General features: G+C 50.5%; 10 protein-coding genes across 12 annotated transcripts; 4 read left to right on the top strand and 6 right to left on the bottom strand.

Annotated features, from left to right (window-relative positions):
* Positions 1 to 5,989: 5,989 nt before the first annotated feature.
* SENP3 (SUMO specific peptidase 3) lies at positions 5,990 to 24,788 on the bottom strand. Its single transcript, XM_063138639.1, has 11 exons — positions 24,627 to 24,788; positions 20,962 to 21,947; positions 18,229 to 18,531; positions 17,638 to 17,749; positions 16,089 to 16,236; positions 12,805 to 12,852; positions 12,102 to 12,179; positions 10,585 to 10,722; positions 10,156 to 10,239; positions 8,871 to 8,921; positions 5,990 to 6,454 (listed from the first exon to the last, which is right to left on the bottom strand). The coding sequence occupies exons 2-11, from the start codon at positions 21,932 to 21,934 to the stop codon at positions 6,344 to 6,346; spliced, it is 2,046 nt and encodes a 681-aa protein (XP_062994709.1). The 5' UTR covers positions 21,935 to 21,947; positions 24,627 to 24,788; the 3' UTR covers positions 5,990 to 6,343.
* A 4,764-nt stretch (positions 24,789 to 29,552) lies between these two features.
* Positions 29,553 to 45,508, bottom strand: LOC134406003 (zona pellucida sperm-binding protein 3-like). Its single transcript, XM_063137230.1, has 12 exons — positions 45,140 to 45,508; positions 43,722 to 43,840; positions 42,421 to 42,524; positions 39,865 to 40,042; positions 39,169 to 39,289; positions 37,868 to 37,959; positions 35,024 to 35,163; positions 33,714 to 33,833; positions 32,199 to 32,321; positions 31,424 to 31,507; positions 31,004 to 31,123; positions 29,553 to 29,747 (listed from the first exon to the last, which is right to left on the bottom strand). Exons 1-12 carry the CDS (start codon positions 45,506 to 45,508, stop codon positions 29,587 to 29,589), a joined length of 1,731 nt encoding a protein of 576 aa, XP_062993300.1. The 3' UTR covers positions 29,553 to 29,586.
* Positions 45,509 to 47,462: 1,954 nt separating this feature from the next.
* LOC134405260 (asialoglycoprotein receptor 1-like) lies at positions 47,463 to 61,695 on the top strand. Its single transcript, XM_063136495.1, has 9 exons — positions 47,463 to 47,984; positions 49,116 to 49,219; positions 50,379 to 50,495; positions 53,297 to 53,392; positions 53,870 to 53,941; positions 55,039 to 55,125; positions 56,101 to 56,252; positions 57,523 to 57,629; positions 58,171 to 61,695. Exons 1-9 carry the CDS (start codon positions 47,806 to 47,808, stop codon positions 58,319 to 58,321), a joined length of 1,065 nt encoding a protein of 354 aa, XP_062992565.1. The 5' UTR covers positions 47,463 to 47,805; the 3' UTR covers positions 58,322 to 61,695.
* Positions 61,696 to 69,593: 7,898 nt separating this feature from the next.
* LOC134406101 (asialoglycoprotein receptor 1-like) lies at positions 69,594 to 90,272 on the top strand. 2 transcript variants are annotated; one of them, XM_063137362.1, is made up of 9 exons: positions 69,594 to 69,668; positions 78,927 to 79,022; positions 81,010 to 81,135; positions 81,530 to 81,625; positions 83,401 to 83,472; positions 84,699 to 84,791; positions 86,002 to 86,153; positions 88,625 to 88,731; positions 89,421 to 90,272. In XM_063137362.1, the coding sequence occupies exons 2-9, from the start codon at positions 78,953 to 78,955 to the stop codon at positions 89,569 to 89,571; spliced, it is 867 nt and encodes a 288-aa protein (XP_062993432.1). In that variant the 5' UTR covers positions 69,594 to 69,668; positions 78,927 to 78,952; the 3' UTR covers positions 89,572 to 90,272. The 2 variants fall into 2 exon arrangements, with proteins under 2 accessions (XP_062993432.1, XP_062993431.1); XM_063137361.1 differs by lacking the exon at positions 69,594 to 69,668 and adding an exon at positions 77,006 to 77,094 and having other exon boundaries at positions 89,421 to 90,271.
* Positions 90,273 to 91,721: 1,449 nt separating this feature from the next.
* LOC134406967 (thialysine N-epsilon-acetyltransferase-like) lies at positions 91,722 to 102,766 on the bottom strand. 2 transcript variants are annotated; one of them, XM_063138670.1, is made up of 6 exons: positions 102,693 to 102,766; positions 98,319 to 98,370; positions 95,939 to 96,022; positions 94,496 to 94,597; positions 94,077 to 94,117; positions 91,722 to 92,214 (listed from the first exon to the last, which is right to left on the bottom strand). In XM_063138670.1, the coding sequence occupies exons 1-6, from the start codon at positions 102,762 to 102,764 to the stop codon at positions 92,044 to 92,046; spliced, it is 522 nt and encodes a 173-aa protein (XP_062994740.1). In that variant the 5' UTR covers positions 102,765 to 102,766; the 3' UTR covers positions 91,722 to 92,043. The 2 variants fall into 2 exon arrangements, with proteins under 2 accessions (XP_062994740.1, XP_062994741.1); XM_063138671.1 differs by having other exon boundaries at positions 94,519 to 94,597.
* LOC134406965 (diamine acetyltransferase 1-like) lies at positions 98,398 to 115,689 on the top strand. Its single transcript, XM_063138668.1, has 6 exons — positions 98,398 to 98,903; positions 109,617 to 109,671; positions 110,282 to 110,365; positions 110,970 to 111,071; positions 115,089 to 115,129; positions 115,365 to 115,689. Exons 1-6 carry the CDS (start codon positions 98,814 to 98,816, stop codon positions 115,539 to 115,541), a joined length of 549 nt encoding a protein of 182 aa, XP_062994738.1. The 5' UTR covers positions 98,398 to 98,813; the 3' UTR covers positions 115,542 to 115,689.
* Positions 115,690 to 118,154: 2,465 nt separating this feature from the next.
* On the top strand, positions 118,155 to 125,300 carry LOC134406451 (diamine acetyltransferase 1-like). Its single transcript, XM_063137883.1, has 5 exons — positions 118,155 to 118,215; positions 119,909 to 119,992; positions 121,235 to 121,336; positions 124,816 to 124,856; positions 125,085 to 125,300. Exons 1-5 carry the CDS (start codon positions 118,155 to 118,157, stop codon positions 125,259 to 125,261), a joined length of 465 nt encoding a protein of 154 aa, XP_062993953.1. The 3' UTR covers positions 125,262 to 125,300.
* Positions 125,301 to 128,594: 3,294 nt separating this feature from the next.
* Positions 128,595 to 145,714, bottom strand: CHRNB1 (cholinergic receptor nicotinic beta 1 subunit). Its single transcript, XM_063138710.1, has 11 exons — positions 145,609 to 145,714; positions 144,963 to 145,102; positions 143,179 to 143,223; positions 140,942 to 141,051; positions 138,684 to 138,792; positions 134,811 to 134,958; positions 134,053 to 134,244; positions 132,167 to 132,390; positions 130,554 to 130,714; positions 129,921 to 130,068; positions 128,595 to 128,767 (listed from the first exon to the last, which is right to left on the bottom strand). Exons 1-11 carry the CDS (start codon positions 145,658 to 145,660, stop codon positions 128,627 to 128,629), a joined length of 1,470 nt encoding a protein of 489 aa, XP_062994780.1. The 5' UTR covers positions 145,661 to 145,714; the 3' UTR covers positions 128,595 to 128,626.
* A 6,169-nt stretch (positions 145,715 to 151,883) lies between these two features.
* Positions 151,884 to 184,728, bottom strand: FGF11 (fibroblast growth factor 11). The gene is made up of 5 exons (XM_063138665.1): positions 184,536 to 184,728; positions 162,054 to 162,164; positions 159,569 to 159,672; positions 152,693 to 152,891; positions 151,884 to 152,026 (listed from the first exon to the last, which is right to left on the bottom strand). Exons 1-5 carry the CDS (start codon positions 184,726 to 184,728, stop codon positions 151,905 to 151,907), a joined length of 729 nt encoding a protein of 242 aa, XP_062994735.1. The 3' UTR covers positions 151,884 to 151,904.
* Positions 184,729 to 209,002: 24,274 nt separating this feature from the next.
* On the bottom strand, positions 209,003 to 213,376 carry TMEM102 (transmembrane protein 102). The gene is made up of 3 exons (XM_063137527.1): positions 213,271 to 213,376; positions 211,804 to 212,047; positions 209,003 to 210,328 (listed from the first exon to the last, which is right to left on the bottom strand). Exons 2-3 carry the CDS (start codon positions 211,991 to 211,993, stop codon positions 209,307 to 209,309), a joined length of 1,212 nt encoding a protein of 403 aa, XP_062993597.1. The 5' UTR covers positions 211,994 to 212,047; positions 213,271 to 213,376; the 3' UTR covers positions 209,003 to 209,306.
* Positions 213,377 to 246,765: the final 33,389 nt, after the last annotated feature.

Below are 246,765 nucleotides of genomic sequence, written 5' to 3'. Positions count from 1 at the left end.
AGGGTGGGGGGGATCGCGCGGCGGGCGCCGTGACGCGCAGAAGAGGGGAGCCGGCCGTGGATTGGCTCTGGGGCACGCCCGTCGGCGAGGCGCGCGGCCAATGAGAGCCCGGGGGAGAGGGAGGCGGGACCTAGAGGACAGGCGAGAAAAGCCCACGTGGTGATGGGGCCTGCCTTTGTGTGAGGGGGGGGGGAGACGCCACGGGAGCCTCGCAGCACGTGACAGAGGCCTAAAGGGGAGGGGGACCCGGGACCCCCTCTCCCGCAGTACAGCAGGGAGGCCCTGGTGTTATTCATACCCACCCATCCACCCCTCCCTCCCTCCCTCTCGAAGGACTGGATTTTGGGGAGGGGGGCCCGCTTGGGTCTCCTGCTTGCGAAGTATTTGCAGCCCGCGCGCCTTCCCTCATTTACTCTGGGGAGACCCCCGCCTCTTGGGGCCTGGGGGTGGAGGTGGGGAGCCCCTCTGCCCTCTCCACCGCCTCCCCCCCCTTGAACTGCTCCCTGCCCGGGGCCCCGAGGGCTGCAGTGCAACACATGGCTCGTCCAGTGCAAGGGGAGGAGGGCCCCCGCTTTGCTCTACCCAATCCCCCCCCACTTAGAATCATAGAATAGCAGAGTTGGAAGGGGCCTACAAGGCCATCGAGTCCAACCCCCTGCTCAATGCAGGAATCCACGCACGCACTTTCCCAAGGCCTCTTTTGCCCCCCCCCCAGCAGTGGACGCCCCAAAGGCCCCCCCGTGGCAGAGAGAGGGAGCAGGCCGGGCCTCCCTCTCGGAGCTGACCATGGCCCAGATTCCCGTGCCCTGGAGGCCTCCAGGGCAGAAGACCCAGAGCCAGGCCTCCCGGCGGCCTCGTCCACGCCGGGAAGCCCGCAGGCATCCGCGGTGGGCAGGGCGAGAGGCACAGGCTGTGCTCCCGAGGACGCGGCGGGCTACAAGCGATGTACAGCAGCACCCACACAGACCAATATAAACATCTAAACCAGCCTTCCATAATCCAGCGCCCTCCGGATGGGAGGACTACAGCTCCCATAATCCCCCACCAGACACCTGGAGGGCACTAAACCTCACAAAAGGACGAGATCTGTTGCCAAATGCGCCATCCTGAAGAGGCCCCGGACGATGCAGAGTTGCCCCAAACAGGGACCTAACCCCCCCTTGATCCTCTAGGAAGGGAGAGGGCAGGTGGAGGCTTTGCGTTTCCATCTGGATGCGGTGGAGGATTACCGGCAGGGGTGGCGCAACTTCGAATTCCTGTTTAGGCATGAAGCTGCCCAAGTGACTCACCCTGGGGGCAGTTGTGGAAGGTTAGCACTGCAAGTGGTGAGTCACCCCTGAGTCACTGGGGGGGGGGGGGAGTGGAGCCAGAGTCAAGGAAAAGGCAGTGAAACTGGCCAGCAGAAGTACCTCCTCTCCTCCTGGAGCACTATACACACAGGTATGTTCAACAAGATGCCCTGGGAAGCAGCAAGGTGCAATGGGCCTGTTTTAGCCTATTGTGGAACGGGCATCTGCCACGCTGTGGAGAAGAGCTTCAGCCCGAGAAGGCCCCTGTGAAGATGTCCTCCGACATTTACAACGCTCGCCTCCTACATTTCACTCATCTCCCTTCAGCCAATCACACACCCCTCCCCACACCCCGTGCATTTGCTCCAACAGGCTCAGGGATAATCCAAGGCGCTCCCCTCACCTTACATTTCCTTCAGAACATCAGAAAAGCCCTGATGCTGGATCAGACTGAGGGTCCATCTAGTTCAACACTCTGCTCACACAGTGGCCAACCAGCCCAACAAAGCAGGACATGGTGCAACAGTACCCTCCCACCCATGTTCCCCAGCAGCTGGTGCACACAGGCTCAGATACTGGCATAACCCATGAAGAACATGAGAAACCATAGTCCACTTTGAGTCACGTCCTACAGAAAGTTGTCTTTAAACCATTGATACATCTAGGCCAGCACCATCTTACACAAGATGCTACAACACAAGCTTGTTCAGAGGAGGGCAACCCGGATGATCAGGGGTCTGGAAACAAAGCCCTATGAGGAGAGACTGAAAGAACTGGGCAGGTTTAGCCTGGAGAAGAGAAGAAGGAGGGGAGACATGATAGCGCTCTTCAAATACTTAAAAGGTTGTCACACAGAAGAGGGCCAGGATCTCTTCTCGATCCTCCCAGAGTGCAGGACACGGAATAACGGGCTCAAGTTAAAGGAAGCCAGATTCCAGCTGGACATCAGGAAAAACTTCCTGACTGTTAGAGCAGTATGACAATGGAATCAGTTGCCTGGTGAGGTTGTGGGCTCTCCCACACTAGAGGCATTCAAGAGGCAGCTGGACAAGTATCTGTCAGGGATGCTTTAGGGCGGATTCCTGCATTGAGCAGGGGGTTGGACTGGATGGCCCCTTCCAACTCTGCTATTTCTGATCCTGAGGCCTTGTTGGCCTTTCCACAGCCAACAGCATACAAGCAGGGCCCTCTCAGTAGTGGCACCTGCCCTCTGGAATGCTTTCTCACATGGGGTCGAAGAAGCAGGACCTGAGACCTTTAGATACCTTTTGAAGATACATCTATTTGCTCAAGCATCTCGTGACTAGTAACTGCAGCACTCTGCTCTACATTTATAAATTATATAGTTTATACTGTTTTTAAATTGGCTCTTATATTGTATTTTTTCATGTAAACCACTTGGAGATCTCAGGGTATAAAGTTGTAATCCAGTAGTTTAAATAAATAAATCGTTTTGCAATTGAAGGTGCCAGGATGTCTCTGCACACATTGGACTCCGTATACAGGTGCTTTGGGTCTCTCTCTCTCTCAAGTTTATCCTTTTTAGAAAAGCTCTAGATCAGCCTTCCTCAACCTGGGGCGCTCCAGATGTGTTGGACTTCATCTCCCAGAATGCCCCAGCCAGCTGGCTGGGGCATTCTGGGAGATGCAGTCCAACACATCTGGAGCGCCCCAGGTTGAGGAAGGCTGCTCTAGATTAAGAACATCACAAGAGCCCTGATGCTGGATCAGACCAAGGGTCCATCTAGTCCAGCATTCTCCTCACACAGTGGCCGACCAGCTATCACAATGGACACAAACACAACAGCACACTCCTCCTTATATACCCCAGGAATGGTTTACCTAGGCATACTGCCTCTGACACTGGAATAGCCTTCTCTTCCATTAATTTGCCGAACGCCTCTTAAAGGCATCCAAATTGTTGGCCATCACTAGATCGTATGGAAGTGAATTCCATAGCTTAACTGTGTGAAAACTTCCTTTTCTCTGTCCTGCTAATCAGCTTCATGGGAAAACCCCAATGGATTCCAATATTATGAGGGAGAAAAATGTCTCCCTATCCACTTTCACTACACCATGCATAATACCAGACATCTCTACCCTGTCTCCCTTCACTCATCTTTTCCCTAAGCTAAATACCAGCTGTTGTAACCTTCCTTCAAAGGGGAGTTGCTCCAGGCCCTTGATAATTTTAGTTGTCCTTGTCTGCACTTTTTTCAACATCCTTCTTTAGTTGTGGTGACCAAAACTATACACAGTATTCCAAGGGTGGTCACACCATAGATTTGTGCAAGGGGAGTATGATACCGGTAGTTTTATAATCAATTCCTTTCCTAATCATGCCTCACATGCAATTTGCCTTTTTCAAAGCAGCCATGTACTGGGCTCAACATTTCCATCCAGCTATCCATCAACGGAATAACGGGCTCAAGTTACAGTAAGCCGGATTCCGGCTGGACATCAGGAAAAACTTCCTGACTGTTAGAGCAGTATGACAATGGAACCAGTGACCTAGGGAGGTTGTGGGCTCTCCCACACTTGAGGCCTTCAAGAGGCAGCTGGACAACCATCTGTCAGGGATGCTTTAAGGTGGATTCCTGCATTGAGCAGGGGGTTGGACTCAATGGCCTTAGAGGCCCTTTCCAACTCTACTATTCTATTATTCTATGAACTTCATCAGATTTTAAATGGGCTAGTTAAGATAGCGTGGTGTGGATATTTTAGTAGTTTAAAATTCTAAATTTTTACATCTGATTTGTTATATTAGCCTAAAGAATGTTGTAAATGGTTGCTTTAGTTATGCAATGGTAAATATATTTGAGGGTGGTTTTTTAATATATTTTTAACTATGTATCGACATGAGAAGAATGCTCTTGTGAAAGGACTCCCCCACAAAGGAACAGCTGGACACATCATGTGAAAAAAAAATGCTTGGAAAAAACCAAGTGTGTTTCAGGTTATGGTTAATGTGTGCTCACAGCCAGCCCTTAAAGGGACAATCCTCCAGGGGTTGTGGACTGCAATAGCGAATGCCCACGCTGGGTGGGAATTGCAGTCCAACACATACAGAACGTGTCAGGTTTGGAAAGCTTCACAAGGCCGTTTCCCCATCCAGCTACCGATATCGCCACTGGCACCATGATCTGGGTTCTAATTGTGGAACGATCTACCTGATGAGGCCAACACTGTTATCTTTTCGGCACCAGATCAAGACTTTCCTCTTCTCTGAGGCATTTAACAGCATATGTTGAGTTTTAATTGATGTCTCTTTGGCAGAGCGCTCAAAGTTGTTTTGAATGGTTGTTATCTTTGTATATTGTCTGTTTTTAGGTTGTTTTTAAATTTTGTATATTGATTTTTAATGTTTAATGTTTTAATCTTTTGTAAACGGCCAAGAGAACTTCGGCTATGGGACAGTATAGAAATTATGATAATGATAATAGTAATTCAGAACCAACAGGTGCAACTGTGTTTATGCTTTTTGTTTTTAAACTTTGTATATTTGTTTTAATGATTACTGTTTTTAACCTTTGTAAACCGCCCAGAGAGCTTCGGCTATGGGGCGGGATATAAATGCAATAAATAAATAAACTGAAGCAATCCTTTAACTTAACCATTACTCTCAGGTTTTGGGTTAGGCCAGTGGTGGGCAACCCGTGGCCATCCAAATACTTATTTATCATATTTATATCCCACCTTTTTTCTTCCAAAGAAACCAAGGCAGTGTACATAATTCTCTTCCTCTCCATTTATCCTCACAACAACAACTCTGCGAGGTAGGTTGGGCTGAGAGTCTGTGACTGGCCCAAAGTCACCCAGTGGGTTTCCGTGGCCGAGTGGGGACTAGAACCCGGATCTCCTGACTCCCAGTCTGACACTCTAGCCACTACACCACACTTACAACTCCTTTGGGCCTAGCCAGCATAGCCAACAGTGCAGGATGATGGCCGTTGGAGGCCAAAACATCTGAAGGGCTACAAATTACATCCCCCTCACCTGACGTGACTCCACACGTACAGGACCCTAAGGAGACGCAGTATGTGGGCCCAGGGCATCCCTCCAAGCAGCGTAGAAATGAGATAGGAGAGGCAACAGGCGGCAGAAGCCAAGTTGGTTCTAGCAAGCCTTGAAGTACGTTGTGAGTCAGGAGCTTCTGGAAAGGGAGCCCTAAGAACCTAAGAAGAGCCATTCTGAATCAGACCAAAGGCCTGGCGCATGCCCCGTGCTTGCTTGGCCCAGTGGGAGTGCCCAGAACGCCTTGGCACGGCTGTGTGGAAGGCACCGGGAGGGAGGGAAGGCAGAAAAGTCCATCTGCACTTGCATGCTTCTCCAAAGAATGGTTTTTTTATTACCCACAATGGTAGCCATCATATAAAAAAAATGCTTGTTTCAGTTATCTCGGCCCCAGTGTATAAACCTGTTCCCACCCCTCACCCCCACCCCGCCCCCTTTTCCAACTCCTTCTCCCTTTGGGGGAAAAAAAACATACAATATCCACTAACACAAGTAACCAACAGGGTGATAAAGCAGAGAGAAAAGTGTGTATGTGACTGGGGGGGGGGAGAGTTTGACTATTCCTCCCCCCTCCCTTCCTGGTCCGTATTTTAGGACTCAATGCCCTCTCTCTCTCTCTCTTTCAAATCTGGAGTGGAACATTTGCAGAGGGCATGTTAGGTACATAACCCACCCACCCTCCCCTAATCCCACCCCACACCCCAAAATAACCAACCCAGAGAATTGTCACTCTGTGTTGGGTTTAAATATGAACAAAACAAAAAAGACCAGGAAGAGAAGAAAGGGGGGGGGGCTGGTAATTTGGGTTAAAAAAACAACTCCCCCCAAATGAGTCCGGTTATCAAACCTCAGAGTTCCAGTGACCTAAGAGTCCCCGTGCTGCATACACCCCAGATCTGATGGCATCTGAACCTGCATCCCAGCAAGGTGAGGCAGAGCTTCTGGGTGGGGGGTGCTGCTCCCAGCTGTAGGAAGGAGGGAGGGTAGAGTATCCGTTTGTCCGAGGCGGTGGATGTGTGTGTCTGAGTGTGTGTAGGCCGTCACGCAATGAGCTTGCAGTTGCACAGCTCCTTGTACATCTGTCGGCGGAGTTTCGGCATGTCTTGCTGCGTGAATGTGAAGGGGAGGCCCAGAGCCAGGAATTTGGAATACTACACGAGAGAGAGAGAGAGAAGGGGGCAGGGGAAAAAAGAAGAGATTAGCAACATATACTTCCTCTCTGTCTTCAGAAGTTTCTACACCTTATAAGCTAGATGTGATTTTATTGATACACAGTTTGCCCGCAACATCCTTGCAAGGGCAACAGCCTCACGCACCCCAGCAAAGTAGCAGACGGATTGGGCTGGAGCAGGTAACTGCTCATCCAGAACCCGTCGGGTAGAAAGGCGCCAGTTTTAGACTGCTTTCTTAAAAGTTTAAAGCGGAATCCAAAGAAAGACATAAGGTGGTGGTGGTGGGATTGGTGGAGAAGAGGCCGCCGTGGGCATTCTACCCCATTCAAAGCGGAGGTGGCTGAAGGGAGATGGTGGGTGGGTGGGAATCAGGGCTCCTGCAAACCCACACATCCCCAGGTGAAGGCACAGAGCCACACAGGATGCCCACTGAGGAGGCAAGGAGGGATCTTGGGTCACGGTGCTGAGCTTTGGAGAAGGCCGAGAGAATGGCCCCAACCCCAGCGGGATAGGCGTCACCCTCTCTACAGGGGAGAACGTGGAGTTCAGAGGCAGCCCCACAATATGACTTAGCTGGTAAGCCAACATTTGTGGACACCCCACGCCTGGGGTGGGGGCGCATGAAGGAGCAGAATTCAGAGCATTCACCACCACCCTTGGGTTGTTAAAACACCCATAAATAGAGAGAGAGGGTTTAGGTGTGCAAACTCTGGTCTAATGGGAAATTGCTACGCACGAGAACATTTTCTTTAGATATTTTAAAGCACATTTAGTGTACAAATCGGAACTAAAGAAGGGGGAGGGGGGAGAAAAAGCTCTGTGCCAAAATAAACTCAAATTCTCCACGTAAAAAGGATTTCTAGCATTCTTGCCACAATTATTCAAATTCCGGTCGCAGCTCAGCATTCCCGCTGTCCTGTCTCCCCAAATGGCTCCCGAGAGCCTACGGGGACCTCCCTGTGCACACAGGGGCCGGCCGGCCAGCCAGCCAGCCAGCCAGCCAGCCAGCCAGCCAGCCAGCCAGCCAGCCAGCCAGCCAGCCAGCCAGCCTCCCCTTCAAGGACTGCCCTGCTCTGAGGGGAGGAGAGGAAGGCAGAAGAGCTGTCCACAGTCTTGTTCTTGGTGCCACATCAGGGCCAGTCAAGGAACACCGGGCCCTGAGAGGAGAGGACATCCAGCTTTTTTGGGTGGGCGGGTGGGTGGGAATCCTGTTTTTTTTATTGCTATAGCTTTGTTAATGCTGGTTAAATGAATGCTTCTGTGGGGAAGAAGAAGGACCGAGGGGACAGGAGCAGGCAGAAGTAACATCGGGGCCTGCTCCTGCTGGACTCTCTCTCTCTCTCTCTCTCTTTCTTTGTCTCTCCTCCCTCCCTCCCTCCTTGACTCCTTTTCCTTGTGTGTCATGTCTTTATTAGACTGTAAGCCTGAGGGCAGGGACTGTCTTTTTTCCTAAGTGTAAGCCGCTCTGAGAGCCTTTTTTGGCTGAGGAGCGGGGTATAAATATGATAAATAAATAAATAAATAAAATAAACCACTTTGTGAGGGTCACCTGAAAAAAATGGTATATCACTACATTAAATAAATAAGGGAAGAGCGTGGTGGCCCCCCTCCTGTGGAACTCCCTGCCTCTGGAGGTCAGGCAGGCACCAGCCTTGTACTCCTTTCGGCGCCTCCTGAAAACATCTTTATTCCAAGAAGCCTTTCTTTAACATGCAGCCTTGGACTTCTGTTTTTGCTTCTTGTTAAATGTTGTTTTAACTGTTTTATTCTGTTTTTATTTTCATTTTACCTTGTACACCGCTCCGGAATTTTTCAATGGGGAGCGGTATATAAATATTCTAAATAAATAAATAAATAAATAAAAATAAATAAATAAATAAATAAAAATCTCTGCAGCATTCAGGCTTAAGAGCTTGACTTTTAAAAAAAAAGGTATTTCAGAGTGCTGCATGTTAAATTCTCCAATTGCACAGAAATTATGGGAATGCAGACAGCTATTGCTTAAAAACATTGATGGGAAATCACGACAAAGCCCAGCAGAACTCCAACCTGGGACACGCATGCCTATGGCAGCTTTCCCCAACCTGGTGCCCTCCAGACGCCTTGGACCGCAGCTCCTGGAACCCTCCAGCCAAGGCTTTAGTGCAGCCTTCTTCAACCTGGGGCGCTCCAGATGTGTTGGACTACAACTCCCAGAATGCCCCAGCCAGCTGGCTGGGGCATTCTGGGAGATGCAGTCCAACACATCTGGAGCGCCCCAGGTTGAGGAAGGCTGCTTTAGTGTATTGTTGATGTGGGCGGGGGGGGGGGGGAGAGGAGGGAAGAGAAGAGGACACTAGATCTAGGGCAGCGAGGTGCCTGCTGCTGTTTTGAAAGGGCAAGAGCCCGGCCTCACCTGCAGGACGAAAGCTCCACAATCACTGTCATTGTTCTGCCTGGCAATGTTCTAAGGGGAGAAACAAAGCAGAAGTCACACCACAGCAGAGACAGGAGCAAGGAGGGGCCCTCCGCTGTCTAGGGCTGCCACTGTGAAGCCACGGATGTCCCTCACCTTTTGGGTCGATTAGGAAGAAGAGGTACCCACCAAAATCTATGCCCCACCTCTGCCGTTTTCTCTAAACCTCAGGGCACCCTGCATGTGCACCAATCCAGGTCAAACTCCTTGCTCTGACCATGCCTGTTGCAGGCTTTGGCCCAGCAGGGGAGGGAGGAGAGCTCAGGCTCCTGGCTTCGGCTGATCAGCCGGTCTTACAGGGTCAGGTACAGGTAAAGCAGGTGATGTGAACAACCTGCGCCTGACCCGCCAGTCAGGACAGACAACTCTGGGCCAGGGGGACCAAGGGCCTGGCCTGGCATCAGGCCGATTTCTACCCTTCTGTCAGGGGTCAGAAGTGAATTCCCTCCCCCACCTCTGGGTCAAGTCAGCCCAAGGTGCTGGTGGCTTACGTTTCCCTGTCTTTCCCTTGCACCTGTGTTGGTATTTCCATCTGCACTGTTTAAACCACCTTCCCCAACCTGGTGCCGACTAAATGCTTTGGACTACAATTCCCAGAATCCCTCCAGCGGGCAGCAAGTAGGGGCAGGCTGATGCAGGGCTCAGGCTTAGCTGGAAAACCGCTGTGAGGAAACAAACAGCAGTGTGGCTGGCCAAGGTCTCCCCACACACCCCACTCTGTCATCGACTTCTTTCTCCTCCCGCCACAGAGGGAGGAGGAGCTTATAGGAGGACACGGAACGTTCACGAGGTTATAGCCAAGCAACAGGAGGAAATCATACAGCCATCTTGGACAGGGGAAGAAGGCAGGCAGGCCAGGGGAGGCAAGCACCTTCTTTTTGGGCCGCCCTCCTTGCCCCTGGGAGATTCACAGGCACCTTCTTTGGGTCATGGCCTACAGCAGTGTGTGAGGAGCTGGCGGGTAGACCAGACTTCTCCCCTTAAATACATCTCTCCGTGGCGCTCCGCAGCATTGAGGCCATCCTCGTGGGACGAAGCACAAGCAAGGCGGTGCAGACGCCGGTCACTGTTCAGACCAGACAAGCTCGGAGCTCGTTACCACTCCAAGATGGAATCCAAACCCAATCTGCAGTAACTTGGCTCTACACAGAGTATGGGCTCCATTCTTGGGGGGTGGGGGGTGGCTTGCTGCAAAGGCCAGGACACAGCGGGGAGGGACACTCACCATCTGGAAAACCCCTTTCCACCCGTCTCTGAAGTCTGGACGGTTCTTCTTGTCTGCTTCAGCTTGCAGGTATCTGCAGATGTGCTGGGAGAGAGGAGACAGTCAGATTCAAGTGTGTGCACATCTATGCGCCTGAAGTCCAGTTCCCAGTCCCCTCTAAGGCAGCTAGGCAACTCCACTCTCACCCAGGACACACACCTTGCTGCTTGTCTGGAGGCCCTGAAAACTACTGAGCCTTTGATGCACTTTCCTCCAAGGAGGCCCACCTGCCCACTCCAAACTTGCAGTCAGCCGTCATGATTCTCCCTTCAAGGAACTAACTCCAAGGGCCGGGAGGTGGTTGGCCACTGCAAAGCCAGTTTCAAGGCTGGTCCAAACATACAGTGGCTGCGATGCCTACAGGAAGAGCGCAACGGCCATTCCTTTTACCTTGGGGCACCGCCGGTTGAGGGTGCGCTGGGAGTCCAGGTACGTGATTTTCTTCTGCTTCACCTCCACACAGATCAGAGACCAGTGAACCTCCAGGTGGATCGGGATGAGAAGCAGCTCCTTGTTGAAGATGTCCACCTGTGCGGGGGGGGGGGGGGGGGAACCAGAGGAACTCAACAGCCGCTTCCCAGACCAGCCTTTGTTTACACACACACACACCCCACACACAAATCCTCCCCTCGGAACCAGATGTCCGTGCTGTGGCTCAGTCCTGGGACAGGATGAAACAAGAGGCAGCCTTTCTGCTTCTCACATATTTGGGGATTGTGCTTAAGGTTTTGGGGTTGGACTACCACTCCCATCATCCCCAACCAGCACACCCACAGTTAGGGAAGGCTGTTTTAGGGCGCCTCTGAAGTTAATTCTTTCCATCTTCCTTCTACTATTTTTTTTTTAAGTGAAACAGTTAAATCCTACGGACACTAGAAGTCGATAGCAGCAAAACAAAACCAAAAAAACCCACCCCAAACCCCAGCTGCCCTCTCCTTTTTCCCTTTACTCTTATTTATGTTACATTTTCAGAAATTAAGCAGGTTTTTTTAAAAAAATCTTTACCCATTTCTTAATGTTAATAAGCTTACAGAAACGAAAAGAAAAACTGCATGTTCAAGTAAGTCCTTGTTTCTTTTACAAAAAACAATAAAGCATTTCCCAGTTTTTCATGAATTTATTTTATCTTTGTCTGTTTTCCTAACATAATGTGTCATTTGGACACGAGGGCAAAACGCCGCACTATAGGACTCGTTCTTTTATTGAAGGTACTATTTGCATTCCCAAGCTGCAGAAGCTATGTATGACGTTAATTCCTTATGGCAGCCTTCCTCAACCTGGGGCGCTCCAGATGTCTTGGACTGCATCTCCCAGAATGCCCCAGCCAGCAGAGCTGGCTGGGGCATTCTGGGAGTTGTAGTCCAAGACATCTGGAGCACCCCAGGTTGAAGAAGGCTGCCTTATGGTGTCTGATATACAAATCCATCTATATCAGTCAGCCTTCCCCAACCTGGGGCGCTCCAGATGTGTTGGACTACAACTCCCAGAATGCCCCAGCCAGCTCTGCTATTCTATGATTCTATGATAACTGAATTCTTCATATCTAAAATAAATCATTTTTTTCCAGATTTAAATTCATACCTGAATCCAATTCCTCAATTTCTGATTCTAAGGGTGAAATTGGTGGTCTTAATAACCTATTACACCGAGTCCACTTTTAACGAATTTGGAATTATAGCATCCCTTTTTTCCTTCATTTGTTTTAGAAGAATTATGGGGCTCCTATTAAAGCTTTTTCAAACACTAAAGTAGAAGAATTGGATTCCAGCAGCCCATCTGATCTCCAATGATTTCAACTAGCTAATATTACAAATGGCATTTCCCTTCTAATTCGCCCACAGCGACCGACAGCGTTCATTGAGCCCTGCAGCCCCATTGCAGACAAGAGGTTCTCGGCAACAACTCACATTTTTGGTCCAGCGCTTCACTCCTTCATACCCCTTGGTTCGTAGCTTATCGTAGAAAAAACTGTTGAAAAAATGTACCTGGTGGGGGAAAAAAACAAAGAGTTTGTTGGAAGACAGAAGAGAGCGGAACTGGAGCGGAAGGCCGGGAGGGCTGGGCTGGGGAGACGGGTAGGAGGAGTGGCAGAGCCAGTCCAGGAGGAAGCCAGAGGCCTCAACTTCTCACCACCAGTGAAAACGACTCACGAGACCTCAGCCTGCAGCTTACCAGGAAGTTAGGAGTGGCACCTTGTGGCTGTTCTGGGAGCACCATCAAGTGGTAGTTGCTCAGAATGACAGTGGATCTGGTCAGCTAGCTTAGTGGTCTTCAACACTGCCTGATTTGCAATCCACTTTTAACTTAAGCGGAACCCACTTAATATTTTTAAATCCATTTTTTTTTCTTTTCGATTTTCCTCTTCTCTCCCTTAGAAATTCTGAAGATGGTGGTGGTACCGTGAGATGTTCACAACGCATCAGCTGAAGAATGCCTCCCTCTATTCGATCCAGACCTAACTTATCCCACAGAGAGCACTTCCTGGCAAAGCGTAGCAAAAGGAGGGGACGCTTGAGCCTGTTTGTAACCTACACAGCTGACTGATTCTCCATGTCCCTTTTAACGCCCTGGCCTACCTGTCAAGAGGGAAGTTCAGGACCAGAAGCTCACCTTCTCCGGCACCGTGTCCATCACAAGATCCCCGTACATGTTCATTACCTGCCCAGGCGGGGGGAAATGAAGTGGGTGGGTTAAGGAGCCATAAATATTATCATCGTGATATAGACACACACAGCATAGGCACCTGACTCCCTGAGTAAGGCAGCAGGCGTCAGGCTGGCAGAATCTTTTTTTACCCTATGTTTTTTTTTAACCCTGAGGCCCACCGGCCAAAGCCAGGTGCAAAAACAGTAACTCCTGGATCACAGCCAGCTACCATCCCATTACACTGGGATGACCTGCACAGACAGGTAAAAATCTACACCTGAGTTCCTACAGAGCAAGGATTCCAACAGCCTAATTCAGCACACCCAAAAGGCCTTTTTGCTGTTGCTGTTGTTAAACAGGTGGGAGTCAGAACCGCCTTCCAGAGTAGCTGAAAATTATCTAGAGATTAACCAGCAGGCCCCAATCTACCTGCTGCCCACACTTCTGGTTGCAACCCATTTCTGTACATTGTCCCAATGACCCTTAAAACAGCCTTGTAAGGTAGGCCTGTATTACTATCCCCATAATACAGATGGAGACACTAGGCTGAGAGAAAAGGGTGGGGTGGGGGGTGTACCCGAAGGCCACCTCTGTTTAAGAACGGAAGAAGTGCCATGCTCTGTTCTCACAGTGGCCGACTAGCTGTCGGTCAGGGACCAACAAAGCCGGACAGGGTGCAACAGCACCCTCCCACCCATGTTCCCCAGAAACTGGTGCACACAGGCTTACTGCCTCAGATACTAGAGGTGGCACATAAACATCAGGGCTAGGAGCCATCAACAGCCTTCTCCTCGAGGAATTCATCCAACCCCCTTTTAAAGCCATCCAAATTGTTGGCCATACCTATATTTTGTGATAGTGAATTCCATAATTTAACTCTGCGCTGTGTGAAGAAGGACTTCCTTTTATTTGTCCTGAATCTCCCACCAATCAGATTCATGGGGTGACCCTTTCGGGTTCTAGTATTTCGAGGGAGGGATAAATGTCTCCCTGTCAACAATCTCCACACCATGCACAATGTTGTACACCTCTATCATGTCTCCCCTTACTCACCTTTTCTCTAAGCTAAACCAACCCAACTGTTGTAAACTTCCCTCCTAGGGGAGATGCTCCAGCCCCTTCATCATTTAGTTGCCCCTTTCTGCACTTTTTCCAGCTCTATAATATCTTAGGTGTGTTTCTTAGCAATTAGCTCTCAACATCATATTAGTTAGTTAGTTATTCTTTCAGTTTATTAGTTGCCTTATATCAGTTACCTCACAGGGAAATGAACATCAATACAAAGACAACACAATGGGATACATGGGATCAAAATTAAATACAGCAGTAGAGATCCATTTAAAACGAACAAAGACTAAAACATAGCAAGCAACATATACTGTTGGGATCTTAAAACTCCCCCAAGAGTTCAATCTGGGGACGGCATGCCATAACGGAGGGGCTGCCATTGAGAAGGTCTGCTCATGAGTAGCCCCTTGCGACGCCTCAGAGGGCCCTTGGAGCAGGGCCTCCAAGGATAATCACAGGGCACGGGTAACGCTATCTGGCAAGAAGCAGTCGTTCAGCTGGGGGGATCCCAAGCCATGAAGAACTTTATAGCAGGGGTGGGAACACACAGCCCACCGCAACCATTTGTGTCCTCAAGTTGAAGGCTATTAATCCATGGCTACTAGCCCTGACGGTTATGTGCCCCCTCCAGTATCAGAGGCAGTAAGCCTGTGTGCACCAGCTGTTGGGGAACATGGGCGGGAGGGTGCTGTTGCACCCGTGTCCTGCTTGTGGGTCCCTGGTCGACGGCTGGTTGGCCCCTGTGTGAACAGAGTGCTGGACGAGGTGAACCCAGGGTCTGATCCAGCCTCAGGGCTCTTCTGATGCTCTTGAGTATGGTTTTTGCTTCCCCGAGTTTCCACCACTGCTGCCCCTAAAATCCCCATGATTCTGCTGGGAAACAAGGCACAGGCAGGACCACTGTTTCTGCAGAAAAGCAGAGCATGCAGGGCTGCCCCCCTTCATGCACCACATCTCTCAGCAAAATGCTGTTTGGGAGCTTATTGCTGGGATCTCACTGGTGGCAGCCACTTCTGGAGGCGCCGGGAGAAGGCTACAGCCCCCACAGGGTTCCCGGAGAGCCAACGTGCCCCCCCTCAAGCCCTGGAAGTTGATACACCAGCTGCGCCCCTTCCTAGAGTCGGAAGACCTAAAGACGGTCGTGCACACGCTGCTAACTTCAGGGCTCGACTTCTGCAATGCGCACTACGTAGGGCTACCTTTGTGCCTCGTCTGGAAACTTCAACTAGTGCAAAATATAGCAGCCAGGTGGGCCACAGGTACATCTAGGGGGGGACCATATTACGCTAGCTTTAAAATCACTACACTGGCTGCTAATTAGTTTCCGGGTGAAGTATGAAGTGTTGGTTATTACCTTTAAAGCCCTGCATGGTTTGGGTCCAGGCTACCTGCGGGATCGTCTTCTCCCGTAGAATCCGCCCCGCACACTCAGGTCCTCTGGGAAGGCTTTGCTCCAGTCAGTCAAAACTGGGCTGACAACTGTTACCCAGAGGACCTTTTCTTCTGCCGCCCCCAGACTGTGGAACGGCCTGCCGGAGGAGATTCGTCAACTTGACAGTCTTTTAGCATTTAAGAAAAGCCATAAAGACGGATCTCATCCGGCAGGCTTACCCACTCGAATTTTAAGATGCCTTTTAATAATGTGCTGCTTTTTAATAATGTAGTAGTTTTATGTTTTAATCAGTGATATGTATTTTATAGTGTTTTGCATTTGTGTTGTACCCCGCCTCGATCCAGAGGGAGAGGTGGGTAACAGTGATTATGATTACGATTAGGGCCTGGAACAAACTGGGAGCCAGTGCAGATGGCAGAATGTAACGCCCAGATGGCCAGCACCCTCGCTTCCATATTTTGCAATAACTGAGGCCATAGCGAGACCTCAGGTGTATCCCTGGATCGTCCAGGGGTCAAACCTGTTCATCTAGGTGACACACAGGGGATCCAGTGCTCAGGCAGGGGCGAACCCTGGACGAGCCCAGGATAAACCTTAGGTCTAGCTGTGGCCTGAGGTTTCCAGACCATCATGAAAGGCACTGCAGTAACCTAACGCAGTCTTGCAGTGCTGGTGGTAGTAAGCGTCTGCTGCATCAGCCTCCCACTCCAGTAATCTCGCTTCCTCCACGCAAACGCTGCTGCTGCTCCCGTCCCTTAGGCTTTCCCTGCCCCCTTCTGCAGCGTACCTGGTCATTGAGCCAATTCGGCCCGTAGAGCGTCTGCAAGTCATCCATGGTGACGACGTGGCGCTTGTAGGTGACCCGGAAGGTCCGCACCATGGCATTGCCCGGCATTCGCTGGTAGGACTGGATCAGCTGGTTCACCAGGCCTTTCCTGATGGGCCCAAAGAAAGCCGGTGAGGAAAGAGTCCCGTTGCTACATGGGCTCAGTGTTTAAATAGGTGGGAGCGTCCAGAGCTGGGTGGGCAGCGAGTGGCCTTTTGCCGGCACCTGGGAAGCACAGGTATAGTCCTTCCAGAGGCAATGAGGCTCTGCACCCCTTCCCTGTGCCCCTAAAGAGACTTAGGGGGCCAAATCCAGCCCTCCTGGGATTCCAGTCCAGCCCTTCAGGGTTCCCCAGCTCACCCCACTCCCTTTCTCTCAACCGTTCGTTGTTTTGTAAACTTTTTTCACCCATTCTAAAAGCGGAAATGCCTCTCCTAAGACTTTAGTGACCGGCAAAAAGGGCTTCAGCCTGAAAGGTGCTGGTAGGGTGGTTCTTTGTTTTTTTCATTTTTGGCCCCACCCCTTTGACTTTGGCCCCACCCACCACTGATAGACAGTCCCCAAGAACTTCTCCAAAACCGCTCCCACCCCTGAAATACAATAAATAAAACGGATCGTGTTAAGGGCCCTCATATTTAGGAAAACAGGGCAGGCTTAAGGAGTCAGAGGTACTTTACCCTAAAATTGCAAAGCTGGCACCCAAAGATTTTGACCTGCTCCTGCCCCGCATTCCTACATGAATTCTGAAAAGCATTAAGTCTGACAAATTTGGACTATTATGCTTCCAGCACTGCCTCCACTTCCCATCATGCCCCTTTAATTATGCCCACAGCTGCTTCTGCCCCCTCCCTCTGCAGGAAAGAGCGGAATCCGCACTCAGATCGTCTGGCCATGTAGGGGGCAGAACAGTTCTCTTAATCATAGAATCCTAGAATAGCAGAGTTGGAAGGGGCCTACAAGGCCATGGAGTCCAACCCCCTGCTCAATGCAGGAATCCACCCTACAGCACCCCTGACTGATGGCTGTCCAGCTTCCCCGCATCCCTCCAATACAGACCAATATATCCCTAATCATGCTGGACTCTTGTGCACATTTTAACTGTAAGCAGCTTTGGGCTCCATTTTGGCTGAAAAGCTAGGTTAAAAACAAATATGCAGTTACTGTACCCAACGAAAGTTTCCTCATCCCTAAGCTAGCCCCAGGTGCTAAAAGACAACTCAATCAAGAGGGCATGAGCTGGGCTTCCAGGGAACGAGGCCACGCTCCCTTTCCAAAGGGCGCGGAAGCCCAGGCTTCTTGCTCCTCCCCCCACCCAAACCAGCCCATCAACGTCAACTCCCAGAAAACTCGGGAGCCCTGATCCCCGGAGAGTATCGACCTCCAGCCGCCGACCCTCCCCACGTCGTCCTGCCTATCGACGCTTCCCAGGTGGCAACGGGCTGCCCCCTGCCAGAGACAGAGCACCGGGCCAGGAGCCGGATGGGGAGAGGAGAGCAAAGAAAGGCTGTACCTCTGAGGCATAGAGAACTCCTGCTGGAAGATGTCCTCCAGCTTCTCCACGACCTCGTCCACGCTGATAGGAATGAGGCTGCCGTACGTCTGCAGGAACTCGTCCAAGATGTCTGACAGGAAGGACAGAGGAAAGCTGAAGTGACACAAGCCTCTTTCGGCTTGACGTGGTTGGAACTGGAGAGCAGCTGAGATAAGGGGGGGGGGGGCGGGCGGGACGGGCAGGAGCCTGAGGGCGACGCAGCCTGCAGCCCCGGAAATTCTTGCTCCGCTCTACTGAGCATCCCATGTGCTGGGATAACCTTGGCACCCCAACGCAAACTATCCCAGGTTTTCTAGGCAGCCCTGAGAAAGCACGCCGTGTTACACAGCCCACCCCGGTATCACAGCCCTTTTAGTCTCACCGCGGGGCCGAGCGGGCTGGACAGAAATGGACCCGGTTTGGCCAATCAGCCACATAACCCAGGAGAACCTAGTTCCATCTGCTCCAGCCTGGATGAGTCTTTCAGGAGCACAACTGCCACAGAAGAGGGGCAGCTCTTGATGTAACCCTCCGCCCACTCAGACACCCCCACACACACACAGGCCTTACTGTGCACACACGTGATGTGTTCTTCCCTCAGCGGGCTGTGCTGCACTGCTTTCTCGCCAGGCCTCTCCTGGCCGCCCTCGGCAGCCAACTCCACCTGCTGGCCCCCTGCTTCGAGCCTGATTCCAGACGGATCCAGCAGCCTGTCCCTGTCGCGGGGGCCTTGGAAGAGTTCCTCGGCCGCGTGGCTCCCGATGCTACAGACGTTGCTGATGAGGATGGTGGCGTCCGTGACCCCGGGGAGGGAGCAGAGGTCGCCGTCGGGAGTCAGGGGGGCGAAACCGTTGGGCAGAGCATCCATGGGGCCTACAGTGGGGGACAGAGAGGGGAGGAGGGCTGGAGGGCCTCACAATAACCCACGTCACCACGCCCTCCTATTTGGAACGTGGAAGCCGCCTTCTACCAAGCCAGACTGCTGGTATTATTATTATTATTATTATTATTATTATTATTATTATTATTATTATTTGTATCCCACCTTCTGCCCAATACTGGGCCTTAAGGCAGCCTTACAAAGTTTAAAACATACATTGTAAAAAAAGAAAAAGTTTAAAATACACAACAAAATTATAAGTCATTCAGTTACCAGCCTTCCTCAACCTGGGGCGCTCCAGATGTGTTGGACTGCATCTCCCAGAATGCCCCAGCCAGCTGGCTGGGGCATTCTGGGAGTTGCAGTCCAACACATCTGGAGCGCCCCAGGTTGAGGAAGGCTAGGGCCAGATGATTCTCCAAAGGCCTGCTGGAACCAACAACTTTCAGCCTGCTTCCGAAAGCCCTTCCAGGAGATGCTGCCAGGGATGGAACTTGGGACCCTTTGCATCCCGAGAAAGGCTTCCACCATGGAACAGGCTGCCAGTGCCCCATGGGGTTTCCAAGGGGAGAGAGCAGACAGCAAGGGGCCCTCGACCAACCAACCAGGGGGAGACCGATGGCTCCTCCCCCCCACTGCCCCCAGAATGGCCTCTCCGGGCCCTTTCCACCTGGCCTTTGTAACAATGACATGACACTCCGTAGGCACTGATACCTGGATCTGCTTGTTCTCCTCTTGCCTCCCAGGGCCTCTTCCCCCTTGTGAAGTTGTCAGTTAAATGCACATAGTTCAATTATGGAACTCACTACCACAAGATGTAGTGATGGCCACCAGTTCGGATGGCTTTAAAAGGGGACTGGATAAATTCCTGGAGGAGACGGATATCCATGGCTACTAGCCCTGATGGCTAAGTTCAACCTCCAGTATCAGATGCAGCAAGCCTGTGTGCACCAGTTGCTGGGGAACATGGGCGGGAGGGTGCTGTTGCACCATGTCCTGCTTGTTCATCCCTGTGTGAACAAGCACTGTGTGAATGGTGTGCTAGACTGGATGGACCCTCGGTCTGATCCAGCATCAGGACTCTTCTTATGTTCTTATAGAGCCTCGAGGCAGTGGATTCATTCACATATATTTATTCCCAGCTATCCTGCTCATATAAATGTACATCCAAACCAAACATTGCATACTGGGAGCAGAAAGAGAGAAAGTGATCTGCCTAAGGGCAGAGATGGGGCCCCAAGCCAGCCCTCCTGGGGCCCCCAGTTGGCCATGCAGCCTTCGCCTAGCCCCATGTCTTTTTCTCCAGCAACCAACCAGAGTCCTGACGATTGGGCCGTTTTTCGCTCACTCCCAAGACATTAAAAGGCCTCTCCTAGGGCTTAGCTCCTGACCGTAAGAGCTTTAGGGTGTGATCCTATCAGTCCCACCCTCGACGCTCAAGAGGTTGAGGAGCATCCAGTGCAGAGCGGGAGGCGTGGTGGTGGCCATCCTCGCCTCCGTCATGCCTCCCGCTCTGCAATTTAAACCGCCCAGAGAGCTTCGGCTGTGGGGCGGTATATAAATGTAATAAATAAATAAATATAAATTTAGCTAGATGGGCTTTTTGCTAGGCATTATGGAGGGGGAGGGAAGGAAGCTGGGAGGCCTCTGGATACAGCGTCAGCCAGCCGCCCCCAGCCCCCTCCCTCCCTCGGCACTCCCCCTTTCCGGCTTAGGAGGGGCAGCAGGTGCAGTTTCTCTTCACACTGGCTGCAAAGGGGAGGGAAGCTTGAACTCCCGGGGTCCGAGCACCGTGCCTGACCTCTGATCCAGGAATCTGAATTATCTGATCATCCCCCACCCCCCACCCAGACTTTGCCTAGAAGCCATAGACTCGCTCTCTTAACGTCCGATATTCTGGTATTTTGAGCGCCCCCTCCCCACCATGGAATAATGCACACACACACACACACACACACCGAGAGCTTCTCTGAAACTGAATTTAGCCCTTGGGCTGAAAGAGGCTCCCCAATCCTGCCTACGGGCAACCTCAGGAGTTTATAGCCCAGGCCAGAGATGAACAAGGGGCCCCTTCCGGTTCACACTGCTCACCATGCTGATGTCCCACTCTGTGTATGGAGGAACAATATCCCAGTTCAGAGATAGACCCACCTTCCCCAACCAAGCTGGCATCCTCTGCAGGTGTTATACTGCAACTCCCATCATCCCCAGCCAAAAGAGCCACTTAATGCAACTGTCCCAGTCTGTATTCCTTTGAAGCCCGTCACATCTGGGGTGTACCAGGTGGAGGATGGCTAAGTGAGCCTATTCATTAAAACACACACACAGCCTTTCTGTCGTGACAACGGCCCTGCTTTTCGGTTAATACCACAAACACTGAAATGGATTTACAGGCGGCGGCAGCAACCTGTTTTGAAGTTTACCTCCGTCTCCGTCCAGGCTGTGCTCTCCCTCTCCTATCTTCCTAGTCCTGGGGGAGACTTGGGGCCCCCCGCCAGGGTACTTCAGCATGGCAGCAGCTCCTTCCTCCTCCTCCTCCAGTTCCATCATGCCGGGGTCTTTGTCGAAACTGACCCTCCGCAGCTCCACATACTGAGGGTAGGGGGAGGCTTCATCCATCAGAGCTCCCAGCAAGCCGAGGCGGGACGGCTGAGGCGCGGATGAAGCGGGGGGGAAGGCCCCATCCAACTCATAGTTCAGGTGGGCCTCCGAAGGGCGGGGCTTGAAACGGGCAGGGCAGGGCCTCCGCCTGGCTCCGCCTTGGCAGTCCTCCTCCCCCAAGGGGCAGCTCATCTTGTAGACCGGAAGGTGATCGTCATCGGGCTGGGAGCCGGGGGAAAGGGACAGGGAGGACCGGGCCCGCTTTGTCCCTCCCCGGCGGCGCCCCTTGCAGTTCATCCTGCCCCACAGCTTCCAATGGAAAGAGCTCTTAGAATACAGGAGCATGCTCAAGGCCCGCATGGCCCGCTGGTTTCGACGCCGACGCCGGAGGTAGGGCCGCCTCGAGGTCCCCAGCAGCGGTGGGCGCCCTCTGAAATGAGAGCTGGCTCCCACTTCGAAGGGCCAGGCTCGCCCGCCGCTCCTGGCCACCTTCCCCCTGCCGGCTGTGTTCTGAGCTGGGTCAGAGGTGCCCCTCGAGATTCCCCAGCTGGACATGTAGGGGAGCCCCCACTTTCCTTCTTCTTCCTCATCGCTGTTGGAGGATAAAGGGGCGCAGCCCAGCGGCTGCTTCTTGGTGTAGTCCAAGTGCTGGCTCCCCTCAAAGCATCCACTGTGTTTGTGCTCAGGTTCACCCCATTCCCGGGAAGACCGGCACAACTTGTCCTGATGCCCCATGGGGTCGCGGAGGCTCGCGGACGGCCTCCAATACTTCTTGTCCTGAATGGTTTCCTTCATGGTTCCGATGTGCCTGCAGGAGAGAGAGAAATTTTGCTTTGGCCAAAAGGGATTCAGAAGGAGGGGATTGCATGTCCAGAAAGCAGAGTTGACGGACCAAACAGTTGCTTCCATTCATCAAAAATTTGCTCATTTAGCATAAAACGTACTACTTCCCTTAGCCCTGAAAACAGAAGAGTACAGAACACTGAAGAACCACTCTCAGGTGGCTGTAACACCCATTCCAGTTCTTGTTTTGCCCTCGCTTTGGTCTCCAGGATTCTGACGGACAGTGCAGATATACTAGAGAATTAGAAACTTGTTTTTAACAATAAAATACCCCACATAAGCCAATAATTGGATGTAGAATCACACAGCTCCAGGACTACATGCATCCACACTGCTATCTTGGAAATGTAGATGGCACACAGTATTCTTCCATCCTTCTGGAACAAACAACAAAGAGATAACTTTTGCCTCTTGAGGGTCTTTTCTATTAAACCGTTTACAAATGTGCCCTCCCACATTGAGCCACGGCTTGGAAACAAGAGAACTTAACCCCGTGTTTTTCTTCTTTGCATCTCAAATAGACAAGGGACTTTTTTCCACGCCTCCCACCACTGCTTTTAAACTAGAATCATAGAATAGTAGAGTTGGAAGGGGCCTACAAGGCCATTGAGTCCAACCCCCTGCTCAGTGCAGGAATCCACCCTAAAGCATCCCTGACAGATGCTTGTCCAGCTGCCTCTTGAAGGCCTCTAGTGTGGGAGAGCCCACAACCTCCCTAGGTAACTGATTCCATTGTCGTACTGCTCTAACAGTGAGGAAGTTTTTCCTGATCATAGAATCATAGAATAGTAGAGCTGGAAGGGGCCTACAAGGCCATTGAGTCCAACCCCCTGCTCAATGCAGGAATCTACCTTAAAGGACCTTAAAACTACACACACACACGTTTCTCTCTGGCAGATCAGGGGAGAAGCTTTCCCCAGACTTACTGTGTGGGAAGGTTTGGCATTCACCTACCTACTGGGTCACCTGCTCAAGATATCTGGACAGCTTTACTCAAACTATTAGTATGGGTGTAACATGAAAGATGCAGAAAACTCTGCTGAAGGGCAGGGAGTTGAACAAGATTGTCTCTGACCCTGGACTGGAGAAATCACTAGCATGCAAGAATTCACTAATTCCACAGCCTCACTGGATGAGGGGATCACTACCTCATTATTATTATTATTATTATTTATTTATTTATATAGCGCCATCAATGTACAATGTACATTCCCTTGTATTGTCCCTAAGAAGGGCTGGTGGAAGGCCATGAGTTCAAGCATACGAGTTTGAAGACAAGACTGGAGATCAAATAGTTTTTTTCTACAAGGCTAGATACTCTCCACGCTTTGCAGCTTCCTTAATATTCTCTGTGCTTTGTAACCACCTTAATCTCCCCACCACAATAAAACCGGGAGTCACTATTTTGCAGATGAAGAGACCTGAGACTCTCCAGGGACTCCCCAGGAGGTTAGAGATTTGAAACCTGGTTTGCAGAGGCAAGTTCTACTCTCACTCGACTGGAGAGGGCTGGATGCGGTGAGCTAGTGGGAGGAACCCTGAGATCCATCAACTCAAGCATGGTGCAGGGAGCCTGCACTTAGAATCCTGGTTGTGTTTCTATATTGTATTTTATATCGTGTTTTCATGCTGTTCGTTTTATATTTTGAATTTATTTATTTATTTATTACATTTTTATACCGCCCAATAGCAGAAGCTCTCTGGGCGGTTTTAAGTTGTGTGAACTGCCCAGAGAGCTTTGGATATTGAGTAGCATTAAAAATGCCATAAATAAATATGTAAATATCCTGAGCCTGGGAATTTGTTTTGAGAGCCAGAACTCAACAGAACTTACAGCCCTTCCACACCAAAATGCACTCCTGGGTGCTGCAAGCTTTCTCTGTTTCAGGAGAAAAATTAGGGCGGGCAGGGAGCCCTTTTGTTGCAGTGATCACTAAGCAGCTGGGCGTCAGACATCCTGGCGGTTCTCCTGCAAAGCACCCAGAGACCCAGACCTACCTTCTGCCTACCCCCGGCACTGTGATGGACCGCAGTCCTGCAGGGTCTCACAGGCAAAGGAAGAGAGAGCTTGCTACCCAGAGACGTTTAACCGGAGGTGCTGGCCGCTTTGAACCTCCTGGGTGCCCAGGAGAGCTGCTGGACCACTCTGCCGCCGCCAACCCCCAAATGAGCGAGGCCCTCCGCACATGACCACGTGATGCTTGAGTGAGACCATTGGCCCATCCAGCCTAGCCTTGCACCCCTTCCCTGGGAGGGTGGGGGAGGACTCCTGCCTGCCTGGCGGCCATGGGCTCCACCGTGCCTACGCGGACTTGTGGGCTGCTGGGATGGAGGAAGCCCCCCCCCCACCAGGAGACCCCTATCTTGGTAGAAGGAGGGAGGGCAGGAGGGGGCGAAGCCAAATACAAAGAGGGAGGCTGGGAAAGGGGGCGTGGCTGGGAAGGTTAAAGGGGGGAGACCGGGGGGGGGATCCGAGGCAGGGGGGAGGAGGGCCCCGCTGCCGCAAGGGACGATGGGAAGGGAGCCTGCCCGCGGCGGGAGGGGGGCAGGGAGGGCCCTGTCCAGGGGGGAGGGGGGCCTGTACCTACGGAGGCCGAGGGGGCCCAGCTGGGGGAGGGGCCCGGCCCGCGCGGGGACGCCTCACCGTGTGCCGCAGCGAGCCCGAACGCGGGGGCGGCGGAATGAGAGCGGGAGGAGGGGGGGAGAGAGGGCGGGCCTCTCTCGCCTGGGCTCCCGGCTCCCAGCGCCGCCGCCGCCGCCGCCTCTTTCCCTCAAGAACCGCCGCGGCTGCCGGCGCCGCCCAAAGGCGTCATCAGCCGGCGTCTGGAGGAAGGGGCGGGGCGGGGCTACGGGGAGATTAGGGGGAGTGCCGCGTCACCCCGCTCGGGGCGCGTGACGTCACGACGCAAAGCTAGGAATCCGCCCATTTAAGGAGGCGGTGGCGGCGGCGGCAGCATCCGGGCATTTTTGCTGCGCTACAGGCGCCCCTCTGTGTTTATGGTCGCTATGGCAGTTCCAACCGTCGCCTTCCTTATCCCCCCCATCCCCACCCACCCCGACCAGTGCTTCAGAACTAAATACATGAATAAACAAACGAATAAAGCGAAGTTTCCCCCTCCTCAGGCGAATATCCCGAACTCTTCTGTGTCCCTGGTTTGCCCTCAGAGTAGTGACAACGCTGACGTCATCTGCTGAAGCAGGGCATGATGGGAAATGGAGCCACTCAGGCCAAGCACCCTGTGGGTGCTGGGAGTAACAAGGGTGCTGAGTCCCAGTTCAGTAGGCAGCGCATCCTTCTCCAACTAGTGTTTGGATGCCTGACAGTCTATGAATGTGTTGGGCTGCAACTCCCATGCTGGATGGCAATGATGGGAGTTGTAGTTCAACACATCTGCAGGGCACCAGCCTAGGGTCCATCTAGTCCAGCACTGCTCAGCAGTGGCCAACCAGCCGTTGGCCAGGGACCAACAAAGCAGGACATGGTGCAACAGCACCCTCCCACCCATGTTCCCCAGCAACTGGTGCACACAGGCTTACTGCCTTGAATACTAGAGATAGCACACAACCATCAGGGCTAGTAGCCATGGACAGCCGTCTCCTCCAGAAATTTATCCAACCCCCTTTTAAAGCCATCCAAATGGGTGGCCATCACTACATCTTGTGGTAGTGAGTTCCATAGTTTAACTGTTCGCTGTGTGAAGAACTACTTCCTTTTATTTGTCCTGAATCTCCCATCAATCAGCTTCATGTTTGTGCTATTATCAACAGTTGTATCATTTCGTTTCCCTGCTTACATTTTTCTTTCTACACATATAGAGGTGTATACACATACACATTCCTACCTGCCAAATTAGGATAGCACTTCACACGACTCATAATCATAGAAATCAGTGATCTGGTTCATGCGTCATGGCGGCAACTCCTGGGCTGTTTTAATTCAGGAATCATTGGGGATGAGCAGCAAACATGAGCCATTTTCATTTTTAATTAACAGGAACACCACATTCCTGCATTATTTTGTGATGTGTGAACCCAGAAACTCTGGGTTGTTCATGAGCTAAAAAATCCAGAGTTAACCCATGATTTGCTGCTGGGTTAAAAGCAGAAATGGCTTGGACATTGTGAGGTCTTGGAATGGGCCAGAGCCTGCTGACTTGCTATGTCTGACTAGAAGCCCAAGGTGAGCGAGGGACGGGCCATTTTCCTCCCCTTGTCCCATGAGAGGAAATGAATAATAGGGCTGCGCTGACGAATTCATTTGCCCCCTTTATAGTAGGGAGTCTTCTTTTGCCTTTGCATAAGAGGATGTTCACAGCTTGTCTCTGCAGTTCCTACCTTAAACAACCTAGGAATTGTCGGCGTGATGTACGAACTGGGTCATAGGCCATTTCTCCAATCCAGAGGTCAAGCCAGCGCTTTCAACAAGCGGCAGAAAAACGCCTAAGAGCTTTGTAACCTGTTCTGTGGTGCTTCCGGACAAGGCTTTTATTGTGCAATTGCACTGCCTCGTTCACAATTTTTTATTTGGAGAGAGGACATTCAGAGATCGTCATCTTCTATTTGTAGCTTTCCCCAAAACAAATCTGTTGAGGAAGTACAGGCAGAATAGCTGCACAATGTACTTGTGGAAGGCTTGTGCTTTCAGCCAGCCATGCCTTCTTTCAGAATGCACCGTTACACACATACACACACCATAACTGAAATGGCAGGCAGGAAACTGGACAAAAACATGTTGCCTTTTACAAGAACCGGGAACTCTGACTGTCAGCATTTTGCAAACACTAAGCATGCTGTTTTTGAGTGTCCCCTCGACCCCACCCGTTATGGTTTTGTACTTCTGCAAACCTCAGGGATTCCCAAAGCCTACTGCTATCTCCCTCTTGTGCACGTGGTTTTGATTGAAGAATTCGTACTCAGATAATGAGTTTGCTATAGGTATACTGTACAGCAAAGCACTCCCTAAGCCCCATGCTGACTGCAGGATGATGGGAGTTGCAGTCTCAACATATCCGAAGGGCACCAGATTGGGGAAGGCTGAAAAATATAGTACAAAGGAAAGCAACCTTTTTGGTCCAAGGGCACAACAACATTTCACCATTTACTAAACTGTCTTGGGCGCCACCGCAAAATGGCTACCCTGGGAGGTGTGGTAGAACAAGTAACTTGCCCAAAAGATGGAGTTCAGAGGTGAGGACTGAGTCCCAACACATTGAAGAACTCCTTTGAAGCAACAGAAACCAATTTCAAAACAATCACAGCTGCCAGTAAGAAAAGGTGGTAGCTTAAAAGAATAAAAGTTAGGCGGTGGGGTAGGAAACGGGTGCCCCCCCCAAGAAACACTTAAAGAAAAGGGTGCTGGGGGCATGTTGACACTGCCCACCCTTAGTATAGCATATAGAATATGTAGGTCATCCCAGCATGTGCCTCCTAGGTTGCAAAAGGACCTTGGCTTCACCACCTGTACTCACTGCTTTTGCACCTGGGTTTAGCTGATGGCATTGAGGTGGTGGGTTGCAGGAGAAAACAGATTCTGCCCACATCTGAGCCACACTTCCACAGCTCAGCCCTTCTTGCCTGCTCAGGACTCCCGCTCCGGTGTGAGAGAAACTGTAGCATGTTTTGGAAACCAAATGCTCTCCAACATGAGAAGGAGTAGAAAAACTCATTCCAGGTCTATGCAAGTGTTCCATTGGAAACAGAAGATGATCAGAAGATGACCAGGATGATCAGGGGTCTGGAAACAAAGCCCTAAGAAGAGAGACTGAAAGAACTGGGCATGTTGAGCCTGGAGAAGAGAAGATCGAGGGGAGACATAATAGCACTCTTCAAATACTTGAAAGGTTGTCACACAGAGGAGGGCCAGGACCTCTTCTCGATCCTCCCAGAGTGCAGGACACGGAATAACGGGCTCAAGTTAAAGGAAGCCAGATTCCAGCTAGACATCAGGAAAAACTTCCTGACTGTTAGAGCAGTACGACAATGGAACCAGTCACCTAGGGAAGTTGTGGGCTCTCCCACCCTAGAGGCCTTCAAGAGGCAGCTGGACAACTTTAGGGTGGATTCCTGCATTGAGCAGGGGGTTCGACTCGATGGCCTTGTAGGCCCCTTCCAACTCTGCTATTCTGTGATTCTATACCCCATCGTGGCTGCACAGTTGTGCCCATGGCTTATATGACGCAGCCACCAACTTGTAGACACATTGGGCTTTTCCTCACAAACCTGTGTTTTTTCGAAGTGTTGATTTACGGTGACTTTCCCCATTGCTCTGATGTCACCAGATCTGTTTCTTCCTCTGCCTGGTGGCTTCAGTTTGGGTTAACGAAGTGGACAGAGCTAGGGTGCAGTGTAAGCGTAGGAATGCAGGGTGGGAATGCAGGCTTGACAAGCCTAGGACTGGCCACCATGGCAGTGTTAAACTCCAGGGAACAAAATTAAAGGCAGTTATGATATATAACACGTAAGTTCAACCCAGGCCACAGCTAGACCGAAGGTTTATCCTGGGATCATCCAGCGTTCGCCCCTGCCTGAGCACTGGATCCCCTGTGTGTCACCTAGATGAAGAGGTTTGACCCCAGGACGATCCAGGGATAAACCTTAGGTCTCGCTATGGCCCAAGTGTAACTATTGATTCTGCTCCACAGCAGTGATGCTGCACGGTTTTAGGGAATCTGCAGGCGAAGTGGAGTCGTATAGACACCCCTTAAGCCCCAAGAGTAAGATTTATTCTAGAACACAGTGGTCCCCAACCTTTTTGGCACCAGGGACCAGTTTCGTGGAAGACAATTTTTCCACGGACTGGGGGGAGGGTTTGAGGGGAGGGTTTTGGGAAGCCCCCCCGCCCCCCCACTCCAGCGTCCTGGCTTTGATTCGGCTGGGCGGGCGAGATGGCGCCCTGTGCCCAGGTACGCTGGGGTGGGGGTGGGGGGTGAAAGCAGCTCACCTGCGCGGCCTGGTTCCTAACAGGCTACGGACCGGTCCTGGTCCGGGGGTTGGGGACCCCTGCATTACACCACTGGCCTACAAATGGTGGATCGGGACCCTCTAATACAGGGCTGCAGAGCCTCTCTTTCAGCCCGAGGGTAGAATTCTGTTTGAGAGAAGCTCTCAGGGGCCAGATGGCAAAGGTGTAGAGGCAAAGGAAATGGGGACATGACCAAAATACCCACATATTTTCACATAAACCTCTCACTGCCAGTGATTAAGCTTTAAGAGAGGTATCTCAGTGTTTTAGAAAGAATGGGGGGGGACTCTACAAAAGCTGGGGGGGGAGAACAAAAGATCAGTGGTTGGAAATAAAGGGGTGGGGGTGGGCTTGAGTTCTGTACCCTTGCACTAATGTGACCTTCGTGGCTCAAAACAGCACCACCATATAGGTCTCCATGTGACCGACATGGGTCTCAGCAGCACCAGCATCATACCAACATATTGCAAAGGAATAAAAAGTAGGTCCCCAAATACCCATTTGGCTCAGGTTGGGTCTGGGGTCCGGAAAGGTCAAGGGCCCCTGCATGGCAGCCCCCCTCCAAGGCCCTGGAGCGAGCAGGCGGTGAAAATGCAGCGGGGTGGAAGCACTTTTTATTCAGTTGCAGCAGATACAGACAACGTTAAAGCCTCACGCCCAGCGGGGAGAGAGAGGGGGCCGGGCTGAGACGGCGGCGGCGGCACCTTTTGACCAGCACAAAGACTCCCAGAGCTAGGAAGCCGACCGTCAGCCCCGCCATCAGCAACAACAGGGCCAGCATCACCCCAGAGCGGCGTTCTGGACCTAGAGGGAAGCAGAGAAGGGGGTCAGGGAGAGGCGGAGCGACGCAGTCCGAAGGATGCAACACTTCCGCTTACGAACCAGCCTTGCGAGGAGGACTGGAGCAAGCTTCCCCAACCTGGCGCCCTCCAGATGTGTTGGCCTACAATTCCCATCATGCTGTGAGTTGTAGTCCAGCACAACTGGAGGGCGCCAGGTTGGGAAAGGCTAGATGACAGAACGCTTGGTAGTCAGTCAGAACCAAACCTCCACGTTTGGTGGTAGGCGGCCTCTGAGCAGCTGATGCGAGTGACCAGCGGGTGCCTCCACCATTGTGCCCCCGCCCCTTAAGCCTTTCCCGAGGCCTTGGCTCTGCTGGACGCTCACTGTCGCCCAAGGGGGGCATTCTTAAAGCCGAAGGAACGTCCGCTTGGGCTCAGCCAGGAATGGCAGGCCGGCTGCCGTCTTTGGACTGTCAGCACATGGTGGTCATTCCGCACCTCTAAGGGGGGGAAAGTAAAGCAATCCGGCTGTTTTCATTACACAACTGAATGTTTTTTAAGCCCTTTGGAGAATCAGCGCCAGTGATATGGGCAACCGAGGGAGAAGGGTTTGCATAATGAGGGAATTACAGGCTCACCTCGCCCCACCCCAAACAACAGACCCCCCCCACTCAGTCTCCCCCCTTCCTTGTTTCAACTGGGCCGTGGGGCCTACACTGGACTCCTTTCGTCGCCAGCTGAAGACCTTTTTATTCTCCCAGTATTTTAACACTTAATTTTAACTTAAATTTAAATTTTACTGTTTTAACTCTGTATTTTAATCTTGTATCAATTTTGCTGTGTGGTTTTTATTCTGGTTGTGCTTTTTATATTGTATTGTGTATTTGTGCTTTTATCCTGTTGATTATTTTACTATGATTTTAGTTTTTGTGAACTGCCCAGAGAGCTTCGGCTATTGGGCAGTATAAAAATGTAATAAATAAATAAATAAATAAATGGGGGCATCTTGCCCTGCCCTCTTTCCTAGAATTTAAGGCTGAGACCCAGGCTGGGGCTCTGCCTGAGACGTCAAGAGTGCTCCTGAGCACATGCTGCGTGCCTTCCATCATGACTGGCCACCACCTGTCCACGAGGCTGGGATACTGTTGCAGGGGGCAGCCAGGCAGATGGGAGGCTCCCCACCAGACCAGTTTAGGGAGAAGCCCCTTTCCGTGGCCACCTGGCCAGCTGGAGCCCAGATCCGAATCTGGACGCTGAACGTGCGGCTGGACTCCTCACCTTTTGCTGCTGCCACGCTGGCTGCTTCTCCCGGGAGTTTCTCGGCGCTGGGGGTCACGGCCTCTTCAAGGGGCCTGGAGATGACCTTCGCCTGCAGTTCCAAGGCCGTGCTGTCCTCCTCTGGGGAGGAGAAAGTGGCGGCTCAGGGCAGGTAGTGGTTCAGCCTGCCTGGGGACAGGGAGCTTTGCAGATCGAGAGCTGCAAGAACAACCTCCCCCCTCCAGACACGTTGGATTACCTCTCTCTCTCTCTCTCTCTCTCTCTCTCTCTCTCTCTCACACACACACACACACACACACACACACACACACCCACCCAAGGCACTTCTAGGATGCCTCCTGTAGGAAGTTCTAGAATAGTAGAGTTGGAAGGGGCCTATAAGGCCATCTAGTCCAACCCCCTGCTCATTGCAGTTCATACCTGGCAAGGCTGCTTTGGCTTGGTCCCCAAATCCAGAGCCCTCTTCTGCCTCACCGATGAAAACGGGGCCTGCTCTGAGATACGCTGCAAAGGATTAAATGCAGGAACTGCCTCACTGGAACAGCCCAAGAGGGCCATCCAACAGGATGCCTCCTCCTCCTCCTCCTCCACAGGGACTACCCTAATGCTTCTGGGAAATTCAAAAGACAGGGTATGATGGGAGAAAACCTGGGAACCAGAGAGGTCTTGTTTGAAACAACTCATTGCCAACTGATAGTTTCACAGTTGCAAGTCCAGCAGACGAGAGAACCCAGAAGGTTAGTGAGGAATACTTTCAGCCCAAGTGGGCCTTGGCGCTCCTCCACCCAGGGCCAGCGTCAAGGGTAAGGGCGCCTGGTCCCCTGCTGAGGGCCCATCGACAGGAGCCCCCTGGGCTTGCTCCTGCTTCTCCTCTTCCCCGTTGCCCACCTGCTTGGGCACCGGCCTCTCGCTCAGGCCCAGACGACGCTACTGGTGAGAAGAAGGAGCAGAAAATGCCCTGGGCAACTTGCTCCCTGCCTGTCAAGCAGGCAAGTGGGATCAGTGGTGAGAAATAGGTGGAGGAGCAAGGGCAGCTGGTGCCCATGGTGGGGAGAAGGTGGAATCACAGAGGGAGGGAGGGAGGGAGGGAGGGGACCCGTGGAAGGGGCCTGGCCCAGGAGCCCGCCAATACCTGGGGTCCGGCACTGGTTTACCTACTTTTGAACGTTGTTGCTGTTGATCTCCCAACTCTTACCTTCCAACGGCAGCGCGGGGTTATCCTTTTGGTCTTCCGAGATGTTGGCAGACCCTACGTTCTCCTTGAAGGGAAGTGGGGTTCCTGCTACGGCCACCTGGGATTCGATCACTGGCATAAATTCTGCACAAGGAAGCACCGACACCCCCCCCCCCCCAGCAATGGTCAGACATTTCTCTAGCGGCCTTTCCCCAACCTGGTGCCCTCCAGATGCCTCGTACCACAGCTCCCATAATCTGCAAGTTTAACCCCCCATCTGCCATTGTGCCAAGACCCTGGGGGTAAAAACCTTTCCCACATATCGCGTGCCTCCACAAGTTATGTTATTAAAAGCATTATGAACCTAAAGCTTCCCTGACAGATGGTTGTCCAGCTGCCTCTTGAAGGCCTCTAGGGTGGGAGAGCCCACCACCTCCCTAGGTCACTGGTTCCATTGTTGTACTGCTCTAACAGTCAGGAAGTTTTTCCTGATGGCCAGCTGGAATCTGGCTTCCTGTAACTTGAGCCCGTTATTCCGTGTCCTGCACTCTGGGAGGATCGAGAAGAGATCCTGGCCCTCCTCTGTGGGACAACCTTTCAAGTATTTGAAGAGTGCTCTCATGTCTCCCCTCAATCTCCTCTTCTCCAGGCTCAACATGCCCAGTTCTTTCAGTCTCTCTTCATAGGGCTTTCTTTCCAGACCCCTGATCATCCTGGTCGCCCTCCTCTGAACAGGCACAGCATCCTGAGCAAGCTGATTCCGCTGCTGTGCATTATTGCAAAACCCCATCGTAAGCCAGGAGTGTGTTTCCAAGCACAAGACCACAACACAGGAAACACTGGAACGCAGAGACGTGCTTTTAACAGCCTTCTCCAACTTGGTGTGCTCTAGATGCATTGAACTGCAACTCCTATCATCCCCAACCAGCACGGTCATTAGCCATGCTAGCTGGTTAGCCCAAGAGATCTGGAGGAGACAAGGATGGGGAATGCTGGATAAAGGCTAGTACGTCACTCTACAAATTGGCGTCCAAGTTCCCCTTCTCCGTCCTCATCCCCTTTTCCTTGCTTGCTGTGTCGTTGGGGTAGGCTTTGCCCACAGTCTTATATGAGATCAATAAAAACAAAACCTCTAAGCTGCTCGGGGGGGCTTTTTCTGGCCAAAAAGCAAGGCAAAAATATCCATTAAAGCAGCCTTCCTCAACCTGGGGCGCTCCAGATGTGTTGGACTACAACTCCCAGAATGGCTGGGGCATTCTGGGAGATGCAGTCCAACACATCTGGAGCGCCCCAGGTTGAGGAAGGATGCTTTAAAGAAATGATGAATAAGCAGTGAGAGAACAAAACCGTCAATTCCAGGAAAAGGAGGCAACCTTTGTCAGCCCGTTTGGAGAGTTCCCGAGAAACCCACGGAAGTGAAACCCAGATGGGCAGCTTCTTGCTTGCTGAGGAAGTGGGTGGGGTGGGGTGGGGAGTCACAAGACAATCGTTGAACAGTTCAAGGCGAACCCGTCCCCTCCCCTCAGCTCCCTTTACCTTCCATCCCGATCTCCTCAGCATCTTCTGGGCCTCCTGGGAACTGTCCATCGCGATCTCGGGAGCCAAAGATGAAGATGGGACCTAGCGCCAGGTGGGCTTGATGAGCAGCCGTCTCCACTGAGGTCAGGAGGAAGCCAGGGGACAGGTGAGTGCTTTTGGGGGGAGGCGGTTTGCCATCCACCACAGTGGTCAAACCACAACTCTTCGGGAGGGGAGACCTACTCGTCTCCCTACGGAGAGGGAACCCAACTTTCCTTGGTCAGACCCATCCAATGGAACATCCAATTTGCGGGAACATCCAATTTGTGGGACTTCGTGGCCAGTGGAACATTCAATTTGCGGGACTTCGTGGCCCACGTTGGGTAGCAAGGAGAGATCCCATGCTTCCACAGACTGCTTTAGCAAGACATTGATTTGTACACTTGGGGATCAAAGCAGCAGCTTAGGAGGAGCAAACACTGTATATCCCCTACCTGAGTTGATGGGAGTTGTAGTCTCACAGGCTTTTTAGCCGTTCAAGTTTTTTTAAAAAATGTGGTAGTGCAGTTTTTGATGTGTTGATACTTTTCTTTCTGCTTTTCATTTTGATTTTATCCAGTTTTAAACTTGGACGTTCTAAGATTACGTTTTGCTGTGTTATTGTATTTCATGGTTTTAAATTTGGGGTTTGCCCCGGGAGCTTTTGGCTATCAGGAGATATAACCCATGTAAACAAAGAAGGGAGCAATTCTATGCATGTTTAGATGGACAAAAGTACTACAACTCCCAGCATCCCCAGCCAACCATTCCCTCTCCAAGGCGACTTACAACTATAAAATAGACCAATACAGTTTCTCTTCACCCCCAGAACCATCCGACGCCGTACAAACTGCTTCCACATTCCTGAGCATGTGAGAACACCAGCAAAAATATTTGCCAAACCCCTTAAAAAAAATAAAAATACTCTGAGCCTGGGCAGCTTTGCATTTTTAAACTTATTTAAACCAGAGTGCCATTAGGACTGCAGGAATAAGATGGAGTTTGTTTCTGGTGATGTCCTTAACTCACGTCTCTTGACTCCAGTCTACAGCTGACTGCGTATGATAGAAAACCTTCTGCAATTCATTAATCCCGGAATTCTATAGTGCAGCCTTCCCCACCCCGTCGCCCTCTAGATGGTTTGGACTACAACTCCCAGAATCCCCCAGCCAGCTGGCTGGGGGATTCTGGGAGTTGTAGTCCAAACCATCCAGAGGGCAACGGGGTGGGGAAGTCTGTTTTAGGGCCATTCCTGCCAGCCCAGTGCTGAGCCCCACCGGTCACGGTACCTGGCAGATTTCTTTGCCAACTCATCTCCACCGGCAGATGTCTGGATCCGAAGTCCTGAGGCTGCTCTCCCATCATCCTCCCGCAACTTCCCGTCTCACAGCAGTTGCAGATGCTTCTGGAACCTTCCACCGGAAGCCAACTGCGAGGGGAACAGGCCTTGTGAGGAGCAGGCTTTGCACCCACGGTCACCTCTCCAAGGGACACCCTGTCACCCACCCCAGAGCCCACCAGTCAAAGTGCAAGAGAAAAAGTGCTGTGGGTCTCCGTTAAAAGATGGATCCTGAAAATTCACAGGGCTCAAATTGAACAGGAAGGCCCTGGAGTTACGCCAAGCTCTTAATAATCTGACAAAGGAGAGACCTGAAGGTTTGAAGAGCGGTTTGCTTCGTCGGCCATCTTGATCCGATTGTGGGTTGGCCAACATTATTGATCGCTTTCAGAGAAGTTCACTAGAAGATTGTAGCAGCAGTTGAAGCATGCTCGCCCTTCTTCTACTACCTGAAGGTCCCCTGCTTCCTCTAAAGTCCTTCCCCCCCATACACACCTTCCTCCTTAGCTTGGATCTGCCTCCCAGAACACCTAAGAACCCTGATGGATCAGACCCAAGGTCTCTCTAGTCAGCGTTCTGTTCCCCCAGTGGCCGTGAGGAGCCCACAAGCAGGACAGAAGTGGCTGCGTTCCCTAGCCACAACAACTGAGATGCACACCACCTCCAATAACCGATAGCCATTACGACTGGTAGCCATTGATAGACTTCTCCTCCAGGAATGTGTATAACCCTCTTTAAAAGCCATCCAAGTTGGTGGCCAACACAGTGTCTCGTGGTAACAAACTTTATGTGCTGCGTGAAGAAGATTATCCTGAATCTTCCACCATTTGGCTTCATGGGTTGACCCCGCTGGGTTCTAGTATTATGGGAGAAGGAGAAAAATGTCTCCCTGTCCACTTTGCCAGCACTGTGTCTGCCCTCACTCGCCTTTTCTCCAAGCCAAACTGTCCCAGACATTGGAAGCTTTCCTAGTAGGGGAGTTTGCTTCAATTACCTGATCGTAGAATCGTAGAGTTGGAAGGGGCCTCTAAAGCCATCAAGTCCAACCCCCTGCTCAATGCAGGAATCCACCTTAAAGCATCCCTGACAGATGGTTGTCCAGCTGCCTCTTGAAGGCCTCTAGTGTGGGAGAGCCCACAACCTCCCTAGGTAACCGGTTCCATTGTCATACTGCTCTAACAGTCAGGAAGTTTTTCCTGATGTCCAACCGGAATCTGGCTTCCTTTAACTTGAGCCTGTTATTCCGTGTCCTGCACTCCAGGATGATCGAGAAGAGATCCTGGTCCTCCTGGGTGTGACAACCTTTCAGGTATTTGAAGTGTTCTATCATGATCATCTTGGTTGCCCTTTTCAGCATCTTTTCAAACTCTATGATATAATTTTTAGGTGACTAGAACACCTAGGAAGCTGCCTTTTGTATGAGTTAGACCCTGGGTCCATCTAGCCTAGTGTTGTCGACACTGACTGGCAGCAACGGCTCTACCTCCAGGGTTCTACTTCCAGCCCTACCTGGTGCTGCCGGGAATCAAATCTGGGACCTTCTGTGGGCAAAACATGGGCTACATCCACGGAGTACATAGGCATGCACAAGGGATGTGCCAGGCGTGTCCAGGCACACCCTAATGTCTTAAGCAATACCTGTCGAATTGAGGGGGGCATTGAGTAGGGATCCAGAGGGGATCCAGATGCCGTGGGAACGGCCCACCAACTGCTCCACTGCCACGCCAAAGAACCCGCTGCCACCAAGAAAGCACCATTGCTCCTGGCAACAGGAATGAAAAGGAATTGTTTTTCTGGGAGCCTCTGCCGGTAGCCACAGCCCCCTCGGCCACTAGCCGAGGGGCTTGAGGAGTTGCGGTCAGACAAGTGGAATGCAGAGTAGAGCATCAGTGTCTACAACGTTTATTTTTATTCATTTATTTATTAATGTCCTTTATCATAGAATCATAGAATAGCAGAGTTGGAAGGGGCCTACAAGGCCATCGAGTCCAACCCCCTGCTCAATGCAGGAATCCACCCTAAAGCATCCCTGACAGATGGTGGTCCAGCTGCCTCTTGAAGGCCTCTAGTGAGGGAGAGCCCACAACCCCCCTAGGTAACTGGTTCCATTGTCGTACTGCTCTAACAGTCAGGAAGTTTTTCCTGATGTCCACCCAGAATCTGCCTTCCTTTAACTTGAGCCCGTTATTCCGTGTCCTGCACTCTGGGAGGATCGAGAAGAGATCCTGGCCCTCCTCTGTGTGACAACCTTTTAAGTATTTGAAGAATACTTATGATTGAGTATTCAATAAATGTTCGCCTTTAAAAAAATTCCCTGGGTGCACACCCTCATGAAATGTACTGCGCACGCCTATGACTGAGTTATGGCCATAACACACATATATTTCCACCCGGCCTCCACTTCCTTCCCTATAGTGAAGCTTAGATTGTATATTCTTTGGGGGAGAGAACTGTACTTTTCTGCTCTGCGATGTTCCAAGGTGCTTATATCACCTTGCCGTTAAAAGTGTTACACAACATTACCAAGCTACATCACGGTACCCGTCGGCCCCGGGGGAAGAATGTGTTTGCCCATCTCTGGAAGCAGATCACTGGGAGCGGGGAAGGACTTTCCACAAGCAGCGGCGCAGCCACTGAAAAGGTCCCAATCCTAATAGATGCTGGGCATGCGTCCACAGGTGACGGTACCCCACAGCACCATGAGATTCCTGCCTGTCCTGGAAGAGGAGTTGCACAAAGAGTGGGAACGCTTCAAACCAAGACCTGGGAAAGGGGAAATCTCATGAAAACTCACGCGTTGTTCGCTGCGTTGAACGAACACGCTTTGTTCAAGGCATCCGGCGCTCGTTCAACTGGTGTGACTTTCAAGTCGCACATGATGTAGATCTAGAGAGAAGGAGAACGCGCAACAGCAATTTCCCCAGCAGGAGAAGAGAGAGGAAGAGAGACAGACTTGACGTTCAGCTGTTATTGTCAGCATTAAATACTTCAAACCTATACTTCAAACTTCACCGCTTAACAAGTGACAGGATGAGATCCAGTGTTCTAATCTCCCCCTCCAACACCACTTTGCTCTGGATTTTGCCCTTTGGGATGTAGCTACTTGGCTCTCATCAACCCCTCCTTGTATGGCTTTATCCACTTTTCAACATTGGAGGCGGCGGCATGGGGTGGGGAAGCTGTTGGTGAATTTGGCAGGAAGGCGTTCAGCAGAGCCCGGTGGACTCCTTATATCAGGGCTAGGTAAACTTCGGGGCCCGTGGGCACGTTTGGCAATGGGACTGTCCTGTGCACTGCCACAAAATGGCCGCCCTGAGAAGCATCACCTGCTGACCCAAAGACAGAGTAGAATCATAGAATAGTAGAGTTAGAAGGGGCCTATAATGCCATCGAGTCCAACCCCCTGTCCAGCTGCCTCTTGAAGGCCTCTAGTGTGGGGGAGCCCACCACCTCCCTAGGGAACTGGTTCCATTGTCATACTGCTCTAACAATCAGGAAGTTTTTCCTGATGTCCAGCTGGAATCTGGCTTCCTTTAACTTGAGCCCGTTATTCCGTGTCCTGCACTCTGGGAGGATCGAGAAGAGGTCCTAGCCCTCCTCTGTGTGACAACTGTGTGACAACTTTTCAAGTACTGCAGGCAGAGGTGGGGGCCGAGCCCCAACACACTAAACTACTCTTTTGGACCCACAATTTTCAGCACCCACAGAAGCCCCTTTCACAGCGGCTGGGAAGGAAATGTGTTAATTTGAAAAAAGGGGCCAGGGGGAGAAGCTGTGGGAGGAGGCAGGGGCACCTGAGCAGGTGCCAAAGGAAGGTGTCCAGGGGGCTCCACGTTGCCGCTCCCTGCCTTAGAGTCTAAAGGTCGCAGATCAAAGATTACGGGGGATTCCTCAAGAGGGTGGAGTTTGGGGGGCAAGCCCCGCCCCCTGAGGGATCGAACTAGTCTGCAGCCAGGTGGAGAACCCTCCACAGGCCAGATCAGGCCCACGAACCAGAGGTTCTGCATCCCTCCCTTTGCTGAGTGGGATCCATCTGGGTAAAAAACACCCACCGCCCACCCACCGCAAGAGCTCACCACAGCACGGCGCACTCACCAGGTTCCTGGAATCGCCAGCAAATCTGAAAGCATCGATGGTGAACCGCAGCACCTCCTGCCGTGGCCGTGGGGAGAGGAACGTGGACGAGACGCCCTCTTGCCTCCCATCCACTAGGCATCTACATGAAGAGGTCTGGTTATAGAGCTTTGTAGTTGGTGGACGAGGAGGAGGAGAAGGATGGTCCCAACTGGCTTCTTCGTGGGTATTGTAGCCCTTCCCCAACTTGGCATCCTCCAATTGTACTGGAGTACAGCTCCCATCGTTGTATCATGTGAACCCAGCCGTGCCAGCAAACCATAACCCACAAAGAGAACCCATGGTTTGGCGTTGTGTTGTGAACCACGGGTTATTCATGGGTTAACAAACCATGGTTTGTTAGTGCAGCTGGGCTCACACAACACAGCAACCCACAGTTCATTGACAACCCAGACTCTGGCTTGTTGCGTTTTGTGACCCTCGTCAATAACTATGTTACATGGACCACCATAGTCTGGTCGAGCTTTTATATTGTATTTTATAGTATGGTTTTATACTGTTGTTTTATACTTTGAACGTTTTTAATTTTTGTGAACCGCCCAGAGAGCTCCGGCTATTGGGCGGTATAGAAATGTAATAAATAAATAAATAAATAAAATAGTCTGGTCTGGCATAAGGACTCTCTGCCCACATTTCCAGCGACCCTCTTCGTCTTACCCGTTCGAGTCAACAATGGCATATTGGGGCACCGAGGTCGTTCCCGGGCTCAAGCCGGCCACACAGCTGTCCACGAAGAGCCTCAGGGGCCAGTGGTTTTCTGCGTGGACATCCGCTTGCAGGCGCAAGACGTCTCCCAACCGGAAACGGGTGGACGTCCTCTCCGCGCTCCAGTCATCTGAGGGCAGGAAGGGGAACTAATAATTGCGGCCACCATCTTAAAGCCAACATGGGGCTCGGATTCCAAAATTAAAAATTCTCGTGGCTTTCAGTTACGCTTCAAAACATGGGATAATTTGTGGAGGTCGGAGAGAGGGCAAAGAGAAAGAGCTCCAGTTCTCACACAAATGAGATGTTCAGGTATGAAGAGGGGCGTTACTCGTATTTTCTAGCAGTAACTGTGCACAATTTTATTTTATTTATTATTAAAACATTTATAGCCTGCCCCATATCACTAGGATCTCAGGGCAGCGCACACAAGAAGGCGGTGGTGATTTCCCAGCAATCTAGAGCGGGGGGGGGGGGGGTTGGGCTCAATGGCCTTATAGGTCCCTTCCAACTCTGCTATTTTATGATTCTAGCAGTATCTCCCCAAGGTTCAGTTAGAACTACATTCAAGAACACCTCTTATACATGTTTAGATAGGAAAAAGTCCTACAATCTTATGCATGTTTAGACAGAAGCAGTCCTACAATCCTATGCATGTTTAGACAAAAAAGTCCTACAATCCTATGCATGTTTAGGCAGAAGAAGTCCTACAATCTTATGCATGTTTAGACAGAAGCAGTCCTACAATCTTATGCATGTTTAGACAAAAAAAGTCCTACAATCCTATGCATGTTTAGATAAAAGAAAAGAAAAAAGTCCTCCGACTCCGAGCATTCCTATCTAAACATGCATAGGATTGCATTCTAAAAGGACCAGCATTTCAAGGTAGCCATCCCCAACCTGGTGTTCTCCGGATGTGATGGACTGTAGCTCCATCCCAGCCATCATGGCTAACAGTTGCCATGTTGGCTACCATAGAGATGTAGTGATGGTCCTTCACTTGGATGGCGTTCAGAACAAAGACAAGGACATGGAGGAGGAGGAACTGGAGCTCCGTGCTGGAGCCCCTCCTCTTTGCATGCAGAAAGTTCTAGGTTGAGTCCTCCAGCAGCATCTCCAGGTAGGGCTGAAAGAGTCCTGCCTGAACCCTGGAGAGCCGTTGCTGCCAGTCCGTGTCAGCAATACTGGGCCAGATGGATCAAAAGGCACGACTTGTTCTAAGGCAGTTTCCTAAGGCCCTGTTAACTGTGACAACTAAATAAATCCTGCACGTTCAGCTGCTGGGGGTAGAGGGGAGGCAAACTTCAAGAGAAGGCTGTGGCCTTCAGAGGATTTGGCTGTCCACTGCCGGAGACAGGGTGCTGGACTAGATGGACAGCTGTGTTCTTTTTGAGCCCCAGTGCCTGCTAGTCAACTTCCTCGATCAGAGCAAAGCCCGGCTTTGGGCCGTCGCTGGATGTTCAGCTTAGAAACCCCCAAAGCAGCCGTATACTGGGTTCTTCTTGCCCGGTATTGCTGGCACTGACCGGCAGCAATGACTCTGTCCTCCCCTTTCCATAGTTTCACCCTGGAGGGCCAGGATCTCTTCTCGATCCTCCCAGAGTGCAGGACACAGAATGGGCTCAAGTTAAAGGAAGCCAGATTCCAGCTGGACATCAAGAAAAACTTCCTGGCTGTTAGAGCAGTACGACAATGGAATCAGTTGCCTGGTGAGGTGGTGGGCTCTCCCACACTCGAGGCCTTCAAGAGGCAGCTGGACAACCCTCTGCCAGGGATGCTTTAGGGTGGATTCCTGCATGGAGCAGGGGGTTGGACTCCATGGCCTTGTAGGCCCCTTCCAACTCTGCTATTCTATGATTCTATGATTCTATGAGAAGATTGAGGGGAGACATGATACTTGAAAGGTTGTCACACAGAGGAGGGCCAGGATCTCTTCTCGATCCTCCCAGAGTGCAGGACACGGAATAACAGGCTCAAGTTAAAGGAAGCCAGATTCCAACTGGACATCAGGAAAAACTCCCTGACTGTTAGAGCAGTACGACAATGGAACCAGTGACCTAGGGAGGTTGTGGGCTCTCCCACACTAGAGGCCTTCAAGAGGCAGCTGGACAACCACCTGCCAGGGATGCTTTAGGGTGGATTCCTGCATTGTGCAGGGGGTTGGACTCGATGGCCTCAGAGGCCCCTTCCAACTCTGCTATTCTAGGATTCTGTGACTCTACTTCTAGGATTTCAGGCAGGAGCTTTTCAAGCCCCACCTGGAGACGCCAGGGATCGAACCTGGGGCCTTCGGCATGCAAAGCAGGAGCTCCACCACCAAGCTACGGGCCTTCCCTTCAGGGAACAGCCCTGCTTGCTGAAGATGATGCAGACTGAAGTCCAACATACCTGGGGAGTGCCAGGTAGGGGGAGGCGGCCTTACCCACCAAGCAGGAAACGCGGTTTCCCTGGGACAGGCACCCAAAACAGGGGGCTCTCCCTCCCTCCCTAGGGCAGAGGTGTCCTTACCATTCATGAGCCGCAACGAGAAGCCCAGCCGCGCTTCAGCCGACACGGTCGAACTCATCGGCACCCAGGTGGGCTTGATGGCCTGGCTGGAGACATTCTCTTTCCTGGAGAGGAAGCAACGGAGACCCCAGGTGGACCCTGGCAGCATTGGTCCAAGGGCCGCGGGGTCCCTCAAGGCCAGCCCATCAGTCCTCCACCACCTTCAGCAGTCCGGAAGCGGAGCGTTCCCACAACCAACTCCGCCCTTTCCCCACCTTGATGCCTGGAACCGTTCTCTAGGATAGGGTGACCACATGGAAAAGGAGGACAGGGCTCCTGTATCTTTGACAGTTGCATTCAACAGGTGTCATTCGTACGCATGCAGCACCTGGTGAAAGTCCCTCTACACAACAGTTAAAGCTGCAGGAGCCCTGCCCTCTTGACCAGATAGAGAAGAGCACAGGGCTGCTGCAGCTTTAACGGTTGCGATGAAGAGGGAATTTCACCAGGTGCTGCATACGTACAAAGGACACCTGTTGAATACAACTGTTAAAGCTACAGGAGCCCTGTCCTCCTTTTCCATGTGGTCACCCTGCGCTAGAACACCTCTACGAGGGAAGGGCTGTAGGGATCAGCCTCTGGGACCATCCTTGAGTTAGCCCCTGTTCTCCACTCCCCCCCCTTTCTCTTGCTCTCTCTGTGCAAATGGGACCTTGTTTCCAATTGCCACGTGGGCTAGTGCAGGCCGAGGAGGGGAGGCTGCACATTGGATCCAAATGCTCCGCGAGCCACTTCCCGGCCGTGGGCTGAATTTCCCCCACCAGTCTGAAAGAAACGCCTTCCCCTCCCCTTGCCGGCATTCCCTTTGCTGTCTCTCCCTGTCTAATTTTGGGCTGTAAGCTTTTTTGGGGCAAGGCCGCGTCCTCTTATACTTTTAATGGCAGTAACAAGAGCTTCGCCGCGGCAGTCCAGTGGCTCTGATGTTCACGGGATGTTGAATCTGCTCCGGGTTTCAGCCAGAACTCTCAAAGAGCTCTCCAGAGTGCAGAACTCCTTCTGACTCAAACCCAGAGCGGATTTATGCCCCACTCACATCGGAGCCACCAGCCTCCACTGCTGCTGCCCTAAACGCACAGGAGCTTCTCTCTGGAAGGACACTGCGACCCAAACCATAACGAAGAAAGAAGGCAGGCCTCCAGATCCCATGCAGGAGACCCCCCCCCCCCACTGCCCTGCCTGTAAAGAATCACCATGTTGGCTCCTACAGCGCAGTACGGCATACCCTAACCCCCACCCTGGTCCCCACGGATATCTTTTATGACCTGGGGTAGCGGCATTCAATGGGTATCTCGGCAGCGTTGGTCCTGAGAATTATGGGGTTGCCAGCAAGAGACGGTGTGTAGAAAAGACTTGTCTGGTAGATCAGCAAATCCGGCGTCATCTGGAACAAGGAGACACGGGCATCGCGTTTCCTAAGCCCTGGGGACCTCAGGCCCAGGAGCCAAATTTGGTCGTCTGCGGGCCCCAATCCCCAGGCGTCCACGCCTTTCCCTCCCCAACCACGGATTGTTTCATGATTTCCTGGTGTCGATGGAGTTTCCCCACCATTCTGAAAGGTCCTCTCCTAAGACTTCAGTATTGGCAGGAAGATCTTTGAGCGAAAACAGCTTTCCCCAATCTGGTGCCCTCCAGGTGTGTTGGACTACAACTCCAGCATCCACCAGCCAGCATGGCCAAGGGTCAGGAATCCTGGGAGTTGTAGTCCAACACATCCGGAGGGCACCAGATTGGGGAAGGCGGAGATAAAAGAGATGCGGTTAGTTTTTGGGGTCCTTTTTTAGCCCCGTGCCTTTTGCCTATGGCCACCCCGCCACTGGAACGCGGCCCCTGAGCGCTTCTCCAAAATGGAACGCAGCCCTCGGGGGGGGGGGGGGGAAAGAGATCCAGTACCCCTGGACTAGAGCTTGTGCAGGAAATCTGCCACTGGGGAAAGGAGGACAGGGCTCCTGTATCTTTTAACAGTTGCATAGAGAAGGGAATTTCAGCAGGTGTCATTGGTGTTGGAGGAAAATCCTGAGAGTGCCTTGGACTGCAAGAAGATCCAACCAGTCCGTACTCCAGGAAATAAAGCCAGACTGCTCACTTGAGGGAATGGTATTAAAGGCAAATCTGAAGTACTTTGGCCACATAATGAGAAGACAGGACACCCCGGAGAAGATGCTGATGCTAGGGAAAGTGGAAGGCAAAAGGAAGAGGGGCAAGATGGATGGGTGATATTCTGGAGGTGACAGACTTGACCTTGGGGGAGCTAGGGGTGGCGACAGCCGACAGAAAGCTCTGGCGTGGGCTGGTCCATGAAGTCACGAAGAGTCGGAAATGACTGAACGAATAAACAACAAAACATTTGTATTCATGCAGCACCTGGTGAAATTCCCTCTCCATCACAACAGTGAAAGCTGCAGGAGCTATACTAGAGTGACCAGATACAAAAGAGGGCAGGGCTCCTGCAGCTTTCACTGTTGTGATGGAGAGGGAATTTCAACAGGTGCAGCATGCATGCAAATGACACCTGCTGAAATTCCCTTCTCTATGCAACTGTTAGACGTACAGGAGCCCGGTCCTCCTTCCCATAGGGCCACCCTACGGGTATGGCCAACCCTGCACCTTGTCCACAAGGGTGCCAACCAGGAACCCCCACATTTCCTAGAGCCCGCTGCCCACCCCACAAGCAGAGGTCTACCTGCAGCGCACTGCCACACTCATGGAGCCCGGCCGCAAAGACCACCACGTTAGCCGTGGCGTCGAAGGACACGGGCCAGCAAGGGGTCCGCCCCAGTGCCAGGTCCAAAGGGGCCACCAGCCTGCCCACTCCAAAGAGATCCCGGTGGACCGTCACGACCACGCGGTGCGGCTCGCAGTCCACCTTCACTGCGTGGGATGTCAGAGGCACAGCCCTTGGAGACTGCGCCAGGGGCAGGGGAGCCCGGGGCAGGGCCCTGGGGGCCTTGGGCCGCCTCCCAGCGGGAGACCAGAGCTCAGCCAAGCAGCCCGGAGGCGGCAGCAGCAGTGCCAGAAGGAGCAAGAAGCGAATCGCCCTTCTCTGCCCCATGATGGACATGGATTGAGAACAGCTGCTGTGCCGCCCCCCTTTAGAACCCTTTCCTTGGCTCCGCCCACCTGACCACCTGACCCTGGCAGCTTGCAAGAGCCGGCCCCTCCCTTCCCACTTCATGCCCCACAGCTGTGCAATAGGAAGGGTGCTATTCAACAGGGAAAGCTTTCCCCATAATTCACCTATGGATTTCAGTCTGCCAGGAAACTAAGCTGCCCACAAAAAAAGACATTGTAGTCAAGAATTAGGCCTTGAATCTGAGTGAGGTAAAGAACTACATTACTTTATAGTGGCCACAGTATAAAACCAGCTATTGATTAATAAGGCAGCAATCCTACAAACACTTGCCCAGGAGTAAGCCCCTTTGAAAACAACAGAAATTACCTCTGAGTAGACATTGCTACTTAAGAACACAGAGCGTGTCCAATTTAGACTCCAGGTATGTTCATGAGGACTAGTCACATCTTTTCAGCACCACGTCACAGCTCAGAACCATGGTGGCTACAGTGACCTGCCTACTTTCTAACGGGTCCAAAGGAACAGAGTAAACGTTGTGGATAAGGCAGGGATGATCTTTCTTCCAACTCTGTTTACGTGGTGTGGCTGGGCTCCTTCTTCTGTGTGGTGGGTTGTCGGCTTACGGCTCACCACTACTTTATTTACTTATTTTATTGCGCTTATATACCGCTCGCATAGCCAGGGCTCTCTGGGCGGTTTACAGAAATTCTAAAATTAAGATAAAAACGAGTATACAAAAATTTAAAATTCTAAAACACAGAACATACACACATAAAGCATTAAAAACCATTAAAAAACTAAACGTGTGAGTGATTAAGATGTGCTGCCATATGCCTGGGCAAAGAGGAAAGTCTTAACCTGGCGCCGCAAAGATAGCAGCATTGGCGCCAGGCGAGCCTCGTCAGGGAGATCGTTGCAGAGTCGGGGGGCCACCACCGAAAAGGCCCTGTCCCTCGTTGCCACACTCCGAGCCTCTCTCGGAGTAGGCACCCGGAGGAGGACCTTAGATGTTGAACATAGTGACCGGTCAAAACCAACACCTTGAATTGGGCTCGGAGGCAAATTCCGACTTAATAGCCCCAAATGAGCAGCTGATGGAAGTTATTGTGTCTGCAGATCTCTCTCTCTCTCTCTCTCTCTCTCTCTCTCTCTCTCTCTCTCTCTCTCTCTCTCTCGGGTTTGAATGAAATGCCCATCAGCGACACCCTTTTCAGCTGGGGAGTGGGGCAGGATGCAAGGTGGCTTTCCCCAAGCCAATGCTCTTTGGAAGTGTTGGACTACAAGTCCCATCACCTCCCAGCCAACATGGCCAAAGAACATCTGCTTAGAGAGATCTGATGTAAGCAGTGACACAGAGAGGAAAGTCACAGCCATTTGCTGCTTGGGACTAGACCAGAGCAAGACAGGCGGGCCCGAATATCCCTGTGCCTGTATTGTCTGGGCTTGTTCCTTTAAACTGGACTTGTGCGTGAGGAGGCAGGGCCTTGAGCACCACTGGCTTGAATGATCACAGAATCATAGAATCATAGAACCATAGAATAGTAGAGTTGGAAGGGGCCTACAAGGCCATCAAGTCCAACCCCCTGGCTCAATGCAGGAATCCACCCTAAAGCATCCCTGACAGATGGTTGTCCAGCTGCCTCTTGAAGGCCTCTAGTGTGGGAGAGCCCACCACCTCCCTAGGTCATAGAATCATAGAAAAGCAGAGTTGGAAGGGGCCTGCAAGGCCATCCGGTCCAACCCCCCTGCTCAATGCAGGAATCCACCCTAAAGCATCCCTGACAGAGGGTTGCCCAGCTGCCTCTTGAAGGCCTCTAGTGTGGGAGAGCCCACATTCATCCCTCTGTCCTGCCACCAAGGGCCCCCATCCCAGTTTGGGCCGGGAGTCTTCCAGATTGCAAGCGGGAGGCTTCTAAATCCTGGGGTGCCCCCTGGAATCATCCCTCTCCCCCCCTCCAACACACGCGCAGGCTTTTTGGGGGAGGGTGTTTTGGAAAGGTCTCCATTTGGAGCACTTTGGGGAGAAATAATATTGACAGAGCAAAGGTTACCGGGCGGGATGAATCCCCGGCGTTGCGCGGTGAACCAGGCTAGGGGGCTGAGGTTTGGGCACTGCCCAGGACTCATAAAGAGAGGGGGGAGGGGGTCCTAAAAGGAGGATCTGTGTCTCCCCAAAGCACAGCCCCCCCTCACCCGCTGCCCTCTTTCCCAGCTGCGCCCCGCTTCCCCGCAAATGCCCGGCGGTGCCTGAATGACACGCCGCTCAGGAGGTGCCCATGGGCTGGCCGAGATTGAGAAATCATTTCACCACCAGAACCTTAACTTTGCCCCAACTTTGCTCAGGTCAACATTTGGACGAAACCTCAGGGAGTGCAGCGAACGCGGGCGGCCCGTCAGAGACCCAGGCGGAGGAAGAATTGAATCGAGGCTGGAAGATGGCCACATCTGTGGTCAAGTAAGTGGCTGAAGGGTGGGGGGATGTGGCTCCCAGGGGGAGGGCTGGTGCTGAGGAGGGGGGCGAGGGTGTAGGGTAAGGTAATTTCAGCATTCTGTCTACGGCCAGGGCCCTGGATTGGGCGAGGTTTCACATGCCGCCTCCAAGCATGTGTAAAGTGGTTTCCTTGCACCACTGAATGACCCCACAGACACGCCTGGGATTAAAGCCTGCATGAACTGGGAATCCCCCCTCCCCCGTTCGTGGATATAAATCCACTCTGTAACCACTACACTACACAGCCTTTCTATTAATAAAACTCTTCTGAGTTTACAGGGCTCAGAGCACTTCACTTACGTGTATATTTAGGGCTCTCACATGATTAAAGAAATCTTACAGCACAAAGCTATGCGTGTTTACTCAGAAGCAAGTCCCAACACGTTCAGTGGGCCTTATTCCCAGGTAAAGCTGCATAAGGTTTGCGATCAGTACGTCCTGTTGAGTTCAATTGGGTTTACTACCACTTACCTGAGAGAAGACCCCACTTGATGTGAACTTTTGAGCATAGGATTGCACAGTTGGTCAATGAACCATAAGAGATTTAGTCAATGGATGAATCGCGTACGTTTACATAAGGAAAAGTATTCTAAAACAACAGCTAAAAAAGCACAGCCCTCTAAATGTGTTGGAATACAACTCCCATCATCCCCACACTTGTATGTTTTATTAACTGCTGCCTGATTAATCAGGGCTCCTTTTCAGTAAATCGATATATATATATATATATATATATATAAAGTTTGCTGCCCCAATGGTAATGTAGTAATTCTTACATCAACCCTATAGGGCAGGGTTAATAACTCCCTGATAAATCTCTCCCTGAGACTGGCTTGCATAAGGTTGCTTAATGATTTAGGGTGCAATCCTATGTGTGTTTAGCCCCCCCCCCAAAAAAGTCCTACAACTTCCAGCATGCTGGGAGTTGTAGGACTTTTTTTCGGTGTAAACATGCAGAGGATTGCACCCTTAATGGTATAATTCAGCAGAGGCCTATCTCAGCCTCTGGGTCATAGCCCCTCTGGCTGCACCGCCCCTCCGCCTCTTCCCTTTCCCCCTATTTCTCACATGCCGCCTGACGTTTCCTCCTGCCAGCTCGGCTGCCGGTGACTATGAACCTCAGCCCACAATGGCCGCAGATTACCAAGACCTCAAATCCTTGGATGTGGCCGACGAAAGTGGAAAGCGTTTTGGGAGAGGTACCGATTGGGGACTTTAAACTGGGGGCCGGCCCAGCAGCTGGGCGTGTGGGGCAACTGGCCTGGTTTAACCTGGATAGACCTGGCTCTTTCACTCGCTGCCTCTGGAGCAGGCAGACAGTTTTCTCCTGGAAATGGAATCATGGGAGGTGGGGACGGGGACGGAGGGAGGGACAAAGGAGGTGTTGATTCTGGGCCTGGGTCACACGTTACAACAACCAGAGCATGGGTTGTTGCCTTACCCAGATTTTACCTACGATTTGCCTGACAGATGATCGTGCAAAGTGCAGGTTGTTGTTCTTCCTCCCAATTCCTGGGTTGTTTGATTGCCCCCACCTTCTCCCACCCCCTTCCTGTAACTCAAATGCTTTTGCGGCACTGAACTGCAGCTGGGTTTTTTTTTTTTATTGCTCTTTCCGCTGCCTCTGCAGCCTGGCAAAACAAGCCCTGAACAATCCACAGTTCCGGGTTCGCATGTAACGACAACCCATACTTAAAACAACCCAGAGTTCACAACTCAACAACAAACCACGGGTTCTCTTCCTGGGTTGTTTGTGGTTAAAAACCCCATAATTAACCCATAGTTCTGGGTTCTCACGTAATGACAACCCAGGATGCAACAAGCCATACTCAACCCGTACTCTGGGTTGTCCTTAGGTGTGAAGTAGGTTGTTGAGTGTGGGGCTCCAGTCAGCCAGCCCAGTGCGGTGTGGTGGTTAGTGTTGGACTGGGGAGATCCGAGTTCAAGTCCTCACTCAGCCAAGAAGCTAAAGGGGTGCCTTTGAGGGCAGTCACTGACTCTTTTTAATATCCAATGTTAGTCCTCCATGGAGTAGACCTACTGAAATGAAAAGAGACATTAGCTATGTCTAACTTAAGTCCTATTTATTTCAATGAGGCTACCCTATGTAGGACTAATATTGCCTGCTACGCTTTTGACCCAGCTTACCTCGCAGGGTTGTTGTGAGAATAAAATGGAGATGGAGGAGGATCCTGCCTCTTTGGGCTCCTTGGAGGAAAATTCGGGACATAAATGCAGCAAGCAGAAACCTAGTGCAGGAGGGGGTGGGGTGGGGTGGGGTGGGGGTGTCTTTGGAGGGCTCAACGAGTGGGGCCCCGGCACCCGCCTTGCCAACGTGCCTCTCCTGCTCCCCCACAGGGCTGCCACCATCCCAGTCATCCTGGCGACGCATCTGCCCCACCAACCGACTGGTCCTGATCCTGATGGGTCTGTGCACCATCCTCGCCCTCTCCGTGGGGATACTGGGCATCCAAGGTGGGTGCCGGCCGGGGCAAAAGGCAGCGCCCGCGGGCATCGGGGGAGGGGGCAAAGGAAGCGGCTGCAGGGAGCCCACTCAAAGAGTGCTGATCAATGGAACCTTCTCAAACTGGGGGGAGGCAACGAGTGGGGGGCCGCAGGGCTCAGTCCTGGGCCCAGGGCTCTTCAACATTTTTATTACTGATTTGGACGAGGAGGTGCAGGGAACGCTGATCAAATTTGCAGATGGCACCAAATTGGGTGGGATAGCTAATACCCTGGAAGACAGAAATAAACTTCAAAGTGATCTTGATGGGCTGAAAACAACAGAATGAAATTTAATAGGGATAAATGCCAAGTTCTACATCTAGGAAATAGAAACCAAATGCACAGTTACAAGATGGGGGATACTTGGCTCAGCAGTACTACAAACGAGAAGGATCTTGGAATTGTTGTAGATCGCAAGCTGAATATGAGCCAACAGTGCGATATGGCTGCAAGAAAGGCAAATGCTATTTGGGGCTGCATTAATAGAAGTATAGCTTCCAAATCGCGTGAGGTACTGGTTCCTCTCTATTTGGCCCTGGTTAGGCCTCATCTAGAGTATTGCGTCCAGTTCTGGGCTCCACAATTCAAGAAGGATGCAGACAAGCTGGAGCGTGTTCAGAGGAGGGCAACCAGGATGATCAGGGGTCTGGAAACAAAGCCCTCTGAAGAGAGACTGAAAGAACTGGGCAGGTTTAGCCTGGAGAAGAGAAGGCTGAGGGGAGACATGAGAGCACTCTTCAAATGCTTGAAAGGTTGTCACACAGAGGAGGGCCAGGATCTCTTTCCGATCTTCCCAGAGTGCAGGACACGGAATAACGGGCTCAAGTTAAAGGAAACCAGATTCCAGCAGGACATCAGGAAAAACTTCCTGACTGTTAGAGCAGTACGACAATGGAATCAGTTGCTTGGTGAGGTTGTGGGCTCTCCCATACTAGAGGCCTTCAAGAGGCAGCTGGGCAACCATCTGTCCTGGATGCTTTAGGGTGGATTCCTGCATTGAGCAGGGGGTTGGACTAGATGGCCTTGTAGGCCCCTTCCAACTCTGCTATTCTATGATTCTATGAAAAGCAGACACACGTGTGAAAAATGTGCAAGATGGTGAGGGAGTGTGCAAGGCCAAGCCGAACACAACACCGCTGTGGGTGTGCGAGGCCCAATGGGGCATATGCAAACGAGTGTGCAAAGATGAGAGGGAGTAAAGGTGCAAGCGTGGGGATGAGTGTGGGTGCGAGAGGCAGGGAAGGAAAACCAGGGTGTGCCGGGTGCGAGGGGGGGAGTGTGTGGCAGCCCTCCAAGCCTAGAGAAAGGTAGACGTTAGAGCAGCCTTTCCCAACCTGGTGCCCTCCAGATGCCTTGGACTTCAACTCTCATCAGCCCCAGCCAGCATGGCCAATGGTCAGGAATCCTGGGAGCTGTAGTCCAACATATCCGGAGGGCACCGGGTTGGGGAAGGCTCAGTTGGAAGGTGTTTGTGAGGAGGAGGAGGGGTGCAGAATGGCTCTTACCATTTGGAGGTTTCTCCTAATGTTCAACCACAATCTACCCGTTAGACCTAGTCACGCATGTGACAACCCTTCAAGGTTTGAAGAATAACATCCTGTCTTCCTAAGTCTTCTCTCCTCCAGACTAAATAGCTTCTTTTTCAGGGCTTGTTCTTCATCGTCCTGGCCATATTCTGAACCTGTGCCAATTTGTCTTCCAATTCTTAAAATATGGTGTCCAGGACTGAACACGGCACTCCAGGTGAGGTCAGACTAGTGTGGAGTAATGTGGAACTAGTACTTCCGGAAACTGTGTTTCTGTTAATGCAGCCTCGAATTGCATTTGCCTTTTTTGCAGCCTGGTCACATTGTTGGCTTATGTTCTGTTTGTGATCAACTGCGATCCCAAGATCCTTTTGACATGCCCTGCTCCCAAGCCAGAAACCTACCCACCCTGCACCCGTCTTTTATCTTTTTGGACTCGGGTTTCCTCGCTTTGCTAAATGAAGAACTTTACATTTGTTGAATTTCGTTTTGTTAGTGTCCATCCAGTTCCCTACTCCGTCAAGATCATTTCTGGGATTTTATCCCTGTCTTCTGAGCGGTTTTGAGTCATCTACAACTTTGATAAAGGTTCCCCTCATTGGGAACAATTTTGAAGGGCCAGGACAGAGCCCTGTGGGGACTGCAAAGCACAGTAGTAGCTAGCTTGTAGCGCACACGATGTGTGCAAAGCTGGTGGGGTGAGTGTCTGGCAGAGGTACCGGAAAGTGCAAGGGGAACAGCAGGCAGGAGGAAGGAAAGCTGTGCGTGCACACCACACAGAGGGCGGAATGTGCAAGGCCAAGGAAGAGTGTGGAAAAGAGGGAGTGGACAGCCAGTGTGGTGCGGTGGCTAGAGTGTTGGACTGGGAGTCTGGAGACCTGGGTTCTAGTCCCCGCTCAGCCATGGAAACCCTCTGGGTGACTTTGGGCCAGTCACAGACTCTCAGTCCAGCCCACCTCACAGAGTTGTTGTTGTTTTGAGGATAAAATGGAGAGGAGGAGGAGGATTATGTAGGCTGCCTTGGGTTCCTTGGAGGAAAAAAAGGTGGGATATAAATGCAATAATAAATAAAGACAGTGTGTAAAACGAGTGTGTAAAAGATGGTCGGTGATGTGACGAGAGAAAGTGGGCTATGCAGGAAACGAGTGTGTGGGGCAGAGCAAGCGTTTGTGCAGAAGAGGGGAGGTGTGGGTGTGCAAGGCAAGGGGGCAGCTTCCGCTCTCACTCCGCTTTGCTTCCTCCCAGGCGTCCAGCTCAGCAGGGATCAATGGGGGACCCAGGAGGCCCTCAAAAGCTTTAACAAGACCGTCTCCAGTGGGCTCAGCATCCTCCAGCGCAAGAGTGAGTGAGAGAGGGGGCAGGGGGCCAGGAGGGCTGGCCGGAACGTGCCCAAACGCTGCGGCAAGCTGTTCCGCTGGGGGACTGGAGCTGGCGCGCCATGGGCCTTTAAGGAGGAGGCCAGAGGGCAGAGAGAAGGAGCCCTGCCTCCCACATGGGGCCCGATCCAGTCAATAAGAACCCCCACCTCGCCCAAAGGGCTAGAGAGAGGGTGGTGCTCCTTTGGAAGGGGAAAGTGCTGGAGACAGTGGGCCTGTTCAGGTGACACGCTAAGCCACGGTTAGGGCCGCTCACCCTTTTGCAGCAAAGGGTGAGTGAACATGTTTAAATCATGGTTATGTAGCCACCATGGTTAGGAATGGTTCACACGACAAGCTCAGCCATGCTGTTTGGCTCAAGGTGCTGAACCGCCGTGGCTTGGCGTGTCGTCTGAACAGGGTCGGCGTTATCCTCACGACACCCTTCTGCCGCCACTTCTAGGGAACAGCACGAGCTGGAAATTGGCAGCACTGGAGAAGACACTGAGCACCGACAATGACAAGATGGAGAAAGGTGGGGCTCAGAGATGATGCCTGCGTGTGTGTGTGTGTGTGTGTGTGTGTGTGTGTGTGTGTGTGAGAGAGAGAGAGAGAGAGAGAGAGAGAGAGAGAGAGAGAGAGAGAGATGGTCCCTTTGCACCTTGCCCTTCTGAAGAAAGGAAAGGAACCTCTCGTGCAAGCACTGAGTCATTACTGACTCTTGGAGGGACGCCAGCTTTCGCTGACATTTTCTTGGCAGGCCTTATAGCGGGGCGGTTTGCCATTGCCTTCCCCGGCCGTGATTACCTTTCCCTCAGCTAACGGTACTCATTTTACCGACCTCGGGAGGATGGAAGGCTGAGTCGACCCAAGCCGGCTGCCTGAAACCAGCTTCCGCTGGGATCGAACTCAGGCCGTGTGGAGAGGAAGAAGCACACTGTAGCCGCAGCCTTAAGGCTGTCAGGAAGATTTTGCCAGACCTTCACTCCGCTGCAAAAGAAGGGAGGCCCCCTTTGCTAAACCTGAGTTGCTGTGGTCAGAGACCTTGGCAACGTCTCCTGCGGTGCCCTTGTTCTCATTGCGAGGGAACAGGCGTGTGGAGGACGGGGTTCAGTCTCCCTCTTGGGAACCCCCAGGAGTGTGTTGAGAGGAGGGCAACCAGGATGATCAGGGGTCTGGAAACAAAGCCCTATGAGGACAGGCTGAAAGAACTGGGCAGGTTTAGCCTTGAGAAGATTGAGGGGAGACATGACAGCACTCTTCAAATACTTGAAAGGTTGTCACACAGAGGAGGGCCAGGATCTCTTCTCGATCCTCCCAGAGTGCAGGACACGGAATAACGGGCTCAAGTTAAAAGAAGCCAGATTCTGGCTGGACATCAGGAAAAACTTCCTGACTGTTAGAGCAGTACGACAATGGAAGCAGTGACCTAGGGAAGTTGTGGCCTCTCCCACACTAGAGGCCTTCAAGAGGCAGCTGGACAACCCTCTGTCAGGGATGCTTTAGGGTGGATTCCTGCACTGAGCAGGGGGTTGGACTGGATGGCCTTTTAGGCCCCTTCCAACTCTGCTATTCTATGATTCTGTGATTCTAAGTCATGGCCCCCTATTCTGTCTCTCTCTCTCCTCCCAGTCAGGAAACTCATCCAAGGCCAGCTGGATACCTTGCAAGAAGACACCAGGACGTTCCAGTGTGACCTGGTAGAGTTGAAAAGCAACGGTAAAAAGCAAGAATACAAATTCCAGGGAAGGTGGTGTGTGTGTGTGTGTGTGTGTCAGAGCTGGCTGCTTGTGTGGTTGGAATCCTTCCTTTTCACACCATGAAATCTCCTCCTCCTTGTGATTACTAAAGGTGGAACCCTATGCGTGTTTAGACAGAAAAAGTCCTTCAACAATGACGGGTTGTGGGATTTTTTTTCTGGCTTAACATGCATAGGATTGCAGTCTTACACAACCTGGGCTCATAGAATCATAGAACAACAGAGTTGGAAGGGGCCTATAAGGTCATCAAGTCCAACCCCCTGCTCAATGCTGGAATCCATCTTAAAGCATCCCTGACAGAGGGCTCTCCAGCATCCCACACACACCTCCAATGTGCTGAATGACAAGTCTTATCATCCCCAATCAGTACATTTTTGGCTTCCTCCCTTCCCTCCTCTGTGTTTTTTTTTAATTATTTGCAAATACAAGAGTAGAAAGAAATCAGGGTGCAAAGCGGGGGAGCATCAAAGATGTACACAAAAAAAGGGGAGAAAAGTCTCAGGATGCTGCTATTATTATTATTATTATTATTATTATTATTATTATTATTATTATTTCTCCAAAAGCCTGATGTGTTTCAGCCTCTTGATTTTTTAGGCCTTCTTCAGGGGGTTGTTATAAAGTCCGCAGAAATTATTAACAACAAAATTTGTCTCATCTAGTCACCATCACAAGACAATTGGTTGCTGATAATTTCTGCAGACTTTATAACAACCCCCCTGAAGAAGGCCTAAAAAATCAAGAGGCTGGAACATGTCATTTCCCCACCCCCCGTACCATCCTGAACCTTTTTTTTTACCTTTCTGTGTACAAATACAAGAACAACAAGCAAAAATCAAAGCAAAAGGGGACAACCAGAAAAAGAAAAAGGAGAAATGAAAAAAGAAAGAACATATTGTAACACATCTCTGACGTTTTTCTCCCCCACTGACAGGGACTAAAAGTGGCTGCTGCCCCAAAGGCTGGATTATTTTTCAAGAGAGCTGCTACTGGATGTCCAGATCCACAATGTCATGGGGAAGCGCAAAAAGTGACTGCCAAAGGAAGAAAGCCCACCTGGTTGCCTTGAACTCACCTGAGGAGGCAGTAGGTCACCCTCCAGGGGTGGGGGGTCGGGGGAGACATCAGAAGCACCCTGATGCTGGATCAGACCAAGGGTCCATCTAATCCAGCACTCGGTTCCCACGGTGGCCAACCAGCCATCGGCCAGGGATGAACAAAGCAGGACTTGAGTGCCACAGCACCCTCCCGCCCATGTTCCCCAGCAACTGGTGCACACAGGCTTGCTGCCTCGAATACTGGAGATAGCACACAGCCATAGTCTTCTCCTCCAGGAATTTATCCAACCCCCTTTTAAAGCCAGCCAAATGGGTGGCCATCAGTACATCTTGTGGTAGTGAGTTCCATAGTTTAACTCTGCACTGTGTGAAGAAGCCCTTCCTCCTGGATCTCCCACCCATCAGCTTCATGGGATCATAGAATCATAGAACAGCAGAGTTGGAAGGGACCTACAAGGCCATCGAGTCCAACCCCCTGCTCAATGCAGGTTTGTTTATTCGTTCAGTCGCTTCCGACTCTTTGTGACTTCATGGTCCAGCCCACGCCAGAGCTTTCTGTCGGCTGTATTCGTCGTTCACCACCAGCACCATCGGCCGCTAGCTGTCCTTTCGGCTTTGAGCTAGCTGCATCATCACATCTGGGGCTAGTTGAACTTATCCTCTGTTCCTCCCCAGTAGCATTTTGACCATCTTCCGACCTGGGGGTCCCATCTTCCGATGGTATATTGACATATCTCTGGTTGTACTGATCCATTTAGTTTTCACGGCAAGAATACTGGGGTGGGTTGCCATTACCTTCCCCAGGGATAGTATTTAGTCAATGCAGGAATCCACCCTAAAGCATCCCTGACAGATGTCCCCGTTGGGTCCTAGTATTTTGAGAGAGGGAGAAAAATGTCTCCCTGTCCACATTATCCACAGCATGCATAGTTTTGTACACCTCTATCACGTCTCCCCTGAGCCTCCTTTTTTCCAAGCTAAACAATCCCAGGTGATGTAACCTTCCTTCCTAGGGGAGATGCTCCAGCCCCTTCATCATTTTAGTTGCCATCCCTCAAGAAGCCTTCCCCAGTTCTCTGGTTCCGGGTGGGGTGGGGTGCTAGGGGCCATAGCTAGACCTAAGGTTTATCCCTGGATCATCCAGGGGTCAAACCTGTTCATCTTGGTGACACACAGGGGATCCGGTGCTCAGGCAGGCGCGAACCCTGGATGATCCCAGGATAAACCTTAGGTCTAGCTGTGGCCAGGAAATCTCTGAGCAAACTGCCCATTTGTTAACGCCTCTTTCCTCATGCTAGAGGTTTGTGAATCAGCGAAGGAGGCCAGGTCACACGTGGATCGGCTTGACAGATGTGAGCGGGACCTGGAAGTGGGAGGACGGGACGTTGTACACCTTGAAACAAACGTGAGTTCAGTGCATCACCACTGGCCTTTCCAGGGAGAACTAGGAAGCAGGATTCTGTTTGATGCGCTGGCTTTAACTTATTTTTATTTCATTTTTAATATTACATTCTGCCTACTGCTTAATAGTCTTTTTACTTAGTGGCTTAGTGGCAGGACATGGTGCAACAGCACCCCCCCCGCCCATGTTCCCCAGCAACTGGTGCACACAGCCTTACTGCCTCGAATACTGGAGAGAGCACCCAACTATCAGGGCTAGTAGCCGTTGATAGCCTTCTCCTCCAGGAATTTATCCAACCCCGTTTTAAAGCCACTCAAAGTGGTGGCCATCTTGTGGTAGTGAGTTCCAGAATTTAACTCTGCGCTGTGTGAAGAAGGACTTCCTTTTATCTGCCCTGGATCTCCCACCCATCAGATGAATTCCGACTGTAACTTGCATGCTCAGATCACTGTAAGAACACAGCTATAAATAGGCGTTCAGTTTCTCTCCCCCCTCCCTCCCGTTACCCAAAATTAATTCATCCCCCCGCTGCCTGTTGTTTTAGGGATTGGAGTGAGGGCCAGCCAGACCATTGGTACGGCCACGACCTTGGAGGAGGAGAAGACTGTGTCGAGATTTACCCCAGCGGATACTGGAATGACAATCACTGTTCCCGCTCATTTGGCTGGGTATGCGAGATGGCGCTGAAGATCTAGAAGGAAAAAGATCCCAACCCTCTGGATTCCGCAAGGACTCTCATGCCTCTGATTTCTTGATTTCTTGATTTCTGTCTCGTCTGCCAAGACTCTTGTTCATGCATTGGTTATCTCTCGGTTGGACGACTGCAACCTTCTTCTCACTGGCCTTCCTTCTTCTCACATCAGTCCGTTGGTTTCTGTTCACCACTCTGCTGCTAAGATCATCTTCTTGGCTCGCCGCTCTGACCATGTTACTCCGCTTCTGAAATCTCTTCATTGGCTTCCAATTCACTTCAGAATCCAATATAAACTTCTCCTGTTAACCTTCAAAGCTTTTCACGGTCTAGCTCCTTCCTATCTTTCCTCTCTCATCTCACACTATTGCCCCGCTCGTGCTCTTCGCTCCTCTGATGCCATGTTTCTCGCCTGCCCAAGGGTCTCTACTTCCCTTGCTCGGCTTCGTCCATTTTCTTCCGCTGCCCCTTACGCCTGGAACGCTCTTCCAGAACATTTGAGAACTACAAGTTCAGTTACAGTTTTTAAAGCTCAGCTACAAACTTTTCTTTTTCCTAAAGCTTTTAAAACTTGATTTTGATCTTACTTTTATACTGTTAGTTTTACTCTGCCCTGTGCCTGTTTGGTGCATTCTCTTCCCCTTCTTATTGTTTTATTATGATTCTATTAGAATGTAAGCCTATGCGGCAGGGTTTTGCTGTTTTATTGTTTTACTCTGTACAGCACCATGTACACGGATGGTGCTATATAAATAAATAAATAAATAAATAAATAAATAAATAAATAAATAAATAAATAATACTTAATGGGCTAAGAACTGGCTGCCATTGGCTGACTGCATTTCCTATCAGCCATGGGCTGGATGCCTGGGTGGGTGGGTGTCACGGAATGTTCACAAACATTTCTAGGAAGGGCTGGACATGGAATGTGTACATAAGCCAACGAATTCCAGTGCAAAGAGCCTTTGAGAAGCATACATTCCAAACTTATCTCCAGCTTAGTGGGTTGCCATGGTAAACACACCACTGTCTCCCAGTATCACTTCCACCATACATAAAAGGAAACGGTTGGTTGTTGCAAGGATAAGGTTAGAAATATATATATATATATAGAACACATTTTTTAGTCATTAAAATCATACTATGAAGGATTACACCCGCCTGCAAAAACTTGTTATGAAAACACCACTCTTAAGATCATGCTCTAATTAATACCAAATTATTATCCCTCTCTCATTTACTATTATAATATAACACACATTTATAATATAAACATCAATCACATTTTGGGAAGTGTACCCTCCAACTATGGCCAGAAAGTCCCCCAGTTATAGGGTTAGGGTTGGGAGAAGTGAGATGGGGCAGGGTTGAGACCCAGCCCTATGGGTAAGAATCTCTTCATTATGAATCTAAAGAAATCTATGGTTATAAAATTAATCTTTTTTTAAAAAAAAAAGTATGATTTTTTTTAAAGTGTTGCCTTTCTTTGGAATGGTTGCTCTTACACCTGGGTTATCAAGGGTTAAGGTGCCCTTGTGATATGGTTTTTTTTAAAAAAAATACATGTGGAATCAGTGGGGGGAGATCATAGAATCATAGAATAGCAGAGTTGGAAGGGGCCTAAAAGGCCATCCAGCCCAACCCCCTGCTCAATGCAGGAATCCACCCTAAAGCATCCCTGACAGGTGGTTGTCCAGCTGCCTCTTGAAGGCCTCGAGTGTGGGAGAGCCCACTACCTCCCTAGGTCACTGGTACCATTGTCGTACTGTTCTAACAGTCAGGAAGTTTTTCCTGATGTCCAGCTGGAATTTAGCTTCCGGTCACTTGAGCCCATCAGTCCGTGTCCTGCCCTCTGCGAAGATCTCGGTTAGGATTGTCATAACCAGCAGTGGTGCAACAGATCCCACTTTCCCCAGCTTCTGCTGAATCTGTCACATAGCTGTTAAAGGCACAGAGCCCCTGTCAGGGCAAGGGACCGAGCACAGCTTGCACATCTTCCCCACTGAACTCTGCATCCCAAGAAGAGTTCAAGGGATCCACATAAGAACATTGCAGGTTGCCTTATTCTGGGTCAGGCCCTGGGTCTATCTAGCCTGGTACTGTTGACAGCAGCGGCTTGCCCGGAAGGGTTTCAGGCAGGAGTTTTCTAGTCCTACCTGGAGATGCTGGGGACCCAACCTGGGACCCTCTGTGTGCCAAACAGGGGGGCGGGGGGCTCTACCCCTGAGCTATGTCTTCTCTGACAAGATATTTGAGGCTGCTGTTTCCTGACTGCTTGGTTAGTGAGGCAGCTGGACAACCACCTGTCAGGGATGCTTTAGGGTGGATTCCTGCATTGAGCAGGGGGTTGGACTCGATGGCCTTGTAGGCCCCTTCCAACTCTGCTATTCTATGATTCTAAGGGAAAGTGGCGGAATTGTAGTTGCACACTTGAAAAGTTAGAAAGTTAGTTAAAGTTAGTTGTGCACTTGGAAAGGTACTGAAGTTATCTGCGCACTTGGAATTTAGTTAAAGTTTCTCCCCTCTTCTTCTGTCTGAAAAAAACTGTCAAGAAAGAAAAAGCAGAGTAATGCATGATGTCTTCCGACTGACAGGGATGCTGAATAGGGGTGTGCACCCACGCCCCAAACCACCTCAGAGGCCGATATGGAGTCCTCGAAGCAGCCCCGATCTACCTCGGGGGTTCCCAACCGAAGCTGAGGCAAAATTCGGGCCCTCCAAGGCAACTTGGAGTTTTCTGGGTGCCAGCTGTGCAGCCGGCACCTAGAAATGTCTCCTTACTTACTTGGTGCCTCCACCATCCGCTGCCACTGCTGTGGATGGTGGAGGCACCAGGTAAGCCCTCCACTTCGGATTCAGGGTTCAGATCCGAGGTGGTGCACAGCCTTAATGCTGAACACTAGCAATTCTAAGCCATAAACAATCTTTGATCTGAGACAGCTGTTCTATTTCTAGACCCCAGAACAGACTTTGGCTCACCAATACAATGCAAGCCGGCATTAAACTTAGCCTTGCCACTGTTGTGGCCTTTCTGGCTTTTGCCCGGCTGAGCAATTCCGCCTCTATAGCCGCCTTTCATTTCCGCCCCTGGGGTTCAGAGACAGGTTTTTTTTCTGAATCATTAAACACCCAACTGCTCGTGGTATCATTTTTGGAGTGCTCAGTTCATTATTTGACTCCGTATCCTATCATGTGGAAGTCATAGCATACGCAGTACCTTCTCCATACAATCCATAACCTGTGAAATGAAATTGCTCTTGTTCAATCGATGATGTGATTGTGCCCTACCAACCTCATCGTTATAGTTAAACCTTTGCATCTTTGTTAATTTATAGTGTGTTTGCTGTTACTATTCTCAATAAATCAGTACCTTCAGCATTTTCTTCTGTATACATTGAAATTTGTAAATCTTTTTCTACTATCCTAGTCATTCTATTTACCTCATTTTAATATGTTAACTTATTTGCTATAATCTTTATATACACACTGTTTATTATTGTTTTTACACTATTTTTGTACCCTTCCATAAGAACAGAAGAAGAGCCCTGATGCTGGATCAGACCAAGGGTCCATTTAGTCCAGCACTCTGTTCACACAGTGGCCAACAGCTGGTTGGCCAGGGACCCACAAGCAGGACACGGTGCAACAGCACCCTCCCGCCCATGTTCCCCAGCAATTGGTGCACATAGGTTTACTGCCTGATACTGGGGGTAGCACATAGCCATTAGGACTACTAGCCATTGATGGCCTTCTCCTCCTGGAATTTATCCAACCTCCTTTTAAATCCATCCAAACTGGGGGCTACCACCACATCTTGTGGTAGTGAGTTCCATAGTTCAACACTGTGCTGTGTGAAGAAGTCCTTCCTTTGATCTCCCTTGCACCAAATCTTCCTAAGACGTCTTCAACACTTCTTTTCTACCACGGAGTTTGTTGATGTGACCCATATTTCCTCTGCAGCTGGACACTTTCTTGATTATATGTTTGCCATGCCTTAGTTGCTATTTTTCGATACCGAACGCACTGGGTGTGGGCAGGAGCAGGAGCGGGGGGCAGGGGAGTCTGGATACATTGGTGACAGATAAGTCCAATTTCAATTGAGTTGACACAGTTTGATGTTGCATTGCTACTGTGGCATTCTACCTTTCACATGAAAAAACAAAACATCTTTTCCAGACATGGTTCCGGTATGGTGATCTCTACTTTTGCAGGTGTCACGAACAAATAGTTGGCTGTTGATGGGGGAACTGTTGTTGTCGTCTGGCAATTGGAACTCAATTTTTCAGAGCAGTGGGTCTCACCCGGTAGTTCTGGAACATTTTGATGGGTCCACTCACACCAACAGCTGGAAGTTATATTGCCACACAAGTTGACTTGCAATCCAAATACTCCAATCTGCATCAACATGAAAGTCTCTGCTTCTCCGACAATGGGGTCACTTTTTGTTTAAAAATATATGTACCACGATTGTATTTCTTTCAAGTGTCCATTCTGTCTCATAAATGAGCAGAACTTGTGCTGCAAGCATATTTTCAGACTGTCAGAAGCAGTAGGTAAGTTTCGGAGTTCAGAAAAAGGAAATACAGTATTCCAGTAATACAGTCCGGAAGTTCTTTTACTTGGTGTGAACACCACAAAAATTTGGATGTTGTCATAGAATCATAGAATAGTAGAGTTGGAAGGGGCCTATAAGGCCATCGAGTCCAACCCCCAGCTCAGTGCAGGAATCCCTCTTAAAGCATCCCTGACAGATGGCTGTCCGGGGTGGGGGAATCTACACTACTGCTTTTAAAGCGTTTTAAAGCACTTTGAAAACGTTTTGAAACCTGTATATGCAGTGTGTCCTGGGCCCCAACAGTTGTCAAAACTGTTATAAAGTGCTTTAAAGAGCTTTAAAGCAGTAGTGTAGATCCCCCCCCAGCTGCCTCTTGAAGGCCTCTAGGGTGGGAGAGCCCACAACCTCCCTAGGTCACTGGTTCCATTGTCGTACTGCTCTAACAGTCAGGAAGTTTTTCCTGATGTCCAGCCGGAATCTGGCTTCCCTCCTCTGTGTGACAACCTTTTAAGTATTTGAAGAGTGCTCTCATGTCTCCCCTCAATCTTCCCTTCTCCAGGCTAAACATACCCAGTTCTTTCAGTCTCTCTTCATAGGGCTTTGTTTCTAGACCCCTGATCATCCTGGTTGCCCTCCTCTGAACACGCTCCAGCTTGTCTGCGTCCTTCTTGAATTGTGGAGCCCAGAACTGGACGCAATACTCTAGATGAGGCCTAACCAGGGCCGAATAGAGAGGATCCAGTACCTCACGCGATTTGGAAGCTCTACTTCTATCAATGCAGCCCAAAATAGCATTTGCTTTTTTTGCAGCGACATCACACTGTTGGGTCATATTCAGCTTGTGATAAACAACAATTCTAATCTCTGTTAGTATTATATTTTTTTGCCTTCCTCATGCTATGTGACAAATGAATAGTCCATAAATAGTCACTTTTCAGTTCTAATCTCATGCAAGTCTTTCAAAGTGCAGTTGGTAAGGTCATGGGGTGGGTCTGGCAGGTTGGTGCTTGGTCCTTCATGGAAGTCATAAGAACATCAGAAGAGCCCTGATGCTGGATCAGACTGAGGGTCCATCCAGTCCAGCACTCTGTTCCCACAGTGGCCAAACAGTTGTCGGCCAGGAACCAACAAGGAAGGACATGGTGCAACAGCACCCTCCCACCCATGTTCCCCAGCAACTGGTGCACACAGGCTTACTGCCTCAAATACTGGAGGTAGCACACAACCATCAGGGCTACACAGAAGTATAACAAGAACATCTAGCAATAACAAACCAACAACTCTACCTCCCTCCGCAACCCCCCCCCCAAAATATATATTTAAAAGAACAAAATGTAATTATGGAAATTAAGGATCAGAAAAAGAAACACTGTGATGCACATAAACTACATGGAGTTCAGATGTAACATATAAGCTGCAAATGATATGGTTATGAAGCGTGTAATACAATTGTGTGTTTTCTTTTTTTCCAATGAAATCCCAAATGTTTTAAAGTTGTAAAAGAAAGCAGATTGAAAAACAATTAGAGCAATGCTGCAGGTGTGCATGTAGACTTGAGAAGATACTCAGAGCTGAACAGAAAGCTTAGAATTCCCCTCATTCATGTTCACAGAATTTGTTGCTTATTATGAAACACAAAGACACACACACACACACACACAAACAAACAAACAAACACACGCACACTAACCATAATATTTTTAAAAAATAATATATTGACCCAATGCATTGCTATTAAGGTGTTTGCTGGCAATACATGTGTTAAGTACAATCCAAATTAATTAATTAATTAACTAATCACTACTGATCTTATTAGGAAAAAGCATATATGTACCAAAAATTAGTGAATTTTGAATGAGCTCAAAATAACACAATGAAGTGGCCATTTCAACATAGCGACTGGGCTCACAGCACAAAACATACAGACATATGGATAACATATATTACTTCAGTGGTCAAAACTTTTCTTAATCGAATTTGTTTCATTATTCCTGCAACAGGGGAAAAACAACAACCCCCTCTTTTGTAGGGCTTAAAATTAGCAAAGTAAATTAGTCACAAAAACAACAATTTAGGTAGCAATCCTGCACCCCCTAGACAGTGAGCTTCATCACACCAGCATTATACTGTGTAATCAGTGCAAATTGCATGCAAAGGACTCAGAAGTTTCCCACCTTATAATCTGCTTTGATTGTGAAGTACTCCCAGGCATCCTGCCTTAATTGTGCAATAAAGCAAAAAGATTCGCCGTATTTAGCCCCTACATTTTGAGCGTATCTTCCGAGCCGCTGCTGGGGCGCAGGGGCAGGATTTTAAATAAATGCTTACATCTGCATAAGCTTTAAAGATAAAGTTACCAAAATCGGCACAGTAATAGATATTAGGGGGCGCTTTAACCGTACCAAATTTGAATTGAATTGGGTCATCCGTTGATTTTTTATGATTTTTTTACATTTCCCCCCTTAAACTCACTTCCTGGTATGCAAAGGATTTCTGTCGCCCAGTAGCAAAAACAACAACAACCGCGAAAGCTTAGCGCTACGGGGATAATCCGAGGGAAGCAGGTACGGGGGATGAAGCTCAGTGTCTGGGGAGCCATAGGATAGTTTGCATTCCCCGATCCGAGGTCAGAGGCAGCACTCTGACCACGGAGTGGGGAACTGGAGGTCCAATCACCCCTCCCCATTGCTGCCGGTGCAGAACAAATTGTGCCGGTTGCCCTCTGAGATCAGGAAAGCGACCTCGGAGGAGGCATTTTGGTGGGCGGGGAGGGGCGGAGACTGGAGAGGCCAGGATGCGAGCTATCCAGAGGCCTCCCCAGCCTCCGTCCCTCCCCCATCTGAAATGCCCCAGCATTTTTTGCCAGCTAGACAGGCAAAAAATGCAGTGTGGGAGGTTGGAGAGGCACAGACCTGTAAAGGTTGACTGTAACCCTCTAAGTTCAGGAGCTTACAATCATTGGGGTGCACCCTATAGGACTGCACCCTTATTTATTTATTATTGTATGTATATCCCGCCTTTTTTCCTCCAAGGAACCCAAGGCGGCGTACATAATCCTCCTCCTCTCCATTTTACCCACCCAACAACAACCCTGTGAGGTAGGCTGGGCTGAGAGTCTGTGACTGGCCCAAAGTCACCCAGTGGGAACTTGAACCCAGATCTCCCGACTCCCAGTCCAACATTCTAGCCACTACACCACACTGGCTCCCAATTATGCTGTGGAAGGATTTTCATTACTATTTCTGCTACCTTATACATATAACTCAAAGTCAGGAGTTAGCTGTTCATTTCTTTTTGACTGATTCTCATGAAACACACTTCACTGGAAAGTTCTTGACACAAAAATTCCATGAATAACAACAGTTTTCACTTTAATGCGAAGTCAAAAGTTTATTTATGTCCATAAAGTGTTTCAAAACAACAGCACCATACCAGATTTATTGGGAGTTAGCTGGGCATCCCTTTTTTAACTGACTTCCTGTTGACCAATTCTCTTGAAACACACCATACTTCACTGGAAAGCTTTTGAAATGCAGATTCCGCAAGTAACAACAGTTTGCACTAAAAGCAAAGTCAGGAGTTTATTTTTATCCATAAAGCTTTTTTCTTTTCTTTTCTTTTTTAAGAATTAGGCAATCTTTTATAACAATGTACTATAGAGTTTTGTTTTTAATACGAAAAAGTTGTATAATCAAATGGACATAATTAATAGCAAATCGGAGCAAAATGAAATAGGAACCCCCAAAGTCTCTGTATGGATTTATAGATGCAGGAGGATGTACAATGATGTGTCATTAAAATATGGCCTGTAAACAAACCATGAATTGTCAACTTGTTTGTTCCAGCAGGCCTTTGGAGAGTAATTTGGTCCTCCATCTATGTTAATGACTTATAATTTTGTTGTGTATTTTAAACGTGTTTTTTTTTTTTTTTACATTTCTTTTCCTAGGTTTTACAATGTATGTTTTAAACTTTGTAAGACTGCCTTGAGGCCCAGTATTGGGCAAAAGGCGGGATACAAATTTATTTATTTATTTATTTATTTATTTATTTATTTATTTTTATTTATTACATTTCTATACCGCCCAACAGCCGAAGCTCTCTGGGCGGTTCACAAAAATTAAAACCGTAATAAAACAACCAACAGGTTAAAAGCACAAATACAAAATACAGTATAAAAAGCACAACCAGGATAAAAACCACACAGCAAAATTGATATAAAATTAAAATTCAGAGTTAAAACAGTAAAATTTAAATTTAAGTTAAAATTAAGTGTTAAAATACTGAGAGAATAAAAAGGTCTTCAGCTGGCGACGAAAGGAGTACAGTGTAGGCGCCAGGCGGACCTCTCTGGGGAGCTCATTCCACAACCGGGGTTTCACAGTGGAGAAAGCCCTCCTCCTAGTAGCCACCTGCCTCACTTCCTTTAGAATAATAATAATAATAATAATAATAATAATAATAATAATAATAATAACAACTCCTCTCTGCTGCCAGGTGGGGAACTCGGTTTCACTACCTCCGCTCAAGTTTCTGGACTTCATCTGTAATATTGTCTCTGACTGCTCTGCTCTTGACAAGCAATTCCTGAAGGACATTCACAAGTACAACAGTGCCTTAGGCTTATGCTTCCTTCTATGCACCTTCTATGCACAGCCACGAAGTCCTGGTCCGTGTTCAAGGTACAAGGTTGAGTTTACCATCTTGAACGCCCACACTAGAGGCCTTCAAGAAGCAGCTGGACAGCCATCTGTCAGGGATGCTTTGAAGTGGATTCCTGCATTGAGCAGGGGGGGGGGCTGGATTCGATGGCCTTGTGGGGCCCTTCTGACTCTACTACTCTATGATTGGATGGGCACTTTGCAGTCGGATGAGACTCCAAGCTACGGTCAGCTGTACCTTCTTGACACGGACGAGGCAAGAACAGTACACTGGACAGCAACTTGCCGGAGTCACTCGTGAATCTGCTAGTTAATGTTAACCCAGACACTAACGAGTACCGGAATGTCTGTGAAATCCTTGTGCGCATGGACGCTGGACGTGCACCAATGTACATACCACTGTGCTTCCATCACGACTGCAGAAGCACGAACGCAATGGTGCACTCCGGATGCTCAAACGTTCCCCGTGCCTCTGAAATTGCTGTTGTGTTTGTTACCTCTGAGCCTCGTGTGGTGCAGAGTGGTAAGCGGCAGTTACTGCAGCTGAAACTCTCCCCACGGCCTGAGTTCGATCCCAGCGGAAGCTGGTTCTCAGGCAGCTGGCTCAGGTTGACTCAGCCTTCCATCCTTCTGAGGTCGGTAAAATGAGTACCCAGCTTAGCTGGGGGAAAGGCAGCCGTGACTGGGGAAGGCCATGGCGAACCACCCCGCTACAAAGTCTGCCAAGAAAACGTCAGCGAAAGCAGGCGTCCCTCGAGGAGTCAGCAATGACTCAAGTGCTTTGCACAAGAGGTTCCTTTCCTTGTTACCTCTAGCTGATCGTTGTCTGATGGTATACCCTAAAGGTCATAGGTGTGTGCAAGAGGTGTGCCGGGTGTGAGAGCCCTCCAGTGGCTCGCCGGCTGCTCCCCCCCCCAAAAGAACCGCTGCCTTCAAGAGAGCACCATTGCTCCTGGCAACAGGAACGAAAAGGAATTGCTCTTCTCTGCCGGGAGTCGTGCCCCCTCGGCCACTAGCTGAGGGGCTTGAGCAGCTGCCGTCACACAAGCTGAATACGTTTAATAAATAAATGAATAAAAATAAGGTCCTTTATGATTGAGTATTCAATAAATGTTCACCTTTTAAAAAAATTCCCTGGGTGCATAACCTCATGAAATGTACTGTGTGCACACCTATGCTAAAAGGGGACAGTGCCACAAGAGCTCACATGGAGAATCATGGCAACCCTTTGGTTTACTCTTCGCTGCACTTTCCTGGATCATGTCCTGGCATGGCACACAATGCAGCCAGGCCACGCAACGTGGCATCACTCTGCCTACACCTGTCTTCTGCCGTGGGCATCGCTTTGCTGCCAGGAGGCGTGGGTGCTCGTGGGCAAACCTCAAGAGCCAAGTGGTCGATGTCCCAAAACACAGCCATGGCCGTGGCCGTGGCCGTGGCCGTGGCCGCCCTGGAGTGGGCACCAAGAACATGGTGTTTAAGGAAGTCTTGCAAAAACGCAAGATGTAAGACTTTGAATGGTTCAATCAATGCAGGTTGTTAAGTTAAACTTTTTGCTTGATTTGAATTTTCTCTGCGAACAACTTGTGCTTTAAAAAAAAACACATCTGGAAGAAAAAAGGAAAATGTTTAGAACTACCAGAGTCAAACAGGTTTAAACTGTCCATTTCCCCATTACTCTTGCTTTCTTGCTTCTGACTGTGTTCTCTGTAAGGACGCAAAAGAGGAACTGTCTTCCCTTCCTGTATTCACAAAAATAAAACTCAAACTTTTGGAGCCATTAAACCTGAATAAACGCACGAAAGCTTTTAATAAATGTTTTTTTAGTCCAGAGATACCAATCTTAAAATTGTTTCGAAACATTAAAATAGGTAGTGTTTGTTTTTTAATGAAGAACAATTTCTTTCTGCATGTGCTCAGAGGCACTGTTCTTACTTCCTCTTTGTTTCAATCCCCCTTGTCATCTCTGTCGTCTGTCCTCTTAGAAAAGAGGAAGAACAATTTGGAATATAAAAGGCTGTGGTGATGATCTGATGTTCTCTTTAAAACTGTATTTTTTTCCTTTTCGCCCAAGCGGGAAAGAATGCAATTATAAAATTCTACCTATGCCAGAATATTAAACTCAAGCTTCTCAGGTAAGCAATTCATGGTTTTCTAACCTGCCTCCTTCCCCATTGCACCTTTATTCAATGCTTATTCTTCAAACGTTCCGATTCTGTTCCAACTATTCTCAGACACTAAGGAAAGAAAAGGATTGGTTCCTCATTCTCTGGTTCTTTACACTACATTATACCTGGAGATGGGATTTTTTAACGGTGTACTGATGTTATATTTTTAAACTTTGAAAGGTTTACTGATATACTACTTTAAAAAAAATGTATGATATAGTTATGTAACATTAGGGTGACCATATGAAAAGGAGGTCTGGGCTCCTGTATCTTTAACAGTTGTATTGAAAAGGGAATTTCTGCAGGTGTCGGAGAATCTGGGGAAATTTCCTCTTCATCACACCAGTTAAAGCTGCAGGTGCCCTGCCCTCTTTTAAATCTGGTCACTCTAGTATAGCTCCTGCAGCTTTCACTATTGTGATGAAGAGGAAATTTCACCAGATTCTCCATATATACAAATGTATATATGCAATATACACAAACCCAATTCAAGGTGCTGGTTTTGACCTATAAAGCCTTACATGGCTTGAGACCACAATACCTGACGGAACGCCTCTCCCGACGTGAATATACCCGGTCACTACGTTCAACATCTAAGTCCTCCTCTGGGTGCCTACTCCGAGAGAGGCTTGGAGTGTGGCAACGAGGGACAGGGCCTTTTCGGTGGTGGCCCCCAGACTATGGCGGCACACCTTAATCATCCATGTGTTTAGTTTTTAACGGTTTTTAATGCTTTATGTGTGTATGTTCTGTGTTTTAGAATTTTAAATTTTGTATACTCGTTTTTATCTCAATTCTAGAATTTCTGTAAACCACCCAGAGAGCCCTGGCTATGGGAGTGGTATATAAGTGCAATAAATAAATAAATAAATAAATAAATAAATAAAATAAATGACACCTGCTGAAATTTCCTTTTCTATGCAACTGTTAAAGATACAGGAGCCCTGTCCTCCTTTTTATATGGTCACCCTATGTAACATAAATTGACAAATGTACAGGTGGCAACATTCCATAGACACAAAATGAACAGTCACTTTCATCGGGTTCCTGTTAAATCTCAGCAAACACATAAGAAGTCTATAGGATTCATTTCCCTTCATTTTAATCCTTTTATTAAGTGGACATATGCATAGCTAATCTATCATAGGCTTGGAGGCTACTCACTGTTGGGTTGGCAGCCTACGGTTGGCCACAGGTGAGCCAATTTCATTGGCTGCCTACACACTTCTGCTCGGAATTCAAGGTGTTGGCAATGACATTTAAAGCCCTAAATTACGTGGGACCTCGATACTTGAGAAAGCGCCTCTCCCTACATATGCCTGCCCAAGACTTGAGATCCATTGGAGGAGCTCTCATCCACGTCCCACCAATGCGAGACATATTCTATGGTGGGATGTGGGAGAGGGCCTTCTCTGTTGTGGTACTCCGACTGTGGAATGCCCTCCCCTTGGAGGCCCGACTGGTGTCAACGCCGACTTTATTCCGGCACCAAGTAAAGACATGGCTTTTTAACAAAGCCTTTGATGGCTAAATTCACCAAACTTGCACATTGTTTTAATTTAGGATGACCCTATGAAAAGGAGGACAGGGCTCCTGTATCTTTAACAGTTGCATAGAAAAGGGAATTTCAGCAGGTGTCATTTGTATATATGGAGAACCTGGTGAAATTCCCTCGCCATCACAGCAGTTAAAGTGCAGGCGCTATTCTGGAGTGACCAGATTTAAAAGAGGGCAGCTTTAACTGGTGTGATGAAGAGGAAATTTCCCCAGGTTCCCCATATATACAAATGACACCTGCAGAAATTCCCTTTTCAATACAAGTGTTAAAGATACAGGAGCCCTGTCCTCCTTTTCATATGGTCACCCTATTTAACTGTTTTAATTGGTTTTACTGCTTTTAAATTCTTTACTGGCCTTAGCTTGATTAATGGTTCAATTTTATTTATAGCTGTGGATATTTGTTTCATATTGTATAATTTTATCTGTACACCCCCCTGAGATCCTAGGGCTGAATACAAATGTTTTAATAATCAATAAAATAAATAGTTACTGCAGCCACCATTCGTGGGTCAGGTGGCTGCAGTAACTCCTTTTTTCTGGGCCATCCTAATGATTTCCTGTACCAATCTTCGTGTTTGCGCCCAATGCCTGTAACTGAGCCTAAAGATATTTTTGTACGTTGTCTTGGGGGTGGTTATATGGGCCTCTCCGGTGATACACATCGCCCCTAGCCTGCTTTCTGGCCTTACACTGTCAAGTGGAAATCGCAGCCCCAATGATAGCAGCTGCTTTTATTCTCAGCTGCTCTTCCAGCCCTTTTATTTCAGTGTGACACTGCATAATTCTGCGTATAAGCATGAACGAGAAATACATTTTTCTTGCAATGTTGTTATTTTTGGTAGATTTGTCTGTTTCAAGTCCAAGCAAGCGTTACAGATGCCGCACTCTCCAGACTGCCGGTAGCTGGTGGTAGGTATCCAAATACTTTCTAGTGTACAGTTGCTGTCAGCAAAAAAGAAAAAAGGGGAAAAAGCCGTAGCTGCATTACAGCAAAGTTCAAATGAGCCGCTACACCAAGCCAAAGTAAAAGGTCTAACTTTAGAAATGGAAAGAGATTGCTCATGAAAGGTGGAATCTTTCATGATTGTTGTTACAATTCAATTGTTACAATTGTTTTCATAGAATAGTAGAGTTGGAAGGGGCCTCTGAGGCCATCAAGTCCAACCCGCCTAGTAGCCACCTGCCTCACTTCCTTTAGCATAATAATAATAATAATAATAATAATAATAATAATAATAATAATAATAATAATAACAACTCCTCTCTGCTGCCAGGTGGGGAACTCGGTTTCACTACCTCCGCTCAAGTTTCTGGACTTCATCTGTAATATTGTCTCTGACTGCTCTGCTCTTGACAAGCAATTCCTGAAGGACATTCACAAGTACAACAGTGCCTTAGGCTTATGCTTCCTTCTATGCACCTTCTATGCACAGCCACGAAGTCCTGGTCCGTGTTCAAGGTACAAGGTTGAGTTTACCATCTTGAACGCCCACACTAGAGGCCTTCAAGAAGCAGCTGGACAGCCATCTGTCAGGGATGCTTTGAAGTGGATTCCTGCATTGAGCAGGGGGGGGGGCTGGATTCGATGGCCTTGTGGGGCCCTTCTGACTCTACTACTCTATGATTGGATGGGCACTTTGCAGTCGGATGAGACTCCAAGCTACGGTCAGCTGTACCTTCTTGACACGGACGAGGCAAGAACAGCACACTGCAGAAATCAGCCTTAAAGCATACCTGACAGATGCTTGTCCAGCTGCCTCTTGAAGGCCTCTAGCGTGGGAGAGCCCATCACCTCCCTAGGCAACTGGTTCCATTGTCGTACTGCTCTAACAGTCAGGAAGTTTTTCCTGATGTCCAGCCGGAATCTGACTTCCTGTAACTTCAGCCCATTACTCCGTGTCCTGCACTCTGGGAGGATCGAGAAGAGATCTTGGCCCTCCTCTGTGTGACAACCTTTCAAGGACTTGAAAGGGTATATTCTAAACAGTCTCTTTAGCTATTGAGTCTATTCTTAACGCTCTGTGTTTTAGCTGTTTATAGCAGTTACAACTCAAATTACATATAATGAAATCAACAACAAAGCAGGCCAGCCACCTACACAAAGGTGATGAGGTGTCCAATTTAGATTGCTTTCCCTCCTCTTATTCTCTTTAGATTCCTGCTCTCTTACCAGCATTTTTGACTGGGAATGACTGTGCATCGTACGCTTGCGGGTTTTTGTCCCCTGAGATGGGGCGAGGGGGTGGGGGCGAAACACTTCCGGCCAACTCCTGCCTGGCTACAGACAGTACCACTCTCCCTCCAAATGGCTGCACTGGCTGCAGATTATTTATTTATTTATTTATTACATTTCTATACCGTCCAATAGCCGGAGCTCTCTGGGCGGTTCACAAAAAGATGATGGGAGTTGTAGTTCAAGGCAGCAGAAGGGCACCAGGTTGGGGAAAGTCTGGTTTAGGTAAAAGAGAGAGTCAAGTGCAGGTGTGAAATGACAGGAAAAAGTTGAAGTTCACTAAGCAGGAGAAGGAGAAATAAGACGTAGCAAAGGGAGCTGACAAACCAGTTCTAAATTTATCCTCTCCTAGAGAGACGTATATAATCTCAGCATTGCATGTCCCCAGAGGTTCCGTGAGTGAAGGCACAGCTCAGTTTCAGCCCCAAAGATTGTGTGTGTGTGCGTGTGTGCGTGCGTGTGTGTGTGTGTGTGTGAGTGTGTGTGACTTGGGGAAAAAGAATCAAGGAGCCTGGTGTAGCCAGTGTTCTGAGCAGGATGGTGTGGAGAGAGCTTCTAGGTACCCCCGGCACACTTGATGTTCATCATCACCTACACAGAGGGCCAACAGCCCAGTGAGGTGGAACAAGAGGTGTGATTTAGAACAATTGCCTCTTGGATTTCAGCTCCTCTAAATGAGTGATTTATTGCACATTCATGATTGGCTACTCACAGAAGTTTTTGGGGTCAATTTCATGTGGTCGTCAACAACCAGGACGTCTCCTGCAGAAGCCTCTAGAAATCCTGAGATAAAACAAACCACTGTTAAAGTCTTAACAGCTGGGAAACAGCAGGCTCTCCCACCACTAGATGGCATTATCTCAATAGAACTCAATGGAACTGAACCGAGGGGAAGTATTCAATTCAAACCCTTGTTGCCCCTCTCCTCCCATGTAATGCAGTCCACAGCAATCATGCCAAAGAAACAGGAAGAAGAGAAGCCCCGCGTAAACAATGCAATTTCTCTTAATGAAGAGATGCTCTTAGTCTCAGATGGGATTTAACTAAGGCAGCTGTCTCCAACTTGCTTCTCTCCAGATGTGGTGAGTCCAACTCCCAGCATTCCCCAGGCTGCCCTTATGCTACGATCATCACCTGAGGCCTTCTTCCAAGTGTCTCAGAGGGTGGCAACATGGGAAAGGGCCTTTTTGATAGTAGCCCCCTGAGTATGGAATGCTCTCCTCAGCGAGGCCTAACATTGTCATCTTTCCAGTGTCAGGGGAAGGCTGTCCTCTACTCCCAGGCATTTAGCAGCAGCATACAAGAGGGCTTTGAACAGGTCCTGGGTTTTATTGCTGTTGTTGATTGTGTAAAATTGTTATGTTTTGGGACATAACTTGCATAATAATAATAATAATAATAATAATAATAATAATAATATAAATTTTTTTCTTACCCGCCTCTCCATTTTGATCGAGTTGGGGAACAACAGTAAATATAAAATACATAAACCTGAATTGAAATATAATATACATTGTTAAAACGCCCTAAAAACATTTTAAAAACATCCTAAAATTCCACTGGATAGGCCTGCTGGAAGGGATCCGTCTTTATAGCTTTCTTGAATGCTAATAAACTGTTAAGTTGGCGAGTCTCCTCTGGCAGGCCATTCCACAATCTGGGAGCAGCAGAAGAGAAAGTCCTCTGGTCTAAGGGCCTTATGTTATTACATTGTATATTAGGGTTTTAATCTTTGTAAACTGCCCAGAGAGCTCTGGCTATTGGGAGGTACAGAAACGTAATAAATGAATGAAAGAATGAACGAATGAGCCAGGCTTGTGTCCAGCTACAATAAAATAATAATAATAATAATAATAATAATAATAATAATAATAATAATAATAATAAATATATTTATTTGTTACCCGCCTCTCCCTCTGGATCGAGGCGGGGTACAACACAAATGAAAACACCATAAAATACATACAACTAATTCAAATGTTTAAAACCAGTGCATCATTAAAAGCAGCACACCATTAAAAAAGGCATCTTAAACTGAATGAATGAATGAATGAATGCCCCTGGTTGTGCTTCTCAAAGGCGAATGGTGCCTCTGCTTGCCCTTGGCGGTGTGTCTCTGGGGTGTGGGCGTGGTGGGGGTCCCATTTCAAGGTGGATGTTGAGCCTACTCATTTCCTTGGGAGGGCTCAGGCCAGGGGGGGCGAGGTGGATTAAGACCTATCAAGATGCAGAGGCCCTGTACATAAAAATAAAGAGGGGAAAAAAGGTGTATTACATTATACCGTATTTCTTCGATTGTAAGATGCCATCGATTGTAAGACGCACACTAATTTCAGTACCACCAACAGAGGAAAAAAACCTTAAGACACACCCGCGATTCTAAGACGCAGCCCATTTTTAGAGATGTTTATATGGGGGGAAAAGTGCATCTTGGAATTGAAGAAATAGGGTAATAGGAAGGGTAATGAAAGGGTACCACCCAGTGTTAGATAGCGTGACCATATAGAAAGGAGGACTGTGCTCCTGTATCTTTAACAGTTGCATAGAGAAGGGAATTTCAGCAGGGGTCATTTGTATATATAGAGAACCTGGTGAAATTCCCTCTTCATCACCACAGTGAAAGCTGCAGGAGCTATACTAGAGTGACCAGATTTAAAAGAGGGCAGGGCACCTGCAGCTTTAACTGCTGTTCTTCATATATACAAATGACACCTGCTGAAATTCCCTTTTCAATAGAACTGTTAAAGATACAGGAGCCCTGTCCTCCTTTCCATATGGTCACTCTAGTGTTAGAAGGGTGCTTGTAACGAAACAGTGGCAGATAGCCTTCTCTGAAGATGTGTATAAAAGGACCAATACAGTAAGTTAATTTGAACTTCTTTTAAACTGGCTCTAGTTTGCGCCTATTGCCTCCAAGACTAAATGCTGCATTGCCACACTCTCTCTATCTAAGGCAGCTCTGCTGTAAGTCACTACAGACTTTAAATGGATAATGTTGTTTTTATATTGTTGTCTATATGTTTCTGATGGTTATTAAAATTTTGTATACTTTTAAAAAAATGTTTACTCTTTTTAACTGTTGTAAACCGCCCAGAGAGCTTCGGCTGTGGGGTGGTATATAAATGTAATAAATAAATAAATAAATATTTACAACATCTCTTACATCTGAGCTATCTTACACCTGAGTTATGTCCAACATATTATGAGGCCCTAAGGCAGCCTTCCTCAACCTGGGGCGCTCCAGATGTGTTGGACTGCATCTCCCAGAATGCCCCAGCCAGCAGCTGGCTGGGGCATTCTGGGAGATGCAGTCCAACACATCTGGAGCGCCCCAGGTTGAGGAAGGCTGCCCTAAGGCATGGCTTACTTGGCTTGTTCCTAAATCCGGCTCTGGCTTCAGGCTCTGTGTAGGAGCAATGAAACATTCCCCTTTCATGCAGCTGACTCATCTCTGGGATTTTGGAAAGTTCTGCATTCAACATGGAGGACAAATAATATTGACAGTTCAAAGATCATGCTGGATAGAGTGGTGAGAGTGGAGTGTGGGTGGGAGAGAGTCAGCACACAGGACTTGCACCCCAGGCAGAGACAAAGGAGAAGGTAAAGAAAGACCAATAAACTCCACATGTTTTGTTTTATAGCTATTACCCCTCCCCGAGGTCAGCCAGAAATCAGGGTGTGCATGGGACAGAGGGAAGGAGATGAGGACAGAGGGAGAGAAGGAGGTGAGGGAGAAAGCAGGGACCCTTGTGAAATCGGTGTAGGAAAAGCAAAAGGTTTAACTGTCAAAGTCATTCAAGAAAACCCAGAGTTAAGGAAATGTTGAGTGGTTGAAAATCTGGACAAGTTCAGGAAGACTGAATATGATAACTTCCCACCAAGCGTGTATTCAGTGAGATAATTTATTGCAAATCGAAATCACAATGTCTTCTGAAAGGTAAGCAGAGAGATATGGGAGGTATCTCTCTGGTATGAAAAACGTGGGGTCTGAAGTAATGTTGGCCAGACTTATTGGAATGCCAAACTTCTGCGTGAAAATTGTGCATTTGTGTCATTCTGGTCAATGAAATAGTTCACATCACAATATCATTTCCTTTTTTGAACAATCATTTGGGCTAACTTAAATTTTGAACCACTGCTTTTGGGTTATGTCACCAGCTATAGGGCTGGGTGTCAAATCACTTCCATTTGTTAATTTCAGCAGGATAATGCCAGACAAAGTGAGCCTCAATGTCTGACATTTTGACTTAAATATCTGAGTCAGTTTCAGTTTCAAAGCCAAATTTCAGGCTTAAAAAATACATTTCAAATACTAAAAAAAACCTGACTCTGTGTATTAAAAATTTGATATGCACTTTGGGTTGTTTAGGAATAAGTAATGCCAAATTAATTGTGAACTGAATTTTGTTTGAGATGGGGAACTTTAATGAAATGTTTTAAATCGGATTGCTATGATTAGCTGCACCCTCATCCTGTTAAAAGCCACAAGCAAAATTCTAGTATTCATTGCTTTTATCTATTTTTTGTTTGTTAATCTCCATAATTGTAATCCGCGTGATTGGCTGATGATAACTGAAATCCTAATTTGCAAGCCGACATTTCCTACAAAGCTGGGCATTTGGACTTTGATCTATCTAATCTGTCTGAAATATGCTCACACAATCTCTTTTTTATATGAAGAAAACTCAGGGGGCGGACAGGAGCGGGATTCCTGTCCCCATAAATGAAGTAGAGGGCTTTTTGCTGCCGTGTAATGTCCACTTAATCAACTTGAAATCATAGAATCATAGAATCATAGAATAGCAGAGTTGGAAGGGGCCTACAAGGCCATCGAGTCCAACCCCCTGCTCAATGCGGGAATCCACCCTAAAGCATCCCTGACGGATGCATGTCCAGCTGCCTCTTGAAGGCCTCTAGTGCGGGAGAGCCCACAACCTCCCTAGGGAATTGATTCCATTGTCGTACTGCTCTAACTGTCAGGACATTTTTCCTGATGTCCAGCTGGAATCTGGCTTCCTTTAACTTGAGCCCGTTATTCCGTGTCCTGCACTCTGGGAGGATCAAGAAGAGATCCTGGCCCTCCTCTGTGTGACAACCTTTTAAGTATTTGAAGAGTGCTCTCATGTCTCCCCTCCATCTTCTCTTCTCCAGGCTAAACCTGCCCAGTTCTTTCAGTCTCTCTTCATAGGGCTTTGTTTCCAGACCCCTGAACATCCTGGTTGCCCTCCTCTGAATCATCAGGGAGGTGTGCTCCAAAAAAGCTTCCACTCCAGGGGGTGATGTGGGTCGGACCAGAGACAGCACCCACAGCAGCATCAGCTGGGCAGCGCAACCCCAATACTGTTGAAACTATTGTTTTCAACACACCCTCTCACGGGTCCTGAGCTCTTCAACCTGCCCATCTCCCCCAACCGAATATATTCTGATTCCAGATTCTTCAAGTCCTCTCCAAACCACAATGATCAAGGATTATCAAGACGTTAAGTCCCTGGACACAGAGGACGAAGGTGACATTTATCTCAGAAGAGGTACGTTCGTTCGTTCGTTGTTCGCTCCTTCCGGGGCTACCATTATGATTTATACTGGTGTTTTAAATTTGCAATTTTGCATTGCTGCTGTTTTTATCTGGTTGAGCTTTTATATTGTATTTTATATTATGGTTTTATACTGTTGTTTTATACTTTGAATGGTTTTAATTTTTGTGAACCGCCCAGAGAGCTCCGGCTATTGGGCGGTATAGAAATGCAATAAATAAATAAATAAATAAATAAATATTGTAAGAACATTAGAAGAACCATTCTGGATCAGACCAAAAGCCTATATCGTTCAGGATACTGTTCACATTATGGCCAGCCTGATGCCTTGGAACGCCCACAGGCAGGGATGTTGTTGAGTCAGGGATCACAGGGGTGCAGCCCCCCCCTTCTTTATGAGCAGGGACGCTGAGGTCATCTGTCACCCCCCTCAGAGTTCCTTGCATTCCGCTGAGCCTAGCTGCAATTCTCACAATAGCTTGGGGGGAAATGACTTCTCCCAACAGTAATACATTGCTTCCTATTGTAATGCAAAGTAAGTTTCAGAGGCTTGGTCTTGAATGGGTGATTAAGACCCATTTAATTTAGAAAAGACTTAAGATGGAGAGAAAACTGCTAGTATTTTTTCTGAACTGCCCAGAGAGCTTCAGCTACTGCAGGGCTCAGTCCTGGGCCCAGGGCTCTTCAACATTTTTATTAATGATTTGGACGAGGAGGTGCAGGGAACGCTGGTCAAGTTTGCAGATGACACAAAATTGGGTGGGATAGCAAATACCCTGGGAGACAGAAACAAACTTCAAAGTGATCTTGATAGGCTGGAGTGCTGGGCTGAAAACAACAGAACGAAATTTAATAGGGATAAATGCCAAGTTCTACATTTAGGAAAAACAAACTGAATGCACAGTTTCAAGATGGGGGATACTTGGCTCAGCAATACTACAAACGAGAAGGATCTTGGAATTGTTGTAGATCGCAAGCTGAATATTAGTTAAAGCTGCAGGAGCTATACTAGAGTGACCAGATACAAAAGAGGGCAAGGCACCTGCAGCTTTAACTGTTGTGATGAAGAGGGAATTTCACCAGGTTCCCCATATATACAAACGACACCTGCTGAAATTCCCTTTTCATAGAATCATAGAATCATAGCAGAGTTGGAAGGGGCCTACAAGGCCATCGAGTCCAACCCCCTGCTCAATGCAGGAATCCACCCTAAAGCATCCCTGACAGAGGGTTGCCCAGCAATACAACTGTTAAAGATACTGGAGCCCTGTCCTCCTTTTCATATGGTCAGCCTAACCTGTGCATCATCATCATCATCATCATCATCATCGTATATTTCTTACCTGCCTCTCCACTTGGATCGAGGCAGGGAACAACAATGAATATAAAACACATTAAAAACTGATTAAAAACATAACATACATGTTTAAAACATCCTTAAAACATCCTAAAATGATCCTAAAATTTCACTGGGTAGGCCGAAGAGATCAGTCTTTATGGCTTTCTTAAATGCTAAAAGATTGTCAAGTTGATGAATCTCCTCCGGCAGGCCGTTCCACAGTCTGGGAGCAGCAGAGGAAAAGGTCTTCTGGGTGATACCTGTCAGCCTAGTTTTGGTTGACTGAAGTAGATTCTTCCCAGAGGACTTGAGTGTGTGGGGCGGATTGTCCGGGAGAAGGCGGTCTCACAGGCAGCCTGGACCCAAACCATGTAGGGCTTTAAAGGTGATAACCAACACTTTATACTTCGCCGGGAAACTATTTGGCAGCCAGGGAAGAGAGTCCCTTTTCTGCTCATGTTCGCTAGCAACGGATATATAGAGACATATGGCCTCTGAAATCGACAAGTAGCCCTGGATCTGATAGTCTTTTAAAGTCCTCCAAGAGAGCAGCGATCACTGCATGACCCTTCGTATAGTACAAGCATTTTGGATTGTCGTCTGATGCATCCCTCGCATACTTTTTCGGTACCGTCTCCCCAGGCCCTGTGTTGGCAGCTCCGGCTCAGTCATGGGGGCGACGTGTCTGTTCTGGCCGGCGCCTGATTCTCATCCTGCTGGGTTTCATCTGCATCTTTGTCATCTCAACCGTCGCATTTGGCTTCACCGGTGAGTGGTCCAGCGGGAAACACATCAAACTGTGGGGTGGGGTGTGGTGTGGGTGGCAAAGAGCGGAAGAAGGCCATTGCGTAAGAGCAAGGAACCAGCACTGGCCATGTTGCCTGACGGTGCGGCCTGCCTACAAAGGACCCCTGCTGAAGTTCCCTTTTCAACACAACTGTTAAAGATTCAGAAGCCCTGTCCTCCTTTCCATAGGGTCACCCTAGCACCTTATCCAGTACTACTGAGGCTTTTCAGGGTTCCTGTGCCTTTAATGAGAAGCTTCCTCCTTACAGATTCTGCCTCTTTTAGTTCTCCCAATTCAGCAAAAGATTGCTGATGCCCCAACCTCTTGATTAGCCAGCTTCTGCTTCTTTATCTGCATCAGCTTTCCTCATTCTAGGGCGCAAGTTTGACTCTGGTTTATCGGGGATGCAGGAAGATTTCAAAAGTGTGAATCACACGCTCTTTGTGGAGTTAGCTGCCCTGAAACGAAAAGGTGAGTCCAGGAAGCGTGGCTTTTAGCCGCTGAAAGAGAGGAAAAAAGGTGGAATCAAGGAATGCATTTGGGTTTTTTGTTGGTGGGGGGTGGGGGGGAAGGAACAAAAGCCTAATGAGAAACCGGCATGGACAGTTTTGAACATGGTTGAAAATGGATCTGTTCCCCGTTCGGCCATCTGAGTAATGGTTAAAAACAATGACACATAGTCGCCACAAAGCCTGTGTGAGAATCAGCAGGACAATATTGATTCCCATAGGCGTGCGCAAGGGGTGTGCCGGGTGTGCCCAGGCACACCCTAATGTCTCAAGCAATAAGCATTGAATTGAGGGGGCCACTGAGTAGGGATCCAGAGGGGGATCCAGAGGGAACGGTCCTCCAGCTGCCCTCATAAGCTCCTCCTCCAGCCAGTGTCACCACAAAGCCCCGCCTATGCTGGGCCTTGACGAGCGTCTCCACATTCCCCCCCCCCCCCCGCAACTGCCCTCTCATGGTCAGGCAAACTGAATGTGGTGCACGGCATCGGTGTCTACAGTGCTTAATAAATAAATGAATAAAAATAATGTCCTTTATGACTGTGTATTCAATAAATGTTCGCCTTAAAAAAACAACTCCCTCATGAAATGTACTGCACACGCCTATGTTGATTCAAAGGCTGGCAGCTTTGCTTTTAAAATGTTGAAATGAAATTTCCAAAGTACCTTTACAGTGGTTCCCAAACTTTTTCGGGTAACCGTCCCCTTGGTTCCACAAACTCATGCCCAGCACCCCCCTACCCTACACTATAAAAATCATTATTCAGAACAGCGGTTTTCAACGACCCACTAAGGAAGATAATGACAACAAAATTCAAAACAGTAACAATTAATAGAATATTTATTCAAAATCCAATTACATTTTTTTAGTTTATTCAATTAAACATAATTGATGAACTTGATCCAGTGATATCAGCTTTTCAAAGTCTGATAGTCATTTAGCAAAAATATTAGATATCACATTTAGTAACTAGGGTAGAGTACCTCACTAGTCTGTAAATCCTTAATGGGATGGGTGGGCTTGATGAAGTGATACCAGTTTCCCAATGTCTGGTTTAATTAAAGTCACTTAACATGAGTCTTAAATCACCATGTTTAGTAATCTGGAGTCGATTTCTTTGCTTGGAGAGAAGTAGGCAGACCACGTTAAAACCACATTCCACCAAATATGATGTTGGAAATGCAACCAGGAGCTTCTGAACCCCTCTCCATAGTGCAGGAGAGCGATCAGAAATTTCCTTCTGTAACCAAAACTCCTGGTACGGAAAAGACCACCTCGAGCGCCCCCCTGCCACCCCCTTGCCTTTTAACGCCCCCCTATGCAATCCCACCGCCCCCAAGGGGGCAGTCCCGCCCACTTGGGGAACCACTGCTGTAAAACAACCGATGAAAGCCAAATCACACGGCACCAGACCAGGAGATTAAAACACTCGACAGATAAAAGCATGAAGAGCAGCAATAAAAATAATTAAACGCCAGATAGACAGAACAGCGGACAAGTCCTCAGCAGATCACTGTTCAGGAAAAAGTTTGGGCAGACGGAAAGGTCTTAACCTGGCACATATTTCAACCAAAAAATGGGTGGACCTCTCTGGAGAGGGATGCTCCCCCATACCCCACAAAAGGCCGTCTCTCCCCAGTCCCCAGCTGCCTCACCTTGATCATAGTGGCTGCTGCTGCTGGTGGTGGTGGTAAGCTTGAATTTAGCTTGCTAACTCTCCCCTTGACCTCTTTGTGCAGAGACGGAAGATCTGCAGAAACTCACAAAGATTGACAGGCTGGTGAAAAACCTGACCGAGCAGGTGACCAAAGGTGAGCTAACTTGGAGGTATGCCAGAGGCAGCGGTGGGTTTGCCAGTGTGGCTGCGGGCGAGTCTGGGGGGTGCCGAGATCTGGATTCGGGGAGGGGGCTAAGATTAAAAAGGCCTGCCGGATCAGACCCAAAGGTCAATCTAGCCCAGGTCCTTGCTAGAGGCCAGTTAGACTGCCCCTGAAAATGGAGGATCCGCTTAGTCATGACAGTGAATAGCCGTGACAGATCTCAGCCAAATGCCTTTTATTACAGCCATAAGCACATCAGAAGAGCACTGATGCAGAATCAGACTGTCCACCTAATTTTTGTGAACTGCCCAGAGAGCTTCAGCTATTGGGCGGTATAAAAATGAAACAAACAAACAAATAAATAAATAGTCCAGCATTCTGTTCACACAGTGGCCATCCAGATGCATCAACAGGAAGTCCACAAGCAGGACACGAGTGCAATAGCACCCCCCTGCCCATGTTCCCCAGCAGCTGGTGTACGTAGGCACACACTGCCTCTGATACTGGAGGCAGCATACAGTCATGGATAGCCTTCGCCTCCTCCATGAATTTGTCCAATCCCTCTTCAAAGGTATCCAAACTGGTGGCCATCACCGCATCTTGTGGTAGTGAGTTCCATACTCTGCGCTGAATGAAGGAGGCCTTCCTTCGACGTGTCCTGAATCTGCCACCAATCAGTTTCGTGGGAGGACTCCACTGGGTTCTAGTATTATGGGAGAGGGAGGAAAATGACTCCCTATCCCTTTTCTCCAGTGGACACATGTGTCATGTGCAGAAGTCCATCCATTTGCTGGGACTGAGTCATTATATGTGCACCAGTTGCTGGGGAACATGGGCAGGAGGGTGCTGTTGCACCATGTCCTGCTTGTTCATCCTTGGCCAATGGCTGGTTGGCCACTGTGTGAACAGAGTGCTGGACTAGAGGGACCCTCGGTCTGATGTGCTGGACAACCCTCTGTCAGGGATGCTTTAGGGTGGATTCCTGCATTGAGCAGGGGGTTGGACTGGATGGCCTTGTAGGCCCCTTCCAACTCTGCGATTCTAGGATTCTACGATCCAGCATGGAACTTGTTATGTTTTTATGGCCCATTGGTTTCATTGGCTGCTGCCGCTGCACTCTAGTGTTATGGGAGACAGAGGAAAATGTCTGGATTTGAATGCATGGAGGTACATAATCAGTGAGACCTCTATTCAATGACACTCTTTCCCTGCTCCAGCGAAGACAGAGTTCCGGGATCAAATCTTTAAATTTCGGAAGAGCATCCGGACCCTGAATTGTGAGCTGGAGGACATTAAACGCAACCGAACAGGTCAGGAGTGTGTTTTGCAGGAACATAAAAGGCACCGGGTAGCTTTGTGGGCGTAGCACATTTCTACGTGAGGCTTCTATGCTGCACTTTTACTGGGGCTTTTCTTTACATGTGCTTTTTTCCTGTTTTCTCTCTCTCTGACATTCTATACCAGCCTTCCTCAACCTGGGGCGCTCCAGATGTGTTGGACTACAACTCCCAGAATGCCCCAGCCAGCTGGCTGGGGCATTCTGAGAGATGCAGTCCAACACATCTGGAGTGCCCCAGGTTGAGGAAGGCTGTTCTATACGTTTCATGACTCAGCCACTAGATGGCAGTGTGGTATAGCAGAATTGCGCAAATACGTGGAGCATTTCACCGCGACCATTCAGAGACTTTGCTCCATCTAAAAAAACTTGTGATAATGATTGCAAAGCACGGGAGAGGACGCCGTGGTGTAAAGGACCCACAAACTACCATGAGCGAGCAGTCACGAGAGCGCAATAAAAGCCTTGTGTAGAAAGGATCGTAGAGGCCTGGTGCCCTCCAGATGTGTTGGGCTGCAACTACCATCATCCCCAACTAGGATTGATGGGAGTTGTAGTCCAACACATCTGGAGGGCACATGGTTGAGGAAGGTTGGGATAGGGCATGAATGTATAAAGCAGAGGTGGAGATACAAGACTTTTTAATGTTTATTTAACTTTTTCAGAAATTGGGAGATTCGGGGTGTGGAGGAATCTGTCTTGCGAATGCACTTGGTTCACAACTCAAAATGTTCTTATTCTCGGGGTGCATCTTCTGGAAGGGAACTGGAAGCGACCTTAAAGGAAATCTAACCCAGCCCCTTGCTGCTGCAGGAAATCTCCTGCTACCTCTGAGGCCTGGTGGCTCCAATGTCAGTGGGGCGGTGAATCCACTCCAGGTTTTAGTCAGAACCAGTCAGAACTCTAATGGAGCTGTGCGGGGTCAGTAGAGAGATGAATCCGCTCCGGGTTTCAGTCAGAACTCCAATGGAGTTATCCAAGGTACGGGTAACTCCATTAGAGTTCTGACTGATTCTGACTGAAACCCGGAGTGGAATTCTCAGGATTGGAGCCCCTTGCCGCCAGTGGTTGCTGCAGCAGCCCCCTGTCCTCCAGCTGCTCCTTCCAGCAACATCAGAGTTTGGCCATGATGCAATTCTGTCGCCTTCCCTCCCTTCCTCCCTCCTCTCTCCCCCCCCTCCCAGGAAGCAAATCGAACTGCTGCCCAAAAGGATGGGATTTGTTTGCCAAGAACTGTTATTGGGTCTCCAACATGGAGAAGACCTGGGAGGAAGCCAAAGTGGACTGTGAAGATAAAGATTCCCACCTGGTGACCATCACGAGCTACCTGGAGCAAGTCAGTGGCCTGGGTTTGGCAGCTCCTGAAGTTCTGCCGGCTTTGGGGGCTTGGGAGGAAGGGGGCTGAAGGCACCGGAGTGGATTGGGGCCGGGTGGATGCAGGACCCTGCTTCCGCCTCTCCCCATGCCTGGATGCGTGGGCCTGCCTGGGTGCAACCAGGTCCTTTTGAACCCTGGACTTCCCGATCCTCTGGGCAGGGGGCGTTGCTTGGCCTGGGCACCACAGGGCCGGAGCCCCGAGCCTTTTTCCCCGGGCCCTGAGTGTCCCGTGGTGCCAAAGGAAGGGGCGTTTCCTCAGCTTAATTCCCACGCAGGGGGCAATTTCAAGGGTGACTTCAGCTGGGGAACTCTCTCCACACCACATGCTGCAACACGCACACCTATTTATTTATTTGACGTGGTTTTGATGAGAGCTTAGTTGTCAGGCTATGCCTACTGTGAAATTTAAATGTATCCTAGTCTCTCTCTCTCCGCCCCACCCTTACATTGGCATATTTAGAAGGTTACAACAACTGGGATTGTTTAGCTTGGAAAAAAGGAGGCTCAGGGGAGACCTGACAGAGGTGGACAAAATGATGCCTGGTGTGGAGAATGTGGACAGGGAGACATTTCCCCCCCTCTCTCAAAACATTAGAAGCCAACGGGGTCATCCCATGAAGCTGATGGGTGGGAGATGCAGGACAGATCAAAGGAAGTCTAAAAAGAGAGACTGAAAGAGCTGGGCATGTTGAGCCTGGAGAAGAGAAGATGGAGGGGAGACATGAGAGCACTCTTCAAACACTTAAAAGGTGGTCACACAGAGGAGGGCCAGGATCTCTTCTCGATCCTCCCAGAGTGCAGGACACGGAATAACGGGCTCAAGTTACAGGAAGCCAGATTCCGGCTGGACATCAGGAAAAACTTCCTAACTGTTAGAGCAGTGCGACGGTGGAATCAGTTACCTAGGGAAGTTGTGGGCTCTCCCACACTAGAGGCCTTCAAGAGGCAGCTGGACAAGTATCTGTCAGGGATGCTTTAGGGTGGATTCCTGCATTGAGCAGGGGGGGTTGGACTCGATGGCCTTGTAGCCCCCTTCCAACTCTGCTATTCTATGATTCTAAGTCCTTCTTCACACAGCGCAGAGTTAAACTATGGAACTCACTACCACAAGATTTGGTGATGGCCACCAATTTGGATGGCTTTAAAAGGGGGTTGGATAAATTCCTGGAGGAGACAGCTATCCATGGCTACTAGGCCTTATTATTATTAGCTACCTCCAGTATCCAAAGCGGTAAGCCTGTGTGCACCAGGTGCTGGGGAACATGGGTGGGAGGGTGCTGTTACACCCGTGTTCTGCTTGTGGGTTTCTTGTGGGCAGCTGGTTGGCCCCTGTGTGAACAGAGTGCTGGACTAGATTGCTATTTACTGTGTAATCTGTACAGCACCATGTACATTGATGGTGCTATATAAATAAATAATAATAAAATAATAATAATAATGGACCCTCGGTCTGATCCAGCCCCAGGGCTCTTCTGATGTTCTAATGTTCTCAAATTAGCATATGCACATTCATGCCTCTCTGAGCCTGGCCCCCAAATCTTTCAGGTGCCTAGCAACGCCCCTGCTAGAACCACTCCCTTTAGACGGCCATGTGGACTTCTTCCGTTGTGAAGCACAACTCATTGTTCTTCCCTCCCAACCTCACAAGCGCCACCCTTCCAAGCTTAAAAACCTGTGTACACATTCCTGACATGTTAGAACTGGAACAAAACTGTTTGCCTAACCCAGATCAAAAAGAGCAAGACTCTGAGCATGTGCAGTTTTGCTTTTTAAATTCGCCTCCATCCTAGCCCTATCCTCACTAGAACACGGGGTGGGCCAGCCCAGGCATTAACTGGTTTGCTGCTTCTGCCTTCATCTGCTGCTCTCTGGGTGACCATTTGGGACACCCTCAGGGCTGCTGGGCCCGGACATAGAATCATAGAACAGCAGAGTTGGAAGGGGCCTACAAGGCCATCGAGTCCAACCCCCTGCTCAGTGCAGGAATCCACCCTAAAGCATCCCTGACAGATGCTTGTCCAGATGCCTCTTGAAGGCATCTAGTGTGGGAGAGCCCACAACCTCCCTAGGCAACTGATTCCATTGTCGTACTGCTCTAACAGTCAGGAAGTTTTTCCTGATGTCCAGCTGGAATCTGGCTTCCTTTAACTTGAGCCCGTTCTTCCGTGTCCTGCACTCTGGGAGGATCGAGAAGAGATCCTGGCTCTCCTCTGTGGGACAACCTTTTAAGTATTTGAAGAGTGCTATCATGTCTCCCCTCCATCTTCTCTTCTCCAGGCTAAACATGCCCAGTTCTTTCAGTCTCTCTTCATAGGGCTTTGTTTCCAGACCCCTGATCATCCTGGTTGCCCTCCTCTGAACACACTCCAGCGCCCCCACCGGAACCCACCGCCACTGCTCACTCACACTTTGTATCCTCTCTGGTGTTAGCAATTTGTGGCTCAGCGCACGAAGACCCACAACACGTGGATTGGCCTGACCTATGAGAACAATGTGTGGAAGTGGGTGGACGGAACCACGTACACTGTACGCAGGATGTGAGTTTTGCCGGCTGTTATTTTTCAATATCCGTGTCCCCCCCTCCCCAACCATGCAAGGCTGCTGTTGTCCCACAACCTCCCAGGGCTCCTAGCGCAGCCTTTCCTGAGGGGTCGTGCTGGCTGGGAACGATGGGAAATGTAGTCCAACCAATCTGGAGGGCACCAGATCAGGGGAGGCTGCTGTGGTCCAGCACCCACTGCACCTTGGCGCACGTGGCTGGATCTTGCCCTGACGCGTGGCCCACGTGGGTTCTGTTTTCAGTGTAAGGCTGCGCTGCTGGAATGCGAGGTAAAGGGTGCCCCTGAGCATGTGAAGAATGCCGTTCCCTCACTGCTCACGCCAGACGTCCAGGCGCTTGCTTCTCATGACTGGGCTTCGCTTCCAAACAGGGCTTGTCTTTCTCCTCCCCTTCTGCCCATCCCTCGCTTTTGCCTAATTCTCCCGCATCGTTCAGTTCTCAGCCCAGGGGAGAGGAAGACCCGTGGCACAGGGGTGGACCCCTTGCTTTGCAGGCGGAAGACCCCCCCTCCCCGGTTCAATCCCTGGCCTTTCCAGGGAGGGCTGGGAAAACTCCTGCCTGAACCCCTGGAGAGCCGCTGCTGCCGGTCAGTGCCGTCAATCCCGGGCTCGAGGAACGCAGGCTCTGTCTCTGCCTAAGGCAGCTCCTTCTGCTCCTGTGTTCCAGAGACTGGAGGCCCGGGGAGCCCAACCTCTTCTCCTTCAGTGACTTTGGGGACGCAGCGCATTGTGCGTTCCTTTACCGCGACGGCCTGTGGAGCGACGAACGCTGCGCCCACCAGTACACCTGGATGTGCGAGATGGAGTTCAGGGCTTGAGTTGGCCGGCGGAGGGGCGGCGCGGCGCTGCCTCCCGGGGACGCTGCAGCAGCGGTGATGCGACACGGCTACTGAAGGTTGCCCCAAGTAAATAAAAGGAATGTTTGCGCAAAGAAAGCCGGCGTGGGTGCGAACGTCTGCTGCGCGAGGCCAGCTTTTCCCGCCTCATGGTTTCCTACAATCACAGCCGGCCTAGAGAAAGCAAGCCGGCACTGAGCAGGGGGTTGGACTCGATGGCCTTAGAGGCCCCTTCCAACTCTACTGTTCTATGATTCTAGGATTCTAAAGTCGGGTCCCCACTCAGCCATCGAACCCGTTTGACACAACGCCTGATCTGCAGGCAGCGGGCTGCAGGTTCCAGGCCCAGCATCTCCCACGAAGAGGGCGGGAAGCCACCGGCCGGATCCTCTGCCCAGGAAGTCAGAGAGCCGCTGCCAGTCACAGCAGGCAAGGCGATGGGCTGGATCCGGTTTCCCCCACCTGGTGCATTCCAGAGATGTTGGACTCCAACTCCCATTATCCCTAGGTTGGCTGGGGAAGGCTGGGCTAGATGGACCAATGTTCTGACTCACTAGAATGTCCAAAGCCTTTGGAAGCCCCTCTCTTGAGCCTACCTTGCAGGGTGGTAAGAATACATTGCCTCGGGCAATGCTTAATCATAGAATCATAGAACAGCAGAGTTGGAAGGGGCCTACAAGGCCATCGAGTCCAACCCCCTGCTCAATGCTGGAATCCACCCTAAAGCCTCCCTGACAGAGGATTGTCCAGCTGCCTCTTGAAGGCCTCTAGTGTGGGAGAGCCCACAACCTCCCTAGGGAACTGGTTCCATTGTTGTACTACTCTAACAGTCAGGAAGTTTTTCCTGATGTCCAGCTGGAATCTGGCTTCCTTTAAGTTGAGCCTGTTATTCCGTGTCCTGCACTCTGGGAGGATCAAGAAGAGATCCTGGCCCTCCTCTGTGGGACAACCTCTTAAGTATTTGAAGTGTGCTCTCATGTCTCCCCTCAATCTTCTCTTCTCCAGGCTACACATGCCCAGTTCCTTCAGTCTCTCTCCATAGGGCTTTGTTTCCAGACCCCTGATCATCCTAGTTGCCCTCCTCTGAACACGCTCCAGCTTGTCTGCGTCCTTCTTGAATTGTGGAGCCCAGAACTGGACGCAATACTCTAGATGAGGCCTAACCAGGGCCGAATAGAGAGGAACCAGTACCTCACGTGATTTGGAAGCTATACTTCTATTAATGCAGCCCAAAACAGCATTTGCCTTTCTTGCAGCCATATCGCACTGTTGGCTCCTATTCAGCTTGCGATGTACAACAATTCCAAGATCCTTCTCGTTTGTAGTATTGATGGGCTAGATGGAACAATGTTCTGACTCACTAGAATGTCCAAAGGCTTTGGCAGCCCCTGTCTTGAGCCTACCTTGCAGGGTGGTAAGAATACATTGCCTCAGGCAATGCTTCCAGGCTCCTTCCGCCATGCAGCTATTCCATCCTTTTCTCCTTAGCAGATTTTCTGCAGTCAGGGAAAAGATGGAACAAGCAGTGGGAAAACACAAGAGGGTTACGAGTGGAAGCTTGTGACAACTGGATGCCCATTAAAATTCTGTGCACGAGGAAACAGGATGGCAAGATGAACGCTTCATCTGGAAGCACCCCCAGGCTGGTAGCTTAACATTTGTTCTGGGTTAATTGGTGGAAAGCATTATTAAAGATGAAATTACTGAACAAAGAGAAGGACAAGCCCTGTTGATAAAAATCAGCATGGCTTCTGCAGAGGTAGACCTGCCTTCTCCATTCTATCAGGCTGCAGCAGACGGCCTCTTCTATTGGAAGCTACTTTTGGCTCCTCCTCCTCCTCCTCTCTCAGAACTGTTACCAGCTGGTCATTGTCATAATGACTATTTCACTTTTAGGAATTGGTGACTGAATTTCGTTCTTTAATCTTCCCTCTTCCTCTCCTTTTGAGTTTTGTCTTTAAGATTTTAAGCCTCTGAGCAGGGTCTTTTTAATTGTTTGTACGTAAGCTACTCTGGAACCTTTTTGCCTGAAGAGCAGAGATTAAAAAAATGCTAACAATCCATCAATCTATGCACACCAAAAGCAGTGAGAGAAACTAAGAAAACACGAGGCATTTTAAATCTGCGTTTTATTTTCTATTTGATTGCTAACCCACAAAGCCTTGATGAAGTCGGTGCTCCCAAAAGAAGCCGCTAAATTCTACCCGGTTCTGTCAGCTGGCGCAGGCTCTGACACGAGTGAGGGGTGCTGGGATTCCTGGGGTGCTGGGATTCTCCTCCAACACGTCTGGAGGGCCCCGGGTTGGAGAAGGCTGATGTAGTTGACCACAAAGGATGCGGCCGGTCAGGACTGCTGGGTTCCCAAGAGAAAACGGAGCTGGGGAGCAGGGACCTTCTGCTCCTGAAGATTTGGCAGGACACCCCAGATCTTCAGCCTACGCCCTCAGCCCTGGCTCATTCCCCCGACGCCAGTCGCCGCATGGCCTCTGCTTCGAAGCGGAAGACGTGCCATCCCTCCGTGGCTGTCAGGTCCGTGGCCTCTTTGCTGAGGTAGAAGTCGATGGCCGGGCGATTCCAGTCTAGGACGGAAAACTTCATCTGCGTGCAGCCCTGCTCCAAGCCAATCTGGAGGGCAACCAGGAGCAGGGATTAGCCAGGCCAGGAGGTGGGCCTGACAGGGGTGGGCCTGGGGAAGGAGGGGCAGCATAGCTCAATGGTAAGAGCCCCTGATTTGCATGCAGAAGGTTCCAGGTTCAATCCCAGGTTTCTCCACGGAAGTCTCTCAAAGAATCCTGCCTGAAACCCTGGAGCAGCCTTCCTCAACCTGGGGCGCTCCAGATGTGTTGGACTACAACTCCCAGAATGCCCCAGCCAGCTGGCTGGGGCATTCTGGGAGATGCAGTCCAACACATCTGGAGCGCCCCAGGTTGAGGAAGGCTGCCCTGGAGGGAGAGCCATGGCTGCCAGTCAGTGTTGACAATACTGCGTTAGATGGACTCAGAAGACGTCAGCTTCTGATGTTCACATGCAGTCAGGACACCTGGGTTCTCCAACAGGAAATGGGGGCGTGTGTGTTTGCACACAGTGTTCCATCTTTGGAATACTCTGCACAATTCCGATCACACCTCAAAATGGTCGCTGTGGAGCTGGAAAAGGTGCAGGAAAAGCAACTAAAACCCTCCAGGTTTTATGAGGGAAGGTTACAACACCTGGGACTGTTGAGCTTAGAGAAAAGGTAAGTATGGCAAGACGTGATAGAGGGCTACAAATCATGCCCGGTGTGGCAAATGTGCAGAGGGAGGCATTCTCCTCCCTCTCTCAAAATACTGGAACCCAACGGGGTGAAGCTGATGGGTGGCAGATTCAGGACAGATCGAAGGAAGGGCTTCTTTTATTATTATTATTATTATTATTATTATTATTATTTATTTATTTATTTATTTATTTATTTATTTATTTATATAGCACCATCAATGTACATGGTGCTGTACAGAGTGCAACTGTGGAACTCACTGCCACAGGATGTAGTGATGGACCCCAATTTGGAGGGCTTTCAAAGGAGGTTGGACAAATTCCTGGAGCGGAAGGCTATCCATGGCTACTAGTCCTGATGGCTGTGTGCTCCCTCCAGCATCAGAGGCAGGAAGCCCGTATACACCAGTTGCTGAGGCTTGTGGGTTTCCCGTTGGGGCATTTGGTCGGCCCCTGTGTGAACAGAGTGCTGCACGAGATGGACCCTTGGTCTGATCCAGCACAGCTTTTTTGTTGTTCTTATGTCTGGGGAGGAGATGGATTCTTGGGTCCTCTGGGCAAGGAGTAGCTGAGGATATTAGGGGCCAGAGTTCCTTGTGTAGCTATGGAAATTCAAGGGGGAAAGGGGCGGCAGCCAGGACTCCTGGGTTCTCGGGGGGGGGCATTATTACCATTGGGAAACACCAGTACGGAGGCTGAGGCATTGGAGCTGCATCCCTCATTCTCAAAGCAAGGTTGCAAAGGAGGCATCCAAGTACATGCTAGTCAGCTCTCCATAGAATCACAGAAGAGTAGAGTTGGAAGGGGCCTACAAGGCCATGGAGTCCAACCCCCTGCTCAGTGCAGAAATCCTCCTCAAACCCTCCCTGACAGAGGGCTGTCCAGCTGCCTCTTGAAGGCCTCTCATGTGGGATAGTCCACGACCTCCCTAGGTCATGGGTTCCACTGTCATACTGCTCTAACAGTCAGGACGTTTTTCCTGATGACCAGACAGAATCTGACTTCCTGTAACTAACTTGTGCCCATGATTCCGCGTCCTGCACTCTGGGAGGGTTGAGAAGAGATCCTGGCCCTCCTCTGGGTGACAACCTTTCAAGTCCTTGAAGAGTGCTATCACGTCTCCCCTCAAGTCTTCTCCAGGCTAAACGTGCCCAGTTCTTTCCGTCTCTCCTCTCCTTGGAAACTAGTGACTGGGTGATGCTAAGATGGGGAACACCGAAGCAAATGCTAGTTACCTGGGCAATTGTGCTCATGAGTTTCTTCCCGATTCCTTTTCCTGAAATGAAGGGAGAAGACGAGAGAGAGAGAGAGAGAGAGAGAAAGAGAGAGAGAGAGAGAGAGAGAGAGAGAGAGAGGAGTATAAAAAGAAGACCTTGAATGGTTTAAAAAAGCAGCCAGGTCTCCTGCTTTCTCAGACCAGTGTTTTGCTTCTTCTCCCAGTAGTTCGTTTCCAACTGTAGTGCATGGTTCAAAGAGAAAGCCACAGAATTTGACCCACTGCATCAGCCATTTTGTCTTCGAAGGCATAGGCCAGCTTTCTCCACATGAGCGTGCGCGCGCACACACACACACACGGCACATCACACTTTATTCACTATACTTTCTGCCCATCTGAACAGGCTTCCCCCCACCCCCACCTGTCCAAACGACATACCCCGGAATTCTGGCATGACGTACAGGTCTTCCATATAGATATTCCTGCCTTTCCACGTGCTGTACGTGAAGAAGTAGAGCCCGTAGCCTATGAGAGTGTGGCCTGTAGCAGGACAGAAAAGGTAAAAAGGGTTTAACCTGTTTTCAATTCAGTTTTATTGCCACGGACCCTGGGAACGGACGTTTTGTCTATCTTGCCTTAGCGAACCCTCCTGACCCCTCCACAGAAATGACGTTTCCAACATTCCTGGGTTGGAAGGCAGCCATGATGGCGAAACAGGTTTGAAACTGCCAGTGCAATCGTATAGACATGTATTCGTTTCATTTTTTAATTATGTCCAACGTGGGATTTGCCTCTTTCACTGGGTCGACGCTTTCGTCGATCTGTCCAGCATGACCCCAAGATGTCTTTCTTGGTTGGTCACCGCTGGCTGAGATCCCATCGGTTTGTGAGTTGGGATTCTTTTGCCCAAACGTGCATCACTTTACACTTGCTGGCACTGAACCACTTTGGCTATCTCAATGCCCGCTACCCCAGCTTGGAGAGGTCCTTTTGGAGGTCATAGAATCATAGAATCGCAGAGTTGGAAGGGGGCTACAAGGCCATCGAGTCCAACCCCCTGCTCAATGCAGGAATCCACCCTAAAGCATCCCTGACAGATGGTTGTCCAGCTGCCTCTTGAAGGCCTCGAGTGTGGGAGAGCCCACAACCTCCCTAGGTAACTGGTTCCATTGTCGTACTGCTCTAACAGTCAGGAAGTTTTTCCTGATGTCCAGCCAGAATCTGGCTTCCTGTCACTTGAGCCCATTATTCCGTGTCCTGCACTCTGGGAGGATCAAGAAAAGATCCTGGCCCTCCTCTGTGTGACAACCTTTTAAGTAGTTGAAGAGTGCTCTCATGTCTCCCCTCAATCTTCTCTTCTCCAGGCTAAACATGCCCAGTTCTTTCAGTCTCTTAGAGGGTTCAGCCACGGCCAGCCACATGTCATGAGCAATTCAAGCAATTGTTTGGGGGGGCAGAAATTATATTTGGGAGCACCGACAAAGCAGGGCGTGGCCTGAGAGTCCCGTGCGACAGAGCGAGGGAATCCTGGGCTTGGCTTTGCAGCTACTCTGGTAGTCTCCTGAGGATGGTGCACAAACAGGTCAACCATGCTAAGACCCCCCACGTGAGGATCGGCTGATTTCCCCCCACGTGGCACACAGGAGAGCCGGTGTGGCTTGGTATTGGACTGAGACTCAGGAGATTTGGGTTCTAGTCCCCTCTCAGCTGTGAAGCTCTGTGGGTGACTTTGGGCTGGCCTACCCCACAGGGTTGTGGTGAGGATAGAATGGAGCAGAGGAAGATCACGCAAGCTGCCTTGGGAACTTTGCAAGAAGGGGAAAAGTGGGATATCAATGTAATAAATAAATACATAAATAAATAAATACCAGCCCGGCTCACCATCTTTGCTTTGGCACTCGCGGGGGACCTCAGCCACCACGCACTTATAGAAGGGGTCCTGGCAGAAGCCGTCTTCACAGAGACCTGAGAAGGGGGAAAAGAAGAGAGCGGGATTAGCGAAGAGAGGCGAAGAAGGGGAGTGAAGAAGGGCAGAACAAGGGGGGAAAGCAGATCCTTTGAAAAGACTTTGATCACGCATGTGTTTTGAGTCCGCGTATTTTTGAAGTATTTGCTCCATGAGGAAGATAAAGCAGTTGGGTCTCTTCAGCCTCGGGCACCTCATCTTCCATCGGATACCCACCTCCCCTTCCTTGCTCGTCTCCCCTATGTTGAATTGTAATTGGTAAGTTCTTTGGGGCAGGGACCTATCCACTTGTGCTTTGTAAAGTGCCAGGCTCATGGGTGGCACAGATGGGGGATACTTGGCTCAGCAATACTACAAACGAGAAGGATCTTGGAATTGTTGTAGATCACAAGCTGAATAGGAGCCAACAGTGTGATGTGGCTGCAAGAAAGGCCAATGCTATTTTGGGCTGCATTAATAGAAGTATAGCTTCCAAATCACGTGAGGTCCTGGTTCCTCTCTATTCAGCCCTGGTTAGGCCACATCTAGAGTATTGCGTCCAGTTCTGGGCTCCACAATTCAAGAAGGATGCAGACAAGCTGGAGCGTGTTCAGAGGAGGGCAACCAGGATGATCAGGGGTCTGGAAACAAAGCCCTGTGAAGAGAGACTGAAAGAACTGGGCATGTTTAGCCTGGAGAAGAGAAGATTGAGGGGAGATATGAGAGCACTCTTCAAATACTTAAAAGGTTGTCACACAGAGGAGGGCCAGGATCTCTTCTCGATCCTCCCAGAGTGCAGGACACGGAATAACGGGCTGAAGTTAAAGGAAGCCAGATTCCGGCTGGACATCAGGAAAAACTTCCTGACTGTTAGAGCAGTACGACAATGGAACCAGTGACCTAGGGAGGTTGTGGGCTCTCCCACACTAGAGGCATTCAAGAGGCAGCTGGACAACCACCTGTCAGGGATGCTTTAGGGTGGATTCCTGCACTGAGCAGGGGGTTGGACTCGATGGCCTTGTAGGCCCCTTCCAACTCTGCTATTCTATGATTCTATGATCATCAAGGACGTTGGGACTGGGCTCCACGGCCAAGCCTCCTTCCCCTGGACCCACACTTTTTGCCATGACCACAGATTTAGTGCTTTCCCTGCTTTTGTCTGGCTTCTAAAAAGTTGAAATGCCTCTCCGAAGTGACTGGCAGGAAGAACTTTAAGCTAAAATATCCGGGGAGTTGGGCTGTTGTGCCCCACCTTTTGCCTTTGTCCAGCCCCTTTCTGTCTGGCTCCGCCCACCCCTAAAAGCACCACCCCCAAGAGATTCTCTGAAATGAAATTTGGCTCTTGGGCTGGAAGAGGTGCAGCCCCCCCCCCTCAAATATAGGTTGACGTGAAAATGCTGATTGACTCCAAAGGTATATTTTGGAAACCAACATTTCTACACTTACCACGTGAAGCCTGTGCAATCGCCTGTTTGCTAAGAGTTGCCAGGAAGGCCGCCCTGTTTTCAAACTGCACCCACCTCTCCTTTTGCCACAGTATTGTTCCAGACTCAAAACACCCTGAAATTTTGTCTCAGACATGGGGTTTCGGGGTGAGGGGGCAGGGATGCTGGCGCATGCTCAAGAATTGGGCCCACTTTGCACAATACATTTTGCAAAGATATTTGTTTGGGAGGGGTCCCCCAACCCCCACCCAAATCCGAGCACTTCCAAAGGGTAACGAGAAGGAGAAAGGTGTAGCTGTAACCCTATATATATATATATTAGCTGAAAATATTCCTAAAATGCCACCACCTGATCAGGTCTAAGAGCGTTATCACATTTGGGGGGGGGGAATGGCGTTTCCTTACCGTCTCCACCTGCTCATTTGACCCTCATTACTTCCTCTTTCGAAAGAGGAAGTAAACAACGTGCCCGTGGCCCATTCAGTGGGCCGTTTTGACCCCGCGGCTTCTCCTGCACACAGCAGGAGGGAGAGTGGCAACTTCTGCCTTTAAAAATAAGTCGGACTTACTGGCGTGTTTTTTTGTGGTGCAAAAAAGGCCAGCAGGGGAGGGAGGCCAACGGCGTTGGGAAAATCCGTGGGTGCCCAGTAACAAACGTGCAATAAAACGCTCGTCTGATGGAGCTCTTGGAGCAAGTCAGTTAGTGAAGTTTTTATCAATGGGATCAGGGGTGTGTGGGTGTGTGCGCATGTGCACTCGCTCGCCAAAGAGAAGATTGCGCCATCTCTCCCCCAGACATGACCGCGGAGTGGCGTGAGCAGACCAGGGGGAGATTTATTCCAAGCAGTTGCCACCAGTAGTCGGGCCTCACCTTGATCACTGATTTTTACCTGCTCAGACAAATTCTCAAACTCGGCCAGTTCCTGGGGAGAGATACAGACACCATCAGGCAGGCACATCCAGAAGAGCCAGGCTCCCCAAATCCCACACTTCCACCTGCCCAGCCCCCAAAAGCTACGCTGGCATTCTCCTCTTCTTCACTCTCACCCCCCCACCCCAAACACCTGCTCTGAAAGAAACTCTTCTATGTGAGAGACTGTCCCTGAAGCCTCTGACTCCCTTCCGACGCATCGATATTGGAGGGTGGCAGCAGTGCGCTGAAGGACTGATAAAAAAAAACAGGAGGGGAAACAGATGTGCAGAAAGCTGAGACGGACAGAAGGAAGTAGATTTTTTCCTTCATCTAATTACGGACTGTTCCCTGGGGCTGTAGACTGTGGCCCGATCCATCGGCCAGAGAACCAAGGCCCACTGGGAGGCTGCACCCCTCTGCATTCCAGGATAAACAGGACACACAGCAAGGGGTATGTGTGACCAACCTGGCACCATCCATTGGCCAGAGAAGGAACGGCTACAGGGGAGCGTCTTTTGCCCTTCCCTGCCAGAAAGAATACCAGTAAGAACTTTGAAACTAAGAATTGATGCTTGAGTTTTGCTCTTTTCCTTCTCCCTCCCAAACTCATTTCCTTTTGTGTTGTGTCTTTTAGATAGTAAGTGTGAAGGCAGGGACAGTGTCTTTATTCATCTCTGCAAGCCACTCTGGGAGCCCTTTTTGGGCGGGCTGAAGAGGGAGGGATGCTATTACTAAGACGAATAAATAATATTATCAATACGTTTATAGAATCTGCCGCCACAAGATGTGGCCGTGGGGGGTTAGTTTAGATGGCTTTGAAAGGGGAATAGAAAAGTTCATGGGGGAGGGGGGAGAGGTCTGTCACGGGAGGGGCCATAGCTCAGCAGTAGAGTCCCTGCTTTGCACGCAGAAGGTCTCAAGTTCGATCCCTGGCTTTCCCCGGGACGGTTAGGAAGGAAGTTAATGTGTTCAGAGGAGGGCAACCAGGATGATCAGGGGTCTGGAAACAAAGCCCTATGGAGAGAGACTGAAAGAACTGGGCATGTTTAGCCTGGAGAAGAGAAGATGGAGGGGAGACATGAGAGCACTCTTCAAATACTTAAGAGGTTGTCACACAGAGGAGGGCCAGGATCTCTTCTCGATCCTCCCAGAGTGCAGGACACGGAATAACGGCCTCAAGTTAAAGGAAGCCAGATTCCAGCTGGACATCAGGAAAAACTTCCTGACTGTTAGAGCAGTACGACAATGGAACCAGTTCCCTAGGGAGGTTGTGGGCTCGCCCACCCTAGAGGCCTTCAAGAGGCAGCTGGACAACCATCTGTCAGGGCTGCTTTAGGGTGGATTCCTGCATTGAGCAAGGGGTTGGACTCGATGGCCTTATAGGCCCCTTCCAACTCTACTATTCCATGATTCTATGAATCCTGCCTGAAACCCTGGAGAGCTCTTGCTACCAGTCAGTGTCAGCAACACTGGGTGAATTGGACTGAGGGTGCAATTAGTACAATTCGATGCACTAATGCTGAGGGTCAGACACACCCTATTAGCCATGATTGCCAAATAGAACTCCATGCCCAGAGACAATCTACCAGAGACAAACGGAAGAAGCGTTTTGCCTTTGCGCCCTGCTTACGGCTTTCCCAGAAGAACCCGGTTGGCCACCAGGGCAAGTGGAATATGAGATCAAAATGGACCTTTGACCCGATCCGACAGAGAGCGCTCACCCTAGGAGTCAGATTTGGAAAAGTTGCAAAAAGAGTTGTGTGGCATCCCTTTTGTGAGATGCACGTACTTTATCCTCGTTTGTCAGTCACACACAGCCACTGTGAGGCCACAAAACACTTCACAGATTTATTGCAGCGCACGCTTGGTTATCTTCAATTTCCAGATATTACAGAAAGAGAGAGAGAGAGAGAGAGGAGGGCAAAATGTCAAGTTTAAGCTACGGAGCCCAGAGGCCCCTGAGATGAGATGCAAGATGTTTCTTTGCAAAATCACATATATGTAAGAGAAAAGCCATCAGGAAGACGCCATCTCCCCGGGCGCTGCACTAATGCTAATTTTGTGGGAGAGAAATCCTTGACCTGGTTAAGCACTAAACAAACAGAATCAAACTTCCTGATGAATTCTAGCGCAGCCGTTTCAAGCTGGTGCCTCCCTTTGAAGTCTGAATTTTGTTGCTTTTTCGGCTCAGCGGCAGATTCTCCTCCGGTGAGAGCCGGACCTCTCCCTCTACCATTTTGGGCATCAGATTGGGGTCTATTTATTTCAGCTCCTATAACTCTGGAGGATGGCAAAAAACAGACAGAACATGCAACTTTCTTGGTCCATTAGGGAAAAAATTAATCTAAAAAAGAATAAAAACCCATCATCCACAATAGGGCAAAGTTGTTATTAGGACCAATTCAGATGCCACTAAAAATCAAGCAAGCTTTCAGATTCTTCAGAGTGCTTCATCAGGGAGGAGGGTGGGAATGATGTTGTTGCTCCCTAAGTCTGCAGTTCATAGCAGTCTTAAGGACATCATAGAATAGCAGAGTTGGAAAGGGCCTACAAGGCCATCGAGTCCAACCCCCTGCTCAAGGCAGGAATCCACCCTAAAGCATCCCTGACAGGTGGTTGTCCAGCTGCCTCTTGAAGGCCTCTAGTGTGGGAGAGGTAGGTCACTGATTCCATTGTCGTACTGCTCTAACAGTCAGGAAGTTTTTCCTGATGTCCAGCCGGAATCTGGCTTCCTTTAACTTGAGCCCGTTATTCCGTGTCCTGCACTCTGGGAGGATCGAGAAGACCCCTGATGCTGGATCAGACCACAGGTTCATGTAGTCCAGCATTCTGTTCACACAGTGGTTGACCAGCTGCCCATGGTAAACCCAGAAGCAGGACATGAGTGCAACAGCAACCTCCAGCCCATGTTCCCCAGCAACTGGTGTATACAGCCTTACTGCCTCTTATACTGGAGGTGGCACATGGCCATCAGGGCTAGCAGCCATGGAAAGCCTTCTCCTGCAGGAATTTATCCAGCCCCCTTTTCAAGCCATCCAAATTGGTGGCCATCACCATGTCTTGTGGCAGTGAGTTCCATAGTTTAACTCTGTAAAGAAGTCTTTCCTTTTATATCTCCTGAATCGCCCAACTTTCAGCTTCGTGGGATTGACCCAGTTGGGTTCTAGTATTATGGGAGAGGGAGAAAAATGCCTCCCTCTCAACATTCTCCACACCAGCTATCATTTTGCACACCTCCTCCATCCTGTCTCCCCTTCACCCACCTGTTCTCGGAACCAGCCTCCCCCTACCCGGTGCCTCCAGAAGTTTCGGATTACAACTGCTAGAATCCATAACAGAGTGCTTTTTACCAACTCCAGTTGGTGGCCCAGCTACACCCCTATCTGGACAGGGATAAACCTAGCTTCAGTTGTCCATACTCTGGTAACCTCTAAACTAGACTACTGCAATGCCCTCTACGTGGGGCAGCCTTTGAAGACAGTTCGGAAGCTGCAGCTTGTGCAAAATGCAGCGGCCAGATTGACAGCTGGAACAGGGAGGTCTGAGCATATAACACCGATTCCGGCCCGCTTGCATTGGCTGCCTATACATTTCCGAGCCCAGTTCAAGGTGCTGGTTTTAACCTATAAAGCCCTACATGGCTTGGGACCGCAATACCTGATGGAACGCCTCTCCCGACATGAACCTACCCCTACACTGCGCTCAATATCTAAGGTCCTCCTCTGGGTGCCTACACCGAGGGAAGCTCGGAGGATGGCAACAAGGGAGAGGGCCTTTTTGGTGGTGGCCTCCCGGACTGTGGAATGATCTCCCCGATAAGGCTCGCCTGGAGCCAACACTGTTATCTTTCAGGCGCCAGGTCAAGACTTTTCTCTTCTCCCAGGCATTTAACAGCATTTAACAACACTAAGTTTGTTTTCTAATGGACTCCAGAACTGTTGTTTTTAAATGGATACTGTTGTTTTTATACTGTTGTTTTTATGTTTCTGATGACTTTTGAATTGTGTACGCTTTTTTAACATTTGCTGTTTTCTAACTTTTGCAAACCGCCCAGAGATCTTCGGCTATGGGGCGGTATATAAATGTAATAAATAAATGGCCTTTAGATATATTGGCTGAGGCTGATGGGAGTTAAAGTCCAAAACTTCTGGAGGGAGCCAGGTTGAGGAAAGCTGCTCTGGCTGTCCAGGCTCCCCTATGGGAGGGAGCGAGCCCTCGCGGGAGAAGGGGCCTTGCCTGGAGGCGGGGCAGGCAGAAGCTCAACAGGTGCAGCTGCAACAGCGGCTGCCCGGAGGGAGGGGCAGCGCCTGGCCGCGGATCAAGCGCACCTACCCGAATCATGCGCACGATGTCCGCGCAGTCCTCGGCTCGGCACGCGCGGATGGAGACGGCGGGGGCGGCCATCGCAGGCCGGGGTAGGGGTGGATCCGGAGCTTGGGGAGCGTTCCTCCTCCTCCTCCTCCTCCGCTCTGGCTTGGAGGACTACATTTCCCAGGATGCCCCAGGGAAGAAGGGGAAGCAGCGAAGAAGTTGGCCCGAAGCCGCAATGGGCTGCTGGATCCAGATTTAGTTAGCCCTGCTTAGATCCACTGAAACCAATAGGCGTGAAGTTCACCATGAGCAAATCCTACAGCAGGACACCGCGCTAAGCAGGGCTTGAAATCTGGATCCAACCCAGCGAATGCGACGAATCCACCCATCCGTCAGTCCATGAATCAGAAGTGCTCGGATCTTTCTTGCAGGGCAGTCGCAGCTAGTTTTTTTTTTTAAAAAAAACACACACTCACCAAACACAGCCTTTTTCTGCCTAACATGCATAGGATTGTAGGACTTTTTCCTGTCTAAACGTGCATAGGATTGTAGGACTTTTTCCTGTCTAAACGTGCATAGGATTGTAGGACTTTTTTCTGTCTAAACGTGCATAGGCTTGTAGGACTTCTTTCTGTCTAAACATGCATAGGATTGTAGGATTTTTTCCTGTCTAAACATGCATAGGATTGTAGGACTTTTTTCTGTCTAAACATGCATAGGATTGCGCCCTAAAAGAGTGAATTTCTCTTGAGAATAAAAGTGCATCTTCTCAGCAAAACAGACAGACAGCATAGACAGAGGGCTGTATCATGCACCAAAGCAGCCTTGCCCAACCTGACACCCTCCAGTTGCGTTGGACTGCAAGGCCCATCATTCCCAGCCAGACCCAAGAGGCTTTGAAGGACAGGGTCTTTCCCTACAAATTCCTCACTGCCCACTAATCCTGGTTTAGTGTCCACTAATGATGATTACTGATAGGGTCTGTGAAAAGAGATTTGCACTCTGCATGCACTTAGAGGCACCCCACCTTCCACGGCACTAGTGAGATCCAGCACCATGTAGAGACCTTGACCACAGGGCATTCAGCCATGCCTAATGCAGCAGGGCCAATCCATCAACCATCTAGTTATATGGTGTGTAAAATAATATTTTCTCTTGACCATCCTGACAAGTTTCACATTTCTTGCTAGATCAGTGGTTTCATATTTGACTCTTTAAGAACTTGGGTGCAACTGGTGACTTATTACTTCTGACTTTGTCAATAAGCCCAGGGCATCAGCTTACATCACCTGTATTTGACTCCTCGGTTCTTCAGATCCACCCCTCTGCCTTTAAAAGTTAATTTACACCAGGGGTCGTCCCTGGAGCCTATTCCTTTGCTAGGAGATGCTAGCAAACCATTCTTGGGACCCTCGCCTCACGACACTGCTGAGGTATCTCAACGGGGTTATGAACAAGTTAATGTTTGTAAAGCACTTTGGACACTTAAAAGCAGGGGAGGGGAGCGTAGCTTAGGGGTAGAGCCCCTGATTTGCATGGAGAAGATCCCGGGTTTGACCCTTGGTATCTCCATTGAGGGCTGCTGCTGCCAGTCAGGGTTGGAAGTACTGGACTAGATGGACTCAGGGTCTGTATAAGGCAGCTTACTCTGTTCCTAAACACACTATGTTGTTTGTTTATTTATTTATTTATTACATTTCTATACCGCCCAATAGCTAGGGCTCTCAGGGCAGTTCACAAAAATTAAAAACATTCAAAGTATAAAACAACAATATAAAACCATAATATAAAACACAATATAAAAAGCTCAAACCAGATAAAAACAGCAGCAACGCAAAATTACAATTTTAAAACACCAAGTTAAAATGTATTTATAAACTGTTAAAATGCTGGGAGAATAAAAAGGTCTTCACCTGGCGTCTAAAGGCATATAATGTAGGTGCCAAGCGAACCTCCTTAGGGAGCTCATTCCACAGCCAAGGTGCCACAGCAGAGAAGGCCCTGCTCCTGGTAGCCACCTGCCTCACTTCCTTTCAGTTGTACTGAAAAGGGAATTTCAGCAGTTATTTCTTGCAGTTTTTCAAAAATGCAAGACACACGGCCACTCGCCACACCGCAAGGTCACTGTTCTAGGAGAAACGCTTTCCTACATCCCAGAAATGGCCCATCTGACCCTGAATTTCCAGCGAGCCCTCTCATGGGATTTTTTTACAACCCCAGCACCCAGTTTCCTGCCTCCATCTGAAGCAGCCCCTCCTGCCCCACCTGACGTGGGAGCTCGGGCCTCCCTTCTCTCCTTCCAATCCCTGCCAGGACATTTTGGATAGTTAAAAACCTGGCTCCCGATAGTGAAAATAAATTATGCATGGTAAGCAAACACATGTCTATTTACTTAACAGGCGTGATGAACACGGCGCTGTATTAGTTAAGCAAATATGCTAATCACAAAACTGGAGTGATCCCAGTGCATAGTCTGGATTCGGGAGTGGGGGAGGGGCAGGTTCCCCAGTGGCTGTTTCCTCTTGGCTTTGATCTTGTTCACCATCTCCAGGACACACAAGATCCCAGGTGATGGCTGTCCAGTTAGGTGGCTTTAAAGGGGGATAAGACAAATTTACAGAGAAGAAGTGGAGCAAGGGCTACCAGTCGTGATGGCTAAAGAGAGCCTCCAGGTGCAGATGAAATCTACCTCTCAATACCAGATGCCAGGTACAACAAAGAGGAGTTGGCCTGTGGAGGCTGTTGGCTCTGATATCAGAGGGACAGTGAATCTGCTCCGGGTTTAAGTTAGAACTTTAAACTTCACACCTTTAGAGCTCTGGCTGAAACGAATTCACAGTCCCACTGATACTGGAGTCACCAGCCTCCACTGCCTCCAGGTGTAAAGGAATTCTGCCTCTCAGTATCAGGTGCCAGGTACAAGGAAGCCAGGTGGGCTTCCTGGAGGCAACTTGCAGGCAGCAGTGGGACGTTCCTCCTCCACTTCATGCAGTGATTCAGGCAGTTACAAGAGAGAGACTTTGGGGGGGGGTGTGGCACCCCCCGCCATACACCTATGTTATACTCTTTCGGTAGGGTGACCATATGAAAAGGAGGACAGGGCTCCTGTATCTTTAACAGTTGCATAGAAAAGGGAGTTTCGGCAGGTGTCCTTTGTATATATGAAGAACCTGGTGAAATTCCCTCTTCATCACTACAGTTAAAGGTGCAGGAGCTATACTAGAGGGACCAGATTTAAAAGATGGCAGGGCTCTTGCAGCTTTAACAGTTGTGATGAAGAGGAAATTTCACCAGGTTCCCCATATATATGAAAATGACACTTGCTGAAATTCCCTTTTCAATACAACTGTGAAAGATACAGGAGCCCTGTCCTCCTTTCCATATGGTCACCCTACATTTGGGCACGGAGTAAAGGCCTCTTTATTACCTTGGGCATTTAAAAGATGGTCTTGCCTGCTTTTAGGTCTTTGCCCTGTTTTATTTTTGCTACAAGTTGTGCGCTGCCATCAAACTTGGGGATTTTGTCTTTCCTGTTCTTCATTCACCTGGTCGCTGCCCAGAGTGCGTCGGCTATTGGCTGATCCGGTCCGTCAGGAGGACACGTAAATAAAAAGTAGGGTGCTACAAGAGAGGAACCTTTGGTCTGACCCAACCTGGCTCTCCCTCCGTTTCTTGTGGGTCTCCTTCTCTTACGGCTCCATTGGTGAGTCCCCCGCTGTCTTTTCTGGTAGTGGAGGCCTTTTGTCTGTGAAACCCCAGAATTGTCTGCTCCATAGGCTGGGCATGTGTATGTTGCACGCTGGAGGCACCATGCCAGCAGACCCTGTGCCCACAGAGCGCCCTGGCCTGTTCCAACGTAAACAGCGCTCCTGGGCGCCTGGAATCACTTCCGAGTGAACACCCCCCCCCTTGGCGCCCTGGCCTCCAGCCCCACCCTGCCCCCTTTCCCTCCCAGGGGTGGCTGGTTGGAGTGGATGCTAAAAAGAGAAATCAACTCTGGTGCTTGACAAACGTGTTAAAAACTATTTTATTCTTTAAATCCGAATAAAATAGTTTTTAACACGTTTTAACAATCTTAAAATAGTTTTTAACACGTTTTAACAATCTTAGAGTCTATACACTCTAAGATTGAGGGGAGACATGAGAGCACTCTTCAAATACTTAAAAGGTTGTCACACACAGGAGGGCCAGGATCTCTTCTCGATCCTCCCAGAGTGCAGGACACGGAATAACGGGCTCAAGTTAAGGGAAGCCAGATTCCAGCTGGACATCAGGAAAAACTTCCTGACTGTTAGAGCAGTACGACAATGGAAGCAGTTACCTAGGGAGGTTGTGGGTTCTCCCACACTAAAAGCATTCAGCTGGACAGCCATCTGTCAGGGATGCTTTAGGGTGGATTCCTGCATTGAGCAGGGGGTTGGACTCGATGGCCTTGTAGGTCCCTTCCAACTCTGCTATTCTATGATTCTATGATTCTATGAAGCAGGGGACACATTTGTCAATTTCATTTTCTCTCAGTTTCTCTTTTTTCTGAGTTTAAGTTTGGCTCATCCTGTTTCTCCACTAATCTGAGAGCAGTATGACAATGGAACCAGTGACCTAGGGAGGTTGTGGGCTCTCCCACACTAGAGGCTTTCAAGAGGCAGCTGGACAGCCATCTGTCAGGGATGCTTTAGGGTGGATTCCTGCATTGAGCAGGGGGTTGGACTTGATGGCCTTGTAGGCCCCTTCCAACTCTGCTATTCTATGATTCTATGATCTCAAACAAGTTCCTTGTCTTTTCAAGTTTCCCTCTCTGTGAAATGGGTGTCTTGTGGCTGGCTGAACACCCCACAATGGCCATTTTGTGACAGCACCCACGAGCCTTTCTCCAAATGTCAGATGTGCCTAACAGCCTGAAAAGGTTGGGCTCTGAGGAGTGGCAAGAGAGCTCCAAATCAATGGCTCCGTGTTAAGTGGAGATGCCAGGGATTGACCTTGGGACCTTCCGCACGCAGAGCAGGGAGATGCCGTGCCCCCTCCCCTCCCCTTCCCCATCATAGAAAAGGTAGAGGAGGAGAAGGAGGAGGGACAGGGTCCCACCTTGAAGCCAGCTGCACACACAGGAGGCAGAGAGAGGAGGCGAGGAAGTGCTGGACCGGAGCCATGAATTTCGTTGTCCGCCCCTGTGCCCCCAGGGACCTGAAGGATATTATGCGACTTATTAAGGTGAGGAGGGGCAGGAGGGTGGGCTAGGGAGGGGGGCAGGCAGCATCCCGAAATGGATGAGAAGGAGGGAGCTGAAACAAGTGCTGCCCTGCAGCCAGGACCCAGGTGTCCCGTCCCGCCTCTCCATCCCCTGCAGTTCTAAAGCGAGTCTGACTTGGAGGTGCCAAGGTTAGACGTGGCAGGAAGAGCCCTAATATCCACAGGGCCCGATCCGCAGGGACGGCGTGCTCTTGCGCACCTCCCGTTCAGTTCAGTGGGGCTCTCTGCCAGTGAATTTCCCAGTGGATTGGGGCGGGAGCAAAGGGTTAGGGGGAGGGTGGGTGTGCCATTTGGGTGTGCCAGCTCCAGGCACCCAAACTTCTTAGGCAACGACCCCGCTGCTCGCTGGCTCAGAGAACTCAGGCAGCCTGGCATCTCAGGCCCACGCCTTGATATCTGGGGAAGGTCCAGCGTCAAGGGTAGGTATGATTGGGGTGGGGGAGGAGGAGCAGGAACAGGAGCAGGTGCCATGGTCCCCTTGCTCCCTTGCTCCCTTGCTCGCTCGCTCGCTCTCTGGCTGCCAAGCAGGTGAATGGCAGCAATGATGAGGAAGAGGAGGAGGAACAAGAGCATCTCCTGACAAGGGTGCTGAGAGGGAGGGAGGGAGGGGGACCATGGAGGGTATATCTTGCCAAAAGACCCACCAAAACCCGGAGCCAGCACTGCCCAGCAGCCAATGAGTCCTGTTGGACCTGCAAACTTTCTTCTCCTCCTTCTCCTTCTCCTCCTCCCCCTTCTTCTTCTCCTCCTCCTCCTCCTTATTATTATTTATATCCCGCCTTTTCCCCAGTTCTGGGACTCAAGGCAGTTTACAAGATTAAAACATGTACAATTAAAACATACAAATTACAAAAATTAAAATAGAATTAAACCTACAGTAAAATTATTTATTTATTTATTTATTTTATTACATTTATATACCGCCCCACAGCTGAAGCCCTCTGGGCGGTTTACAACAATTAAAAATAGTAAACATTAAAAGTATACAAAATTTTAAAACAATCAAAAACATAAAAAACAGTATAAAAACAACAGTATCCATTTAAAAACAACAATTCTGGGGTCCATTAAAAACAAACTTAACGTTGTTAAATGCTGTTAAAATGCCTGGGAGAAGAGAGAAGTCTTGACCTGGCGCCGAAAAGATAACAATGTTGGCACCAGGTGAGCCTCATCAGGAAGATCATTCCACAATCGGGGGGCAACCACTGAAATTAAAAACATGTTAAATTTTTTTAAAACTGTCACGATTTAAAAGGGGCAGGCGGGATCCAATACATTAACACAGGGGCAGTATAGTTCCAAAAGCCTGCTGAAACACAAAAGTTTTTGCCTGCCTCCAAAACTGTAGCACAGAGGAAGCCAGCCTAGCCTCCCTGGGAAAGGAGTTCCAGAGCTTTGGAGCAGCCACCGAGAAGGCCTTCTCCTGCGTACCCATCAGGTGTGCTTGGGATGTTGGTGGGGCTGAGAGAAAGGCCTCCCCAGAAGATCTCAGAGCATGGGCAGGCTCATAGGGGAGAAGACGGTCTTTCAGATAACCTGGACCCGGGCTGTAGAGGGCTTTATAGGTGATAACCAACACTTTGAATTGCGCCCGGAAACAGCCAGTGGAGCTGTTTTAACAGGGGAGTTGTCTGCTCCCTGCAACCTTCTCTCCCCATCTCATTCTCCCTCCCTCCTTTCTCTCTCTCTCTCCAGGACATTGTGAGACATCACGAGGTTCCCTTCAACACAATCAGAACCAACGTGGAAGGTAAGAAAATGGTTGTACGTTTCTTTGAGGGTGTTGGAGTGTGGTTGTGGAGAGTTCTCACCTTGATGGGCTTCACCAGTCTTCTATGGACCTTATATCCGGTAGCTTCCCGGCCCGGCTTCATAGGCGTGCGCAAGGGATGTGCCAGGTGTGCCCAAGCACACCCTAATGATGTCTCAACCAATAAGCGTGGAATTGAGGGGGGCATTTCTCCTCATTCCCCCCCACCACCTACAGTCAGGCAACCTGAATGCAGATTAGGGCATCAGTGTCTACAGTTTTAAATAGATAAATGAATAAAAATGACTGAGTATTCAATAGATGTTCACCTTTAAAAAAAAAATAGAAAATAAAATTCACTGGGTGCATGAAATATGCTGTGCACGCCTATGCCTGGCTTTCTCTTGTTCTTCAAAGAAATAGCGAAGAATCAGAATTAACATTACCTCTTGCTAATAATATCTTCAGGTCATGCTGAAGTTAAATGCACAGGAGTAGAAGGCTAATTAAGAAGTTGGCAACCCTACCAATGCACACTCCTGTTGCCTGCTTTTTACAGTAGGAAAACTCACCACCTTCCTCTTTCCCCACAACCTTACATTTTCCCCAGAGCTGAGGGGGTCCGGATTTGGGACACATCCCAGATATGAGTGTTTTGTGGCTGAAGTCTCTCCTGACCAAAAAAGCAAGGAAGGTAATTAGAGAAACTGGATCAAGGCTCTGCTCTCTGATGGGACGGATCTTCACGTCAACGGCAGCTAAGTACTCTAACCCCCCAAAACATACTGGCCTGTGTGTGTGTGTGTGTAACACAACAGTTCAGTTTGAACCACAGAGGGTAGGAAGGTGGAATGCTGGTTGTGTATAGCACCTATTGGCTAGTGTCTGTATACCAACAACCCACCTCCTCTCACCCATGCTCAGAGCTGGTTTGCAATTCCTTGTTTTAATAAGGGGAATGATGATTGCCTCTATACTTGGTAAAAAATATCTTTTTTTGAAAAGCCATGCTGCCTGGGGAAAGCTAGGAATTGTAGGACTTTTCTCTATCTAAACATGCGTAGGCCTGCACACTTCAGTTCGTAGTGTAGACCGTGAGAGAAAGTGAAGCGTTGTCTTCTGCAGAAGCAAATAATCTGGAGCGTTTATCCTCCGATGTTCATCCCCATGTATTTCACACTTTGTTCTCTGCTCCTCACGCTCACCCGGTTGCACGTCTTGTGCTGAGGTGGGTTACACAGGTCTCTCCGCCACCCTTCACTTGGCTACGTTTGTCGTGTTGTTTTTCTGTTCCACAGGTTACACGCTGGTTGGGTCTGTCCTGTCCTCTTACACCTATAACTGCTGGAGAGGGAAAAATCTCTACATGGACAATTTGTACGTCATGCCAGAATTTAGAGGTACGGCCAGAAATTAACCATTTTGTGTGTGTGTGTGTGTGTGTGTGTGTGTGTGTGTGTGTGTCTGTTAGAGTAACTTGCTGCTCTTTCTAGAGAACACACAGTACTTCACATCCCTTGTAGGGCCCCTTCCAACTCTGCTATTCTATGATTCTGTGATCCTTTTACTCTAGACTAATTACTCAGCTGCTCTGGAATAAATGCCTGCTTATGCTTTTCAGTAGTCCAGTTTGTGTCCCAGGGCTTGTTTAGAAGGCATGCAATGCTGCGCACTTGCTGATGCTAAGCAGACCTGTGCGACTGCATCCCCACGGAGCACCTATTGCAGAATCGCCATGGCTTGCTAAAACGTTTTAGCAAGGTGACAAATGGCAGTGAAAGGAAGGGTCTTCCAAATTATATTTTTTTTAAAAAAAATAGCATTATATGAGAATATCTGATGTTAGTCCTACGTAGAGTAGACCCATTGAATTGAATGAAACAAGTTCGTTGCAACTAACTTAACTCCCATTCATTTTTATGGGTCAACTCTATGTAGGACTAACATTGGATACTACTCGTAGCGTTATAGCACGATACTTCTATACTGCTATGATGTTACTTTAAAGTTTATACTTTTATTGCATGCATGAACTGAAATTCAGTTATCCTTCAAAATATCCACTTTACGATTGAGTTCTCCAATTAAAAAAAGTGTATAGTAGGGAAAATAATGTTTAAAATGTATTGTGTTAGGAGAAATTGCTTGCTAAAATTCATATATTAGGCGAGTTTGCATACAAAAATGTGTCTCTGAAGAAATGTAAGCAAAGATGCATATGAATTTTCATGCAAACTTCTTTAAAAAAAAAAAAAACAACCCTCAAATTAGTGGAGAAATAGGATGAGCCAAACTTAAACTCAGAAAAAAGAGAAACTGAGAGAAAATGAAATTGACAAATGTGTCCCCTGCTTCATAGAATCATAGAATCATAGAATAGCAGAGTTGGAAGGGGCCTACAAGGCCATCGAGTCCAACCCCCTGCTCAATGCAGGAATCCACCCTAAAGCATCCCTGACAGATGGTTGTCCAGCTGCCTCTTGAAGGCCTCTAGTGTGGGAGAGCCCACAACCTCCCTAGGTCACTGCTTCCATTGTCGTACTGCTCTAACAGTCAGGAAGTTTTTCCTGATATCCAGCTGCAATCTGGCTTCCTTTAACTTGAGCCCGTTATTCCGTGTCCTGCACTCTGGGAGGATCGAGAAGAGATCCTGGCCCTCCTCTATGTGACAACCTTTTAAGTATTTGAAGAGTGCTCTCATGTCTCCCCTCAGCCTTTTCTTCTCCAGGCAAAAACATGCCCAGTTCTTTCAGTCTCCCTTCATAGGGCTTTGTTTCCAGACCCCTGATCATCCTGGTTGCTTCTCTTGTTCGAAGTCATTTCTCTGTCAGGGGACCCTGTCACAACCTCCTAGAACCCATTCTCTTTGCTGGGCTCCCGAGGATCTGGTTGTGAGACGTTCCACTCCATTTGCTCCTACTGAAATGTGGGCGGCTGCACCTAGGGTGACCAGATGCACCGGGAAACCCCGGAGACCTCCGGAAAAATGGCGGTCTCTGTGGAAACCAGGACTGGGCCCCAATTCACTGGGGGAAAGGGCTGGAAGACGCGTTCCCAGACTTCCAGGAATGCATCTCCCAGCCCCTGCGCCCCAGCGACGATCTAGCTTTCTCCTGTGTGCAGGCGTGATGGCACCAGCGTATAGGAGAAGGCCTGCATTGCTGGGTGGGTGGGGAGAAGCTGGAAGACACGTTACACCGGATCAGTCCAAAGCCCCGTCAATCTCAGTGTTCTGTTTCCTTTCCACCATGGCCAACCAGACACCCCCAGGAAGCACTTAACTGGGCATGTGAAACCTCTGTGTCAAAATTCCACTTTGTAGAAGCTCCCCGGGGGTCTGCATTCTAGCGGGGTGTGTATGTGTGTGGAGAAGGTGAAAAAAGCAGCCCCAAAATATGAAAAATACCAACATATTTTTTATCGTACTGCCTGTAAGTAAAACATTTCAACCTTTTGGGGTGGGGGACAACCTGCACAAAAGCCATGAACCATGGAACGTTTCATTCCGTCTAAGCCTGTAGCTAGCACTGTCTCCTGTGGTCACAAATCCTGGGCTAGTCTATATGCTAGTCTATACTCCGTCACGGCTGTGCAGTTGCATCCCTTTGTTTATATAACGCAGCCACATCGTGCTATTCCCTGCGGGGCTGCGCGTTTTCGATGTGCTGTTTCACCGTGAGTTTTTACATTTACATCTCCACGATTGTTCGTGCATCTGTCAGTGGTGGCTTCGGTTCAGATTAAGAGAGTGGGTGCAGTTAGGCAGCGGATCCCAGTGCAGGGTAGGCGCGGGAATACAGGGCAGGGGACGGGTTCGACAAACCCCAGGTGAGTGTTTAGTAATGGCCGCCATGGCGATAGTAACATTGTGAGAATAAAAGTAAGGACAGTTATGATGTATTATACATAAATACAATGAAGTGTAGCAGCGCAGCTGCGTAGCTGCAGCTTCCAAAGCTACCGTGGCCCTTTCTACATCTACGGATGTAGAGGGGGGAGAGGGGGCGATCCCGGACTTACCTGCTTCTGGGATTGTCACCCTCAGTTCACATGGGCTACGTGACGTCATGGGTGTCGCGCTCATCACGGACACCATTTTTTAAAAGAGAAAGAGCTGGAGCGCAGTTGCGCTGCAGCAAAAATTAAAGTTTTTAAAAAAGAAGCCCCGACCCCACTCCTCTCCTGACCTCCTAGGGCCCTGGACTCCCTCTGTCCTGGCTCCTTCCCTCTGATGAACCCCGCTAATCACGGGGAAGTGGGAAGAAGCTGGGACGGGTGCACACACCGCCCACGGTCCTCAGGATCGTCCCAGGACTGCAGGTAAAACTGGGATAACTGAGATCTCAGGGAAATGGAAGGATCATCTCTCCCTGATCCTGGGATCCCCTGTGCATAATTTGGACGCGCAGGGATGATCCCTCGAAAAATGGATGGTGTAGAAAGGGCCAATGTTGCACGGAGTTGCCTGACAACAAACAGCTTTGGAGGGTGGTTTTTGGCCTCTCGATATTTGCTGCCCATTACCGCCCCGTGACCAGGGCGCTGCCACTTTTCTTGGCTCGATAGCCTGTGTTAACTCCTGCCATGTGACCCTAGCGACGCCACTTCACAGCAGTAATGCTGTGAGTTTTGGGGGGAATCAGTAGATAAAATGGTGCCACATAATTATTGCGTCCAGTTCTGGGCTCCACAATTCAAGAAAGACACAGACAAGCTGGAGCGTGTTCAGAGGAGGGCAACCAGGATGATCAGGGGTCTGGAAACAAAGCCCTATGAAGAGAGACTGAAAGAACTGGGCAGGTTTAGCCTGGAGAAGAGAAGATCGAGGGGAGACATGATGGCACTCTTCAAATACTTAAAAGGTTGTCACACTGAGGAGGGCCAGGATCTCTTCTCGATCCTCCCAGAGTGCAGGACACGGAATAACGGGCTCAGGTTAAAGGAAGCCAGATTCCAGCTGGCCATCAGGAAAAACGTCCTGACTGTTAGAGCAGTAAGACAATGGAATCAGTTGCCTGGTGAGGTTGTGGGCTCTCCCACACTAGAGGCCTTCAAGAGGCATCTGGACAAGCATCTGTCAGGGATGCTTTAGGGTGGATTCCTGCATTGAGCAGGGGGTTGGACTCGATGGCCTTGTAGGCCCCTTCCAACTCTGCTATTCTATGATTCTATAACACCCCCCTATACACATGTTGCATGAGGAAGGACTTTCTTCATTTTTCTGTCTCCTGCCAACCTGTTTCACTGGGTGACGCTGAATTCGAGTGTTGCGAGAGGGGGTGTAAAACCTCTTTCTGTGCTGCTGGACTCCCCCCTCATCCCCTCAGAGGAGTCCTGTCTTCCATCCCAAAATCCCTGGGTTCCTCTTGGTTGATACTCCGTCGAAATGAGCTCCCTCCGTTTGGCCTTTCTTGCAGGGAAGGGTATCGGGCAGTTGCTAATGGAGCGAGCGACACAGGTGAGTCCCTTCCCAGGTATGTCTCTTCAGCCACGTTCTCAAAAGCAGCTCCCACATTGCAAAAGTCAGCCGTGGAGGAGGACCAGAGGTGGTGGTGGTGGGGCTTCCTTACAGTCTCAACTGTGGGAGGCCAAATATCCAGAGTGCCAACTGTCTGGGCCGGCCATTACTTCCATCAGGTCCTCACGCGGCAGGGGGCGGTACATTTCCATGGACGGCTTTCCTTTCCTCCTAGGTCGCCTGGCATCGAGGATGCACGGAGCTCCAAATGTGCATTTCCTCCACGAAGGGAGGGAAGGAAAAATTCCTCGCCTGGCGCAACGCCGAAGACCTCACTCTCAAAGAAGGGTGGAACCTCTTCCAGATAGACACCAACGTGCTCTGGAGAATGGCGGCTCAGAGCAAATTTTAGCAGCAGACGGGCAACGTTCGTGGGGCGTGATTTGTGGACAGGGGGCTGTGGCTGGGAATTGGTTCTGGGCAGAGAAAGGCAGCTATTAAAGTCCACCGGGTCCAAGCTCCCAACTTTGTTTGAAGTCACCTGCATGCAGCATAATCAATATCTGTGTAAAAATAAAGGAGGGTTGTTTCCTGAGCATATGCAGAGAGCCTTTCCTCTTGATCACTGAATGAGCAGAACCAAGCCTTGCAAATCTAGAACAGGATGACAGAGAATTCCATGGTATCAATTTGGTGGTCTAATCTGGGTTCAGATTTGCACCTTTGGAACCCCAGTGGGCAAAAGTATGGCCCAGGGTAAACCACCACAGATTCAAGATTTTCGTTGAAACGAATCAGTGCCTGAGACTAATATCATCTTCATATAGAAGACAATAATACTAAATTCAAGACAGACATAGTAACATTAGTATTTAGAAAACATTATCAATGCTCAGCTAAGATCATAGGAAAGCAATCTGCAAACCTATGGTTTTAGAATGGCATATGAATGGTATTGAAATATATTAGCAACGCAATTGAAGGTGCAATCCTTTAATTGTTTAGGCAGAAAAAGACCTCCTACAGTTGGCTGGCTGGGGAGTGCTGGGATCTGTTTTTTTTCCTGTCTAAGCATGCATAGGTTAACATTTGCCCACGTGGGAAAGATTTTGCCTTGGTTGCTCCTTCGGACTTGAAGGCGTCTTTGCCCTGTAGACCAAAGGCCACTCAAAGAGGCTGCAGGTGCCGTTTATTCTTTAACTAAGATCGTTGCTGAAACAGACCAGAGTTCATTCAATGAAATTCAGGGCAGGCAAAAGAAAATTCTTTTCTACCCAATGCATTATCAGATTGTGGAACTCGCTGCCACAAGATGTGAGATGACAGCTGTCCAGCGAGGGGGCCTTAACGGGGGATTTATAGTCACAATGGCTAAAGGGAGCTTCTCGGTGCAAAACTACCTCTCAGTATCAGGTGCAAGGAAGAGGGGTGGGTTTCCTGGATACAGCTTGTGGGCAGCAGGGAGAGGGTCTTCCTCCATCAAGAGGAAAAGCCTTTTTGGTGGTGGCCCTTCTGTGGAATATCTACCCAACCCAGCCCGAGAGAGACTTCGCAGGCAGCTACATGACATTCTTTCCGGTGCCAGGCGAAGGCGTCTTTCCACAGAACGTTTTAATGCCTTGCCCTGTTTTTACATTTCTTCCTGGAGCTTTTCCTGGTTTTTTTTTTAATCTTGTGCTTGCATTGTCTTTACCCTTTTGCTGCAGGTTTAATTCTGTGCTATGTTACCATCATCTTTGTGTTGTGATTTTGTCTTTGGTGTTTTTCATTCACCTGGACGCTGCCCAGAGCACATCGGTCACTGGGCGATCCATCAGGGTAGTTCGTCAATAAAAAGTAGGGAGCTGCAGTAAATAAAGACTGGATCAATAATAATAATAATAAAATAAGTTGAGGCTTTTCTTCTCTTGTTTTGGGCTTCCTTATCCTACACGCCGCTTGGTGTCTCCTCTCTGTCTTTCCCTGCTGTGCGCAGGGCCCTGTTGGCCTCTGCTGGTACGGATTGAGGCCATGGATTTACTCAGCCTTCTCTTCTGGGACTGGCAGGAACTGTCCAAAGTAGCAGGCAGAAAGGAGGGCTGGGGAAGTGGAGATATCAGGGACTGAACCCAAGGAGGCTGGTGGTGCCGAGGTCAGTGGGGCGATGAATCCACCCAGAACAAATTCATTGCTGCACTGACCTTTACTGGGCCGAACCTGTGGCCGTCTGCATGCTAAGCCACAGGTGCCACAACTGAGCATGGCTATAGGCCCTCCTGGCGAACTCTCCAAACTCTTGGGTGGAAAGAGGCTTTTCTTAGCCCTCAGAATTAAGTGAGATGCCAGCGCTTGATCTTGGGACCTACCACGCACAGCCACGGCCTCTGGAAGAGGAGGATGGCCTCCACGGCCTCTGGAAGAGGAGGAGGAGGAGGAGGAGGAGGGACATGATCCCACCCTGCACCCTTATGCAATCCAGCTGCACACAGGAGAGAGAGACAGAGACAGAGCGGAGCTGGAGAAAGTGCTGGAGCCATGAGTTTCGTTGTCCGCCCCTGTGCCCCCAGGGACCTGAAGCATATTATGCGTCTTATTAAGGTGAGGAGGGGCAGGATGGGGGGATGGAGGATGGGGTAGGCAGCATCCTGAAATGGATGAGAAAGAGGGAGCCAAAATAAGGCATATTCTGCAGCCAGGACCCAGGTGTCCTGCCCCACCTCTCTCTCTTGAACTTGGAGATACCATTTAATGTGGCAGAAAGAAACCTAATATCCACAGGGCCCGATCCGGAGGGATAGTGTGCTCTTGCTCAGCTCCCTGTCCAGTTCAGTGAATTTCCGAGTGGAAATTCCTGAGTAAAGGAGTGGGAAAGTGTGGTGCCACTTGAATGCTCCATCTCCAGACAAGAAAACGTCTTGGGACAGCCTCAGTCCCAGGTCCTGGAAACCCCGGCATCCTGACATCTGTTGATGTGTGGGAGCTAAGGACTCCTCTTGCACCTGCCACCTCACACCTCCTCTCTCTCTCTCTCTCTCTCTCTCTCTCAATGCAGGACATTGCAGCTATTTACAACGTTCCTTTGGAAAACATCAGAACCAACGTAGAAGGTAAGGAAGTGGTGGTGGTGGGCGTAGGCTTGGGCAAACGAGTTTTCCCTGCATTGGAGTGCAGTTGTGTGTGTGGGGGGAGGCCATGTTCTGTGCCTTCAGTGGGTCTTGCCTCAGGTTGCCTCCTTCCTTGGCTTCCTCTGCAGAAATGGTAGAACGCCATGGTAGGATAAGCAAATGTTATCACTGGCTAATAATATAAGAATATACCACCTGAAGAGCCCTGAGGCTGGATCCAGCACTCTGTTCACACAGGGGCCGACCAGCTGTTGACCAGGAGCCAACAAAGCAGGACATGGTGCAACAGCACCCTCCCACCCATGTTCCCCAGCAACTGGTGTACATAGGTATACTACCTCTGATATTGAAGGTGGCATATAGCCATCAGGACTACTAGCCACTGATAGCCCTCTCCTCCAGGAATTTCTCTAATCGCCTTTTAAAGCCATCCAAATTGGTGGCCCTCATTATGTGATGTGGTAACGAATTCCATAATTTGACTCTGCGCTGTGTGAAGAAGCCTTTTCTTTTCTCCGTCCTGAATCTCCCACCAACCAGCTTCATGGGTTGACCTCTTTGGGTTCTACTATGACGCAAGAGGGAGAAAAATGTCTCCTGATCCACATTCTCCATGCCACGTGCTCGCTGAATGGATATGAAAGGCATGGGAGCAGAGGCCAGTTCCAAAGTTGGCAGGCTCTTTACCCTAGTGTGAAAAAGTGTGGTCTTAAACCAAAACCAAACCTGAGAACAAAGTAAGTTTAAGGAAACTGATAAAAACAATATACGAAATTGGTATAACTATGCTTATTAGAATAAAATCATATTAGTAGTAGAAAATATGTTTTAATCTTAAAGAAAATACATACATTTAAAATTTAAACAAAATAGTCTACATACATGTAGGAATATTGCACCTGGTGAAATTTCCTCTTCATCACAACAGTTAAAGCTGCAGGTGCCCTGCCCTCTTTTAAATCTGGTCACAGTATAGCTGCAGCATAGCTCCTGCAGCTTTAACTGTTGTGATGAAGAGGGAATTTCCCCAGGTTCGCCATATATACAAATGACACCTGCTGAAACTCCCTTTTCTATGCCACTGTTAAAGAGACAGGAGCCCTGTCCTCCTTTCCATAGGGTCACCCTAACATACAATAAGCATCAAACAAGAATCTCCAAATGCGTTTCAACCATAAAAGGTCTTCATCAATGGGAAAAGGATATGTGTTTGGGGATTTTTGTTTGATGCTTATTGTATGTGGACTATTTTGTTTAAATTTTAAATGTATGTATTTGCTTTAAGATTAAAACATATTTTCTACTAATAATATGATTTTATTGTAATAAGCATAGTTATACCAATTTGATATACCCTATTTCTTTGATTCTAAGACACACTTTTCCCCCATATAAACATCTCTAAAAATGGGGTGCGTCTTAGAATCGCGGGTGTGTCTTAGGTTTCTTTTTCTGTTGATGGTACTGAAATGAGTGTGCATCTTACAATCGATGGCGTCTTACAATCGAAGAAATACGGTAGTTGATTTTAACAGTTTCCTTAAACTTACTTTGTGTTCCGGCTTTTTACGCTGGCAACCTTGCTGCTTCGGTTGCCGGCTGGTTGTGGTGTGTACGTGCCTCTAAGAGACACTTTCGCCATCTCTTTCTCTGCCTTTCCCTACTTTTTCTCCAGAGCTGAAGGACGCTGGATTCGGGACGCATCCCAGATATGAGTGTTTTGTGGCTGAAGTTCCTCCTGAGCAAAAAAGCAAGGAAGGTAATCAGACGAGGAATATCTGAAACTAGATCAAGTCTCTACTCTGCGATGGGATGGACCTTCACGTCAACGGCACCTAAGGACTCTACACCCCAAAATAGACAAAATATGCAGCCTGTTGCGGGGGTGGGTGGGGAAACAGCTTATGACCTCAGCTCTCTTAACTATGAAAGTAGGGTGACCCTATGAAAAGGAGGACAGGGCTCCTGTATCTTTAACAGTGGCATAGACAAGGGAATTTCAGCAGGTGTCCTTTGTATATATGGAGAACCTGGTGAAATTCCCTCTTTATCACAACCGTTAAAGCTGCAGGAGCTATACTAGAGTGACCAGATTCAAAAGAGGGCAGGGCTCCTGCAGCTTTAACTGCTGTGATGAAGAGGGAATTTCACCAGGTTCTCCATATATACAAATGACACCTGCTGAAATTTCCTTTTCAATAGAACTGTTAAAGATACAGGAGCCCTGTCCTCCTTTCCATAGGGTCACTCTAATGAAAGCCCTTCCTATCCCAAGATGTCTGCTAGTCTTTTAAGGTGCTGTGGGAGAGAGATGAAATACCTCAAGAGCAGTGAGGTCTGACTTCACAATACTGTCCCCAAGCGTTCAGTACAAATGGACCTTGGAGCAAAACCAACAGCACTGTCACTTTTCCCAGCATAGTTCTGTTTGAACCACAGAATGCGGGAAAGTGGAATGGTGCTTGTGTTTGGCACCTCTTGGCCAGTGCTAATGATGCCAACAACACCCTTCTTGCCACCAGTTCTCAGAGCATTTGTGCTATTGTTAAATATATATATATATATTGTCTTACCCGCTTCTTCCTCTGGATTGAGGCAGGGTACAACACAAATACAAAACACCATAAAATACAAATAATTGATTAAAAACATAAAAATAATACATTATTAAAAGGCATCTTAAAATTCAACTGTGTAGGCCTTCTGGAAGAGATCAGTTTTTATGGCTTTCTTAAATTCCGGAAGACTATTAAGTTGAATTCTGGAATACCAGCGTGGTTAAGCCACCAAGCTTGTAGGTGAGACACAGGGGAAAGTGAAGCGTTGCCTTCTGCAGAAGCAAATAATCCAGAGTGTTTATCCTCTGATGTGCATTGCTACGTTTTTCACACTTTGTTCTGGCCTGAAGGGGGAGGCGATTGCGTCCCCTGGTGGGGTTACACAGGTCTCTCCGCCACCCTTCACTTTGCCACAGTTGTTGTGTCGTTTTTCTGCTCCACAGGCTACACGCTCATTGGGTACACCCTGTCCACGTACACGTATAACAGCTGGAGAGGGAAAAATCTCTACATGGACAATTTGTACGTCATGCCAGAATTTAGAGGTAAGGCCGGAACGTAACCATTGTGTGTGCGTGCAGCGGAATGGTGCCTTGCTGTTCTTTCAAGAGAACATAGAGCCCTGCCCTGCACACCCCTTTACCCTGGGCTAATTACTCAGATGCTCTGGAATAAGTGCCTGCGTGTGTTTTTCAAGAGCTCAATTTGTGGACCAGCGCTTGGTTTGCAGGGATACAATGCTGGTAACAGGCTGAAGCGAAGCAGGTATAGTCCATGGGCACCTACTGTGGAATTACATGTTACTTGTTACATTTGCTTACATGTTACGGAGGTTGGCAGGCACCTGACATTGGCCCTGTTCAGAAGACACCTTAAACCATGGCTTTAACCATGGTGGTTAAGCCAGAAAGCCAGGCTGTGTTCAGAAGTCGCCTTAAACTGTGGCTTAGACCAGGGTGAATAAGACTTTCTGGCTTAGCCACCATGGTTAAAGTCCTGGTTTAAGGTGTCTTCTGAACACAGCCCGGCTTTCTGGCTTAACCACCGTGGTTAAAGGCGTGGTTTATGGTGTCTTCTGAACACAGCCCAGCTTTCTGGCTTAATCACCGTGGTTAAAGCCATGGTTTTAGGTGTCTTCTGAACACAGCCCGGCTTTCTGGCTTAACCACTGTGGTTAAAGACGTGGTTTATGGTGTCTTCTGAACACAGTCCGGCTTTCTGGCTTAATCACCGTGGTTAAAGCCATGGTTTAAGGTGTCTTCTGAACACGGCCTGGCTCTCTGGCTTAACCACCGTGGTTAAAGCCGTGGTTTAAGGTGTCTTCTGAACACAGCCCGGCTTTCTGGCTTAACAACCATAGTTAAAGCCGTGGTTTAAAGTATCTTCTGAACACAGCCCGCTTTCTGGCTTAACCACCGTGGTTAAAGACGTGGTTTATGGTGTCTTCTGAACACAGTCCGGCTTTCTGTCTTAACCACCATGGATAAAGCCGTGGTTTAAGGTGTCTTCTGAATGGGGCCATTGTCATCCATTTGAAGTCATGGGAAAAGTTAATGAGAAATGTAACTAGTTAAAGTTACATATTAGCAGCCTTTAAAATTAAATGGAGTTCAAAGTTAAATATTTCCACTTTCAACTAGTTAAAGGCTAAGTTAAAATGAAAGTAAAGTAGATACAACTTAAAGGTGCCATCCTATGGATGTTTAGTCAGAAAATAACTCCTACAAATGGCTGGTGGGGGTCGCTGGGAGTTGTAGGACTCCCTCCCCCCATTTTAACATGCACAGGAGCGCGCAAATTTAGCAGCAGAAAACGGCTCCCATTTGCCCTGGCATCAATGTCTTTGCTGGCTTGTGCTTTTTCTCTGCAAAAGCAGAAACAAAATGCCGGCATAGACTACCAAGAAGCTCTGGGACTTCATAAGAGACCATGGCGCTTTCTACACCATTCTTTTTCCAAATGACGCACAGGGGATCCCAAGAGCAGGGAGGGATGATCCCTCCATCTCCCCAGGATAACTGAGACCTCAGTAATCCTGGTTTTACCTGCGGTCCTGGGGAGATCCCAAGGACCGCAGGCACTGTGGGTGCCCATCCCGGCTTCTTCCCTCTTCCCCGTGAGTAGCGGTGGTCATCAGGGCGAAGGAGCCGGCACGTGGGAGTCCAGGGCCCTTGGGGGTGGGGTGGGGAGCACGAGTGGGGCTTTTTTTTTTTTAATAACCTTAATTTTCACTGTAGCACAAGTGTGCTCCAGCTCTTTCTCTTTTTTAAAAAAAATGGTGGCCACGATGGGCGCAACGCCCATGACATCACGTGGACCATGTGAACTGAGGGCAACGATCCCGGAAGCAGGTAAGTCCGGGATCGCCCCCTCTCCCTCCCTCTCCCCTGACATAGGGGTAGAAACGGCCTACGTCTTCTCCTAGAACAGCTCACTGGTCTATTGTGGGCCCTTCAAACAAGAAGTCTAGAGAGTTTCCATAAAGAAATATTGTTCCATACAGAATCCCAGAGAGTGGCTGTGCCAGGTGGAACCCTGGGCAAGGCAGATTTCAAATTAAACCCCCCACCACCACCACCACAATGGACTTATAGTTTAAAAAGAAAAACTTAAGGTTAACCTTTTGAAAAAAAAATGTGTTAAAAGTATAATTTTTGGCTGAAAGGCATTTCCCCCCTTAAATAAGTGTGTGCAACCTTTCATCTGTTGGGGCTGCATGTGAGTGAACAGGCAGCACAGAAATCGATACCAGGAAGGGCGAGGAGGGAATTTGGCAGGGGAAGATCAAAGCATCTACTGGGAAGTTCAGGAAAGGCCTGGGAAGGGGGGGGCACCTGAGTCCCCCAGCTGTGGGTTGTGCACCCCTGATTTGAACTGGTATTAAGTGCCTACCAAACAAAAGAGATTGTACAGCTACTCCATGTGAAATGTTGGAAGACGTGGCGGGGACGTTTGGGGTGGTAATTGATGTTCAGTGTCGTCGAGGTCGCCTTTACAAATCCATGAATAGGGCAGTGTGATCGCACAATAAAAGGCTTGTCTGGAAACACCTCAGAATGGTGTTTAGAAAAACTGGGCCTGTTTAGCCTGGAGAAGAGAAGATTGAGGGGAGACATGAGAGCACTCTTCAAATACCTAAAAGGTTGTCACCCAGAGGAGGGCCAGGATCTCTTCTCGATCCTCCCAGAGTGCAGGACACGGAATAACAGGCTCAAGTTAAAGGAAGCCAGATTCCGGCTGGACATCAGGAAAAACTTCCTGTCTGTTAGAGCAGTACGACAATGGAAGCAGTTACCTAGGGAGGTTGTGGGTTCTCCCACACTAAAAGCATTCAGCTGGACAGCCATCTGTCAGGGATGCTTTAGGGTGGATTCCTGCATTGAGCAGGGGGTTGGACTCGATGGCCTTGTAGGCCCCTTCCAACTCTGCTGTTCTATGATTCTATGATTCTATGAATTCTGGTCCTGGCAAAAGGTGTAGTAGATATGTGCTGAGCCACTAGCCAAGGCATAACCCCGCCCCTGAAAAAGATGAAAGGGTCAGCACACTTGCATGGACAGCACATAAGCGGGCTGTACACGCACACATAAGATGTGTGTGGATTCCTGCATTGAGCAGGGGGTTGGACTCGATGGTCTTATAGGCCCCTTCCAACTCTACTATTCTATGATTCGATGTAGTGAGGGCCACCAATTGGCTTTAAAAAGGGGTAGGACAAATTCATGGAAGACAAGGCTATTAATGGCTACTAGCCCTGATGGCTATGTGCTCCTTCCAGTATCAGAGGCAGTAAGCCTGTGTGCACCAGTCGCTGGGGAACATGGGTAGGAGGGCGCTGTTGCACCCGTGTCCTGCTTGTGGGTCCCTGGTCGACAGCTGTTGGGCCACTGGGTGAGCATCGTGCTGGACTCGGTGGACCCTCCGGCTGGATCCAGCCTCAGAGCTCTCCTTAGGTTCTTATGTTATGGAATAAAGATGTTACTGATTGTAATTCTGGCTCCCTCTTGATTGTTCTTTCCTGCAGGAAAACTTATTGGAAAGACACTAATGGAACGAGCAGCAGAGGTGAGTCCTGTCCGCAGGTCAGTGACGTCTCTTTTGGTGACGTTCACAAAACCAGCTCTTCCCACACCATGAGAGTTCTTGCAGAGAAGCCATCAGCCCTGGCGGAGGACCGAGGGATGGATCCTTTCTAACGTCACTTGCCGGAGGATCAATATCTCTTTTGCCCCACGTTTGGGCCGTTTCTGACGAGGGGCGTCATTTCTGTTTCCTGCTTTCTTTTTCCCGCAGGCTGCTTGGCGCCGAGGGTGCACCCATCTCCGAATGCACGCCTCCTCCCAGAAGCCGGAGAACATAGAATTCCTTGCGCGGCGTGGTGGGCACGACCTCACCCTCAAGGAAGGCTGGAACCTCTTAAGGTTTAAGACCGACAGACTTTGGGAAATGGCAGCTCAGAGTAAATTCTAGCAGCAGACGGGCCGTTCCGGGGCGGGATTTGGGGACAGAGGGAAGGGAAGCACCGCTGAGCATTTAAGGCTCACCGGGGCTTAGCCCCCACCCCCACCCCACCCCTGGGTCTGTGATGTCAAGGGCAAGGCTCAGTCTAATTGCTATTTGTGTAAAAATAAAGGAGAGTTGTTTCCTGAGCATGTGTAGAGTGCCGTTCCTCTTGATCACCGAGTGACTAGAAACAGGCTCTACAAGTCTAGAACCAGAGGAAAGAGAATTCCACGGAAGCAGACTCACGCCACAGCCCCTCTCATTGCAGGTTAAACATTTCCTACATGGGGGGAGTTTTCCTTTTCGTGGTCGCTCTTTGGGCCTCCAGTCCAGGGCAACTTTGCTCTGGAGGGAAAAGGCCACTCGGAGAATGCTTCCAAGGTAGTTTGTACTGTAACTAAAAGGTCGCTGTCGTTCCCCACTAATCTTTAACCTGACTCGGGGCTCCCTTTGACTTTGAAACTCACTACAAAAGTAATAAAAGGGTGGGGGAAATTCAAGGAAACCAGTCATGAACTTTCCCCACCTCCAAAGCAGGGAAGAGAAGCTCACAGATGAAGGGGCAATTAAGGGGCAATTTCATCACTAATTCCATAATGGTGCTGAACAGGAAACAATAAAATCAGTAGAAGCAGCAAGTAGGACTTGCTAACCTGGTGCTTATCAGGTATATTGGATGACAACTCCCATCACAAAGTAGTCATACTGGCTGGGAATTGTAGTCCAATGTGTCTGGAGGGCACCAGGTTGGGGAAGGCTGATTAAAAGACACAGATGCATTTAAAAGCACTTTAACATCCGCACTGGACACGCTGGTGGTGCAGGCTGCCTTTTATTGTGGGAAAAACAAAGTCACCACAAATCAAGTATTTAAACGCACACAGAGAGAAAAAGAGAGAGAGAGAGAGAGAGAGAGAGAGAGAGAGAGAAGGAAAACCCTAGAATAAAATGATCTGGCAATCAAAATGATCTGAACTTGGCTGGATTTTCTGTAAGACTTCACTGTTCAAAAGAAGGCAATTTCGGGGGGTGGGGGTGGGGGGGAGGTTTTTGTGTGGAAGCAACCTTAAATGGGCAGATCAGTATAGAAAACGTGGAAAAGCCTAATTTTGTATGTAAACCGTTGTCCTTGAAAGAATTCCTCATTGGGTAAATTTAATTGGCTGATGGAAAGAAGCCCATTGGGTTGAATCCAGATCTAGTTAGATCATTGAATCAGACCCACTGAAATCAACGGGACTTACAGTAGCCATGACTAGGGTGACCCTATGGAAAGGAGGACTGGGCTCCTGTATCTTTAACAGTTGTACTGAAAAGGACATTTCAGCAGGTGTCATTTGTATATATGGAGAACCTGGTGAAATTCCCTCTTCATCACCAAGTTAAAGCTGCCCTCTTTTGTATCTGGTCACTCTAGTACAGCTCCTGCAGCTTTAACTGTTGTGATGAAGAGGGAATTTCACCAGGTGCTGCGTGCATACAAATGACACCTGCTGAAATTCCCTTTTCTATGCAACTGTTAAGGGTACAGGAGCCCGGTCCTCCTTTCCATAGGGTCACCCTAGCCATGACTAACTTATGTCCCACTGGTTTCAGTAGGCCTTCTCTACGTCTGGATCCAACCCACTATTTGCTTCTCCTACTCTTCACAGCGCGACCTTATACATATCTATTCTGAACGAAGACCCATTGTACTCAGCCGCACTTACTCCCGTCAACGTGCCACAAGCCAGCCTTCCCCAACAAGCTTTCAGAGAATGCAGTTATGTATATTTACCCTCACATCTATGGTACAGTTAAAGAATAAAATATTTTTCGTTGCATATTTCATACTACTGATGAAGACAAATCAGAAACGGAATACACAATCTAGAGTTACCATTTAGCCGTTATTCAGCCACTATTATGTCTTAAGATTTTATTAAGACCCGCAGTCATTATTCATCCATTATACTGTCTTAAGATTTCATTAAGACCTGAACATTAGCAACTGATCCCAAGATTTGAAAACAAGCGACTGCACGAAGGATTTAAACATTAGTAATTGCATGTTACAATTTATTATTATATAATTTATAATCAGTTACTGCTGCTTGTTCAAAAATACATTAGCAATTGCATGTTTTAAAAGAGCAACTGTGCTCAAAACAATACATTAGCAATTGCATGTCAATGAAAGCAACTGTCTATTAAGGATTTACTATTGCATGTTAAATATCATAACTGCATTCTCTGAAAGCTATTACATTTGCATTCTATCAAGCCAATTGCTTGTTAAAAAATTTATGCTCACAAACTACATCCTCTGAAAGTGATTATATTTGTATTTTTACCCACTCGTTAGGACCTTTTTTTGCTATCAGTTTTACTGTGAGAGTCTCTCTCCCCTTCCCCCCGCCTTCCTCTTCACCAGCACCTTGTGTAACATTTTGATGGCGCTAAAACAATGCCAAATGGACTTTGCACTGGTAGGAATAAGCAGTGTGGTACAAATGGTGCCCTCCTTCAACCTCCTGGTGCAAAACCCAGGAATAAACCCATACAACCAGCTGCTCTCCTCCTCCTAATGTTACACCTTTGTGCATCTCAGGGGGACACCTGTGGCGTTCTCTTTGCCTGAGCCCTGGCCCACACGCTCGTTCACTGTTGTCTACGACAACTCCACCCCATTCTGGGATAAACCACGGGCACCTCTCGAGCAAGCGGTGTTGATTCTTGCATTCCAGTTGCTCTGTTGGACACGTACACAAGGCCAAATCCCTCCACAGTTATACCCTGGAGTAAATCAGAAGTATACTCACTGTCCTGGATGGACAGTTTTGCCTCACACGTTGGCTTAAGGTAGAACATCACTCCATTAAAATAAGAAGAGGTCACATGGTTGTTAATGTGTGTAATTATTGACAAAAACAATAATTACTGTCTGGAACCATTGCTGAACCTACTGATTTTGTACTAGGGGGCATACACAATGGAGAATACTAATAGGAACTCAGCTGCGTCCTGAGGGCGGCTCCTCCTTATAATGGAAGGTCCTGTGGGCCCAATTCCACGTCCACACTGCTCTTTTATAACCTCGATTCAAATGTGGTGTAAACCACTGATACAAAGGGTACAGCCCTATACATACAACTTGGAAGCAAACCTGGTGGCACTCAACGGGACTGGCTTCCCGATAAGCATGCTTCTGATTGGTTGATAAATATGTGGTCCTGGATGGAGGCTAATGCGTGTTCCGTCCTTCCACTGATGGGATGTCCCACGCAGCAGGCCTTTTTTTTTGGCAGAAGGACCGGAGAGCTTCCTGCAGTGTGGAGAGGGCAGTCAAGAGCTCACGGGAAGGGCTGTTCAGGGGGGAAGTTGTACATGGCGTCCAAGAAGATGGTGAGAGTGCCGAGCGTGGTGAAGATGATGAAGGTCCAGAAGAACAGGCGGTCCACTACAATGGCCACGTATTCCCAGTCCTCCTTTAGCTGGAAGGGTTGGGAAAAGGGAAGACAGCATTTTGGAAGGCGGGACAGGAAACGCCAAGACCCCCTGTCTCCGGCGTGGGAAAGAGGACAGGCACGCCCATGAGGCCAGATCACGGTTGTTGAGCTCCGAATGGCACCTCTTTATACTAATCCAGAGGAGGCACAATTCTACTGGGCAGTTCTCCTGCACTGAGCAGGGGGTTGGACTCAATGGCCTTATAGGCCCCTTCCAACTCTACTATTCCATGATTCCTGCACAAAACCCGTGTAAACGAACGGGGTAAGAGTCCCTTAACAATGCCTGCAAAGTGCGAAGCCATTTGCGTCTTTGAAAAACTACTTCTGCATGCATTTAGGGTGACCCTATGGAAAGGAGGACCGGGCTCCTGTAACAATTGCATTGAAATGGGAATTTCAGCAGGGGGGGATCTACACGACTGCTTTTAAAGCGCTTTGAAAACGTTTTGAAACCTGTATATGCAGTGTGTCCTGGGCCCCAATAGTTGTCAAAACTGTTATAAAGCGCTTTAAAGCAGTAGTGTAGATCCCCCCCTGGTGTCATTGGTACGCATGCAGCACCGGGTGAAATACCCTTTTCAACACAACTGTTAAAGTTACAGAAGCCCCCTCCAGCTTTTCATACTTGCATGCAGGGCCAATGACACGGGTAGGTATGCCTGGGCATGTGCCAAGGGCCCACACCCCAGCAGGGGCCCACAGACAAGAGCTCCTTGGACCTGCTGTTGCTCCTTTTCATCACGGCCACCTGCTTGTTCACCTGCCTCTCGCTTTGGCCCAGACGAGGGTGATGAGAAGAGGACCAGTCAATGCCACAGCCTCCTGGCTCCCTGCCTGTCAAGCCAGCAAGCGGTGGCCCTAATGAGGACGAGGAGCGAGACCAGCAGTGACAATGGTGGTGAGCAGGCAGGCTCCCTGAGGGAGGACCTCTCGCCCAAGGGCCCTCCGAAACCTGCAGCTGGTGCTGTCGGTCTGCAATTTTCATTCATTCATTCATTGCCTTCCTAGACTGCCCAACAGCTGAAATCTTCTTCTCGTGCCTTATTTGCTTGCAGAGACCACAGCTGTGACCACCAGCCAGGCACGAAGCTTACTGGGGTGCCCCTCAGCTGCCCTTTCCTGCCCCGTAACTCACCGCGTCGCTGTCGTCCTGCTCTTGCAGTTGCTCCGCTATGTACGTGATGGCATCCATGGCGGATTTAATCTCCGGAGGGAGGGCGATACACTGACTGGGGCCATCGATGAATTTTTTCATGTCCGTGGAGAAGCCCTCCAGGTGAAACCTTGAAAGGGTGGGACAGGATCCACCATTGGTAGAACAAGCACCCCACATCTCTACCTTGGCCAACCCTATGATTTTAGAGGGGCTGTTAAAGAGCAGTAAATAGGACTGGGTTTTCCCCCCTCTTTTTGTTAAAATTATCTGCAGCAACTATGACTGCACTACCCCTTCATTTTATTCTCAGTTTGCTACAAAAGGTGGCAAAAACATTTGCCCACTCAGAGTGAGGGTAATGCCGATGACCCCAGAAGAATTGGCCTTACTCTTAATTGGCTTCATGTGTCCTCTCAGTTGGCTTTACAGCACTCTCAGTTGGCTTACTGTGACATGAACAAATCTGATGTGTGTTGCAATTTCAGCAGCTGCACTAGATAAACGGCACCATTTTGAGTCTGGATCTGCTCAGTGGACTTTTGGATCCCTCCTTTCTTTCGTTCCTCATCTATTTCCAGTGCCAAAGCATCCAACGTTAAGTCCGGCACTCACCTGTTGGGTTTAGGGAAGTCATAGGCAGGGGTACGGATGAAATATTCATCCGTACGGCGGCTACTTTTCACAATGAGTTCCTGTTTTGGGTTCTGTTTGAGGATGGGTTCTGGCTTTGGACGTCGCAGGCCCAAATACCGAGGGAGCTTGTGGATAAAAATCTAGAGAGAGAAAGAAAGAGAGCAAGGGAGAGAAGACATTGACACACGTTTTTCCCTAAACTTCTGCCTGAGAGACCTTTGCAAGACTGAAACTATTGTTCTGAGTATGGTGCTCTCGGCTGTTCAGGTCTTACATAGCCTGGCACCAGAGGGAAGTCAAGACAGCTTGAAGGAACAGTCCTATGCCTATGGCTGGCTGGGGAAGGCGGGGAGCTGCAGGCCTGTTTTCTGTCGAAACAGGCATAGGATTGCGCCTTAAGGGTCCTTAGGGGATGGAAATCTCTCTCCAGCCGTGGGAATGACAACACCCATCACAGCCTTGGAGGCAGAGACCCACAGAGAGTCGCGTGGAGGCACATGGAATACATACTGTAAGGTTCTCTCAGAAGACACTCACAGAAATGAGGTCTGTCCAGCACTCATAAAAAGAGGCTCATGAGAAGAGCTTCAGCTATTGGGCGGTATAAAAATGCAATAAATTTAAGATGCCTTTTTTAATGGTGTGCTGCTTTTAATCATAGAATCATAGAATAGCAGAGTTGGAAGGGGCCTACAAGGCCATCAAGTCCAACCCTCTGCTCAATGCAGGAATCCACCCTAAAGCATCCCTGACAGAGGGCTGTCCAGCTGCCTCTTGAAGGCCTCTAGGGTGGGAGAGCCCACAACCTCCCTAGGTCATTGGTTCCATTGTCGTACTGCTCTAACTGTCAGGAAGTTTTTCCTGATGGCCAGCTGGAATCTGGCTTCCTTTAACTTGATGCACTTGTTTTAAAAGTTTGAATTAGTTGTATGTATTTCATTTGTGTTGTACCCCGCCTCAATCCAGAGGGAGAGGCAGGTAACAAATAAATAAATAAATAAATAAATTATTATTATTAATAATAATAATAATAAGAAGAAGAAGAAGAAGAAATAAGAAATGTGGCCTTTTCAGAAATTTGGCTATGTCGAACTGGTTTGCTTTCCTCTTTATCACTCTTTCTCAACTGGGCAGTTTGTAAATAAAACCAGGATTTGGGGAAACAGCAATATCCATGTCATTTACAGTGGCTCCAGATTGGTTTAAATCTGTCCCGTTGGTGTGAGCTGGTGGGCCTGCAGCGGCGGCCTCAAACTTCTTACCACGAGTGGAACAAGAAGGCCGGGGCTGGGACAGTCCTCAGCTACAACTCCAGAAATGTCCACAAGGGATCCGATTTCCGAGTCATCCCAGCCAGAAACCAACCTGTCCTTTCGCCCTCTTCACAGCGAGGGGCTGTGGCTCAGTGGCAGAAGGTCCTAGGTTCAAATCCCAGCTTCTCCGGGTATGACCGGGGGAAAACTGAAAGGAGTGCCTGAAATCCAGGAGAGCTGTTGCTGCCAGTTAGTGCTGACAAAACTGGGCTAGATGGACCCGTTCCCTTGGCCCTGGCTGGTTCCAGACCTGGCGCCCCCTAGAGGGCGAAGCCATACCTTCCTCACCCAGAAGGGCATTTCGTGGGTGTTGGGTGAGCGATGGTGCAGGTTGAGGTCCACCACGCTTAGGATGACGGAGAACGTGACCAGGATCATGGTGAACATCAGGTATTTCACGATGATGGGCACCGCCAAGGATGTCTCCGGCACTTTGTCAGCCAGCAGGAGCAGGAAGACCGTGAGGGTGAGAAGGGCGAAGATGGAGAGCGTCATTTTCTCACCTGGGGAAGGGAGAGAACGGAGTCCGGCTGAACGCCTGACGCTGCAGCTCAGCTCAGGTGTGTCAAAGGGCCGGAAGGCCACCAAGTCAGGGTCTGTTCTTTCCCAAATTGCAGGCAGAGAAAGTTAGTTGCATTTAAGTCCTATTGGAATCAATGAGGGGATGTCAAGTTAAGAACTTAAGGTGCAATCTTATGCACGTTTAGACCGAATAAAGTCCTACAACTCCCAGCATCCCCCAGCCAGCTGGGGGATGCTGGGAATTGTAGGACATTTTTTGGTCTAAACATACATAAGATTGCGCCTTAACTTCTTTCTCCCCCTTTTCTTTCTGATTTGATCAATGGTTTTTTTATTATTATTATTCTCATTGTTTTGTTATGACTTGTGGTTTTAAGTTTTGGTGTGTGCCACATTCAGGGTACAGGCGGTTACCCTTCAAAGGCATCTTGCAAAATTTCTAAATTAAATTAGAATTGCATTACATTTCTTTCTCCTACCGTAACTTTCCTTTCCTCTCATCTACCGACCATCCAATTGACCTACCAAACACATTTTCACAGACAGCATTGAAAACAGCCTACAAACCTTCAAAACCTAACCAAAAAATCACATTATCAAAACAAAACAAAAATCCACAGTTCGGCAATGTGAATTTTTTAAAAAATTGCAGCAAAATGCGATGGGCCTGAGAGAATAAAGGCGTTGTCACCTGGCACCTAAGCAATGACAGTATGCTAACCTGGTGCCCTCCAAATGTGTCAGGCTACAACTCCCATCATCTCTGTCCCAACTCCAGATGATGAGAATTGTAGTCAGACACATCGGGAAGGTATCACATTTCATAGCCCAATTCAAGGTGCTGGTTTTAACCTATGAAGCCCTACATGGCTTGGGACCGCAATACCTGATGGAACGCCCCTCCCGACATGAACCTCCCCGTACACTGCGCTCAACATCTAAGGTCCTCCTCTGAGCGCCTCCTCCAAGGGAAGCACGGAGGATGGCAACAAGGGAGAGGGCCTTCTCAGTGGTGGCCCCCCAATTATGGAATGATCTCCCCGATGAGACTCACCTGGCACCAACATTGTTATCTTTTCGGCGCCAGGTCAAGACTTTTTTCTTCTCCCAGGCAGTTAACAACATATGCTGAGATGTTTTTTTTAACTGACCCCAGAATAGTTGTTTTAAATGGATATTGTTGGTTTCTATGCTGTTGATGCTTTTAAATTTTTGTGTATTTATTTTAATGTTCACTGTTCTTAACTTTTGTAAACTGCCCAGAGAGCTTCAGCTATGGGGTGGTATATAAATGCAATAAATAAATAAATAAATAAATAAATAAATACCAGGTTGGGGAAGGCAGGTGTGCAATGCAATCCCATTCTGGACACACCTTTAAAGGGAACAAAGTGTGTTCCAAATACATCCCTAAGACTCCCTGGGGATAACAGATGAATGTGTTATGAGGAGGTGTGGGTGATCCTGTGAACCAGAGTCACAGAGGCAGATTTTGAGAGGACAGGGTGAAGTGGCTTTTGCCAAGGCTTCCATGGCACTTGCACGGGAAATGATGGAAGTCCGTTCGAAAGAGACCAAAGCCGTTCCAAGGAGGGGCGACCCCAAGGATCTATAAGCCTCTCAGGCTGGCTTGGGGCACCTACCGGCGTCCGGCGGCAGATAGAAGACAAAAATGGCCAGGATTGTAATCAAGATGCAAGGGATGATGACGTTGATGAAGTAGAAGAGGGGTTTGCGGCGGATGATGAGGTAGAAGGTGATGTCCTCGTAGAGCGGGTCTCTGGGGTGGGTGTTCTTCCGGGACGGTTTGTGCTGGATCTCCCACTGCCCGTTGTCTGCCAAGAGAACCGACCAGACAGCATTGTAAACTGCCCAGAGAGCTTCAGCTACGGGGCGGTATATAAATGCAATAAATAAATTAAATAAGAGAAAGGAGAGAAGGAAGTGCGAGGAAAGGCCCTCGACCCAACTACTAGGCTGGTCCTGTCATCGTCAATGGGCCTTCCATCTTGGCTGCCCGACCGCCATTTTGTTGCTTACCTGCGTATCAGGAAGAATACGGAGAGGCGGCTAGTAGAAAGACCCCGACACTTGGGATGCTGCTTGGGGATGCATGAGATGGAAGGCGCTCCGTAGGGGACGATGCCCTTGAATGGAACACTAGGAATAGGCAGGGAACGGGAAGGCGGAGCGCGCAGGCTGCTGGTACATGGGCGAAGTCTTGGATTAGGTTGGCCCTAGCTGGGGCCAGCCCTTGGGAACCTGGCTCAAATCAGTTAACCCAGACGGGGTAACACAGAACCAAGACTTGGGAAAGAGAAAGAGAGAGACACGGACAGCGCCTGCCTGCGTGGATATACCTGTGTGCTCTGACGCAACCGTGCCTCGTGCATTTTCTCACCGATAAACGTGTTTTCGTAGATAACAATTTCCCTCAGCTCCTTCCCGTCCTTGCTGAGCGGGTGCAGAAGGGTGACCTCTGAGGCGTCGTACGTTCTCGAGCTGAAGACCATCGTGCAGTTCTGCCAGTCGAACGGGAAGTAGGTCACCTGACACAGACACACACCCAAATCCCAGAAAGTGGTCAGGGGAAAGGGCAGCTCCCACGGAGCACCTGTCTACATCCCACTGTCCTTCCCACCTCATTTTTTTTAATACAGTTCCATGGGAGGACCCCACCTCTGAGGGGAGAGACATTTCAGGTGCCATAAGATGGAGCTTCACAGCATTAATGCTCCAACAGATTCCTGCTCCAACAGACTTTCCTCCTTGGTCCTTCAGCTGGTATCCCAGTGTCCTTAGAATCATAAAATCATAGAATAGCAGAGTTGGAAGGGGCCCACAAGGCCATCAAGTCCAACCCCCTGCTCAATGCAGGAATCCACCCTAAAGCATCCCTGACAGAGGGTTGTCCAGCTGCCTCTTGAAGGCCTCTAGTGTGGGAGAGCCCAAAGCCTCCCTAGGTAACTGATTCCATTGTCGTACTGCTCTAACAGTCAGGAAGTTTTTCCTGATGTCCAGCCGGAATCCTTGTGGCTGAACTCGTCTTATTTGCCCACCTCGGCCCTTTCCCCACACTGATTGTGACCCCTTTTCCTTCCCCAGTGTTTTGTGTTTTGTTTTGTTTTTTAAAAAAATGGCCCTATAAATTTGTGCAAATGGGGTTGTATTTTTTTGGTGGGGGGACATAAATTTGGGGGGGGGAGCGTCAATATTCCTCCCTCCCTCCCTCCTTGACTCCTTTTCCTTGTGTGTCATGTCTTTATTAGATTGTAAGCCTGAGGGCAGGGACTGTCTTTTTTGCTAAGTGTAAGCCGCTCCGAGAGCCTTTTTTGGCTGAGGAGCGGGGTATAAGTATGATAAATAAATAATATCTTTTTCCTTAATTTTTTGTCAGTCTTTCACAATTGTGCACTTAAGGCTGTCCTATATGTGTAGCTTTGCCTTGTCAATGTCCTTGTATGTCCCAGCTGTCAAAGGAAGTGACAGAACATACAAGGAAATTGACAAGACAAGAATGCATATAGGCTAAATTTGTGCACGCTTGCCAGTGATGGTTCTGAAAAATGGGGAAACTAAGAAGAGCCCTGATGCTGGATCTGACCCAGGGTCCATCTACTCCAGCATTCTGTTCACACAGTGGCCGAACAGCTGCCCACGGGGATATCCGCAAGCAGCGCATGCATGCAACAGCACCCTCCCACCCATGTTCCCCAGCAACTGGAGTACATAGGCATACCACTTCTGATACTGACACCCATCAGGACTAGCTAGGCTTCTACTCCATGAATTTGTCCAACCCCCTTTTAAAGCCATCCAAAATGTCTCCTTGTGCACTTTCTCTACACCAGCCTTCCTCAACCTGGGGTGCTCCAGATGTGTTGGACTGCTGGGGCATTCTGGGAGTTGCAGTCCAACACATCTGGAGCGCCCCAGGTTGAGGAAGGCTGCTCTACACCATGCATAAATTTGTACACTTCTACCATACCTGCCCTAACTTGCCTTTTCCCCTAAGCTAAACAATCCCAGTTGTTGTATCGGTTCCTCATAAGAAAGTTGCTCCAGCCTCTTGATCCTTTTGTTACCCTTTTCTGCACCTTTTCCAGCTCCATAATACCCTTTTTTAGGTGTGGTGACCAGAACCGCACACGGTATTCTAAGTGGGGTCGCACCCTAGAGGCCGTATGATCCTGGCAGTTTTCCTCTTTCAATTCCTTTCTTACAGTGATTACTGTGTTTGTAGCACCGGGTTAACGCCGATGCAAAGCCAGGCCACGTTCTGCTGATTTTTAGCTGGAATGAACGACACCAAACCAGAAATAGAAAAGGAAGACACGCTTTCAAGCTAGCATGGGAAGTCCATTTGCAGAATCCAAACAACCTAAAGAACAGCTTTCCCCAACCTGGATTACAGTAGAATGTGTTGGGACTACAACTCCCAGCGTCTCTCAACCAGCATGGTTACACATCTGGAATGCACCAGGTTGGAGACCAAAAGAGCGTTAATGGTGCAGTCTTATAGAATCATAGAATCATAGAATAGCAGAGTTGGAAGGGGCCTACAAGGCCATCGAGTCCAACCCCCTGCTCAGTGCAGGAATCCACCCTAAAGACTCCTTGACAGAGGGTTGTCCAGCTGCCTCTTGAAGGCCTCTAGTGTGGGAGAGCCCACAACCTCCCTGGTAACTGATTCCACTGTCGTACTGCTCTAACAGTCAGGAGGTTTTTCCTGCTGTCCAGCTGGAATCTGGCTTCCTTTAACTTGAGACCATTATTCCATGTCCTGCACTCTGGGAGGATGGAGAAGAGATCCTGGCCCTCCTCTGTGTGGCAACCTTTTAAGTATGAGATCAGAGAAGAGTGTACAGGATGGCAACAACACCTCCGTGTTCCCCAACGACTGGCATAATGAGACCTCTGCTACTGGAGGTAGGACATACTCATCCAGACTAGTTGCCATTGATGGCTTTCTCCTCCATGAAAGTTAAATGATGTCGCCTCCAAGTTCAGAGCCAGCCTATCTCTCAGCGACCAACAACAGTAGGAGAGGGCTCTGGTGTTCAGGTGCTGCTTGTGAGCTTCCTGGAACAGGGCCGGCCCAGCTATTTTGCTGCCTGAGGAAAGAACCTGTTGCCGCCTCCTCCCATTCCACGTTCAAAAGCTGCCTGGACCGCCAGCTGAATCTTTCTTCAAGAGCAGTGATGGGGTAGCATCTCCCATGCTCCACCACACCTTAAGGCAGCAAGCTGGCTTAGGGGGTACAGGGCAGGCTGCTTGGTATGCCACCCCCTCCTCCAGCACCTTGCTGCTGCCTCCCAGCACCTGCCGCTTGAGGCAAGTGCGTTATGTTGCCTCATGGTTGAGCCGGCCCGCCCGGAGGAATCAGGCTGACCTGGTTAGGCCTCATCTAGAGTATTGCGTCCAGTTCTGGGCACCACACTTCAAGAAGGATGCAGACAAGCTGGAGCGTGTTCGGAGGAGGGCAACGAGCCAGTATGATGCAGTGGTTAAAGTGTCGGACTGGGAGCTGGGAGATCCGGGTTCTAGTCTACACCCGGCCATGGAAACCCACTGGGTGACTTTGAGCCAGTCAGAGACTCTCAGCCCAACCCACCTCACAGGGACGTTGTGGTGAGGATAAAATGGAGGAGGAGGAGGATTATGTATGCTGCCTTGGGTTCCTCGGAGGAAAAACACCGGGATATAAATGCAATAATACATACATACAATACATCAGGGGTCTGGAAACAAAGCCCTATGAGGAGACATGGAAAGAACTGGGCATGTTTAGCCTGGAGAAGAGAAGACTGAGGGGAGACATGATATCATTCTTTAAAGACTTGAAAGGTTGTCACACAGAGGAGGGCCAGGATCTCTTCTCCATCCTCCCAGAGTGCAGGACACGGAATAATGGGCTCAAGTGACAGGAAGCCAGATTCCAGTTGGACATCAGGAAAAACTTCCTGACAGTTAGAGCAGTATGACAATGGAACCAGTGACCTAGGGATGTTGTGGGCTCTCCCACACTAGAGGCCTTCAAGAGGCAGCTGGACAACCACCTGTCAGGGATGCTTTAGGGTGGATTCCTGCATTGAGCAGGGGGTTGGACTCAATGGCCTTGTAGGCCACTTCCAACTCTACTATTCTATGATTCTATGACCACGGCAGGTCTTCTGATGTTCTTCATGCTACAATTCCATACCCAAATCCAGATGGTCCTTCCTTCCCGGTGTCACCCTGGGTAATTGCTGCTACCGTCTTCGTTCCTGCTCACCTGGATGCTGCAGCTACTCCGATAAACAGCTGGCGGTTGCCACTGGACCGTCCCGTCATGGTTCACCAGGACAGTCACTGCCAGAGCAATGTCAAAGACGCCGTCATTGCTGGAGGGAGAGAAAAAATTATTTATTTATTTATTTATTTATTTATTTATTACATTTTTATAGCCGAAGCTCTCTGGGCGGTTCACAAAAATGCAGTCCTACCTCCTCTGCTATTGGTGGGGAAACAGGGGTACAAGCGAGGTCATTATAGACCTGGGCTATTGAATCATAGAATCATAGAATAGCAGAGTTGGAAGGGGCCTACAAGGCCATCCAGTCCAACCCCTGCTCAATGCAGGAATCCACCCTAAAGCATCCCTGACAGATGGTTGTCCAGCTGCCTCTTGAAGGCCTCTAGTGTGGGAGAGGCCACAACCTCACCAGGCAACTGATTCCATTGTCGTACTGCTCTAACAGTCAGGACGTTTTTCCTAATGTCCAGCTGGAATCTGGCTTCCTTTAACTTGAGACCGTTATTCCGTGTCCTGCACTCTGGGAGGATCGAGAAGAGATCCTGGCCCTCCTCTGGGTGACAACCTTTTAAGTATTTGAAGAGTGCTCTCATGTCTCCCCTCCATCTTCTCTTCTCCAGGCTAAACATGCCCAGTTCTTTCAGTCTCTCTTCATAGGGCTTTGTTTCCAGATCCCTGATCATCCTGGTTGCCCTCCTCTGAACACGTTCCAGCTTGTCTGCGTCCTTCTTGAATTGTGGAGCCCAGAACTGGACACAATACTCTAGATGAGGCCTAACCAGGGCTGAATAGAGAGGAACCAGGACCTCACGTGATTTGGAAGCTATACTTCTGTTAATGCAGCCCAAAATAGCATTTGCCTTTCTTACAGCCATATCGCACTGTTGGCTCATATTCAGCTTGTGATCTACAACAATTCCAAGATCTTTCTCGTTTGTAGTATTGCTGAGCCAAGTGTCCCCCATCTTGAATCTCTTTCAAACCGAGGGACGAATTCAGTTCCAGGGAATCCCTTGTACACCGTGTTCTAGTGGTAGCCAAGAGCGGATGCAACAGGGTGAGCCCAAAATACCCAAAACACCAACATACTTGGGAATCAAGTTCTTCCTGACAGTAACTCAGCCTTCAGAGAGGCATTTTGACCTTTTAGAATATGGGGAAAAAATAGCACAAAAGGCAGGAGACCCCCAAACGACCTTTGATTGGGGGTGGGGGTAGGAAATGGGAACGACATTCTGGAAACCCTGGAAGGCCAGATTTGCACTCTTGGGTAGGGTGACCCTATGTTAACAGCTGTATTGAAAAGGGTTTGTACATTCATTTGTACATACGGAGAACCTGGTGGAATTTCCTCTTCATCTCGACAGTTAAAGCTGCAGGAGCCCTGCCCTCTTTTAAATCTGGTCCCTCTAGTATAGCTCCTGCGGCGATGAAGAGGGAATTTCACCAGGTTCTCCTTATATACAAATGACACCTGCTGAAACTCCCTTTTCTATGCAACTGTTAAAGATACAGGAGCCCTGTCCTCCTTTTCATAGGGTCACACTAACACAGGTCCTATCTGTGGGCAGTGGGGCCTGGTGGCTCCAATGTCCCTGGGGTGGGGAATCCGTTCTGGGGTACAGTCAGAACTCTAAAGATGCAGACTGGTTTTGACTGAATCCCGGAGCCGATTCACTGCCTCACTAACATTGGAGCCACCAGCCTGCACCAGTGCAATGGTAAATATGAAAATACAGGTGTCCCAAAGGAATTCTGGGATTTGAGGAATTTTTTAAAAAGGGGGGGAGCAAGGGAGAACGTCCCAAGCATCCCCCAAAGCCAGCCTATAAGAAACGCCCACTTGCGACGGAAGGGAGAGGAATTTAGAACAGTGTGAACCGCTCCAATGAAACGAAACGAAAGAAAAAGCGCCAGAGACAGTGAAGAAAGACGCGCTTCATTTAGGTATGTATTAAAAAACCGCGCACAGAAGCGACTTCACAACAATGTGTAGATCGGGCCATGATGGTCACCCTACTCTTGGGAGTACAGGACAGTAATAAAACAGTACAAACGAAACACAATAAAAATCCAGGAAATACATCTGCAACAATACAGGACTCATTCAGTTAGACGGCATCCAGCATAAAAGTCGGGGATCCCAGCTAGAAACCCCTTCCCCTCCCCCGCTCCACACATCCCAGAGGCAGCTGCATTTTGACAGCACTGTGGCCCGAGCCGTCCCGGCCACTCACTTGTTCATAAGGACGATGTCTGGGTGCCACAACTTCTCGGAGAAAGCCCTGATGGAGGTGATGCCCTCGAAGTCCGCAGGGTCCCAGGTGAGGCGGTAGTCTGTCCACTCCTGGCACCCGTGGGGAGAAAAGGGGCGGTTGCCGTAAGCAAAAGGGTCAGAGCAAAACTGAAGAGGAAGACTAAGAGGACACGGCAAGGGGGCGGGGGCGGGATACGCCTCGTGAAAATATTAATTTTGAAGGGAAGGGGCGTTGGGCTCGATGGTTGGACTCGATGGCCTTGTAGGCCCCTTCCAACTCTGCTGTTCTATGATTCTAATTTGGGTTGATTATTGCCCACCTCATCTCATGGGCTCCTGTTTGGCTCAGCCTTCCTCACGGCATTGCTGTGAGGCAAGCCACTTCTAGGGAGAGATTCCAGAATGGTGCCTGGGACCATCTTCCGTAGGGTGGCCACATGGAAAGGAGGACCGGGCTCCTGTATCTTTAACAGTTGCCTGGAAAAGGGAATTTCAGCAGGTGTCCTTCGTACACGTGCAGCAACTGCTAAAATTCCCTCTTCATCACAACAGTTCAAGTTGCAGGAGCCCTGCCTAGCATGACCAGATACAAAAAGAGGGCAGGGCTCCTGCAGCTTGAACTGTTGTGATGAAGAGGGGATTTCACCTGGGGCTGCATGCATACCAATGACACCTGCTGAAATTCTCTTTTCGATACAACTGTGAAAAGTACAGGAGCCCTGTCCTCCTTTCCATAGGGGCACCCTACATCTTCCTAACCCGGCCCACGCTTCCAAAGGACCCAAATCAGGAGAGGTAGGATTTGAACCTGTGTCTCCAATCACTTCCTCTCCTTTTCCCATCAGCTGGTCCATTGCTATATCTCTAGTGTCTTAGATTTTCCGGTCGTGTGGCAAAACCTGCCCATGTGGGTTTTCCCCTCTGACTCTCCAAAAGAATATTGTGAGTGTGTGTGTTTAAAAAGATGCTGCTTTCTGAGGCAGAGCCCACAGTGGTCAGGAAATCATGACCCTCGGCCTCGCCAAGAGAACCGTGTCACAAAACCCTTTACGCCACGTTCATTATCTGAGGATGCTCTCAAAAGCGCTCATATGGGTTGAAATAAGCTCAAGAGAGAAAGAGCAAATCTCCTTGGCTTTGGTTTCTCAGAGCTGCAGGTTTCTTTTTCTTTAACAGAAATCTTGGTGTCGTTTGTTTTACCTGTATCCCCTTTGCAATGGCTGCTATAAACATTCTTGAGCAATAGGGAAACTGTACATATACATATTTTAATAAGTAAATAGTAAATAAATGCAATAAGGGTGCAATCCTATGCTTGTTTAGACAGAAAAAGGCCCACAACTCAGCCAATGCTGAGAGTTGTAGGACTTTTTTCTGTCTCAACGTTTATTTTATTTATTCAAAACATTTGTATCCCGCCCTATATCATTAGGATCTCAGGGCAGCGTACAGATAAAAGCATACAGTATAAAACAATATACACAGCTAGAAACAAATTAAACCATGAACCAAGTTAAAACAATATATAATTTAAAACAGTGAAAACAGTTAAAACAATGTGCCATCTTAGCGAATTTAACCATTAAAGGCTTTGTTAAAAAGCCATGTTTTTACTTGGTGTTGAAATGAAATCAGTATTGGCGCCAGTCGGGCCTCCAAGGGGAGGGCGTTCCACAGTCAGGATGCCACCACAGAGAAGGCCCTCTCCCTTGTCCCATCTTAGCGTATGTGTTGCGCTGGTGGGATGTGGAGAAGGGCTCCTCCAACGGATCTCAAGTCTCGGGCAGGCATATATAAGGAGAGGCTCTCCCTCAAGTATCGAGGTCCCAAGCCGTTGAGGGCTTTAAACGTCATTACCAACACCTTGAATTCAGACCGGAAGCATATAGGCAGCCAGTGCAATTCCTTTAAGACCGGTGTTATGTGGTCTCTATAAGATGTAATCACCAGCAGTCTAGCTGCTGCATTTTGCACTAGCTGCAACTTCCGAGTCGTCTTCAAGGGCAGCCCCACGTAGAGTGCATTGCAGTAGTCTAATCGGGAAGTTACCAGTGCATGCACTACTGTGGCTATGGATTGCATAGGCAATCCATGCATAGGATTGTGCCCTAAATCACTCTGACTTAACAATATGAAAATTCTGGACGACAAAACAACAGTCTCAGAGACAAACCAACTGAAAAGTGTTGTGATTTTTCAAAATTTTTGAATACTCACCAGGTACATATAGACCTTTGTAGTCAGTTCTTCATCCTTTTCGTTCTGCAAAAGAAGAAAACACGCAAAGAAAACAACTGATGGTAAAAGGTGAGGCGGAGAAAGCTAAGCCAGGATTCGAACCGGCCACCTCCCCTGTTCTAGTCAAACTCGATAGATTTAACAAAATTAAATGGTTAGTTTTTAAATGGGCCTTAAAGGCCTGAATGTTCCATTGTGCTTTTAAATTAATGGACAATGCCCGTTTTTCTTTTATAATGTCTACTGTTATTATTTTTAAAATGCTTTACGGTGCTGTTTCAGCCAGTTGTAAGCCTATGCGGTAGGGTCTTGCTATTTACTGTGTAATTACTGTACATTGATGGTGCTATATCAATAAATAATAATAATAATAAGTTGTGTTTTATATTTTATTGTTTGAAAAAGATTATTTTGTAAAACGCTTTGAGGGGGCTTCGCCTTGGAAGGAGGATTAAATTTAATAATAATAATAATAATAGGTGCCACAAGACTCCGGTTATCTCAGCCAACAAACTGTGCAATCCTTTGCATTTCTCCAATTCCATCTACAGAAGGAGTCCATTTACGCCCCAGACTAAAGACAGGGCCTTTTCTTTGGTGGAGCCCAAATTTCGGAATGCCCTCCCGCGAGAGGCACGCCCTGGTGCAAACGGTGTATTCTTCTCTGCACCAAGGTAAAAACCTTTTGATTTGCCCAGAGATTTCAGCCTTTGTTTTCAGCTAGACGTACAGTTTTATTCCTCGCCATTTTATTGACGTGCGCATTGCTTTATGTTTTAATATTGTATCGTTTCAAAGTTTTTATGTACATCGCCCTTAAAACCGGTTTTCTGTGATGAAGATGGGTTAAAATAAATAATACCTACTCAGACATAAGTTCCACTGGGATCAATGGGGCTTACTCCCAGGTAAGTATGTCTTAGTCTTAACACTGCTCTAGCACTTGGCTTTGTTCTTTGATTTTTATCGATTGTAAGTTGCACAACCCATCCCACTGGAAGTGGCAGGAGAAATTGTTCTGTGTGTGTGTGTGTGTGTGTGTGTGTGTGTGTGTTTAGCCTTGCTGCAGCTAGGGAAGGAAATGCAAACAAAATGGGATGGAAGATTTGCCACAGAGAGGGGACATAAAGACCCGTCCGCCTTTGTCTCAGTGCCTCTGGATCATTTGGTTATTAATAGCCAGCAACTTCAGCTGTTGCTGCTGCCTTTAACTATTTCCATACCCAAGCTGAGATGTGCTCGTTTAGAGCCAAATAAAACTTGAGCTGCACTCCTCGCAAAAAGAGACAGAGACCTGGGGTAAAATCCAACATAACTCTTATTTTGAGTAGACTCATTGAAATGAATGGGACTCAGAGTAAGGGTTGAATTGTGGGTCGTTGTTACATGAAAGTAGAACTCTTTCTGGGTTGTTTGTGGGTAATAGCCCATAGTTAAACCATAGCGCAGGGTTCACATGTAACGACAACCCACAATTCAACAACAACCCATACTGGGTTGTTGTTCTGTATGAACTAGGCCAGACTCTCTCTCCCGCCCGCCCGCCCCGCCTCATCCTGCAATGCCAAGAATTTCCCCTGTATTGCTGAGTTGATCCATGTTAAGCAGTGCAATTCTACAGTGGCGCCCTCTGCAGCTGCCTGGTGGCATCCCACCAACAGGAAAGGGAAACTATACTGCCCTCTGCAGGCCACACACAAGCAGCAGGGTTCTGATTGGCTCTTGCACGGCCAACGCATCCTCAAGCCAGGGCCGCAACTCACCAGGCTGATGAGCTGTGACAGAGACATGCCAATCCGTACGGGCACTTTGTCATCGATGTGGCGAACTGGAAGGACAGAGTTTGAGTAATTCTGAGAGATCTTCTCCCACAGGCGACCCTCAATTTCCGAGCAGCTCACGGCTAGAGAGAGAGAGGAGGGGGGGATAGGTTGGGGAGGGGGGGATTAATTCCTTTCCTTTGCATTTGGGGAAGGGGCCACGGACCACTTTCAAACATCTCCATTTCCCATTAATGTGTAGAGCAGCTTTCCTCGACCTGGTGCCCTCCAGTTGTGTTGGACTACAATTCCCATCATTCCTATTCTGCATGGCCAACGGATGGGGGTTGCAGACCAACACATCTGGAGGGCACCCGGTTGGAAATACAGGGTTTTGGTTAAAATAAAAAAGCCATTTAAAGCAAAGCCAAACACCCAGAGCAAAACCTGCCCGACCCACAAGGCGCCCAACCCCAGAGGCCTGGACAGGCCTCACAAGTCCGAGGGGACGGAGCTAGGTGAAAAGGGATGCTCCCGGAAGCCACACTTTGGGCACAGTCATGGAACTCGCCATTCTGCCCGCCCTGAGCACCCCCCCCCGGGTGCCCTTTCTGAGAGCAGAAGCAAAGAGGACCCAGGTCAGACTTACCCACCGCACAGAGACCCCAGAGGAAGCCCCAAAGTATCGCTCTGCCGGCCATCCTTGGGCGTATCTGCGCACCCGGCGAGCTCCTAGAGGCACTGCTGCCACCCCCTCCCATCCTGCCCCCCTTCTCTAAGTCCAGACAGAGTTTCTGATTGGGACTGGCACCCGTCGGTCAGCGGGCTCCTGGAACAGACACCGGGTTTGTCCGGGGAAATGGTATAGAGTTACGAGTGGCATCTCACAGCTGTTCGCCGTTTCCGGCCACCTGTCTCCGAAAAGCCCTGTGAAGACGGCCTCCGAACCATCTCCAGTTGCGGAGCCCGTGGGGGACGGGTCGGGTCGTGGCAGGGGTCCATTTCCCCTCCTGCTGAAGAGCTAATCCATGAGAATCTCGGCAGACAAGGCGGATCAAGTGAACGGCGTCCACTTCCTCTGGGCAAAACTCGGACCCTTCGCAGCCCGAGGATCGGGAGCAAGGCGGCGGCCGGACTTGGGAGCGACGAGAAAGCAGTCAAATCCTCTTCGGTGTCTGGAATGGAGTTCTTCCAGCAGCCAACGGGATCTCCGTGGAAGCAGAGGCACAGGGAGGGGAGAGGCAGATGGCAGCTTTCCCCAACCAGGTGCATGCCAGATAGGTCGGACTACAACTTCCATCGTGATGGGGATTGCAGTCCAACACTTCTGGAGGGCACCAGATCAGGGAAGGGCGGGTTTCTAGCAGTGGGCGCATCCTGCCTTGCAAGCAGAAGGTTCCAGGTTTGCGCTCTGGAATCTCCCTCTTTTTGCTTTGGGAAAATTTACGAGGCTGGAAGTCCTAGCGGGAACCAGAGTCAACCGCACCCCCACCCAACACTTGGCTTTCACGCATAACCCACCCAGCAAGGAGGGATGCTTGGTGGCTGTGAGGCGGGTGGTGGGTGGGCACTTTCTGCCCCCGCGGGGTGTCGATGGGGAAGGAAGACCTGTTGTCCAGTAGGTCCCCTGCAAGGCAGGAATGGTCTTGTGCACCCTGGAGAAAGAGACAGTGAAGCCGGACGGTGGGGTCACGGAAAACGGGCAAGGAGGCCTTGGCAGAACAGCCTCACGGGACGCTGCCTTTTCCTAAAGCTGAAGGCTCCGTGGGCCAGCTGGCCTGGCGGAGAGGTTCCCCACCCCTGAATTAAAACGTCATAGATTCCTGTGGAACATCAGCAGAGACAGAAGACACCTGGATCTCGACTTCTGTAGGAATCGCTGGGATTCCCACTCCCCGGAGTCGCCCTCTGCCCGCCCCACACCCCCGATCCGCACAGAGACGCACAGAGACCAGGCCAGGTAGAATAATAATAGAAATGTTCCTTTTATTTCCAGAGTGCAGGACAAAGGAGGCCGAGAGACTCTTGACCCTTCACAGCAGGGTGGCGGGAGGGGGACGTTATTGCTGCGAGGGAGCTGGTTTCTCATGCAGGGCGCCGAGGGCCAAAGGCAAAGGGTTTTCCTGCAATTATTATTGCTTTCTGTGCTGGTCGGGGGGGGGGGGGTAAAAGGGAAAGGCAGGGAGGGAGGGGTCAGGAAGCACAGGCTCCGCCTCCCCAGCAGGTGTCAAACTTCAACTGTTTACTTCCGAACGGTTGTACATTTGAAACAAAGGGCCCGGACCTTCTCTAGTCCTGAAATGCAGCAGGATTAAGTACCACGGTTCCAAAATGCCCGAGGCTCACCAGATGTCAAATAGCAAAAGGGCCATCTGAGCGTCCAAATGATGAGATACAGATTTTTGTGAAATTTATTCTGAAAGGTTTTGCATTTGCGTTTACACCTTCGGATTGAAGTTCCGCTCTTTGCAAAATGAACAGAGTCATTTAGAATTATTATTTTTTAAAAAAGAATTGTGATATATTTGGAAGTAATCACTCAGAGTTCCAGATTTTGAACATTTGGAAGCATGCAATTTTAGTAGATTTCAAATCTAGATCATGAATCTGAGAGAAGGGGCGGAAAAAGGGGCAACTCTTTTAAAGTTTTGAATGCCTTAAAGCAGCCTTCCTCAACCTGGGGCGCTCCAGATGTGTTGGACTACAACTCCCAGAATGCCCCTGCTGGCTGGGGCATTCTGGGAGATGCAGTCCAACACATCTGGAGCGCCCCAGGTTGAGGAAGGCTGCCTTAAAGTTTTAAAGCATTGTAAGTTTTACGTCTGGCAACTTAGAGAGAGGAGAGGAGCGAGGCAGGAGGGCAGGTTTACAGGCGAGGGGAGCGTCGGACGGGACCAAGCACAGGTGCAGGAATAGGGGTGTAAAAATTCAAGGAGGAGGAAGAGGGCAGAGGCAGCGTTTAAACCCCCTCCCCGCTGCCCCTCCCTGTTCTTCGGCTGAGGCATTAAGGTGGCTCGAGGGAGGGAGAGATATACAGAGTTTATGTACAGTAGAGGCTAGCCTTCAAATATAAAGTACACAAAAAAGGAAAGAAGAGGTTAGAATTCGAACCCATAACCTTTTGTGCCAGCCGGTTATCCCCTAACGCGCCCTTCTTTCTGGTGCAATTTGGACATGTATGTACACACACACACACACACACACACACACACACCCCTCTGCAAGGGAGGTGTTGAAGGAGGATTCTGAGCAGGGAAAGCAAATAATTGCCAGTGGAATTATCCAGCAATTAGCAGCGGGGCCGGGTAGGGCTCATAGACAGAGAGCATCCAGACTGGTGCACAACTGGGGTGCTGGTATAATTGTGTTTTGTTTTGTTTTGCACAGGGGAATGAAGCGTTTCGGTTAGGTCCGAAATTTCACTCCTAAATCAAAATTTGGACAATACAAGAGGCCCGAAACAGGGCTGTTGTCATCAGCAATGCTGAGCTTAAAGCCGGTGAGTTTTGTTCTTCGTTGAGTGTTGAGCGTGTGGGTTTTATTCAAACAAACTTCTCACTCCTCGGATTTTGGCAACTGGCACGGATTGTGCTCAAGAGACATCAAGCATTTCCAACAAAATGCCAGGGTGGACAAAATTGCCTTTGCCGTCCGAGCCTCGTGGTCACTTTTTAAATTCGTCGCCCATCCCAAGGCCACACATGGGACCAGATGTTTCACGAGCAGAAATTCGAGACGAGCGGCCGGGATCCCTGGTCCACCCTGCTGTGGCTGGAAACCAGCCTTTGAAGGCCTTTGCCAAGGCGTGGACTTTCACCCCAATATTCTGTTGTGGCCAACTGCATTTTTGGCTGACCCAATATTTGGCTGGGGTGGCTGGGTGGGAGGTCGGTCCATGCAAAGTTCAACAGGAGGATTTATAACTACGTTTGGCTCTTGTCTGGGGCTGAACAGGAAAGGACGGGGTGGTGGTGTGTACACGTGTGTGAGTGTGTGTGAGCATTCGTACATGTTGGGTGCGTGAAGATAAGACTCATTTAGAACCCCACCACGCACCCCCTGGCTCTCTACTGCCCACTGGTGGCCGGGCTGAGAATCGCTTTCCCGGCAGCTCTGTCGCCCCCTAAAGGCTGCACCTCGCAAAAACACCCTTGCACCCCTGCTTAACCTTTAGCAGAGATCAAGTAGAATTCCTGAGTTCACATGAACCCTGTAACCATTTGGAAAAGTGGCCTGGTTTTGGACTCCAGGGTGGTGGCGACGGCGGGTGCCACTGTTGCCAGTGGAGGACAGCTATGGCTCTTGCCGGCATCATCACCGCCCAGAGGAAGACAAGCTATGGAGTCAGTTCCGTATATGGCTCATTCCATGTCTGGCCTGATGTGACGTCTTACCGCTCCCTGCCTTTCTGTCTGCTTGCTAAACAGAGATAAATCTCTCCTTCAAACATGGCTGGATAGATTTGATCAGCGTGAGGTAATTCCGGCAGCAGGCGCAAGGGTGAAGGCTGGAAGGCCGAGGGAAATTGCGTTCGGCGTCTCCGCCTGACTCTTGCTACTCCCAGGGAGAACCAGGACTCCAGGGGTTTTCTGGGATACGGCCCAGCTGGGAACCGAGTAGACGCAAAGGAGGAGGAGGGTACGCGTGGAACCAGACGATGGGGCGGGATAGGTGGCTTCCAGTGCAACCCCACAAACGTCTACTCAGAAGTAAGGCCCCTGGAGTTCAATGGGGCTTGCTCCCAGGTAAGTGGGGATAATAGGATTACAGTCTTGGAAAACAGGAGCTGCAGGTGTACAAGGGTCTGTGTGAAGGGACTCTTGGTTTTGCTTTCTCGAAGACACACAAAACAACGTTAAGACGAAAACTTACAAACCCTCTTCCACATCCTCCCCACACCTGGGGCCTTCCTGGGTTCAGCCAGAGTAGGGTGACCATATGAAAAGGAGGACCCGGCTCCTGTATCTTTAACAGTTGCATAGAAAAGGGAATTTCAGCAGGTGTCATTTGTAGGCATATTGCACCTGGTGAAATTTCCTCTTCATCACAACAGTTAAAGCTGCAGGTGCCCTGCCCTCTTTTAAATCTGGTCACAGTATAGCTGCAGTATAGCTCCTGCAGCTTTAACTGTTGTGATGAAGAGGGCATTTCACCAGGTTCTGCATATATACAAATGACACCTACTGAAACTCCCTTTTCTATGCAACTGTTAAAGAGACAGGAGCCCTGTCCTCCTTTCCATAGGGTCACCCTAAGCCAGCGGCCCCCTCCGCCCTCCCTCTCAGCCCCACAAGAACAAATCAATGTCACCCCCCCAACCCCAAAGTACAATTTCCCATTGACTTCCTCCCCCCCTGCTAATTTATTGCCATTGAAACCCTGTAAAGATCGCTGTATGGGGAATTCGGGGCTCCTGGGTTGAAAGAGGGCGAACAGGTGGCAGTAGTGATGGGCCGGGTGCAGAGTCTTATGGCATGCACCCCCCCACCCCCACACACAGTTATTGGCTATTTGTTCCCCCCAAGTTCCACCTGCCAGCAAGATCATTGCTGACAGTGCTGCCACTCAGTGGCTAAATATAGTTATTGCATTTTTAAGGTTCCGCCCACCCACCCCTTGTTCAATGGAAATTGGCACAGGTCCATTAAGCGTTTGTGTCCTCAGTGAATGCAATGTTGCCATCCAGTGGCCAAAAGGGGGATTACAGCTTGTTTGGTTGTGGTGGTGGGTTTTTTGTTTTTTTTTAAGCGGGGGGAGCACTGTTCTCCCAGCAGGTGGTAAAATGTCTTCATTCCTGATAGGACGGTGTTGGCTCCAAGTGGCCCCAAAGGTATCATGTAGACTTTTCTCATCTTGCTGTAGGAGGCCGGAATCCAGGGTGAGAACTGGCATCACGGTCTTTAAACCTGCCGAAACTGACATCCCGTAGGTGAAGAAAAATATTCCACTTTTTAAAATTGCTCCACAAGAACAGTGTTAGTTGATATTATATTTATATATATATATTAAGGTTATCCCCTCCCTCTGGGTCATGGGGCTACCAAGAGAAGAGGACGGCCTCAGCTACCTGAGCTGATTAAAGCATTGGTGGATCTGTCGCCCTCACCCCTCCCCGAAGGAATTCCATATCATTAACTGCAGCTGATATTCACAAATCCTAAAAGGTCAGCAGTGAAATCTCTTTCTGTAGCTCACAATAATTCCAGATAGGACAATGTCACCACCCAGTGGCTGAAAAAGGTATAGCATCGGTGTTTTAAAAAATTCGTTATGAAACGGAAGATCTTTTTTTTTCTTTTCCCTGTAGTAGGCGACGAAAGCGTCGATTTCCGTTGGCTGTTAAAAGACTGTCAACGCATTTCCCCCCCCCCACTTCCCATCCTGCATCTTCTTGATGCGGTGTTAGAAGTCGTGTCGTCAACGCAGGAGAAGCAACGCACCGCTGTTGCGCCTTTTTGTTTGCATGGAAGACTGGAAGAGATTGCCGGTTGGTTGGTTTGTTTTAAAAAATACTAACAATATTCCCGGCAGATGCAGGAATGCCTGCCGGACAGAGACCAGAAGCGCACAGTGGATTTGTCACAGTTTGAAAAACGGGTGTCCGCCCCACACACAACACCACAATGTCACACCCACCTACCCCGATGGCAGTATGTCTCATTGCTCCTATGGCTTGAAATGGAAGACAGGGTCTCTGCATGCGCAGGAGGATGTAAGGTCTTCTCATCCCAAAGTGGCCGATGGCCGATGAATCTTCTCCTTCCTGGCCAGATGTTTTGGGTGTTCAAAGTGCCAGAGGCGGAAGACAGGGTGGGGAGACACATCCTGAGAAAAAAGGAGGTTCTGTGAATGTGTAATCCAGAAGGTGGCCGTTGAAGGTGAGGTCCGAGCGCACGGGGGAGGTGGGCGGGGGAGGAGAGCGGACGCACCCCCCCGTCCTCAAGGCTACGTGGCTTCAGCCTTGGAGATCTCTTTGACGGAGGCCGCAGGGGCGCTGCCTTCCTCTGCTTTCTTGCCCAGGGCCGGTTCCACAACATTGTGTAAGGAAGGTTCACGATACAAGGCCACTGCGAAGGGAAGCAAGGTGCAAAAGTTAGAAGAGCCCAGCAACAGTCTCCTAGCCCGGCCCCACGCCATCCATCGCCATGACCAGGAGCTGCTCCAGAGAAGTCCCGGTCAATACGGGGATATTTTGCATGTGGTCAGCAGAGGCTCGTTCAAGAACTGCTTAGCGCAACAGACGCTGCACAGGATGACACGGTGCACGGTGGGGGCTTGTGCAAGGAGCACCAGAAGAGCAGGAAGGCAAAACAAACTGCTCTTGTAAGAGGGGCTGCACAAAAGACGGGGCAGAGGGGGCTGTGCAAGAGGTCAGTCGCATGAGAGGCTATGCAAGACGTCATCTCCCAGGCATTTAACAGCATAGGCTGAGTTTTTCAAACTGACCCCAGAATGGTTGTTTTAAATGGATATTGTCTGTTTTTTTCGTTCATATTTTATGCTTTTTATGGTTTTAAATTTTGTATGTTTGTTTTGAATGTTCACTGTTTTTAACCTTGTAAACTGCCCGGAGAGCTTTGGCTATGGGGCGGTATATAAATGTAATAAATCATCATCATCATCATCATCATCATCATCATCATCATCATCATCATCATCTGTTTGAGGGGATACTTTGTATCTGAGGAACAGTATATGGGGGGTATCACAAGAGGTGTTTCTCCCTCTCTCACCTTCCAGCAGTTTGGGGAGGAAGTGGGCTGCCGCTTTGGTCTTCTTGACTCGGTTCCCCTTCATCACCTGTCCGTCTTTGTTGATGCCCAAAAACCACGACCGTCCCGATTCCCGCTGCCGGTACAGGGTGGAGGAGTACATGACGTAATAGTTCTCGAAGACGCACTCCTTGAAACGGCACTCAGTGGTGAAGTGAGCCTGGAAAAGGGGGGGGGCAGAAGAGGGTTAACCCCACCTTGGCTGTAATGTAAACGGACAAACCGGAGTCGCTCATAGAATCATAGAATTGCAGAGTTGGAAGGGGCCTACAAGGCCATCGAGTCCAACCCCCTGCTCAGTGCAGGAATCCACCCTACAGCATCCCTGACAGAGGGCTGTCCAGCTGCCTCTTGAAGGCCTCTAGGGTGGGAGAGCCCACAACCTCCCTAGGGAACTGATTCCATTCTTGTACTGCTCTAACCATCAGGAAGTTTTTCCTGATGTCCAACTGGAATCTGACTTCCTGTAACTTGAGCCCGTTATTCCGAGTCCTGCACTCTGGAAGGATCAAGAAGAGATCCTGGCCCTCCTCTGTGTGACAACCTTTTAAGTCTTTGAAGAGTGCTATCATGTCTCCCCTCAATCTTCTCTTCTCCAGGCTAAACATGTCCAAGTCTTTCAGTCCCTCTTCATAGGGCTTTGTTTCCAGACCCCTGATCATCCTGGTTGCCCTCCTCTGAACACGCTCCAGCTTGTCTGTGTCCTTCTTGAATTGTGGAGCCCAAAACTGGACGCAATACTCTAGATGAGGCCTAACCGGGGCCGAATAGAGAGGAACCAGTACCTCACGTGATTTGGAAGCTATACTTCTATTAATGCAGCCCAAAATAGCATTTGCCTTTCTTGCAGCCACATCGCACTGTTGGCTCATATTCAGCTTGCGATCTACAACAATTCCAAGACCCTTCTCGTTTGTAGTATTGCTGGGCCAAGTATCCCCCATCTTGTAACTGTGCATTTGGTTTCTATTTCCCAAATGACAGCCCTTTACAGCCCTGTCAGCCCTCTACAGACAGAGGGCTAGGAGGACAGCTGGCATTGGGCCTAGAATGCTTCATCATCGCATAATACACATCTGTCTTAACTAGCTCTTCAGTGCTCATATCACATAGCCAAAGCTGCTGCTGTGTCTGCGTAGGAGTACATGGACTGGGGTACAGGGATCCTGACCTTTTGGGGTCACTGGGCACATTTGAAAGTTTGAGGTGGGCTCGTGGGTGCGGTCACAAAATGGCTACAGGGGGCGGGGCACTTGCCCCTTCCTTAAATGTCTGCCATGGCTGGCTCAGCCGGTCCCAAAGCACTCATTTTTCCTGATGGCAAAGTGGCAAGATGGGACGAAATGCAACTCCCTCAAGAACCGAAGTCCCCCAAGGCGGAAGCGGGCCGGATCTCCAGAACAGAGCAGCACCCCGACAAAGATGGCACAGAACGCAGCATTTGGCCTTGCAGCCAGCCCGTTCCATAACTCACATATACAAATATCTAATAGCAGCAAGTAAATATGATACCCATAGTTTAAGACTAGATTGGAATAGGGAATTGGAGTGTCCTATTTTGCCGAACCCAGCCTTCCTCAACCTGGGGCGCTCCAGATGTGTTGGACTACAACTCCCAGAATGCCCCAGCCAGCTGGCTGGGGCATTCTGGGAGTTGTAGTCCAACACATCTGGAGCGCCGCAGGTTGAGGAAGGCTGGCCCTAACCGATGGACGGTTGCTTTAGCATCTGTTGTTGAAGCTTCTATGGATCTTAGGCTACGTCTCATTCAGCAACAAGTTTTGCTTCGGGTTTATCGGACTCCACAACGTCTGTTCAATAAGGGTTTGTCTAATTCGCATAATTGCTGGAGATGCAATAAGTCATATGCTTTGGCAATGCCCCATAGTTGCTCCCTTTTGGGAGGAGGTTCTAATAAGGATGAACTTTGTACTGAAACAATCTATAATATGGAACTGTGTGCATGTCCTCCTAAACTACTTACCTGCTTCTTGGAATTTAACACAGGGTCAGCACAAATGGATTTTCAGAGCCTTTTTGACAGCCAAAAGACTTATATTAACACATTGGAAGGACAAATTTACACCTCCTAAAATGCAATGGATCGAGGACCTAATAACATTATCAACTTTTGAACGAGTGTTATATAGATGCAATTTGCAAGAGGATAAATATATGGATATTGGGTCTGCTTTTCTTGAAACCTTTGTATAACTCCCTTTTTTCTTCTTCAGTTTTTATGATGGAAATGATGATAACTCTATATACACAATCAATGGTGTTTTTATTCCCCGTTTTTTTCATGATAGCACTCTTCAAATACTTAAAAGGTTGTCACACAGAGGAGGGCCAGGATCTCTTCTCGATCCTCCCAGAGTGCAGGACACGGAATAACAGGCTCAAGTTAAAGGAAGCCAGATTCCAGCTGGACATCAGGAAAAACTTCCTGACTGTTAGAGCAGTACGACAATGGAATCAATTCCCTAGGGAGGTGGTGGGCTCTCCCACACTAGAGGCCTTCAAGAGGCAGCTGGACAACCATCTGTCAGGGATGCTTTAGGGTGGATTCCTGCATTGAGCAGGGGGTTGGACTGGATGGCCTTGTAGGCCCCTTCCAATTCTGCTATTCTATGATTCTATGATTCTATGTATTTCTGTTTTGTTTGATGATATTCACAATAATATTTTTTTTAAAAAAGAAAAGTAATTAAATAAAAATCAGGGGGTCAGGCAGCAGGTAGCCTGGACAACATCGGGACACCAGCCGGCTCAAAGGAGGAAACTCTGGAATGACTCCTGGTCGTTCTCCTGGCCGCCTCCTTGCGCCCATCTCTTTCTCTCCCTTCAGACCCTGCTTAACCCCCCTCCTTCAAGCCTCCCCTCTCCCCGCACTGTCAGACTTTGGATTGGCCACCCCAAAAGTGGACGCGCTGCCTTCCTCGGCACTGAACTGCTTTTCACCAGGCAAAGGCCTCATCGCTGGACCATATTTAAAAAGCAACATGAAATGAGGTCCGTTGGACGCTAGCCACATCCGTGGAGGAGCCGAGGCAAGGAGCCCGTGTTTTAAAAATGAATGAATAAATAAAGGCAATTCCCAAAGAGATTCTACCTGTCCCTGGACAGCCCCAACTTTTATGCAAATTGGCTGTCGTGGCCGCTGTCTGCCACCAGGTGGCACTGCCCAACCCCAGATGAACCGGTGGCCCGTTATGAGATCACCAGGAAACCAGGGGGGTTGTCCAGGATACCTGGGTTCTCATCCCAGAATCGTGAGCGGGAAGGAGCCAACAGAGCCATATCGTTAATGAGAGCAAAATGTCCCACTATTTTTCTCACCCTTCCCCACCCCCGCCCCATCCCCTAATCCCATAGCAACTGCATCTTGCTCTGCCAAATTTCTTCAAAGATGTTTAATCGACATTAAAAAGGTGTCTTAAATAACAACGATGAGTACGGCCAACACCAGGGAGTGGGGGGGGGTGAGATGGGGGGGGGAAGAATCTTCCCGAAGGACCCCGGCCACCTGACTGGGTCCATCACACCTGGCAACTGTTTTCAGCTCTGCAACGCCGCAAGCAATCTGAGCGTGTTAAGAGTACATTTCCCTCCTGACTCAGTAAGCAGAGCCAAACCACACACACACACACACACACACACACACACACACACACGCACACAGTTGGGTTTGTGGGGGGGTCTGTGAGTCAGGGTCCCTTCAAGTTAAACAGTGTGACTGCAAAAAAATGGCACATCTGAACTCAAGACGTGTTTTGAATTCTTTCATAGAATCATAGAATCGCAGAGTTGGAAGGGGCCTACAAGGCCATCGAGTCCAACCCTCTGCTCAATGCAGGAATCCACCTTCAAGCATCCCTGACAGAGGGTTGTCCAGCTGCCTCTTGACGGCCTCCAGTGTGGGAGAGCCCACAACCTCCCTAGGTAACTGATTCCATTGCCGTACTGCTCTAACAGTCAGGACGTTTTTCCTGATGTCCAGCCGGAATCTGGCTTCCTGTAACTGGAGCCCGTTATTCCATGTCCTGCACTCTGGGAGGATCAAGAAGAGATCCCGGCCCTCCTCTGTGTGACAACCTTTTAAGTATTTGAAGAGTGTCATCATGTCTCCTTTCCTTTTCTCTACTTGGATTCTCTCCGTTTCGCTTTCTCTGCCATTGCATTTATGACCCATTGCAAACCTCCCCCCCCACCCCACCCCCAGCGCTGCTACTCCCAGGCTGTGATCCCCTCCTCATCCCTGGGTAGCGGTGACCTCAGACTCCCAGGAGCAACACTGGCTGGGAGATGCGGGGGCGGGGGGGGCGGGCGTTTGCAGTCCCAACACACCTGGAAAGCACCTGGCTGGGAACGGCTGGTGTAAGCTGTGGGTGCTCAGCGGGAGGGGATGAGGAAGGCTCTCTGCCCATGCTCAGAGGCACTCGTCTGTCTTATTAGATTCTGAGGTTCTAAGCTATGGCTTACAAAAATCTGTATTAATCTTGACTGTTCTTTTTCCTCTTCTTTTATGCTTCTTCTCCATTTCATTGCTTTGTCATCCCTTCTCTTGCCTCCTTTTTTCTCCTCCCACATCTATCCTCCGCCCACCCACCCACCCCGATCTATCCCCCCCCCCCATCAGTCACACACACACACACACAGAGAACCATCAGCCTCCCGTTGCCTCATCGTTTCTGACAGGCACCATCTTCCCAGGGAAAACTCCCTTGCCGTCAGCTGTTCCCCATTCCCCTGCTGGATCGGGGTCACCTCTCCGTGCAGCTGATAAATGATTCATCAGAGCCCTCCCACCCCCACTCCTGCTATCCCCTTCTCCCTCCCCCCCAGCCACGTGCCGTGGCCCACCCGCCCTCAACCGCTAGCAAGGGACCCACAAACGCCGAGCTGCCGGGCCGCCAGCTGGAGCCAGGAATTGGCCCGGAGATGCCGGCCTTGGCATCGGGCCACTGCAGGGGGCTTCCCGGGCAAAGAGTGAGGGGGGGGCAGGTCGCCTCAGCATCTGCCGGACCCAAAGATAGCGCAGGCAGGCAGGCAGGGAGGGAGGGAGGGAGGGAGGGGGGCAGGATGCTGACCGCTGTGCAGAGGGGTGTCCGATGCTGGCATGGCCCTGGCCCCAAAGGACACGCCATTTTACTGCAGGGGAGGGTGGGGGGAGGGCTCAGCTGCAGCTGGAGCCCTGGAGCCTATTCTGAGCAGTAGTTTTGGAAAAGGGAGAGTTGTGGCCTGGCATCCGGATCGCCTTCTAACGGAGGCAGGTCTCGCACTGCATGAGAACGGGCACGCCAACAGTGAGAACCTTTCGGGGGGGGGGGCTCATGCCTTCAGGGGAATGTGTTTGGGGTCCCCGTACTGGCATGGGCGGGGTCAGACACCCACCCACTGCATGTACACCCATACAGACGTTCAAACACACCCCATTCGCACACCCAGGGATGGGCACGCAAGGCCGGCGTCCAGGGTCAGCTTGACTGGGCCTCTGCCGAGGGCCCAGACCCCAGCAGGGGCCCTCTGGCAAGCGCCCGCTGGGCTTGAGCATCCTCCTCCTCCTTCCCCATTGCAACCTGCTTGTTTGCCTGCCCCTCGCTCGGGCCCAGGCCACGGTGAGAAGCTGGAGCAGGAGTTGCCACGGCCTCCTTCCTCCCTGTCTCTCAGCCTAAGTGATGAGGGATGCTTTAGGGATGCTTTAGGGTGGATTCCTGCCTTGAGCAGGGGGTTGGACTCGATGGCCTTAGAGGCCCCTTCCAACTCTGCGATTCTATGATTCTATGATTCTAAGAGGAGGAGGAGGAGGAGGAGGAGGAGGAGGAGGAGGCAGACAAGGGGCTGGGAAGGAAGGCTCACTGAGGGAGGGCCCCTGCGGAGGGTGTCTGGCTCTACCCCCCCACCCAGGCTGGAGCCAGCATCAGATGTGCGGACACAGGCAGGCAGACACCGAGGCTGGGCGCTGCCAGAAGGAGCAATGACTTCCCTTCCGGATTGGGGTCAGGGAATTCTCCCTGGGGAGGCCTCGTTAAAGAGGGCAGCTTCTAATTGCAGTTGAGAGAGAGATAGGGAAAGTGTGTGTGTGTATGGTGAGGGGGGAGTGCGCGCTCCCCCTCCCTGGGAAAAGATCCAGCCCTGCCTCCGTTCCAGGAGTCCCTGCGGAGTCTGCCGAAAGACAGCCGTGAAGTGCGGGTCCGGGAAGGGGCCTTCCTTTCCCCGTCTTAAGATCCTGCGTCAGATGAAGGTTTCCTGCACTCCAGCGGGGATGGTGGCAGGCACTGGACAAAGCACAGCCAAGTGAGAGATTCGGCCCTACTGCCTGGGAATGATGGGAGTTGTAATCCAACCCCTCTCTGGAGGGCGTCAGGTTAGGGATGGCAGCCCTCCGTGGTTATAGCACCCTCTGCTGGTGAGACAGGGCCTTGCACTAGCCTCGGTTCCTCCCCCGACGTCTTCTGCTCAGGGCCGGCTCTGTTATGAGGCAACGGGTAGCCACGGTGCTGCCTCGGGTGGCAAAATTTGGGCACTGTCCAATGCAAGGAAGCAGGTTCTCTGCCCAGCTTTCCACCTAACCCTGGCCTCTCTCCCCTGCCGCTTCCGTTCTGGAAACTCCAGTTCCTTCAACTTACACCTTTCCTAGGAAAAGTCTTTTCACGTTTCTGCCCGCTTTGATAAAGGTGCAGGAGCCCAGCTGTGTGTGTGTGTGTGTGTGTGAAATGCCTCCTGGGTCCTGGCTGTCTTGGGGAAGCGAAGTTCACCGCGGGTCCTTCAGGCTCCCTGCTAGCCCCACAAGGGGGAACCTGGGCAAGGAAGTGGGAGGAGGGAGCAGATACTCACGGAGGTATAGAGGTAGCCCTCGGCGTTCATGGCGATGTACTGCCCGGATTTGCTGCTCTGTATGGCAACCACGCGGAGGCCCACCGGAATCAGGTTGAAGAGGGCTGTGGGGGCGAGCGAGAGGGAGAGAGATTTAGGAAGCAGAGCGGGGGCACGCTGGAAGGCGAGCCGAGGGCACCAGAGGAACAAGGGTGAGGGTTGGCAACTGGCAGCCCCGGGACAAATCTGGGCCTCCGGTTGCCAAAGGCGGACCTAGGATTGGATGGGGGATGGGGGGGATGGGAGCCCTGCCCTCTTTTTGTATCTGGTCCCTCTAGTATAGCTCCTGCAGCTTGAACTGTTGTGATGGAGAGGGAATTTCACCAGGTTCCCCATATATACAAAGGACACCTGCTGAAATTCCCTTTTTGATACAACTGTTAAAGTTACAGGAGCCCGGTCCTCTTTTCCATAGGGTCACCTAACCCAGCAGTGCTTTGCAGTGTATGGGGTGGGGGGAGAAATAATTCTGGGAAGGGGGGGTTCCCTCTTTTGGCTGCTGCCTCATTGGGAGGTAAAGAAGGAAGCTTGTGAGACAGGAGGGACAGGGCCTTTTCGGTGATGGCCCCCAGACTCTGGAACGATCTCCCTGACGAGGCTCGCCTGGCACCAACGCTGCTATCTTTGCGGCACCAGGTTAAGACTTTCCTCTTTGCCCAGGCATATGGCGGCACATCTTAATCACCCACATGTTTAGTTTTTTAACTGTTTTTAATGCTTTATGTGTGTATGTCCTGTGTTTTAGAATTTTAAATTTTGTATACTCGTTTTTATCTTAATTTTAGAATTTCTGTAAACAGCCCAGAGAGCCCTGGCTATGGGAGCGGTATATAAGTGCAATAAATAAATAAATAAAATAATAATTGGGAGCCAGGACGCCTGGGTCCTTTAGAAGGAAAGAGGAACGGGTAGGTACAGGCAAATCATGTGAGAGACAGGACTTGTGGGTCTTCTCCAGAAGCCGAGATTGCTGCGTGCTTTGGGAAGAAGCCCAGGAGATGGGCCGGTCCAACCAGTGGAGGCTGGTGACTCTGGTGTCTGTGGGGCGGACACCCACAAGTCCTTTTAGAGTTCTGACTGAAGCCCAGAGTGGATCCACCTGCCCCACGGACGTCTGAATCACCAGCCTTGGCTGAGTCCAAATCCCCCCTCGGTGCTATGCAAGGAGAGTGGGGTTACAATGGACCGGCAGCGATGGGAAGGTCAGCCCTGTGGAGGTGGGAGGGAGGGACGGACACTGCGTCTCCCAGGTGTTGTGTCCTTGCCAGGATTCGCAGGTGGTGTCCTATTCCCCAGGGGGGCAGTTCTCTTAAATGCTCACTTAACAGCTGCGAATGGAGGGGTGTGTGTGTGTGTGTGTGTGTGTGTTGCTACTGCTGCTGGCCTCCTATTTTGTATTCGGGGCGGTTGGCAGGGGGCACGCGCTGGAACCCAGCCCTGCTTGCCAGCTCAGGATGGGATGAAATTGAGGGAACTGGGCTCATCAATCAAGCGTCCTCCCACAACCCTCTCTCTTTCTCTGGGCGGCCAAGACTCAATTATACGGAGACAGAGAGCCAGGGATGGAGAAATCGAGAGAGAGAGGAGAGAGAGAGAAAAGGAGAAAAGACGGAGCAGGCAAGGGAGGGAGCAGGGAAGGGCGAGGGAGGCAGGGCTTGCAGCTGGGGAGAGGGGGGGCTCCTCTGGAAGCACTCGTTCAGGCGTGGGGGGTCCCCAAATCCCACCAGCAGATGCAGTCAGAATTCAGCGCAAAAGTTGGGGGCATCTCCTGTCTCACAAGCTTCCTTCTGAACCTCCCAATGAGGCAGCAGCCAAAACAGGGAACCCCTCCTTCCCAGAATTATTTCTCCCCCCCCCCATACACTGCAAAGCACTGCTGGGTTAGGTGACCCTATGGAAAAGAGGACCGGGCTCCTGTACCTTTAACAGTTGTATCAAAAAGGGAATTTCAGCAGGTGTCACTTGGATACATGCAGCCCCATGGTGAAATTCCCTCTTCATCACCACAGTTCAAGCTGCAGGAGCTATACTAGAGTGACCAGATACAAAAAGAGGGCAGGGCTCTTGCAGCTTGAACTGTTGTGATGAAGAGGGAATTCCACATGCATACAAATGACACCTGCTGAGATTCCTTTTTCTATACAACTGTTAAAGGTGTGGGAGCCTTGTCCTCCTTTCCATAGGGTCACCCTATGCTGGGTGGGTGTCTCCAGCTGGAGCGGCTGTGGCACTAGCAAAGCAAAATCTAGCATTTCCTCATCCGGCCATCTCAGGCCCAGTTTCGTGGAACAGGAAAGGGGCTACTCTCTGGCCCATCATGGGCCCAATCCACCAGGAAATTCTCCTGCGCAAATCCACATTGAAATGACTGGACCTGAAGAAACCAGGGGCCAAAGCATAGATGAGGCGCCCCAGCCCTACCCCACCCCACCCCACCCACCCTTACTGAAACTGTTGGTGTCTTCTCTCGTCCCGTTGATGCTGCCGTCCGGGTGGACTTGGAGGTAATATCCGTGTCTGCAGAAGAGTTTGGTGACGATGCCTTTCAGTTGCGGTTCTGCAGTGGCCCCAGGAATGGGTGGAAGACAAAAAATGAGGAGAAAGAAAGAAAGAAAGAAAGAAAGAAAGAAAGAAAGAAAGAAGAAATGGCACATCACAGAAGAAACCTAAAACCAAGTGGGGGAAATGCAAGGAATTCCATCCCAAAACACAGACACAAAAGAACCAGCCAAAGTCACCTAGGAGGCCTCTTTTGAACCAAACGTCCCAATCAAAAGGAAAAAACACTTTTAGAGAACACTCCCTGCCCTCCCCAGCCCAGCCCAGCCCAGCCCAGCCAGTTCCTTGGACTTGGAGCCTGTGGTAATTAACAAAAGTTTTGGAAATGCAACTGTTTGCAGGTTTTTTTTGGGGGGGGGCTCCAGTTCAAAAGCTATTTAAATTTGGAAGTGGAACTGCCAACTTCTTTTTTTAAGGTGGCATGAAGAGATGGTAACATTCACTTCTCTTCCGTGGGCCGGAGAGCCGAAGGCCACTGGGAGATTGAAAAGAACACCTGTAAGGACTCTGATAAGAAGAATGGGTGCTGGAGTGTTGTTTGGTTTTCCTCTTCCCTCCCAATTCCCCTTTCCTTTTATGTCGTGCCTTTTAGATTTTACGCATGGGGGGCAGGGTCTGCCTCATTATTAATCTCTGTAAGTCGCTTTAAAAAAAAACCTTTTTGGCTAAAAGGCAGTAAAAAAAAATTACTGTAAATAAAAAGAATGAATAAATTAATATTCCATCAAGGTTGGGTTGCTGTTGTTTTTAAATTCCATGCTAGAAATCTTTCCTCATTTATTGCTAAATTATCAGCACAAGGTTAGGAAACCTTCCGCCCAGGTGAGGGACCAGTATCCTCCTCCCCACCCCTTCCCTGTTTTGAAGACAATTGCTAAAACTCCAGAAGCAACAGATTAATCTCGGGCAAGGGCTCCTCCACCTTCTACAGATTCAAACTCAGCATGCAGGACTCTGCGCAGAGCCATTTATACTGCAGAACCCTTTTGGAGTGTGTGTGTGTCTTTACGTGATTGTGAAACGCTTCCCACCTTGACTTTTGCTCTCCACACAGCCGTCCGGTGCTCAGGAATAAGGTGGCCTCCCTCGCAGGGATGTGGTACAGGGGATTTGAGGAGGGGGCAGTGGAGTTCTTGAGAGGCTATGGAGGGGCAGAAGGGGAGGCGCCTCGAAGAGCAGAGACGGGGAGACTCTTGTGGGCAGGAAGATCATAGAATCATAGAATAGCAGAGTTGGAAGGGGCCTACAAGGCCATCGAGTCCAACCCTCTGCTCAATGCAGGAATCCACCCTAAAGCATCCATGACAGGTGGTTGTCCAACTGCCTCTTGAATGCCTCTAGTGTGGGAGAGCCCCCCACCTCCCTAGGGAACTGGCTCCATTGTCATACTGCTCTAAGTGTCAGGGAGTTTTTCCTGGTGTCCAGCTGGAATCTGGCTTTCTTTAACTTGAGCCCGTTATTCCGTGTCCTGCACTCTGGAAGGATCGAGAAGAGATCCTGGCCCTCCTCTGTGTGACAACCTTTTAAGTATTTGAAGATGCGGAACTGGGAGCTGCCTGGACGGCCAAAGATCCCACACATCCGAGGAAGGGCCGGTGGTGTACTGATCCAGGCCAGTTGTGTACTGATCTGGGCTTGCCTGTGCCCAGAGGGACCCAGGAGTCCTTGAACCCTTGGCTGGCAGCCCGCCCACCCCCAAGAATGCAGGGACCTGCCTTTCTGGTGGGCTGCACCCCCAACCCCAGACTTTCTCCGGCCTCTCCCAGCCCAGGTGAGCTCCTCTGCACATCCACTGCAGAGCCAAATTGCCGGAAGGTCCTCCTGATGAGCAGGCAGGCATGAGCGAGGCATCAGAGACGGGCTTGTGTGGCCATGCTTCCGCTTTCCCCCATATCCCAGAGAGTCCTGTGAGCCGCCAAAGACCATTTGGACTGACAGGAGAGGAGCCAGCAGCACCCACCCCCCAAAACACACACACACACACACACACACACACACACACTCAGTGGTTGATCTCCGTGCAGCCTCTTAGAAAAGGACCCAGGAGTCCTGGCTCATGTGCCCCAAACGACTGCCCTTTGCAAGAAACCCCACAGACCTCGTTCTAATCCCACCTTCCCCAACCTGGCGCTCTCCAAATGTGTGTCAACTACAATGCCCATCACCCCCAGCCAGCACAGTCAATTTAGCTTGTTTGCAAGCTAGATTTATCTTTTTAGGGCCCCGTTGCAGCCAGCAAACAAGAGAAGTTGGGCTTTTATTTTTGGCGCTCTGGGAGCCATATTTGGGGGGGGGAGGGAAGCGGCCCTCTGCCACCTGTGGCCATGTGTTGCCCATCCCAGCATAGAACGTTGGACCCGGGATGCAGGAAAGACTGGATCTACACACACACCCCTCGGCCATAAAGCTCACTGGGTGATTTGGGGCCATTCACTGACTCTTAGCCAGTCCTACCTCACAGGGTTGTTGTGAGGATGAAATGGTGAGGAGGAGCAGGGGTACATTTACACTTTACATTTACACCGCCTTGGGCTCCCTGGAGGAATGGTGGGCTATAAATGGAACGAATCAATCCAAAAGAGCCCCAGGGCTGATTATTTCCAAGGCCCTGTCAAAAGGCAGAGAGAGAGAGAGAGAGAGAGAGAGAGGGAGAGAGAGAGAGAGAGAGAGAGAGAGAGAGAGAGAGAGAGAGAGAGCATAAAACCAAAAAGAGCCATCGGTTTCACACTTGGAAGAAGCCAAAAGAAAAGCATTCTTTCAAGATAGAGATGTTCTCCTAGCATCCTTTTGTTAGGCTCCTCTGTGTGTGTGTGTGTGTGTGTGCGTGTGAGAGAGAGAGAGAGAGAGAGAGAGAGAAGAGGGTGTGTGTGTCTTTCTCACGCATGCATTTTCCTTTGCACACAATCACACCTCTGATGGGGGTGTGCATGTGTGCGTACATTTATCCCCCCCCCCGTGTCCTGTTGTTCACACAGCGTGTATGCACAAACCGTGGGAGTGACAGATGGTGAACGCTGCTTTTGGGGCCTCAAACCCATGCCTTCAAACAACGGGACATGAGGGAATAAGTGCACACCCCCGTGCACACCCCCATCAGAGGTGTGATTGTGTGCAAAGGAAAATGCATGTGCGAGAAAGTCTCTCTCTCTCTCTCTCTCTCTCTCTCTCTCTCTCTCTCTCTCACACACACACACACACACACACACTCAGTGGTTGATCTCCGTGCAGCCTCTTAGAAAAGGACCCAGGAGTCCTGGCTCATGTGCCCCAAACGACTGCCCTTTGCAAGAAACCCCACAGACCTCGTTCTAATCCCACCTTCCCCAACCTGGCGCTCTCCAAATGTGTGTCAACTACAATGCCCATCACCCCCAGCCAGCACAGTCAATTTAGCTTGTTTGCAAGCTAGATTTATCTTTTTAGGGCCCCGTTGCAGCCAGCAAACAAGAGAAGTTGGGCTTTTATTTTTGGCGCTCTGGGAGCCATATTTGGGGGGGGGGAGGGAAGCGGCCCTCTGCCACCTGTGGCCATGTGTTGCCCATCCCAGCATAGAACGTTGGACCCGGGATGCAGGAAAGACTGGATCTACACACACACCCCCTCGGCCATAAAGCTCACTGGGTGATTTGGGGCCATTCACTGACTCTTAGCCAGTCCTACCTCACAGGGTTGTTGTGAGGATGAAATGGTGAGGAGGAGCAGGGGTACATTTACACTTTACATTTACACCGCCTTGGGCTCCCTGGAGGAATGGTGGGCTATAAATGGAACGAATCAATCCAAAAGAGCCCCAGGGCTGATTATTTCCAAGGCCCTGTCAAAAGGCAGAGAGAGAGAGAGAGAGAGAGAGAGAGGGAGAGAGAGAGAGAGAGAGAGAGAGAGAGAGAGAGAGAGAGAGAGAGAGAGAGAGCATAAAACCAAAAAGAGCCATCGGTTTCACACTTGGAAGAAGCCAAAAGAAAAGCATTCTTTCAAGATAGAGATGTTCTCCTAGCATCCTTTTGTTAGGCTCCTCTGTGTGTGTGTGTGTGTGTGTGTGTGTGTGTGTGCGTGTGAGAGAGAGAGAGAGAGAGAGAGAGAGAAGAGGGTGTGTGTGTCTTTCTCACGCATGCATTTTCCTTTGCACACAATCACACCTCTGATGGGGGTGTGCATGTGTGCGTACATTTATCCCCCCCCCGTGTCCTGTTGTTCACACGCGTGTATGCACAAACCGTGGGAGTGACAGATGGTGAACGCTGCTTTTGGGGCCTCAAACCCATGCCTTCAAACAACGGGACATGAGGGAATAAGTGCACACCCCCGTGCACACCCCCATCAGAGGTGTGATTGTGTGCAAAGGAAAATGCATGTGCGAGAAAGTCTCTCTCTCTCTCTCTCTCTCTCTCTCTCTCTCTCTCACACACACACACACACACACACACACACACACACACACACACACACACAGAGGAGCCTAACAAAAGGATGCTGGAGGACATCTCTATCTTGAAAGAATGCTTTTCCCTTGGCTTCTTCCAAGTGAAGAGGACAGCTCTTTTAGTTTCTGTGCGTGCTCTCTGCCTTTTGACAGGGCCTTGGAAATAATTCACGAGCTATTACTGCGAAGGGTCCCCCCCCCCCCGGCCTTTCTTTCTGGGCCCAGCATCTGGGATGTGACATGCAGGGAGGGGGGGAAAGCTCTTAAGCAAATGATACTTAGCAAAGAAAAATGGTCCCCTTTAACCAGCCGCAGAGAGATTTTCCATTCAATCAAGGCTGGGAGATTTGAACATTTTAATTCTATTGTTTCCTTAAAGGGGAAAAGGCAGGCAGAGACTGGGGGGGGGGGGGGAGACCCAAATCTCTCAAGAATGGCATGAAGTGGGGAGGGAGGGGAGGGAGCTGGGGGTATCTAGGTTTGGGGGAAGGTCCCGTGAGCAGAAGGGGGTCACCTTGCCTTTATTAAAGCAGGAGCAGAGGGCCTCTTTCAGCCCAGGGGCCATTTCAGAGAAGGTTTTGGGGGACCACATTCCATTGGGGGTGTGTGTGTGTCCGGGGCAAGATTCTGAAAAGACCAGAAGAGCGGAGCTTAAAGCCCTTGGTGTCTCAGGAGAGGCATTTCAGCTTTTGAGAATGCAGGAAAAAAATGCACAAAAGCCAATAAAGGAACAATGGGTGGAGGGGGACGGGGGCGTGGCCATCTGGGAATCTGGATTTGGCCACGCCCCTGGACCTGAGTTCCAACATTCCTGGGTTAAAGCAAGGCGAGCAACGTACAGCAAAACCTAATTGCTGGTTAAATTGGGCTCCTCATAACTTAGGGTGACCATATGAAAAGGAGGACTGGGCTCCCGTATCGTTAAGTTGTATTGAAAAGGGAATTTCAGGTGTCATTTGCATACATGCAGCACCTGGTGAAATCCCCTTTTCATCACAAGAGTTAGAGCTGCAGGAGCCCTGCCCTCTTTTGTAGAGTGACAGTGCTCCTGCAGCTTTCACTGTTGTGATGAAGAGGGGGTTTCACCAGGTGCTCTATGCATACGAAGGACACCTGCTGAAATTCCCCTTTCAGTACAACTGTTAAAGATACAGGAGCCTGGTCCTCCTTTCTGTATGGCCACTCTATAACTTAGAGCTGGTGATGGGCGGGGGGGGGAGGCCATTTTGCATGAGTGGAGGGGTGTGTGTGACTGGCTAGGGAGTTTGGCCTTGAGGAGAGGGAGCTTGGAAGCCAGGATCTCTGGATGCCCTGGGTGAAAATGGGCCCCACCTTCTGAGCTGGGTGGGGGGCAGGCATTTGGGTTCTGGCTCCCACAATCGCTCGCTCGCTCGCTCCCTCCCTTCCCGCAGTCCACCCAGCCATCCCAGCAATGATGAATCACTCCAGCTGTCCCCGACTGTAATTTCTCTAAGTGGTGGTGTCCACACTTCTTCAACAGCAACATTAGCCAAGCTGAAGGATGACCCACACTTTCCCAGCAAACCCTTTGTCTCTGGCCCGGGGTTTTCACTGCTCACAGCCTTGGCCACTCTTACGAGGGACGCTGCTCCTTCTCGACAGACCCGCAGCGTCCCTCCAAACGGAATACTTCCCATGAACTCATTTAAGCATTTTACAGTCTTTGTCCTCTACGGCTCTTGACCTGCCACAGAGATCAAAGAGAGTCCCATTTTACAGTTGGTGATGACTGAGGCTGAAAGTGAGAGCGACAGATCTGTGCTGGATCAGACGGAAGGAAGGCCTCCAGGGTCCAGTTTCTGTTTGCACAGTGGTCAACTAGATGCTCAAATGGGAAAACCACAAGTAGGGTGTGAAAGCTCTCTTGCTCCCGTCCCACAGCAACTGGTGTCCATAGGAAGGCTTCCCCTGAATTTGTAGATACCACGGAGCCATCGTGACGAACACCCACTGACAGCCTTCTCCTCTCCCATGAATTCGTCCAACCCCCTTTTAAAGCCCTCCAAATTGGTGGCCATCTCTACATCTTGTGGTAGTGAGTTCCATAGTTTAACTCTGTGCCATGTGACGAAGCCCTTCCTTCAATCTGTCCTGAATCTGCCACCAGTGAGCTTCATGGGATAATGACTCCATTGGGTTCTAGTATTATGGGAGAGGGAGGGAAACCTCTCTTTATCCACTTTTTCCGCACCAGGTGTCATTTTGTCCCCCTCTATCAGATCTCCCCTTGTCCAGCTTTTCTCTAATGTTGTAACCTTCCCTCACGGGGAAGATGCTCCGGCCCCTTGGTCATTTCTGCCCCTCTTTCAGCCCTGCCAGGCCCTCTTTGAGGAGCGCCAGAGACCACAATGGCACCCAGTATTCCAAGCATGGTGGCGCCACGGAGGAGGATCACGGCAGATTCATAGAATCATAGAATGGCAGAGTTGGAAGGGGCCTACAAGGCCGTGGAGTCCAACCCCCTGCTCAATGCAGGAATCCACCCTAAAGCATCCCTGACAGAGGGTTGTCCAGCTGCCTCTTGAAGGCCTCCAGTGTGGGAGAGCCCACAACCTCCCTAGGGAACTGATTCCATTGTTGTACTGCTCTAACACAGTCAGGAAGTTTTTCCTGATGTCCAGCTGGAATCTGGCTTCCTTTAACTTGAGCCCGTTATTCTGTGTCCTGCACTCTGCACATGCTTGGATGCCTTTCCCAAGCCGTCCCCAGCTGGGTCCCCTCCAGGTGTGCCGGTCCGGGTGACAGCGATCATCCGCAATCAGTGATCATCCGCAATCAAACTGGGCGCAGAGTATTGCATCCAGTTCTGGGCTCCACAATTCAAGAAGGACGCAGACAAGCTGGAGCGTGTTCAGAGGAGGCCAACCAGGATGATCAGGGGTCTGGAAACAAAGCCCTATGGAGAGAGACTGAAAGAACTGGGCATGTTTAGCCTGGAGAAGACAAGATGGAGGGGAGACATGATAGCACTGTTCAAATACTTAAAAGGTTGTCACACAGAGGAGGGCCAGGATCTCTTCTCCATCCTCCCAGAGTGCAGGACACGGAATAACGGGCTCAAGTTAAAGGAAGCCAGATTCCAGCTGGACATCAGGAAAAACTTCCTGACTGTTAGAGCAGTACGACAATAGAATCAGTTACTTAGGGAGGTTGTGGGCTCTCCCACACTAGAGGCATTAAGAAGGCAGCTGGGCAGCCATCTGTCAGAGATGCTTTAGGGTGGATTCTTGCATTGAGCAGGGGGTTGGATTGGATGACCTTGTAGGCCCCTTCCAACTCTGCTATTCTATGATCCTATGATCCGCCACCACCCACACACACCCCGGTGATGCTGGGAGCCCGACTCATCCGGAGACCCTGGGCCCAAACGTGGGCCTTCCAGAGCCCGGCTTCGTGAACCCTGGCTTGGAAGAAGCCTTAGGAAGGAGGGCCTGGAAGTCATGGCACCCCGGGGGACGGGGCGGTTTTGCATTTACTGATCCTGACCCCTGGAAAGGGGGTGGGTGTCAGGCTGCGTGGTTCAGGCAATACACAAGCCCTGCGAGGGTCCGTGTCCTTCCACCGCCGTGGTGGGGAGCAGAGGGCCAAAGTGTGCCGTGCAGTGTGGAGGCTGCCGTGCAGTCTGTCTCTGGGCATGTCCCTTCTCTCTCTCTCTGTCTTTCTCTCTCCGTCTTTCTGTCTGTCTCTCTCTTTCTTTCTTTCTTTCCTTCTCTTCCTTCTCCGCCCCTCCCTCTCTGGCTCACTGCAGCTGCAGACAGAGAGGAGAGCAACCTGCAAGGTTACACAAATGCAGAGTAGCCGGCGGCCAGAGAATGAGGGAGGGGTGGGGCGGGGTGGGGTGAAACCCCCAGGACTGGGGTGGGGGGAAACACATGGAGCGCGGCCATCCCCAGTTGACTGCCGGGGTGGGGTGGGGGGTGTCAGGTGCGTATCAAGCAGCCTGGGATTTGCCCCCCCCCCCCCCCGAAAACAGAGCGTGGCCCCTGGGTTTGAGCAGGGGGCGCCATACCAGGGGTGCTGGACTGGCAGCCTGTGAGGCAGAACCGCGGCCACCACAGATGGGCGCACCCACACGGTTGTGATGTGGGGACGCGCATCCCCACGCCTGGGTGGGGCTTGAAAGGCTGGGATATGTGCAGGGCTTGTCAGCACTGAGGGGGGTTAAGTGGGCAGAGGTATTGGGGGTGGGGGGAATGAAAGGACGAGGACAAATATCGCTGGACCTGGGATAATCAGCGCAGAATGAGTGTAAATCGAGGGGCTTGAAAGGGGGAAGGGATTGGAGGACTCAGGTATGGAGGGGGAAATGGAAGGGGGTCATGAGGACTAGAATATTGGGGCGGTTTTGGCCTGGAATATCTGAGGCAGAGCAAGGCGTGATTGGAATCTTTGGGGAAGTGTGGGTAGCTATTGGGGAGGGGATCATGGCCCATCAGGACTGAAAGCAGGGGTGGGGGCAGGGGAGAGGTTATTATTACTGGAATTGGGGGAACCAGGGGAATAAATACCTCCGGAGAATGATTCCTTTTTGGCTCTTTCGAGAAGCAACTTCCCTTCTGAAATACCTGCCTGTGCAAACCCAGGGCTCGGCTGCTTCCCCCTGCCGCGCCTTCTCCATTCCCTTGCCTCACTCTCCCCCCCCCCCGCCCCCCACAAACCCCCTGCTCCTTCGCTCCATAATCTATGCAAATATATTTAAATAGCCTTAATTTATTTTAACGGGCATATGTTCGCCGCACGGCCTAGAGGGTTATAGCTTGGGCGCAAAATAAGATAAAATAAAACCGATGGAGGATTAGGGGGAGATCTTGGCAGGTGTGAAATGGGGGGGGGATTAAGGTGAGCCGAAGGCAGGGGGTGTCAGCTTCTCTAACGGCTAACCTCGGATGTGTTTTTGGGGTGGGGGGGTGGCCATGGGCGACAATACCAGAGAAACACTCGGCGGAATAGGAGTGGGTGTTTTGACCGAGGAGGGAACCCCACAGCAGCGGCGGGGAACTTGGCAGCGGCGCAAAGGGTGGGCCGCGAACCACACCTGAGTCATGCCGGCGGGGTGTGCGAGCGCTCCCGGATCCTTGGCATCCGGCGTAGGTGGCATCCATCATGTTTATATCCCAATTTTCCAATAAGATTACAAATAAAACCCGGTGTCTCTGAAAGCTCAAGCGAGCGTCTCTCTCGGCCGCAGCGGCTCCACTGGCTCCCATAAATATATTTATTCCCGGCAATAAACGCGGTCTCTTTTTCATCGCCTCGTCCAATCACTTATCTAAGGAGAAAACCAAAAATGCCCGAGAGGTGGAACCCGATAGTCCTGGGTGACTCCCCCGACGACGTGACCGCAGAGCCGGGAGGGAACCGCAGCCCCGGTGCCCTCGCTGACCCCCTTTTCCCCGGCCCTCCCGGCTGCGCTGGGGATACCCAGCCTGTGAGTGATGTTCTAGATTGGATGCATTTCCACGGAAGCCGGACCCTGCTTGAAGCGGCCCCGGTTTCACGCAGAGGGTTCCCCCTTCGTGGGGTTTCGGCTCACGCTTTCCGGGATGGGTGGCTTTAGAACAGGGCTGCCTGTCTCTTGGGCAGGAGGGACAATTGTCCCCTGCTAGATGTCTGATTTGGGCTGGAGGACCGCCCCCTGGCTTGGCTTAGGAAGGCAAGAAGCAGGGGAGAAAAGGGGACGGTGGGAAGGAGACCATGATGGCAGCACACAGGAGGATGGGCAGTGAGCAGGGGGTTGGACTCGATGGCCTTACAGGCCCCTTCCAACTCTACTATTCTATGATTCTATGATTGAACCGGGGACCTCGGAGAGGGAGGAAGAGGGGAGGGGGAGGGAAGGGTGCAGTTTTTCAAGGTGGCTGCCACCTGGATGCCTTTCTGCTGAATTCCAGACATGCAAGGGCTGCTTACGGCTAGCTAATGGTCACTCTGTGCATGTTCAAAGCACTCTCTTCTTTAGGATTTGTGACTGTGGGCAGAGGCTGAAGCCTGGCATAAAAATAGATATTGGCAGGAGTTCTTAACCTTTTTGGGCCTATGGGGACATTTGGGAATTTGAGAAAATGCTGTGGGCACCACCACAAAATGGCTCCCTCGGAGGATGTGGCTGTGCGTGTAACGACTGCCGGAGGTGCCTGGTTAGTCAAAAGAGGGGTGGGGAAAGGGCAGGGAGGAATCATAGAATAGTAGAGTTGGAAGGGGCCTAAAAGGCCATCAAGTCCAACCCCCTGCTCAGTGCAGGAATCCACCCTACAGCATACTTGACAGATGGTTGTCCAGCTGCCTCTTGAAGGCCTCGAGTGTGGGAGAGCCCACCACCTCCCTAGGTAACTGATTCCATTGTTGTACTGCTCTAACAGTCAGGAAGTTTTTCCTGATGTCCAGCTGGAATCTGGCTTCCTTTAACTTGAGCCCGTTATTCCATGTCCTGCACTCTGGGAGGATCGAGAAGAGATCCTGTCCCTCCTCTGGGTGACAACCTTTTCAGTATTTGAAGAGTGCTCTCATGTCTCCCCTCAATCTTCTCTTCTCCAGGCTAAACATGCCCAGTTCTTTCAGTCTCTCTTCATAGGGCTTTCTTTCCAGACCCCTGATCATCCCGGTTGCCCTCCTCTGAACACGCTCCAGCTTGTCTGCGTCCTTCTTGAATTGTGGAGCCCAGAACTGGACGCAATACTCTAGATGAGGCCTAACCAGGGCCGAATAGAGAGGAACCAGTACCTCACGTGATTTGGAAGCTATACTTCTATTAATGCAGCCCAAAAGAGCATTTGCCTTTCTTGCAGCCATGTCGCACTGTTGGCTCCTATTCAGCTTGTGATCTACAACAATTCCAAGATCCTTCTCGTTTGTAGTATTGCTGAGCCAAGTATCCCCCATCTTGTAACTGTGCAAGCCTAGAGGCTGGGAGAAAAGGAAACCAGCCAAGGAGAGAAAGAAGGCAGGGAAAGGGGAGAAATAGTGAGGCCAGAGGCTGAGAGCAGAGAGAGAGAGAGAGAGAGCGCAAAGGGGGAAAGGCCTGGGTGGACGGAAGACGGTTGAAGTCACACTTTCCTTCTGTTCCTGCCCGCTAAACAGCTGGAAGGAGAACCTGGTTTCCAAATATTTTTTAACAAAACACATTTTTCAAGGGGGTCAGGAGTGGGATGCGTCATGGGCACCATCGGAGGTCCCTGCAGCTGTGGGGGCTGTGTTGGGGCCCTCTGTGTTATGGGGTGATTATGCCCTGCTTCAAACCGCCCCTGCTCCCGCTGCCAGAAGTGGGGACAGGGAAGGGGGGAATAGATGTCAGCCCTCCATGAAGCTGTGGTGACGTGAAGCTCCTTCAAAAGGCAGCTGGCTCCCCTCTCGGCCCTGATCCAGGGAGCTTTGCACGTGGTCCTCCAAATGGGTCTCGGTCGGGTCCCCTCCTTGCCTGCCTTCCCCTCCTCTGCTCCTGCTCCCGCGGGGCTGGTAGCGCTTCAGAAGGCATGCGGCTGGCGCATTCACACGATCAGATATCGCCAGAGCGTCTCCGTTTCCGTCCAGGATTCAAGGTCGATTTGGTGCAAAATGCGGGCCAGGCAGGCACGGGGCGAGGGAACAGCAGCGCTGGAGCAGTCCCTGCCCCAGGCAGCCTACAATCCACGCCATCCTCTCCTTCAAACACCTATAGAGAGGAGGCCCCGTTGGTTTTAAGTGCTTCAAGCCCTCCCATCTGCGGGTTTAGTAGGGAGCTGGGTTCTTTTCTCCCCCCCACTCCGGTTTCTGGGGGGTGGGCAAGAGCCAGGCAGAAAGAGATATCATGGGCTGGAGCAGCTGACGGCGCACACAGAGAAAGGGAGGCGACGTTGTTGCTGGGGAAGGCGGTGTTTTGGCCGGCTACCACGGCAAGTGTTGTTTTGCCAGCTGCAAGGACAGCACAGGGCAATGAGGTGCCGGGCCCGGTGCCAACGGAACAGCCAGGCAGCGAGTTTCAGCGCTGGGCTGCCGGGCGGGGGGGGGGGGGGAGGGAGAGAGAAAAGGCAAGCAGGGGATGGATGAATCTGGGCTCAAAAAGGCAGGCTGGAAATCCAAGGGAGGGCCCCAGGCAGATTGTAGGCTGCCTGGGGCAGAGACTGTTCTACTGCGGCAGCATCCCCTGCCTGCCCAGCATGCGTTTTGCATCACGGGAAGACAAGGGGGTGGAAGACCCCTGTGGGATCCAACCACCCAGTATACTGTTCCCAGCCATGTGCAGCTGGAAGGTCTGAGCCAAGGTACAATTTCTTCTAGTACTCCAGCCTTGCCCACCTTTGCATGGCTGGCTGGGGGATGCTGGGAGTTGTAGTCCAACACATCAGGATGGTGCAGAGGGCTGTGGTACACCAACACATGCACTGTGGTACACTTGTCTCTTTGCACATACAAGTGACAAGTGTACGTTTGATGCACATGGGATCCAAACGCTCGACTGAGCCCCTGGGGTGGATTCTGGGAGCTGACAGGATTTGGCCCTAGGAGAAACACGAGGGCATTGTGCAAATGTGTGAACAGATTTCTCTGCCACAACAGCACTGGAAATCTCTGCTGCTTTCTCAGAAGGCCGGTGGGGCTGCTCGCTGACCTGGGCGTTCTCAATAAAATGCAGTGCTCTTGCGAGATCTTTTACTGGGAGGGATCAAAACATCACGTCACCTCTCCTATCCCTTTGTGCGTGTACCCTGAGGACCAAACCGAGGGAATTATCCCCTTCCTGTCGGGGAGAGATGAAGACGCTGGATGCCTGAGGAGGATGGAGACTTTCCCCCACACTGACAGGGGGATCTAGAGAAGGGACCCAGGAGTCCTGCAGTTCTGCCCTTTTTCCCTTTGAGTGTTTGGGAAGTGGGAAACTCCCATGCATAGAATCCTGGAATCGTAGAGTTGGAAGGGGCCTACAAGGCCATCGAGTCCAACCCCCTGCACAGTGCAGGAATCTACCTCAAAGCATCCCTGACAGATGGCTGTCCAGCTGCCTCTTGAAGGCCTCTAGGGTGGGAGAGCCCATAGACTTCCATCCCGGCCATGTATTATTGATAGGGGTGTGCATGGACCCCCGCTCCGCGGGCTGATCCAAAAATTTCGGATCGGCCCGCTCCGCCCCGCGCCGCCCATAGTCCGCTCCTCTTCGCTGCAGAGCTCCGGCTCCGAATCGGAGCTCCGCAGTGGAGGGGAGTGGCGCCAGGTAAGGCCCCCTCCCTCCTCTCCCTTACCTGCAGAGCCCAGTAAGGGACCAAGGGGGAGGGGGGCCTTACCTGCGTCCATTCACGGTCCCTCGGCTTCTTCAATTGAGCCCGTGGCTCAACCAGGAAGTCTGGACTGCAAGTGCAGGTAAGGGAGGTAAGGATGCAGGTAAGGGAGAGGAGGGAGGGGGGTTTACTGGGCCCTGCCGCTGTCGCCGCATGGGCGACAGCGACAGCGGCAGGGCCCGGTAAACCCCACTTACCTTTCTTGTGGAGCTCCGGATCGAGGCGAAGGATCCGCCTTCACCTCGATCCTCTTTGCAACGCTCCGTCGGCCCCCCAATCCTCTTCCCCTCCGCTTTAAGGGGAGGCGAAGCACCCCGCTCCGCTTCTAATTTGCCGGTCCGATTAGAAGCGGAGCACATCCCTAATTATTGAGCTCTTCAGACGAGAATCTCCTCTGAGTACCATCACTCGGGGGATGTCTATACAGCCTATTTACCCCATCGTGGCTCCGCAGTGGTGCTGCATGGTTTATATGACACAGCCACCAATTTGCAACCACATTGGGTTCCCCCACCTCAAAACTGCGCTTTTTCACGATGCTGTTTGACCGCGACTTTTTCAATTGCCCCGACGTGACCACGTTGTTTCTATCCGTCATTGGTGGCTTCACTTTGGCTTAGGAAAGTGGGAATGGCTGGGGGCAGTTCCAGTGCAAGGTAGGCGCAGGATCCAGGGCAGGGGACAAGCGTCAGGCTGGACAAGCAGAGTTACGGCCGCCATGGCCGCATTACGGCCTGGGGAACAAAAGCAAGAGCAGTTGCGATGTCCAACGTATCAATTCAGTGAACAGCTACAGGCTTTCAAAGTTGCGCAAAGTCCCCCCCCAAACACACAAACCCATTCCCACCATCGGACTGGGGCGATAGTTCCTCTCCGCTGAGTCCTGCCATTTAAACATATCGATGCCGCTTCACAGCAGCCACGAAGCGGGGTTTCGGGGGAATCGGGACGCGAAGCTGTGGCGTCTAGACGCAGCCTTGGTCAAGGGCTGTAGAAAGGAGGGGGCTTTTTTCCGTGGCCCTGAATTGGAAACGCCGCCCCGAAGGAAGTTCCACCGGCCCCGATTGTACAGTCTGGGTAGCAGCCTGTCAAGACATCCCCATTCACATCCTCATTTTAAACCGGGCTTCTTGCCTTTCTTTGCAGCGTCATGGATTTGCTGCCTTTTGTTTTGATCTTATATGAAGGACGATGAAATGTTGTTTTTTATGATAGCGCACTTTTATTATTGTAGGCTGCCCTGGAATCCATTAAGATGAACCGGGCCGGGGAGGAGCAGAGGTCTAGAAGGTGTTAAAACAAGTAACAAGCCATAAGCAAAGAGAGAAGTTTGGCAAGAGAGACTCCTGTGGCTCCAAAACGGAGCCCACAGTTCAAATCCTGCCCAAATAATCATTTCGGCACCATAAGACTTTTGAGCCCAAGTGCTGGTCCTCACTTTAAACAGGGAAGAAGAAAACAGTTATGACACTAAAGTGATTTAAGGACTAGGCCGCTGCCGTAAACAGAGCTGAACCCGTGCCCCATCTGGATGGATATTGCCGACACTGACAGGCAGGAGCCTTTCCCTTGCCCTCCCTGGAGCGGCTGCTGGAGATTGAACCTGAGATCTTCTATGTGCAAAGCCGGTGCTCTACTGCTGAGATGCAGCCACCAATTTACAGATATGGGTGTTTTTTTGTGGGCGGGGGGGGGGGGATATTATTCCCTTGGTTGAGGCTCCTGGGAAAAGCACCCAACCTGCCTGCCTACGTAGCACCATATCTTTCCTCCACCTAGGTGTTCACGTTTCACAGACTAAATCAGGGGACATCCTTGTAAGTAACACCTTTATCGTTGGCACACTCAGAATCACTGCCTGACCTTCCTCGTGTCCCCCGTCCGTCCGTCCCCATCCCCCCCCCCGGAGCACACCATTTCCCATCGCTCAAGGCGACTCCACCGGGTTCCACGCTCTGCTCCATTTACACTGCAACAGCCAGGCCTGCGCTAATTTAAAAGCCAAACACCGTGGCATGTGTCGCTCAAGACGTTTCAGAAAAATGTAATTGCCCTGCAGGACGTTACAGATTCAGGACATCCCTCCGCAGCTGAAGTGTGTGTGGCGTGGCAGGCTGCACAACGTTGTTGTTTGTGCACATGCCTGTGCCCTGGAAAACACTGGGTGCCTCGTACCGTCAGCGGCTTTCCCTCTGAGGTTTCAGACAGGAGGCTTTCCCCCTCCAGCTCTACCTGGGACTGAACCTGGGGTCTTCTTAATGCAAGGAAGGGACTCGACCCACTAAACCACAGCCCCTGAAGAGAAGATGCCTCCATCTACTTCCACCCATGTCTAGAGAGCCCTGTAAGCGTACAACTCCTACACAGCTTGAAACAAGGCCAAGAGAGGGCCAAACTGTGAGAAGGTGGCAAAAGGCCAGGTCCTGCCCAACGGCAAATGAGTGCTCTCAGTTGGAGGGCATTGCTCCGCCGTGCCCAGGATGTAAGGCACAATGCGATGCACACCTTGCCCCCATAGACTGTGGGATTCATTGCAGAACTCTGCACGCCAACCATCTCAGATGGTTTTCTCTCAGGGCTATTCGCACGGTAGCGTATCTTGGGTTCATTAACCCGTGATATGTGGGGACATGCACCACCCACAAGTCCATTCCCTTTCGTGTAAGCAACCTCCAGTTGGTCCAATCAGGGGTTGTCAGATGTGTGAATCTGGACTGATGGTTTGCTTAGGGGCTAAACAACCCAGCGATTAACCCAACAGCAAATCATGGGTTTGCCACTGTTACGTTGCCAACCTCCGATTACGCTGATTGGAGGCTGTTTACAGAAACCGGTAGTGGCTTGCAATCGGTGCACGCCCCATGAATCGTGGGTCAAATAACCCACAGTTTGTCGCCATGACATGCAAACCAGGTCTATGTCCAAAGTGTGGCAAGATTCTGGTGCTTCTGGTTGCATGAGGCAGGCTTCAGCGTGGCGTGGGCTCGTTCATCTGTAGCCAGGGAAAGGCCACAGAGTGAGAAGTCTGGCCGCCCATAACGGGCAGAGGCAGAATAAATTATGCAACCCCACCCCAATAAAGACAGCAACTGTATGCAATTTCGAGCCTTTTGGCTCACGGCTGCAGATTGCAGAAGGTGTAAGACCCCTGCAGGAGCAGACCGAGGCCCATCTGCCCCAGCATCCCATGGGAAGCCCACCATCACAGCCAGCCGCCTTGCACCGAGTCAAACCATGAGTCGACTGCAGTCAGCCCCAACCTAGTGTGCCCCAGAACTGCTGGACTACAACTCCCATTATCCAATGAGCAGGGGTGTGCGGGATGGGGGGAATTGCAGGCCAGCCCATCTGGAGGTTTGGAGAACGTTGCTGCAATTAATTCTAAGTACAAGTCATTGAAATATCTGCACATTCTCCCCCGTTTATCCATTCTCCTCTTTTTCCTCTCTTGTGCCTCTTATGCCCAATTTAGATTGTAATCTCCTGGGGGCAGGGACCTGGTCTCTCCCTTTTTGTACATACATGGCACTAATACTAGTTTTGATAGTCCTGTGGAAGGGTGAAGAGGTGCATAAGGGCACTGAGGCCATCTCCCCTCCCATCTTATTCAGGGCCACCCCTGTGGCTCCTCAGATTTCAGCTATCGCTCATATAATGTCAAGCATATTAATGCAATCAATAAGGACTAGTGACTTGTTTCTTTAAAAAACAGAAGCTAAGCTGACATTCATCGGAAGCTAGATTCTTTGCCTGGGACAGCAGGCGGGGGTAGAAATCTAAACGGTTTGGGACCTGTGCATTTTAAGGGGTTTCTCAGTCCAGATGAACCCACCTGCCTGTTTTGATCATCGAGAAACTTTTGCTCCATGTCTCTGCACTGTTGGAGGTGCATCAGAAGAGAATACAGGACGGAGCCTTCTCCGTGGTGGCACCCAGGTCGTGGAACTCACCCCCCGGGGAAACCTTACCAGTCTCCTCTTGCCCTGCCTTCTGGCTCCAGGTCAAAACGTTGTTTTTTAGGCAGCCTTTTGCACAACGTCACTTAAAAATCCACAGCTACTGTCCCTGGCATTTTAAAAGTTCTATAAATTTCCACTGCATTGTTTTGTTTTCAATCTTTTAGACAGTTTTAACTGCTGTTATTATTGTGTCCACTGTGAAGGCTACCCCCTTAAATGCGGTGGAAAAGCAAGGATTAAATACTTTAATAAGTAGGTTAAATTAAATAGAAAGGGTGAGTACAGGGGAGTGGAGAGGTTAGAGAAAGAAGCAGGGTTTTGTGTGTGTGTGTGTGTGTGTGTGTGTGTGTAAAAATATGCTTAGCAGCTGCAAAGGATTCCCCCATCAACCACTTCTTGCTCAGGCCCTGGGTCTGTTGGTTCTCTCTCTGTCTCCACAATCCCTTTTCCTTATTTATTATTTTATGCTATTTATTTTATATTTAAAATATTTCTAGGCCAGTTTTCAGGGCAAGATCCCGCCCTAGGCAGCTTACATAATAAATTTCCATACAGAAGAAAACAGCAAAAATCCCCGTCTTTTGCTTATGCTTTTGAGTGGGGGGAGGGAGAATGGGATGGGGGGGGCTTTTTGGTCTCTGAAAGGGAGTCCTGGCATTGTGCCCGCTGTCTTTCGGCCTCCTCTCCTTCTCATCTCAGCCTCTGCGGTCCCATCGGTTTAGAAATCCCCCCTTCCAAAGTGACTTGCCAATGACACAAGAGCAGCAGTGGGCCCCCAGAATCCTGGCTTGTGCAGACAGCCGTTGATTTCTCAGGATAACAGCCCTAGATATGTGGGGTGCCCAAGACGGAGACCTACGGGCCCACCCACAAGACATTTTGCTGCCTCAAGCGAAGGACAAGAGGTTCCCATTCATCCAGCACCATATACATTGATGGTGCTATATAAATAAAATTTAAAAATAAATAAATAAATAAATAAATAATAAGGTTCAAATTGGCCGACTGGATGGGTGGCTGCAAATTTCTTCAACTCGAAGGCCATCATCATCAGCTCCACCTGAAGGCTGCAAGGGGAGCGTGGCAGAGCACCGCCTGCGCAATTCTCTCCCCCAACATCTTGCTGCCACCTCCCCGCAACTGCTGCCTGAGGTGCCTGCCTCAGCCTGCCTTATGGTAGGGGCAGACCGGCACACACACACACACACTCCTCTCCCATTCATTCAGTAAAATGGGGAGAAATCCAGAGCAAAGTTCCGTTACACAAGCGTCCTTGACGTGAACGAGAGATGCACAAGGAGGTTTGTGCAGGAGAACTTCTCTCTGGCTGCACCCCATGGGTCAGATCTGCCCATCGCTCCCTCCTCATCCATGATGGCACCCAGAACAAGCCACCAATTTGGATAATGACGTAACAACCTCCCTGCTTTGTTTTGCTTTAATTTGGGGGAAAAGACTCAAGGTAACCTCTCACACTCCCTTCAGCTTCCAATCCGGCTCTCCAGACGGCACCACAACCGCAAAGCCACAGCACACTGGGGAGGGCCGTGTTATCCCAGGATAACCGACCCCATAAACAAGACCCTAAACGGCTTAGGCAGCAATCCCTTGCATTGCTGTGATTTGCCCGGAAGTAAGTCCCACCGAACTCCAAGAGGCTTACTTCTGATTAACAGCCAGCTGCACGGATTCCAAAACTTCAGGCGTTTCTCCCCTTCTTTTCTGTTTAAAAAGCTTTACAGAAGGGCAATGCACTTTTAATAAAAGCACTCTTCAGGCAGTGTGCGGGGACTGTGACAGCATTTTAAAGGGAGGGGAGCTAGGAGGAATGGCCCTCCAGTACACACTGGGGCTAGAATGAGGAAGTGGGGCTATAGGAAGCGACCGAGAGAGCTATACCATCTGGGGACTGCGATCACGGCATACCCCAGGTTCTCTGCTGGAAACACAGGGTTGTTCCTGACCAAGGGTTAGTCCTAACCGGCCCGTTATCCCAAGGCTGAGGTTCAGGGGTGGTTTCTGGTCTCTCTTGCTTTTCTACTGTAGCCTTTGGGGGAGAGAACTCTCACGCACACAGACACACAGCGGTATGCGGAGCAACCGGGGGAATTAGCATCCATTCCAAACAGGTCAGGGGTAAGACGTACAGACACGACCGCTTAGGCTTATAAGCCTTAATTATTATTATTAGATAGCGCTTTGAGAATGAGAAAGTGGGGTTTCATCCTTGGTTTCAGGATTCATCAACAGCAGCACGTTCATTTAAAGGCCTTAAAAATTAACAGGCTATCTCCCCCCCCACCCCACACACACACACACCAAATCCCTTTTTTAATGTTGTAAAGTCCCCAAAGGGCTCCATCTGCCACCATGTAATTCAAAACTTCAACTCACCATGGCTTATTTATTTACATTTTCATACTGGGCGTTCTTGCTCAATCCTAAAGCCTGTGATGTCTTTAAAAAGGAGATTGTGAATTAAGGCACTTGGAGAGTGCTACAGCCGTCTCCTCCCCTGCCATCACCACCAATAACTGAGATGAATGGGTAGAGCATGTGTTGGACTACAACTCCCATTGGCCATGCTGACTGCGAATGATGGGAGTTGCAGTTCAACCCACCTGGACAGCACCAGGTTGGGGCAGAGCTTCTGAGTTGAAGGACCAACCAGGACTTCCATCAATGATCATTTTAGAAACTGGCTAGATATAGACTGGTCCGTATAAGTGGTACTTTGGAATCAAAGTGCGCTAGCTTTTCTCAGAACGGGAAGAGGAGAGATGAAATGACAACTTCACCCCCAATAGCTGATGTTGTTGCGACAAGGCACACGACAGGACACGTGGGTCCCCAGTCATTTTCCTCCAAGAAAGGGTGCTACCAACATCAAAATACCAGCATGAGACAACAGGTCACTTGTGGGGTTCAGCGTCGTGAAGCTGAGGCTGGTGTGCATCTCCACACTCCTAGAGTATAAATCCATCCTTATCCACCACAAAGCGCATGCAGGCACAAAAGACCGTCCACAGACATTCTTCTAAAGCAGCCTTCCTCAACCTGGGGTGCTCCAGATGTGTTGGACTGCATCTGCCAGAATGCCCCAGCTGCTGGCTGGGGCATTCTGGGAGTTGTAGTCCAACACATCTGGAGCGCCCCAGGTTGAGGAAGGCTGTTCTAAAGGAACAATCTCATCAATGTAGCAAACCCAGCGCTCTTTTTCTGGATAGACCAGTCTGTGGATTTATTCCACAGAAACATTTCGAAGTCAGAAAGGAAGCCGGCGAGTCCATCAAAAATATTTCTTGGTGGGGAAGGGAGCATCTCAGGTTGACGAAATTCAGTAAAAAAAACCTGTGCACGTTTCGAATTCACCTCCCTTCCCTTTTCAGCGTTGCTGGCTGCCAACCACATTTGCTTCTACTCGTTTCATTCATTCCCTCCGTCACGGACAGAATCTGCATGCCTATTTGTCAATTATTATTTATTTTCGGAGTTACCACCGCTGTCACTCAAAATCAAAACCAAAGTCCCTCTTATAATGCTACGTTCTGTCAACAGGGGGCTCTGGACGAAGCAGCCCATCGTGGGAAGAGGATTCACCCCACTTCGGGTCTTCTGAACTTTCCAGGTTTTACCCCACACGGTCTGCATGCATTAGACACACCCCTGATACTGCTACGCTTACATGGATGTCCTCTCCTGCCACAATCCCCACTCCACTTTGTGTCCTCATAAGACGGAGCCCATTTCAGAGATATACAAGTAGAGGCACTTCTCCGTTCTGCCACAGTAGGCAGCAGCAGAAATGGATAGCGGCCTTCCCCCACCTGGGGCCCAGCTCCTACCATGGACCATGCTGGTTGGGAATGATGGGAGTTGCAGTCCAACACCTCTGGAGGACACTTAGGTTGAGGGAGCTGCCATGTAACCTAGCGCTCACTAGCGCCCCCACAGTTGACTACAGGAAACAAAGCTCCAATCAATCCGCATAGGCCAACGCTGTACAACGCCCCCCACAGGTGACCCCTGGGAAGTGCAAGGGTGAAACAGTCTATATAAACCGCGATGAACCAGCGCCTCCTGCTGTTGACCCCCGCCAACACTGTGATCTTTCAGGCGCCAGGTCAAGACTTTTCTCTTCTCCCAGGCATTTCACAGCATTTAACAATGCTAAGTTTGTTTTCCAACGGACCCCAGAACAGTTGTTTTTAAATGTTTCTGATGGTTTTTAAATTTTAAATACCTTTTTTTAAATGTTCACTGTTTTTAACTTTTGTAAACCGCCCAGAGAGCTTTGGCTCTGGGGCAGTATATAAATGTAATAAATAAATAAATAAATAAATAAACTGGCAAGTGGTCCACGTTAACCACAACCGAACGAGGCTGTGGACCCCCACCAGAAACTGATGTGCAAGCTGGCCACAACGGGGGGCCACGCTCCGCTCCCGTTCACCCCCAAACACTGCACTTTGCAGACAGTCTGGATTAACCACATCAGAAAGATGCCCCCTGCTGTTGACCCCTGGGCACTGCAGTTTGAAGACGGGCTAAATAAGTCAGACTTGAGCAGAGAGGACAAAAAAGACGGGAAAAGGAGTTCACCCCCACCCCAAACCTGCACAATGCCCCCATGCTGTCGCAGGATTTCGGAAGCCCCGCTCTTGCCTTCGTCAAAGACAGCGGGAGACCATCCCGCCCACCCACCCACGAAGTTGACTTACCCGGTGTTTTTTCCAACCGGCCCTTCCGCCCCCCACACAGTCTGACTTTGGAGATTAAAATGAGCAGTTGTTTCTGGCATAGCGACTTGGTCCCGCGAGGGCAAACCTTCCGCTGGGTGGAGACGGGGCGGCTGGCGACGGGGTCACGGATCTCCCGCTTCTGACGGATCAGGGAACTGGCTAGCGCGGCCATCCCTACCCCATCCAGAAGCAATGAGGGTGGGGGGCCGGGGAGACACTGGCGCTTCGGTCAACGCAGGAACGGTGCCCTCTCTCCTCTCCGGTGCCTGGGTCAACTTGTCCTGGGAAGTAGGGAGCAAGCAGGCGGGTCGATCATCCGTCGATTTCGGGATAGCAAGGAATTCAAGGTGCCTGGATACGAGCCGATCAATCCCAGCGGGCGAAGGAAAGGGTGTCCTGAGGATGACTGAGTGAAAGGAGGAGGAGGGAGAAAAGGATGGTGATAATGATGAGGAGGAGGATTTAGGATTACTAAAACGAGATTCTGTCCATCCTCCGGAAGAGCCCGTCCATGTATGGGAGATGCTAAAAGTCCCCAAGAAAGAGGCAAAAGGTTTATTCCGTCTGTCTGTGTCTCTTTTCAAAAATTGATAACGTGAACCATCCGTCTTTCTCTATCCTTCTCGGCTTCCGCTGCGCTCCCTCGCTTCTGAAGGGTGGGGGAGGCGTGGAGGAGACCCCGATGTCCTTCAGAGCTTCAGAGGTTAATTATGTGGAGAGGCAGGAAAAGGGGGGGGGCTGAGGTGGTGGTGGGGAGCCAAGGGATCCGAATCAGAGTGTGTCCGTGTGTGTATTGTGGTGTGTGGCAGAGAGTGAGGGAATGGAGTAGACAAAAGCCAGAAGGCGGAAGAAATGGAGAAAGGGTGGAGGGGGGGGGGGAGAAAGAGAGATTGTCACATACCCGTGACAAAGCTAGTGGAGGGGGGGGTGGGGTCGGACACATTCCCCCAATCTGTGAGCCACCCTTCTTGGGTGGCAGCCTGGGTGAGGCGGGGTGGGGTGGAGGAGAAAGGACTTTATCCACCACTGATGAACGACAGGGACAGGGGGAAAAGGCAGCCCAGGAGTCCTTTCCAGGGAAGTGGGATTTTTGTTGGCTGGTTGCTCCTGTAAGCAATTGGGTCGGGGGCTCCCTCCTCAGGGAGCTGCCTTTCTGGGGATCTCTTCAGTGTAAGAGTCTCCTGCACCACAGAAGGCGTTAAGCAGATGCACACTAATAAACTATGGATGTTACTGTATAAATACACATCGTCTCTATTTGGCTTCGGAGCACCCCCACCCCACCCCCAGCGAAACCCCGAAATAGGGCTACGTCTAATTGGAGGGGGCAGTGGGGGCACCCCAGGGGTTGAGACGGAAGGATAGCAGGAGCGGGAGGCTCTCCCTGTGGGGCGAGGCTCTGAAGCACCAGAGAAATTAATGAGTCATGATAACTCAGGGTGGGTTCGGGAGGGGAAGAGGGGAGAGAACTGTCCACAAAGGACAGATCAAAGGAAGGACTTCTTCACACAGCGCAGGGTTAAATTATGGAACTCACTACCACAAGATGTAGCGATGGCTTTAAAAGGGGTGTCGATAAATTGCTGGAGGAGAAGGCTATCCATGGCTACTAGCCCTGAAGGTTAGGTGCTATCTCCAATATCCGAGGCAATAAGCCTGTGTGCACCAGTTGCTGGGGAACATGGGCAGGAGGGTGCTGTTGCACCATGTCCTGCTTTGTCGGTCCCTGGCCATCGGCTGGTTGGCCATTGTGTGAACGGAGTGCTGGATTAGATGGACCCTGGGTCTGATCCAGCATCAGGGCTCTTCTGATGTTCTTATGTTAAGTCACACTGACATTGGAAAGGTTTTTTAGAAGCGAGTGTCAATCCCTGAGAGGGGCCCATGAATTAAAAATGTGACTGGGTGGGGGGGAGACCCCTGTTAGCGCCCCAACAACTCCAAAAAGAACCCCCTGACCGCTAGCCACTTGCTTTCCCTTGAGTCCGCCATCGGCCAGCTCTGGGTTGCAAACAGCGCCCCCTGCAGGCAGCAGCCTTGTCTGGCCTTCTGGGGATCAGAAGTGGCGCCCCCAAGAGGAAGACCTGTTGCGGATTTTGTTCCCCAGAGCCAAGCAAATTCATTTGGGGGCTTTGCATGAGCAGCAGAGCTTGGAGAAAGATGGGGGTGAAGACAGGTCTGGAATTCATTTTAGCCACACTATAGACACTATAAACATTTACAGTGCTCAACTCTGGGAAGCTGTAAACTCATAACAGAGAACAAAAAGGGGAAATGAGCATGTACAGAGTATGTTGTTGTTTTTGCTCACCTCTGCACAGAACTGGATCCAAGAGATCTGGATTTGTCCTTCCTCTGCTGTGCGGTTGCTTGGTGGTCATTAAACAGCATCTCTCTCTCTCTCTCTCTCTCTCTCTCTCTCTCTCTCTCTCTCTGCCTCAGTTCCCACATCTGCATAATGGGAATAATTGTTATCTATTACGCACAGCCATTACACAGGGCAGTGGAGCCACTCTGGGTTTCAGTCAGAACTCTAAAGGTGCTCTCCAAGTTCTCCACTGCATTTAAATGTAGCAAATAAAATGATGGTGCGATCAATAAAGCTCAGAGCAGGATCACTTTGAACCAGGATCTGAGGCTCCCCCACACCCAGTTTTCCATGCTATGGTTTGAGAAAGAAGCCTCTGACCTTGTGCAGAGTGCCCCCAGCCCTTCACCACCGAGTCTGTTCCAGACGCAGCTGGAATGACAGCTCTCCCTTTCCACAGCAAAGAAAGGGGGGTTTCTGGGCAGGATTGGGTCCCAGCGCCTCTTTAGGGCTTCTGTGTACAAATTAAGTAGACATGCGGCCCTTAAATCATTTCCCCCTGTCGGTATTTGCAAGGCACAGGGAGGGGGAGGCTGGCGTACAGATCAATGCAAGAGGGACAAGGACAAACGGCCGCTTATTCCCACCCTGGGAGCAGTCAATAGGAGCGATACCGTAACTTATGGGATCCCACAGGCAGAGATAGGTCTGCAAAAGGGAGAGCGGAGGGAAAGCGTGGAGGGAAACGGTCCCGTCATGGGGCCCAAAATCGCACCCTCCTTCCCGATGGAACGGGCGCAGCCAGAGGCGGGGAAGAGGAAACTCTGGAGGAGTTACGGGCAGGACCCCGGGGCGGCCATCTCCACGACTTGACCTGGGACGGGCTGAGGAAAAGGGGGCTAAACTGTTCTTGGCCTCTAGGCCTCTGATTGAGGAGCTGTCTTTGTTGAAGGAAGCTGCCAAGAGCTGTTGAATTATGCAGGGAGAGGCCTTCCTTTGCAGCACCTGCAAGACACCTAGAGGAGAAAGCCTGGGCCCCAAGGGGGCCAGCTTCCTACCCGTGTGCTAGGCGCTGTACCGGCCACCAAAGCGATGCCGCCTCCTGCTCAGGCAGGTTACAGCATTCGTTCAATTGGTGAGACAAAAGACGGTGCTTTTATCATGCTGGCCTCGCTGGCGACCCACTCCCAACGAGTTGGCTGGTTCGTCCAAATCAATATCTGAAACACACAGACACAAACGCCTCCGGACACTGTGCTTTTGGCTCCCCGGCCCACAGTTCCCAAACCTCCAGAACTCTGTTGCCTGCCCATTCTTCCTGCCAGCACACAGTTGCTTCTCTTCTCTGGACAACCATCTGTCAGGGATGCTTTAGGGTGGATTCCTGCATTGAGCAGGGGGTTGGACTGGATGGCCTTGTAGGCCCCTTCCAACTCTGCTATTCTATGATTCTCTGTTGGCCTTGGTCAAAGTTTTAAACAGACCTTTCCCTTCTGTCACAGAAGCTGTGGTGTTTGTGAACATTCTGTTGCCGGCGCCTGAGCAGTTGGCATCTCTGTCAACATTCCATGACGTCACAGAAGCTCAGCTAATCATTGGAAGGGAAAGAGCTTGCAGGGAACAGACAGCCCGGCATTTTTTGGCCTTTCCTAAACACAGCCTTTCCTTTCAGCAGCCGCAGCAGCAAACAGTACGGTCAACTGCGAGGTTCTGGGGCCCTAAACCAGGGACGCCCCACCCCGTGGCCCTTTTTGCAGCCTCCCTCCAGTCCCCACCAAATTCACCGTGGTGGGGGCAAAGAAGCCACAAGTCTGCAAGCACCTTGCCTGCAAGCAGAATTGCATGCCGGAAGCCTCCCGGGAGCGCAATTGTGCTTGCAAACAAGACGCACGCTCCTCGTTTGCTTGCAAAACCACAGCTTGGTGTTTTGTGTGTTTTTGCTGCCATCACCACAGCAGCAAATTCAGTGGCAATTTTGGAAGCAGGGGCGGGGTGCAGCCAGGGGGCTAGGGAGGGCCCCGCTCCCCAGAATTTGTCTGCCCCTGCTCTCAGCTGGGCTTCCTGGTGAGGACCGCCTGGAGTCCATTTGCTCACCTGGCCTCAACAAAAATGCCATGGGATTCTTTCTATCGGAGGAACGTGTGTGTGTGTGTGTGTGTGTGTGTGTGTGTGTTGTGTGCGTGTGCGTGTGCATGCCAGGGCTTTGCCATTTGCATCATGTGGTGCCTGAGAGTTGTGCCTTCCGAGAGTGGAGTTTGCTCCCCCCCCCTTCCCCTTCCCATTAAAATTTCATACAAATCTTAAAAACAAACGTGGATGGAGCAGCAAGGAATTACGTAATGCCGATGAAATAATCATAGAGGACTTGTTGTGCATGCATGCGCACTGCGCGTGCAATTTTGCCCCCTAGTTCTGCACGGGGTGAAAGGCGCATGTATGGGTTGGTTTGTTTGCTTTTCCACTCTTGCCTCCAGAAAGAGCAGGATCTCCGCGTCAACAGTTCCTCAAAGGAGGCACGGCTGGTCCAGGCTAAACTGGAGGCAAACACAGGCCTATCATCTGGCGTCAAGACAAGGACGCTTCACCAAGGGACAAGCGTCATCCCAGGCCCTCCGCTCCGTGTGTGTCTTGTGCACGTGGCTGTGTACGAACTTCCGCTTGGGTCAGGGTATAGGTCATTGAGCCAGATTCAAGCCCCAGAGCGCTGAGGGGAACATTTTAGAGAACGAGGAGGAGGAGGAGGAGGAGACGCCGAAAACACACAGGACTCGACAGAGGTTAAGAAGAAAACCTTCCTCAACCTGGCGGTCTCTAGATCTGTTAGGCTACAACTCCCATCTTTCCTGGGTGTAATGGGAGTTGTAGTCCAATATATCTCAAGTAAGTCACATTGGGGAAGGCTGGGTTAACAGACAGCGCAAAGAAAACAGAGAGATTCTTGCATAACACTGGAACCAGGCTCAGACTCACTCGGCAACGTCAACAGACAGGAGAGGCCGGATGAGGAAAAGAAAGACCGTCCGTCTCCCTCTGCACTTCACAGAGTTAGATGCGGCCGTGGCCACCGCCTTAGCCAACTTGCGCAAGAAAGCGGATGGACCAATCCATGGAGCACACGGCCACTAAGAATGGTGTGGGCTAGCTGAAAATTCCGGGGTCAAAGGCCGGGCTCTGTCCCTGTTGCCTTCCAGCCCTACAACAATATGTCTGGACTGTAGCATACACCCATGGCACCATAGAATCAAAGAATCATAAAATAGCAGAGTTGGAAGGGGCCTACAAGGCCATCGAGTCCAACCCCCTGGCTCAGTGCAGGAACCCACCCTAAAGCATCCCTCACAGATGGTTGTCCAGCTGCCTCTTGAAGGCCTCTAGTGTGGGAGAGCCCACAACCTCCCTAGGTAACTGGTTCCATTGCCATACTGCTCTAACAGTCAGGAAGTTTTTCCTGATGTCCACCGGAATCTGACTTCCTGTCACTTGAGCCCGTTATTCCGTGTCCTGCACTCTGGGAGGATCAAGAAGAGATCCTGGCCCTCCTCTGTGACAACCTTTCAAGTCCTTGAAGAGTGCTCTCATGTCTCCCCTCCATCTTCTCTTCTCCAGGCTAAACCTGCCCAGTTCTTTCAGTCTCTCTTCATAGGGCTTTGTTTCCAGACCCCTGATCATCCTGGTTGCCCTCCTCTGAACACGCTCCAGCTTGTCTGCGTCCTTCTTGAATTGTGGAGCCCAGAACTGGACGCAATACTCTAGATGAGGCCTAACCAGGGCCAAATAGAGAGGAACCAGGACCTCACGTGATTTGGAAGCTATACTTCTATTAATACAGCCCAAAATAGCATTTGCCTTTCTTGCAGCCATATCGCTCTGTTGGCTCATAGCCTGCCAAATCCTGTGGCGTGCACACAGAATGCCCCCCTCTTGCCCCCCAAAAGTGTATCAAGTCCCAAAACGGCTCTCTGGAAGAAGGCTGAACTTCAGCTACATGGTCGTCATGAAGGAGGGTGTCCTTGAGTATGCACAGAGAGTGCCCTTCTTATCAGTGGAGTATCACTGCAGCCCCACCATAGGAAGAGGGTTGAGGAAATGTTTCCAGGACCAGGAGTCTGAACCGCAGGAGAACATCAGAAGCTCCCTTTTTGGAAACGGAGAAGCGCTCCCAACTTGGGAACGCCGCAGGCTGCAAAGAGCCCAGCACAATCCCGCATCTGCGCCACGGCCATGCCCTTTGCCATGCCCCCCCCCCCAATCAAGGCAGTGCCTCCACCTCACTTCAGAAGAGAGCGGGCTCCAGACCAGAATCCAAATGTTCATAGAATCATAGAATAGTCGAGTTGGAAGGGGCCTACAAGGCCATCGAGTCCAACCCCCTGCTCAATGCAGGAATCCACCCTAAAGCATCCCCGACAGATGCTTGTCCAGCTGCCTCTTGAAGGCCTCTAGTGTGGGAGAGCCCACAACCTCCCTAGGGAACTGGTTCCATTGTCGTACTGCTCTAACTGTCAGGAAGTTTTTCCTGAGGTCCAGCTGGAATCTGACTTCCTGTAACTTGAGCCCGTTATTCCATGTCCTGCACTCTGGAAGGATCAAGAAGAGATGTTGCCATGTGGGAAACATTTTGGCAAGCAAAGCCGTGCTGTTTTTCTTGGAGGCAGGAAAATTACAAAGTATAAATACACGCAGGAGTCTTTGAAATGCAAGGCAATGTAAATCGCGTTAAAAGCGACAGCCCGCTCCTCCTCCGTATTTCAGGTGTGCTTGTTTTTTAGAAACCGACAGAGGAGGGTCGCCATGTGATGGCTGCCAGCGAGGGAGCACATCAGGCAGAGGGGAAGCCGGCCAGCCAGCCAGCCGCCTGCGGCCGCTTGGAAACCTGGAGTGGACATCTCCCCCAGTCCTCCTCCCCCTCCTCCTCCACCACCAAGGCCTGAGCCCCACAGCGCCGCCTCATTAAATTATCACACACCACTGCGCTTCCCTTCGCAAATGGGGGAGCGAGCTGGTGACGGCAGCTGGTTCACCCCCAAACCGCTTTGCCCCGGGGCCTCGGGTGACATTTGGCGGGTTCAGAGCAGGCGCTCAGGCAGCTGGGGAACGAGGGAGCTGGATCACACGCCTGCGTGCAACAAAGCACATGGCTGGTGCACACTCTGGGAGTCGCTCCCTCCCGGAGCAGAGGGTTGTACAGGGAGGAGGAGGAGGAGGAGGAGGAGGAGGAGGAGGAGGAGACGGCTCTTTCAGCCTCCTCCAGGTTTCTCCTGTTCTTATCATTGCAATGGTCCTGGATCTTGCTTTGGGAGGAAAAGTGCTTCATCTCAGCCACAGCTCACTGGTGCATCTGAGCATATGCAGAGTGGTTCTGAGGCCCTTTCGCTTGGAGATGCCAAGGATTTTTCTGAACCCGGGGCCCGCTGCATCCAAAGCATCTGCTCAGCCCACGGAGCTATAGGCCCCACCTGTCCGAGTCACTGCAGCCACGTGGGGCACGCGCATGTGCTCAGGGTGCAGCTTGAAGGCCGGCCGGCTGGCCCGCCTCCTCTCCAGCACCTTGCAATTTAGAAACCAATTGCTCCGGAGCAGCCCAGCGCCCTAATCCACGTCCCACCCAAATTTAACTGCAATCATATACAGCAGAGGTGTAAAAAAACTTCTTTGAGAAGGAGGATCAGATTCCATTTTGGAGAAGCTGGGGGTTGGGGGCACCTTCTGGTAATGGGCGGGGCCAAAAGCAAAAGGAGGCGGTCCCAAAGGCCAAAGGGGCGAGGCCAAAAATGCCAGCCTAATTTAGCTTAAAACTCTTATTGTCAGCGATGAAGCCTTAAGGGAGGGCATTTCATCTTTTTTAGAATCTGAAGGAACGCCTCCTCCCATATGTACCTGCCCGGACCCTAAGGTCATCCTCAGGGGTCCTTCTCCGTGAGCCCCTGCCAAAGGAAGTGAGGCAGGTGGCTACCAGGAGGAGGGCCTTCTCTGCTGTGGCACCCCGGCTGTGGAATGAGCTCCCTAAGGAGGTTCGCTTGGCACCTACATTATATGCTTTTAGACACCAGGTGAAGACCTTTTTATTCTCCCAGCATTTTAACAATCTATAAATACATTTTAACATGGTGCTTTAAATTTGTAATTTTGCATTGCTGCTGTTTTTATCTGGTTGAGCTTTTATATTGTATTTTATATTATGGTTTTATACTGTTGTTTTATACTTTGAATGGTTTTAATTTTTGTGAACTGCCCAGAGAGCTCCGGCTATTGGGCGGTATAGAAATGTAATAAATAAATAAATAAATAAATAAAATGGGGCAGGGCGGGGAACGCACGAAAGAGGAAAGGAGCGTGCCCACCTGGGGATGCCCAGAGGGCTGGATTGGGACCCCGGGAGGGGCAGATCTGCCCTGCAGGCCTGAGGTTTCCCCTTATTTCCAGTGTCTCTAGAAGTACCTCTGCTTAACGCTGGCCACTGTACCCAACACAGGAGGAATCCATCCCACGCTCACCAATTGAGACATGTATGACACCGTCCATGCCAGAAGCCTCGCTCCCCTCATCCTAGGCGTGCGGAGACTCTGTACATGCTCAAAGCCACTCTCCTCCTCGGAGCCTCGGCCCTGAAAGCAGGTTCTCACGCCAAATCCTGACTCCGAAATCCTGCCCTGCAGGGACGTCCGGCAGTGAAGGCTCTGAACCACCGGTCACCTTCAAAGCAGAGGTTGGCCCCACCAGGGAAGGAGGCACGGGCTACCCACAAGGCCCAGTCCAGGGGGAAGGTCATCTCTTGCTCTACAAGCCCCATTGAAATGAATGGCTGTGCTCTCGCGAACCCCACCGTCATTTCAATGGAGCTCATGTAGGAGAACGTCGCCCCTTTCTCTGGGTTGGGCCCTGAGTTAGGGGAACCTGGGCTGCCTTAAATGTTCTGCTCCAAGCGCTGAAATTGGGGAGGGGGCATTCCTGCCCATGAGTGCCCCTCCCTCCCACTCTCTGCCAAAGCTCCACAGAGGACCCAGGACTCCAGTCCCCACCAGAATGGGAAGAGATTGCAGAAGCACCCGGGGGAAAAGACAACTCTCGGAACAGCCGTAATTAATGGGCGCTTCTATCAAATTTTCATAAGTGTTTCTCTTCGCTGACAGCTCCCTGTCCAGCTGCCAAGGCCCAGCAGCCGGGCTCCAACGCTTGGCTCAGCACCAGCCAAGAAGGGGCAGCAAAGGACACTACTGCCCCCTGATGGCCGGAACGCGAAAAGAGCTATGGGGGGGCAAGATACTCAGGGGTCTGCATGGAGTAGCCAGCTGAGCCCCACAACCCATTTCAATCAGTGCCCTCCATCCTGCAGGTGTGCAACGCAAGGTGCCTGAACATATGCAGAGTGCACATTTCCTTTGGGCTGCACGCATGAGAACCAAAGTGCCCGCAGGCCTTTGAGGTTCAAGCGGCTGTGCATCTTTGGAAGCCGGGCTTCGGGACCGGCGGTTCCTGGAGGTAGAAATGGCTGACCTAAGGCTTGGTTTCTGCTAGGAAGATCGTCGTGCGAAAAGTTGGTGGCAGTGTTGGTATTCTGGCCCCGCCCATTTTGCATCTGGCTCCGCCCCCCACAGGAACACCGCCCCTGAGCACGTCTCCAGAAATAGAACTGGGTCCCGCTCAGCAGCCCTGCTCCAAAGATCCTGAGCCCTTTCAAAGTTACACCCAGCTTCCAGGACGCATGCAAACAGCCCCCTAAGCTTGCAAGGGGCTAGTCCATAAGAACCAGGGTGGATTCCTGCATGGAGCAGGGGGTTGGACTCGATGGCCTTGTAGGCCCCTTCCAACTCTACTATTCTATGATTCTATGAGCCCTGCTGGATACCACCAAAATCTTTCCTGCCCAGCATCTGGCTTTCCACAGTAGCTGACCACATACCCTTGGGAAGCCCACATGCCGGACCTGAGGGCAACAGCTCACCCCCACCACACACACATACACACACACACGTTCCCACGCTGCTTTTGCCACAGCATCAGGCACTCAGGTAGACAGCTTCTGGAGCTGGAGGTTCTACTACGCTGCCATTGGGACTAAGAAGGAGCAGGCTGCCTTTTGGTTTCTGCCGAATGCGAAAGGGTGTTGCGCCTGGCGCTGGCCGCCTCAGCATCCTAGAGTGGGGAGGGAGGGGAGCAGCAGAATAAACAGCAGGACACCCCCCAACCCAGAACTAGGCGCATGTCCCCTTCTCCCCCCACCCCACCCCATCCCACTGGGAGTTGCACAGGGGAGGGGGCTTGCTTTTGTTTTAGCCCTTGCACAGGCATCCCCACCCCCCGTTCCCCACTCACTCCCGAGGGGCATTTTTCTTAAGGGCGGCGCCCCGGTTGCCAAGTGCCGCCCGGCCAAGCGCTCCTCCGCACCGCTGGGTCACGCAACCCATTAGCTGAATAATGGGGCGCGCTCGGCGTTTACGCCGCCGCTGTGACACCACCCGCGTGCTTCTCTCGCCCATCATCCATAATAATAATAAAGCCGGAGCGGGGAGGAGACGCCGCCCCCCCTTCCCCGGCTCCGGCCCAGGCCATTTGCTAATTGCCTCGACTCCTGCCAGCGCGGCGACTTCTTGGCTGAGCAGGGGAGGGGGGGAGGGGGCTACAATTTAGAGGGGGGGGAACTGCCTAGGCAATTCCTTCCCCCCACATTCCTGCATTGAGCAGGGGGTTGGACTCGATGGCCTTAGAGGCCCCTTCCAACTCTGCTATTCTATGATTCTATGCAGTCCTGCTGCAAGTTTTGGAGGAGAGGAAATGGACTCTTGGAGCAAGGAGGGGGAAAACCCACCCCCCAATCCATTCTGACTTCCCGGCCCAAGATTTATTTTCTGCAGCGGGTGCTGAATCAGGGACTTCCGAGCCCAGCGAGGAGGTAATAAATGTTCACCCGGGAGTGGCTTTGGTCGTGTGCCTCCCCGTCTCTCCCCACCCCACCCCACATTGCGGCTGATTTGGGGGGGGGGGAGGCGGAGGGCAAGTGGAGGTTAACCAGGCTGCGTTGGGCTACCTGTGATGCTGCTGCCCCCTGCTGGCGAACTCCTGACTGGATACCTCCGAACTTGCAGCTCTGGGAGGAATCCTCTTCCGGGGGGGGGGGGATACCTGTACAGAACCCCAAATCACTTGATGGGGCCCCAGAAAGAGTTCACAAACTGTTATCCACCGACCCAACACTTGTGCGCAGGAAGCAGGGTGCTGGTGGACTTTCCTTAGCCAGCTGAGCTCCTTTGAAGTGTGGAAACAGAGCCCTGGATCAATCAAGGGCTCTTACCTCACCTCGCTTTCACCCTGGAAACAAAAGTAGAGTTATCTGGAGGGATGTACAGTTTTTACAGCTGGATGTCCAACGTGGTATCAATGTGCCCACGGACACTTTTCTGGGCGCCCACCATGGTCCCTGCCTGTCCCAGTTTTTATTTTATTTCTTTGCTTTGCAGCATGCTAGGCTCCCAGATCTTTTTTTTCTTTAAATTAAAAATCGGGGGTAGGGGGGGGCAGCATGCTGCAAAGCAAAGGGCTGCCCTCCAGCGCCAACTTTATTTGGGTTCACATGAGCAGTTTTGTGTTTTGGAGCTCAACGCCCCCCCTCCCCACCTTTCCCTTGGACTTCGTTTCTGGGGCAAGCGAACTTGTCTTTTAGACTCGCCACTTTGGCTTCTGGCAAATGAGTTTCCAGTGGCCTTCCTGTCCCACCATGACAGCCCTTATGTATGAAGGGGCAAGCCTCGTTTCCCACCCACCCAACCACTCAGCAGCCATTTTGTAAGAGCGCCCACAACACACTCTCAAAATTGCAATGCTGCCCACCAACCCCAAAAGCCTGAGTGGGGAGGTCCTCCGGAGAAACGCTGCAATTTGGCAAATGACCACAGAATAATATGGAAGGGAGGGGGCAGGCGGGGGTACATGTGGGCTGACACCTCCGATGCACTGTTTCTGGCAGATTGAGAATCGCTAATCTGGGGAGCCGTATCTGCAGCCCCCGACTGTGTGAACTGTCTCGCGGTAAAACCTTTGCACCGGCATCGTGGTCCAAAGGCCGGTTTCACCCCCTCTTCTTTCAACGCATGCTCCTATGGATGAAACGGGATTCCAGTCTGTATGCTCAAAGTGGGGTACGCACTACCAAAGGTTTAGCCCCAGCCCAGCCCAGCACTTGCACGGTACATCTCCACCACGACCCCCACCCCACCCCTCTCATATAGCTTGTCTTATTCATCTGCCATCTCTGTTCTTTGGGCTCTCCCCACGGGTCACCAAACCATTCACCCATCAATTAATTGCACCGTGGAGGAAACCTGGATCTCTACTTAACTGGGAAATCACGCACAGAGAGGAATCCAGCGCTTGGTGGGGTGGCAGGGTGGGGGAAGGCAGCCACCTCTAAGATGGGCCTGCTGTTTATTCCGGGATCCTTCCATTGGTTTTGACCTCTGCAGCTCCCTCCAGGGTGGAGGCCTGCTGGATCGCTCAGCTGGTCCTCAAATGCAGCTGAGTCTGGCCAGGGGAACAGCCATTGACCTATGCTGCAATTTGGCCCTGCATTTCATAGAATCATAGAATAGCAAAGTTGGAAGGGGCCTACAAGGCCATCGAGTCCAACCCCCTGATCAATGCAGGAATCCACCCTAAAGCATCCCTGACAGATGCTTGTCCAGCTGCCTCTTGAAGGCCTCGAGTGTGGGAGAGCCCACCACCTTCCTAGGTCACTGGTTCCATTGTTGTACTGCTCTAACAGTCAGGACGTTTTTCCTGATGTCCAGCTGGAATCCGGCTTCCTTTAACTTGAGCCCGTTATTCCGTGTCCTGCACTCTGGGAGGATCGAGAAGAGATCCTGGCCCTCCTCTGTGTGACAACCTTTCAAGTCTTTGAAGAGTGCTATCATGTCTCCCCTCCATCTTCTCTTCTCCAGGCTAAACCTGCCCAGTTCTTTCAGTCTCTCTTCATAGGGCTTTGTTTCCAGACCCCTGATCATCCTGGTTGCCCTCCTCTGAACATGCTCCAGCTTGTCATTTCTGGGGGGCTGGGATGCGGCTAGTTCTGGGGAGGAGGCAGCTGCTGGTGCTGCCCAAATAACGTTCATATGCAGCCGTTAAGTTGTGTTGTGGATTCCCCCCCCCCCGTTTTTTCTTTTTCTTTTTGAGGAGCCAGGATACAGCAGCAGCTTGTGTCAGGATTTGTGCCAGGATTCTAGGGTCAAAACTCTCCCTTTTGGGAACTGTGCCAATGGGGGCTTTAAAGATTAACGCTAAAATGAGGGATTTCAGAGTCAGCCAGGAGACAACATCAAGACCAGAATCGTGGTCTAGGCAGGGGTGCAGCACCCAGCGTGTCAATTCCTGCACCCCGCTACATCCCTCTTTTGCAGCTATTGGGGGAGAGTGCAGAGGCAAAACAGACCAGTCCTATGTTAAGGCAAAATGAGGCAGCTGCCTCAGGTGGCAGATGCTGGCGGGGCGGCGGCACTGAGTGTTAGTCAGGTGTTGGAAGGACGGAGCTGCAATCCACCATCATGCTGGCTGGGAATGATGGGCATTGCAGTCTAGCACATCTCACGGGCACCAGGTTGGGGAAGGCTGCTCTGTTTGTATTTGCATATGCAAATATCCCCCTCCCTTCCCGCCTCCCCAAGTGGCAGAGAAAGTCATTTTGCCAGCAGGAAGCTCTAACAAGCTCATGATCCTAATCCAGCCAGGCGCCTGCTGGCTCCCATCCCCCTGGCCTGGCAGGCGTGGAGCGTGGCCCGGCTCACCATAAGCCCCTTGAAGCTTAGAGAGTTTTTATTAGGGCTGCCCCAGGCAGCTGGGTAGGAAGAAGGGGGGGCTGAACAGCCATCCTTGTCCCTGTTCAATTCAGAAGCCGTACTTCAGCTCTGGGTTCATTTCTTTGCCCTCCCCACCACAACATTCTTGGGTTCAAACCGGCCTGGAAAACAAGCCCTCTTACCTTCCCCTTCCCCCGACTGCAAAGGTGTAGGGCTTACCTCGTCCTGTACATAGAATCATAGATTCGCAGAGTTGGAAGAGGCCTACAAGGCCATCGAATCCAACCCCCTGCTCCATGCAGGAATCCACCCTACAGCATCCCTGATGGTTGTCCAGCTGCCTCTTGAAGGCCTCTAGGGTGGGAGAGCCCACAACCTCACTAGGCAACTGATTCCATTGTCGTACTGCTCTAACAGTCAGGAAGTTTTTCCTGATGTCCAGCTGGATTCTGGCTTCCTTTAACTTGAGCCCGTTATTTCATGTCCTGCGCTTTGGGAGGATCGAGAAGAGATCCCGGCCCTCCTCTGTGTGACAACCTTTCAAGTATTTGAAGAGTGCTCTCATGTCTCCCCTCAACCTTCTCTTCTCCAGGCTAAACATGCCCAGTTCTTTCAGTCTCTCTTCATAGGGCTTTCTTTCCAGACCCCTGATTATCCTGTTTGTCCTCCTCTGAACACGCTCCAGCTTGTCTGCGTCCTTCTTGAATTGTGGAGCCCAGAACTGGACACTCAGATGCCTCAGGTGGAAGAGGGAATTTTGGCTGGTGCAGATTTCCCCACAACTTCAGAGTTATAAGCTACTTCTACCTAGGGTGACCATATGAAAAGGAGGACCAAGGTCCTGTATCTTCAACAGATGTATAGAAAAGAGAATTTCAGCAGGCAACATTTGTAAGCATGCAGCACCTGGTGAAATTCCCTCTTTGTCACAACAGTTAAAGCTGCAGGAGCCCTGCCCTCTTTTGTATCTGGCCACTCTAGTACAGCTCCTGCAGCTTTAACTGTTGTGATGAAGAGGGAATTTCGCCCAGGTGCTGCATGCATACAAATGACACCTGCTGAAATTCCCTTTTCGATACAACTGTTGAAGATACAGGAGCCCTGTCCTCCTTCCCATATGGTCACCCTACGTCTACCGGAATTCCCTCTGAAGAAGGCAGACACCTTCTGGGGCTAAACACTGGCACGAAAAATAGCTTCTGGGACTGATAGCTTGCTCAGATTCTGCCCTGCTCAGTTTAGGTTTCAAGGACACACAAATTTGTTTCTGTGTAGTATCCAGCTATCTATATCCCCAACGCAATTTTAGTAACACTGCATGTCTAAAGGGGTCACAGTTTGGAGACTGGGAACACCCCATAAGCTCTGGTGCTTCTCTCTCCCCACTCTCATGAGCACAGGGCCTCTCCTTCCCTTTCCTGGTTTGCTCAAACCATATATTCCCGTGACATCCAAGTGGGCAAACTGTGGTTAGCGTTAACCAAGAATTTTCTCCAAACCCTGGTTTGCAAAAGGACTCCAGATCATGGTTTGGAGGCAATTAGTAGTCTGATGCCTTCAAGCGTCACAACAAACTACAGTGAAGAAAGCTGGGGGGAAGAGACCAGGGAGCCTTGTGTACAAGAGGCAGAGCACATCTCACTGCCTTGCCTAACCAGGGTTTGAACAGTGTGTCCCAAATCATTGGAACACATCACCCCTTTAAATCCTGGCTGAGCTACAAACCCTGTGAAAGGCTCTTCAAAGTGTACCCACAATACATACAGCACAGTCCTCTTATCCAGCCCCCCAATCCCTTAAAGTGCCCCCATATCAGAGGCCCGTGACATCGTAGAAGCAAATCTGCCCTGCTCTAAAATCAAATATACCTTGTGCCAATTAGGGGTAGTGGCCTGTTCAGACAACACACTAAGCCTTGTGCAGAAAATGGTTAGTGAGCATGTTTAAACCGTGGTTAGGAAGCTACAATGGTTAGGAAGGTTCACACGACACGATAAACCATAACGTTTAGCTCAAAATGCTTAACCACCATGGCTTAGCGTGTCATCCGAACAAGGTCATAGTCTGTTGCTGGAAAAACAGCAGTCTTGCAACACCTTAAAGACTAACACATTTATTATAGAATCATAGAATAATAGAGTTGGAATCCAACCCCCTGCTCAATGCAGGAATCAACCCTAAAGCATCCCTGACCGATGGCTGTCCAGCTGCCTCTTGAAGGCCTCTAGTGTGAGAGAGCCCACCACCTCCCTAGGTCACTGGTTCCATTGTCGTACTGCTCTAACAGTCAGGAAGTTTTTCCTGATGTCCAGCTGGAATCTGGCTTCCTGTAACTTGAGCCTGTTACTCCGTGTCCTGCACTCTGGGAGGATCGAGAAGAGATCCTGGCCCTCCTCTGGGTGACAACCTTTTAAGTATTTGAAGAGTGCTATCAAGTCTCACCTCAATCTTCTCTTCTCCAAGCTAAACAGGCCCACTTCTTTCAGTCTCTCCTCATAGGGCTTCGTGCGATTTGGAAGCTATACTTCTATTAATGCAGCCCCAAATAGCATTTGCTTTTTTTGCAGCCACATCACACTGTTGGCTCATATTCAGCTTGCGATCTACAACAATTCCAAGATCCTTCTCGTTCGTAGTATTGCTGAGCCAGGTACCCCCCATCTTGTAACTGTGCATTTGGTTTCTTTTTCTTAGGTGTAGAACTTGGCATTTATCCCTATTATGGCATAAGCTTTTGTGGATTATGACCCACTCCATCAAATGTATTAAAGCAAGGGTGGGGAACATTGGGTCTGGGGCTGAAATGCAGCCCTCCAAGGCGGGGTCCCCAAATAGCTGCCCCCTTTCTCCAGACTGATTGGCGGTTTCTTCTGCTTTTGCAGTTTTTTCCCCATCCTGAAAGGTCTAAATGTCTCTCCTAAGGCTTAATGCCTGTGATTTAAGCTAAGATATGCTGGTGTGTGTGTGTGTTGGTTCCCCCCTTTTACCTTTAGTCCCCACCACCACCAGAATGTCCCCATGGGCTTCTCTGGGCCCTCAGACTGAGAGAGTTTCACCACTCCTACAATGTAAGCTTATCCTGAAAACTTACAAGCATATATATCTCACGTGGTTGGGCGGCGGCTGCTGACTGAAAAACAGTGAGATCAGAAGGAATTGAAATGCAAAAAGCACTGACAGTGATAATTATCTAGACCAACCTTGCTCTGATCCAGCCGGACAATGTACATTGTCTCTCTGTCCTCCCAGTTTTTACTCAGGTCACTTTTGGAAGGAATTCGGGTGTTGAGGACAAAGGGGTTATAAGGGAGCCGTGGAACAGAATGGGAGCAAAACTGTGGTTCACAGCAGACCTGTCTTTCCTGGAGGGCAAGAAATTCTTGCTGCCCGGAGTCTGAAATGCAGACAGCTATGCTGACAAAGCTGCAATCAAGCCGTGGAACAATGGACCAGTATGAGAAGAAGCTACAATGGTTGTCACTCCCAGCAGCTCTGTGAGTCCGGAGTGTTCCTGTGTACCTGATAAGGCCCGGGGTAACATCAGCTGCCTAAAACAATGAGAAAAGGCTGTTTTCGTAGGTTTCTGCACATCCAGAAACGAATTTCTAGTTGGCAACTGGAAAGAACGGGAAAAGCCAATCAAAAGGCAGGAAAGTTTAGGGAAGTCGATGCATCCTAGGAAAGGTATTGTGCCCACCTCTTCTTTTCCCCCCTTTTTGCCTAGCTCTGTTTTTATGCTAACAGATCCCCCCACCCCAGTTTGGGGGCTTTGGGGCCAAAGTTTGCATGTTTTCCTTTCTTTGAAAAAACAGGAAATGTCATACTTTTGACTACGTCACATCTTCAGTTTTTAAGGCTGCATCTAGCCACCAGGGCTAGGTATTTGAGTAACTTGGAGCAAATTCAACTCCCTCCTATTTTATTTTACTCATTGGAGAAGCCCAGATTTCACTGCCCTTTTCCATTTTAAAACATTTTCTTCTCTTCCTACCTGGCTTGATTTTCCCATCTGGACTTTACTGGACACCCTGGGAAAGTTCTCCTCCAATCTTCATTTGGGTTCACAGGTGCCTGTTCTTCAGATCTCTGCTTGGGACAGGTAACTATAATTTTCCTTCCCTCCAGTGTTTTATCTTAAAGGTTTGGACCATACCTCTCTACAGTTAGAAACTTTGAGAATTGCATTTAACTAGTTGCACATAACAAGCTGAATATGAGCCAACAGTGTGCTATGGCTGCAAGAAAGGCAAATTTTGGGCTGCATTAATAGAAGTATAGCTTCCAAGTCACGTGAGGTACTGGTTCCTCTCTATTCGGCCCTGGTTAGGCATCATCTAGAGTATTGCTTCCAGTTCTGGGCTCCACAATTCAAGAAGGACGCAGACAAGCTGGAGCATGTTCAGAGGCGGGCAACCAGGATGATCAGGGGTCTGGAAAAAAAGCCCTATGAAGAGAGACTGAAAGAACTGGGCATGTTGAGCCTGGAGAAGAGAAGATTGAGGGGAGACATGACAGCACTCTTCAAATACTTAAAAGGTTGTCACACAGAGGAGGGCCAGGATCTCTTCTCGATCCTCCCAGAGTGCAGGACACGGAATAACGGGCTCAAGTTAAAGGAAGCCACATTCCAGCTGGACACCAGGAAAAAGTTCCTGACTGTTAGAGCAGTACGACAATGGAACCAGTTACCTAGGGAGGTTGTGGGCTCTCCCATACTAGAGGCATTCAAGAGGCAGCTGGACAACCATCTGTCAGGGATGCTTTAGGTTGGATTCCTGCATTGAGCAGGGGGTTGGACTCAATGGCCTTGTAGGCACCTTCCAACTCTGCTATTCTATGATTCTATGGACAGGTGGGAGTTTAAGTGGGGCTAAGTAACTGCTGTTATTTTGACCCATGCCTATTTTATTTGATACTTTAATATAGTTTTCCTAATACTGTTTTCTAATAAGCCTCAGTAAAAGTTTAACTGTTACTTTGCATAGCGTAAAACTTTGCATTTAACCACCACACAGCTTTGTGGTTCATGGTTACAATTGTTTTTTCTCTGTAATCGCTACATTTTTACATTTCGTTTTTGCATTTGACATTCTTTTGCATTTCCTTTTCTCTTTAAACCATTCCTACCTTAATACTTTGTTTTCATTTGTTTTAAAAGTTGAAGGGCATTCACTATTTTGCTGCTTACGTTTCGGAATATATTTTCAAACATACTGAACTTTTAAATAGCCTTTGGGCAGCTCTGGTTACACACTCTCGGCCACTGGGGCAAAGTCACAACCTCGTTTTCACCGATGATTTATGTAGTGCTATCAATACACAGCAAAATTCATCGCAACCCTGTGTGGATTTAGCTACATCCTGTTTTGTATCATGGGTGGGTTTGCATCCAACCTCAGCAGCCAGGTGGGATGGCAGGGACAACTTTGCCACACTGAGGAGAATAGGCTAGCCTAGATGAGAGAATGGAGGCAGAAGAGAAAGCTGGAATTAACTTCTTCTGGATCAGGGAAAGCAGGAGAACAGGGCTCAAGTAGCATCCAGAAGAAGACCGAATCTGAAAGGACCAAGAGCCACAGAGGGGTGCCACAATACAGAGAATCGTGGCCAATTGAGACTTACTGTTTAGAAGCAGAAGTTCAGGCTGTGTGTGCAATTCAAAACATTTTTAGTCTCGGTGTGCAAAACTAGCCAATAGAACCCAGGGTTCGAGCACGCACTCACCCCGGACCACTGTGCTAAGAGATCAACCCGCCCCCCTCCACAAACTTACCTTCAGTTCTTCTGTTCTTGCAGAACATTTTGCAATTTTTTGGGTGCAACAGCCGCGCCTCCCAAATGTTCTAGATTTTCTCTCCCTTTTCCAGCTCGGCTACAACCTCCTTAGCTGCCATTTGCAAGGCCAGGGCTGTTTAGGAATACTCTGGGACCTCATGTACCCCCAGATTCCTCTTCCACAAACATGGCTGCAAATTTAACTTTTTAAACAATATTTGTTGTTATCTATATATCTCCATTTTAGAATATGACTACCGTATTTCTTCGATTGTAAGACACCATCGATTGTAAGATGCACACTAATTTCAGTACCACCAACAGAAAAAAAGCTTTGATCCTAAGAAATAATAAATGCACCCGCAATTCTAAGGGTTAGGGTTAGAGATGTTTATATGGGGGGAAAGTGCGTCTTGGAATCGAAGAAATACGGTATATTTATGGCCCTCCAAGTCACAGAAACTTAACCAGCCTGGTTCTTCAGGGATGTTATTGTGATGGAGTCCATAAACTTGCCTTGTTATCTCTCTGGTGGTCCCACACGCATCTGATCCCTTCTGGCTTTGCAACTTATTTAACACAGCCTCTGCGATTCCCTATCATATATATAACAAATGTTCCTTGTTCTATACAATTGCAATTACAGGATGGCATTTTAAAAAAGAAAAAGATAATTCAGATACAGCAAACGAATTTCCTCTTCTTCCATCTCCGCCTCAAAAAGAAAACCCCTAATTTTTATTATTATTATTTATTTACACCATCAATGTACATGGTGCTGGTGTACATTTCTATACAATGTACATTTTTTCCACAAGGCCAAAAGTAAAAGGCTGTTAAAATGAGCATCTGATGCCCCCAGCAGGCCAGCATGGAAAACAGCATTTGAAAGGCAAGATTCAGAGTAGAGATGGGGCAGGGTGGGGCTGGGAGGAGGGTTGTGCAGGGCCCACACCTCATTTGGGGGAGGGGGGCAAGACAGACATACAACACAAGCCCCCTCCTATCTCATGGTCCTGCCCTGTACATCCAATCCCACGAGGTCACTTTTTCTTTTCTTTTCTGAAATTACACCACGGCCCACACTGGCTGGGTTCACTCAACATGCTAACCCGCCCAGTGTGTTGATAGGTGGTTGTTGAACCATGGGTTATTGTGTTGTCTGAACGCAGCACGTTTTCTGCAGGACGGGTTATCATGTTGTCTGAAGATGGTGGGTTATTGTGTTGTCTGAATGCAGCGTGTTTTCCACAGGGTCGCTCATTAACCCTGCAGTGTGGCTTGTTAATCAGCCCAAACAACCCAGCAACAATCCATGGGCTCACAAGGTAACTTGTTCAAGAAAAATAAGCCATCCTCCATAGTTAACAAGTCACATGCTGTATTCAGACAACATAATAACCCTCTGCATGGAAAATATGCTGTATTCAGATGTCACGATAATCCATGGCGAGTTAGCATGTTGTGTGAACCCAGCTGGGACTCCCCCCCCCCGCCCTAACAAGACCCCTCCTTTTTTCCTATTTCTGTTTAAAGTAACATCCAGCCTGAAGAAGACGCCAGCAAACCTGGCTGAGAGTTGCATAACTTTTTGGGTCACTCCTAATGAAGGTATTACCGTCTACGATGCATTTTTTTTAAAAAAAAATTCTAACGGACCAGGCTTCTCCAAACCGGTGCACTCCAGATGGGGTGGATTACAACTCCCACCTTCCCCCGGTCAACAGGAATGATAGGTGTTGTAGTCCAACCCATCTGGAGGGCGTCCCAGTTGGGGGAAGTTGCAGTACAGTCTGTACGTGTAGACATTTACTCACGTATCTGGGGCCTGGTAAATCCTATCAGCAGTTCCGGCTCCCACGGTCTGTGCGATCCACGCCCCTGATTATGACGGCATTTTGTCCCACTTATGCTTTCTCCCTCCCGTCTGACCACGTGCAAAGAGCTCTGGGACTGGAAGCATTGCTGGCTGGGGAATGCTGGGAGATGTAGGACTTTCCCTCCCTGTCTAAACACGCATAAGATTGCGCCCTTCAACGAGAAGTCCCAGTTTAACTGCATACGCGGCAGATTCTCTCTGCCACAGGGATGGGCCTGAGAGCATAATTAATTCCCTTGCATGTTCAACTCTAAGATTATCCAATTGACACCAGCCAACCTCACATTATCTGGATACAAATAGGTACACAGATACAGGGAAATAGGTTTCCATAAATATCCTCCAGGGATGAGCTGTGATTCAGCCTCATTTGTTTTCCTTATAGTATTTTAAATTTGTGTATGTCTGTTTTTAATGTTCGTTGTTTTTAACTTTTGTAAACTGCCCAGAGAGCTTTGGCTATGGGGCGGTATATAAATGTAATAAAATAAATAAATAAATGCGATTTCACCAGGGGCCGACACCTGTTCACCCCGCCCCCCTGCTTGGACTTCCAGGCCTGGGTAAAGTGTATCTCCCTTTTAAATTTGTAATTTTGCATTGCTGCTGTTTTTATCTGGTTGAGCTTTTATATTGTATTTTATATTATGGTTTTATACTGTTGTTTTATACTTTGAATGGTTTTAAATTTTGTGAACCGCCCAGAGAGCTCCGGCTATTGGGCGGTATAGAAATGTACTAAATAAATAAATAAATATTCACTCACCCAGATGCTTGAGAATAAAATAAAATGGAAAGGAGAAGAATCTGACTTTCCCCCCTCTTCTTTTTACCCTGACGTTCCCCCCCTCGTGCAAGGAAGCCAAGGCCTCATAAACTGCGCGGAGTTCCTTGCAAGAAGTAAAAAAGTCAGGATATAAATTTAATAATAAACAAATAAATAAATCCCCTCCACTCCTTTCCACAGGAGGGCGCTAGGTCACCATTATGGGGAGGAGCAGCAAAGCGATTTCAGCATAGGGTAGCCAACTTTTTAACCCAGGGTCAATAGCTATGCTTCTAAATAGCAGCAGGATCTGCGGGCACAAGCTTCCTGGTCATGTTCCTCTCCAGGCCCTGAGAAAGCATGAACTGCCAATTTCCTCCAGTCAAGCTGCGCCTGAAGGCACAAGAGCATCCAAACGGCTGTTTTTATATGGTCAGTTGGCAATCCTGTTTCAGTAAATAGATGAATGGTAATGTTCAATGCCTGCCATCAGATATAATAAGAATCAGAATGGTGTTTTAAGAGCCTGTGTCTAGGTTATTTCTTTGTATCGCATAAGAAGAGGCAATTGTGAGGAAAGGTTGTCACACAGAGGAGGGCCAGGATCTCTTCTTGATCCTCCCAGAGTGCAGGACACGGAATAACGGGCTCAAGTTAAAGGAAGCCAGATTCCGGCTGGACATCACGAAAAACTTCCTGACTGTTAGAGCAGTACGACAATGGAACCAGTTCCCTAGGGAGGTTGTGGGCTCTCCCACACTAGAGGCCTTCAAGAGGCAGCTGGACAACCCTCTGTCAGGGATGCTTTAAGGTGGATTCCTGCATTGAGCAGGGGGTTGGACTCGATGGCCTTGTAGGCCCCTTCCAACTCTGCAATTCTATGATTCTATGAATTGCTGCATGTGGTGTGACCCACAAGCCTACACGATAGCCGTCTCCATCCCATCACTCCTCAGCCTCTTCCGTTCCCTCACTTGCCAACTCATCTCCAGCAAATGAAAGAGATAAACATAGTTCACTGCATATAAATTTTTACTCATGGTCACCCTGTGTACAAAGCTTGCTGCGTACTATCAAATATAACTTATCCCAAGGACTACAAAATACCTCCACCTTCTTCAACAACAAAAAAACACACCAAATAAACCCCATTCATTACCCATTGCACGATAATATGGATTTTTTTTTAAAGTGCGCACCAAAAATGATTTAAATTAAACAATTGTTCAACTTATATATTCAGAAAGCAATTTCACAATCTGCAGGCAACGCTGCCCCAAAAGTGTGATTACTTCCCGCGTGGATACCCTCGCGGGATCCCTCGACAATTACGTTACTCTACCTGAGACTTTAGGAAGGCTTAATCCAATGGACGGGAGTTCATTGGTTAAAGTTAACGCATCCGTGCAGATTGGGGGCGTCCAGGTCTGTGGGCGCTCCCCTCTCTAGAGGCTCCGATTATTAGGATGGAGGCAGGCTCACCGGAGTGCTTTGGACAGACCCCACGGGCCCTCGGAGATGCCAAAGAGATCCCAGTGGGCTGCCTTGTGAGGCAGGCATCTCCATCCAAGGCCAGCGGACTGAAAGGGCGAGCGGCAAAGCAAGAGGAGAGGTTCAGGCACATCACTCCGGCGCTAGAGGTCTATAGGACAAGGTAAAGCACAGTTTAAAGCAGCCTTTCTCAACCTGGGGCGCTCCAGATGTGTTGGACTACAACTCCCAGAATGCCCCAGCCAGCTGGCTGGGGCATTCTGGGAGATGCAGTCCAACACATCTGGAGCGCCCCAGGTTGAGAACCACTGGTTTAAAGGTTCCATTGCAGCCTTCCGCAACCAGGTACCCTCCAGAGGTGTTGGACTACAACTCCCAGAATCCCCCAGCCAGAGTTGTAGTCCAACACCTCTGGAGGGCAACTGGTTGCAGAAGGCTGTTTTATTGCATCCCCAGCTTGCAGTGGGTGTTTATGTTGCCGTCTTTCTGACTCCTGTTCCTCTTACCCTCCTAGGCCTGGTTCCACGAGGAAGCAAAACAAGAAATCAACCCATCCCTAACACCCACCCACCCCCTACAGCTCAGATTTGAGGGTGGGGGGTGGAGAGAGAGATTTAAAGACCCCAATCATCCAATTCTCATTTCAGTTAAAGACCCCTGGAAGCGGTTTCAAGAAGCCTGATTGGTTGAATTGGAGGTAGCTTGGCCCACGTCTGCCTCCCTATGGACACCTGCTCTTGCCAAGGCGTTACGAGACCCCGGAGGAAGAAACCTGGTTTCTAAAGGCCTTCGCTAAGCGACTGGCTTCTTTGGCCCCTTCCACAGCTTGGCGGAGGTACTTGGAAGGGTCAGCCCTCGCCCGGGTCACCTGCTGGGCAAGGTTCTCCACGGCTCGCCGGGAAAGGCCTTCCAGAAGGTTCCACTGGGGTAGGAAGTAGTTGGGGAGATGCCTGTGGACCAAACTGGCGGACAGGTCATCCAGAAGGCCCAGCAGCGCGTGGGCGGCGTTCTCCTCTTGGCCAAGGTAGCTGGTCGGGAGGCGCTCGCACGACCAAAGGGACAGGGTGAAGAGGTGGTAAGGCCCCAAGCCCTTAAGGCGACGGCAGCCGAGGAGGGCCGTGGCAGCTCGGACAGCGTGAACCAACGGGAGAGGAAGGGTCTTCCTCAGGTACAGCTCGCTCGACGAGAACGCCAGGCGCCAATCGGCACCGGAGGCGGAAGGCAAGAGGTAGAAGCCACCGGCGACTTCCTCGTCCTTCAACTTGCCGTCCCAGAAGTGGGCCTGGCTCAGCCAGGGTTGGGCAACTTCAGGCCAGCCCCTCAAAGCCACCACTGGGACGATATCGTAGAGGATGCGGTAGAGCCCAACGGAGATGACCACGGAGGTGAGGCAGCCGCGCCGCTCGACCCTGGAGTCTTTGGCAGCGTTGGCAACGGAGCGGAAAAACCAGTCGGCCACCAGCTCGGCGGAGAGGTAGGCCTCATCGCCTGAGCAACAGTCTGACCAATGGCGGAGCGTTCCAGCGTCGAAGGGCTGGAGGCTGATCTGGCTGCAACCTGGGGGGCTTTGCTTCATGTCCAAGGTGACGGGGACCCCGGCTGCCTGCAGAACTGGCACCAGGAGGGTGAAGTCCGTGTCGTAGTCACCGCCGGGAGAGAGGGGGCACAGAGTGCCCGGGTCCACATTGACAGTGCCCTGCTGGGCCCCTCCGGAAAGAATCAGGTATCGGTTGATCGGCGGAAGTTTTCCATCAGATTTCTGGACTTGACCTGGGAGGAAACCAAAGTAGCTGAGCGGGACAGGTAGAGAAGAGGAGCCTCAGCCCAAACGCCGAAACGAACAAAACAGGTATGAAATGAGAGGTTCATGACCAGGACCTCCGCTATATGTGCGGGGGTGGGAGAGTGGTTCTCATTGTTTTATTGTTAAAAGACGCAGACAAGCTGGAGCGTGTTCAGAGGAGGGCAACCAGGATGATCAGGGGTCTGGAAACAAAGCCCTGTGAAGAGAGACTGAAAGAACTGGGCATGTTGAGCCTGGAGAAGAGAAGGCTGAGGGGAGACACGATAGCACTCTTCAAGTACTTAAAAGGTTGTCACCCAGAGGAGGGCCAGGATCTCTTCTCGATCCTCCCAGAGTGCAGGACACGGAATAACGGGCTCAAGTTAAAGGAAGCCAGATTCCAGCTGGACATCAGGAAAAACTTCCTGACTGTTAGAGCAGTACGACAATGGAACCAATTCCCTAGGGAGGTGGTGGCCTCTCCCACACTAGAGGCCTTCAAGAGGCAGCTGGACAAGCCTCTGTCAGGGATGCTTTAGGGTGGATTCCTGCATTGAGCAGGGGGTTGGACTCGATGGCCTTGTAGGTCCTTTCCAACTCTGCTATTCTATGATTCTATGAAAAGCATTATAAATTAAAAGCATGAGTGGTCCTGGGGCAGGCAGATTTTAGCCCCATTAGTTAGGTGGTGAATACAGGCACGGATGGGAACTGTCCCCAAAGGACAAATAAAAGGAAGGACTTCTTCACACAGCGCAGAGTTAAATTATGGAACGCACTACCACAAGATGTAGCGATGGCCACCAATCTGGATGGCTTTAAAGCGGGGTGGATAAATTCCTGGAGGAGAAGGCTATGAATGGCCACTAGCCCTGAAGGTTGTGTGCTACCTCCAATATCCGAGGCAGTAAGTCTACGTACACCAGTTGCTGGGGAACATGGGAGGGACGGTGCTGGTGCACTCCTGTCCTGCTTGTAGGTTTTGGCCACGTGTGTGAACAGAACGCTGGACAAGACAGGCCCTTCGTCTGACCCAGCACTAGGGACTCTTCTGATGTCCTTAAGCACCTCAGGAATTTTAACTCTATATATGTTTTTATTGGCTGCTTGTATTGCTGTGTCACAAGTGCTTTTATGTCTGTGGTTGTCTTCGATGATGTTTGCGTTTGTTGCCTTGTTGATGTTTTTGTCTCCATTTTGAAAGGGTTAATTGCATTTTATTGATCCTGCTGGTTTTATCTGTGTACGCGAAGACCTCTCCTCCTCCGTGAATTTGTTGAGTCCCCCTTTTAAAGCCAGCTAGGCCCCAGCAGCACATGGCTATGGAAATACACTGTTACTTGCTAGATCACCTAGCAATAATATTAGAAACTAGAAAGCTAAAGGGGGTGTTTATGAGGGGGGAGTTGGGCTGGTTTGAGGTCAGGGCTTTGGACTGATTCTGAAGCTGGCCTCAACTCACCCAGCAGGGAGAAGACAAGATCCTTGGCACGGTGCAACTCTGGAGCGTCCAGGACGCTGGGGTTCCTGGCTTCATACTCTTGGATGAGTTGATTGAGCTCTTTGATTCGTGCCCCGGAACGAAAATCCAGGTCCGTGAGAGGTTTGGCTGGAGCTGGCTTGAGGGAGTGGTCTTCGGAGGGGGATGCCATGCCCCTTCTCAAGAGGGCTCACAGGGAGGGAGGGACGTTCTCCCGGTAGCCGTCCTTGGGAGAAGAAGACAGGAAGATCAGCAAGGTGGAAGCCCGTATGGGGATCGCAGCCTCTGGCCTGGCAGCTGCAAAGATGCGGAAATGGCTCCAAATAGAACTCGAAACAGGGGGTCCGGCAGGGCCGGTGCTACCATAGAGGCCACTCAGGCGGCCGCCTAGAGCGCCAAGCTAAGAGGGGCGCAGGGCGCTGCACAGCATTCCCGCACGTTGTTGGCTGTGAGCCCGACTGGCCAGAGGATTCAGCTGGGCCTGGGCGGGCGAGATGGCACCCCATGCCCGCCCAGCCGAAGTGAAGCCAGGGACGCTGGGATGGGGTGGGGGCGGCTACACGTTCGGACTTCCACCCAGAAGCCGCCCTCCCCGAGCCAGGAGGCCGCCGCCGCCAGAAGGAGAAAAAGCACGTGGCGAGCTCGACCCTGGCCCAAGCCAGCCTCTGCCTTACTCCCGAGGAAAGGGCACCGGGTCGCCTCACCTCTCTCCACAAACAGGCCGCGATGTCCAGGCAGGTGGGCAAGCCGGACTCCCTCTCCCTTCCCCCAGGAAAGCTAGGGACTTGTGGACTCCTTGCAAGGCAAACTCTCCTGCTTCCCGATCCTGCGCGTGTGGATCAACGGGACTTGCATCCGAGAAAATGTTGCACCAGGAGGCACCAGTGCGTCCCGATGCGCCTAAGCCTCCTTACTCGGAAGCCTTATTCCCCCGAGTAAACGTGCAGAGGGGATTGGGACGCCAGGCTGCACAGCGGGTTGCGTTCGCACGGAAGTAAGCCCCGGTGAATTCCAGACGGCTCGGTCCCAAATCGAAGTGAGCCAGTCCCAGCTCTCCACTCGGCAAACGCGTTCGGACTTCCGCGCAATTTGGGGGTGGGGGGGCGGTGTTTGCAAGTAGCTTGCCTTGCCTAGGGCGCAAAATAGTCTGGCACTGGCCCTGGGTTCCGGAGACCCTTAATGCCCGAACCTTAGGAGTGGGGGAACAGGAGGAAGAAAAGGTATGTCCAACCTGGCGCCCTCCAGGTGTGTTGGACTACAACTCCCAGCATCCCCAGGGAGTTGTAGTCCAACACACCTGAAGGGCGCCAGGTTGGACAAGGCAGGGTGCCCTAATCCCTTTCAGGATGCAAAAAAGGAAGCGGGCTCAATGGCCACTTTCTCCTCTCTCTCGCCTTACTTCCACCTCGCCTCTCCACCCCCCTCTCCCTCTTTCTACCTGCTCCTTACGGCAGGGAGGGACACACCTTCATCCCCTGCAGGTAGGCATCAGCTCCAGAGGCGTGGGAAACCCCGAAGCCCCGCTCGCATTTCCGCAGCGCATCCCTGCTCACCTGCGGCTACCTGGCCAAACAGAAGCCCCGCCCAGCCGCGGAATCTGGCCTCCCGGGAACTCTGGGAAATGCAGTTTTCCTTTCTTTTACGCCACTCGCTCCTATCCAGGTATGCCCCCAAGTGAAGCTGGGAAATGTAGTCTTTTTTCTACTTTTTAAACCTGAGCGCCCACTGCAGCTTGGGCATTGTAGTCTTTGCACCAAAGGAGCCCCAATGCTCTTTGGGAAATGTAGTTTCTGGGGGCTAGCTCCGCCCAAAGGAGAGCCCGGTGCTCTTCGGGAAAAGTAGTCTTTTCCCGCATCGTTTCTCTTCAAGGGGACCCCGCGATGCAGAGAATGCAAGTCTTTGTGGGAGCGATTCTCAGGAGGACGTGGTGCAGCCTTGACAAGGGATGCAATTCAGCCTGGAGAGTGTATTTTTAAATAGACCATCCCAGTTGCAATCTCCCCCTCCACGCCGCCATGGCTTTGGGGAATTGTAGTTTTAAATATTAAAAGAAAGAAAAAACTACTAGGGCCAGGCTTTAGCTATGATAGGGTGACCCTATGAAAAGGAGGAGGGACTCCTGTATCTTCAACAGTTGCATAGAAAAGGGAATTTCAGCAGGTGCCATTTGTATGCATATCGCACCTGGTGAAATTCCCTCTTCATCACAACAGTTAAAGCTGCAGGAGCTATACTGCAGCTATACTGTGACCAGATCTAAAAGAGGGCAGGGCACCTGCAGCTTTAACTGTTGTGATGAAAAGGGGATTTCACCAGGTTCCCCATATATACAAATGACAACTGCTGAAATTCCCTTTTCAGTACAACTGTTAAAGATACAGGAGCCCTGTCCTCCTTTTCATAGGGTCACCCTATTATGCTGCTCAGCTTGGTTACTTTAGGGTGACCATTTGAAAAGGAGGACAGGGCTCCTGTATCTTTAACGATTGTATTGAAAAGGAAATTTCTGCAGGTGTCATTTGTATATATGGGGAACCTGGTGAAATTCCCTCTTCATCACAACCCTCTTTCAAATCTGCCGTCTTTTAAATCTGGTCACTCTAGTATAGCTCCTGCAGCTTTAACTGTTGTGACAAAGAGGGAATTTCACCAGGTTCTCCATATATACCAATGACACCTGCTGAAATTCCCTTTTCTATGCAACTGTTAAAGATACAGGAGCCCAGTCCTCCTTTCCATAAGGACACCTTAGACCAAGGGTCCATCTAGTCCAGCACTCTGTTCACACAGTGGCCAACCAGCTGCTTGTGGGAAGCCCACAAGTAGAACAGGCGAGCAACAGCACCCTCCCGCCCATGTTCCCCAGCAACTGGTGCACATAGGCCTACCTACTCTGCCTTTGATACTGGAGCCCTCAGGACTAGCAGCCATTGATAGCCTTCTCCTCCTCCGGGAATTTATCCATCCCCCTTTTAAAGTCATCCAAATTGGGGGCCATCGCTAGGTCCTGTGGTAGCGAGTTCCATAGTCCTTTTAACTGCCCTGGATCTCCCACCATTCAGCTTTATGGGAGGATCCCTTTGGGTTCTATTATTAGGAGGGAGAAAAATGTCCTCCTCTCCCCTTTTCCCACGTCATGCATCGTTTTGTACACCTCTCCTCAGATCCCCTCTTACGCGCCTTTCCTCTAAGCTAAACTACCTCAGGAGTTGCAACCTTCCCTCATTGGAGGGATTGATCCTTGATTGTTCTAGTTGCCCTTTCCTGCCCTCTCCCAGCTTCTGTGTAGTCCCCCACCACCACCATTCTAGAATGTGAAATACCTCTCCGAAGGCTGAGAGGCAGGCAGGAAGAGCTTTCGGCTAACATATTTTTGGCCACCACCCTTTTGCACTAAGTCCCCACCAGCAGCACTCACATGTGCCCCCCAAGAGTTGCTCCAAACTGGAATCCGGCCCATTGCCTGAAAGAGGTTCTGCACACCTGCGCTAGGGGATTTAGTCTAGGGCAGCCTTCCTCAACCTGGGGCGCTCCAGTGCCCCAGGTTGAGGAAGGCTGGTCTAGGGTGACCCTATGGAAAGTAGGACAGCACTCCTTCTGGATCTGGTCACGCTAGTATAGCTCCTGTGGCTTTGTTGTGAGGAAGAGGGGATTTCACCCAATGCTGCACGTGTACAAAGGACACCTGCTGAAATTCCCTTTTATCTGCAAGTGTTAAAGATACAGGAGCCCAGTCCTCCTTTCCATAGGGTCAGCCTAACACAAGTGAGAACAACAAGAAGGATGCAGACAAGCTGGAGGGCGTTCAAAGGAGGGCAACGAGGATGATCAGGGGTCTGGAAACACAGCCCTAGGAGGAGAGACTGAAAGAACTGGGCATGTTTAGCCTGGAGAAGAGAAGATGGAGGGGAGACATGAGAGCACTCTTCAAATACTTAAAAGGTTGTCACACAGAGGAGGGCCAGGATCTCTTCTCGATCTTCCCAGAGTGCAGGACACGGAATAACGGGCTCAAGTTAAAGGAAGCCAGATTCCAGCTGGACATCAGGAAAAACTCCCTGACTGTTAGCGCAGTGCGACAATGGAATCAGTGACCTAGGGAGGTTGTGGGCTCTCCCACCCTAGAGGCCTTCAAGAGGCAGCTGGACAAGCATCTGTCGGAGATGCTTTAGGGTGGATTCCTGCATTGAGCAGGGGGTTGGACTCGATGGCCTTGTAGGCCCCTTCCAACTCTGCTATTCTATGATTCTATGATTCTATGAAGAGGCAGCTGGACAGCCGTCTGTCAAGGAGGCTTTAAGGTGGGTTCCTGCACTGAGCAGGGGTTTGGACTCGATGGCCTTTTGGGACCCTTCCAACTCTACCGTTCTATGATTCTATGAAGTCACGATTCCTGACATCTTTGTGAAACGGGTAAGTGATGGATGGAAATGCCCTTTTTTATTATTATTTCCCAACCCAAAGGTGAGTCCCGTTTGGGCTGCTGGACGCTCCTCCTCCTCCTCTCCCGTGTTTCTATTCAGAGGGGCCTGCAGCTACTTCATTGGCCGGTATACCCAATCCGAGGTGCCCTGCTGGGGCTGGTTGGGCCAGTAATGCCGCTGCCTCCCGTAGGGGGACTCTGCTTGACCTGCCATCCCTTGGAGCACGCTGGTGGCCACATCATGGAAGCGTGGTGGTGCCGATGGTGGTGGCGGCGGCGGTGGCGGCACTCCGGCCGGCTGCTGCTCGACGTCCCGTGACTTGCGCCGCTGTTCTCGGACCTCGAATTCTTGTGGCTCTTCCTGGTTGCCCCCTAATCCCCCACGTCGCCGGTAGGATCTTTCAGGGCTGGCCGACCGGCTCCCCGGTGGCGTTTGGGGGTGTACCGGATAGATATAGACTTTGGCAGGCCGGCGGGAGCGCGGCATGGCCCCCGCGTAATCGGCATCCTGGGCAGCCCCTATGGGGTGGTACGGGGCCTCCCCAACCTGAGTCCGTGGATATTGGTCGGTGCCCACGGCCACGTGGCTCCGTCGCTCTTTGCCGCTGTGGGCCAACATGGGATCCGAGCTGCCGCAGGCAACGTCCCGGCAACGGGTGACGGTGTAAGCCGACGGGGCAGAGGCGGTGCGCTGGCGGTTCCTGTTTTCACAGACGCAGTTGGGGCAGTGGGGCGGGTGGCACGGCGCGTGTTCGGGGCAAGGACGGCGCCCGGCCCGCTGGTGCTCCCGGCAAGGGGAATGCTCGTCTTGCGCGTGCTTGCACATGTTCATGGTGACCTTGACCGGGTCGAGCGTGCAGTGGAGGCAGGGCCGGTGCCGGGCGTGGCTCTCCCGGCGTCGCCGGCGAGGGACGTCCTGGTCTGACCACTGTATGGAGGACCGTTGTTGGTAGGCCTTCTTCGCCTTGGAGGGGGCAGCTGGCGGCTTTTCGGGTTCTGAGAAGAGAAAGCAAAGCGGTTGCACAAACGGCAAAACAGCGGCATCCTAAACAGGGACCTTGAAGCTAATGGTCTCAACGGCAAACCAGTTTCACAGCGGTTTTTAACCTTCCTTGGCTCCTAGCCAAGAAACGGGGAACATCACAAATAGCTAGATAGGTTGTTTATTTTTTAAATTTTTAGGACATTTACAATCTGCTTTTCACCTGATATTAAAACAAATATTCATTTAAAATACAACCATCAAAAAAACAGGAACAGCAAGTTCTTAAAACAGCATCAACACCTTGTGCGCTGTTGATAATTTGTGAAGAGCCCTGAACATTTCTCACTGACAGGCATTGTGTAAAAACTTTAACTCATACAAATAAACAAACAACGAAAAAAGATCGAAACGGGCAACAGACAACAAATGACACAATTGTTTTAAACAGCAGATAAAAGCAAATGGTAAAACAATGTACTGTCCGATAAAACAATGCGCCTGGTAATTGCCAGGTAAATAAATTTGCAGCGGAGGTGTGTCATCCAGTTGATTATTTATTTACTGCATTTATGGATTTATTTCGAAGGTTGATTCCAGCCTTCCCCAACCTGGCAGCTTCCAGATGTGCTGGACTACAACTCCCATCAATCCCAGCCAATCAAATAATTCTCAAGGCAGCTTACGAGCAATAGGTAATAACACAGCAAACCCCAAATTCACACACGTACAACCCCGCTGGACTTTTCTTCCTGCTCTGCTATCCCCCAGGGCAACTAGCTTTGCGCTGAGTGTTGTTTCTGAGCTCCATCAGACGAGCGTTTTATTGCACTCTCCTTGCTGGGCACTCACGGATTTTCGTGGGACCCTCTCACAACGACGATGTCGGCCTCCCGCCCCTTCTAGCCTTTTCCGCACCACAAAAAAACACCCCAGTAAGTCCAACTTATTTTTGGAGACGGAAGTTGGCGCTCTCTCCTGCTGTAGGAGAAGCAGCGGGATCAGGGCACGTCGTTTACTTCCTCTTTCGAAAGAGGGAGTAATGAGCGACAAATGCGTGGGAGGAGAAGCGACGGTAAGGAAACGCGATCCCTCCCCGCCCCTGTGTGATGCCGCTCTCTGGCAGGGAGGGGGAAGGGAGCTTCCTGCAAGGGCTTCTCCTCTGGCTGTTGGATCATGCGGCCAGGCTAGCCATGACCAACGTCGTCTTCTTCGGACGCAGTGTGCGCGGCCTCCTTGTCCAACGGCGCACCAGGCCAAGGAGCTCTCTGAGGGTCAAGTGAGGTCAAAGCCACTTGCAAGGAAAGATAAGATGAGGTGTGGAATCCTCTTTAAACACTGTTTTGGTCTGTTTTTCTGGTGGGACTCCTGCATCTTTTTAGCAGAAATTGAGTGTCCCATCAGAGCAACCATCCCCGCCCCCCACTGGAGAAAGCAGCACCAGTGGAATGTTTGCCTGTCATGTTAAGAGCACAGGGACTTTACCATGGAGTTGTGTGTATGTGTTTTGAAAGTAGAGGTGCCAAAGTTATTTTTTTTCTGAGGTAGGAGAACTGGCACGAGTAGTCCTCTGCGTTCCTTGATGCCCGCGGCCCGCCTTGCAACACAGTTTTCTCGCCCGCCCCTCAACTCACCCTTAGCGAAGATGGAGCCGCATAAAGTCCCAAGGAAGTGGCAGAAATAACAGCAGATCTGGCGGAGGAGAGAAAGAGAGGGGTGGGAGAGGCATGATTACAGCCACGGCCGGCACCAGAGGCGGGCAAAGTTGGACGGCCCCTGGGAGACACCGTGCCGCCATCTGCGGTCTCGAGGCCTATGACAGGAAGTGGACCGGATATGGTCCATCTAGCCCAGTATGGTCCATTCCAGGGATGGGGAAGATGAAGCCCGTTTCCACCAGTGGTGAAGCCATGCACACGCACGTGCGCGCACACACAGGCAGCCCTCCACAGGAAGAGCCCCCACATAAAGCCCTCACCCCAGAGGGCCCTCCCCCAAACACAGGTGGTCAGAGGTGGAGGGCGACCACACCCACCCTTCAAGGGCCAGGCACAGCCCCTTCCTGCCCAGGCGCCCTCACCACAGTGGCTAATTTCAGGGCTAGCTGCACCACGATGATGAGCGCTACCAGGATGACCAGGGTTTCAGGGAGGTCCAGGCAGCAGCCATCGGGAGCCGGGTGGCAGTAGGAGCTGGGCTCCCCCATGGGAGAGGCAACCGGGCCAGCAGCTGGCTGGCAGCGCCCGGCATCCCCACTGCACCCCCTCCGCGTGGTGGCACAGGGGCAGCTCTCCCGGGGGCAGGAGCTCCTGGCAGGGCTGGGGGTGGTGGTGGCAGGAGGAGGGTTTGTGATGCAACGGCCCCAGGGAGACGGGGATTGTGACCTGTCAGGGGATGTGCAGAGGCAAGAGGGCTTTATGGGTCTGTGTGTGGGGCGGCTGCAGGGTTTGGAGGGCGTTTGGGGACAGCATCCTCCAGGGCTCCCATCATCCCTGCCTTCTCCCTGCCAGGGTCACCAGCTGCTGCTCCTCCTCCTCCTCCTCTTTCTCGTCATGGCTACCACTTGCTTGCTTGGCAGGCGGAGAGCCAGGGAGCAAGGAGGCCGCTGCGGAATCACCTCCTGCACCTTCTCATCAGCGGTGTTGTCTGGGCCACAGTGAGAGGCAGGCGAGCAAGCAGGTTGCAATGGGGACGCGGAGGAGGAGCAGGTCCAGGGGGCTCTTGCCAGCGGGCCCCTGCTGGAGAATGGGCCCTCGGCCATTGCCCAGCCATACCAACCTTTGACGCCGGCCCTTTCCGTTTGTGACGTACAGAAATGCCCTGGTAAGGGTTGCGTTTGTCCTTCCTTCCTCCCTCCCTCCCAGAAACTGTGGCACTGCTCCAGCCCTCATTCTACTTGCGCTCCGTTTCCCCTCAGTGCACTAGTCGTGTACTCTGAGTTTGCATGCAGAAGCCGACAGGCACACGTTTCAGCCAATGGAGGCTTGGCGCACCGAGGGGGCGGGGCCTGCCAGGGGAGTCGCGTTCTCTCCTCTGCACGTGCGCTGAACATCGGCACCAGGCTGTTTCCCCCGGCCTCTCTTTTCATGCTATGGGAATGTTTTTTGTCTCCATTACATAAAGCTTTTTGCACACTTTCTGCCTTATATTCTCTCTCTCTCTCTCTCTCTCTCTTTCCTCTTTTCTTTCCATTCCACCATTCTCTGTACATCTGTGCCTCAACCAGGCAAGTTTTTCCTTCCTTCCTTCTTTTCTAGTTGTCCTTCTACCTTCTGTTCTTTCCCCCTTAATCCCCTTCTCTCTCTCTCTCTCATCTGCTGCGTTCTTCCTTCCCGTCTTTTGCGCTCATTCCCTCTTTTCCAGGGCCAGCCCTACCATTAGGCAGCATGAAGCAGTTGCCTCAGGCAGCAACTGTTGGTGGGTGGGGGAAGCAGCAGGCAGCTGCTGGAGGACGGGGTTCCTGCCCTCGGCTGTGGTGGTGGGGAGCGCTGTTCCCGGATGCAACTGCCAGACCGCTCAGCTCTGTTGGCCTCTTGACGAGATGACGCCCCTTCCTGTTTCAGGGGCAGAAATGCCAACTGGGCTGGCACTTGACCTTCCTTCATGCCTCCAGCACAACTGAAGGCAGCCGTCTATCTTAGTGGGAGCAAGAAGGCCGGCCACGCAGCCCACCGTTCCAAATCCTTGCTGCCGCCTCCCGGCATCTGCTGCTTGAGGTGACTGCCTCACTCTGCCTAATGATAGGGCCGGCCCTGCATCTTGATCGTTGCTTCAGGCAGCAAATTGTCTTGGGTCGGCCTTGCTCTTTTCTTTCTTCTACTTTTCCTTCCTCCCTTCTTTGTGTCTTGTGTTTGCACATTCTCCTTCCTTCCTTCCCTGTCAGCTGTTATTCCTTTACACACACACTTTTACAATGCCCCCCTTAATTCAGCACTTACTACTCAAGACATTAGGGTCTTGAGTAGTAAGCACACCAGGCACACCCCTTGCGCATGCCTATGGTCAGCAGGGACCCACCGGCAAAAGCCCCCTGGATTTCTTCCTCCTTCTCCATTGCAACCTGCTTGTTCACCTGCTTCTCGCTGTGGCTCAGACAACACTATTGATGAGAAGGTGCAGGAGGAGATCATAGAATCATAGAATCATAGAATAGTAGAGTTGGAAGGGACCTATAAGGCCATCATGTCCAACCCCCAAGATGCCATGGCCTCCTTGCTCCCTGACTTTCTGCCTGCCAAGCAAGCAAAGGGTAGCCAGGGGGAGGAGGAGGAGGAAGAGCAGCTGGGGACGATGGTGGTGGAAAGGTAGAGCCACTGAGGGCGTGGGCCCACTTGAGAGCATTTTGCCCTGCAGCCTTCATAAACCTGGAGGCAGCGCTGGGCAGCAGTGCTACGAATGTGAGCCGCTTCCACATAAATATCTCTGGTTCTTATTGTCATGTCTCGCCCTGCTCCTCTTGGGTTGGGGGAAGGTGTTTCAGGTGATCAATCAGAATCAGACTCTGAAGTAGAGGAGACGGTGCCAGACACAGGCCAGATTATACCCGTTGGGGAGGCAGCTCTCACGGGCTCTTCACCAGCTGGGAATGAACTTTCGCCAAACCTTATCTCTGAAAATGTTAACACCCAGTCAGTGGGAAGGCAGTATTCTTCCGAAGGGAAGGGCACGGAGAGGTTAGCCGATCCTAGAGTACGCCACAAACTAAAATGGGCGGAGCGAAAGGAAGGTGAGAGAAAGTCAGCCTGGCACGCATCCCGTCAGAAGCTGCCTCAGAACTAGTCTCTCTGAAGTTAACATGTTTTGGGAAAGGTCTTTCCATTCTACTTGAAAGGACAATTGTCTTAGTTTGCATAGTTTTGCCTAGGGGGAAAGTTCCTAGAAATTAGACTCCCTTCAGGTGGGAAGAGATGTTTATTGCTTGAATAAAGCTTTGTGGATTACTTAGCAGGCCTCGTTATTGTCTCCCGAGAAGGCAGGAGGTCTTGGGAAACACGACACTTATACATGATATGGGATGAATGGAAGACACACACCCTCCCTCTTTCGTGAATAAGTTGTCTCTGTGCAATCAATGGTGGGAATTTTGGTGCCAACTGGCAGCACCCGAACTACACTGTTCGGCCTCCAGATGGCATCTGAAAGCTACGGAATAAAACAAGATGTATCATATAACAACAGATCAACCTTATCAGTGTTGCCACCTCCCTAAGTGCCTTGTCCCTGCTTTGACCCATGAGATCTAATTCCTTTAGCAGCAAACCCAAGAGACCTAATTTCACCCTGCTCCAACCGTCACACCCCATTTTTCTTCCCAAATCACCCCTATCCCACTGCCCTCTCTTCTTCCTCCTCCTAGGAGAACAGGGGAGCCTCCATGGTGCACCACTGTGTTCTGATCCATGACGCACCACTCTGAGCTGCGGACTTTTGTACAGTCCCAGCAGAGAGGTGCTCTGAGACTCCCATCAGCCAGGGATAAAGGAAGCCCGGAACCCTTGTCTTTGGAACCACCATCCTTTGTTCACTCACATGGCACGTCCAGATGACATCATAACCAGATCATTGCCTTGTTTTGCACGCCCCCTCTCATGTTTTGTAGGTCTTGATTTGTGGCCATTTTTGTTTGTTTCTAACAAATGCTGTTGCAATCCAATGTGGGGTGGCAAAGCAGCATTTAAGACTTTTCAGGGCTGCTGTGTCTTTAATTAGACACTACCTGTTTTTAGGTTTTACCATTTAGCATGCCAACCTATGCATGTTTAGTCGGGGGGGGGGGGGGGGGAAATGTCCTATAACTCTCAGTATTCCCCAACCAAGTCACGGTGGCTGAGGATTGCTGAGAGTTGTAGGGCTATTTTTCTGTCTAAAGATGCATAGGATTTGCGCCCTTAATTGCTTACTGGTAAGTGCAGCTGAAGGATTAGTTAGGAATGCTCTATTAATTTCTCTTTGAATAGCCTCTCCTAATTGTCCCAGTGTGAGTTTCTGTTCCCGCAAGGGGGGGAGAGAACTTTAATTACAGATTTCCTCTCATGATTAGGATAAATATTATGAAGGGAAGCATATAAATGCCTTAAGTAAAACAAATATATGTTTCTGCTTCATTCTTTACAGCGAAGAATGAAAAGGCGGGGTGTGGGGGGATGAAAGGAAACTAGTCACTAAAACATTCCTTCCGTTTCACCACTGAAACAGAAACTAACATTGGGGCAATTGAGAGAGGCAACTGAAATGGAATTCAGGGCTGCTGCACCTAATTCCCACCACCACCACAGCCATCAGCACTTTCATCAGGAACATAGGTGTGTGCCGCACATTTCGTTAGGTGGTTCGGCCAGGGATTTTTTTTTAAGGTAAACATTGATTGAATATGCAGTAATAAAGGACTTTTTTTCATTCATCAAACAAACGAAATAAACGAAAACGGAAGTAAACTGTATTTTTAAAATTAATCTGTACTGCACTGTTGTAATTATTTGCTTGGGACTGAAGTAGAGGCGCACTAATTTTACTGTAATTGTCTTTAAATATGGTTAAATATCCCACAGTTACCGCCCTTTTCAGGCTGCATCCTATGCACATTTACCTCAGAGTAAGTTTGAGTGCTCTCAGTGGGGCTTACTTCTGAGTAGACTACATAGGATTGTGCTGCAGCTCTGTTTTAAAGTGACACAAGATACACACGTACCATGTTTACCAAAAGAATGGCTTGAAAAAAGGGGGTTGGACACCCTAAAATAAGCAAGGGCAGATAGGAATTGTTTTAGCAAGCATTCTGAAGAAGGTGCTGCTGAATGAACCCTCCTGAGCCAGGAGGTCCTGGGGGGGGGGCATTGCAGTTCTCCCCCCTTCCCCCTTTATTTTCTCTTGCTGGAGGCCAGACTGGGATGGGCAGTGGGGCAGCGATGAGGAGAGGAGGCACGTAAACAGACAGCTTCTCTCTCTCTCTCTCTCTTTCTCCCAAACATTACAGTACCTGCAGGGCTGATGATGAGAGGAGGGCGGCAGCTCCGAAGCGGGGAGGGCCCCAATCCGCAGCTCCGGGCAATCTTACTCCTTACAGAAACAGTCCCCTCCTCGGCTCCACCACGTGCTGCTTCCTGGCCCCAGCATGGCTGCTGCTCCCACCTTGTTCAGCAACTGTCGCGGGACAGGTCAGGCAGAGCAGCTGGGAGCAGGGAGCGGCTGAGTGAGTGCGTGAGTGAAAGAGCGAGCGAGCAAGCTGGGGGGGGGGGGCAGCTGAATTTGTCGCCCTTTCCTACAGCTAGCACTGGCCCTGCTACTGCAGCATGGCAGCAGCTGTGGATTAGGGTGTTCAATGGAACCCTTTGAACCTGTTGCCCGCACACCAATGATCAGGAATTCCCCAAAGAGGGGGGAAACTTTTACTTAACATTGCTAAGGGGACCTTGCTGAATCATAGAATCATAGAATAGCAGAGTTGGAAGGGGCCTACAAGGCCATCGAGTCCAACCCCCTGCTCAATGCAAGAATCCACCCTAAAGCATCCCTGAGAGATGGTTGTCCAGCTGCCTCTTGAAGGCCTCTGGTGTGGGAGAGCCCACAACCTCCCTAGGTCACTGGTTCCATTGTCGTACTGCTCTAACAGTCAGGAAGTTTTTCCTGATGTCCAGCCGGAATCTGGCTTCCTTTAACTTGAGCCCGTTATTCCGCGTCCTGCACTGTGGGAGGATCGAGAAGAGATCCTGGCCCTCCTCTGTGGGACAACCTTTTAAGTATTTGAAGAGTGGTATAATGTCTCCCCTCAATCTTCTCTTGAAGAAAGAATGGGGAAGAGACAGTGTGGTGTAGTGATTAGAGTGTTGGACTGGGAGTCAGGAGATCTGGATTCTAGTCCCCCACTCAGCCATGGAAGCTCACTCTGGGCCAGTCGCATATTCTCAGCAAAACCTACCTCACAGGGTTGTTGTGAGGATAAGATGGAGAGTAAGAGGTCTATGTACACCGCCTTGGGTTCATTAAGGGGGGGGAGTGGGATATAAATGTAATAAATAAATGAACATAAACGTTATAGGACTGGGGCAAGAGATAGCTGCATGACATAGCAGTATATTTAAGGCTGGGGGACAGGAGCCTTCATTTCAATTCTGCTTCCGCCTCTGCAGTGCTGAAGACCTCCAGGGTGGAAATGGCGAGAGACCACGAAGTGTATATGCAAACGGTGCCCCAAAATTATGCCAGAAAGTCAGGGATAAGGCAACAATATTTTACTCCAGCCTTCTCCAACCTGGCATCCTCTAGATATGTCAGACTACAGCTCCCATCATTCCCAGCCAATCCAATAATTCTCAAGGCAGCTTACAAGCAAAATATGTAATAATTCAGGAAACCCCAAACTCTCTCTCTCGCATATACAACCCAGGAGCTTTAGTCCCCAGCCCATTACCATGCTGGCTGGGGATGATGGGAGTTATAATCCAACATATCTGTAGGCTGCAAAGTTGGAAAAGGCTGATTTATTCCATCTACTATGGGCTGGATGAGAATCAGTGGGTTTAAGCTCTAGGCCAGAGAGACTGAGGTTAGGAACTTCTAACTGGCCTCCTTGTTAACATTTACCCATATGTGCGTGGGGCCGGGGATGATGATGGTGGTGGTGGAGGAGGAGGAGGTGGAGTTGAAGGAGGAAACATGGAATTTGGGTGTAAAGGCTCCTGCACCAGAGATGTTCAAAGAAAGATTAGATGTTTTTTGCTGGTAACTATTTGCATTCTTTTTTTTCGGGCTTGGGGCTGGCTTAGAGCCGGGCGAGCTGAAGGCAGATCTCCAGATGTTTGGGGGCCTCAACTCCCAGAAGCCCCTGCCCGCATGGCCAGTGGTCAGGAATACTGGGAGCTGAAGTCCCAAACATCTGAAGCTCCCTTTTCTGCCCATCCCTGGCCTAGAGGGTCACTTGATGGCAGACAATGAGGCGCCCTACTTGCTGCGTTTTCTCACATCTGAGCCAGCTGACGGGGTGTGGGTTTTTGTGCGTGTCCCACAAGTCAAAATAGGTACTGCCGGGCCTATGAGCAAGCGGCACCTACACCCAGCAGCAGCGTGACAAAGTGCGAGGGTAGAAGAAAGCACAGAGTTAGGACACTTGGGGCCGACGGATTTGGGGCTGGGGGGTGGGGGGAGGCAGGGAAGGAGCGGGAGGCGGAGGTTACATCTGCGTAGATTGGTGACAGCATCCAAGATGTGAGAAGCAGCTGCTCACACACACACACACACACACACACTGTGTACATCGCTGGAGCCTCCAGGCCGCAAGAAGTGGGGCAAACACAGCACCGTGGCGAAGAAGTTATTCTCCAAAGCAAGCAAAACTGAGATTGAGAGAGGAAGCGAGGGAGGGAGGGAGGGAGGAACACGAACTAACGTTGTTTCCTGCTGCGTGTGGATGTGGGGTTGGTGTTTGGACAACGTGGAAGAAAGAGCTTCGGAGCAGGACCAGCCCACCCGCAACCACCCCTAGAACCTGCTTTGGCTGACCGCACAGGCCCAGCACAGGCCTGAATGGGCTGTGCTGCCTTTAAGAGAAGGAGCAGCCGTGTCGAAATCCTGCGCAGCAAAACCCTGCAGCCTGCAAAACCGCCACTAATAGACCTGGTTGTTTTCCCCTGATGCGTTTTTGCTCACAAGGTGAGGCTATGTAGGGCAGAGAGGGGGATCTTGGGTCACACATGGCCCCCACACGCCCTAGTCTTCAGGGCTAGAAACTTGTTTTGTGAACCGCCCAGAGAGCTTCGGCTATTGGGCGGTATAAAAATGTAATAAATAAATAAATAAATAAAATTAAAAGCGAACAAAAGGGACTGGCAATGGAAAAGGTCCCGAGGTTGGAGAAAGGCTACCTAGAAGGGACTTAGCATGGAAGGAGGCAGGTGTGTCCTCATCTACAAGCATCTGTCGGGGATGCTTTAGGGTGGATTCCTGCATTGAGCAGGGGGTTGGACTGGATGGCCTTGTAGGCCCCTTCCAACTCTGCTATTCTAGGATTCTATGATACACCAAGCACGATATAGTGGTATGAAAGCGGTCTATGGTATATGTCAATGGGCCCCAACAGTTGACAGTGCGCTTCAATATCGCTATAAAGCAGTCGTGTGGCTCCTGCCTTTTATATACCATGTTCATACCACTTTCATAGTGCAACATCAAGAAAAACTTCCTGACTGTTAGAGCAGTACGACAATGGAATCAGTTGCCTGGTGAGGTTGTGGCCTCTCCCACACTAGAGGCCTTCAAGAGGCAGCTGGACAACCACCTGTCAGGGATGCTGTAGGGTGGATTCCTGCCTTGAGCAGGGGGTTGGACTTGATGGCCTTGTAGGCCCCTTCCAACTCTGCTATTCTATGATTCTGTCCTGCTTGGTGTAGATGAGGCCTGTGTGTGTGTGTGAAGGAGATAAGAAAGTGGTGTAGACTGGGGCCACAGCTAGACCTAAGGTTTATCCTGGGATCATCCCGGGTTCGCCCCTGCCTGAGCACTGGATCCCCTGTGTGTCACCTAGATGAACAGGTTTGACCCCTGGATGATCCAGGGATAAACCTTAGGTCTAGCTATGGCCTGAGTCAGAGGTGAAGAGGTTTGAACTGAGGACTAGTACCTTAGAAGTTGTATGAAGCAGAAGAGGAACCCAGTGCAGGAGGTTTAAGGAGAGGGACAGTGTGGGTTGCAGCAATTTAAGAGAGGAATTCTCAGTGATCCACAGACTGGAGGTAAGGCTAAGGCAGAAGATTTCAGGGCGTTGTCTGTCTTCTGCCATAGTTTGACTTGTAAGCTCCTTGGGGCAGAGAGCTGTCACTTTCTACTTTGTAAAGCACTGCGGACACTGGTGGCGCTATATGAATAAATACACAATGTGGTGACTTGAGCATGGAGCTTCTGTGATGCCTGGCTTTCCCCAGCCTGGTGCCCTCTGGATGTCGATGGTGGGTGTTGTGCTCGAACACATCTGGAGGGCGCCAGGTTGGGGAAGGGTGTGAAAATGAGGAAGCGCCTAGAAGGGGTGGCTTGCTTAGAACTGGGAAGAACAGGATCAGGAGAGGGCTGGTTGCAAGACGGCACAGCTGCCACTCAACAGGCCTGCTCAGTCAGCAAAGAGCCCTACCTCCACCCTCGCTCAGTATCAGCAGCCAGCAGAATGAGGCCCCTCTGTTGCTGCTGTAGCAAAAGAAGTGGATCAAGGAGACATCCAATCACTAAATCCTCAGAAGAGAATAAAAGCCCCAGTCCAGTTTAGTTTGCATGGGCGGGTCTGTCTCCTTCTAACTTCTGGTTTCCTGCTACTACTCAGGATGGGTCTGTGGAACCTCCAGGATCAGTGGAAGTCTACCTCTGAGCACCAGCCGATGGAGGCTGGTGGTTGTGATGTCAGTGGGGTGGTGAAACCGCTCCGGGATTTGTACCTCTTGGAACGCTCCTTTAGAATGCTGACTGGACCCCAGAGCGCATTCGTCGACCCACTGACCTCGGAGCCACCAGCCTCCAATGGCGCCAGCCAAGAGTGGGAGGGGGGAGCTCATACCTTCATGCCCTGCTCATGGGCTTCCCGGGGGCATCTAGTGGGACCCTCTGGGAAACAGGATCCTAGATCAGATGGGCCTGGGGTCTGACCCACCCGCAGGGCTGTGAAGAGAGACTGAAAGAACTGGGCATGTTTAGCCTGGAGAAGAGAAGGTTGAGGGGAGCCATGGTAGCACTCTTCAAATACTTAAAAGTTTGTTACACAGAGGAGGGCCAGGATCTCTTCTCGATCCTCCCAGAGTGCAGGACATGGAATAACAGGCACAAGTTAAAGGAAGCCAGATTCCAGCTGGAGATCAGGAAAAACTTCCTGACTGTTAGAGCAGTATGACAATGGAACCAGTGACCTAGGGAAGCTGTGGGCTCTCCCACGCTAGAGGCCTTCAAGAGGCAGCTGGACAAGCATCTGTCGGGGATGCTTTAGGGTGGATTCCTGCATTGAGCAGGGGTTTGGACTCGATGGCCTTGTAGGCCCCTTCCAACTCTGCTATTCTATGATTCTATGATTATTCTTCAGTGTTCAGGCCTGCAATGCTTCCTTGCTCCTGCAAGAATTAGGACGACCCTAGCTACTCCCCACAGTCCCCACCCCCGAAGCAGCTGCATTTGGGATTCGGGTCATGAAACACCTGATCCTCCCTTGTCAATCACGACGAACACCTTCCAACAATTTCTGGAGGGACAAGTCTTGTGGCACCTTAAAGACTAACTTATTGTGGCACAAGCTTTCAATGACCCTGTCTGTAATGGAACAAGGAAACATCCTCCCAGAGTGCAGGACACAGAATAACGGGCTCAAGTTAAAGGAAGCCCGATTCCAGCTGGACATCAGGAAAAACTTCCTGACTGTGAGAGCAGTACGACAATGGAACCAGTTCCCTACGAAGGCTGTGGGCTCGCCCACACTAGAGGCCTTCAAGAGGCAGCTGGACAACCCTCTGTCAGGGATGCTTTAGGGTGGATTCCTGCACCGAGCAGGGGGTTGGACTTGATGGCCTTGTAGGCCCCTTCCAACTCTGCTATTCTATGATTCTAAGAAAGAGCCCTCGGGATTTGGGAAACGTGGAGCCCCCATCTGCTTGCGATTCCGCCCTCGGGCTGCCTCCGGGCTGAGCGGCCTTCCCTGCCTCCCTCGCCGTGCCTTCTGCAGGGCCTTCTGCTCCCCCGAGCCAAGGGGCCCATCGATGGAAAACTTGTCTTGTTCATCATCTATTCTCCTTCCACATTGATTTTAAAGCTGGGATCAAAGCCTGATCCGCCGCCGTCTCCTTTTGACGCAGTCAGCGTTTGGTCACCCGCAGCAGCTATGAATATACATGGGAGAGCAAATCAATCCCGACCCTTACATGCCCTCTGTCTTGTTGGTGCAAGCCGTTGCGGCCACCTCTTGGGAGGGATGCCCCCACCCCAAATCTCAGCGTCCCCCTCCCCCGCAGGCCTTAACGGGAGCCAGTGCTCTAGCCTCAAGGCGTTCACACGTGTTTTAGCCAGGAATTGGTGCCGGACCGAAATCTAAAAGCTGGTTGGCCTGCTTCTACCCCAACATCCCACCGCCTAAGGCAGCTGCATGCACTGATGTGTCAGGAATTCCAGCAGAACGGCAACGGAGAGAAATGGACCCTAAACCGCTGCAATACGTTTGGGTGCAGGAGGAGATTCACATTTGAATCTTTGCGGGATAAGATGCTTCCCTCAGTAGGACACTGCAACGCAGTGACAGCTTTCAAACAGTGCGGCCTTTATTCAGAAGTCATAGAATCATAGAATAGCAGAGTTGGAAGGGGCCTATAAGGCCATCGAGTCCAACCCCCTGCTCAATGCAGGAATCCACCCTAAAGCATCCCTGACAGATGGTTGTCCAGCTGCCTCTTGAAGGCCTCTAGTGTGGGAGAAGAGCCCACCATCTCCCTAGGTCAGGGGTTCCATTGTCGTACTGCTCTAACAGTCAGGAAGTTTTTCCTGATGTTCAGCTGGAATCTGGCTTCCTGTAATTTGAGCCCATTATTCCGTGTCCTGCACTCTAGGATGATCGAGAAGAGTTCCTGGCCCTCCTCTGTAGAATCATAGAATCATAGAATAGCAGAGTTGGAAGGGGCCTACAAGGCCATTGAGTCCAACCCCCTGCTCAATGCAGGAATCCACCCTAAAGCATCCCTGACAGATGGTTGTCCAGCTGCCTCTTGAAGGCCTCTAGTGTGGGAGAGCCCACAACCTCCCTAGGTAACTGGTTCCGTTGTCATACTGCTCTAACAGTCAGGAAGTTTTTCCTGATGTCCAGCCGGAATCCGGCTTCCTTTAACTTGAGCCCATTATTCCGTGTCCTGCACTCTGGGATGATCGAGAAGAGATCCTCGCCCTCCTCTGTGTGACAACCTTTCTAGTATTTGAAGAGTGCTATCATGTTTCCCCTCCATCTTCTCTTCTCCAGGCTACACATGCCCAGTTCTTTCAGTCTCTCTTCATAGGGCTTTGTTTCCAGACCCCTGATCATCCCGGTTGCCCTCCTCTGAACACGCTCCAGCTTGTCTGCGTCCTTCTTGAATTGTGGAGCCCAGAACTAGATGCAATACTCTAGATGAGGCCTAACCAGGGCCGAATAGAGAGGAACCAGTACCTCACGCGATTTGGAAGCTATACTTCTATTAATGCATCCCAAAATAGCATTTGCCTTTCTTGCAGCCATATCGCGCTGTTGGCTCATATTCAGATTGTGATCTACAACAATTCCAAGATCCTTCTCGTTTGTAGTATTGCTGAGCCAAGGATCCCCCATCTTGTAACTGTGCATTTGGTTTCTATTTCCTAGGTGTAGAACTTGGCATTTATCCCTGTTAAATTTCATTCTGTTGTTTCCAGCCCAGCACTCCAGCCTATCAAGATCACTTTGAAGCTTGTTTCTATCTTCCCGGGTATTACCTATCCCACCCAATTTTGTGGGATAAACCCTACTGATTTTAAGAGGAAGCAGCCCCAAGAAAGTGGGCATAGAGTCACAGCCTGAGGCACCGAATTAGTTTTTTTTTTAGATTGCTCACACCAGTGTGATGGTACGACCCACACCGTGAAACTTCAGATGTTACCGTTTTCATAAGTCTTGTGCAAAACGTGCATGAGGGACGCCCTTTGCACATGTTCCGTGTCCCAGTTCTCCCAAGCATTCGTGAGCATATTTTGTATGGCTCATTCAAAAGTTTTGGTGCCTGTCTGTATGCATCGCGGCCACACGGCACGTTACGTTTTGTAGTCTAGGGCCTTAGCTAGACCTAAGGTTTATCCCGGGATCGTCCCGGGGTCATCCCTGTCTGCTCCCGGGATATCCTGTGTGTCATTTACATGAACAGGGATGACCCCGGGACGATCCCGGGATAAACCTTAGGTCTAGCTAAGGCCTTAGTATTCAATAGTTGCTGTCACCCACATGCCTTTTTGCTTGTGAGAATTAGGATTGAATGGTTTGTGACCAACGTTACAATTGTGTGAGAATGAAAATGTTATGAGTTCATTATGTAGGGTTCCCATGAATAAAAGCATACTGTGAACGGTTGGGAAACAGGATTGCTCCAAGGTATGCCGGTGGCATCTAATCGCCCTCGCCCTCCCTCCCAGGAGGCACAATCCGCCATGAAATTCTCCTATAAATTGAGCAGAAAGATCGCAGGAAATAAAGAAATCTTCCCAGATTCCAAACAGAGACACATTCTCAAAATGTGAGAACGCAAATATTTGACATTTGCAATTTTACAGCTCTTTTATTTTAAAATTTCATGTTGAGGCACGCCATTTAAAAGCCAAAGCAAACATTCTGGATCAGTTTTTCAGGCAATAACGTTTCGCATTACATGGTTTAATTCAGGATTTGACACATGTGTTTGTGTGTCTCTTTTTTATTATTATTAAAATAAAAGCCATAAAAGCCAGCAGCATTCATAAATTTAAAATATTGGGGGTGAGGGTGGAGAAATCAAATTAGAAAACTAAAAATTAATAAAAATCACATTTGTGCAAGGAAATTCAGGGTAGGATAATTCTGGGAATGTTTCAACCTCTATCTTTTTAGCTGTAGTGCCTACTAGCTGAAAGACTAATTAAAGCAGCCTTTCCCCCAACCTGGTGCGGGCTGTGGACGATGGAAGCTGTAGTCCAACACATCTGAAGGGCACCACATTGGGGAAGACTGTGTTAAAGAGTCACATTTTCAAAGGACTCGCATATTAAAAATGCCACCACTCCCATTAGCAGTTACCTGGCCTAACCTGACTCATATAAGAATACGGTAGTGTAAGACTTATTACTATTTATTTATTTATTTATTTATTTATTTATTTATTACATTTTTATACTGCCAAATAGCTGAAGCTCTCTGGGCGGTTCACAAAAATTAAAACCATAATAAAACAACCAACATGTTAAAGGCACAATTACAAAATACAGTATAAAAAGCACAACCAGGATAAAACCACACAGCAAAATTGATATAAGATTAAAATACAGAGTTAAATCAGTAAAATTTAAATTTAAGTTAAAATTAAGTGTTAAAATGCTGAGAGAATAAAAAGGTCTTCAGTTGGCAACGAAAGGAGTACAGTGTAGGCGCCAGGCGGACCTCTCTGGGGAGCTCATTCCACAACCGGGGTGCCACAGCGGAGAAGGCCCTCCTCCTAGTAGCCACCTGCCTCACTTCCTTTGGCAGGGGCTCACGGAGAAGGGCCCCTGTAGATGATCTTAAGGTCCAGGCAGTTACATATGGGAGGAGGCGTTCCTTCAAAGAACCTGGCCCCAAACCGTTTAGGGCTTTGAATGTCAATACCAGCACTTTAAATCGGGCCCGGACCTGGACCGGCAGCCAGTGAAGCTGGAAAAGGACTGGTGTAATGTGATCTCACTGGCCAGTCCCTGTTAGTAAACGGGCTGCCCTGTTTTGTACCAGCTGAAGCTTCCGGATGGTTTTCAAAGGCAGCCCCACGTATAACGCATTACAGTAATTCAAACGAGAGGTTATTACTAGAGATCGACCAGACTGATTTTGTGTTTTTTTTAAAAAAATTAAAGCTTGAGTGGTGTAGATGTACAGAAAATTTTGAAACTGCGGAAAAGTTCAAAGCTTGAGCTTTAAAAGCAAAACACTCTGTTTGTCGGCTCTGTGCCAGTCTCCTATTCCTCTAGCAACGGAAATCTTGCGATACCCTTGGTATTTCCGTCACTGCCTGCCACCCACAGCCAACATGGCGGCCTTGGTGAGGCCTGCTTGGGCTTCCCTTCCGCTGCTGAGGCCGGCCTGGGGCAACGCGGGGCATGGCCGGAGAGGGGGGTGCCCGCTGAGGAGGAGCCCTGTCCATGCGCTGCCCTCGCTCATGCATGTGCAGCAGCAAAAGTGCATCCTCCCCAGCCCCGCTGAGGCCCTTTCTTGGGCCCACCCTGAAGCCTACTCAGGCCTTCGCGTTGGACACGACAACCACAAGCTAGCCAGACTATGCAAAGCCCAAAGTTTCATCAAGCCCCAAGTCACCCTTCACCAACCAGGTGCCCTCAGGTGGGTTGGACTACAACAACTATGCTGTCTGAGGATTATGGGGGTTGTAGTCCAACCCATCTAGAGGGCATATGGTTGGTGAAGGCTGCCCTAAGTGGTTTGGGCCCTAAAGGTGCAACTGAACTACATACCCAAACTTGTTTAACGGCCATTCCCTGGTGGCGGGCCGCTCAATGAAAATGTCCACCCAGCGTGCGGCCACTGCCAAGAAGGTAAGCTCCCTGTGAGGCATAACTGGGAAGGGAATTGAGAATAAAACAGCCAGCATCAGACTGCCTTTACACAAATCTATGGCTAAGACCACACTTAGAATATTGGGTCCAGTTCTGGTCACCACATCTGAACAAAAGATATTGTGGTGCTGGAAAAAGGGCAGAAAAGAGCAACTAAAACAATCAGAGGACCATTTCCTGGTACTGGAGGTAGCTGGCTACGTGCCTCACCTCCAGTAAGCCTCTAAACACCAGTTGCTGGGGAACATGGGTGGGAGGGGGCTGTTGCCCCATGTCCTGCTTGTTCATCCCTGGCCGATGGATGGTTGGCCACTGTGTGAACAGAGTGCTGGACTAGATGGACCCTGGGTCTGAATCTAGAGTATTGCGTCCAGTTCTGGGCTCCACAATTCAAGAAGGACGCAGACAAGCTGGAGCGTGTTCAGAGGAGGGTAACAAGGATGATCAGGGGTCTGGGAACAAAGCCCTATGAAGAGAGACTGAAAGAACTGGGCATGTTTAGCCCCAAGAAGAGAAGATGGAAGGGAGACATGAGAGCAGTCTTCAAATACTTAAAAGGTTGTCACACAGAGGAGGGCCAGGATCTCTTCTCGATCCTCCCAGAGTGCAGGACACGGAATAACGGGCTCAAGTTAAAGGAAGCCAGATTCCAGCTGGACATCAGGAAAAATGTCCTGACAGTTAGAGCAGTACGACAATGGAATCAATTCCCTAGGGAGGTTGTGGGCTCTCCCACACTCCAGGCCTTCAAGAGGCAGCTGGACAAGCATCTGTCAGGGATGCTTTAGGGTGGATTCCTGCATTGATCAGGGGGTTGGACTCGAAGGCCTTGTAGGCCCCTTCCAACTCTGCTATTCTATGATTCTATGATATTGCAACAGGCATTTTACCCTTTGGTCATACTGGGCTTTATGGCTTTAAGAGAAGGGACAATGAAGGAGCAATCTCACACCCAAGAGCCATGCTGGCTGGGAATTATGGGAGATGTAGTCCACACCATCTGGAGGGCCACAAGACTGGGACAGGCTGGGTTGGATGGCTGTCGAGGTGCCTCCCAGTTCGGTGAAGCACCCTGAAGTCTAGAGATGGGGCAGGCGAAGGGTTAGATGGAACCCATGTGCATTCCACGATTCCATGCGCTGCCACTTCCCACAGCTCAGCTCAGCTCCCGTGCTCAGAACCCAGCCCTCAGGCGCATCTTCTGCCTGGTGTTTGGTCAATTGAATCTTGGCCCCGAGGCACAGAGATCACCCTCAGCAAATCCATCACTACATCTTGGGAAGGCGGGTGAGGAAAGAAGCTGGGGTTGTGAAGTGGATGGAACCCAGGAGTCCTGCCGCCTCCCCCTGCTTAAGCTCCCTGGAGCATGTGCCTCGTTCTTGTAACGCTATTCCCCTCTCAATTATCTCCAGCCTGTTTTCCTTTCCTCTGTTGATATCACATTCACACATTTATTGCTTACTGTTGGTTTTTTTAAAAAACACCACACACCACACATCTGATATCCATCTATTTATCACTCCGCCTTGGTAGCTGGCCAGCCAGGGCAATATGGATTTTCCTCTTCTCCCCTTCCTTCTCCTCTTCGGCTTCTGTCGCCTCCTGCCTTTCCTGGTTCATCCTCATTTCTGTGCCCTGCTCACCTCCTCCCTTCCTTCTCGTAACTCCTTCGTCCTCCCCTGCCCCTTCCTTCTTTCCGGACCCGGACCCGGACCCGGACCCAGACCCTCTCCCCTCCCAGGGGTCATCATCCCTCCATTCCACCCCCACCCCCCACCCCCTTCCATTCAGTCACTCATTTGGTTCCGTTCTCCCACTTTTCTCTTGAATCTTCCTCTGCCACCAACTTCTTCCCTTCGCAGTTTTGCTCTGTGGGTTTTCTCTCTCAATCCTCTCTTTCATCTCTTCTCTTATCCCCCCCACCTCTCCTGCTTGCCTTTGCCCTCCCCCCTTCCTTCCATCTCTCTCCTTATTTTTATTATTATTATTTATTTATATAGCACCATCAATGTACATGGTGCTGTACAGATTACACAGCAAATAGCAAGACCCTGCCGCATAGGCTTACAATCTAATAAAGTTGTAGTAAACAATAAGGAGGGAAGGAGAATGCAAACAGGCACAGGGAAGTGTAAACAGGCACCGGGTAGGGTGAAGCTAAACAGTATAGAGTCAGAACAAACTCAATATTTAAAAGCTATAGGGAAAAGAAAAGTTTTTAGCTGAGTTTTAAAAGCTGTGATTGAGTTGGTAGTTCTCAAGTGTTCTGGAAGAGCATTCCAGGCGTAAGGGGCAGCAGAAGAAAAAGGACGAAGCCGAGTAAGGGAAGTGGAGGTCCTTGGGCAGGTGAGAAGCATGGCATCAGAGGAGCGGAGAGCACGAGCAGGGCAATAGTGTGAGATGAGAGAGGAGAGATAGGCAGGAGCTAGACCGTGAAAAGCTTTGAAGGTCAGCAGGAGAAGTTTATATTGGATTCTGGAGTGAATTGGAAGCCAATGAAGAGATTTCAGAAGTGGAGTGACATGGTCAGAGCGGCGGGCCAAGAAGATGATCTTAGAGGCAGAGTGGTGGACAGAGACCAGCGGACTGATGTGAGACGAGGGAAGGCCAGAGAGAAGAAGGTTGCAGTAGTGAGAGATAACCAGTGCGTGAACGAGAGTCTTGGCAGAAGAGACAGACAAAAATGGTCGAATCCTGGCAATATTATACAGGAAGAAACGACAGGATTTAGCTACTGCCTCGATATGAGGAATAAAGGAGAGCGAGGAATCAAATATAAAGCCAAGACTACGAGCTTCCTTGACCGGAGTAAGCGTGACATCGTTGACAGTAAGAGAGAATGAGAGGTGAGGAGAAGGTTTAGGAGGAAAAACAAGCAGTTCAGTTTTTGCCATATTAAGTTTCAAACGACGGTGAAGCAGCCAGGCTGAGATATCTGAAAGACATGCCGAGATACGATCGTGGACATCAGGAGAAAGTTCCGGAGATGAGAGATATAATTGTGTATCATCGGCATACAGGTGATATTGGAGGCCATGAGATTGAATAAGCTTACCCAAGGGCTTACCCCTTCCACCTGGGGATTTATTCACTCTTGATCTTTCCCCTTTCTCGCTCCCTTTCTTCCTCTCTTCTCCGCCCATCCCTCCTTCTTGGGGTGGGTGGGTTCTTTTCCTTCTCTAGAGGCCTTCAAGAGGCAGCTGGACAACCACCTGTCAGGGATGCTTTAGGGTGGATTCCTGCATTGAGCAGGGGGTTGGACTCGATGGCCTTGTAGGCCCCTTCCAACTCTACTATTCTATGATTCTATGATCAGGAAAACCTTCCTGACTGTTAGAGCAGTACGACAATGGAATAAGTTACCTAGGGAGGTTGTGGGCTCTCCCACACTAGAGGCCTTCAAGAGGCAGCTGGACAACCATCTGTCAGGGATGCTTTAGGGTGGATTCCTGCATTGAGCAGGGGGTTGGACTCGATGGCCTTAAGAGGACCCTTCCAACTCTGCTATTCTATGATTCTTCCATTCCTCCCTTCCTCCTTCTCTCTCTTTCTCTCCCTCGCTTTCCATCCTTTCCTTTCTGTCCTCCCCTTCTGCTCCCTGCTCTCCTCCTTCCCCCCCTCCCCCTCCCTCCTGTCCCCCTTCACCCTGATCCAGCCTTCTTCCTCCTCTTCTTCCTCCTCTTCCCCTTCTGGCTCTCTTCTCTCCCTGCCGCTGTCGCTCTTTTCCTTCCCTCTCTCCCTCCCTCCCTCCCTCCCTCCTTCTCGAGCTCCTCCCCCTCCCCGGGCCGGGGTCCGCCTCCCCTCCCCTCCCCGCCACCACCGCTGCCGCCGCCTGGCTCCCCTCCCCTCCTCCCTCCCGCCTCCTGACGCGGCCGCTGATGCGGGGCTGGTGGGCGAGGCGAGGCAAGCGAAGCAGGCGAGCGGCCGGGCGGGCGGCCGGGCGGCCAGGAGGGAAGCGGCGGCGGCGGCGGCGGCGGCAGCAGGGCGGGCAGGGCAGGAGGGGCGGGGGGCGGCTGGCTGGCTGGCTGACTGGCGCGGGGGGGGGGCGCTCCGTCCATCGGTCCGTCCGTCCAGCAGGCGCCCGCATCGCTTCGGCCCCCTCCGCCTCCTCCTCCTCTTCCTCGGCTCCCCCCGCGCCCCGATTTCCTCGCAACTCCCCCCCCCCGATGGCCTTCGGCTGAACAGCTCCTCGCCCCCCCCCCGCTTCTCCCCCTCCCTCCCTCCTCCTCCTCCTCCTCCTCCCTCCCTCCTCCCAGGATGCGGGCAGCGCTCGTCGAGGGAGACGGAGGCGGAGACCCCCGCGCGGCGGCACCCCGACATCCAGCCACCGAGCGGGGCGCCCAGAGGCGGCGGCGCGGCGGCGGCGGCGGCGGCGGCTGTTGAGGCCGGTAAGACACCCGGGAGAACCCCCCCCCGCCCGCGCCGCGCCAGGCTGACCCAGAAGGGGTGGGGGGCTCCGATGCTCCAGCATGGGCACGCGGGGACAGAGGGGGAGACCTCCCCCCCCCATTTGCTCCCTGCTTCTCTCTCCCATCTTCGCGCCTCTCGCCTCCTCCTGTGGGCTGCCTGCCTCCCTCCCTCCCTCCAGCATCTCTCTCTCGCTCCCCCCCCCCCCGCCGCCTCTCCATCTTTCCTTTGGCTCATCCCTCCCTTCCCAGCTCACATAATCCCATTTTTCTCCATACCAAGCAGGTACTCCATCTCTCCCCGTCCCCCTCCCTCTCCCCCAAAGCCCGATCCCCCCACCTCTCTTGCTCCCCCCCCAGCCCCTTTTCCCTCTCTGCCACCTGCCTTCCCTTTCCCAGTACCCCCCCGCTCTCTCTTTACTGGACCCCCCCTCCAACCAAGCACATGAAATCCAATTTGAATGGATCCACTTCGGGGACGTAGGCCCCAGGTGCTGTTTGCCACACATTTGCCTCCATCCCCAACCAGAATCAACCCCCGGAAATCCCTTCCACTTCCCCCCATTTTTCTGACCCTCTTCCTTTAAACCCCCACCTCCGCCCCAAACTACCGTCCTTCCAGGGCCCGTTCCCACCCGCACAGCTAGCTGCAACCCCCAGGTAATTTTCCTGCTTCCAGGATGTGGCTTCTGCCTCCTCTCTCTCTCTCTCTCTCTCTCTCTCTCTCTCTCTCACTGTCTGTCTGTGTCTGTCTCTGTCTTCTGCAATGGAGGCACTGTCCCTCGTGTGAGCATTTCTCTCTCTCTCTCCCCCCCCCCACTTTTCACGTTCCTTTCTTTCACTTCGACTAACCCCCTCCAATTCAACACCCTTGGCTGCTTCTTAGTTGTCTCCTTGTCCGTCCGTCCATCCATCTTTCTCCTCTTGACACCTGGACTGACATTCCTCCCCCACCCCCATTTCTCATTCTCCTTGTTCTTTCTCTCAGTCACACATGCACCCCACATGCCTTTTAGGCCCTCCCCTCCCCCTCCCCAGTTCCTCTGGAACCCGGGAGCGTTTTGAAACGGGCTGCGTGGGAATAGCTTTGCACCCAGGTCGAGGTCTCTGCTCTCCGTCAAGGCCTGGGGGAGCCTTCAGAGGGTGGGGTGGGGGTTTCGTGGGAGCGAGCGCGGCAAGACTCTGGCATGACCCAACAAGACACCCCCCTCCCCAATATTCTTTAGGAAGAACTAGGGCATGGCACTGGGGCGGGGGACACGGACTGACATGACAGTGTGGGTCAACAGCTTGGAGAAGAAAACTGGGCATTTGTGGAGAGGGAAAATAGAAGAAAAGCGTGTGGAAAAGGCACATCCCGTCTCAAGAGAGGTGGTGGATGGAAAGAAGGGGTGAATCCAGCGGAGAAAGGGAAGGAGGAGCAGACGAGAGCGAACAGGGAGGAAAGGAGAACAGGCCCTGGAATGGAGGCAGGCAGGCAAAGGGTCCGTGGAAATGCTGGCGTGTGGCGGAGGAGAAGGCTTGGCTTTGATGCATTCATGGGAGAGCGCAGCTGGAACACCAGAGAGCAGAGGGAAAGGAGGCAGGAGTCACGGAAGACCCGGGGAGGGGGCAGCTCCAGAACCGGGGAGGGGGGGCACCACAGCGGAGAGGAGGCGATTCTGCAGGCGGGTGGACTCGGGGGGGGGGGGCTGCTGGCAGAAGCATCCGTGGATGGTGGAGCCTTCGCTCAGGGCTGGAGAGAGCGTGGAAAGGTCGGAGCATCTTTGCAGGGCAGTGGGGGTGGGGGGGAGTCGTGGTGGGAATTCTTGCAACCATACCTTGCCCCTCCGCGGGTGGTCGTGGTACGGAGCAAAAGTGGCATTTTGTGTTTGGACTCTGGGGAGAGAGGGGAGGGGGACTCCGTCTCTTTCTAGGCCTTGGCGATCAGATGCCCCGTTGGGAGATCTCTTTAAAAGGCACCAAGAGAAAAAGAGCGTGTTTATGTCGGAGAAAGAGACCACAGCCCGCTTTCATGGCCCTCCACCCCACCCTTTCACTTCTGGAAGGCGTAGGATGGGGCTTAACGCTGCCCCACTATGACGCCCCACTTACTGGACAGAGCACCTGTTCTGAAGGCAGAAAGCCCAGGTTCAATCGAGGGTGTTGGGGGCAGATAAAAGAAAAGGGCACCCCAAATGATCGAGGGGCAGAAGCAACTCCCCCATGAGGAAAGTTTTGGGGCTGATTAGCTTACGGGGAAAAGAAAAAGTTAGGCAGAGGATGTGATGGTGTTGTGTAAAACCATGCATGGTGTGGCCATCCCATGAAACTAAATGGGTGGGAGATTCAGGATTGACAAAAGGAAGGGCTGGTTCACACGGTGCAGAGTGAAACTGTGGAACTCACTGCCACAAGATGGAGTGATGGCCACGGATTTGGATGGCTTTAAAAGGGGGTTAGATAAATTCGTGGAAGAGGCGGCGGCTATCCGTAGCTACTGGTTGAGGTGGCAGGATGCCTCTCAGTTTATGGGTTGTTGGGGAACATGGGTAGGAGGGTGCTGTTGCACTTATGTCCTGCTTCTGGGTTTCCCCTCGGGGATTTTGGCCACAGTGGGATTAGGATGCTGGACTAGAAAGACCTTTGGTTGGATCCTACTCAGGTGTTCTTATCTCAGCCAAACAAGTTCTTTGGTAGTTTTCTGCCTCAAACCTGGACGGCTGTTGCTGCCAGCCAGTGTCAACAATACTGGGCTGCCTAAATCAGTGGACTGACTCAGTAGAAGGTGGCTTCATCTATAAGGAGAGGGGCTGTACGTTGGTGATAGAGTCCCTACTTGGCCTGGAGAAGGTCCCGGGTTCATCCCTGGCACCTCCTGCGAAAAAAAATCTTGGGTGGCTGCTCCAGATGCAAGATAATAATGCTGAGTGTGCATAGAAAGAACTGGGCCTGTTTAGCCTGGAGAAGAGAAGACTGAGGGGAGACATGAGAGCACTCTTCAAATACTTGAAAGGTTGTCACACAGAGGAGGGCCAGGATCTCTTCTCGATCCTCCCAGAGTGCAGGACACGGAATAACGGGCTCAAGTTACAGGAAGCCAGATTCCAGCTGGACATTAGGAAAAACTTCCTGACTGTGAGAGCAGTACAACAATGGAATCAGTGACCTAGGGAGGTGGTGGGCTCTCCCATACTAGAGGCCTTCAAGAGGCAGCTGGACAAGCATCTGTCAGGGATGCTTTAGGGTGGATTCCTGCATTGAGCAGGGGGTTGGACTCGATGGCCTTAAAGGCCCCTTCCAACTCTGCTGTTCTATGATTCTATGATATTGTGCTTGGGGTGTTCAAAGGGCCTTGGAGCACATTTCTGCGGTAATCGTGGTAGTGGGGGCTGGTGGCCTCCATGTCAGTGGGACGGTGAATCCGTTCTGGGTTTCATTCGGAACCTGTCAGAACTCTAAAGGAGTTCTCCAAGAGGTACAAAGCCTGGAGCTCCACACCTTGAAGGGCTCCTTTAGAGTTCTGACAGGTTCTGAATGAAACCCGGAGCGGATTCACTGTCCCACTGACATCGAAGCCACCAGCCTCCACTGAATCAGAGGAAGAGCCTACCAAGGATTAGGTTTTGAGCTCCATTACCTGACCCGCCATGGGCACAATCCCTCTGGGACGTCTCCTGCACCATCTCCACTTGCTGCGCGACAGCTCGTGGATCGGGCCACAGGTAAATTAGTGCGTAGTGGGCAGTTCTGTTTGACTTTCCTTCTTGAGGATGTGGAGTTTTCGTGGGCTCGCTCTGTCCGGTCATCCTTACAACAACCCTGTGAGGCAGGCCAGTGTAATTCTCTGAAGCGGAAAGCAGCAAACTCATGGCCAAGGTGAAACCTGAACTCGGGACTTCTCGGTTCAGATCCAGCATTGCGACAAGAGGCAGGTTCTTTCTCCTCTGGCCAGAGAGGGCCCCAGTTGGGGTGAGAATGTTGGAGGAGTTTGGGGAGTCATGCACGTCCCAGAGTTACCAAACTGGGGGAAACATATGTGGGGCAGAGGGCAGGCAGTACAACAGAGCAAGGGTTGTCTGGGCATGCCTCTCTCTGCATGTGAGAGTGATGGTAGGAGCTGTTCCTCAGTTGTATTAGAGGCTGGGCGGGGGGGGCACAACAGAGGGGCAGCGGTGAGATGTAGACCTACTTTCCAGCTCATGGGGATTCTTGCTGCTGGATGCCGGGAAGAGCCAGTGTGGTGTAGTGGCTAGAGTTCTGGACTGGGAGTCAGGAGATCCGGGTTCTAGACCCCACTCAGCCATGGAAACCCACTTGGTGACTTTGGGCCAGTCACAGACTCTCAGCCCAACCTACCTCGCAGGGTTGTTGTGAGGAGAACATGGAGAGGAGGAGGAGGAGGAGGAGGATTATGTATGCCGCCTTGAGTTCCTTGGAGGAAAAAAGGTGGGCTATAAATGTAATAAATAAATAAAATTAGATGCAAAGACACGAGGGTGTTTTTGAGGACTGGGAACATCTCCCTGTTTGTAGGAAAGTGTGGTAGCCACAGCTTCTCCAAGTGAAGCTTTCCCCAACTTGGGGCCCACCACCGCTGGCCATGCCGGCTAGGGATGATATGGGAGTTGCAGCCCAACCCATCTGGTGGGCCCCAAGTTGGGGAACGCAGACCTAGGGGAACCTTGTGTGACCGCAAGCATGAACGAGGCCTCGATTCTAGGACTCCTGGGTCACTCCATGAAACGGATCAGCACCAGGGTGAACCCAAGGAAGGATTGCTTCACGGATTGCACGCTCCGTTTAAGGGCTTTGGTGCCGCAAGACGCCGTGGTGGCCATCGGCCGAGGCGGCTTTAGAAGGGGATTGGTCAAATTTGCGGAACAGTCCGAGAGGTCTGTCGGCGGCTCTTTGCCGTTGCAGCCACAAATGGAGCTTCCAGTTTTAGGGGCGGTCTACCAGTCAAACAGGCAGGCCTGTTGCTTAGATGCCCTGCTTGCTAGCTTCTGGCTGGCTGGCCACGCTGCAAACAGGGTGCTTGGCTGGATTTTCATTCTTAGAGATGGTGGTGGAAAAGATCTCACCTGGGATGTGCTTGTTGATAGCAGGAAGTTCAGTGGCCCGGCAGAGGGGGCTGGCGTTTCTCTCTCCCCGCCCCACAACCTGGTTGCCACTCAGGCCATGCTGCCACTGAGAAATTTGGGGGAACGACAACATGTGGGTCACCGATGGGCATGAGTAAAGGTCTTCCTAAGGAATTGGGGTGGTGTGTTTGGAGCTGAGAAGGACGATGGGTTGAGCCAAGAGTCTGGGATGGGGATGGCAGGTGGTTTCTTCCTGGCTGGGGAATGTGGGGTGTTGTAGTTCCTATTCATTTTATAAACTGCTTGTAGCTGAGGTTGAAAGGCACTCTGCACTTGCTCAGGGGTCTCCTCATCTTTTCACGTCGATACCTTTTAGGAATCCGGTTCTGCCGGACGGACGCAGAAAGGCTGACTGTGAGAGGCGGATGCTTGGACAGGGGTGTGGGAGGAGGCGAAGAGGATGCCTGGGGTCACTCCGGTACGGAATATCAGGGCCTGCGCCCCCCTCCTTTGCGTGTGTGTGAGTGGGGTGGGGGCTGCCCAGCCCACCACAGGGATTTCAGGCGGGATGAGTAAGCGAGAATCGCCGCCGCTCTGGAACTCCAGTTGCCACGGAGATGCACGGATACCCATAGTGACTGCCACGGCAACGAGCCCATCGCTTTACGAGGGGTGGGGGGAGAGGGTGGCGCCGAGCAGGCAAGGAAGGGGATCTCCCCTGAGTCCCCTTCTGGCTCCGCTATCCTCGCCCTGCGCTCCACGACCTTATTCTTCCTCCTCCTCCTCCTCTTCTTCCCTGCCATGAGTAAAAAGCTACCGTAGTAACACCTGGGGGACTAGGGAAGGTGGTGGTGTGTGAGTGGGGGGGGGGGGGAGAGAGAGAGAGAGAGAGAGAGAGAGAAGGCTGGATGACAGCTTAGGCAGGTGGGCCTGTGGGCCAAATCCAGGCCTGACTTTACGGCATCCCTGTCTGCAATCCTCCTGCCCGTCTTTCTCTCCCCTTCCTTGATAACCCTTTCCTTGCCATCTCTGTGTGTGTGTGTGTGTGCGTGCACGCACAGGCACGGAAGCCTCTGTGTGTGTCCCTGCAGTGTGCTTCTGTGTGGCTGCCGGAGATGGTGAGCCGGGGACGATGGAGAGGGTGCGGGGCCCCCCGCGGCTGCTTCTGTCGATTTATGGCTGGTTTATACCCGAAAGGAGAAAAGAAGCAAATAAGGATCCCAAAAACTGCCCTAAAGGGACATGCATTATTAATAAAAAAGATTGTTCCTCTCCGCGGCCGACCGCGCGAAGGGGAGGGAAAGGCGCCACGGAGGAGGAGGAGGAGGCTTCCGTCGGTTCTTCTCCTGCTGCAGTTCGGCAGAGGCTGGAATATCTGACTCTGTCTCCTTCCCTCCTTCTCCGTTCGTCCTTCCTCTATTTATCTTTTGGCCTCCTCTCCCCGTGTAAACACCCAGCGATTGATCAAGCCCACCCTTCCCTAGTTTGGGGCCCTCCGGGCGTGTTGGACTACAACTCCCGTGACACTGCTCACCCCAGCTAGCCTTGCTGGATGGGAGATGCCAGGACTTGTAGTCCAGCACATCAAGAAGGAAAGCTGAATTCTAACCCTAAAACAGCCTTCCTCAACCTGGGGCGCTCCAGATGTGTTGGACTGCATCTCCCAGAATGCCCCAGCCAGCGCTGGGGCATTCTGGGAGTTGTAGTCCAACACATCTGGAGCGCCCCAGGTTGAGGAAGGCTGCCCTAAAACAATGCAGTGGTCCATCCAGGCCTCCAAACAGCTGTCCATTCTTCTATCTAGGGCTTCCTGCCCCCCTTTCCTTCCCCTATTAAATTCTCCATCCCCCAAAATATCCCCATTCCTCCGTTCTCCTTTTCTTCCATCTCCATCTCTAAGCCCAGCGAGAGCGTCGCTTCTCCGACACCTGCCTCCCACCTGGTCCTTACCCCCCACCCCCGCTTTCTTTCTTCACTTCGCCCCCCCCCCCCACTTCATCCCCCAACTGGGAGTCTTGGCTCCCCCAGGCCTCCTTCTGCCACCCGGTTCTCAGGTAGGGGGCACCAGATCCTATCCAGGCCAAGTTTGGTGGCTGGATGGAGACACCACCGCGCCACCACCCCCGGCCACATCCCACACCCTGCGCTCCGCACCAGAGGAGGAAGTGTCTCCAGCGTGGTGGGGCAGCCGTTTCTTTCCACCTCGGCCCCCTCCTCACCATTTTGTACAGCCAGGGGGCCTGGGGTGGAGGAAGGAGGATCCGGCTGGACGTGGAAGCCGGGGCTCTACCCCACCCGCTTGCTTCTGGCCATCTGCCCGCCTGGTAGCCATCTCTGGCCTGGCTGCCGTCCAGCGGAGCCTTTTCTATTGAAGATCCCGCTTCCGGCTCCGGGCCCCCTCCCTCCCCCGCCCCGCCAGCTGCACCGAGATGCGGCCAGGCGCCCGGAGAATCCTCCTCCCCAAACAGGACCAGGACTGGACGTGGACTGGGCTTGAGAGGGGCCCGGCTGAGGGCCGGCCAGGTAGTTCTCTCCCCGTCCTGCTGCGTCCTGTTCCTCAGCCTGTCCTTCCTCACACGCACGAGCGTCTCTCTGCCTGCCTGCCAACCAAATGGACAATAATTTTGGCTGGAGATCTTTACCGCCCCCGCACACACACACACACACACACACACACCTGCCTGTCAATCCTTGCTACGGAAACAAACTCCATTATAGCATCCTTCCCCAACCTGGTGCGCTCCAGATGTGTTGGGCTGGGGGTTGCTGGGAGTT

The sequence above is a fragment of the Elgaria multicarinata genome, chromosome 11 (genome assembly GCF_023053635.1).
Source record: "Elgaria multicarinata webbii isolate HBS135686 ecotype San Diego chromosome 11, rElgMul1.1.pri, whole genome shotgun sequence".
Taxonomy (NCBI): domain Eukaryota; kingdom Metazoa; phylum Chordata; class Lepidosauria; order Squamata; family Anguidae; genus Elgaria; species Elgaria multicarinata.
The sequence above is the reverse complement of the archived record's forward strand: the minus strand, read 5'-3'. Positions and strand labels throughout refer to the sequence as shown.

Excerpts from the sequence above, each read along its gene's own strand:
- CHRNB1 (XM_063138710.1), bottom strand. The coding sequence starts at position 145,660 with ATGGCCGGCAGAGCGATACTTTGGGGCTTCCTCTGGGGTCTCTGTGCG. Across the intron at positions 132,391-134,052 it reads CTATCTGCCGCCGGACGCCG|GTGAGAAAATGACGCTCTCC; the intron begins GTAGGTGCCCCA and ends TCCCTTCCCCAG. Across the intron at positions 130,715-132,166 it reads TGCCCTTCTGGGTGAGGAAG|ATTTTTATCCACAAGCTCCC; the intron begins GTATGGCTTCGC and ends TTCTCTCTCTAG.
- SENP3 (XM_063138639.1), bottom strand. The coding sequence starts at position 21,934 with ATGAAGGAAACCATTCAGGACAAGAAGTATTGGAGGCCGTCCGCGAGC. Across the intron at positions 18,532-20,961 it reads CAGCCTGGACGGAGACGGAG|GCCCCATGGATGCTCTGCCC; the intron begins GTAAACTTCAAA and ends CCCCCACTGTAG. Across the intron at positions 16,237-17,637 it reads GAGTTCTCTATGCCTCAGAG|GAAAGGCCTGGTGAACCAGC; the intron begins GTACAGCCTTTC and ends TGGGCCCATCAG.
- LOC134406101 (XM_063137362.1), top strand. The coding sequence starts at position 78,953 with ATGATCAAGGATTATCAAGACGTTAAGTCCCTGGACACAGAGGACGAA. Across the intron at positions 79,023-81,009 it reads TGACATTTATCTCAGAAGAG|GCCCTGTGTTGGCAGCTCCG; the intron begins GTACGTTCGTTC and ends CCGTCTCCCCAG. Across the intron at positions 86,154-88,624 it reads TCACGAGCTACCTGGAGCAA|CAATTTGTGGCTCAGCGCAC; the intron begins GTCAGTGGCCTG and ends CTCTGGTGTTAG.
- LOC134406451 (XM_063137883.1), top strand. The coding sequence starts at position 118,155 with ATGCAGGACATTGCAGCTATTTACAACGTTCCTTTGGAAAACATCAGA. Across the intron at positions 121,337-124,815 it reads CGTCATGCCAGAATTTAGAG|GAAAACTTATTGGAAAGACA; the intron begins GTAAGGCCGGAA and ends TCTTTCCTGCAG. Across the intron at positions 124,857-125,084 it reads TAATGGAACGAGCAGCAGAG|GCTGCTTGGCGCCGAGGGTG; the intron begins GTGAGTCCTGTC and ends TTTTTCCCGCAG.
- TMEM102 (XM_063137527.1), bottom strand. The coding sequence starts at position 211,993 with ATGGCATCCCCCTCCGAAGACCACTCCCTCAAGCCAGCTCCAGCCAAA. Across the intron at positions 210,329-211,803 it reads TCTTGTCTTCTCCCTGCTGG|GTCAAGTCCAGAAATCTGAT; the intron begins GTGAGTTGAGGC and ends GTTTCCTCCCAG.
- LOC134406003 (XM_063137230.1), bottom strand. The coding sequence starts at position 45,508 with ATGGGGCAGAGAAGGGCGATTCGCTTCTTGCTCCTTCTGGCACTGCTG. Across the intron at positions 40,043-42,420 it reads CTCGTTGCGGCTCATGAATG|ATGACTGGAGCGCGGAGAGG; the intron begins GTAAGGACACCT and ends TCCTGCCCTCAG. Across the intron at positions 35,164-37,867 it reads TTCAACGCAGCGAACAACGC|TTGGCTTCCGGTGGAAGGTT; the intron begins GTGAGTTTTCAT and ends TTCCCCTCGCAG.
- LOC134405260 (XM_063136495.1), top strand. The coding sequence starts at position 47,806 with ATGGGCTGGCCGAGATTGAGAAATCATTTCACCACCAGAACCTTAACT. Across the intron at positions 53,942-55,038 it reads CAATGACAAGATGGAGAAAG|TCAGGAAACTCATCCAAGGC; the intron begins GTGGGGCTCAGA and ends CTCTCCTCCCAG. Across the intron at positions 57,630-58,170 it reads TTGTACACCTTGAAACAAAC|GGATTGGAGTGAGGGCCAGC; the intron begins GTGAGTTCAGTG and ends CTGTTGTTTTAG.
- LOC134406967 (XM_063138670.1), bottom strand. The coding sequence starts at position 102,764 with ATGGCCGCCCCCGCCGTCTCCATCCGCGCGTGCCGAGCCGAGGACTGC. Across the intron at positions 98,371-102,692 it reads ACATCGTGCGCATGATTCGG|GAACTGGCCGAGTTTGAGAA; the intron begins GTAGGTGCGCTT and ends ATCTCTCCCCAG. Across the intron at positions 94,118-94,495 it reads CGTCATGCCAGAATTCCGGG|GAAAAGGAATCGGGAAGAAA; the intron begins GTATGTCGTTTG and ends CCTTCATTTCAG.
- FGF11 (XM_063138665.1), bottom strand. The coding sequence starts at position 184,728 with ATGGCCGCGCTAGCCAGTTCCCTGATCCGTCAGAAGCGGGAGATCCGT. Across the intron at positions 159,673-162,053 it reads AGAAGACACCAACAGTTTCA|CCCTCTTCAACCTGATTCCG; the intron begins GTAAGGGTGGGT and ends TCGCCCCCACAG. Across the intron at positions 152,892-159,568 it reads AGGGCTACCTCTATACCTCC|GCTCACTTCACCACTGAGTG; the intron begins GTGAGTATCTGC and ends CCCCTTTTCCAG.
- LOC134406965 (XM_063138668.1), top strand. The coding sequence starts at position 98,814 with ATGTGTGACCAACCTGGCACCATCCATTGGCCAGAGAAGGAACGGCTA. Across the intron at positions 98,904-109,616 it reads CCCTGCCAGAAAGAATACCA|GACATTGTGAGACATCACGA; the intron begins GTAAGAACTTTG and ends CTCTCTCTCCAG. Across the intron at positions 110,366-110,969 it reads TGACCAAAAAAGCAAGGAAG|GTTACACGCTGGTTGGGTCT; the intron begins GTAATTAGAGAA and ends TCTGTTCCACAG.